Source organism: Ranitomeya variabilis, chromosome 3 (assembly GCF_051348905.1).
Source record: "Ranitomeya variabilis isolate aRanVar5 chromosome 3, aRanVar5.hap1, whole genome shotgun sequence".
Classification (NCBI taxonomy): domain Eukaryota; kingdom Metazoa; phylum Chordata; class Amphibia; order Anura; family Dendrobatidae; genus Ranitomeya; species Ranitomeya variabilis.
In genome coordinates this window covers 568966871-569216283 of record NC_135234.1, presented here as the reverse complement: position 1 = coordinate 569216283, position 249413 = coordinate 568966871, and the positions used below count along the sequence as shown (strand labels likewise).

General features: G+C 44.7%; 1 protein-coding gene across 7 annotated transcripts; it reads left to right on the top strand.

The window, feature by feature from the left end:
* The first annotated feature begins 48677 nt into the window (after nucleotides 1-48677).
* Nucleotides 48678-176874, top strand: SLAIN1 (SLAIN motif family member 1). Of its 7 annotated transcripts, none has more exons than XM_077297191.1 (8): nucleotides 48678-49277; nucleotides 56464-56603; nucleotides 69150-69296; nucleotides 75073-75222; nucleotides 75421-75774; nucleotides 79229-79381; nucleotides 130493-130778; nucleotides 175902-176874. In XM_077297191.1, the coding sequence occupies exons 1-8, from the start codon at nucleotides 48814-48816 to the stop codon at nucleotides 175975-175977; spliced, it is 1770 nt and encodes a 589-aa protein (XP_077153306.1). In that variant the 5' UTR covers nucleotides 48678-48813; the 3' UTR covers nucleotides 175978-176874. The 7 variants fall into 7 exon arrangements, with proteins under 7 accessions (XP_077153306.1, XP_077153307.1, XP_077153308.1 ...); XM_077297193.1 differs by lacking the exon at nucleotides 48678-49277 and adding an exon at nucleotides 49955-50086; XM_077297195.1 differs by lacking the exon at nucleotides 48678-49277 and adding an exon at nucleotides 49957-50082.
* Nucleotides 176875-249413: the final 72539 nt, after the last annotated feature.

Here is a 249413-nt window from a genome sequence, read left to right as displayed (position 1 = left end):
AATTCAACTCAGGAACTTAACCCAATGGGTTCAAACTCAAGAATAATATATAGGTGATGGTTACAAAGTTACATAGGTCCATCAAGTACAATCCTTCTCAATTATATATTATCTATCGCTAGCCTATGCCATAAGAATAGCATCCAGCTCTTTTATAAATGACTAAATAGTGTTTGTCATTACCACGTCTTGCAGTTGGACGTATTAACCTCTGACTATTCTAACTGGAACCTTTTCCTTTCTCAGTGCCAGAACAAGTACGGTATTTATATGTAAAATTGAGATCACCTCTAAGGCGCCTTTTTCTAATCTGAGCAAGTCCAACTTTTTATTAAAGCGAGACCTTCTATCCCATGCAATAATCTAGTTGCCCACATTTTAACGGACACTAGCTTTCCAATATCCTTACTAAAGGCTCGCCTGGTGAGAGGAATTCTCTAAGTTGTAGGTCTGGATGAGCAACACGGACCAGAGGAGATAGTGAAGCAGAATGGGGCTTGATGGACAGCATGTGGTACAGCGAGGACCATGACAACAGGATATTGATGATGGCAGACAAACAAGCAGAGTAGGTAGCACAGATGAAACACAGTTGGATATGTGGACACATATGAGAACAGTAAAGGCCCCGTCACACATAGCGAGATCGCTAGCGAGATCGCTGCTGAGTCACAAGTTTTGTGACGCAACAGCGACCTCAGTAGCGATCTCGCTATGTGTGACACGTACCAGCGACCCGGCCCCTGCTGCGAGATCGCTGGTCGTGTCGGAATGGCCTGGACCTTTTTTTGGTCGTTGAGGTCCCGCTGACATCGCTGAATCGGTGTGTGTGACACCGATCCAGCGATGTCTTCACTGGTAACCAGGGTAAACATCGGGTTACTAAGCGCAGGGCTGCGCTTAGTAACCCGATGTTTACCCTGGTTACCAGCGTAAATGTAAAAAAAAAAAAACAGTACATACTCACCATCTGATGTCCGTCAGGTCCCTTGCTGTCTGCTTCCTGCTCTGACTGAGTGCCGCCGTACAGTGAGAGCACAGCACAGCAGTGACATCACCGCTGCGCTCTGCTCTCACTGTACGGCGGCACTCAGTCAGAGCAGGAAGCAGACGGCAAGGGACCTGACGGACATCAGATGGTGAGTATGTACTGTTTGTTTTTTTTGGTAACCAAGGTAAACATCGGGTTACTAAGCGCGGCCCTGCGCTTAGTAACCCGATGTTTACCCTGGTTACCCGGGTGCTGCAGGGGGACTTCGGCATCGTTGAAGACAGTTTCAACGATGCCGAAGTCGTTCCCCTGATTGTTGGTCGCTGGAGAGAGCTGTCTGTGTGACAGCTCCCCAGCGACCACACAGCGACTTACCAACGATCACGGCCAGGTCGTATCGCTGGTCGTGATCGTTGGTAAATCGCTATGTGTGACGGGGCCTTAACTGTATAAGAAAATGCTATCTTTAAGGGGGTATGTAGTCTGGCAACTTCCAGAAGCTGGACAGTGGCTAATCACAGGTATAACAAAGTAAATGTAATCTGGTATCTTCCAGCATTTAAATATTTAATAGAGGTGATGTATATAAACTGCGACAAGTAGTGAGTAAATTGTTATCTGCAGAATAGCTATCTAGTATAAGAAAACTGAACACTCACTTGAGGAGATGCATTACCTTGATTGCAAAGGCCAGGTGTAAACAGCACTGTGAACAATTGGAAGAACTTTAGGAGGTAGTTGTGAACAGCACCTAGTAAGCTGGACTAAATTTGCAGTAATACTGGTTGAAACATGAAAGTCAGAAAGAGCAGAGATGATAGACACCTGGCTGGTGGTGAGACAAGTAAAGTAGTTGCAAACTCCTGATAAACTTGATTCAACTGTGGACAATGCTACTTAATACCAAAGCATGTAATCTCTGCCTGAGCTAGCTTTAAAGGACGTAGGGTGATGAGATCAGAGGACTATGCCAGGTTAAATCTATCATGGACTACTGAGTCGCCCGACAGGACTGTGGGGTACCCGGTACAGGGTCCAGTGTTCACAGGGGGATGTCACGGTGGCGACCCGGCCCGTGGCCCTGGGCGCCCATGTAGAAAAGGGAAATTGAATAAAGTTTATGTTCGTGACACCACCTGTGGTATTCGGTCAGTGGGGACCGACGCTGCTTTAAGGGGTCCTCTGGGGTGATATTATGGCAGCTAGATAGTATAACTTCCCACAGGTGAAGTATATCTCCAGGGCTCCCGGGGTGTAGATGGAAGATGGTGAATGGCGCAGTAAAGAACGAGGACACAGGTTTGCAGTCTCTTTACCTGGTTTACTGAAGACTTCAGGCAGCCACAGTCCAGGGTACCAGATCACAGGGCAGACAGGGTCCGGCCGGCTTGGAAGCAAATCCAGAGTCCCCTTTACCAGGTGGAGTTAAAAGCCTTCCTCTAGCGCGGTGGTGTTGCAGTCCCTTACTGCCTATGGCTTCAGATAAGGTCCTCACAGTTATTCTCTCTGTCCCCCATATAGGATAGGACATAACCCGTATGACTGGTGACTTGAGCCTTTTTACAGGGACTCTAGCATGCCCCGGGTTCTATAGGTGTCACCGTGCCTCCTGGGTATTAAGGCGGACAGGTAACTTGCAGTTCAGCTGTCCTGCCGGTCTCTGCTGTAAGTCATGGAGTCCCTTACAACCTCAGTGGTCCGGCTACCAGTTATCTGCACCTTAGAGGGAGGCAGCCTGCTCGTAGCTGGTTTCCCCTGATGTTACTCTCCTGTGCTTCGCTCTCCTTCACGCTCACTGAACAATGTTCGGCTTTCAGCATGTTTCTTTCCAGGAGCTGTGGTACTTCAGACCACACGGCCGCCTCCAGACGTACTGACCCTCTAGGTCAGTCTGCCCTCTTCTGTCTCTCTGACAATCTAATCTCTCTTTCCCTCCAAACCACAATGTATATATAGGGGAGTCACCTAGTAAATAGGATCAAAAGCTCCCCCTTGTGGCCTGGAGTGTGAACATGTTGTGTGCATTGTGATTACCTGATAAAAGATATCCTTCATTGCTTTCAAACGTAACATCACTCTCCCCGTGAGGAAAGCAATGCTACTGTGATGACCAGGACCCTGGGGCGCCACACTACTGTAAAGAGAGGTGATCATAGGAAGAGAGAAAGCCTTTGCTTGACCGGTGAATAATAATCTGTTTTAGAATGTGGAGCTGAAAACTGAATCCCATATTGAAGATATGGCCTTGGAAGGTTTTTATACAGGGGTATACACTGGAATCATAGGATTTTATCTGTTTTTTTTTACACCCTAAAATCTAATTTTTTTTTGCAGCTGCATCATGATATTGGTTACTATTACTTTGCTTACTAGTAACCAGAATTCAGAGACTCTCTCCTATTCCATAAAACCTAGTAAATCTCCATTCAGCTTATATCTAGCAATATGATTACTTTGGCCTTCATGAATTACTTTATATTTATCAACGTTAAACATTAGTTGCCGGACAGTTTATCTTAGTCTTTCAGTATACTATATCATGCAATCTAGATGTGAGTAGCTCAAGAGTTAGAGTGGGACCGCTGCTCACCAGGAACCCGGGGGCTGACACCAGATTTCCTTATTTTATGATGAGTGGGGACTTATTCTTATTGTACCAGGTAATTAATGTCATATAGGAAATACTGGAGCAATTGTTGGTACCAGTCCCTATAAACGGAGGGTGTTGGACCTGGCCCAGTCATATGTCTTGGGTCTCAACAAAACCCAAGAACGGGTCATAAAGGAGGTTCTATTGGCTTGGTCCCCTGAGAAACCCCTCCTTGAAAAGTATAGCACGTGAGTTGGTCCATATCTTTGGACAGGATTTTCGATGGAGATTCTGACCGAACAAGGAACATCCTTTACAAGTAAGGTGATCCCCAGACAGACAGTCTTGTGGTAAGGTTCAATAAAACCCTAAAGAGTATGCTTAATTAGGTAATAGAAAAGGACGGTCAAGACTGGGACTGTCTCCTCCCATATCTATTATTCTATAACCGGGAAGTTCCACAAGCCTCTACCAGAATTTCTCTGCTTAAAGTTTTAAATGGCTGACATCCGTGGGGTCTCTTAATATAGCAAAGGAAACCTGGGAAGCAATGGTCACGCCCCATTGGAGCATCATCGAGCACGTCACACAGATGCAGGAGAGGGTTCCGAAGGTAATGTCCATCTTAATGGAACATCTACTTGAGGCACAAGAGGCTTAATCCTGGGTCTACAACTGGTCAGCCAGAGTGAGGCAGTTCAGCCCTGGGGATAGAGTCTTTGTGCTTATACACATGGTAGAGAGTACGTTTTTGGCCAAATGGCAAGGCCCCTGTGTGATGCTAGAGAAGCTAGGTGAAGTAAACTACAAGGTTCATCAACCAGGAAGACAAAACTCGCACCAGGTCTACCACGTCAATGATATAAACACAGGGCAAGACAAGAACCCTGTTGAAACTCTATGATTGCTGGTTAAGCCAGAAAGGGACATTGAAGATGTAACCGTAGCTGAGATGCTGTCAAAGGCACAAAAACAGCAGTGTCAGGAATTGCTGCAGCAGAACTGAGACCTGTTCTCAGGTTTGCCGAGGTGTACAGATGTAATAGAACACCAAGTTCTGATGGAACCCCATGTGCAGATGAACTTGAACCTCTACCGGACTCCCGAGGCACTTCGAGAACTGATCTCAAAGGAAGTGAAGCGTATGCTGAATCTCGGAGTCATTGAGGAATCTAAGAGTGGGTTGTCTAGCCCAATTGTTCTTGTTCCAAAACCAGATCGCGAATGGATATTCTGTAATGATTATTGGAAGCTGAACAAAATCTCCAAGTTCCATATCCAATGCCCTGTGCTGATGAGCTCATCGAGAGACTTGGGCTGGCAAGGTATATAAGCACCTTAGATTTAATGAAGGGGTATTGGAAAATCTCCATGTCACAAGAAACCAAGAAGATTGCTTTTGTCACACCAGATGGGTGCTGTAAGGCTGCAGTCTCCATATACACAGCCTCATATGTTGCAGACACTACACACGCCAGCCGCCTCTGTCTAGTTCCCGTGGGTGTCCAGCATCCCTGTATCACAGTCTCTTACAGTTTCTTTACTCACATAGCCGTACACATCCCAGGATATCCTCTGGAAAGCAGCCGGGCACCATATCCACCTGTTTGCAATCGTTACACATGCTAGTCCTCTTTCGGGCACATGACATCCACCTCCGGGTACAGGACTGTCCACATCCATCTCTTTCGGGCACAGGACATCCACCTCAGGGCACATGACTGTCCACATCCGACTCCTTTGGGCACAAGACATCCACCTCTGGTCACAGGACTGTCCACATCTGACTCCATGCACTCAGCCAGCGCTCTGCAGGCCTCTGCTCTGCAAACCAGCACACCAGACTGACACTGACTGGGTTCACAGTCTTAAATATTACCGTTAGAAGCACACTACACCGTCTTAGATTAAAATCCTGCAGGGCACACCCCCCCCACGCTCACGTCAGCACATGTCCAGACTCAATTGAAGTTCCCCAAAGACCATCTGGATGATCCAGAAGAGGCATGGGAGAAAGTCATGTGGTCAGATGAGACCAAAATAGAACTTTTTGTTATCAACTCCATTCGCCGTCTTTGGAGGAAGAAGAAGGATGAGTACAATCCCAAGAACACTGTCCCAACCATGAAGCATGGTGGAGGAAACATCATACTTTTGGGGTACTTCTGCATAGGGGACAGAACAACTGCACCGTATTGAAGGCGAGGATGGATGGGGTCATGTATCATGAGATTTTGGCCAACAACCTCCTTCCCTCAGTAAGAGCATTGAAGGTGGGTCATGGCTGGGTCTTCCAGCATGAAAATGACTCGAAAAACACAGCCAGGGCAACTAAGGAATGGCTCCATAAGAAGAATTTTAAGGTCCAGGAGTGACCTAGCAAGTTTACAGACCTGAACCCAATAGAACATTTTTGTAGGGAGATGAAAACATTGTTGCCCAGCGACAGCCCCCAACCCCCAAAACCTGAAAGATATGGAGAAGATCTGTACGGAGGTGTGGGCCAAAATCCCTGCTGCCGGGCATGCAAACTTGGTCAAGAACTACAGGAAACGTTTGATGTAATTGTAAACAAAGGTTTCTGTACAAAAAATTAAGTTCTGATTTTCTATTGTATCAAATACTTATTTCATGCAAGAAAATGCAAATTAATTATGTAAAAATCCTAGATAAATTACAGACCTCTCTATTCTCTGTACTTGAGAAAACTTGCAAAATCAGCAGTGTATCAAATACTTATTTTCCCCACTGTGTGTACATATATTTCAAAACTTCAGTGAGCGTCGTAAAATATATAAAAAACTAGACAAAAACAATGCTTCCACCGAACAAAAAGTGGAATAAAATGCAATTAAAAAGACGAATGTAAATAAAAATGGTATTGCTAAAAACATCATCTTGTCCTGCAAAAAAAACACCATACAGCTCTATCAGCAGAAAAATAAAAAAGTTATAGCTCTCAGAATAAAGCAATGCAAAAAAATATTATTTTTTCGATAAATAGTTTTTATTGTGTAAAAGTGCCAAAATATAAAAAAATAATAAATGTGGTATTGCTGTATTTTACCACATACGGAACGGCATAAAAAATCCTGAATTACCGTATATACTCGAGTATAAGCTGAAATTTTCAGCCCATTTTTTTGGGCTGAAAGTCCCCCTCTCGGTTTATACTTGAGTCATACCCAGGGGTTGGCAGGGGAGGGGGAGCGGGGGCTGTCTAATTATACTCACCTACTCCTGGCGCGGTCCCTGCACGTCCCTGCTTCCCAGGCGCCGCAGCTTCTTCCTGTACTGAGCGGTCACATGGTACCACTCATTACAGTAATGAATATGCGGCTCCACCTCCCATAGGGGTGGAGCCGCATATTCATTACTGTAATGAGCGGTAACGGTGACCGCTCAATACAGGAAGAAGCTGCGGGGCCAGGGAAGCAGGGACTGCACTGCGCCAGGAGCAGGTGAGTATAACGAGGAGGGGAGCGCAGCGCTGCACGATATTCACCTGCTCCTCGTTCTGGCGCCGCTCAGTCTTCAGCGTCTTCTGCAGTGACCCTCATGTCAGAGGGCGCGATGACGTGGTTAGTGCGCGCCCTCTGCCTGAACGTCAGTGCAGAAGACGCTGAAGATGGAGCGGCGCCGGAACAAAGTCAGGTGAATATTGAAATTGCCGGGGGCCTGAGTGACGGAGAGGTGAGTATGTGATTTTTTTTTAATCACAGCAACAGCAAATGGGGCAAGTGACTGTTTGGAGCATCTTATGGGGCCATAATCAACGTTTGTGCAGGATTATATGGGGCAAATATCTTTATGGAGCATCTTATGGGGCCATAATCAACGTTTTTGCAGCACTATATGGCGCAAATATCTTTATGGAGCATCTTATGGGGCCATAATTAACGTTTGTGGAGCATTATATGGGGCAAGTGTCTGTATGGAGCATCTTATGGGGCCATAATCAACGTTTGTGCAGGATTATATGGTGCAAATATCTTTATGGGGCCATAATCAACATTTGTGCAGCATTATATTGGGCAAATGTGTCTATGGTGCATCTTATGGGGCCATTATTAACCTTTATGCAGGATTATATGGGGCATATTTTAATATGGAGCATCTTAGGCCTCTTTCACACTTCGGTCTTTTGGTGTCAGTCTGAAACCGCCATTTTCCTCAAATAGCGGATCCGCCATTTTTTGGGGGCGGATCCGCTATTTTCCCATAGACATACATTAGTGACGGATTGTGGCGGATGGTCGTCCGTTCCATCCGCCGTGCGACAGATCCGTCGAAATTTGGCGGACGTTATCTAGACATTGACGGCCATTGTAAAGTTTTTTATCTGCGCCTAATTGACGGTTCGTCAGGGGAAGCCCTATTTGGAGGGCGATACGCGTTGGGTCGTGTCGCTTGGTCCGTGTTAGCCTGCACACGGGGACTGTGTCCCTGGCTACTCCCCTGGGTAATATTATATATCTCTTACTTTAGTCATGGGTGACTTTATCTGCTTATACACTGCGTATTTTTTGCGGTGATTCATCTTTGCGGTGCACTTTTCACCGTTTATGCCCAGGTGGCTCATTATTGAGGGCTGCAGTCAGGGCTATTCTCTGCCTCGGTTGGATATCTCGCCATTGTATTTATGGCTGGGGGCGATCTATGGGTGCTAAGGCCATAAAATACACATTTTGTCCTTTAGTCCCATGAGCCAGGGAGTAGGTATATATCAGTGTTGTTGTGCAGGCTTGCTTTTGTTTATTTAAATACTCCAAATATTATACCATCTGTATATGGACCAAGTTTTCTTGTGTATTGTTTTTAATTATGTTTTAATATTTTTTGTGTGGTGTGCCAATAAATTCTTGTTTCTACATTTGCTTCATTATTGTTTATATGTCCGTGGTGTGCATAGTATAGTGGCTTTCTTTTTTCTTGCTACTTGATTATTGCCACTTTTTGCACCCCGGTTGATATTCATTTATTTATTATAGTAGTGCGCTCGGTTTTTTTGTTTCTCTTTCTTAAGATGCCGCCGCAATGAAGTGCAGGCGCGGTTCCGTAACGATCTGTCCTTTTTGCTAGGCCTCTGCCAGGATCCCACCCCTGACAGGGACCCCCCTGGATCTTCCCAAGCAACGCTCTTCTCTCACTAGATGTTACCTGGGCAAAACCCAGTCAGCTTCTCCCTAACTTCCTATCCAACCCCCAGTTTTACCAGAGTGTGAGGAGTGGCCTAATACATAGAACCCTTTGCTCCCCCTGGTGGCCGGAGTGTGAAGTGTAATGTGTGACTGTGATACCTGGTCAGGTGAACTCCTTTAGTGCCATCAGACGTACCATCACTCCCCTTAGTGGCGGAGCGACAGTACTGCAACGACCAGGACTCTGGGGCGCTGCACCAGCAAGACAGACTCTGCCATCAAGACAGACCCTGATAGCAGCCAGCAAGACAGACTCTGCCAGCAGCCAGCAAGACAGACCCTGCCAGCAAGACAGACTCTGCCAGCAGCCAGCAAGACAGATCCTGCCAGCAGCCAGCAAGACCCTGCCAGAGACTGCCACGTGAGTACTGCCATCCAGCATGAGTTCTGCGTGTGTGTGTGTGTTTTTATTTTTCATACTGTGCTGGTATTTTGAATGGCTGTGCTGTGACATGTGTGTGGTGTGTGTATAAATGCCGTGTGATGTGTGTGTCCTGCATTTTTGTTATTTTTCATACATTAACATACTGTACTGGTATTTAAAATAAAGAGCAGTGTAGCTCCTACTTTCCAACAAAAAAATAAAATAAAAAAATTTGTAATAAAAATTCCACAAAACTGTCCGTAGTATAATTTCAAGATAAATTTAAAACTGGGTCTACATTCAATAAAGGTGTTTGAGGTTCTATATACAAATGCGGAATGCAAACCTTTGGTATAGAAAATGTTATCTGGTTTTAGAAAATAGTAACTGTAGAGTAACCATAATTAACATTTTTGGGTATTGGTATTTTAACTTTGAATGAGGGAAATTTTTTATAAGGTTGAAACTGTGTCTGGAGGAGGGGGTGGGGTAGGTTTACCAACATGCGCATGGCGCATATCAAGTTTGAAGTAGTTTTGGTGTTGCTTTCAAGGAATTTTTGGGGGAAACAGGAGGTGGAGGGTTTTGCAGCTCTGAAGGTAACAGTTAACACTTTATTTATTTATTTTTTTGGTGTAAAAATTTTTTTTGGGGGGAATCAAAATGTATGTTGGCATACCAATACATAATCATTCTAATTAAAACTGTGTTTAAATTGGAAGATTCTTAGAGGGACCAAGCAAGGGACCCAAGAGAAACGCAGCAAGGACCCAAGACAGACGCAGCCAGGCCCCCCAAGTTTGGAAAACAGATGTAAGTATAAAGTCCCGAAAGCTGTATCTATCCTTTTGTATAGTAGCTTAGAACTCTCTTTATACTTGCAGATTCTTAGGGACCCAAGAGAAACGCAGCAAGGACCCAAGACAGACGCTGGAAAACAGGACCATAATGTCTTCTTCTGAGAGCCCCCCTCACGTCGTCAGCCACCTGAGGTGATTTTTTTTTTTCTTCATAAATTTTTTTTGGTACATCTCTGGTAACATATGTTTTTGAACCCTATATGTATTTATTCTGTTTTCACAGGAAGCTGAAGCAGAGGGGCTTCCAGAAGGAGACGGGCAGGGTGGAGAAATGCAAGGAGCGGGAGCGCATAGTGTAAGTTTTGCAGAGACAGATCCTCACATAAAACACACTACACCCAACACAAACATTCAGCACAGCACGCACACAGTACATATGCCTCCATCCAAGCACATAATTTATTTATTTATTTATTTATTTTTTTTATTAGTCTTCACAATCCGGGGCTCGACCTAGAGTTCCTCAAAGCACCTCCCATAGTCGTCGGAATGCTAATCGCGGCGGTCACCGAAGAGTAAGTTCCTTTTTGGTTTGGTGTTTAGTAAACTGTAAAATTCATGTGGTACAATCTTTCCCTTTATAATTTTTTTTTTTTGTTAAGGCTTCACAGCGTGCTCCCGAACAGGCTGAGGAAGAGGAGGGGATAGATGTTGACACTTTCATCCAAGAGGTTCAAAATCAGGAGCCGCTGTGGAACATGTCAGACCGCCGCCATGCTGACCAGTTCATCACCCGACGGCTATGGGAGGAAATGTGCAGTGCTGTTCTGGAGAACTGGGAGGAACTCGACGCTGGGGCCCAGGATCTAGCGCATAAGTATTCACACTTCATTAATTTATGTTAGCATGATTTAATGTGTTGTATAGTAACCAATTTTTGTTTTATCTTTCCAGGTAACAGGGTTATCGTGCGGTGGCGGTCACTCAGGGATCGCTTCAAGAGGGAGTTTAACAAGGAGATGCAGGCCCCAAGTGGATCTAGAGGACGCAGGAGCAGTTATAAATATGCCAGAGCCCTGTCATTCCTCCGGTCGACGCTGCTGAGCAGAAGGTAAATATTCAACACCACATGTTTTCAGTCAAACTGTTAAAATGTGTAACCTTCAATTTTTTTTGGCAGCAAGGGCAATTGTAATATCAAGATACTAACTTTTTTTTTTTCTTCTTTAACAGTACTGTCTGCAGCACTCGGGAGCCTGCATCAGAGTTGCACCCCTCTGGAGCGATCTCTCAGGAGTCTGCCACCGGGGACCACGTCGACCCCTCTGTATCTGTACCTTCCCTTTTGTGTGATCCCTCGGCCCCATCCACCAGCGCTGGAGCAGCAGGGCGGACTTCGTCACTTGAAGCTGCAGGTGATGAGTTAGAGTTCCCTTTACCCCACCCCTCTGACACTGCCGCAACATCTAGACCACCTTTGGGGTCAGGACGGCAGCGCCAGAGAGGTCAGGAAAGAAGCTATGCGCCTGAGTTTTTGCATCTGAATGCAGCCTTCCAGAATGCCATCAAGCTTTTGGGTGCGCAAACATCTGCTGGGTACAATATGCTTAACAAAAGCATACTGGAACTCAGCAGTCGTCTGGATAGGATGCATTCAGATGCAAACCAGTCACCAAGACACTGTTTTTTTCAGTCGGTCCTGAGGCACATGGAAAATCTAACTCCTGACCTGCAGATGCATGTGATGCAAGGCTGCCACACTGCTCTAGCACAGGTGATGTCCCAAGCCCCTCCACCTACCCTTCATGTTTCAACACCTTTCCCCTCTCAAGCCGTCTATCCTCCCGTCCATCCTCCTCCCGTCCATCCTCCTCTCGTCCATCCTACTTCTACTCCTTCGCCATACCTTCCTTCCCCCTCAGTATTTCCCAGTTCCTACCTTCCCCTTTCCATTCTTCCCCTGTAACTTCACCGTTCCCAATCCCACCAACACCTTCACCATACCTCCCACAGACCACATCTGTACCTCAACTCCCTGCCCAACCTCATGTTTTCACCACCCATTCCACTTCTGTTCCTCCCCGTGATGTCCTGTCCCCCACTATCGACGTGGTCCGCCCTGTCAGCCCCTCCGCTACTATCTCCACCCCAAATTATGAGAACCTGTAAACTTGTAAATAAATAAAACTTTTTTTGGTTTAAAAACAATTTTATTGTCTTTCCTTTTTTTCTTTTAAACTGTATAAAAACCACCAAGGTTATGGTAAAAGTAACAGTAGAAAATGTGTAAAGGGGTACCGATTCAAAACATACAATACTGCGAGGTTAAAGTCCAAAGGTTTTGTAACAAAACAAAAAACATGGTATATTTCCAAGTGTGAAAAAAATTTTTTTTACACCATTTCGTACTGCCAGTCAACTGATCCTTGAGGAGACATGAAGTAGTCAGCAAAATTGTCCCGCATTCTGGACACTGCTACTGGACTGCGAAAACTTGTGTTGTGGTAATCCCGCAAGGTGGTTTCTGACACATTATCCTCCAGGGAAACATGTTCTTTGGATAATACAAAATTGTGAAGTACCACACAAGCCTCCACCACATCATCAACAGTGTCAGTCTGCAGTTTAATTGCAGTTAGTAGGATTCTCCATTTAGCAGTTAATATGCCAAAGGCACATTCCACAACTCTTCTTGCTCTGGTTAAGCGATAATTAAAAATGTTCTTACTCTGGGTCAGTCCACTACTTCCATAGGGTTTAAGCAAGTGGGGGGAAAGCTGGAAGGCATCATCTCCAACACACACAAATGGTAATGGTGGACCGGTGGTTCCAGGGAGAGGTCTAGGCGGCGGAAAGTCAAATGTCTCTCCATACAAACGACGCCCCATTGGTGAAGTTTTAAAAATCTGGGAGTCATTTGCGCGTCCATATGCACCGATATCCACAGCGATGAACTTGCAGTGTGCATCGGCTATGGCCATCAATACAATTGAGAAGTACTTTTTGTAGTTGTAAAATTCAGATCCAATCCAAAGCCATAAGGTTTGACAATCCTTATATGCTTCCCATCGACTGCTCCCACACAATTTGGGAACTGGCATATTTGTTCAAAATTGTGGGCAATCTCCAGCCACCTCTGCAATCCCACAATGCCCAGCAGGTCTCTCTGATGATCCCTGAGATTGTGGATATCCCAAGCCTGTACTGGAAATGTAGGGATGAAAACGATTCTCCAGTTGCAAGGAATCTGTTAACAAAAGGAAAAGACAATAATTAATAAAAACTTCAAAAAACAACATTACAGTTATAAGTCTGATGAATGAGAATCATTAAAAAAAAGAATAACTTACCAAATAGTCACCATCAGACGCTCCGCTGGTGATATGGAGAAGCGCATCTGGGTGTCTCGTTTCCGTATTGATTCTTCCACATGGCCCAACAAAATTTCAAAATTTTCCGCTTTCATTCGCACATAGCTGAAGAATTTTTGAGGATTTTCCCTCAATTCAATGTACAGTGTGGAATAAACGCCACGGGTCATGCGTTGGGCTGTGATAGGATGGATCCACAGCCTTCTCTTCCGCCGCTGCCGCAGGATGCGCAGTCTTTCTTCCTCCTTGTCTCGAACGATGACTGCCAACCAATTTGCCTCAAAAGTGAAATCCGCACATATCTTCACAATATTCACCAGCACCCCTTCCATCTTTGCCACTTTCTCTACAACCTTTCAAAGATGTGGTGTAAATACACTGTTTATATAGTTTTCCAGTAGTTTCCAGTAGCCAATCACATTGAGATCCTCCTTTTTTTAAAACGGATCCGTCAAAAAATGGTTACAATGGATGGAAAAACGGTTGCAACGGTTCTAACGGATCCGTTTTTTTGACGTATCAGTGTAACTGATCCGTCAAAAAAACGGATCCGTTAGAACTGTTTGCTAAACAAATTTTGACGGATCCGTCGCGATGTCGGAGCTAACTGACGCCAAACAACTGAAGTGTGAAAGAAGCCTTATGGGGCCATCATAAACTTTATGGAGCATTATATGGGGCTCCTGATTCAATATGGATATTCAAAAACACTTAACCTACTGATGTCTCAATTAATTTTACTTTTATTGGTATCTATTTTGACATTTACCGGTAGCTGCTGCATTTTCCACCCTAGGCTTATACTCGAGTCATTAAGTTTTCCCAGTTTTTTGTGGCAATTAGGCGGGTCGGCTTATACTCGAGTATATACGGTACTTGCATTGGAGTGTAAGCAGTGAAATTGTCAGATAGAATGTGAATAAATTCTGCAAAAAATGAGCTGGCATTACTGTGATGAAATCATTATATTATAGATTTGGGACTTCATGGATTAGACGCAAAACTGCACCTGCACCCAGAAGATGAGGAGAAGGCTTTCAATTGGCAATTTTTCTCTGGTGAAGGATTTCTAATTGTAGACTATATAGTATCAACTCTAATTATAGCTCTAAGGATTATCTTTTTTTGGGGTGGAACAAGACAAATTCATAACCATTTTGGAAGAATAACAATGATAATTATTGAAATTCAAGAACTGTTCACTTTCTGTTATGGTATATTGTGTTTATTTTGATCCTAGCACAGACCAAAAAATTTAAAATGTTCCAAAATGAATAATAGTTAATTCTTGCAATATAACTCATTAAAATAACACATCAGAATGGGTACATTTAAAATTATGCACAAATTTTCCCAAAGAGGATATCAAGAGATTATGCAATAAGAAAAAACTCTAAATATCAATACCACACAAAAAGCCCTAATTGGGTATGAAAAACCACTAAAGAAGGGTCAAAAGCATACTTATCAAAATGTTATCAATTTATTAGTATTAAAATTATACAAAATACATGAATCCAGAGTAGCACTACCAAAGCAGGTAACATGGGGATTTTGTGAATCAAAGTATGGCATTGTTAACAACTGAAAAAAATAGTACAATAGATTGCCATTACTATGCTCTGTAAATAATGTGAGATCACACTGAATACATAGGAGTCACCATTACCACGTTCCTAGAAGTCCCATAAGGGGTCAACTCCAAATGGAGAGAAAACATGGAAATAAGTCACACATTTGGAATAAAGTGCCACAGTGCGTATTAGTGCATATTCCTTAAACAGAGTATCCATAACATATAAAAATGTTAAATTATGTTACAGATAATCTTACCCTGGAATGCAATACATACGCAGTGAGTTAGTGTGTGTGTGTGAAGGCTACAGGCATCAAGCTATTTTTGGGACGCAAAATTTTACCTCCCACATAGTCCTCCATACAGTATTATGGGCACCACATAGTCCTCCATACAGTATAATGGGCCCCATATAGTTCTCCTTACAGTATAATGTCCTCCATACAGTATAATGGGCACCACATAGTACTTCATACAGTATTATGGGCACCACATATTCCTCCATACAGTATAACGGGCCCCATATAGTTCTCCTTACAGTATAATGAGCCCCATATAGTTCTCTATACAGTATAATGGTCACCATATAGTGCTCCATACAATATAATGGGCCTCATAGTGCTCCATACAGTATACTGCATCCCATATAGTGCTCAATTCAGTATAATGGACCCCATATATTATTTAATTCAGTATAGTGGGCCCACCACAGTGCTCCATACAGTCTAATGAGCCTCATACAGTGGGGCAAAAAAGTATTTAGTCAGTCAGCAATAGTGCAAGTTCCACCACTTAAAAAGATGAGAGGCGTCTGTAATTTACATCATAGGTAGACCTCAACTATGGGAGACAAACTGAGAAAAAAAAATCCAGAAAATCACATTGTCTGTTTTTTTATCATATTATTTGCATATTATGGTGGAAAATAAGTATTTGGTCAGAAACAAAATTTCATCTCAATACTTTGTAATATATCCTTTGTTGGCAATGACAGAGGTCAAACGTTTTCTGTAAGTCTTCACAAGGTTGCCACACACTGTTGTTGGTATGTTGGCCCATTCCTCCATGCAGATCTCCTCTAGAGCAGTGATGTTTTTGGCTTTTCGCTTGGCAACACGGACTTTCAACTCCCTCCAAAGGTTTTCTATAGGGTTGAGATCTGGAGACTGGCTAGGCCACTCCAGGACCTTGAAATGCTTCTTACGAAGCCACTCCTTCGTTGCCCTGGCGGTGTGCTTTGGATCATTGTCATGTTGAAAGACCCAGCCACGTTTCATCTTCAATGCCCTTGCTGATGGAAGGAGGTTTGCACTCAAAATCTCACGATACATGTCCCCATTCATTCTTTCATGTACCCGGATCAGTCGTCCTGGCCCCTTTGCAGAGAAACAGCCCCAAAGCATGATGTTTCCACCACCATGCTTTACAGTAGGTATGGTGTTTGATGGATGCAACTCAGTATTCTTTTTCCTCCAAACACGACAAGTTGTGTTTCTACCAAACAGTTCCAGTTTGGTTTCATCAGACCATAGGACATTCTCCCAAAACTCCTCTGGATCATCCAAATGCTCTCTAGCAAACTTCAGACGGGCCCGGACATGTACTGGCTTAAGCAGTGGGACACGTCTGGCACTGCAGGATCTGAGTCCATGGTGGCGTAGTGTGTTACTTATGGTAGGCCTTGTTACATTGGTCCCAGCTCTCTGCAGTTCATTCACTAGGTCCCCCGTGTAGTTCTGGGATTTTTGCTCACCGTTCTTGTGATCATTCTGACCCCACGGGGTGGGATTTTGCGTGGAGCCCCAGATCGAGGGAGATTATCAGTGGTCTTGAATGTCTTCCACTTTCTAATTATTGCTCCCACTGTTGATTTCTTCACTCCAAGCTGGTTGGCTATTGCAGATTCAGTCTTCCCAGCCTGGTGCAGGGCTACAATTTTGTTTCTGGTGTCCTTTGACAGCTCTTTGGTCTTCACCATAGTGGAGTTTGGAGTCAGACTGTTTGAGGGTGTGCACAGGTGTCTTTTTATACTGATAACAAGTTTAAACAGGTGCCATTACTACAGGTAATGAGTGGAGGAAAGAGGAGACTCTTAAAGAAGAAGTTACAGGTCTGTGAGAGCCAGAAATCTTGATTGTTTGTTTCTGACCAAATACTTATTTTCCACCATAATATGCAAATAAAATGATAAAAAAACAGACAATGTGATTTTCTGGATTTTTTTTTCTCAGTTTGTCTCCCATAGTTGAGGTCTACCTATGATGTAAATTACAGACGCCTCTCATCTTTTTAAGTGGTGGAACTTGCACTATTGCTGACTGACTAAATACTTTTTTGCCCCACTGTATATTGCTCATTTCAATATAATGGACCCCTTATATTGCTCCATTCAGTAGAATGGGCCCCACATAGTGCTCCACACAGTATTAAGGGCCCCATATAGTGCTCCATAAGTATAATTGGCCTTGGCCCTATATAGTCCTCCATACAATATATTATGGGCCATATGTAGTCCACCATACAGTATAATGTGTTGTGAATTCCGTTCTTGGGCTCCATCCTGTGGTTGCGAATGGTATTTTTGAGAGTTCTGCTCTTGGGCTCCCTCTGGTGGTTTCAAGTGGAACTTAGCAGCTGCGTTCACTAATCGGTTCCCTGGCCTTGTTATTTAACTGGGCTTTTGGCTGTAGTGGATGCCAGCTGTCAATGTATTTCCTGTGGATTCAGTCCTTTCCTGGAAGTTCTCTGTTGGCCAGTCCATTTTCAGCTTAAGATAAGTTCTGCTAGTTTTTGGGTGTTTCCCTGCTTATGACCTTCTGTTCAGTTTAATTTATGTCTCTTTTGTCCAGCTTGTCATTATGAAATATTCCGGCTAGTTGGAAGCTCTGGGGTCGCAGATTTGCCCCTCCGCACCGTGAGTCGGTGTGGTGGTTATTTTTTGTAAACTCTGCGTGGACTTTTAGTTTTTATACTGACCGCACAGTAGCCTTTTCTATCTCTGTCTATTTAGATAGTATTGGCCTCCTTTGCTAAAATCTAGTTTCATTCTGAGTTTGTCATTTCCCTCTCCACTCACCGTCAATATTTGTGGGGGGCTATCTTCCTTTGGGGGTTTCTCTGAGGCAAGATAGTTTTCCGTTTTCATCTTCAGGGGTAGCTAGTTCTTAGGCTGTGCAGAGGCGTCTAGGCAGAGTTAGGTACGCTCCACGGCTATTTCTAGTGTTGGTGTTAGGAGTAGGGATTGCGGTCAGTAAAGTTACCACCTCCTCAGAGCTAGTACATGATTTGTTTTACCCACCAGGTCATTTCAGTACCGCTCCGTAACCACCAGGTCATAACAATAATGGGCACTATATAGTGCTCCATACATAAAATATCTCTCCCCTTTCCCTGCTGTTCCGATTTCTGCGTCTCCGGTCTCATGGGCCCCATAGCGGCCACCTAGTCTGCCACCATTAGGGGAATGCCACTGGTTTATGGTTGTTTTTTATTATTATTATTATTTATTTATATAGCACCATTAATTCCATGGTGCTGTACATGAGAAAGGGGTTACATACAGGGTTATAGATATCGTTTACAGTTATCAGGTTTACAGTGACAGACTGGTACAGAGGGGAGAGAACCTTGTCCTTGCGGACTTACATTCTATGGGATAGTGGGAAAGAGACAGAAGGTAGGTGAGAGATGGCGGCTCTGGTGTTGGTGAGGCGGCGGCTCTGGTGGTGGTGAGGCGGCAGCGTTGGCGGTGGTGAGGCGGCGGCTCTGGCGGTGGTGAGGCGGCGGCTCTGGCGTGGTGAGGCGGCGGCTCTGGCGCTGGTGAGGCGGCTCTGGCAGTGGTGAGGCGGCGGCTCTGGCGGTGGTGAGGCGGCGGCTCTGGCAGTGGTGAGGCGGTGGCTCTGGCGGTGGTGAGGCGGTGGCTCTGGCCATGGTGAGGCGGCAGCATGGTTATTGTAGGCTGTAGGCTTTCCTGAAGAGATGGGTTTTCAGGTTCCGTCTGAAGGATCCGAGGGTGGTGGATAATCGGACGTATTGAGGCATGGAATTCCAGAGGATGGGGGATATTCGGGAGAAATCTTGGACGCGGTTGTGTGAGGAATAGTGTTGAGCATTCCGATACTGCAAGTATCGGGTATCGGCCGATACTTGCTGTATCGGAATTCCGATACCGAGATCCGATATTTTTGTGATATCGGGTATCGGTATCGAAACAACATTAATTTAAAAATGTGTAAAAGAGAGAATTAAAATAAAAAATATTGCTATACTCACCTCTCCGACGCAGCCTGCACCTTACCGAGGGAAGCGGCAGCGTTCTTTGTTTAAAATTTGCGCTTTTCTTTCCTTTACGTGAGTCCCGGCTTGTGATTGGTTGCGTGCCGCCCATGTGACCGGGACGCAACCAATCACAGCAAGCCGTGACGTAATTTCAGGTCCTTAAGGATTTTAAAATTACGTCCCGGCTTTGTGATTGGTTGCGTCGCAGTCACATGGGAGACGCAACCAATCACAAGCCGTGACGTCACGGGAGGCTGGACACGCGCGCATTTTAAAATGGGCGCGTGTCCAGCCTCCCGTGACGTCCCGGCTTGTGATTGGTTGCGCCGCGATCAACCAATCACAAGCCGGGAGGCTGGACACGCGCGCATTTTAAAATGTTAAAATGCGCGCGTGTCCAGCCTCCCGGCTTGTGATTGGTTGACCGCGGCGCAACCAATCACAAGCCGGGACGTCACGGGAGGCTGGACACGCGCCCATTTTAAAATTTTAAAATGCGCGCGTGTCCAGCCTCCCGTGACGTCACGGCTTGTGATTGGTTAATGGCGGCCATGTTGCCGGGACGCGGACCAATCACAGCAAGCCGTGACGTAATTTCGTCACGGCTTGCTGTGATTGGTCCGCGTCCCGGCAACATGGCCGCCCTGACCAATCACAAGCCGGGACTTCACGTAACCAAGTAAAAGCGCGAATTTTAAACAAACAACGCTGCCGGTTCCCTCGCTGAGGTCCAGGCTGCGTCGGACAGGTGAGTATAGCGATATTTTTTATTTTAATTCTTTCTTTTACACATTTATATGGATCCCAGGGCCTGAAGGAGAGTTTCCTCTCCTTCAGACCCTGGGAACCATCAGGAATACCGTCCGATACTTGAGTCCCATTGACTTGTATTGGTATCGGGTATCGGTATCGGATTGGATCCGATACTTTGCCGGTATCGGCCGATACTTTCCGATACCGATACTTTCAAGTATCGGACGGTATCGCTCAACACTAGTGAGGAACAAATAAGTGTGGAGAATAGGAGGTCTTGGGAGGATCGAAGATTACATGAGGGAAGATATTGGGAGATTAGTTCAGAGATATAGAGAGGGGACAGGTTGTGGATGTCTTTGTAGATCAGTGTTAGTAGTTTGAACTGGATTCGTTGGGGAATTGGGAGCCAGTGGAGGGATTTGCAGAGGGGAGAAGCAGGGGAGTAGCGAGGAGAGAGGTGGATTAGCTGGGCAGCAGAGTTGAGGACAGACTGGAGGGGTGCAAGAGAGTTAGCTGGGAGGCCACAGAGGAGGGTGTTGCAGTAATTGAGGCGGGAGGCGAGGCGTTGTTTTGATGCTTAAACGTGAAATTCCTCTGCAGCTTTGTAGCAGAGGCCTGAAGTTTTTGTTGCAAAATTGACTGATATTTGAAACTATTACTAATTCCTTTCACCTTGTTTAAAGCCACAGTTCCATCTGCCAAAAATCAGCTCCACAGCATAATGCTGCCTCCACCGTGCTTAACTGTGGGTATGTTGATCTTTTGGAGATGTGCAGCATTGGCATTGCGCCAAACATAACTTTAGGAACTATGGCCAAAAAGTTCCAACCTTGATCTCATCAGACCATAACACATTTTCCCACATGCTTTTTCAAACTTGAAGTAAGTTTTATACCTACCCTACCCCAAAGGCCAGACTTATGAAGAATATGAAAGATTGCTGTCATATACGGAACGCAACCAGTACTTGCCAGACATTACTGCAGCTCCTTTCATGTTGCTGTAGGTCTCTTCTTGCCTTTCATCAATTAAGGGATGTTCAGTTTTATGGATGTACTCACCAAAAACTCATGGCAGGAAAGATTTTTTTTTGCATTTTAACGAGGGGTGTCTAGACTTTTTATATCCATTGTACAGTCGCAGATTGCCCTAAGGTAAATAATTAGCCCCCTTTCACCTATCAATTAAAACTTCTTCATTCTTACTAGTTTCACAAATTAAAACCTATACACTCCTACACCAACAAAATGAATGTGGAAATTAATTGGTATTGCTCCCTATATCGTTCATATATTATTAACTTGTCTCAAATAGAGTAGTGTATTGGAGACAAGAAAGTGTCTTTTAAAGCATCTGAAAAAGTGAAGAGAGTGACTATGCAAGTGTTTGACTTAAAATTCAGGATGGATGTATTTGTGAATCATTTAAGAAACACCTCTGTTCATTGCTCGGTGCCTCTTTAACTATCCCTTTAATTGTACTTTTTTTTCTTTTCAGGTCACAGCAGAGTTTTACCCTACTTACTATAGTTATATGTTTTTATTCAATGGTTAACCACATTGTTTTAAAGGTATATATTCTGAAGTATCAGAATAATCACAAAGGTTTACTAGAGTGATTATCTACAGGGGTGTTAGACACAGCTAATTAATCAGTGTTGAGCACCTAAGGGTACTGTCACACTCTGCAACTTTCCAACGATCACGACCAGCGATACGACCTGGCCGTGATCGTTGGAAAGTCGTTGTGTGGTCGCTGGGAAGCTGTCACACAGACAGCTCTCCAGCGACCAATGATGCCGAAGGCCCCGGGTAACCAGGGTAAACATCGGGTTACTAAGTGCAGGGCCGCGCTTAGTAACCCGATGTTTACCGTGGTTACCAGCGTAAAAGTAAAAAAAACCAAACACTACATACTCACATTCCGGTGTCCGTCAGGTCCCTTGCTGTCTGCTTCCCGCACTGACTGAGTGCCGCCATAAAGTGAAAGCAGAGCACAGCGGTGACGTCACCGCTGCGCTCTGCTCTTACTTTCCGGCCGGCAGTCAGTCAGAGCGGGAAGCGGACGGCTAGGGACCTGAAGGACACCGGAATGTGAGTATGTACTGTTTTTTTTTTTTTACTTTTACGCTGGTAACCAGGGTAAACATCGGGTTACTAAGCGCGGCCCTGCACTTAGTAACCCGATGTTTACCCTGGTTACAAGCGAACGCATCGCTGGATCGCTGTCACACACACCGATCCAGCGATGACAGCGGGAGATCCAGCGATGAAATAAAGTTCCAAACGATCTGCTACGACGTACGATTCTCAGCAGGGTCCCTGATCGCTGCTGCGTGTCAGACACAGCGATATCGTATGGATATCGCTGGAACGTCACGGATCGTACCGTTGTAGCGATCAAAGTGCCACTGTGAGACAGTACCCTAAGTAAGAGGCTTTAAATAGCAGCTGTCGAGCTCTACATCCCTGTGCAAACAGCAGTGAGTTGCAGACTGTATTGCAACAAAGGACAAGGAAGCATTCTTAAAAGATACTAAATAAAAGAAAGTGAATGAAATAACTTCTCACAGATAAATGGTGAAGCAGAGAAGTCGAGCAGTTCGAGGTCAAATGCTTAAGGTCTCTTATAGACGTCTCTCCGTTACTAACCTGTGGGCTTGATGTCAGCTGACATTACAAAGCTTACATCAACCCCACAAATATTAGGTATCGGGCAAAGTGCCAGACTTGCTGCATCTATTTTTAGGCTTGAGAGGTGGCCCTTTAAAGTCTGAGAATACCAGCTGTTTGGCAAAAAGTGGGCAGACCCCACCTCGTTTTTTAAAAATTATTTATTAAATAATTTAAAAATACGGCGTGGGGACCCATCCATTTTTGATAACCAGTCAAGATAACGTTGACAGCTGAGAGTTTTGCCTGTGCTGGTTAGCAAAAATAACATGTTCCCTGTAAAAAACAAATATAAACAACCACATTCCTCAGCTATCCTACCAGAAGATGATCCATACTGTACCACGCCATAATCCATCTATGCTCCACCTGGATTTCAAACTGAATGGTGGCATGATGCGACTATTCAGGCTGAAATCCAGGAGACAATGAGCTGCTGAGAGCGCAAAAGGTTACCGCCGGTCACAGGCGTCGGCAGGTGAGAACTACTACTCCTATCATCATAGGTCTGGTCTCTTTGATAGCAGCGAGAGCAGGCGTACAATGATGAGAGTATTCATCAGCTGGCACCTGTGCAATAAATAAATTAACAAAAGCCAGGCAAAGTGCCAGAATTGGTGCATCTAATAGATGTGCCTTTTCTAAGCGGCTGCTAGCTGCTATTTTTAGGCTGGGTGGCAATATCCATGGCCCCTTACTAGCCTGAGAATACAGCTGCCTGCTTTAGCAAGGCTAGTTGTCAAAAATGGGGGGACCCCATGCTGTTTTTTTAAATTATTTATTTAAATAGTTAAATAAACAGCGTGGGGACCCCTCGATTCTTGATAACCCACCTTGCTAATGCTGACAGCTGGAGACTGGTATTCTCAGGCTGGTAAGGGGCCATTGATATTGGTCTCCCCAGCCTAAAAAAAGCAGTTTTGCCTGGCTGGTTATCAAAAATACATGGGAACCCATTCCATTTTTTTTTTATTATTTATTTACAGTACAGCCGCCGGCTGATGAATACTCCCATCAGCCGCTCCTGTTCTCATAGGTATTAGAGTCAGCAGGCGTCGGCTGATGGGAGCAGTAGTCTCTTCAGCCAACATCTGTGACTGGAGGTAAACTTTATACCTCCGATCACAGCTGCGGGGTCACGCTGTCATTTCACAGAGTGGGAACAGCGGCCGTCTGATCGGCAGTAATGATTTTACAGCCAATCAGATGCAGTGTTTTCCGTGCTGTCATGCATATGAACGTGTGACAAACACCCGATGTTCGGGGGGGCCGAACTCAAACAGTAACACAGACTTCCTGGTGAAATCCATGTTTGGTGTCTGTGCCCGAACAGTAGGTGTTCTGTACGGACGCTGAACTTTACTGTTTGGGTTCGCTCATCTCTACCAATGACCTGTTCCCAGGAACCTCCCCTCCTTGAAGATGTATTTCCTTGAACACGAGGTTAAAGATGGACCCAAAGAAGGTTTCTTCAGTTTTCTGATGGACGGATGGTGAGAACGTCAAGGCGGGGGCATCTTCCAAGTCTCTACTGTCACCGACCGGGAGGAAGAACTTCAGTTTGTCTTTGTATTTTCCAAGGTGGTAGCTGGTCTTGCCTGGCAGAGAAAGACTTCACCACTCAAGGTTCCTGGTGCTACGCCCGCTTTGTCCTACTCTGAAGATGTCTTGTTGGTGAGAAGTATTCTAACCATGAACAAGGTGAGAGAAGTAACATTTTTTCTTGTGACTGGAGTGAATGTGGTCCTGAAGAGAATTCGTGGGAGTCTATGAAGAAAAGTCTGGCTTCACTTTTTCTGCAGAGTCCTCGCAGGCTTGCAAATGATGGGGCATAAGGGGGGGTACTGTAATGCTAATGACGACACCCATTGATGGTTCCCCTTCCTCCTTCATGCAGGACACTGACAAACTCCCCGCCTGGTCGCATGGTCACCTCCTAATCTCTCAGCATTTCTCCTTGCTGTCTGTGCACGCCGCACAGACTTCCCGGCAGCGTGCCTTAAAGGGGCAGCAGACGTGGTTTAAAAATAGCTGGGAGGCATCTTATACAACCCCTTGCAAAAATTATGGAATCACCGGCCTTGGAGGATGTTCATTCAGTTGTTTAATTTTGTAGAGAAAAAGCAGATCAGATTAAGAAAATAAATTGGCATCAATGCAGAAATATTGATCAGTTAATGGACACAGAATGGTCAAATTTTGGCAAGACAATAGTTTTGTTGCCTGGTGATATAATGCACCCAATCCTAGTTTACATCCTCACCTGTGCTCAGTAAATGTTCAGTTAATTAGTGTGTGTATAAAAAGAAACCCAGCACCCCAGACCTTCACTTGAACTGCAACTTGAGCTCTGACAATATGCCAAAAATCCACCCTGTGACCAAAGCCTGGATTATCAAGAGGCTGAAGACCAGATCCACTGCAGAGGTGGCTGGCACTTTTAATGTGTCTCAGTGTCAAGTACAAAGAATTAAAAAAAGATTTGAAGAGACTGAAGATGTGTTTGACAAACCCAGGTCCGGCAGACCCCACAAGACAACTGCTCAGGAGGAATGTCTATTGGTTAGAAAATCCAAAGAAAGCTCCTCTTCCACTGTAGCAGAGCTCCAACAGGCCTGGTCACCTCAAGTCCCTGTGTCAACTAGAACAGTTTGTAGGATTCTGTCTCGAAATGGCCTCCATGGTTGAATCAGTGCCCAGAAGCCAGCACTAAACAAAAGGCATATAAAAAACCGTGTGGCATTTGCAAAGTCCCACAGCCTGCTAAACAGATGGACACTGGAAAGTGGCAGAAGGTGGATTTCTCTGATGAATCTTCAGTAGAATTACACCACAGCTGCCCAAAATACTGCAGGAGACCTACTGGAGCCCGTATGGATCCAAAATACACCCAGAAAACAGTTACATTTGGTGGTGGAAAGATCATGGTCATACATGGTTACATTCAGTATGGGGGTGTGTGAAACATTTGCAAGGTGGAAGGCAATATCAATAGCCTAAAATATCAAGAAGTATTAGCTACCTCTTACATTCCAAATCATAAAAGGGTTAAATTCTACAGCAGGATGGTGCTCCATCTCATACATCCATCTCTACAACAAAGTTCCTCCAGGCAAAAAAGATCAAGGTTCTCAAGGACTGGCCAGCCCAGTCACCAGACAAGAACATCATTGAGCATGTTTGGGGTAGGATGAAAGAGGAAGCTTGGAAGAAAAAACCAAAGAATCTAGATGAACTCTGGGAGGCATGCAAGACTGCATTCTTTGCTATTCCTGATGACTTCATTAATAAATTGTATGAATCATTGTTGAACTGCATGGATGCAGTCCTTCAAGCTCATGGAAGTCACACAAAATATTAAATATGACTCTAATAGCACCACAACTTCATTCACCAATGTTATGCAACATATATTTGTATTTTAAGTTAATTATTTGTTTGAATATCACATTACTTTCTGTGGGCGACAAAACTTTTGTCTTGCCAAAATCTGACCATTCTGTGTCCATTAACTGATCAATATTTCTTCATTGATGCCAATTTAATTTCTTAACCTAAACCACATTTCGGAGGGTTTCAGCTTTCAAAAGAATAATTTATATAACCAATGGATGAATTTAACGTCAGGTTATAAGCGTTTATTTACATAACATGGATAAGTGACATAACTTCTGTCAGGGAGTGTAATAGGAAACCCCCCCAATAGGTAGGTGACTAAGCAACGTTTTCCTATTATTGTTTGTGCAACTAGTGAGTTGCCAGGTCCCAGTCCCTTTACCTAAGTCCTCAGGTCCCTGTGTCGCCAAGACCTGAACCTGAAACCGCATTCGGCGGTACCTAAATCCTGAAACCACATCCAGCAGTACCTGAAACCTGAAGCCGCTCTGGCGTTACTAGAATCCTGAAGCCGCACCGGTGGTATCCGAATCCATAACCGCTCCATAAGAACTAGGACCTGCATCTGTGTCAATCCTGGTTAGAGTTCCACAGCCTGGTCTGTCGGAGCCTGTGCCAAGCTCTGAATCCAGCCCTGTCTGTGCCTCCATGTCAGTATCCTTTCTGCCCAAGGATCCAGAACTTGTGCAATCTGAACAGAGTCTATATTCTGTCTTGCCAATTTAGGCCACATTCACACGTTCAGTATTTAATCTGTACTCTACATCAATATTTGTAAGCCAAAACCAGGAGTGGGTGAAAATGCAGAAGTAGTGCATATGCTTTTATTATACTTTTCCTCTGATCGTTCTGTTGATTTAATTTAGAACGCTACAAGAGCCCATACATTGGACCAACATGTGGGGGGTGAGGCAGGTTCAAATCTTGCAGTGTGGCTCATCCAACATGAGTCATGCCACTGCATATGTATCATGTGTCATAGTACGTGAGATGTAGTTGATTAGTTGCATAATGTGTATAGAGGGGTAGTTTGCACAAGGGCAGTTGCCTTGGGTGCAAAATTCTTAGGGGGACTGAATTTCAAGGGGAACAAAGTAGTAGTGGTCCCATTAGTGCCGAAAATCTTTGGTAATGCACATTTCTGGCCTAGTGCCCTGAACCTCTGGGTGAAGACCAATTTGCTCTTTATCAGCTGCGACATGATGGCAATGAAGCTTAATCATGTGGTACAGGCCCACAGCCTACAAGATGTCAGCGTTCCGATGTGGACGGTGCTATGATGTACTGTATGTGCCGTCCGGCTCTGTGGGTAAGTTCACACATCAGTGTCTATTTTTATATCACTCTAAGACGGATCATTTTTCTCTTGTATCATCTGTGTTGCATCCGTTTTTTACAGATCTGTCTGAAATTTTATTTATTCATTGGCTTTTAGTAATGGATCAGTTATAAATTGATGAAAGTTGGATGGAACTCTGGAATACAGAGTAAGTCTTCAGTGTCTCATGCGTTTTACACAGATCCCAATATAAATTGATTGGAGAATCTGATCTACAAAACAGATGAGAATAGGACGCGCTCGGAGTCTCACAGATCATGACATGTACCCGCTCTTAAAACTCATGTGTGTATGGATCAATGAAACCCTATGAGTCTATGTGCTGTCTGAGAAAAAAAATGCAGATGAACGAGTCACAAGGATGTGTGAATATAGCTAAAGGGAGAAGAAAAACTGGTCACTCGCATTTAGTAAGTATAAACTTTAAAGGGGTTGGCTGCTTTCAGGAAAGTGGGCTCCAAATTGTGTAAAATACATTAAAATAAACTCAGCAGGTACTCGCCATCACTGGGTCCAGCATCGGCCCCCACCATTGCTCCATGTATTTTGTCTGCAGTGATGATGTCTTGTCACTGTACAGAGCTCAGTAGTATACAGTGGGGAAAAAAAGTATTTAGTCAGCCACCAATTGTGCAAGTTTTCCCACTTAATAAGATGAGAGAGGCCTGTAATTGACATCATAGGTAAACCACAGATATGAGAGTCAAAATGAGAAAACAAATCCAGAAAATCACCTTGTCTGATTTGGCAAGATATATTTTGCAAAATATGGTGGAAAATAAGTATTTGGTCATCTAAAACATGCAAGATTTCTGGCTCTCACAGACCTGTAACTTCTTCTTTAAAAGGCTCCTCTGTCCTTCACTCATTTCCTGTAGTAATGGCACCTGTTTGAACTTGTTATCAGTATAAAAGACACCTATCCACAACCTCAAACAGTCACACTCCTAACTCCACTATGGTGAAGACCAAAGAGCTGTCGAAGGACACAAAAACAAAATTGTAGCCCTGCACTTGAGTCGCCCAGCCAGGGCAGTGGGGTACTCGGTTCTGGGTCCGGTCTGCGGGGGGGATGTCACGGTGGCTGTGACCCGATGTGTGTCCCTGGAACTCAACGTTAAAGGGGAACGGTCTTTAACCCCTTCATGACCTTGCCGTTTTTTGCAATTCTGACCAGTGTCCCTTTATGAGGTAATAACTCAGGAACGCTTCAACGGATCCTAGCGATTCTGAGATTGTTTTTTCGTGACATATTGGGCTTCATGTTAGTGGTAAATTTAGGTCGATAATTTCTGAGTTTATTTGTGAAAAAAACGGAAATTTGGCAAAAATTTTGAAAATTTCACAATTTTCACATTTTGAATTTTTATTCTGTTAAACCAGATGGAGTTATGTGACACAAAATAGTTAATAAATAACATTTCCCACATGTCTACTTTACATCAGCACAATTTTGGAAACAAATTTTTTTTTTGCTAGGAAGTTATAAGGGTTAAAATTTGACCAGTGATTTCTCATTTTTACAACAAAATTGACAAAACCATTTTTTTTAGGGACCACCTCACATTTGAAGTCAGTTTGAGGGTTCTATATGGCTGAAAATACCCAAAAGTGACACCATTCTAAAAACTGCACCCCTCAAGGTGCTCAAAACCACATTCAAGAAGTTTATTAACCCTTCAGGTGTTTCACAGCAGCAGAAGCAACATGGAAGGAAAAAAATGAACATTTAACTTTTTAGTCACAAAAATGATATTTTAGCGAAAATTTTTTTTTTTCCCAAGGGTAAAAGGAGAAACTGGACCACGGACGTTGTTGTCCAATTTGTCCTGAGTACGCTGATACCTCATATGTGGGGGTAAACCACTGTTTGGGCGCACGGCAGGGCTCGGAAGGGAAGGAGCGCCATTTGACTTTTTCAATGAAAAATTGGCTCCAATCTTTAGCGGACACCATGTCGCGTTTGGAGAGCCCCCGTGTGCCTAAACATTGGAGCTCCCCCACAAGTGACCCCATTTTGGAAACTAGACCCCCCAAGGAACTTATCTAGAAGCATAGTGAGCACTTTAAACCCCCAGGTGCTTCACAAATTGATCCGTAAAAATTAAAAAGTACTTTTTTTTCACAAAAAAATTATTTTAGCCTCAATTTTTTCATTTTCACATGGGCAACAGGATAAAATGGATCCTAAATTTTGTTGGGCAATTTCTCCTGAGTACACCAATACCTCACATGTGGGGGTAAACCACTGTTTGGGCACATGGTAAGGCTCGGAAGGGAAGGAGCGCCATTTGACTTTTTGAATGAAAAATTATCTCCATCGTTAGCGGACACCATGTCGCGTTTGGAAAGCCCCTGTGTGCCTAAACATTGGAGCTCCTCCACAAGTGACCCCATTTTGGAAACTAGACCCCCCAAGGAACTTATCTAGATGCATAGTGAGCACTTATAACCCCCAGGTGCTTCACAGAAGTTTATAACGCAGAGCCGTGAAAATAAAAAAATAATTTTTCTTTCCTCAAAAATGATTTTTAGCCCAGAATTTTTTATTTTCCCAAGGGTAATAGGAGAAATTGGACCCCAAATGTTGTTGTCCAGTTTGTCCTGAGTACGATGATACCCCATATGTGGGGGTAAACCACTGTTTGGGCGCACGGCAGGGCTCGGAAGGGAAGGCATGCCATTTGGCTTTTTGAATGGAAAATTAGCTCCAATCATTAGCGGACACCATGTCGCGTTTGGAGAGCCCCTGTGTGCCTAAACATTGGAGCTCCCACACAAGTGACCCCATTTTGGAAACTAGACCTCCCAAGGAACTAATCTAGATGTGTGGTGAGCACTTTGAACCCCCAAGTGCTTCACAGAAGTTTATAACGCAGAGCCATGAAAATAAAAAATAATTTTTCTTTTCTCAAAAATGATTTTTTAGCCCACAATTTTTTATTTTCCCAAGGGTAATAGGAGAAATTGGACCCCAAAAGTTGTTTTCCAGTTTCTCCTGAGTACGATGATACCCCATATGTGGGGGTAAACCACTGTTTTGGCACACGTCGGGGTTCGGAAGGGAAGTAGTGACGTTTTGAAATGCAGACTTTGATGGAATGCTCTGCGGGCGTCAGGTTGCGTTTGCAGAGCCCCTGATGTGCCTAAACAGTAGGAACTCCCCACAATTGACTCCATTTTGGAAACTAGACCCCCAAGGGAACTTATCTAGATGTGTAGTGAGCACTTTGAACCCCCAAGTGCTTCACAGAAGTTTAAAACGCAGAGCCGTGAAAATAAAAAATGTGTTTCCTTTCCTCAAAAATATTTTTTTAGCCCAGAATTTTTTTATTTTTGCAAGAGTAACAGGAGAAATTGGACCCCAAAAGTTGTTGTCCAGTTTCTCCTGAGTACGCTGATACCCCATATGTGGGGGTAAACCACTGTTTTGGCACACGTCGGGGTTCGGAAGGGAAGTAGTGACGTTTTGAAATGCAGACTTTGATGGAATGCTCTGCGGGCATCAGGTTGCGTTTGCAGAGCCCCTGATGTGCCTAAACAGTAGGAACTCCCCACAAGTGACTCCATTTTGGAAACTAGACCCCCAAGGGAACTTATCTAGATGTGTGGTGAGCACTTTGAACCCCCAAGTGCTTCACAGAAGTTTATAACGCAGAGCCGTGAAAATAAAAAATAATTGTTCTTTCCTCAAAAATTATGTTTTAGCAAGTAATTTTTTATTTTTGCAAGGGTAACAGGAGAAATTGGACCCCAACAGTTGTTGCCCAGTTTGTCCTGAGTACGCTGGTACCCCAAATGTGGGGGTAAACCACTGTTTGGGCGCACGTCGGGGCTTGGAAGGGCGGGAGCACCATTTGACTTTTTGAACGCAAGATTGGCTGGAATCAATGGTGGCGCCATGTTGCGTTTGGAGACCCCTGATGTGCCTAAACAGTGGAAACCCCTCAATTCTAACTTCAACACTAACCCCAACACACCCCTAATCCTAATCCCAACTGTAGCCATAACCCTAATCACAACCCTAACCCCAACACACCCCTAACCACAACCCTAACCGCAACACAACCGTAACCCTAATTCCAACCCTAATCCTAACCCTAATCCCAACCGTAACCCTAATCCCAACCCTAACCACAACTGTAACCCCAACACACCCCTAACCCTATCCGTAACCCTAACCACAAGTCTATTCTTAACCCTATTTCCAACCCTAGCCCTAATTCCAACCCTAACCCTAAGGGTATGTGCCCATGTTGCGGATTCGTGTGAGATCTTTCCGCACGATTTTTGAAAAATCTGCAGGTAAAAGGCACTGCGTTTTGCCTGCGGATTTACAGCAGATTTCCAGTGTTTTTTTGTGCGGATTTCACCTGCGGATTCCTATTGAGGAACAGGTGTAAAACGCTGCGGAATCCGCACAAAGAATTGACATGCTGCGGAAAATACAATGCAGCGTTTCTGCACGGAATTTTCCGCACCATGGGCACAGCAGATTTGGTTTTCCTTAGGTGTACATGTGTTATGGTTCTCAATGGCAAGAGAACATAGCCCAGCAAACATAAGTACTAGCTCTTGGAAGGATGGAAACTAAACTGACCATGAACTAAACCTGCCGCACAACTAACAGTAGCCGGGTAGCGTTGCCTACGTTTTTATCCCTAGACGCCCAGCGCCGGCCGGAGGACTAACTAATCCTGGCAGAGGAAAATATAGTCCTGGCTCACCTCTAGAGAAATTTCCCCGATAGGCAGACAGAGGCCCCCACATATATTGGCGGTGATTTTAGATGAAATGACAAACGTAGTATGAAAATAGGTTTAGCAAAATTGAGGTCCGCTTACTAGATAGCAGGAAGACAGAAAGGGCACTTTCATGGTCAGCTGAAAACCCTATCAAAATACCATCCTGAAATTACTTTAAGACTCTAGTATTAACTCATAACATCAGAGTGGCAATTTCAGATCACAAGAGCTTTCCAGACACAGAAACGAAACTACAGCTGTGAACTGGAACAAAATGCAAAAACAAACGAGGACTAAAGTCCAACTTAGCTGGGAGTTGTCTAGCAGCAGGAACATGCACAGAAAGGCTTCTGATTACAATGTTGACCGGCATGGAAGTGACAGAGGAGCAAGGTTAAATAGCGACTCCCACATCCTGATGGAAACAGGTGAACAGAGGGGATGATGCACACCAGTTCAATTCCACCAGTGGCCACCGGGGGAGCCCAAAATCCAATTTCACAACAGTACCCCCCCCTCAAGGAGGGGGCACCGAACCCTCACCAGAACCACCAGGGCGATCAGGATGAGCCCTATGAAAGGCACGGACCAGATCGGAGGCATGAACATCAGAGGCAGTCACCCAAGAATTATCCTCCTGACCGTATCCCTTCCATTTGACCAGATACTGGAGTTTCCGTCTGGAAACACGGGAGTCCAAGATTTTTTCCACAACGTACTCCAACTCGCCCTCAACCAACACCGGAGCAGGAGGCTCAACGGAAGGCACAACCGGTACCTCATACCTGCGCAACAATGACCGATGAAAAACTTTATGAATAGAAAAAGATGCAGGGAGGTCCAAACGGAAGGACACAGGGTTAAGAATCTCCAATATCTTGTACGGGCCGATGAACCGAGGCTTAAACTTGGGAGAAGAAACCCTCATAGGGACAAAACGAGAAGACAACCACACCAAGTCCCCAACACAAAGCCGAGGACCAACCCGACGCCGGCGGTTGGCAAAAAGCTGAGTCTTCTCCTGGGACAACTTCAAATTGTCCACTACCTGCCCCCAAATCTGATGCAACCTCTCCACCACAGCATCCACTCCAGGACAATCCGAAGATTCCACCTGACCAGAAGAAAATCGAGGATGAAACCCCGAATTACAGAAAAAAGGAGACACCAAGGTGGCAGAGCTGGCCCGATTATTGAGGGCAAACTCCGCTAAAGGCAAAAAAGCAACCCAATCATCCTGATCTGCAGACACAAAACACCTCAAATATGTCTCCAAGGTCTGATTCGTCCGCTCGGTCTGGCCATTTGTCTGAGGATGGAAAGCAGACGAGAAAGACAAATCTATGCCCATCCTAGCACAGAATGCTCGCCAAAATCTAGACACGAATTGGGTTCCTCTGTCAGAAACGATATTCTCCGGAATACCATGCAAACGGACCACATTTTGAAAAAACAGAGGAACCAACTCGGAAGAAGAAGGCAACTTAGGCAGGGGAACCAAATGGACCATCTTAGAGAAACGGTCACACACCACCCAGATGACAGACATCTTCTGAGAAACAGGAAGATCCGAAATAAAATCCATCGAGATGTGCGTCCAGGGCCTCTTCGGGATAGGCAAGGGCAACAACAATCCACTAGCCCGAGAACAACAAGGCTTGGCCCGAGCACAAACGTCACAAGACTGCACAAAGCCTCGCACATATCGAGACAGGGAAGGCCACCAGAAGGACCTTGCCACCAAATCCCTGGTACCAAAGATTCCAGGATGACCTGTCAACGCAGAAGAATGAACCTCAGAAATGACTTTACTGGTCCAATCATCAGGAACAAACAGTCTACCAGGTGGGCAACGATCAGGTCTATCCGCCTGAAACTCCTGCAAGGCCCGCCGCAGGTCTGGAGAAACGGCAGACAATATCACTCCATCCTTAAGGATACCTGTAGGTTCAGAGTTACCAGGGGAGTCAGGCTCAAAACTCCTAGAAAGGGCATCCGCCTTAACATTCTTAGAACCCGGCAGGTAGGACACCACAAAATTAAACCGAGAGAAAAACAACGACCAGCGCGCCTGTCTAGGATTCAGGCGTCTGGCGGACTCAAGATAAATTAGATTTTTGTGGTCAGTCAATACCACCACCTGATGTCTAGCCCCCTCAAGCCAATGACGCCACTCCTCAAAAGCCCACTTCATGGCCAAAAGCTCCCGATTCCCAACATCATAATTCCGCTCGGCGGGCGAAAATTTACGCGAGAAAAAGGCACAAGGTCTCATCACGGAACAATCGGAACTTCTCTGCGACAAAACTGCCCCAGCTCCGATTTCAGAAGCGTCGACCCCAACCTGAAAAGGAAGAGCAACATCAGGCTGACGCAACACAGGGGCGGAAGAAAAGCGGCGCTTAAGCTCCCGAAAGGCCTCCACAGCAGCAGGGGACCAATCAGCAACATCAGCACCCTTCTTAGTCAAATCAGTCAATGGTTTAACAACATCAGAAAAACCAGCAATAAATCGACGATAAAAGTTAGCAAAGCCCAAAAATTTCTGAAGACTCTTAAGAGAAGAGGGTTGCGTCCAATCACAAATAGCCTGAACCTTGACAGGATCCATCTCGATGGAAGAGGGGGAAAAAATATATCCCAAAAAGGAAATCTTTTGAACCCCAAAAACGCACTTAGAACCCTTCACACACAAGGAATTAGACCGCAAAACCTGAAAAACCCTCCTGACCTGCTGGACATGAGAGTCCCAGTCATCCGAAAAAATCAAAATATCATCCAGATACACAATCATAAATTTATCCAAATAATCACGGAAAATGTCATGCATAAAGGACTGAAAGACTGAAGGGGCATTTGAAAGACCAAAAGGCATCACCAAATACTCAAAGTGGCCCTCGGGCGTATTAAATGCGGTCTTCCACTCATCCCCCTGCTTAATTCGCACCAAATTATACGCCCCACGGAGATCTATCTTAGAGAACCACTTGGCCCCCTTTATGCGAGCAAACAAATCAGTCAGCAGTGGCAACGGATATTGATATTTAACCGTGATTTTATTCAAAAGCCGATAATCAATACACGGTCTCAAAGAGCCATCTTTCTTAGCCACAAAGAAAAAACCGGCTCCTAAGGGAGATGACGAAGGACGAATATGTCCCTTTTCCAAGGACTCCTTTATATATTCTCGCATAGCAGCATGTTCAGGCACAGACAGATTAAATAAACGACCCTTAGGGTATTTACTACCCGGAATCAAATCTATGGCACAATCGCACTCCCGGTGCGGAGGTAATGAACCAAGCTTAGGTTCTTCAAAAACGTCACGATATTCAGTCAAGAATTCAGGAATCTCAGAGGGAATAGATGATGAAATGGAAACCACAGGTACGTCCCCATGCGTCCCCTTACATCCCCAGCTTAACACAGACATAGCTTTCCAGTCAAGGACTGGGTTATGAGATTGCAGCCATGGCAATCCAAGCACCAACACATCATGTAGGTTATACAGCACAAGAAAGCGAATAATCTCCTGATGATCCGGATTAATCCGCATAGTTACTTGTGTCCAGTATTGTGGTCTATTACTAGCCAATGGGGTGGAGTCAATCCCCTTCAGGGGTATAGGAGTTTCAAGAGGCTCCAAATCATACCCACAGCGTTTGGCAAAGGACCAATCCATAAGACTCAAAGCGGCGCCAGAGTCGACATAGGCATCCGCGGTAATAGATGATAAAGAACAAATCAGGGTCACAGATAGAATAAACTTAGACTGTAAAGTGCCAATTGAAACAGACTTATCAAGCTTCTTAGTACGCTTAGAGCATGCTGATATAACATGAGTTGAATCACCGCAATAGAAGCACAACCCATTTTTTCGTCTTAAATTCTGCCGTTCACTTCTGGACAGAATTCTATCACATTGCATATTCTCTGACGTCTTCTCAGTAGACACCGCCAAATGGTGCACAGGTTTGCGCTCCCGCAGACGCCTATCGATCTGGATAGCCATTGTCATGGACTCATTCAGACCCGCAGGCACAGGGAACCCCACCATAACATCCTTAATAGCATCAGAGAGACCCTCTCTGAAATTCGCCGCCAGGGCGCACTCATTCCACTGAGTAAGCACAGCCCATTTACGGAATTTCTGGCAGTATATTTCAGCTTCGTCTTGCCCCTGAGATAGGGACATCAAGGCCTTTTCCGCCTGAAGCTCTAACTGAGGTTCCTCATAAAGCAACCCCAAGGCCAGAAAAAACGCATCCACATTGAGCAACGCAGGATCCCCTGGAGCCAATGCAAAAGCTCAATCCTGAGGGTCGCCCCGGAGCAGGGAAATCACAATCCTGACCTGCTGAGCAGGATCTCCAGCAGAGCGAGATTTCAGGGACAAAAACAACTTGCAATTATTTTTGAAATTTTGAAAGCAAGATCTATTCCCCGAGAAAAATTCAGGCAAAGGAATTCTAGGTTCAGATATAGGAACATGAACAACAAAATCTTGTAAATTTTGAACTTTCGTGGTGAGATTATTCAAACCTGCAGCTAAACTCTGAATATCCATTTTAAACAGGTGAACACAGAGCCATTCCAGGATTAGAAGGAGAGAGAGAGAGAGAAAGGCTGCAATATAGGCAGACTTGCAAGAGATTCAATTACAAGCACACTCAGAACTGAAGGGAAGGGAAAAAAAAAAAATCTTCAGCAGACTTCTCTTTTCTCTCCTTTCTCTGTCAATTAATTTAACCCTTTTTGGGCCGGTCAAACTGTTATGGTTCTCAATGGCAAGAGAACATAGCCCAGCAAACATAAGTACTAGCTCTTGGAAGGATGGAAACTAAACTGACCATGAACTAAACCTGCCGCACAACTAACAGTAGCCGGGTAGCGTTGCCTACGTTTTTATCCCTAGACGCCCAGCGCCGGCCGGAGGACTAACTAATCCTGGCAGAGGAAAATATAGTCCTGGCTCACCTCTAGAGAAATTTCCCCGATAGGCAGACAGAGGCCCCCACATATATTGGCGGTGATTTTAGATGAAATGACAAACGTAGTATGAAAATAGGTTTAGCAAAATTGAGGTCCGCTTACTAGATAGCAGGAAGACAGAAAGGGCACTTTCATGGTCAGCTGAAAACCCTATCAAAATACCATCCTGAAATTACTTTAAGACTCTAGTATTAACTCATAACATCAGAGTGGCAATTTCAGATCACAAGAGCTTTCCAGACACAGAAACGAAACTACAGCTGTGAACTGGAACAAAATGCAAAAACAAACGAGGACTAAAGTCCAACTTAGCTGGGAGTTGTCTAGCAGCAGGAACATGCACAGAAAGGCTTCTGATTACAATGTTGACCGGCATGGAAGTGACAGAGGAGCAAGGTTAAATAGCGACTCCCACATCCTGATGGAAACAGGTGAACAGAGGGGATGATGCACACCAGTTCAATTCCACCAGTGGCCACCGGGGGAGCCCAAAATCCAATTTCACAACAGTACCCCCCCCTCAAGGAGGGGGCACCGAACCCTCACCAGAACCACCAGGGCGATCAGGATGAGCCCTATGAAAGGCACGGACCAGATCGGAGGCATGAACATCAGAGGCAGTCACCCAAGAATTATCCTCCTGACCGTATCCCTTCCATTTGACCAGATACTGGAGTTTCCGTCTGGAAACACGGGAGTCCAAGATTTTTTCCACAACGTACTCCAACTCGCCCTCAACCAACACCGGAGCAGGAGGCTCAACGGAAGGCACAACCGGTACCTCATACCTGCGCAACAATGACCGATGAAAAACATTATGAATAGAAAAAGATGCAGGGAGGTCCAAACGGAAGGACACAGGGTTAAGAATCTCCAATATCTTGTACGGGCCGATGAACCGAGGCTTAAACTTGGGAGAAGAAACCCTCATAGGGACAAAACGAGAAGACAACCACACCAAGTCCCCAACACAAAGCCGAGGACCAACCCGACGCCGGCGGTTGGCAAAAAGCTGAGTCTTCTCCTGGGACAACTTCAAATTGTCCACTACCTGCCCCCAAATCTGATGCAACCTCTCCACCACAGCATCCACTCCAGGACAATCCGAAGATTCCACCTGACCAGAAGAAAATCGAGGATGAAACCCCGAATTACAGAAAAAAGGAGACACCAAGGTGGCAGAGCTGGCCCGATTATTGAGGGCAAACTCCGCTAAAGGCAAAAAAGCAACCCAATCATCCTGATCTGCAGACACAAAACACCTCAAATATGTCTCCAAGGTCTGATTCGTCCGCTCGGTCTGGCCATTTGTCTGAGGATGGAAAGCAGACGAGAAAGACAAATCTATGCCCATCCTAGCACAGAATGCTCGCCAAAATCTAGACACGAATTGGGTTCCTCTGTCAGAAACGATATTCTCCGGAATACCATGCAAACGGACCACATTTTGAAAAAACAGAGGAACCAACTCGGAAGAAGAAGGCAACTTAGGCAGGGGAACCAAATGGACCATCTTAGAGAAACGGTCACACACCACCCAGATGACAGACATCTTCTGAGAAACAGGAAGATCCGAAATAAAATCCATCGAGATGTGCGTCCAGGGCCTCTTCGGGATAGGCAAGGGCAACAACAATCCACTAGCCCGAGAACAACAAGGCTTGGCCCGAGCACAAACGTCACAAGACTGCACAAAGCCTCGCACATCTCGAGACAGGGAAGGCCACCAGAAGGACCTTGCCACCAAATCCCTGGTACCAAAGATTCCAGGATGACCTGTCAACGCAGAAGAATGAACCTCAGAAATGACTTTACTGGTCCAATCATCAGGAACAAACAGTCTACCAGGTGGGCAACGATCAGGTCTATCCGCCTGAAACTCCTGCAAGGCCCGCCGCAGGTCTGGAGAAACGGCAGACAATATCACTCCATCCTTAAGGATACCTGTAGGTTCAGAGTTACCAGGGGAGTCAGGCTCAAAACTCCTAGAAAGGGCATCCGCCTTAACATTCTTAGAACCCGGCAGGTAGGACACCACAAAATTAAACCGAGAGAAAAACAACGACCAGCGCGCCTGTCTAGGATTCAGGCGTCTGGCGGACTCAAGATAAATTAGATTTTTGTGGTCAGTCAATACCACCACCTGATGTCTAGCCCCCTCAAGCCAATGACGCCACTCCTCAAAAGCCCACTTCATGGCCAAAAGCTCCCGATTCCCAACATCATAATTCCGCTCGGCGGGCGAAAATTTACGCGAGAAAAAGGCACAAGGTCTCATCACGGAACAATCGGAACTTCTCTGCGACAAAACTGCCCCAGCTCCGATTTCAGAAGCGTCGACCCCAACCTGAAAAGGAAGAGCAACATCAGGCTGACGCAACACAGGGGCGGAAGAAAAGCGGCGCTTAAGCTCCCGAAAGGCCTCCACAGCAGCAGGGGACCAATCAGCAACATCAGCACCCTTCTTAGTCAAATCAGTCAATGGTTTAACAACATCAGAAAAACCAGCAATAAATCGACGATAAAAGTTAGCAAAGCCCAAAAATTTCTGAAGACTCTTAAGAGAAGAGGGTTGCGTCCAATCACAAATAGCCTGAACCTTGACAGGATCCATCTCGATGGAAGAGGGGGAAAAAATATATCCCAAAAAGGAAATCTTTTGAACCCCAAAAACGCACTTAGAACCCTTCACACACAAGGAATTAGACCGCAAAACCTGAAAAACCCTCCTGACCTGCTGGACATGAGAGTCCCAGTCATCCGAAAAAATCAAAATATCATCCAGATACACAATCATAAATTTATCCAAATAATCACGGAAAATGTCATGCATAAAGGACTGAAAGACTGAAGGGGCATTTGAAAGACCAAAAGGCATCACCAAATACTCAAAGTGGCCCTCGGGCGTATTAAATGCGGTCTTCCACTCATCCCCCTGCTTAATTCGCACCAAATTATACGCCCCACGGAGATCTATCTTAGAGAACCACTTGGCCCCCTTTATGCGAGCAAACAAATCAGTCAGCAGTGGCAACGGATATTGATATTTAACCGTGATTTTATTCAAAAGCCGATAATCAATACACGGTCTCAAAGAGCCATCTTTCTTAGCCACAAAGAAAAAACCGGCTCCTAAGGGAGATGACGAAGGACGAATATGTCCCTTTTCCAAGGACTCCTTTATATATTCTCGCATAGCAGCATGTTCAGGCACAGACAGATTAAATAAACGACCCTTAGGGTATTTACTACCCGGAATCAAATCTATGGCACAATCGCACTCCCGGTGCGGAGGTAATGAACCAAGCTTAGGTTCTTCAAAAACGTCACGATATTCAGTCAAGAATTCAGGAATCTCAGAGGGAATAGATGATGAAATGGAAACCACAGGTACGTCCCCATGCGTCCCCTTACATCCCCAGCTTAACACAGACATAGCTTTCCAGTCAAGGACTGGGTTATGAGATTGCAGCCATGGCAATCCAAGCACCAACACATCATGTAGGTTATACAGCACAAGAAAGCGAATAATCTCCTGATGATCCGGATTAATCCGCATAGTTACTTGTGTCCAGTATTGTGGTCTATTACTAGCCAATGGGGTGGAGTCAATCCCCTTCAGGGGTATAGGAGTTTCAAGAGGCTCCAAATCATACCCACAGCGTTTGGCAAAGGACCAATCCATAAGACTCAAAGCGGCGCCAGAGTCGACATAGGCATCCGCGGTAATAGATGATAAAGAACAAATCAGGGTCACAGATAGAATAAACTTAGACTGTAAAGTGCCAATTGAAACAGACTTATCAAGCTTCTTAGTACGCTTAGAGCATGCTGATATAACATGAGTTGAATCACCGCAATAGAAGCACAACCCATTTTTTCGTCTTAAATTCTGCCGTTCACTTCTGGACAGAATTCTATCACATTGCATATTCTCTGACGTCTTCTCAGTAGACACCGCCAAATGGTGCACAGGTTTGCGCTCCCGCAGACGCCTATCGATCTGGATAGCCATTGTCATGGACTCATTCAGACCCGCAGGCACAGGGAACCCCACCATAACATCCTTAATGGCATCAGAGAGACCCTCTCTGAAATTCGCCGCCAGGGCGCACTCATTCCACTGAGTAAGCACAGCCCATTTACGGAATTTCTGGCAGTATATTTCAGCTTCGTCTTGCCCCTGAGATAGGGACATCAAGGCCTTTTCCGCCTGAAGCTCTAACTGAGGTTCCTCATAAAGCAACCCCAAGGCCAGAAAAAACGCATCCACATTGAGCAACGCAGGATCCCCTGGAGCCAATGCAAAAGCCCAATCCTGAGGGTCGCCCCGGAGCAGGGAAATCACAATCCTGACCTGCTGAGCAGGATCTCCAGCAGAGCGAGATTTCAGGGACAAAAACAACTTGCAATTATTTTTGAAATTTTGAAAGCAAGATCTATTCCCCGAGAAAAATTCAGGCAAAGGAATTCTAGGTTCAGATATAGGAACATGAACAACAAAATCTTGTAAATTTTGAACTTTCGTGGTGAGATTATTCAAACCTGCAGCTAAACTCTGAATATCCATTTTAAACAGGTGAACACAGAGCCATTCCAGGATTAGAAGGAGAGAGAGAGAGAGAAAGGCTGCAATATAGGCAGACTTGCAAGAGATTCAATTACAAGCACACTCAGAACTGAAGGGAAGGGAAAAAAAAAAAATCTTCAGCAGACTTCTCTTTTCTCTCCTTTCTCTGTCAATTAATTTAACCCTTTTTGGGCCGGTCAAACTGTTATGGTTCTCAATGGCAAGAGAACATAGCCCAGCAAACATAAGTACTAGCTCTTGGAAGGATGGAAACTAAACTGACCATGAACTAAACCTGCCGCACAACTAACAGTAGCCGGGTAGCGTTGCCTACGTTTTTATCCCTAGACGCCCAGCGCCGGCCGGAGGACTAACTAATCCTGGCAGAGGAAAATATAGTCCTGGCTCACCTCTAGAGAAATTTCCCCGATAGGCAGACAGAGGCCCCCACATATATTGGCGGTGATTTTAGATGAAATGACAAACGTAGTATGAAAATAGGTTTAGCAAAATTGAGGTCCGCTTACTAGATAGCAGGAAGACAGAAAGGGCACTTTCATGGTCAGCTGAAAACCCTATCAAAATACCATCCTGAAATTACTTTAAGACTCTAGTATTAACTCATAACATCAGAGTGGCAATTTCAGATCACAAGAGCTTTCCAGACACAGAAACGAAACTACAGCTGTGAACTGGAACAAAATGCAAAAACAAACGAGGACTAAAGTCCAACTTAGCTGGGAGTTGTCTAGCAGCAGGAACATGCACAGAAAGGCTTCTGATTACAATGTTGACCGGCATGGAAGTGACAGAGGAGCAAGGTTAAATAGCGACTCCCACATCCTGATGGAAACAGGTGAACAGAGGGGATGATGCACACCAGTTCAATTCCACCAGTGGCCACCGGGGGAGCCCAAAATCCAATTTCACAACAACATGGTACTGTAAACCTGATGGAAAACTGCTTCGAATTCGCAGCGGCCAATCCGCTGCGGATCCGCGGCCAATCCGCTGCGGATCCGCTGCCGATCCGCTGCGGATCCGCGGCCAATCCGCTGCCAATCCGCTGCAGATCCGCGGCCAATCCGCTGCGGATCCGCTGCCGATCCGCTGCGGATCCGCGGCCAATCCGCTGCAGATCCGCGGCCAATCCGCTGCGGATCCGCTGCGGATCCGCGGCCGATCCGCTGCGGATCCGCGGCCGATCCGCTGCGGATCCGCTGCAGATCCGCGGCCGATCCACGGCCGATCCGCTGCGGATCCGCTGCCGATCCGCTGCGGATCCGCGGCCATTCCGCAGCCGATCCGCTGCGGATCCGCGGCCGATCCGCTCTGTGTGCACATGCCATAACCCTACCCCTAACCCTAACCCTACCCCTAACCCTACCCCTAGTTCTAACCCTAACCCTAGTGGAAAAAGAAAAAAAAAAAATTTCTTTATTTTATTATTGTCCCTACCTATGGGGGTGATAAAGGGGGGGGTTTATTTATTATTTTTTTATTTTGATCGCTGTGGTAGAACCTACCACAGCGATCAAAATGTACCTGTAACGAAGCTGCAGGCCTGCAGAGTCGGCGGGCGCACTGAGCATGCGCCCACCATCTTGGAAGATGGCGGCGCCCAGGGAGAAGACGGACCGACTTCGGGAGGATCGGTAAGTATGAGGGGGTGGTGGGGGGGTGGATCGGAGCACAGGGGGGGGGATCGGAGGACGGGGGGAGCGGACAGGAGCACGGGGGAGCGGACAGGAGCACGGGGGAGCGAACAGGGGGACGGAGGGGGGTACCTGACAGAACGGAGGACTGGGCAGGAGATCGGGGGCGGTGGGGGGGCCAGTACATGATTTCCAGCCATGGCAGATGCTATTGCAGCATCGGCCATGGCTGGATTGCAATATTTCACCATTTTCATAGGTGAAATATTGCAAATTGCTCTGATTGGCTGTTTCACTTTCAACAGCCAATCAGAGCGATCGTAGCCACGTGGGGGCAAAGCCACCCCCCCTAGGCTGAAGTACAACTCCCCCTCTCCCTGCAGATCGGGTAAAATAGGAATTAACCCTTTCACCCGATCTGCAGGGATGCGATCATTCCATGACGCCGCATAGGCGTCATGGGTCGGGAAGGGGTTAAAGGGGAAAATGTTCAAAGTACGTTGTCTGCCGGCAGCACGGGTGTTACACTTCCCACAGGTGAAGCGGGGTCCCCAGGGGTCCTATGGTGTAAGGCGTGGATAGTATGTGCCGGTGAATAAATGGAGGAGACAAGTTGTCTTTACCTGGTTTACTGCAGATGGTAGGCCACAGTCCAGGGCATCGGCAACAGGTACATTAGGAGTCCAGGCAGTCCAGAGACAAGTGGAATCCCCTGGGCAGGTCAGGTTGGGGGCCTTCCACTCTGCGCTTCCTGTGTCTGAGGTCCCTGCTGCCACTAAGTGCTCCTAGTTTCCCCTGTCCTGGGACAGGTACCTGTATGGTAGGCAGCTTAAGCCGTCCTCTCTGGGGGTCTCCGCACTGTGACACCAGGCTCCATGGTGCTGCTGTACCACAGGTGCAAATGGGCAATGTCTGTATAATCCTATGCCCTCCGGTTCTGCTCTGTGTCTTAGAATTTCCACAAAAGCCTCGGGTTCCTGGTACCCGGTTTCTGCGCACTGACTCCTGGGAGGCCTATTCTCAGCCTCCTTGAGTCCTGTATCTCCTCTCTGCTCCCTTCCTGTCTGTCCTCGCTCACAGACTCTCAGTACAGACTGAACTGCACTCACTGGTCTCCTGGGACCAACTGTCTAGCTCCTCCTCCAAACCAGGATCTTTATCCAGGGAAGCTGCCCTAAAACAGGGTTTTGAGCTCCCCCTCCTGGCCTGGATTTGGAAGGTGTTGTGTGTGTGATAACCTGCCAAAGGGAATCTCACTTGTCTCCAGGAATAGCACTACCCTCCCCGAGAGGAAGGCAGCACTACTGTGGTACCCGAACTCCTGAGGTGCCACACACCAGGCTGGGAAGACTGAATCTGCAATAGGCAAGCAGCTTGGTGTGATGAAATCAACTGTGAGAGCAATAATAAGAAAATGGAAGACATACTGTACAAGACCACTGATAATCTCCCTTGATCTGAGGCTCCACGCAAGATCTCAAATCTCAAAATGATCACAAGAATGGTGAGCAAAAATCCCAGAACCACATGGGGGACCCAGTGAATGACCTGCATAAAGCTGGGACTACCGTAACAAAGGCTACCATCAATAACACACTACGCCGCTAGGATCTCAGGTCCTGCAGTGTCAGATGTGCTTAAGCCAGTACATGTCCAGGCCTGTCTGAAGTTTGCCAGAGAGCATTTGAATTATCCAGAAGAGTATTGCGAGAATGTCATATGGTCTGATGAAACCAAAGAAGAACTGTTTGGTAGAAACAAAACTCGTTGTGTTTGGAGGAGATAGAATGCTGAATTGCATCCAAACAACATCATACCTACTGTGAAGCATGGGGTGTGGCAACATTATGCTTTGGGGCTGTTTCTCTGCAAAGGGACCAGGACGACTGATCCGTATACATGAAAGAATGAATGGGGCCATGTATCGTGAGATTTTGAGTGCAAACCTCCTTCCATCAGCAAGGGCATTGAAGATGAAACGTGGCTAAGTCTTTCAGCATGATAATGATCCCAAGCACACTGCCAGGGCAACGAAAGAGTGGCTTCGTAAAAAGCATATGAAGCTCCTGGAGTGGCCTAACCAGTCTCCAGATCTCAACCCTATAGAAAACCTTTGGAGGGAGTTGAATGTCCATGTTGCCCAGCGACAGGCCCAAAACATTACTGCTCTAGAGGAGATCTGCATGGAGGAATGGGCCAACATACCACCAACAGTGTGTGGCAACCTTGTGAAGACTTACAGAAAACGTTTGACCACTGTCATTGCTAACAAAGGATATATAACAAAATATTGAGATGAACTTTTGTTAATGACCAAATACTTATTTTCCACCATAATTTGCTAAATAAATCTTCCCAAATCAGACAAGGTGATTTTCTGGATTTGTTTTCTCATTTTGAGGCTGCCGTCACACTAGCAGTATTTGGTCAATATTTTACATCAGTATTTGTAAGCCAAAACCAGGAGTGGGTGATAAATGCAGAAGTGGTGCATATGTTTCTATTATACTTTTCCTCTAATTGTTCCACTCCTGGTTTTGGCTTACAGATACTGAGGTAAAATACAGACCAAATACTGCTAGGCTGCGTGTCCACGATCAGGATGGCCGGCGGTATCGCCGGAGCGACGAAGCCGCTCGGTGCTAAGCCCCGCCCCCTTTCTGGGACGCGATGATGCCGGATGTGTACTGTACACATCCGGGATCATCGCACCCCATGCCATAGGGCCCTGTGATATTACCTGCGGCGACGCAGCGTCGCCGCAGGTAGCACGGACATGCTGCGATCTGAAAAGACGCGCAGCATGTCCGGAGTCGCAGGCCCGCCGCGTGCGGGTTTCCACGCATAGTGGACACGGGATTTCAAAAAATCCCCTCCACTATGCTGGAACATCTACTTACCGTGGACACTCACCCCTAGTGTGACGGCAGCCTGACTCTCATAGTTGTGGTCTACCTATGATGTCAATTACAGGCCTCTCATCTTTTTAAGCGGGAGAACTTGCACAATTGGTGGCTGACTAAATACTTTATTTCCCCACTGTATGCCGTCTAAATCGACACAGCCATTGGACTCATTACACCAGGCACTGACCACAGGGGCCTCCTAGTGTGGTCACACATGATGGTGACATGACATCACCCCTGCAGCCAAAACACCGAAACCGGAATAGTGGAAGTCGGCTCTGGACCCATGGAGGATGGGCACCAGCTGAGTTTGTTACTTAGCTATTTTGTGCAGTTCAGGGCTCACTTTCCTGAAAGAGGACAACCCCTTTAAATTTTTGAATGGCTGTGGCACAAAGTTGCCATTATTACGTTTTGGGGGCACTACCATTTTCTAAAGCGACTCTTACTGAGTTTGGGGCACAATACCTACCTTTACCAGGACACTACACCATGATCAGTCAGTGGGCTTATTTCCACAAGTGTTTAGAGCACAAGCTGTGATTTCTGACTCCAGCTCTCCGGCTGCAGTCTATGTGCCGAGACACACAGGTCCTGCGGGGCAGAAGAGCCCCTACTGCTGCAGCCTGTACTCGCAGCACTGCTGGCTCACTAGCCCACTGAGCCTCCACTACTGCAGCCTGCACTCACAGCACTGCTGGCTCACTAGCCCACTGAGCCCCTACTGCAGCCTGTACTCGCAGCACTGCTGGCTCACTAGCCCACTGAGCCTCCACTACTGCAGCCTGTACTCGCAGCACTGCTGGCTCATTAGCCCACTGAGCCTCCCCTGGTGCAGCCTGTACTCGCAGCACTGCTGGCTCACTAGCCCACTGAGGCTCCCCTGCTGAAACCTGTACTCACAGCACTGCTGGCTCATTAGCCCACTGAGCCTCAAATGCTACAGCCTGTACTCACAGCACTGCTGGCTCACTAGCCCACTGAGCCTCCCCTACTGCAGCCTGTACTCGCAGCACTGCTGGCTCACTAGCCCACTGAGCCTCCACTGCTGCAGCCTGTACTCGCAGCACTGCTGGCTCACTAGCCCACTGAGCCTCCCCTGCTGCAGCCTGTACTCGCAGCACTGCTGGCTCATTAGCCCACTGAGCCTCCCCTGCTGAAACCTGTACTCACAGCACTGCTGGCTCACTAGCCCACTGAGGCTCCCCTGCTGCAGCCTGTACTTACAGCACTGCTGGCTCACTAGCCCACTGAGGCTCCCCTGCTGAAACCTGTACTCGCAGCACTGCTGGCTCACTAGCCCACTGAGGCTCCCCTGCTGAAACCTGTACTCACAGCACTGCTGGCTCATTAGCCCACTGAGCCTCAAATGCTGCAGCCTGTACTCACAGCACTGCTGGCTCACTAGCCCACTGAGCCTCCCCTACTGCAGCCTGTACTCGCAGCACTGCTGGCTCACTAGCCCACTGAGCCTCCCCTGGTGCAACCTGTACTCGTAGCACTGCTGGCTCACTAGCCCACTGAGCCTCCCTTGCTGCAGCCTGTACTCGCAGCACTGCTGGCTCACTAGCCCACTGAGGCTCCCCTGCTGAAACCTTTTGGCTATGTTCACACTTTGCGGTTTTTGCTGCGGATCCGCAGCGGATTTGACGCTGCGGATCCGCAGCAGTTTTCCATGCAGGGTACAGTACAATGTTACACTATGGAAAAAAAAAAACGCTGTGCCCACATTGCGGAAAATCCCTTAAAAAAACGCGCGGAATTGCTGCGGAAAAAAAGGAGCATGTCACTTCTTTCTGCGGATTCCGCAGCGGTTTTCAACATGCACCAATAGGAAAGTGCTGTTGAAAACCCGCAGAGGAATCCGCAGAAGAAACCGCAGGAAAATCCGCAGTGAAAACCGCAGCGGTTTTGCACTGCAGTTTTTCCATATCCGCAGCGGAAAAATCCGCAGCTAATTCCGCAAAGTGTGAACAAGCCCTTACGCACAGCACTGCTGGCTAATTAGCCCACTGAGCCTCAAATGCTACAGCCTGTACTCACAGCACTGTTGGCTCACTAGCCACTGAGCCTCCCCTACTGCAGCCTGTACTCACAGCACTGCTGGCTCACTAGCCCACTGAGCCTCCCCTACTGCAGCCTGTACTCACAGCACTGCTGGCTCACTAGCCCACTGAGCCTCCCCTACTGCAGCCTGTACTCACAGCACTGCTGGCTCATTAGCCCACTGAGCCAGTCCCCTGTGCTGTGGCTGGTACTGTGCCCATTCCTGGCGGCGGTGGTCCTTCCATGCCCAGTGGGGGTTTGGCCCTAGCAGGTGGGACCCTCCCCGTACAGATGAGCAGAGCCCCTCCTCTCCTGGCAGTGCCGGACTGAGGCTCTGGTGGGCTCCTGTCAGTCCCCCGAGCCCGGCTGCTCTTTGTTCCCATTGTGTCCCCCCCTCTCTCAGCATTAGTGGGAGGGAGCCGGCGCTCGCATCAATATTCCCAGCGCTGTCAGGAGGCGCATCCACTCCGAGCAGAGGAGGATGCAGCCGGAGCACAAGTGCAGCAGCCATCAGCGTCCCTGACTGAGAGCCCGGAGCCGGCGTCTGCGGAGTGTGGGCTGTGCCATGGCGGAGGTGAAGTGCGGCACCACAGCGGGCACTAACGGCATGGTGGTGAACGCGGAGCTGGAGGTGAAGAAGCTGCAGGAGCTGGTGAGGAAGCTGGAGAAGCAGAACGAGCAGCTGAGGAACCGGGCGAGCGCTGTGAGCACCTGCACTGCCAGCCCGCACCTGCTGCTGCCGCCGCCGGCAATGCATCAGCCCGGGACATGCCTGCTGCCTGCTCCTGCCCTGGCACGGCCCGCCGCACTGTGCCTGCCCAGCCCGGTGCCCACTCTGCTCTGCACCTCCTCCATCGGGGGCAGCCTGTACCCTCCGGACAATCTCGGCTACTACAGACCCCAGCTGTCCTGCCTGAGTGCCACCGAGGGGCCACTGCCCGCCAGCTGCAGTCCCGGGGCCAGCATCCTGGACGAGGTGGACATATTGGACCTGGAAGATGGGTATTGTAGTGAAGAAGAAGACACCTGGTAATCCTGGCATGGGAGCTGACAGTAACGCGCTTAGTGGGGGCACTGGGTGGGCATGACTGCAGATTAGGGGGCAGTGATGTAGCTGTGTGTTCTGGGACTGCAGCCAGTTCCAGATGTAGCAGCGTGTGCTTTTACATGGGGCTGCCTGCCTCTGCTCCATCTGCAGTGGGGGCGCCTGCACTGGGGAATGGCCATTATTAGCCCAAGAGGATTCCCTGGGACTGCTCAGCCAGGACACAAGCTGTTCAGGCAATAGGATTTGGGTTTATCACAAATCTCCCAGAGCGGCTTCACATGATTTGCTTTCTATAACTGGTTTCCTGCTGCTGTCGGAATACTGCAGCCTACATTGCATTGTATGCAGCCCCCATTTATTTATTCTGAATGGCAAAGCGTCATCTGTTTTTTGTACTATGCTGCATGGGATTGGTGGGCAAGGACGGGGGCGTTTTGTTTTGTATCACACCATCTCCTTAGTCCTATGCAGTGCAGCAAGCTGGTATTTATAGGGTGCATTTCTGGATCGCCTCCTAATCTGTATTTAAGGCCTGGCATGAGTTGTTTTCTCCAATATCAGTCAGGAAATGACAATTCTCTTATTAAATGGTCTTTAGGTACCAGCTGCATTTAAGGTGTGTCCTCCTTCAATAACACGTTACCTTCATCAGACACCTGCAGAGCCGATCACCCTAACACCCTTTACGTGCCTGCGGCATGCGCTGAGGATTGGCACATTGTGGCCCATCTCTTCTGCCATGCTTTTTAACCACACAGATGCATACGAGTGAAAACCCAAGTCTGTGTAGGTAATGGGATACGGCTACTGGATCAATTCATTACTAAGGGACATCTGTACATGGGAAACGCACACCGGGCCGTATTGGAGGCATTCTGAGTTTTTGTGGGGGATTTTTGCTCTTGGAATAAGTGAGGGTATGTTTTAGAAATGATTCAAAAGAATTTGGAGGACATGGTTCATTGGTCAGGTTAGTAATTTTTGGCCTCTGGGTAGGAGCCCTGAGAATTGCCCCTTACTTCATGACATCCATGGTTCTTCTTTGGATTAGCCAGCTTGGCGTGATGCACATGTGATATATGGCACAGCCGGCTAATCAAAGGAGAGCTGCGGATGCCAGGAGGTTGGAGATGGTCCTCAGGGCTTCCGCTCAGTGGCTACAGACTACTGACCTGGCAATCTGAGTTAGGCATCATCCAGACATTAGTTTTTCTGTTGCGACCTTCTAATGACTCTGGACGAAAATCAGAAGTGTTACATTCACCAGTTTGAATCCTTGAGAGAAGCAGAGAAGTCAAGTCAGCAATGACCACAACCATGCAAATTGCTTAGGTGCAGTCACGTGGCTGCCCACGCCGGGTATACAGGGGAATTGTAACCATGTGCGCATCGGACACGATTTGGCACCCACATAGAGCAACTTCAGACTTCTTCTTGGAAAACCCCTTTAAATATAGAGTTGCTATTTATTTTACCCTGCTCATTGTGGAGAGTGAAATGCTGTATGAAAATGTGCAGCTTACACCACTCCAGCGCTGAAAAAACAAACCCGCTGGAGTGTCGCTTTAAGGCCATGTTCACACATTCAGTATTTGCTCATTTTTTTAAAAATCAGTATTTGTAAGCCAAAATCAGGAGCGAGTGAAGAATGCAGAAGTGGTGACGTGTTTCTAATATACTTTTCTCCTGATTGTTCAACTCCTGATTTTGGCTTAAAAATACTGAGGTCAAATACTGACCAAATACTGAAGGTGTGAACATGACCTAAATGTAAGCCCGCTGCCTTCTTTCTAATACAATCCGGCGGCTTCACCTTTTACCGACGCTGCTCCTATCCCGCGGCGCCATCTTGTGATGTAGCTGCTGACTGGTCGGAGGTCAGAAGCTACGTCACAAGCTGTCAGTGCAAGTCTATGAGAGCCAGAACGAGACTCTCATAGACTTGTATTGAAAAGTGACCTCCTACGTGGTGCAGCAGGTCACTTTTCTCCAGAGACGGACCCGAGCGACGCTGGAAAAAGATGAAGGAAACGATAGGTGAGTATGAGATGGGGTAGGGGACTTACATTAAGGCTGTTTTCACATTAGCATATGGCAATGGATGTGAGATGCTATTGCCCCTCAGCTCCTGCTCTGCTGCGAGTGTGATCCGAGTGTCAGTGCTCTGTGCTCCGATCCTCTTACATGCAAGACTCAGCGCCGCTGCGGAGGAGACGGAGAAATTAATTTCTCCATCTCCTCCATTTCCAGCGTCCACCGGAATCGCACTTCACTCTGGTAATATGCGAGTGCAGTGCGTTGTTTAACTCGCACCCATAGACTTATATGAGTGCATACTGCAATTGTTTTCGCATGTCGTATAGGCATGATAAAATAACCGCAGATGTGAGCCTCCTCATAGTTTAACATTGGGCCAATTTTTTTTATCTGATTGCACTCATCCGATTACATCTGAAGTGTGAACGAGCCCTTGAAGCACTGGAGTGGTGCTTTAAATTCACATGCTGCAGAGTTAAAATGTGCACCTTAGGTTAGTTTTCCTTTACCCAACATGTAGATGAGGTTTGGTAAAACCTCATACACAATCCTTCTTCTATATCATATGCTGTGGATTTTTAGCCCTAATAATTTATATGAAAAATAAGCGGTATATCTGCCCCATGTGAACGCTCTACAGTTGTTGCTGATTTGCTGGATGAGACAGTGAGAATGATACTGTAATAATGACACATGTGAAGCAGATCTAGGTTTGCAGCTGCAGGGTAACTTCCTTATTACCAGTTTAGGTTTGTGGCAGGAGAAATCCTCTTAATTTAGTGATTAGACCTGCAGTAGCTGGGACTTGTTTGGGACTTTGTATTCGATCCATTCAATTTCTTGCAAATCCCCGCACACATGGCAGAGCTGTGCAAAGGATGGATAGTTCCCTGAAGTGGAGCCGTGGGCCTCGGAGTGCTGCTGTACAGATGCCGCATGGACACATTATCCTATATCCCTGTACACACACTCCCATGCACCAGAAGACTTTTTTTTTTTTATTTGTGTTGACTCTAACAGAAACATCCCCAGATGAAAATGGAAGGTATGCGGAAGCCAAAAAGCCCAATACACTAGAATGAGAGCCATCGCCTCACATCTCCTACCTTGGACAACTAGTTGCTCTCAGGTTCCTTCTAATAGACTTATTTCCCATCTTAGGCTACTTTCACACATCAAGTTTTTGCCGTCAGGCACAATCCGTCGAATGTTGAAAAAAAACCCGGATCCGTCACAGATTGTGAAAAACTGATGCGACGAATCCGTTTTTTCGACGGATCCAAGTAGCATATCCAGATAATAATAGTTTATAAAACTGGAATCCGGCCCCGGAATCCGTCATTTTCCGTATCCTTCCCTCTCCCATAGGCTTCCATTCTAGCAAAAAGCCGGAAGCACCGGATGTGGCCCTTCCGGCTTTTTCGCCGGAGACAAAAAACGTTACTGTGTACGTTTTTTCCAGACGCCGGAAACGACATTTTTGCTTGATCCGGAAGAAACGTAAGGTCATCCTGCGCAATCCGGCGCTAATACAAGTCTATGGATCCGGCGGCATCTTTCGCCGGATCCAGTTTTTTCAAAATTTGACGGATTGAGCCTGATAGCAAAAGACTGATGTGTGAAAGTAGCCTTACAATGCCAGATATAGTACATACAGCAAGTTGTCACTTTCCCGCTTGTATAAAGCATCCATTGTTCTAGGAAGATTGCAGCGTTGTACAGTCTTTGACCTTGTCCAGATTTGAACATGAAGTGATGAAACATTTACAATATTGTTAGTTTGTCTTAACACAAAACACACCACTAACAAGGGAAAGAGAGAGATGATCCCGCTAATTCATTATTGATGCAAGTTGGATTCATACATTGACTTCTGTTATCTGTTAAAGGGGATAGCGGCAGCCACTACTTATTGATAGCCTACCTTTATGTAATCTAAATGGTTTGTGTAGGCAGAATGTTTTCCTTAAACTCTTGACCCAATTCCAGAGATCTTTTCTGAAGAAAAGTATCAATAATCTAAAATTGTTCAGCAATGGTAAAGAACACAAGTAAATGTAGGTTACACTGTAGAGAACTTCCTAGGCTCTGTTCACATGTCTGTTTACAGAAGCTGACCACTAAATATCTGATTGGTACTCTGAACAGCTATTGCTAGCGGCGGCGGCTGGAAATTCTCGGATGCTGACTTAACACATAAGCTCCATAATTTCTGTAGTGACCCTGGCCGGGTACTGCAGATCCATCCTCTATACAAATGAATAGGGGGCATATCTCCAGTACCTGGCTGTAGCTACTACAGTTTTGACGAAGCTGTTGTGTTATGGAAGCATCTGAAAACTTGCAGACGGTGTTGTTCCTGGTATCGGCTGATCGGCGAGGGTGCCATTTGTCGCACCCACACTGGTCAGAAAAAAGTACTGGCCAACCTCTTTAAACAGAACAGACATGTGAACAGAGCTTTGGAAGTTCTCTATAACCTACTTTTACTTGTTTTCTTCTCCTTTCAGGCTATTGTTGCTTTTCTTCCGAAAAGACCTCTGTAAGTGGGTCAAGACTTGAGTAAAACATTCTTTGTATGCTGAGCCTTTAGATTAACATTCAGGATGTGTAACAAACTAATCTTGTGATGGGGCAGGAAGGTAACCAAGCTTGTGTTTTGTAGGGGAAATAGGATCTTACATATATATATGTAAGATCATATTTCCCCTACAAAACACAAGCTTGGTTACCTTCCTGCCCCATCACATAAAGTATCTGTCCCATCATGGCAGTGCTTCAGGCCAGTTGTGAAAGTGACCTGCCCTGTCTTGTATTTCCCTGATATCTTAGATAGTATTTAATTCAGGTTGCGTTTAGGATGTAGCCATGCTGAACGTGGGATTTAACTGTAAGTGCTCAGTTATCTGGAACCTGTCAAAAGGTGTTACTCCCCACTCCCTCCCCTAAGATCCATCCCCACATAGGTTTTCCCACAAAGTTTAATTTTAATCATTAGATCTTGGACTAACAATAACTTCCACAATTGGATGTGTCACCATTTTTTTTCCTTGTGCTGAGATAATCTTATAAATGTGCCCCTGCTGTGTAATGGCTGTTCGTACAGGGACATGGTCTGATCATACCACAGCTCCTGGGCGGGGGCGGAAAAGAGTAGATAGACGTTACAGCATGGAAACACAAATTATTGTTATCCTCCTGGGCAGGGGAGGACACAAAAGAGTATACAGACAGGGCAGCAGGGGATTACAGATGATTCTTTGAAGTAAAACATTGCTTATAAACAGGCAGTGGAATGTTTTACTTCACAAAAACAATTTGTGTTTCCATGCTGTAATGTCTGTATACTCTTTCTCGCCCCCCCCATGCCCAGGAGCTGAGGCATGATCAGACCATGTTCCTGTACGGTCAGACACAGCCATTACACAGTACACAGCAGGGGCACGTTTATAAGATGATCTCCGCACAGGAACATTTTATTTAACTCTTCCAATTGTGGAAGTTATTATTATTCCTAGACCTATTGATTACAATGTACTTTGTTGTGGGGAAAACCCCTTTACTTTATTTTCAGCCCATATCATATGGAATGGGATTGTGGGAAGACATCAGGTAGTGGTGAACGGTGATGCTTTGGGGTAAAGACTTTCTGACTCATTCCCTTTAAATACATTGCATTTACTTTTGGTATTTAAAAGTTGTTTTGAGTAGTATTCATTGCGTATCTGTCACATAAATTTAAATACGAGACTCATGGGTCTTACCTAATACACACGAGTGCTAGGATTGGCCAAACACCCATGTGCTTTCCAAGGTAGAGGAGCAAGTTTCTGCCAGACATCTCTTATCTTTCCTGAAAACTAAAGGATTGGGCAGTGAAATTCCAACTGCCAGTTCCTTGTCTTCCCTGATACCTGTTGAGGGGGAGTCCAGAGACCCCCCCACATATCAGATGGTCAGTCAGTAGCACTGAAATAGTCTTGTACAGTTGACTTTAACTTACTGTGTATAAGACTACTTTCACACTAGCCTCGTGCACTGCACGTTTTGTAGAAAAAACGCATCCTGCAAATGTGCTTGTAGGATGCCTTTTTTCTCTATTGACTTGCATTAGCGACGCAGTGCGACGGTTGCGTCGTGTTGCGTCGGACCGTCGCCACCAAAAAACGTTGCATGTAATGTTTTTTGGTGCATCGTGTCCAGCATTTCCGACCGCGCATGCGCGGCCAGAACTCCGCCCCCGCCTCCCCGCACCTCACAATGGGGCAGCGGATGCGTTGAAAAACAGCATCCGCTGCCCCCGTTGTGGGATGCTTCCACAGTATGCGTCGGTGCGCCGCAACGTCGCATTGCTACGTGCAGTGCACGACGCTAATGTGAAAGTAGCCTAAGCCTTAATTGTGTGCCATGTTGGCTTCATCATGTCATTGATCAGGTTAGGCCTCAGTATTATATGCAAAAATGTTGTGTCTCCATCATCCTTTACAAATAATAGGTTAATTGGTTAGAGACATAGGGGGAACTAAAACGACCGTTTCATACACCAGAATCAGGCAACCGTATAAATCGGAGTGATCCCATAACGCTGTGCACGGTGGTGCCGGCGGCTCTCCAGAGAGATGCATGTATTTCTTGATGAGGAGGCATGCTGGAGAAAGACGCTGCTGATTCATGAAGAGACATCCCTCCCTGTGCACCTTGCTACAAGTCCTAATCCAGTCGGGGACTAGAGTAAGATTTGTGGCGTAATGAAGAAAATGCTGAATTTGATGAGTGGGGGTTACCACGCCCCTATATTGCCTCTCCTGCCCTCACTTTATCGGAGCTGGGTGAAAATGGTATAAGAATTCCAAAAGAGGCCAAATTTTAACGCAGCCTTGAGTTGTTCAAAATTTTTGTGACTTTTCAGAGCTTTTTACTCCGGAATGTTTACAAAAAAAGCTTCGATGAATTGGGCCCTAAATGTTGAACTTCTTTAACAAAATAGTTTTTTATTTTTTATTTTTTTTAGTTTAAAACTACATATTCAAGTTTTGAGTTAAAGTGTTTTTCCCAGAATTGTAAGTGATCTCCTGTTTATAGGATTGCCTGCTTATAAATTACAGCCGGCTTTCATTTTGTCTCTTCCAGGCTTTATGTGTCCCCCACTAAGAGGCATAAATCCTTTGAGTCGGCTGTCAGCCCATTGCAGTGGTGTAGGCAAGTTCTGGATCATCCAAGTCCTGAAATCGAGGCAGCAAAGAGATCACTGTGCTTCCGGCTTGAGCAAGGTAATCAATATAATATTGATGGTTGTTATTTTTGACATTGAGCTCTTCTACAAATTGCTTTATGCATTGTGTGCATCTAATGTCTCTCACGTGATCCACTGCTGACTGGCATCTCTGCAGCACTATTGATGGGAAATGTCTGTGATGGAACTTCTACCATAGACCTCAGAATGTTGGGAGCTTCTTAGCACATCAATACCTCAGTCTGTGTGTTTATTGTCCTCTACATACTTGCATACTGTTATGGAAACCATGGGAGGGCTTTACTGGAAGAGTGGGCAAGTGAGGTCATCTTTAATGGTAAAGGATCTTAAGACCTTGAACTTGCACATAGCAAAATGATACATTGTGGCACCAGGTGTGCCGGAAAAACTAAGGCAAATACTTTTAACACTTTTTAAATGGAATCTGTCAGCAGGTTTTTGCTACTTGTATGAGAGCAGCATGATGTAAAGCAAGAGTCCCTGATTCCAAAGATGTGTCACTTAGTTTACAGGGTGCACTTTTTTTTAAATTAAAGTTATTTATATAAACATATACACAAATTGCTGAAGGAACTTTTTTTGGGGGAGACATAAGGTATTATCTATTATGTTATTTAATTATTCTGTTTACTTTACCATTAAAGGGTCTTATACTACTGGACAGTCATGTCTTAAATGCCACAGTGCCCCATATAAAATGAAAAATAAAAAAATCCATATACTCACCTCCTAGACTGGCGCTGTTCCAGCAAAGTTGGTGCTGTCTCCAGGCGTGCCATTGTGTCATTATGAATGGCTGACACAAGAGCATAACATTGAGAGGCTACAATGAGCCATTTGTGCATGGGGACAATGGGGCGCACAAGTGTTCTGTTGTAATATCTTGTGCTGTTGTGTCGGTCATTTTGACTTGCCTGATGAAGATGCCTCTGTGCCCCAAAGGCTTCAGCTTGCAAATAGAACTTAGCCAATAAAGGTATCACTCCTAGAATACTTTAGCCCTTTTTTAGCATAAAAGTGTTTACATCGATTTTTCTGGTTAATACAGTTCCACAATATACATTTTTATTGTACATAGTCACAATCTAATCTTGGCGATGCATCTATTAAAGGAAATGACATACTGATAAGTTTTTATGCACCCACTGAGTTTTATGGGTCAGTATTGTCTGACAATGCTTTCTGTGTGGGGTTTTTTTTTAAATTTTTTTTTTAAATCTCCTATGGACAATCTGTCCATGTCCATCTGAATTGGCATATTCGCTTACTTTAGTTTGTCTGAAAAATGGTCATTGCACCAAATTTAAGGCTTTTTTTATGTATGTGGCCAATTCACTAACATTGGTTCTGAAATCTCCATAGGCGTGGGTCAGATGACTTTCTTTATGACCCATGTTGAATTATTTTGTGGCACAGAGATCAATCGACAGTAGAGTTTCTCCATTACTCTTACCTGAGTTGACTTAATTACAATTTTCATGCGTTGTTTTTAGTAATACATGTTAGAGCAAGATCCTTTATTTATTTATTTATTTATTTATTTGATATGAGCTGCTATACATACTCCTACTACAATCACTTCTCAGCCTCCTCTTTAATATTTTCCATTGTATACCGGTATACCATCCAAAAATCTAGCGCAGTGAAGTCTATATTTAAAGGGAATATGTAATCACATTTTTGCTGTATAGTCTGACAGCACTATGATGTAGGAACAGAGACCCTGACTTCAGTGATGTATTACTTAGTTTGCCTGATGTAGCAGTTGTAATAAATCCACAGTTTGATCTTGTGCAGGTCTAGTAGAGCTCTCAGGCTATGTGCACACGTAGGAAATGTGGTGCAGAATTTTCTGGCAGAATCCGCAGCTGCGGATTTGCCGCGGAATTGATGCGGATTTTGTGCGGATTTTATGCAGTTTTTGCCACTGCGGATTTCTATCATGGAGGGGTGCAGAAACGCTGCAGATCCGCACAAAAGAAGTGACATGCACTTCTTTTAAATCCACAGCCATTGTGCACTGATTTTTCCGCACCATGTGCACAACCTTTTTTTTTTGTACATTGATTTACATTGTACTGTAAATCACAGTGCGGATCTGCAGCGTTTCTGCGTGGAAAAATCCACTGCGGATCCGCACAAGTCTGCATCGTGTGCACATAGCCTTAATGCTGAGCCCTGTGTAGCCCCGTCCACATCACTGATTAGCAGCTTTCTGTGTACACTGTATATTGACAACTGCTAATCAGTAGTCGGGGGCGTGGCTGGACTAGCAGGCACAAGATACATAGTCATTTAGTGATAATTTCCTGCTGATAAACCACTGATTTGATTGGAATAGAACAGCCTAGTAAGTGACACATCCCTGGATCAGAGCATCTGCCCAAACATCATGCTGCTCTCAGATGATATAGCAAAAACCTGCTGCCAGATTTCCTTTAACTGCTGCACTACATACTTAAAGCTGAACGTTGCGTACAAATATGGAGGATGATATTGTTTGTATGTACCAGCACAACTTTACTGCACATAATAATGGTGGTGATTTATTAAACAGGAGCATGAGTGAATGCTGTAAGTTCCATTTGGTAGGAAGCTGTGATGTAGTACATTCATGTATCGAGAGGAGGATGGGATGTTCTCTGATCGCTTCACTGGTTTGTGTGAGAAATTGCTTTCCTTTCTCGCTTCACCTGAGTAGTTTGGCGCTTCCTTAATCACTGTAATCTTGTTTCTGTCTCACTTGAGACTCTGTGAACTTTATAACAATTTTCTGGAGTCATGGTTGATTTCTTCCTTGAATTTGGGATGATGGGCTATAGGCAGTCCAGCTGTTATTCTTTTCAGATACTGTCAAATTAAGTAACTTACCCCTTGTTATAATACATACCGCACAGCTGTACCTGGGTGTTTGATGGGATAGTGGAACTGTTTGAATGTAATGTATTTGTTGTATAAGACAATTCTTAATTCTTGACTATCCCCTTATAATGACTGAGTCTTGGGCCGGTTCATACGTCAGTGTCTCCGGTACATGTAGTGACAGTTTTCTCACGGACTGGAGACATTGACACGCGTAAACCCATTTAAATGAATGGGTCTATGCACATGTCAGCGTGTTTTCACGGGCCGCAAAACGTGCCACACTCATGCACATGGAGAACAGTGCACACTGTCCTCTGTGTGCACGGACAGCCGCCGGGGAAGTAGCGCTACTGTAAGCTTCTGTTCCCCAGCTGCTGGTGCTGAACGCCGCTTTCATCCATTCTCCCCTGCTCTGCCGGTGAGCAGGGGACAATGAATGAATGAAAAACCCGTGGGGTGTCCTCAATGTTGTTAAACCAAGCCGACAAAACTCACAGGTGCAGGCTGCTATTTTCAGGCTGATAAGGGGCTATGGATATGGGCCCCCCAGCCTAAAAACAGCAGCCCGCACCTGCCCAGTAAAGGAGCATCTATTAGATGCGCCAATTCTGCAGCTTTGCCTGATTCTTCCCACTTGCCCTGTAGCGGTGGCAAGTGGGGTAATGAGGGGTTAATGTCACCTTCCTATTGTAATGTGACATTAAGCCAGCTGAGTAATGGAGAGGTGTCAATAAGATACCCCTCCATTACTACTCCTATAGTTTGTAAAGGGTTAATTAAACACACCACAGAGTAAGAATAACGTCTTTTAATGAAATCATACACCACGGTTTTTACATCTTTATTATACTGGTAATCCAAGCGACGCCCTCGATCTCCTGTAAAAAAAAATAATAAAAAAAATAAAATAAATAAAAATAAATAACAAACCAACAATATACCTATACCTGTTCGGTGTTCAGTCAGTCCCATGCCGTAATCTATCTAGGGGAATGTACAGTTTACAACCGAGAGCGGTGCTAATGCGACCGGCCCGGCTGTAAACCAATGAGGAATGAATGATACGCAGCGGGCAACTAGTGGTGACGTCATTCTGCCGGCATGAACTCCTGTGACCTCAGGACCATGGGAGAATGCAAGTGATGAGGTCATGGCAGTTCAAGCTCTGTCACAGTGACCTCATCACTTGCATTCTCCCACGGTCCTGAGGTCACAGGAGTTCATGCCGGCAGTGAGCACAGAGCTTGTGCCCGCTGCTTCTCATTCATTCAATCTCGCCAGCCAAGCAGTGGAGAACGGATGACAGCCGTGTTCAGCACCACACGCAGGGGAACAGCGCTTACAGTAGCACTACTTCCCTGCGCCCGTCTGTGTGGTACTGATGCGGCACACGGTTGCCGCACGTGTGACGCATGTAGTACATACACAGAATATCACCAGTTCCGTGTTTTCTGGCAACAGAAATATCAGGACGTGTAAAAGCGGCTTTAGGCTGCTTCCAATGACTTTGTGCAGACTGAATAAATTAACGTACTGTCAATTTTCCTAGTTGGCCGAATGGAAATGACAGCATGCACTAGTCTCTTCCATTTTTCAGATGAGGCAGTGCTTGTTTTTTTGGCACGCAGCTCATGCACCAGTCCGCGATGCCAACCAATGCAAGGAGCTGAACGTGGAACCATTCATATTCACAATTTGGGAGAATGCCAGTGTTCCTGTCAACCTGGCCTGAGGCAGGCACTGGCACATAGCTGAAGGAGAGATTCAGGGTGTAAAGCTAGGGAAAATAGTAGATACATATATTAATATGAGCCTCTTGAAGGGAGTTTGTCAGCAGGTTTTTGAGATGTAATCTGAGAGCCGCATGATTTAGGGGCAGATACCTTGATTCCAGCGATGTGTCACTTACTTGACTGATGCAGGTTTGGTAGAATCCCCTGTATTCTGCAGCATGTTTAGCAGTGGTCAGAATGCTGAGCTGTGTGTAACTTCGCCGACGACACTGATTGGCAGCTTCATCTGTACACTGTGGCAACTTTCTGCCTATTCAGTCATTAGTGGCAGTGGGGTTACACAGATTAGGTGGACTGGCTTGCACTTGCCGGATCTGTTCAAAATAAATGAGAACAGATGGCACATTAACGGATCCGTTGTCCGTTGACCCCAATGATAAAAAAACGGATACGACAGAGATCAGTTAGTGAATAATGGACTAAAAATTGTGTCAGCATAACTTTTCCTAACGGATTTTTACTGGATCAGTCCTAACAGATCACTACTGGACATGTGAACTTATCCTTAGTCAGGCAGTGATAATCTCCTTTAGATAAAACAAAAGGATTTACATCACGCAATCTAGTAAGTGACACATCCCTGGAATAAGGCTATCTGCCCCCACATCATGCTGCACTCAGATACCTAGCAAGAACCAACTGACAGATTTCCTTTTAAGGCCTCCTTTGCATATCCATATAAAACAAGTACGTGAAAAACTGGTACCGGTGTCATCCATGTGTCTGTTTTTACCATCTTAAATCACAAATTGCCAAAAGGCAATTAATCCCTAACTGAGGACTCTAAAACATACCTTTTATTAGTACTACTAAAAAGGAATTAATATTTTAAAACTTGTACTTGTCACTGTATAACAATAGGACCGAAGTATACTGTTTTAGTGACTAACATCTTTTTGAATTGCTGGTGAAACATGTTGGGGAGGCTTAGGAGCAAGTTTTAACAGCACCTGCCAGATATATGTAGTGGGAATTGAGGGAGATATAGGTAGTGGCCGCACCTTACCCCATACCCTAAATACTGTCACTTTAATGGGAATGGGAAAACCGTATACTTCGGTCCTATTGTTATACTCTGACAAGTGCAAGTTTTTAAATACTAATTCTTTTTTAGTAGCACTAATAAAAGGTACGGTATGTTTTAGAGTCCTCAGTTAGGGATGATTTGCCTTTTGGCAATTTGTGATTTATGTTAGTATTGCCTTACGCTGACTTTGGTTTGGACATCAATTGTTGGGTGTTTTCACCATCAGTGTGTCATCCGTGTATCCGTTTTTACCATCAGTGTCATCCGTGTGTCATCTTTACCATCAGTGTGTCATCCGTATGCCGTTTTTTTTACAATCAGTCAGTGTATCATCCCTGTGTCGTCTTTGCTATCAGTGTGTCATCTTTTGTGTGTCGTTTTTACCATCAGTGTGTTACCCGTGTGTCGGTTTTACCATCAGTGTGTCATCCGTGTGTCGTCTCTGCCATCAATGTATCATCTGTGTGTCGTTTTTACCATCAGTGTCATCCGTGTCCGTTTTTACCATCAGTGTCATCCATGTGTCCGTTTTTACCATCAATCAGTGTTTCATCCGTGTCATCTTTACCATCAGTGTATCATCTGTGTCGTTTTTACCATCAGTGTGTCATCCGTGTCAGTCTTACGATCAGTGTGTCATCCGAGTGTAGTTTATACCATCAGTGTGTCACTTGTGTGTACGTTTTTACCATCAGTGTCATCCGAGTGTCATTTTTACCATCAGTGTCACTCGTGTGCCCGTTTTTACCATCAGTGTCATCCGAGTGTCGTTTTTACCATGAGTGTGTCATCTTTACCATCAGTGTGTCATCTGTGTGTCCGTTTTTACCATCAGTGTGTCATCCGTGTGTCCGTTTTTACCATCAGTGTGTCATCCGTGTGTCCGTTTTTACCATCTGTGTATCATCCGTGTGTCCATTTTTACCATCAATCAGTGTTTCATCCGTGTGTCATTTTTACCATCAGTGTCACATCCGAGTGTCGGTTTTACGATCAGTATGTCATCCGTGTGTCCGTCGTTACCATCGGTGTGTCTTCAGAGTGTCGTTTTTACCATCAGTGTGTCACTTGTGTGTACGTTTTTACCATCAGTGTCATCCGAGTGTCATTTTTACCATCAGTGTCACTCGTGTGCCCGTTTTTACCATCAGTGTCATCCGAGTGTCGTTTTTACCATGAGTGTGTCATCGTTACCATCAGTGTGTCATCTGTGTGTCCGTTTTTACCATCAGTGTGTCATCCGTGTGTCCGTTTTTACCATCTGTGTGTCATCCGTGTGTCCATTTTTACCATCAATCAGTGTTTCTTCCGTGTGTCATCTTTACCATCAGTGTCACATCCGAGTGTCGGTTTTACGATCAGTATGTCATCCGTGTGTCCGTCGTTACCATCAGTGTGTCTTCCGAGTCTCGTTTTTACCATCAGTGTCATCCGTGTGTCCGTCGTTACCATCAGTGTGTCTTCCGAGTGTCGTTTTTACCATCAGTGTGTCACTCGTGTGCCCGTTTTTACCATCAGTGTCATCCGAGTGTCGTTTTTATCATGAGTGTGTCATCTTTACCATCAGTGTATCATCCATGTGTCGTTTTTACCATCAGTCATCAGCGTTTTTCCAGGATGGATGAAGTAAGAAATAACTTAGAAAACTTCTCCTCTACTTTGCATGGATAACTCGGGCAGGACACAGATGCCATCCATGAGCTGTACGTGTTTTTCACAGACTTGTATTGGTCCTTGTCATCTGTGCTGATGGAATGTAACGGACAGGTCTCCGTGGGTTTTCCATGAACACACAGTCTGTGTTATAATATGGACATGTGAATAGCACCACAGATTATAATGGGCACTTTTGGTATTCATGAAAAAATGGATATCATATGTACTGGAAACACGGACATGTGAAGGAGACCTAAGACATGTCCACAGAAAAATAACACGTTGTAGTGTTCCTACACCTGAATAGACCAAAACGCTATCTAGGCTTCAGCCTTAATTTAGTTCCTATTTACATATTGCAATTTTGAGTTTTTGTGAAACTGCAGCCCACCCTATTGATGGTGGTTTTGTGACCTTTTTTATGAAAGAGGGGAAAAATCTTCAGTGAGGAAAACTCAAGCTTTGAAAACTGCACTTTAAAATTGTCATAATTCCTAGAAATGTGCCCTTTCTAGAACTGAAAAAAAGTTTCCTCTGTCTGGTCAATATACACTGCTCAGAAAACTAAAGGGAATACTAAAATATCACATCCAGTTGCAAATCTTCATTCATTACATAGTGGAATGCATTGAGAACAATAAAACATAAAAATGATCATTGTAAATAAAAATATCTCATGTAGGTCTGGATTTGGAATGATACTCAAAATCAAAGTGAAAAATGAAATTACAGGCTGATCCTACTTCAGTGGAAATGCCTCAAGACATGGAATTGATGGCCAGTAGTGTGTGTGGCCTCTACATGCCTGTATGACCTCACTACAATGCCTGATGAGGTGGCGGATGTTCTTCTGAGGGATCTCCTCCCAGACCTGGATTAAAGCATCAGTCAACTCCTGGACAGTCTGTGGTGCAATGTGGCATTGGTGGATGGAACGAGACATGATGCTGCAGGTGTGCTTGATTTGGATTCAGGTCTGGGGAATGGATAGGCCAGTGCATAGCATCAGTTCCTTCATCATGCAAGAACTGCTGACACATTTCAGCCACATGACACCAGCATTGTCATGCATCAGAAGAAGCCCAGTGCACATGCATATGGCCCACAATGTGTCTGAGAATATCATCCTGGTACTTAAGGGCAGTCAGCATACCTCTTGCTAGCACATGGAGGGCTTTGCGGCCCTCCAAAGAATTGCCTCCGCACACCATTACTGACAGACTGCCAAACCAAATAGATCAATCTGAGGACATCAGGTAATAAATTGCTTAATAACTTCTTGTTTTATTGTTGTAAAAAACACATATAAGACCAATCATACAGAAAGCCGACGTTTCGGCCTTAATCGGCCTTTGTCAAGGCAATTATCTGTATGGTGATACAAGGAATGAAACTGGTTGGATAGGGTGTATAAGATTCCAGATTAGGCCGCCATAGAGATGAGGTGACACCTCATCTCTATGGCGGCCTAATCCGGAATCCTATACACCCTATCTTACCAGTTTCATTCCTTGTATCACCATACAGATAATTGCCTTGACAAAGGCCGATTGAGGCCGAAACGTCAGCTTTCTGTATGATTGGTCTTATATGTTTTTCACCAATAAAACAAGAAGTTATTAAGCAATTTATTACCTGATGTCCTCAGATTGATCTATTTGATTTTATACTATTTTCTGAGGACTACCTGAATTTTTTGACTGCGATCCCCTTGATCCATTGTTTTAGACTGCTAAACCAGTCATGCTGGAGTATGTTGCAGGAAGCAGAAAATTCTTCATGGTGTCTCCAGTCTCTGTCGCATCTGTCACATGTCATCAGAGTGAACCTGCTTTCATCGATGAAGAGCACAGGGTGCGAATATCAAATCTGCCAATCACCCTGCACGGTTTTCGTCTGTAAGCAGAACTCCTATTTGTGGACGTCGGACCCTCATACCACCCTCATGGAGTCGGTTTCTGATAGTTAGAGCAGCCACAAGGATGTTAGTGGTGTACTGGAGGTCATTTTCCATGGCTCTAGCACTGCTCCTCCTGTTCCTCCTTGCACAAAGGAGGGTGACGCGGTCCTGCTGTTGGGTTGTTGCCCTCCTACGGCTTCCTCAACATCTCCTGTCTTACTGCATGGTCTCCTGGTATGTGCTCCATGCTCTGGACACTGTTCTGACAGGTACAGCTACCCTTACTGCCACAGCTGGTATTGATGTGCCATCCTGGATGAGCTGCACTACCTGAGCAACGTCTGTGGGTTGCTACTGTACCTCTAGGGGTGATAGGTTACATTGTGTTGTTTAAGTGCTCCCTTTATTTTCTAGAGCAGTGTACATCCGTAACATGGAAGTCTGTGGGTGAAAGATGCCACTGTCATCGGTCACAGCCTCCATTTATCATTTATGCTCCTTGTGTTAACAAGTATCGTGAAAAACTGACGTGAATAGTCCTCTACTGTAACGCAGGGTTTCCAGCTTGACTGTTTACTACATTCACTGAAAATTCTAAAATAAAATAATTTGTATAAATTGCTTCAGCTTCAAGAAAATCATGGACACCTTAAACATTTTTTACAGACAGGACAAAAAAAGTTCCCTGTATTCAGCTGCAAAGATTCATGAATGATGTTCGGTCAGGGCTGTGTTGTGTGGATTCATCTGTTGGTAGAAGGATACAGATATGGCTTTCTTACTTCTGGAAGTGGAGTTCTTTTGTTATTGAGAGTAGGGGCAATGACTAGTATCAATTTCAATAATTGGAGTTGATATTCTTGGCATCTTCCAAGGTCATACGTCTGTCCTTTCAGCATTAGAAGCCTCCAAGGGATGAAATCTGAGAAGTTCTCATAAGCCACTTAGTGATCTGTATTGATTCCTTGCATTATTTCGTACAACACATGCCTATTATGTTAATCTGTATTCCATATGGCAAATAACCGTCATCAGAGTACACTTAATTGGCTATAATTGTAACCGATGCTAGGAAATGTTACATTTTGCATGTTCTTCTTGGAGTTGAAGATTGATGTGGAAGGTTGAAGTTGATCTGTCAGTTTAAGATGCTGCCCTATGTAAGAACAGCATATTACAGCTACAGTCTGTATTCCTAGAAGCTAAAACCGCACAAGCTTTGCCATTTTCTACAAGGGTCTCTGAACGTATACATGGGAAGCATAGTTATAAGTCTTCTGTATTCATGAGGAGAGCCCTCTCCCGGCCTCCCTTGTCTCATAGATCTGCCTTGTAATAAAAAGGTTGGCCTGATTTATTTTTTTATATTTTTGTAGAGAAAATAGATTGGATATCAGTTAGTGCTTAGTATAAATGAGTACATCCCCTTTGAAAAGTAAGATTTTAATCAATATCGCATTGAACACAAGAAACATTTCCAATATTTTGAAAGGACTGCGTTTCATATATATATTTTTTTCAACCCAGTACATGAAAATGGGGTTAATAATATAACTTTGATTACAAAATCTTCAGTTTTACTCAAACTAACCAATGCATTAATGAATACACCCCACAAGAGACACTAGCATTTAATATGACCTGCATGAGATTAAGTACAGCACCAAACCTTGTGGGCATGGGAGAACAAGTTGGTGACATATTGCAATATCTATCTTTTTCCATTCTTGAAGAATCTCTTTCAGAGCCTAGATTCTGGAAGGAGAGTGATGCTCAACTTGTCTCTTCAGAATTCCTCATAGATATTCGATTGGTTTCAGATCGCTTTCACCATGTTCTTTTTCATAAATGCACCAGTGTCTTTCTATGTGTGTTTTGGGTCGATGTCATGTTGAAGTGCGCATCTACCAAGTAATGGTAGCATCTTCTCTTTCAATATAGAGTAATACATTTGTTTATTCTTGATACCATCAATGAAATGTAGCTCCCTGACACCTGCAGCACTCATGCAGACCCACATAAGGACACTGCCGCCTCCATGTTTCACTGCAGGCACAATCCTTTTTTCTTTGTACTTTTTCTACCTGTGATTCCATACAATAAAGCCATTAGTTTCAAAAACATTTATTTTGGTCTCATCACTCCAGAGTATAGAGTTCCAATAGTTTTCACATTTTTCAGGTTGGCCCTGGCATATTGGCAACAGACTTTTTTTGTGCTTCATTCATGGATAACAGTGAACTTACTTGTTGATTTTCTATAGCCTTTCTCATCAGAAGGTGCTACTTTTAAAGGTGTTAACTTCTGTGATCGTCCTGGATGTCTCTGAGATGATTGGAGTTCCATCTTTGTTGCATTTTTGCTAGTATTCTGACAAGAAATTCTTTGCTGATATTCTTGTAGCCTTCATCTTTCTTATGTAAAGAAATTTTGTTTCTCAGGTCTTGTGACATTTCTCTTCCATATGGTGCCATGGCTGACAGCATGAAATGGGAAGGGGTTTTCTTTGATAAGTAACACCTTTTATAGTCAACTGTCTGCTGGACATCTATCTGTTTAATGTGGTTGATATTCTTGTAGGATTCTGTATTCTAAATTTTATTTCTGCTCCTAAGACTTACATAGGGGTGTATTAATTTTTGCTGCAATATCTTTAATACATTTGTTAGGAAAATTGCTTTTTTGGGTGTGCAAAATGACAAATCTTGTTTGAAAGCACTTGCCCACATTTGTGGGAGTATTTTGTAGTATGGAATCCCATAGAAAATGTTTCTAGTATTTTTACAAACACAGTTGCTAAACCTATTGCTAAGATATGGGACATTTGATAGCGTCACAGAGTAATGATGACCACACACATTAGATAGCCGACCTGTAATGTAACCATTCACTTTAGATAACGATGCTCCTCATAGATGTGTATGCTCACGTCCCTGTCACAAGTCCTCATGCATATTAGATTCTTTTCTTTTTTAACTGAAATTGCCTTTGATATAAAGACAACCGCAAGCTAATCTCAATGTGGGCAGTGAGTCTTTTTGTATAAAAGTGTTGCTTTCTACCTGAGGGGATAAAATGATGGAATACAGTTAACAGGATTTAGTTTTATTTGAGCACAGTTTTTTTTATAAAATACAGTATACAACTCTTTGGTACATTTGTGACTAGCTGTTGTGGAATATTTTACTGTAACTCATTTCCACAAACGTACATTTGTTACAAGGTGATGGGATTTTTTTTTCCAAAGTGATCCATATCGTATTTTAGGCTTCATATCACAATAAGTACTAATTGGTGATTTTTGTTCCTTTTTGTATCTAGCTGGTCGCTGGAGGAGTCTCTTTTCTACTCCTGTATCCTCTTTTCCATATAGTCCAGTTGCGAGACTCACTCCATTTTGCAACGGCTTAAATTCTCCCAGCATCCTTAAAACCCCAACTAAAGCAATACTAACACCAGAAAAGACAGGTAAACCTGCAACTTTTTTTTTTTTAATTTTGTATTAAAAATGTTGTGGGTTTTTGTTATCCTTACTAAAACATCTCTGCTTATTATTTATAAATTTGTGATTGTTTTTGTGATTTATCTTTATACCATCCTTTTTTTTTTTTTGTTTTCTCATTGTAATTTTTTGTTGTGATTTTTACATCATAGCTTGTCTTAAATTGCTGATATTTGCTGCTGATTAAAAGTTAAAGTGTACGTGCCCTTCTTAGGTGTCTTTCTAGAGTAAGTTGTTCTGTGTTTATGTGAAACAACACTATTTTGGCCATAATATGATATATGTGCATTTTTTTTTTTGGTAGCAGTTCTCCCCTCTTTGGGATCTAGTCACTAGAAGCTGCAGCAGCTTTTCTGTATGTCCCTCTGTCTCCATACAGCTCCTTCCTCCTTTTTTCCACAGGCAGCACCTGTAATTAGATCCATCCATCCATAAAGACAGATTTGAGCAGTTTGCGACTGACTAATCAGTACACAGGATTGGAGGGGCGGCATGTCGGAAAAGAAGTGACTAATGAGTGGAGAGTTATGGAAAAAAAACAAAAACCTATAGCTATGCATTAAAGGGTTAGGGCACTACATTTTTTAATTACTGTTCTATCATTAGGATGAGCCATCAGTATCTGATCGGTGGGGGTGCAACACATGGCAGCCCCACTGATCTTCAGTTACCAGCGACGGACGGAGTTCTTGTATGCTGCCGAAACACAGCAGCTCCATCAGAACTATAGGCTGTGGCCCGGAACTACAGGTCCATGCCCAATTCATTTAAATTAATCAGCAGCTTAAAAATGGAGCTATGCTTTGAGTAGATAGTGAACTACTTACACATCAGTTCCTCTGACTAAAGGCTCTTTATAGAAACCTGATGAGAACATTGAATGGCTGACCAAGGGTCAAGCAAGCATTTGCTATGGTGGTAGCGTATCTGAGAAATTATCGCTGCTTAAGCAATAGACATTTTTCATAATTAAAGTAACTACCAAGTGTGGTTTGAACTACCCAGCCATTGTGTTATTTGGAAAACAAAACATGGTTTCTGATATTTTTGTTAATAATATTTCAATAGTGTGTTAATGCAGTATTATTCTGTTAACTATTACACTAGTTAGAATTTACTTTAAGCTTCTGGTAATTGAGGACTTGCATTATCAAGAACAGACTAATGGCTGGACATGAATTCCCAGACAGTGCCTAAGACCTTGTCTAATACTGTATATCATGACTAAAACCTAAAAGCCATGAGGTATCTAAATGTTGAGATAAACTTTTGTGTCTTTTTTCTGTGGATGTAGTTTTTGGGATAATTTTTTATTGATTTGGGTACATCTTTAAATTTCTGCAGGTTAGCCTAAAATATGTTTTGACGATGAACAAGAGCACATAAAGGCTCCCATAAAACCCCCATTAGCATTAGTAGAAAAAAAACCATGCCGGTATTCCACTTAAATCTGTGACTGACCCATTCAAGAGAGCGTTGATAGGACACGTTCAGTATTTGGTCAGTATTTTACATCAGTATTTTTAAGCTAAAAGCAGGAGTAGGTAAAGATTACAGAAGTGGTGACGTGTTTCTATTATACTTTTCCTCTGATTGTTTTACAAATACCGATGTTCTTGGAATGGGTGGTGTGTGATGTTACTGGGATACCGTTAGTCATCAATTATATAGATGATTTCTTGTACATTGGTCCTCCCGATTCTCTGGTTTGCTATTCATTTATTAAAATCAAGCTAGTCATTATTAAAATCAATGGAATAGGTGGCTAGTTGCTTTGGGGTTTTTTTTTGGCACAGAGAAAAAGGGAAGGGCCTAACAATTGTCTTAGCTTTTTGGGTATTGCCATTGATACTGAAAAGATGGAGTGCAGATTGCCTGAGGAAAAAATTGTCACTGTGCATGGACATTCAACATGTGACGTTGTTTAAAAAGATACAGTTGAGGTACATTCAGTTGTTGCTCTGGAAGGTAAATTTTGCTTGCCGCATTATCCCCATGGGTTGGGTCGTTCTGTGCTGGCTGCGGCTACTGCAGGGATTTCGTCCCCTTCACATTACATTAGTTTGACAAAGGAACACGGCGATAATCTGCTAGTTTGGAAGGGCTTCCTGGACAGGTAAAATAGACGGTACTTAATGATAGTTGAGACATTAGAGAATTATGATTGTGAGCTCTTTACTAACGCAGCAGTCAGCGTGGTGTTTGGGGTTAACTGCAGGGGTCAAGGGTGCGTGAGCCAATGGCCAGAGTCATGGAGTGAGGCGGGTATCACGGGAAGCCTTACACTTGGAGTTTTTTCCAATAGTGGTTGTGATGTTAGTATGGGGTGAGAAGTTCGGGGGCAGGAATTCAGAATTGGTGCTGCAACAGAGGCAGAGTTGGGGGCCTACCTTCAAGAGCGGTTCAGAAGATAGGCAGGTAGGAATCTGGGAGATATAAACTCTACGTGTGCCCTCATTTGATGTAAAAAGCAAAAAAAGAGGGTTAATTGTTGTTCTCACATGGTGCTGTTCCTTTTTTCACCGTAGGCGGAGCACAGCTAGTGTGTATATTAGGACACTCATTTGTTTATTGGGGGCCAACGTTAGAAAAAACAGGCATCAAATGGGGGATTTCCAAGGATAACTTATTAATTAGGTGGATAGGAGTTTGTGGCATGAGTTGGCGTCAGGTACTGCTGGACTTTAACCAGGTTAGATTGCTCCCCAGAATTGCTGGTGTTACATGTCATGTTACATTTGCCCTTGCAGAGAGTTAATAAGGGATATCCACGATGATTTGTTGCATTTCTGAGTATCATATCCGACCATTAAGATAGTTTTGGTCAGATATTGTGCCCATAAAGGTATGGCAGATTGCTCGATCGGTGGGAAAAAGGAACAAAATGATAAAAGTGAATAGAGCTGTGGGGAATTTTTGTAGTCAGGAATCGGGTGGGTTGTAGTTGGGCTTGAAGACTTGGAGTCCAGGAAAGAGAATGTGTGGTGGAGCGATGGGGTTTACTTGAACTCATTAGGTGGGCTCTCAAGATTCCAGAACGAATGGAAAGGGCATGTTTCTTGTTGCAGCAACTTGCATTATGAGGAGTTCAGGTAATGTTCACTGTGGCAGGGGACATAGGATTCTTGGAGTTGGTGTTAAAATATTGGTAGGGGTTGTAAATCGTGGAGATGGGAACCTCTTATTGGTTTTGCAATTATGGTAATTGCCTGGCGGATTTAGGGGCTCTCAGGTGGGGGTCCCTAGGAGTCGGTGGATGAAAAAATGTTTTCCGGCTGTCAGGTGACTCCCGAGCCTGTGGTTGCACCTGGGGGGTAAGGCTGGATGGTTTTATATGTATTTTATATGAACTTTTGGCGCTCCAAGAACCTCCTTACCCCAAGTTACTGTTATGTTTGTAATAAAGCCCAGTTTGACCAATTTAATCCAAATTCATGTTTGGTCTGTTTATTTGGGAGAGTCTGGGAATATTTGGTCTGGTAATTAAGGGGAAATTCTAAGAAAGGGAATCCTCTAAAATACTGCAGTCAGGTTTCACCTCTCTCAAAATGGAGCATTTCCGAGAATTCTCGAGCAATTAGGCAACCCTACAAGGAGTTCGGTTGCTGCTTCGGTTCCTTTTAAGATTACTACTTGGATGCACCTTAAATCTATCTTTGTTTGTTCCCACTTTTTTGAGACCCGTCTTTTTTTGTGGAAAGCTGAAATTTTTATTGATTAACATTTTGGGGTACATACAATATTTTAATCATTATTTGGTGCATTTTTTGCATTCTTTAAATTTTATCTTTTTTTGCTTTACAGCTTTTAATATATAGGATAAATCATTTTTTTCTTTTTATAGATTAACTTTTACATAGTTGGCAAAACCGAATGTGTGTTTTTTTTTATGTTTATTTTTAAAGGAAGAAGAATGGGGGTGATTTAATTATTATATTTTTTTAAATAATATTTTTAATTTTTTAATTCCCCTATATACTACAATAACTGTGGTATACAGCCAGAAGCCCAGCTTGTTGTTGGGCCTGACAGGAATAGCAACATAACAGGTATATTGCCTTTAAACAGGCCATAGCTGCCATTCGCACCCCGCGATTATCTTGAGGTTTAATGCTTCTGTTAGAGATTGACAGAGGCATTTCAAGAGATTTTCAACTTTTTTGAAAGTGGAACTCAACTCTGTGTTGTAAAATAACTAAATCTGATATTATTCATCCGCCCCAGGTTTAGCTCTGGCTCTTTCTACCGCTGATTTAGTCTCTGTGTTTTGGGTGCAGCAGTGACATCACATCGACAGCTCACACCACCACTGCAGCCAATCACGTAGCTCAACGATTTGGCCTAGCGCTCTATGTCCTCTATGAGAGAGTGACTCCAAGGCTTATCGGACTGCTGCTTATTTCACAGTGAGCAAAGGAATTGGCTTCTGAAAATCCAACATAACAGATCATTTTTTTTGGCTAAAATAATCTGAGACACCCATACACACTAGACTTTCAGCTGATCTTGCCTTACAGAGTTTGGCTGACTTCAATCCAATGTGTGTGACGGCCTTTAGTCTCTGTTTTTGATCCAAGCTTCTCAATTTTTGTTTTAAGTCATTGTGCAATGTACAATTTGCTGTACTTGAGCTCATCTTAGTTTTTGGATTACCGGTGTTCTGTTATTATGAAATGATGTGTGGGATAGTGTATGTCCTGCTATAAATTATTAGAATGTTAGAAGTTACTGAAGAACAGGCTTACAGCCTGAGTCCACTGCTTATAGATGTCAAAATGACATTTTTTAATATTGTTAATTTTTATCGTCTATTCCAAGGGGGCGTTGTTTACAGGATTCTCAGGTGGTGATGGGCCATTTATTAAAGTTGCTACTCATAATTACCCATGCTGCCTTCGTAAAGACTAGATTTTCGTAAAAATTAACACCAAGTAAAAAGACCTCTCTGGAACCATATGGAGAATTTAAAGAAAGAAAAAAAAATAGCAATCTTATAACTCAGGGCAGCAGAAATAAAAGTAGAGCAAAAACTGGTCACTTTTGACCTGGTGATAGGTCCTCTTTAAGGGTCAGAACTGCCGTGAGCTAGAGATGAGTTGGCTTCACCCATCTTTGTGATTGCATGGCTTTGATGGCAGAGTCCATTCTAGACTTACCGTACTTTTTACCTGGAGGCGTAGAAAGCCCTGCCTTTCTTTACCACAATATATTTTATTGCTGCTTGATATATTTTGTTTCCTAAAACATTAAAATATAGTGAAATATTCTTAAAAAAAAGTTAAAAAAGCATGTGTTGCAGCCACAAAGTTGTGTGCTATATTTTGAAGGCCCAAGTCAGATGTAACTAATAGTGCTGGTGGTTGCCCTGAGATTTTAGCTTTATTATTACTAAACCCTTTTCAGGAGAGGTTAATTTGGAGATCACATGATAAATTAAAAATCTGCTTCTTTTACCAATGTCCATTTTGAATGAGTGCAGAAAATGTGAGGCGATGACTGAATAACTTAATCTCTGATGCTTTGAATGAATGTTATAAAATGTCCTGTTGGTTGTTGGATGCCATGATCTTCCTGTCCTGACTTAGTTGGAGGCCTTTAAGGATGGTAATAAAAACTGGAATAAGTGCGCTTTTCACTCCATTTATCCTTTTTGCCATTTTCCTATCATTTTTGTGGCAGTCTAGTGTGGTGGTAATGTGTTCATTTTTATTGCATGAATGAAATAATTTTCTTGTTTTTCAGGTTACAATATGAAGACTTCCCCCTTGAGCCCCCAATCTTCAATTGATAGTGAACTCAGCACATCCGAGCTGGAAGATGATTCAATTGCCATGGGTTACAAACTACAGGATCTCACTGATGTACAGATCATGGCTCGCTTACAAGAAGAAAGTAAGGCGTTTCAGCTTTGTGGTCTATTTGCAGAAATTTAGTATTTTCTTTCATACATATCAGTCAGTAAAAGACTAATAGTATTCTGGTTGGTGGGATTAAAATGTAATATTTTGCAGTGTCAGCATAATTCATATAAATTATAACTTGTAAATACCTTCAGGCATCCTATCTTAATGGGGCTTACTCTTGTTGCAGGCCTTAGGCAAGATTTTGCATCTACCTCCACTTGTAGTTCAGTGTCAAGACATCGCTCTAGCCTTTCTCTATTTTCTGGAAAGAAAATGTCATGTGCCAGTAGTGATCAAGAATCGGACCGTTACAGCGTTGATGACGATGATGAAGAGTTTGATCTATTACCACCTCCTCAACCAAGACTGAGTCGATGTTCTCCTCTCCAACGAGGCATTTCTCACTCGCAGACTTTCTCTAGTATTCGGGAATGCAGGAGAAGTCCCAGTTCCCAGTTCCTGAATTCTACCGGTTATCAGCAATATAGTTTTTCTTCTCAAGTCCAGACCCCAGAGCAACCACAAATTAGAATGAGTGCAGGTAAAGATTGTCACAATACATATTCATATATTTTCTAGTTTAATCAAATCCAAATATTGAGCCTATGTTGCAGTGACATTGGGGCATTCAGTTACTCAATTTAAAGGGTTGTCAAAACTTGGCAGGAAAATTTGCAGTCACTCTGTGACTGCAGACTGCTGAATATGCTATTGCAAACTTGCGGTCATGTTCTAGACGTGTCCAGCTTCTTTCAATTCACTTATGTGAAGATGGGGGGGTCAGCGGGTGCTGGAGTCCGCTAGCCCAAAACCACATGGGTCAGGGCTCATCCCACTGAACGCCCGCACTCGTTTTACCATGGCCATAATACTTCTCAGACAACACAGGGTGAGGGTAAAACACTGTGGCTTTACTTTGTTGAATTGCTAACCAGGCAAAAAACACATAAAACAGTCCCAGCAAAATACCCAAGATGGTGCAAATTCAGAGTCTCACCCTTCTGCTGACTCGCATAAGAATAGCTGTGACGTCATATCTTCCAGGGCCGACTACTCCCACCTGTGGCATGCACAGAGAGGAGGTACAGACAATCTGACAGTTCATTGAGGTACAAGGCCAGGTCACCGGAGGGTCACAACCTGGCTTCTCTGAACACATCTCCATGAAGCCAAGTAACATACTTATTATGGTTGAAGGAAGACTTTTAAGTCCATCTAGTTCAACCCATAGCCTAACCTAACATGCCCTAACATGTTGATCCAGAGGAAGGCAAAAAAAAACCCATGTGGCAAAGAGTAAGCTCCACATTGGGTAAAAAATTCCTCCCCGACTCCACATACGGCAATCAGACTAGTTCCCTGGATCAACGCCCTATCAAGGAATCTAGTATATATAACCTGTAACATTATACTTTTTAAGAAAGGCATCCAGTCCCCTCTTAAATTTAAGTAATGAATCACTCATTACAACATCATACGGCAGAGAGTTCCATAGTCTTACTGCTCTTACAGTAAAGAATCCGCATCTTTTATTATGCTTAAACCTTCTTTCCTCCAGACGTAGAGGATGCCCCCTTGTCCTGGTTTCAGGTCTATGATTAAAAAGATCATCAGTAAGGTCTTTGCACTGTCCCCTCATATATTTATACATGAAAATAAGATCACCCCTTAGCCTTCGTTTTTCCTAACTAAATAACTCCAAGTGTAATAATCTATCTTGGTATTGCAGACCCCCCAGTCCTCTAATAACCTTGGTTGCTCTTCTCTGCACCCGCTCTAGTTTAGCAGTGTCTTTCTTATACACTGGAGACGAGAACTGTACACAGTATTCTAAGTGTGGTCGAACTAGTGACTTGTATAGAGGTAAAATTATGTTCTCCTCATGAGCATCTATGCCTCTTTTAATGCATCCCATTATTTTATTTGCCTTTGTAGCAGCTGCCTGACACTGGCCACTAAATGTGAGTTTGGCATCCACCCATACACCCAGGTCTTTTTCATTTACGGTTTTGCCCAGAGTTTTAGAATTAAGCACATAGTTATACATCTTATTACTTCTACCCAAGTGCATGACCTTACATTTATCCCCATTAAAGCTCATTTGCCATTGATCAGCCCCAAGCTTCTAGTTTACATAAATCATCCTGTAATATAAAATTGTCCTCCTCTGTATTGATTGCCCTGCAGAGTTTAGTGTCATCTGCAAATATTGATATTCTGCTCTGTATGCCCCCTACAAGGTCATTAATAAATATGTTAAAAAGAGGGCCCAATACTGACCCCTGTGGTACCCCACTGCTAACTGCGACCAAGTCCGAGTGTGCTCCATTAATAACCACCTTTTGTTTCCTATCCCTGAGCCAGCTCTTAACCCACTTACACATATTTTCCCCTATCCCCATTATTCTCATTTTATGTGTCAACCTTTTGTGTGGCACCGTATCAAAAGCTTTTGAAAAGTCCATATACACTACGTCCACTGGGTTCCCTTGGTCCAGTCCGGAACTTACCTCTTCATAGAACTTGAAGTCGGGGGTCGCAATCCTAGCTTTCCCAAATGCATCCATGGGGCTCAGGTGACCGGTGGGTCCAAATTCTGACTACTTCAAATGTATTCATGGACTCAGTGATGGTTAGTGGAGCAGATCTGTAGTCTTTCAGCCCGTGCCATGGTCCCCTAAGCTGACATCCTGTAGAATGTCAAATCAGTGTCCCTCGTGATGGAGCCATGATCTGGCAGCTATCCTGTAGAGTGTTCTTGGCTGTGGTTTTGTAAAGAGTCTCTGGTTCTTTGGATCTCTTGGATGTCTTAGGTGTCTTGTTACAGAGGCATATCCCCTTTTTATAGTTCACAACTAACAAGCTATCATTCACAGGTTAAGGGGAAGGGGTGAAGGGGTTAATACACAGTGTTTGATTATTTGTAGTTTATCCTTCAATGTTTGCAAGTTAACAAACTGCATGTTCTGCGATAATGTGTTATCAACATATCAGCAAACATCATTGTTCAGCTACCCTGCATCCCTGTTTTGCAAAGATTACAGTACAATAAACTGTAGGAGCTGGAGCATTCATCAATTTCCAAATATTAATTCAACCTACAAGAAGAGTCAACATAAAGATAAGTCTATGCCTCCTGGCTTACTGAAAATGGATGTCTGGATAATTAAGATTAAATGCAGTGTCGTCACAACTTATATTTAGAGAAGCTGAAAGAGTAAAGTTGGCACATGACCCGCCTACTCCCACTGGGAATATAGGGGAAATCATGACAGCATGTGCACCATTGGGTGTCACAGTTCAGCAGTTTGCAATGTCATACAGTAAGTGCATATTTTGTCTTAAGCCTGGACAACCCCTTTAAGGGTTCAAGGTAGGGTTCTCTGCATACTTGTGCTTCCTGGCCTAAGCAGACATTTAGGTCCTGGTTCAAAAACTTTTTTTCTTTCATTTATTTTACACATTTTACCCCCCACCCCATAAGGTTATAAAAAATCTTTGAGTTGTATTTCAAAATTTAATATGATCTCCTTTGTAACTGGGACTGATATGTTGACCCCAGTTCCAGTGGAAATGTAGTCTCCTGTCTACATAGCAGAGCTGACAAGGTCTCCTGGGACCCAACAGATCTTGCTCCCTCCCTACATCTACTCCTCACATGACCGCTGGGTCTGGAATAGGAAACATCGTTAACTCTTCTTATGACTGCATATACAGCACTTGTTCTCTACAATGTAGTTAGCAATTGTGACGGTAATAAAATGGTATAAAATTAATACTCTTTATACTACTATTTTTGGGTACTGCCAAGTCTACACTTTTGTTCTGATTACCCAACTCCAGCAATCTTCTAACGTCTTAACATTTGTCCGTTGCAGCCAATAACTGGTTGCAGTTGTGACGTCCCTGTTTCTAATATATCACAGTGAATACTTTTATAAATTTATTTTTCTTGTATCTTAATTATCTTCTAATTTTTTTCCGTTTGCTGCTAGACAAATTGCGTAGAAGTATGCCCAATCTGGCTCGAATGTCCAGCACCACAACAACAACCACTGTGGTATCTCCAGTTACCGTACGCAATAGCCAAAGTTTTGATTCTAATCTGCATGGTGCTGCAAATGGATTATCGAGATTGCAGTCAAGTAGTAAGTATCTTCTCCTGTGTGTCCAATATGTAATTAATATTGAAGTGGTATCCCCATTTCTGCCATTACGATTATAGAAACAGACAGAGTGCGCATCATTCTTTTCTGGAATTCGTCCACATGTGGTCACAAGCTGAGTTAGAAGTACCCATTTAACATTTTACTCCAGTGCAATATATCTAAAAAATAATATACAGTATACACTGGCCATTAGAGTAGAAATGGCAAGTGTTTTGGGACCTCTGTTGGTCTTCAGAAACATATCAATTCTTCATGGCATTGATTTTACTAATTGATTTATGAAATCGTTCTGCAGGAATATTGGTCAATGTAGACATTATTGCTTCTAGGAGATGCCGCAGATTATAAGGAGGTACTGACGTGCTCTGGACAGCCAAATAACCTTGCCCAAGATGTTCTGTAGAAAAAGGATCTGGGGACTAGAAGGCTACATTCCCATAATGAGCTTTTGGTGCAATTTTGAGGCTCCATATTCTTGCTGCGTCAAAAACGCAGCGACTTACAGTTCCAGCAAAGTGGATAGAATTTATAGAAAGCACAGTAGGCTTTAGATTTCTAACGCAGCATGAATTCACCTGTGGTGCATGTTTCAAATCCTCACTATGTCAATTTCTCTTAAATTCGCATGTAATCTGCACCTAATTGCATAGATAAAGGTTTGTCAAAGCCAAATACGAGGAAGTTTAGAAAAAGCAGCTTTATTTAAAGCAGGACACACCAGCAAGAGACAAAACCGCAGCATCAAAACTACGATAAAAAGGTATGTTTAAAAAATGCACACATAAACACAGTAAGAAAACGCAATTAACCTAATTTAAATAGGTGCAGTAATGTTTCAGAAAATCTGCAGCATCAAAAAATGCACCAAAAGCTCATCATCTTATGTTCCAAGATCCAATCCATTACTATATGACCTTAGTTGCATGGTGCATGTTTTGCTGAAAGTGTCCTTCTAGAATAAACAGTTGCTATGAAGAGGTGAACAAGCCTAGCTAAGCCCTATTTCCAAATTTCCATCCAAAGGTATCGTGAGGACCCAGGATCTGTTAAGAAAACATTTTACTGCACTTTTAACAGCCTTAACTGTCAACATTTGGCAGGTTTCATTGATTCATGCTGCTTGTGCCAATGTCTGACCCTCCCATCAGCAACAAAATTGTGGATTAATTTTACTTTGCAATGTTTTCCACTGCTAATAGTTCCAATTTATACTTTCAGTTGCGCAATGAAGTCTTGCTTTTATTGTTGAGGAGTACAATTGGGTACATTAGTTGGTGCGTGTGCGGGACGAGGAAGACTCCATTTTGGACTTATTAATTCAGGCCCGATATATTATCCAGAGATATCCTTCTGCCCCTGGAACTGAAAGCCCCCCACCCATGGGATAAGTACACAAATTGCCAAAAGAACAGGAACATGCCATATGGCCAGAGAATTAGAGACCACGTGTTAATTAAGGCGATGAGGAGCAGAGCTGTGACCCCTTACTGTCTTTTGTGCAAGGCGGCCGATATCAATCAGTTATCAATGGAAGGTGTAGACATTTGGGCACCGCCACATAGAGATGAATTTTGAGAGTACCATGCATCTCAGGGTTGAGTCCAATATACCGCCAGAATCCTGGGACCCCTCCACACACACACCTGTGTCTCATCATTCTCTAGCTGTCCGATACCAAGCTATCTCCAGAACCACTTAGCCGACCTAAGTTTGGACTCTCTGTATCGGTCCAGCCCCAGCGAACCTGTTGAGACGTCAGTCGTCACGTTTGGACCTACCACTAGGAAGTTATGACCCATCCTAAATATTGGGAATTATTTCAGCTAGGAGGTCAAGGGAGGAGATTTCAGTCCAACCCAGAGGGGCAGTGAGCAATATGGGAGGGGGCCAGCTAGGGGTTAAAAGCTAGCCACACACACCTTTAGCCAGTGTCATTGTTCCGCCATGGAAGCCGCATACCGTCACGTATAGAGACGGACCAGAAACTAAGAAAGTACCTATGGACTCGAGAGCTTCCCTGGGGCCCACATGCTATAAGGAACAGTAATTTGACACCTACAGCTAACTGCAATTCCATACCTTACCCTACCTTTATCTATACTTCTGGCTGTAATTTCTGTATATTACTCTGTACATATTTAGATTATCTAGTGTGCCTTTCGGCAATTACAATATCAATTAATTTTGGGCTGCTCTTTTACCTCGAATCCCGATTTCCCTCGTCCATGAATCCGGCTAGTACTTATACGCTACCTGGGGTTGTTTTCTGACCTGATATATGCTTGTTAACGGACCGGGCTTATGGCTAACGAGGAGATGGCAGCATACCGTTCTGGTGTTATTGGGGGATCCTGGTAGTCACGGACCTGAGGTGTATATATATATATTTATATCATACCAATAAGTGGGTGCATTAGCCTCCTCAGCACAGCATCCAACACATGCCCAAATCCAGATAAGAAAAAAGGAAGGCAGCACGCCATAGGTTTTCAGATGAAAAAATGTGGTTTTATTCAGACCCACATAGCATGGCAGAATTTTTGCTTTCTTGGCCTTTTTTCAGAGAATAGTAATCAGCCGCACTCATAAGATTTTTGTTTGTTTTTATTGCATATATTTTTTCACCACCGTGAATAGTAATATGCTCGATGATTCTGAATATTATGATAGCTTAGGTTTAGATAACATTTAGACCTGCCCTGGGTCTTTCTCAAACCTTGCTAAGACCAGCTGTGATGACAGGGTGGGTAAGCTGCTTGGTTGAAGGAAAGGTCTCAAAATTTCCCAATAGGGGCATAGCCATGAGTGTCCGGGTGGTCTGGTATAGAGCTCACGTGCGCTATCTGCACTGATCTGTGATTTTAAAATACAGCAGAATGGCTGAACATCCAAATGATGTAAATCCTTGAATCCACGCCCTGCATTTTTGGTATCTGTTACACAGCCAATAAGCATGCGGGTATTGCCTATGCATCACTGTAATGCTGTAGCCATCTTGGATGTAGCATTACTGTGATTGGCTGGCCATGTGACCTCATCAGGGATTATAAAAGGAAAGGTGTCGCCTCAGCTCGGCACACTAATGCCATTGCACAGCTCTGTGACAGTTTGTATTGGATACATTTCTTACCCATACACTATTCTGTGTACTGGGGTACATTTTTATTTACAGTTGTGCTCAAAAGTTTACATACCCCTCCAGAACGTTTGCTTTCTTGGCCTTTTTTCAGACAATATGAATGAAAACCCCAAAACGTTTTCTCCACTCATGGTTAGTAGTTGGGTGAAGTCATTTATTGTCAAACTACTGTGTTCTCTTTTTAAATCATAATGACAACCCAAAACATCCAAATGACCTTGATCAAAAGTTCACTGTTATGGACCTGGTGGTTAGGAGCACCTGGAATGACCTGATGAGTAAACTCAAAATCGGGACTAGCTCTGGGTAAGTGGGAACTCTGCTGACCGCAAACCCTACTCCTATCACACACACTAGAAATAGCCGTGGAGCGTACCTAACTCTCCCTAGACGCCTCTTCACAGCCTAAGAGATAACTACACCTAAAGATAGAAATAGAAGCCTTACCTTGCCTCAGAGAAATTCCCCAAAGGTAAAGGCAGACCCCCACATACAGTTAGGTCCATATATATTTGGATAGAGACAACATTTTTCTCATTTTGGTTATAGACATTACCACAATTTAATTTTAAACAAAACAATTCAGATGCAGTTGAAGTTCAGACTTTTAGCTTTCATTTGAGGGTATCCATATTAAAATTGTATGAAGAGTTTAGGAGTTTCAGCTCCTTAACCTGTGCCACCCTGTTTTTTAAAGGGACCAAAAGTAATTGGACAATTGACTCCAAGGCTATTTCATGGACAGGTGTGGGCAATCCCTTCGTTATGTCATTCTCAATTAAGCAGATAAAAGGCATGGAGTTGATTTGAGGTGTGGTGCTTGCATTTGGAAGGTTTTCCTATGAAGTAAACATGCGGTCAAAAGTGCTCTCCATGAAGGTGAAACAAGCCATTCTTAAGCTGTGAAAACAGAGAAAAAACCCATCCGAGAAATTGCTACAATATTAGGAGTGGAAAAATCTACAGTTTGGTACATCCTGAGAAGGAAAGAAAGCACTGGTGATCTCATCAATGCAAAAAGACCTTGGCGCCCACGGAAGACAACAGTGGTGGGTGATCGCAGAATAATCTCCATGGTGAAGAGAAACCCCTTCACAACAGCCAACCAAGTGGCCAACACTCTCCCGGAGGTCGGCGTATCAATATCCAAATCTATCATAAAGAGAAGACTGCATGAAAGTAAATACAGAGGGTTCACTGCACGGTGCAAGCCACTCATAAGTGTCAAGAATAAAAAGGCTAGACTGGACTTTGCTAAAAAACATCTAAAAAAGCCAGCACAGTTCAGGAAGAACATTCTTTGGACAGATGAAACCAAGATCAACCTCTACCAGAATGATGGAAAGAGAAAAGTATGGCGAAGGTGTGGTACAGCTCATGATCCAAAGCATACCATATCATCTGTGAAATATGGCGGAGGCAGTGTGATGGCTTGGGCATGCATGGCGGCCAGTGGCACTGGGTCACTAGTGTTTATTGATGATGTGACACAGGACAGAAGCAGCCAAATGCATTCTGAGGTATTCAGAGCCGCCATACTGTGTGCTCAGATCCAGCCAAATGCAGCAAAACTGATTGGTCGTTGTTTCTTACTACAGATGGGCAATGACCCAAAACATAAAGCCAAAGCAACCCAGGAGTTTATTAAAGCAAAGAAGTGGAATATTCTTGAATGGCCAAGTCAGTCACCTGATCTCAACCCAATTGAGCATGCATTTCACTTGTTAAAGACTAAACTTCAGACAGAAAGGCCCACAAACAAACAGCAACTGAAAACCACCGCAGTGAAGGCCTGGCAGAGCATCAAAAAGGAGGAAACACAGCGTCTGGTGATGTCCATGAGTTCAAGACTTCAGGCAGTCATTGCCAACAAAGGGTTTTCAACCAAGTACTAAAAATGAACATTTTATTTAAAATTATTGAATCTGTCCAATTACTTTTGGTCCTTTTAAAAACAGGGTGGCACATGTTAAGGAGCTGAAACTCCTAAACCCTTCATCCAATTTTAATGTGGATACCCTCAAATGAAAGCGGAAAGTCTGAACTTCAACTGCATCTGAATTGTTTTGTTTAAAATTCATTGTGGTAATGTCTATAACCAAAATGAGAAAAATGTTGTCTCTGTCCAAATATATATGGACCTAACTGTATATTGACTGTGAGTTAAGAAGAAAGTCACAAACACAGGAATGAAACAGGTTTTAGCAATGGAGGCCAGATTTCACTAAATAGTCAGAGGATAGAAAAGGGAACTATGCGGTCAGCACAAAAGACTACAAAAACCACGCAGAGTAAGCAAAAAGACTCCCCACACCGACTCACGGTGTGGAGGTGCCACTCTGCACCCCAGAGCTTCCAGCTAGCAAGGGAATATCATGATAGCAAGCTGGACTAGAAATTAGCAGTACTAAGAAATATATTCAGGTTCGCAGTAACAACAAATGAACTAGCAAAGACTTAGCTTCTGCTGGAGTAGACCGGTCCTCAGAGAAGTCCAAGAGAGATCTGAACCAATACTGAAACATTGACAGCTGGCATGAAGTAACGATCTGAGTGGAGTTAAATAGGGAAGCAGCATAGCCATAAACGAGAGCAGCTGATAAAGCCAACCTCAGTGACCAGCAGGTCCGCTCGAAGCCACCAGAGGGAGTCCAAGAGCAGAACCAACCAAAGTACCATTCATGACCACAGGAGGGAGTCCGAGAACGGAATTCACAACAGTTCACATACCCCATTTCTTAATACCGTGTGTTGCCCCCTCTAACCTCAATGACAGCTTGAATTCTTCAGTGGCTCAATGATATTGAGGTCAGCAGACTGAGATGGCCACTCGAGAACCTTCACTTTGTTCTGCTGTAGTCAATGACAGGTCGACATGGCCTTGTGTTTTGGATCATTGTCATGTTGGAATGTTCAAGTACGTCTCATGCGCAGCTTCCGGACTGATGAGTGCAAATTTGCCTCTAGTATTTGCTGATAACTTGCAGGATTCATCTTTCCTTCAACTTTAACCAAGTGTCCTGTGCCTTTATAGTTCACACATCCCCAAAACATCAGCGATCCACCTCTGTGCTTTACAGTAGGAATGGTGTTCCTTTCATCATAGGCCTTGTTGACCTCTCTTCAAATTTAATGTGTTTGGTTGTGGTCAAAATGTTCATTTTTGGTCTCATCACTCCAAATTACCTTGTTACAGAAGTTTTGAGGCTTGTCCCTGTGCTGTTTTGCGTATTGTAGGAGAGATACTTTGTGGCATTTGCTCAGTAATAGCTTTCTTCTGGCGACTTGACCATGCAGCCCATTTTTCTTCAAGTGCCTCCTTATTGTGTATCTTGAATCAGCCAAACTGCTAGTTTTCAGAGAGTCCAGTATTTCAGCTGATGTCATTTGTGGGTTTTTCTTTGCATCCCGAACAATTTTCCTGGCAGCTGTGGACAACATTTTTGTTGGTCTACCTGACCATGGTTTTGTTTTTAGAGACCCTGATTTTCCATTAGTTAATCACAGTTTGACCATTGCTGACTGGCATTATCAGTTCCTTGGATATCTTTTTGCATCCCTTTGCTGTTTTATACAGTTCAACTACCTTTTCCTGTAGATTCGTTGACAGTTCTTTTGCTTTCCCATGACTCACAATCCAGAAACGTCAGTGGCTGGATGAAAGATGCAAGAGTCTGTCTGGAGCCCAGAAACTCACTCAGGTTTTATGCACACACCCTGATTACAAGCAAACAGGTCACAGGTGAGTATGTTACCTTTAGTAGCCATTAAAACCCATTTGTGTCAACTTCTGTGCATGCTGTCAGGCCAAAATCACCAGGTTATGTGAATTTTTGATCAGAGTCATTTGGATGTTTTGGGTTGTCATTATGAATTAAAAAGAGAAAACAGTATTTTCACATTAAATGGCTTCACCCAACAACTAATCATGAGTGGAGAAAAAGTTTTGGGGTTATCATTCATATTCTCTGAAAAAAGTCCAAGAAAGCAAAAATTCTGCTGGGGTATGTAAACTTTTGAGCACAACTGTATTAACATTCCTCTAAAACCCTAAGTGTTTACAAAAACCCTTTAGGGATAAAAACTCATCCTAACAGATTATCCAAAGGCTAAATACACCCAATTTAAGGGATTTGTGAATAAACCTTGACTTTTATTGAAATGTATCTAATATAAATGGTCTAGCTTATTATTAAGAGCACTAAAGTGATATTGCTGTATAACAAATTTCTATTAGATTCCTATTCCTCTATTAGTTTTTGAGTGCTGTTAACAGCCTTTATGACCCCATCAGAATGTGTTTTATAGGCTAGTTCTGTATCATTGTTATGCAAGCCCTGAAAAATCATCATTGATCTGTTAAGGATTCTAGCAGTAGATTATACGCTAATTACTTCCAGGTAGACCCACCCTTGTTATTTTCTGTATTTAGATTCCCAGTTTTTCTTACATATATATTTTTTCATTTTATACCTTTTTTTAACCCCTTTCTGCCATCAGAAGTACTATTCCGTCCATGTGACCCGAGCCCTAATTTCCATGGACAGAATAGTACGTCATACGCGATCAGCCGTGCTCACGGGGGGAGTGCGGCCGGGTATCAGCTGATTATCACAGCTGACATCCGGCACTATGTGCCAGGAGTGGTCACGGACTGCTCCCGGCACATTAACCCCCGAAACATTGCGATCAAACATGATCGCAGTGTTCCGGCGGCATAGGGAAGCATCAGGCAGGGAGAGGGCTCCCTGCGTGCGTCCCTGAGACCCTCAGAGCGTTGTTCAGAGGGTCTCCTACTACTCCTCCCTGCAGGCCCCGGATCCAAGATGGCCGCGGGGCTCCTTCCGGGTCCTGCAGGAAGGTGGCTCCGGCAAGCCTGCAGCACTGCCTGTCAGATCGCTGATCTGACACCGTGCTGTGCACAGTGTCAGATCAACGATCTGACAATATATAGTGATGTCTCACCCTGGGACTAAGTAAAAATGTAAAACAAAAAAACCCCTCATGTATAAAAATATTTAAAAAAAAATTCTAAATAAAGAAAAAAATAAATAAAATATTGTTCCACTAAACAAATTTCTTTGAGTAAAAAAAAAAATAAAAGTACACATATTTAGTATCGCCACGTCCGTAACGACCCTTGAACACCGTAAAAACAAATTAAGAAAAAACAAGGTAAAAAAACAATGCTTTATCATCATACCGCCAAACAAAAAGTGGAATAACACACGATCAAAAAGACGGATATAAATAAACATGGTTCCGCTGAAAGCGTCATCTTGTCTTGCAAAAAACAAGCTGCCATACAGCGTCGTCACAAAAAAATTAAAAAAGTTATAGTCCTCAGAATAAAGCAATGCAAAAACAATTATTTTTTATATAAAATAGTTTTTATTGTATAAAAGCGCCAAAACATAAAAAAAGATACAAATGAGATATCGCAGTAATCGTACTAACCCAAAGAATAAAACTGCTTTATCAATTTTACCACACGTGGAACGGTATAAACGCCTCACCCAAAAGAAATTCATGAATTGCTGGTTTTTGTTCATTCTGCCTCCCAAAAATCAGAATAAAAACCAATCAAAAAATGTCATGTGCCCGAAAATGGTACCAATAAAAACGTCAACTCGTCCCACAAAAAACAAGACCTCACATGACTCTGTGGACCAAAATATGGAAAAATTATAACTCTTAAAATGTGGTGATGCAAAAAATATTTTTTGCAATAAAAAGCGCCTTTTAGCGTGTGACAGCTGCCAAACAAAAACCCGCTAAAAAAACGCTATAAATAGTAAATCAAACCCCCCTTCTTCACCCCCTTAGTTAGGGAAAAATAATAAAATAAAAAAAATGTATTTATTTTTTCCCATTAGGGTTAGGGTTGGGGCTAAAGTTAGGGTTGGGGCTAAAGTTAGGGTTGGGGCTAGAGATGGGGTTAGGGTTTGGATTACGTTTATGGTAGAGATTACGGTTGGGATTAGGGTTAGGGGTGTGTCAGGTTTAGGCTTGTGGTTAGGGTTAAGGTTGGGATTAGGGTGCTGGGGTTAGAGGTGTGCTGGGGTTAGAGGTGTGTTGGGGTTAGAGGTGTGGTTAGTAGTGATGAGCGAGTGTGAGCTCCGAGTATTTGTGTTCGGAGATTAAGTTTTTTCCTTGCCTCAGCTGAATGATTTACAGCTACTAGACAGCTTGATTACATGTGAAGATTCCCTAGCACCCAGGCAACCCCCCATGTACTCAGCCTGGATAATAGTTGTAAATCATTCAGCTGCGGCGATGAAAACTTAATCTCCGAACACTAACAAATATTCGGAGATCACCCGAGCGTGCTCGGGAAAACCCGAGCAACAAGTACACTCGCTCATCACTAGTGGTTGGGATTAGGTTTAGGGGCGTGTTCAGGCTAGGGGCGTGTTCAGGCTAGGGGCGTGTTCAGGCTAGGGGCGTGTTCAGGCTTGGGATTAGGGTTAGGGGTGTGTTCGGGTTAGGGTTGGAGTTAGAATTGGGGGATTTCCACTGTTTAGGCACATCAGGGGTTCTCCAAACGAGACATGGCGTCCGATCTCAATTCCAGCCAATTCTGCGTTGAAAAAGTAAAACAGTGCTCCTTCCCTTCCAAGCTCAGCCATGCGCCCAAACAGTGGTTTACCCCCACGTATAGGGTATCAGCATACTCAGCACAAATTGGACAACAACTTTTGCTGTCCAATTTCTCCTTTTACCCCTAGGAAAATACAAAACTGGGGGCTAAAATTAATTTTTGTGGAAATTAAAAAGGTAATTTATTTTCACGGCTCTGCTTTATAAACTGTAGTGAAACACTTGAGGGTTCAAAGTTCCCATACCACATCTAGATACGTTCCCTGGGGGGTCTAGTTTCCAATATGGGGTCACTTATGGGGGGTTTCTACTGTTTAGGTACATCAGGGGCTCTGCAAACGCAATGTGACGCCCGCAGACCATTCCATCTAAGACTGCATTCCAAACGGAGCTCCTTCTCTTCCGAACTCTGCCATGCGCCCAAACGGTGGTTTCCCCCCCCCCACATATGGGGTATCAGCGTACTCAGGATAAATTGGACAATAACTTTTGTGGTCTAATTTCTCCTGTTACCCTTGGAAAAATAAAAAATTAGGGGCGAAAAGATCATTTTTATGAAAATAAGATTTTTTATTTTTATGGCTCTACATTATAAACTTCTGTGAAGCACTCGGGGGTTCAAAGTGCTCACCACACATCTAGATAAGTTCCTTAGGGAGTCTACTTTACAAAATAGTGTCACTTGTGGGGGGGTTCCACTGTTTAGGCACATCAGGGGCTCTCCAATCGCGACATGGCATCCTATCTCAAATCCAGCCAATTTTGCATTGAAAAGTCAAACGGCGCTCCTTCCCTTTCCGAGCTCTGCCATGCGCCCAAACAGTGGTTCACCCCCACATATGGGGTATCTACGTACTCAGGACAAATTGTTCAACAACTTTTGTGGTCCAATTTCTCCTGTTACCCTTGGTAAAATAAAACAAATTGGATCTGAAGTAAATTTTGTGTGAAAAAAAAGTTAAATGTTCATTTTTTTTTTTTTAACATTCCAAAAATTCCTGTGAAGCACCTGAAGGGTTAATAATAATAACTTCTTTAATGTGGTTTTGAACACCTTGAGGGGTGCAGTTTTTAGAATGGTGTCACTTTTGGGAATTTTTTATTATATAGACCCCTCAAAGTGACTTCAAATGTGATATGGTGTTGTAAAAATGAGAAATTGCTGGTCAACTTTTAACCCTTATAACTTCCTAACAAAAAGTGTTGGTTCCAAAATTGTGCTGCTGTAAAGAAAACATGTGGGAAATGTTGTTTATTAAGTATTTTGTGTGGCATATCTCTGTGATTTATGGGCATGAAAATTCAAAGTTGGAAAATTGCAAAATTTTCGCCAAATTTCAATTTTTTTCACAAATAAACGCAAGTAATACCACGGGAATTTTACCACTAACATGAAGTACAATATGTCACGAGAAAACAATGTCAGAATTACCGGGATCCGTTGAAGCGTTCCAGAGTTATAACCTCATAAAGAGACAGTGGTCAGAATTGTAAAAATTGGCCTGGTCATTAACGTGCAAACCATCCTTGGGGGTAAAGGGGTTAATGCATTGTAATTTTGTGTTTTTAGTGCTTTCTCCATGTATGCTTTTTTTTTTTTTTTTACCGTATTTTTCAGACTATAAGACGCACCTGATTATAAGACGCACCCCCAAATTTGGTGAAGAAAAAGAGAAAAAAATAATTTTTTATGTTAAATGGGGGTCTGTCTTATAATGCCAGTGTCCGTCTTGCAAATCATATGTCCCTCATCCTGGTATCTGTATAACCCCCATCCTTGTGCTGGCACATGCCCCCCTGTGCTGCTGTAAGGCACATGCCCCGTGGTCACTATATGCCCCCCTGTACTGTTGGCAGACACATGCCCCCCCTGGGTCACTATGCACCCCTTTGTTGCTGACATGCAGATGCCCCCCGGGTCACTATATGCCCCCCTGTGACGGCAAGCACATGCCCCCGGTCACAATATGCCCCCTTGTGCTGGCAGGGACATGCCCCTGGTCACAATATGCCCCCTTGTGCTGGCAGGGACATGCCCCCCTGTGCTGCTGGCAGGCACATGTCCCCCCAATCACAATATGCCCCCCTGTGCTGCTGACAGGTACAGCCCCCCCGTCACTATATGCCCCCAAGTGCTGCTGGCAGGTACAGGCCCCCCGGTCACTATATGCCCCCTGTGCTGCTGGCAGACACATGCCCCCCTGTGCTGCTGGGAGACGCATACCCCCCCTGTGCTGCTGGGAGACGCATACCCCCCCTGTGCTGCTGGGAGACGCATGCCCCCCCTGTGCTGCTGGCAGACACATCCCCCCCCCTGTGCTGCTGGCAGACACATGCCCCCCCCCTGTGCTGCTGGCAGACACATGCCCCCCCCTGTGCTGCTGGCAGACACATGCCCCCCCCTGTGCTGCTGGTAGACACATGCCCCCCCTGTGCTGCTGGCAAACACATGCCCCCCCCTGTGCTGCTGGCAAACACATGCCCCCCCCTGTGCTGCTGGCAGACACATGCCCCCCCTGTGCTGCTGGCAGACACATGCCCCCCCCCGTGCTGCTGGCAGACACATGTCCCCCTGTGCTGCTGGCAGGCACATTCCACCCCCCCCTGCTTCTGGCAGTCACATGCTTCCCTCCCCTCTGCTGCTGGCAGGCACTTGCCACCCCCCCTGCTGCTGGCAGACACATGCCCACCCTGTGCTGCTGGCAGGCACATACCCCCCCTGTACTCCTGGCAGACACATGCCCCCCCTGTGCTGCTGGCAGGCACATCCCCCCCCCTGTGCTGCTGGCAGACACCCCCCCCCCTGTGCTGCTGGCAGGCATATGCCCTGTTATGATCTGGTGACCTTGGAGCGGCATGAAACTGTCTCTGGAGTCGGTGGAACCTGTACTGACCGCAAATCCTGAACTAACACCGCAACTAGAAGTAGCCGTGGGGTGTGCCTAACATACCCTAGACACCTCGACACAGCCGGAGGACTAAATACCCCTATAGATGGAAATAGGAATGCTACCTTGCCTCAGAGCAGACCCCCAAAGGATAGGCAGCCCCCCACGAATAATGACTGTGAGTAGGAGAAGAATAGACACGCAGGTAGAAAACAGGATTTAGCAAAAGAGGCCACTCTAGCTAAATAGGAAAGGATAGGACAGATTACTAGGCGGTCAGTATTAAAACCCTTCCAAAAATATCCACAGCAGATAATACAAAAAGTTCCACAATCTAACTAAAGACATGGAATGTATATCTGCCACTCCAGAGAATCCAACAAGACTGAGAAAATACTGACACAATCTAAGCTGGACAAGAAAACACAAAGAATGGCACTGAATTGTGAAGCACACAACATGTGTGCCACAGGAAAAAAAAACCAGACACTTATCTTTGCTGATTTGGCAGAAAGGCAGGAGGAACCAGGCAGAGGTCCTACACCTCCCAACAACAATTGACAACTGGCAAGGACTAATGAATCCTGCACGCCTAAATACCCCAGTCAGAACTGCAATCAGCAGATACACCTGACCAGGACTGCAACTCAGGGGCAACTGCATTACCACCTACAACCACCGGAGGGAGCCCAAAAGCAGAATTCACAACTATGCCCCCCCTGTGCTGCTGGCAGGCACATGCCCCCCGTGCTGCTGGCAGGCACATGCCCCTCCCTGTGTTGCTGGCAGGCACATGCTTCCCCCCCCCTGTGCTGCTGGCAGGCACATGATAAAATAACAAACACTTAACTCACCTTTCCCTGATGGCTCCGTGCTCACAGCTCCACGGTTGCGCTTCCTGTTTCCCATGCATCGGATCATGTGACCTGGGCACACAGTGATGTCATCACTGTGCTGTGCCGATCACATGATCAGATGTCAGCACAGACACAGGAAGCAACCGAGGAGCTGTGAGCACTGAGCCATCAGGTGAAGGTGAGTTAAGTGTTTGTTGTTTTATCATGTGCCTGCCAGCAGCATGGGGGGAGCATGTGCCTGCCAGCAGCACAGGGAGGGGGAAGCATGTGCCTGCCCAGCAGCACAGGGGGGCATATAAGAGTGACCGGGGGCCATATCCATGATGGGAGAGGGGGGAGATGCAGGCACATTTAATATTCGCTGCTCCCCTGTGAATCAACTCGGCACAGGTTCAGCACTGAGGTGATGGACAGCAGGTGCAGTGAATATTACATGAGGCCAATGAGCAGGAGCACAGGACCTCCTGCTGTCTCTGCAGCCTGCAGCCAGCCCACCCCAGCCCCCTGACACCACTCCAGAGCCGCCCCCCTCCTCTACAGCACAGCACACAGATTTGGACTATAAGACGCACCCCCCACTTTCCCCAAAAATTTGGGGGAACAAAAGTGCAACTTATAGTCCGAAAAATACGGTAAACATTTAAGATTGAGGAGATCGGTGTTAGCACAAAGAAAAAGCTTGGCGAACCAGATGTGTAGAACAGACTGTCAGTCATTACATAACACACTGGTAACTCCCCCTTTCATTTCAAATAAGTGCTGGAGGCAGATTTTCAGGAAGATCAATGTCCGCCCATAGATCTCAACAGCGCTTTTATATATTAACCCCTTCCCGACCTTTGACGCCACGTAGGCGTCATGAAAACCCGTGCCAATCCGACCTATGACGCCTATGTGGCGTCATGGAAAGATCGCATCCCTGCAGATCGGGTGAAAGGGTTAACTCCTATTTTACCCGATCTGCAGGGAGAGGGGGAGTGGTACTTCAGCCCAGGGGGGGTGGCTTCACCCCCCCGTGGCTACGATCGCTCTGATTGGCTGTTGAAAGTGAAACTGCCAATCAGAGCGATTTGTAATATTTCACCTAAAAAACTGGTGAAATATTACAATCCAGCCATGGCCGATGCTGCAATATCATCGGCCATGGCTGGAAACACTAATGTGACCCCCCCACACCCCACCGATCGCCCCCCCAGTGCTCCGTTATAGGGTCCGGTCCCCTCCGTCCGCCTGCCGGCTCCCCCGTCCTGCTGTCCGCTCCCCCGTCCTCCTGCCCGCTCCCCCCCTGCTCCTATGTCACCCCCCCGTGCTCCGACGCCCCCCTCGTGCCCCGATCTCCCCCCCCTTATACTTACCGAGGCTCCCGGTCCCCGTCCGCCTCCATCATGGGCGCCGCCATCTTCCAAAATGGCGGGCGCCTGCTCAGTGCGCCCGCCGGCCGGCAGATTCATTAGAGGTACATTTTGATCGCTGTGGTAGGTTCTATCACAGCGATCAAAATAAAAAAATAATAAATAAACCCCCCCCCCTTTATCACCCCCATAGGTAGTGACAATAATAAAATAAAGAAAATATTTTTTTTTCTTTTTCCACTAGGGTTAGGGTTAGAACTAGGGTTAGAACTAGGGGTAGGGTTAGGGGTAGGGTTAGGGTTACGGGTAGGGTTAGGGTTAGGGGTAGGGTTATGGCATGTGCACACAGAGCGGATCGGCCGCGGATCCGCAGCGGATCGGCAGCGGATCGGCCGCGGATCCGCAGCGGATCGGCCGCGGATCCGCAGCGGATCGGCCGCGGATCCGCAGCGGATCGGCAGCGGATCCGCAGCGGATCGGCAGCGGATCGGCAGCGGATCCGCAGCGGATCGGCCGCGGATCGGCCGCGGATCCGCAGCGGATGGGCCGCGGATCCGCAGCGGATCGGCAGCGGATCCGCAGCGGATCGGCAGCGGATTGGCCGCGGATCCGCAGCGGATCGGCCGCGGATCGGCCGCGGATCCGCAGCGGATGGGCCGCGGATCCGCAGCGGATCGGCAGCGGATCCGCAGCGGATCGGCAGCGGATTGGCCGCGGATCCGCAGCGGATTGGCCGCGGATCCGCAGCGGATTGGCAGCGGATTGGCCGCGGATCCGCAGCGGATTGGCCGCGGATCCGCAGCGGATTGGCCGCGGATTGGCAGCGGATCCGCAGCGGATTGGCCGCTGCGAATTCGAAGCAGTTTTCCATCAGGTTTACAGTACCATGTACACCTAAGGAAAACCAAATCCGCTGTGCCCATGGTGCGGAAAATTCCGTGCAGAAACGCTGCGTTGTATTTTCCGCAGCATGTCAATTCTTTGTGCGGATTCCGCAGCGTTTTACACCTGTTCCTCAATAGGAATCTGCAGGTGAAATCTGCACAAAAAAAACACTGGAAATCTGCTGTAAATTCGCAGGTAAAACGCAGTGCCTTTTACCTGCAGATTTTTCAAAAATCGTGCGGAAAAATCTCACACGAATCCGCAACGTGGGCACATAGCCTTAGGGTTAGGATTAGAGTTAGGGTTGGAATTAGGGCTAGGGTTTGAAATAGGGTTAAGATTAGGCTTGTGGTTAGGGTTACGGATAGGGTTAGGGGTGTGTTGGGGTTACAGTTGTGGTTAGGGTTGGGATTAGGGTTACGGTTGGGATTAGGGTTAGGATTAGGGTTGGAATTAGGGTTACGGGTGTGTTGCGGTTAGGGTTGTGGTTAGGGGTGTGTTGGGGTTAAGGTTGTGATTAGGGTTATGGCTACAGTTGGGATTAGGATTAGGGGTGTGTTGGGGTTAGTGTTGAAGTTAGAATTGAGGGGTTTCCACTGTTTAGGCACATCAGGGGTCTCCAAACGCAACATGGCGCCACCATTGATTCCAGCCAATCTTGCGTTCAAAAAGTCAAATGGTGCTCCCGCCCTTCCAAGCCCCGACGTGCGCCCAAACAGTGGTTTACCCCCACATTTGGGGTACCAGCGTACTCAGGACAAACTGGGCAACAACTGTTGGGGTCTAATTTCTCCTGTTACCCTTGCAAAAATAAAAAATTACTTGCTAAAACATAATTTTTGAGGAAAGAACAATTATTTTTTATTTTTACGGCTCTGCGTTATAAACTTCTGTGAAGCACTTGGGGGTTGAAAGTGCTCACCACACATCTAGATAAGTTCCTTCGGGGGTCTAGTTTCCAAAATGGGGTCACTTGTGGGGTGTTTCTACTGGTTAGGCACATCAGGGGCTCTGCAAATGCAATGTGACGCCCGCAGACCATTCCATCAAAGTCTGCATTTCAAATGTCACTACTTCCCTTCTGAGCCCTGACGTGTGCCCAAACAGTGGTTTACCCCCACATATGGGGTATCAGCGTACTCACAACAAACTGGGCAACAAATATTGGGGTCCAAATTCTCCTGTTACCCTTGTGAAAATAAAAAATTGCTTGCTAAAACATCTTTTTTGAGGAAAGAAAAATGATTTTTTATTTTCACGGCTCTGCGTTGTAAACTTCTGTGAAGCACTTGGGGGTTGAACGTGCTCACCACACATCTAGATAAGTTCCTTGGGGGGTCTAGTTTCCAAAATGGGGTCACTTGTGGGGGGTTTCTACTGTTTAGGCATATCAGGGGCTCTGCAAACGTAACATGATGCCCGCAGACCATTCCATCAAAGTCTGCATTCCAAAACGTCACTACTTCCCTTCCGAGCCCCGGCATGTGCCCAAACAGTGGTTTACCCCCACATATGGGGTATCAGCGTACTCAGGAGAAACTGGACAACAACTTTTGGGGTCCAATTTCTCCTGTTACTCTTGCAAAAATAAAAAATTCTGGGCTAAAAAAATATTTTTGAGGAAAGGAAACACATTTATTATTTTCACGGCTCTGCGTTATAAACTTCTGTGAAGCACTTGGGGGTTCAAAGTGCTCACTACACATCTAGATAAGTTCCCTTGGGGGTCTAGTTTCCAAAATGGAGTCAATTGTGGGGAGTTCCTACTGTTTAGGCACATCAGGGGCTCTGCAAACGCAACCTGACGCCCGCAGAGCATTCCATCAAAGTCTGCATTTCAAAACGTCACTACTTCCCTTCCGAACCCCGACGTGTGCCAAAACAGTGGTTTACCCCCACATATGGGGTATCAGCGTACTCAGGAGAAACTGGACAACAACTTTTGGGGTCCAATTTCTCCTGTTACCCTTGGGAAAATAAAAAATTGTGGGCTAAAGAATCATTTTTGAGAAAAGAAAAATTATTTTTTATTTTCATGGCTCTGCGTTATAAACTTCTGTGAAGCACTTGGGGGTTCAAAGTGCTCACCACACATCTAGATTAGTTCCTTGGGAGGTCTAGTTTCCAAAATGGGGTCACTTGTGCGGGAGCTCCAATGTTTAGGCACACAGGGGCTCTCCAAACGCGACATGGTGTCCGCTAATGATTGGAGCTAATTTTCCATTCAAAAAGCCAAATGGCGTGCCTTCCCTTCCGAGCCCTGCCGTGCGCCCAAACAGTGGTTTACCCCCACATATGGGGTATCATCGTACTCAGAACAAACTGGACAACAACATTTGGGGTCCAATTTCTCCTATTACCCTTGGGAAAATAAAAAATTCTGGGCTAAAAATCATTTTTGAGGAAAGAAAAATTATTTTTTTATTTTCACGGCTCTGCGTTATAAACTTCTGTGAAGCACCTGGGGGTTATAAGTGCTCACTATGCATCTAGATAAGTTTCTTGGGGGGTCTAGTTTCCAAAATGGGGTCACTTGTAGGGGAGCTCCAATGTTTAGGCACACAGGGGCTCTCCAAACGCGACATGGTGTCCGCTAACGATTGGAGCTAATTTTCCATTCAAAAAGTCAAATGGCACGCCTCCCCTTCCGAGCCTTGCCGTGCACCCAAACAGTGGTTTACCCCCACATATGAGGTATCGACATACTCAGGAGAAATTGCCCAACAAATTTTAGGATCCATTTTATCCTGTTGCCCATGTGAAAATGAAAAAATTGAGGCTAAAATAATTTTTTTGTGAAAAAAAAGTACTTTTTCATTTTTACGGATCAATTTGTGAAGCACCTGGGGGTTTAAAGTGCTCACTATGCTTCTAGATAAGTTCCTTGGGGGGTCTAGTTTCCAAAATGTGGTCAATTGTGGGGGAGCTCCAATGTTTAGGCACACGGGGGCTCTCCAAACGCGACATGGTGTCCGCTAAAGATTGGAGCCAATTTTTCATTCAAAAAGTCAAATGGCGCTCCTTCCCTTCCGAGTTCTGCCGTGCGCCCAAACAGTGGTTTACCCCCACATATGAGGTATCAGCGTACTCAGGACAAATTGGACAACAACGTCCCTGGTCCAGTTTCTCCTTTTACCCTTGGGAAAATAAAAAAATTGTTGCTAAAAGATCATTTTTGTGACTAAAAAGTTAAATGTTCATTTTTTACTTCCATGTTGCTTCTGCTGCTGTGAAACACCTGAAGGGTTAATAAACTTCTTGAATGTGGTTTTGAGCACCTTGAGGGGTGCAGTTTTTAGAATGGTGTCACTTTTGGGTATTTTCAGCCATATAGAACCCTCAAAATGACTTCAAATGTGAGGTGGTCCCTAAAAAAAATGGTTTTGTAAATTTTGTTGTAAAAATGAGAAATCACTGGTCAAATTTTAACCCTTATAACTTCCTAGCAAAAAAAAAAATTGTTTCCAAAATTGTGCTGATGTAAAGTAGACATGTGGGAAACGTTATTTATTAACTATTTTGTGTCACATAACTCTCTGGTTTAACAGAATAAAAATTCAAAATGTGAAAATTGCGAAATTTTCAAATTTTTTGCCAAATTTTCGTTTTTTTCACAAATAAACTCAAAAATTATCGACCTAAATTTACCACTAACATGAAGCCCAATATGTCACGAAAAAACAATCTCAGAATCGCTAGGATCCGTTGAAGCGTTCCTGAGTTATTACCTCATAAAGGGACACTGGTCAGAATTGCAAAAAACGGCAAGGTCATTAAGGCCAAAATAGGCTGGGTCATGAAGGGGTTAAGAAAATGTGGATTTCTCTGGGATGAAACAGTGGATCACAGCTATCAAGGTATCATTTTATTTTGCTTCCTTTGACCTAGATGCCCATATAGACGGTTTAGAAGGGTTGATCCTACTGACAGTTTCTTTTTTCTTAAGAGGAATTTATCCCACAGCTATTACCTGAAAGTAGATGGCCTAAAAGTCAAATTCTAACCCTCTATCAAGCCTTGAAACATGCTGAAGATCGTTGGCCGATTAAGACACCCACTTACAAATATCAAAGACTGACCATCACTTCCAAACAGAAAAACAGATGTGAACCGGTGAAAGCAAAGAGAGCCACGCACACGAGCTAATTAAATTATGCATTTATACCCAAGCTGGCGACTATATATATATATATATATATATATATATATATATATATATATATATATATATATATATATATATATATATATATATACACATACGGATATTACAACTCTATTACAGTAGTATCACTACAGTATACAGTGAAATCCCAACAATATCACACAGCAATAACCCACAATAACCAGTAATATCACAACTATCAATTAACTGCCCGATTACCCAAATCACACATACAGTATCAGCCCTCCCACCTATGGCTAGCTAACGCTAATGAATAGTACTGGGCCTATTAAGAAAAGGGGATACAGAGTATACTTAAGTCATGTGGGTCCATCATCATTCCAGCATGCAGGCACAGCAAAAGAGCCAGAACCACCCGGTCTTGTCCCTTATAAGTGACCAGCTAAAAGAGGTGTGTCCAGCCCCAGGTGTGTGAGATAAGGTCCCGGTCTATTGTCCACTAAGATACACCCCCTCAGTCCTAAATGAAACTTGTTTTTCCAGTTCATGGCAGCTTTGTTTTACAGCAGGCTGGTGGTGGAGGGGGGGGGGGGTCTTTGCTCCATGTGGTATACATGTGGGGGATATACCCAAAACATGCACTAAACACATCTCTATGTAAAGATGTACATTTTGGGTGCACTTCCCTTCTACACTACTCTTTGTTGGCACCTTTTCACACCTGTTTTTCTGTTTGGAAGTGACAGTCAGTCTTTGATATTTTTTTATACGTAGGCTTTCTAGACTGAGCACTCCACCCATAAGCGTATGGCGGTTTTAATCACAGCCCGATCCTACCTACCCATATAAATAACCAGAGAAGCTTCATGGAATACATACCAGTCACCAATATAGTTATATTCCCGAAAAGGGTTTAATTGTCTCAAAGGTAATGGGACTGAATAGGACCATAATGGACAAATTGCAAATTCATTGAGAACAACCTACTCAAAAAAACGCAGTCATAAGTCCGGATAAATACAAATTACAAAAATCTTTATTAGTCACAACAGGTAAAACACAGCAGATAGGAAAATTCTCCGTGCCACCCTCAGCACGTACAACAAGGACAGGAGTGGGTGTAAGCAATTGTATAAATACCAACAACATAAGTGGAGACCGAATAAAATGCATATCAATGGGTCAGTACAACTATTTGCATTTCAGTGCTAGTAATCATTCTCAGCAAATGGAACAAATAAATCTGATATACATACCGGTCAATGTAAAGGCACAAGTGTGCAGACACCCCACTCCCGTCCACCCCGACGCGCGTTTCGGCGAATGCCTTCCTCAAGGGGTGTGCAGATGTAATCCCAGGTCAGATATATATACAAAAAAGGCCGGAAATAGTTGCACATACCCTCCAAAACGTCATAATCCATGGTCAACAGCACGCATGGCCGCGCAGCACCGGAAGTACACGGGACCATGTAGTCCAGGGGCGGCAGCACCGCGATAGCCGAGACCGGAAGTGACATATGGAGGGCATGGCGCGGTCAGCATAGAGCATCTAGGCATACGCAGATCGTCCTGCGCCGCCATCTTAGTGAAGACCATGCACAGATTGAACCACGCGGCCATCATATTGGAGACCATATCTGAATATTATGTATGTATACAGTACAGCGGCCATCTTGGTGGAGACAATCTAATGGTTCCTCATAGAATACCACAAGAACATCTAACAAGGGACGTAAGTACAAAATATAATGCAGATGTTCTAAAGTATCCATGCAGGACCATAACGAAATGGTTAATACGAATATGGCTCGCCTCACAGAAACGGTATTCAGATATGCCCCAACATGACACATTAGATATACAAATTCAAGCCTAATACAGGCTATGGCACATTCATAGGTAGGCCCAAAACAATATATAACACCCTATATCTAAGGGAACATTACAAAGATCACACAGATACCATATTACTAGTTATGCGATAACAAACAGACTACATACAGAGATGAGAGATTATGCAGATGTTTAATCCTAGAAACAATATATGGGTAGGATATATATGGGGGGGGGGGTAAACAAATAACATCATGGTAGCAAATATCACAAGTATAAACAGTCACAGATATAATTAATGATAATCCTAAAATATATATATATATATATATATATATATATATATATATATATATATATATATATATATATATATATATAATGTAATATCTATCCCCCATCCATTAACGTGCAATATCCACAACAAACATATCAAGGAATGGGGAGTCCAGGTTATATATCTACCATGCGCATAAATAAACGAATCATCCTATATATAGTTAAAAATCAAAAATTATATATACCTACTTGGACATACGAATGTACGTATGCACATCCGCCGAATATTCAGATATGATATTTGGGGTCCACAGTAAACATCACAGTGCATATAGTCTGGATGTATCGCATATAGCTTGTGTATCCTCCTATTGATAAGTGTCATCTTCTGAGGAACTTGACGATAGTCCATAGCAGCTATGTCTTCTCATAAAGTTCACCGGGCTAATCACCCACCTTCACGTGCCACAGACAGTAGTACTAAGAAAAATTAAAACCCATTAAAATCAAATAAAATAAAAAAACATGCGAAGGTATGTACAGAGAATAGGACAGCAGCAACCAGTGAACTACAGATATGGAGCGAAAAATATATTTTCGTTCAGACCATCAGGCTGAACAGTTTGAAGGCGCCATATCCACTGAGTTTCAAGTCTCCCAAGCCTCTTGGATAGTTGACCTCCCCTAATATTAATCTTCAGAGCATCTATCCCCCTGACCCTCAAAAGTGCCGCATTGCATCCATGCAAGTCCCTGAAATGCCTGGGCAGGGTTTTAAGCATGGATCCATCCGTGTAGCCAGAGGCGGCCTGTATCCTCAAAACGTGTTCCCTAATACGGACCTTAAACTGGCGGGTAGTAAGGCCTACATAGATAAGTCCGCAGGGACATGTGGCATAGTATTTAACATCGTGTAGTACACGTGATATGTTGTCTGATGGAAAATGGAAAACAACCTAGTGCCCTTCGAGTTGGAAAAAAAGCTACATCTTTCCACGTTGGGGCAAGCGACACAGTGGCCACACGGACTACATCCAGGCCTTGGTATAAATCTATCCAAAAAGGTCTGAGGATGTTGATTCTCATGGTGACTACGGACCAAGTGGTCCCCAAGATTTTTAGCGCGCCTAAATGTCACGGAAGGGCGATTTGGAATAAATTTCTTAATGGTGGAATCCACCATCAGTTATAGGCCATGCTTTTTCCAATATCCGACGCACTTGATCAGGTCTCGAACTAAAGGTGGTGATGAACCTCATTTTATCATTACTCTCGCCCCCAGTGCAATCCGGAGTCCCATATATTAAGCTCTTACGTGGGGTGTGCTTTGCTCTCAGGTATGCTTTTTTAATGGATCACCACTATATCCACGTTCTCTAAACCGCATCCGTAACTGATCAGCTCTTTTTTCAAAATCCCTATCGGTGGAGCAGATCCGTCAAAGCCGAAGGAACTGCCCCACCGGGATAGATCCAATCATATGTCTCGGATGCCCCGAGATAGCATGCAGCAAGGTGTTAGTCGATGTTTTTTTTGCGGAAAATATCCGTATTTAGAGTCCCCATGGGGTCCCTCTTAATTGTTACGTCCAAGAAATCAACAGATTCAGTATCAAAAACAAAACAAAAGTTAGATGAATGTTACGATCGTTGCTCTTCAGGAGAAGCATGAACTGCCTAAGGTCGACGGATGTGCCCTGCCAGATGAAAAAGATATCATCGATATACCGTGCCCACAACGGGACTCGGTTGATTGATCCCTGTTCATCCGACAGGAGGAGGTCCCTCTCCCAGAGCCCCAGGAAGAGACCGGCATAGGCGCAAAGGCCGCTCCCATGGCGGTCCCTTGGAGCTGCAGGTAGAAGGACCCCTTAAATACAAAGAAATTACCCATATAAATGTAGGCTGTCAGCTCAGGACAGTGTTGTGAATTCTGCTTTTGGGCTCCCTCCGGTGGTTGTAGGTGGTAATGCAGTTGTCCCTGAGTTGCAGTCCTGGTCAGGTGTATCTGCTGATTGCAGTTCTGACTGGGGTATTTAGGCGTGCAGGATTCATTAGTCCTTGCCAGTTGCCCATGGTTGTTGGGAGGTTTTGGTCCTGGTTTGGTTCCATCTGCCTTCTGCCAAATCAGCAAAGATAAGTGTCTGGTTTTGTTTCTGTGGCACACATGCTGTGTGCTTAATAATTCTGTGCTATTCAGTGTTTTTTTGTCCAGCTTAGATTGTCAGTATTTTCTCAGTCTTGTTGGATTCTCTGGAGTGGCAGATATACATTCCATGTCTTTAGTTAGATTGTGGAACTTTTTGTATTATCTGCTGTGGATATTTTTGGAAGGGTTTTAATACTGACCGCTTAGTATTCTGTCCTATCTTTCCCTATTTAGCTAGAGTGGCCTCTTTTGCTGAATCCTGTTTTCTGCCTGCGTGTGTCTTTCCTCTCCTACTCACAGTTAATATTCGTGGGGGGCTGCCTATCCTTTGGGGTTCTGCTCTGAGGCAAGGTAGTATTCCTATTTTCATCTATAGGGGTATTTAGTCCTTCGGCTGTGCCGAGGTGTCTAGGGTTTGTTAGGCACACCCCACGGCTACTTCTAGTTGCGGTGTTAGTTTAGGTTTTGCGGTCAGTACAGTTTCCACCTACGCCAGAGAAAGTTCATGCGGCTCCAAAGTCACCGGATCATAACCTTACAACTGGCCCACTATGAGTTAAATGCATCTCAGAAGAAGGGAAGAAAGGTGTTGAGTCATTTTTTTTTTCTCTGTAGTTTGCTTTGCCTTTTCTTCCCTCTTTTTCTCTGGGTGGCTAAGGAGTCTTGTGTTAGCATGGATGTTCAGGAATTAGCTTCTCGTGTAGACCAGCTTGCTGCTAGGGTACAGGGAATTTCTGATTATATTGTTCAGACTCCTGTTTTAGAGCCGAAGATTCTTACTCCTGATTTATTTTTTGGTGACAGGTCCAAATTTTTGAGTTTTAAAAACAACTGTAAACTGTTTTTTGCTTTGAGACCTCGATCCTCTGGGGATTCTATTCAGTAGGCTGAAATCGTCATTTCCCTGCTGCGTGGTGATCCACAGGATTGGGCATTTTCCCTGGAATCTGGGAACCCGGCTTTGCTTAATGTAGATTCCTTTTTTCAGGCCTTAGGACTATTATATGATGAACCTAATTCTGTGGATCAAGCGGAGAAGACCTTGTTGGCCCTATCTCAGGGTCAAGAGGCGGCAGAATTGTATTGTCAGAAATTTAGAAAATGGTCTGTGTTGACTAAATGGAATGATGATGCTTTGGCTGCAATTTTCAGAAAGGGTCTTTCTGAATCTGTTAAAGATGTTATGGTGGGGTTTCCCACGCCTGTCGGTCTGAGTGATTCTATGTCTTTGGCCATTCAGATTGATCGGCGCTTGCGGGAGCGCAGAACTGTGCGCGCTGTGGCGTTGTCCTCAGAGCAGAGTCCTGAGCCAATGCAGTGTGATAGGATTCTGTCTAGGACAGAACAACAAGGACTCAGACGTCAGAATAGGTTGTGTTATTACAAAGAGGATCGCTAGTTCATTTACCATCAGTACTGTACAACCTAAATTTCTGTTATCGGTGTCCTTGATTTGCTCATTGTCATCATTTTCTGTCTTGGCGTTTGTGGATTCAGGCGCCGCTTTGAACTTAATGGACCTTGAGTTTGCCAGGCGTTGTGGTTTCCCCTTGCAGCCTTTGCAGAACCTTATTCCTTTAAGGGGCATTGATGCTACACCTATGGCTAAAAATAACCCCCAGTTTTGGACACAGGTGACCATGCGCATGGCGCCAGCCCATCGGGAAGATTGTCGATTTCTGGTATTGCATAATTTACATGATGCTATCGTGTTGGGTTTTCCGTGGTTACAGGTACATAATCCTGTGTTGGATTGGAAGTCTATGTCTGTGACTAGTTGGGGTTGTCAGGGGGTTCATAATGATGTTCCTTTAATGTCCATCTCCTCTTCTTCCTCTTCCGAAATTCCAGAGTTTTTGTCTGATTTTCAGGATGTATTCGATGAGCCCAAGTCCAGTTCTCTTCCACCGCACAGGGACTGTGATTGTGCTATTGATTTGATTCCAGGCTGTAAGTTTCCTAAGGGCCGACTCTTCAACCTGTCTGTGCCTGAACATACCGCCATGCGGAGTTATGTTAAGGAGTCTTTGGAGAAAGGGCATATTCGGCCATCTTCTTCACCGATGGGAGCGGGATTTTTTTTTGTTGCTAAGAAGGATGGCTTCTTGAGACCCTGCATTGATTATCAACTCTTGAATAAGATCACGGTCAAGTTTCAATACCCTTTACCTTTGCTTTCCGATTTGTTTGCTAGGATTAAGGGGGCTAGTTGGTTTACAAAGATTGACCTTCGGGGGGGCGTATAATCTTGTTCGTATTAAGCAGGGTGATGAATGGAAAACTGCGTTCAATACGCCCGAAGGCCATTTTGAATACCTTGTGATGCCGTTCGGGCTCACTAATGCTCCATCTGTTTTTCAATCTTTCATGCATGATATCTTCCGGACTTATATTGATAAATTCTTGATTGTATATTTGGACAATATTTTGATTTTTTCTGATGATTGAGAGTCTCATGTGGAACAGGTCAGGATGGTATTTCAGATCCTTCGTGACAATGCTTTGTTTGTGAAGGGGTCTAAGTATCTCTTTGGGGTGCAGAAGGTTTCTTTTTTGGGTTTCATTTTTTCTCCTTCATCTATTGAAATGGATCCGGTTAAGGTTCAGGCCATTCATGATTGGATTCAACCCACGTCCATAAAGAGCCTTCAGAAATTTTTGGGTTTTGCAAATTTTTATCGCCGTTTCATTGCTAACTTTTCCAGCGTGGTTAAACCCTTGACCGATTTGACGAAGAAAGGCGCTGATGTGGCGAATTGGTCCTCTGCGGCTGTTTCTGCCTTTCTGGAGCTTAAACGTCGATTTACTTCTGCTCCGGTGTTGCGCCAATTGGATGTTTCCCTTCCGTTTCAGGTTGAGATTGACGCTTCTGAGATTGGCGCAGGGGCCGTTTTGTCCCAGAGGGATCATGTTGGTTCCTTGATGAAACCGTGTATGCATTCTTTTCCCGTAAATTTTCGCCTGCTGAACGCAATTATGATGTCGGCAATCGGGAATTGTTGGCTATGAAGTGGGCATTTGAGGAGTGGCGACATTGGCTTGAGGGAGCTAAGCACCGTATTGTGGTCTTGACCGATCATAAGAATTTGATTTACCTCGAGTCTGCCAAGCGGCTGAATCCTAGACAGGCTCAATGGTCCTTGTTTTTTTTCCCGTTTTGATTTTGTGGTCTTGTATCTTCCGGGTTCCAAGATTATTAAGGCTGATGCCCTTTCTAGGAGTTTTTTTCCTGATTCTCCTGAGGTCCTTGAACCGGTCGGCATTCTGAAAGAAGGGGTGGTTCATTCTGCTATTTCCCCTGATTTACGACGGGTTCTTCAGGAATTTCAGGCTGACAATCCCGTTGTCCCTACTGGACAACGATCAGGTCTACCACCTACAACCACCGGAGGGAGCCCAAAAGCAGAATTCACAACAGTACCCCCCCCTTGAGGAGGGGTCACCGAACCCTCACCAGAGCCCCCAGGCCGATCAGGACGAGCCAGATGAAAAGCATGAACCAAATCAGCAGCATGGACATCAGAGGCAAAAACCCAAGAATTATCCTCCTGGCCATAACCCTTCCATTTGACAAGATACTAAAGCCTCCGCCTCGAAAAACGAGAATCCAAAATCTTCTCAACCACATACTCCAACTCCCCATCAACCAACGCAGGGGCCGGAGGATCAACAGAGGGAACAACGGGTACCACGTATTTCCGCAATAAAGATTTATGGAAGACATTATGGATAGCAAAAGAGGCCCTGGACGCATATTTCTATGGATTTTATTTCTGATCTTCCGGTTTCCCAGAGGATGTCGGTTATCTGGGTTGTTTGTGACCGGTTTTCTAAGATGGTTCATTTGGTGCCTTTGCCTAAATTGCCTTCCTCTTCAGATTTAGTTTCGTTGTTTTTTCAGCATGTGGTTTGTTTGCATGTTATTCCGGAGAATATTGTGTCTGACAGAGGTTCCCAGTTTGTTTCTAGGTTTTATAGAGAGTATGAAAGGCTAGCACTCGACAAACGTGAAAATGTCGGTGCAAGTGAACGGAACCCGTGGTCCTCTCAGTCATAAAGTATATAATCTCTGCACTCGTACGATGAAGATACTTGATTCATGTGAATAATTTTATTGAGAAAATGTTCAGGTGAAGCGATAAGTACAAAACGTTTCGGCCAACCCGTGGCCTTTGAGAAGCTCATATATTGGCTCTGGCTGGCTCCATAAACAAAGAGTCGTACAGACTCCCCCAGATTACTGGTCTATCTCTTTAAAAGCAACAGACATTTGCTCTGACAGGCTTCTCAAACAAACAGCCATTGATGCACATACCTACGTACTCCTCACTACGGCAGCCACGATATCAATAAGATTAAGGTGATAAACATTCCCTAAGCCTTGTTTGCCTACCTTTACCTTTTGGCTGATATCCTAGCAGCACTATTTATACACTCTAGAGAAAGGAAGGAACTTCTACCTAAGGCGATTTAGTGATCAAGGCCACGGGTTGGCCGAAACGTTTTGTACTTATCGCTTCACCTGAACATTTTCTCAATAAAATTATTCACATGAATCAAGTATCTTCATCGTACGAGTGCAGTGATTATATACTTTATGTTTCTAGGTTTTGGCGGGCCTTTTGTGCTAGGCTGGGCATTGATTTATCTTTTTCCTCGGCATTTCATCCTCAGACAAATGGCCAAACCGAGCGAACTAATCAGACCTTGGAGACTTATTTGAGATGCTTTGTGTCTGCTGATCAGGATGATTGGGTGGCCTTTTTGCCATTGGCCGAGTTTAATCGGGCTAGTTCGGCTACTTTGGTTTTGCCTTTTTTTTGTAATTTTGGTTTTCATCCTCGTTTTTCTTCTGGGCAGGTTGAGCCTTCTGACTGTCCTGGTGTGGATTCGGTGGTCGACAGGTTGCAGCAGATTTGGGCTCATGTGGTGGACAATTTGGTATTGTCTCAGGAGGAGGCTCAACGTTTTGCTAACCGTCGTCGGTGTGTTGGTTCCCGGCTTCAGGTTGGGGATCTGGTCTGGTTGTCTTCCCGTCATGTTCCTATGAAGGTTTCTTCTCCTAAGTTTAAGCCTCGGTTTATTGGTCCTTATAGGATTTCTGGGATTATTAATCCGGTGTCTTTTCGATTGGCGCTTCCGGCCTCTTTTGCTATCCATAATGTCTTCCATAGATCTTTATTGTGGAAATATGTGGTACCCGTTGTTCCCTCTGTTGATCCTCCGGCCCCTGCGTTGGTTGATGGGGAGTTGGAGTATGTGGTTGAGAAGATTTTGGATTCTCGTTTTTCGAGGCGGAGGCTTCAGTATCTTGTCAAATGGAAGGGTTATGGCCAGGAGGATAATTCTTGGGTTTTTGCCTCTGATGTCCATGCTGCTGATTTGGTTCATGCTTTTCATCTGGCTCATCCTGATCGGCCTGGGGGCTCTGGTGAGGGTTCGGTGACCCCTCCTCAAGGGGGGGTACTGTTGTGAATTCTGCTTTTGGGCTCCCTCCGGTGGTTGTAGGTGGTAATGCAGTTGTCCCTGAGTTGCAGTCCTGGTCAGGTGTATCTGCTGATTGCAGTTCTGACTGGGGTATTTAGGCGTGCAGGATTCATTAGTCCTTGCCAGTTGTCCATGGTTGTTGGGAGGTTTTGGTCCTGGTTTGGTTCCATCTGCCTTCTGCCAAATCAGCAAAGATAAGTGTCTGGTTTTGTTTCTGTGGCACACATGCTGTGTGCTTAATAATTCTGTGCTATTCAGTGTTAGAGTGGCCTCTTTTGCTGAATCCTGTTTTCTGCCTGCGTGTGTCTTTCCTCTCTTACTCACAGTTAATATTCGTGGGGGGCTGCCTATCCTTTGGGGTTCTGCTCTGAGGCAAGGTAGTATTCCTATTTCCATCTATAGGGGTATTTAGTCCTTCGGCTGTGTCGAGGTATCTAGGGTTTGTTAGGCACACCCCACGGCTACTTCTAGTTGCGGTGTTAGTTTAGGTTTTGCGGTCAGTACAGTTTCCACCTACTCCAGAGAAAGTTCATGCGGCTCCAAAGTCACCGGATCATAACAGGACAGGTATTATATTAGGTTAGGTTCCGAGCAAAGAAGGTTGCCTTGTTGTTGGATGTTGGGCACACTTGCATTGGCCAATTTATGCTCAAGATCCTCCTTTTTAAAGGGGTTGTCCACTACTTTCAATTAACCCCCCAATGTATCCCCCCGGGGCCCCTAATGAATTTTGTAAATACTTTATGTTGGCGTTTTAGCCTGTGAGTGGCGCTATGCCGGCGGCTGAGTCCGGGTCACGTGACCCCCAGGCTGCAGCCGCTGCTAATTTCCGCCGACGTCACGTCCGTTTCCAGACTCTGGAAATTGACGTGACGTCATCAGCAGGCGTGACCCAGCCTCCACAGACATCAGTCACTCATCAAGAGTGACTGGGCTGTGGGCGGTGCTGGGGTCTGCAGGCGGGGCTGTTCTGGGATCTGCGGGCGGGCAGGGCGGTCTGGCTGTGCTGGGATGTGCGGCCAGTGTTGCGATCTGCGTGCGGGGGGAGTCTGCGGCCGGTGCTGGGATCTGCTGACAGGGCTGGGGTGTGCGGGCAGGGGGGTCTGCGGGGCTGTGCGGTGGGTCTGCTTTGGGCGGGGGGGTCATTGGTGTGTGTGTCTCTGTGTGCAGGCATCGTCCGATGGGACTACAAGTACCATCGGGCTATGCCTGCTGCTGTGATTGTGATTGACACATTAGCCAATGATGGGACAGTAGTAGTCCCATCATCCTGCTAATGTGTTGAATGTAAAAAAACAAACCAACCCACATACACACATATACAGTACATACATACAACATACATTACACACATACAGTACATACAACATACATAGACATACAACACATACAGTACATATAACAGAGTACATACTCACCATCACCTTGATCCCCCGAAGCCAGTGTCATCTGTAAAAAATATTAAAATAAACAAACAATATACTCCTTGATCCGCAGATATCCAATTAAAACGAGTGTCCCACGACGATCTCCCGTGGAGAGCATCAGCTGATGCGACCGCTCTCCAGGGGCTCCAGGAATACAATGACGGAAGGTATCCTTCCGCACTGTATTCCTCCGCCCCTGTGAGAAATAGTCCCTAGTCTCACTTGTGGCACTGCTGTGTGGGAAAATTCTCACACAGCTTTGCCATAAAGTGAGGCCCTGAACTAAGGGAACCACAGTGATGCACTGCAGGAGCCATTGTCTCCTGTCAGTGTGTCACTGAAGGCCTATAGAGCAATGACATCACCTGATGTCACTGTTCTGTAGGGGAGATCGTCATGGGATACTCGTTATTAATTGGACTGCTTCGGACAGGGAGTATACGGTTTATTTTACATTTTTTTGCAGGCGATCGAGTATTGTAATTATGGTTAAATTAAGAATATTAAAACACTTTTTTCTGGCTGTGTCTTTAATTTTTTTTTAACCCTTTCACTATTATAGGATTAATAATGGATAGGCGTCTTATTGACGCCTCTCTATTATTAACTGGGCATAATGTCACCTTACAATAGCAAGGTGACATTAATCCTTCATTACCCCATATCTCACTGCTACAGGGGAGTGGAAAGAGAGGGGCTAAGTGCCGAAATTGGCGCATCTTACAGATGCGCCATTTCTGGGGCGGCTGCGGGTTGGTATTTGTAGCCAGGGGGGCCAATATCCATGGCCCCTCTCTAGGCTATGAATATCAGCCCGCAGCTATCTGCATAGTCTTTTTTGCTAAAAAATATAGGGGGACCCTACGTCATTTTTTGGGGGGGTCCCCTTATTTTTATAGCCATTAAGGGCTACGCAGACAGCTGCGGGCTGATATTCATAGTCTCGGAGGAGCCATGGGTATTACCCCCTTCCCAGGCTACAAATATTGGCCCCATGGCCGTCGGCCTTCCCCCTCTGGCGCAGGAAATTGCGTGGGAGCCCACGCCATTTTTTTTTCAATTTTTTTAACTGAAACATATTGTTCATTAACCCCTTTCTGCCAGCTGACGGAATAGTACGTTAGCTGTTAGTATCCCCCGCTTTGAGGTGGGCTCCGGCGGTGAGCCCACTTCAAAGCCGCAACATGTCAGCTGTTTTCAATTTAAAAAATTACATAATCGCTAAACGGCGTAGCGAGAAAAAAAATCAAAAGCCAAAACGATGTTTTTTTGGTCGCCGCAACATTGCATTAAAATGCAATAACAGGCAATCAAAAGAACGTATCTGCACAAAAGTGGTATCATTAAAAACGTCAGCTCGGCACTCAAAAAATTAGCCCTCACCCAACCCGATATCTCAGAAAATATAGACGCTACGGGTATCGGAAAATGGCGCAATTATTTATTTATTTTTTATTTTTAGCAAAGTTTGGAATTTTTTTTTCACCACTTAGATAAAAAATAACTTAGACATGTTTGGTGTCTATGAACTCGTATTGACCTGGAGAATCATAATGGCAGCTCAGTTTTAGGCTGTGTACACACGTTGCAGATTTGGGTGCAGAATTTTCTGCACAAAATCTGCATCTCCTGGCAGAAAACGCAGCTGCGTTTTTGCGCGTTTTTAGCACGGTTTTGATCAGTTTTTTTATGCAGTTTTTGGTGCGGTTTTTGCGCTATTTCAATCCAGTTTTTGGTGCAGTTTTGATGCGTTTTTGGTCCGGTTTGGGTGCGGTTTTGGTGCAGTTGTGATGCATTTTTGGTGCATTTTTGCACGGTTTTGATGCTTTTTTGGTCCGTTTTTTTGCGCTGCTTTGATGCAGTTTTTGGTGCGGTTTTTGTACGGTTTTGATTCAGTTTTTGGTGCAGTTTTGATGCGTCTTTAGGGTATGTGTACACATAGAAAGGAGCTCTGCAGATTTTTCCGCAGCGGATTTTAGAAATCCGCAGGTAAAAGGCACTGCGTCTTATCTGCGGATTTACCACGGTTTTTATGTGGATTCCACCTGCGGTTTTACACCTGCGGATTCCTATTATGGAGCAGGTGTAAACCGCTGCAGAATCCGCACAAAGAATTGACATGCTGCAGAATGTAACCCGCAGTGTTTCCGCGTGTTTTTTTCTGTAGCATGGGCACTGCAGGTTGCGTTTTCCATAGGTTTACATTATACTGTAAACGCATGGAAAGCTGCTGCGGACCCGCAACTGCAGATCCACAGCAAAATCCGCAACGTGTGCACATAGCCGTATGCAGTTTTTGGTGCTTTTTTGATGCGTTTTTTGCGGGGTTTTGATTCAGTTTTTGGTGCAGTTTTGATGCGTTTTTGGTCCATTTTTTGCGTGGTTTTGATGCGTTTTTTGCCCGGTTTTGATGCTTTTATGGTCCGGTTTTTGCACTGTTTTGGTGCGGTTTTTGCACGGTTTTGATTCAGTTTTTGGTGGTTTTGATGCTTTTTTATGCTGTTTTTGATGCGTTTTTGGTCCGGTTTTTTGCGTGGTTTTGATGCAGTTTTTGTTGTAGTTTTTATGCGTTTTTGTGCATTTTTTAATGCGTTTTTGTATGCTAAATAAAGATGTATTAATGAACAAAAAAAGATTTGTCATGTCATAATTGTCCAACCTCCTTTTACATTTGTCCAACCCACACAGATACACACACAGACAGCTAGACAGATAGATGATAGATGAGATGGATAGATAGATCTACATATAGATAGATCTATAGATGCATATATCTTGATAGATATATCTATTGATAGATGTATGGATAGTGCAGGGTGCGTGTCCACTGTCCGGATTACATCCGGATTAGCTGCAGATTGGATGCTGCGTACTTGTAGTCCCGTTGGATGATGCCTGCACACATCCACCCCAAAGACCCCCGCACAGTCCCGCACGCACCCGAACAGCCCGCAGACCCCGCCCGCACACACATACACGCACACAGTCACCACTCACATTCCACCCACACACTTTCCTCCTCCCGAACTGCAGCGTTTCTCGGACCCACATCCGCAGCAAAACTGCAGATCTTTTTTACATCTGCGGTTTTGCTGCGGATGTGCCCGACTCAATGCAAGTCTATGGGTGCAGAAACGCTGCAGATCCGCACAAAAGAAGTGACATGCTGCGGAAAAAAAAGCTGCGTTTCGGTGAGGCCTTTTCCGCAGCATGTGCACAACAAGTCTGCGGCTCCCATAGACTTAGATTGGTTGTGCACTACACTGCGGATTTGATGCAATTCCGTGCAGCAAAGAAAGCTGCGGATCTGCAATCAAATCCACAACGTGTGCACAGCCTTAGCATTTAGTGAACCTAGCAAAAAGGCCAAGCAAAAAACAAGTGTGGGATTGCACTTTTTTTGCAATTTCATCGCACTTTGAATTTTTTTCACATTTTCTGTTACACGACATGGTAAAATCAATGATGTCGTTCAAAAGTAGAACTTGTCCCGCAAAAGATAAGCCCTCACATGGCCATATTGATGGAAAAATTATGGCTCTGGAAAGAAGGGGAGTGATAAACGAAAAAACAAAAAAAGCTCCAGGGGTGAAGGGGTTTAGAAACATGGATATGGACATATCTATGAAAATAGATACCTATCTATCTATCTATCTATCTATCTATCTATCTATCTATCTATCTATCTATCTATCCCATATCTATCTATCTATATCTATCTGTGTGTAATGGAGTGTGGGTTGGATAAATGTAAAAGAGGAGGTTGGACAGAAATTACATCACAAATCTTTTTGAAGATAGAGGAGGGAGGGGTTTGGGTGTGTTTTGGAGTGGGTGTGCTAGGTTCGGGCTTAGAGGCCAGTGCAATGCATCATGGAACTTGTACGGTAGTATTATAGCACAATAAGTCAGGAGTAAGGAAGTTGTCGATTAACCCCATGAGAGCTGGATCCAGCACTGAAGATGTGCTGCTACAGCATGATAAAAGGTAATATTGCTAAAATAAACACAATGTGTGTTTTCAGTGGCGCATAACAAGATTTATGAAAGAAAAAAAAAATTATAGTAGTGGACAACTTCTTTAACTTTTTTCCAATATCATATATTCCATGTTTGCATACTATAGCTTACAGAGTGCAGCCTTAATTTGTTAGATGCACATTTACAGGTGGGTGCTTCAGATTCCTCCGTGTTGAGCAGGTTTTGATTGACTGTAAATTAAGATAAATGTCACTTGGGGATTCTTTCTTCTGGAGAGTTTCATTTCAATCTGAGGATAAGGCATAAGTAAAGTCAGATGAGAATATGACCATAGTATTGGAGCACAAGATGCAAAATGCACTAAAATTTGTTGCAATGGTGCACACAAAAAGCAGTTTATTTGGTAAATTGTTTTTCAGTTTGACTTGGCATGGAATTTCCCCTTCGCCTCATTGGGGGACACAGACTGTGGGTGTATGCTGCTGCCACCAGGAGGCTGACACAAAGAAATACAATTAAAGTTATCTCCTCCTCTGCAGTATTCACCACCCACTGGCTCTCAGAGTACCAGTTCATGCTTGGTGTCTGTAGGAGGCACACAGGGGTCTGCTATTCAGACCATACTTTTTAATTTCATTTTAATTTTTTTTGTCACCTCCATGTACCCCCTTCTAAGCCAGGCTACAGCCAGACATACCCCTGAGAAATCCTAGGGGAGTGAACCCTTAGAATACACAGAGGCCCCCAATGGCGTCCATGCTGCTCCCACTGCACCACCATTGGTTGAACAGTGGTTCTGCAAGGAGCTGGACGGTTCCTCTCCACCTCACCTGCAAAAGGGGGATGGTGGATTGAGGGTTCCTGCACCGTCCACATTGCAGCCCTGAGCTGCTCCTGCAAGCAGAGTGCCAGTTCTGCCTTCCTTCCACCAGCTCCCGCGGTGAGTTCGGGATCCAAGGAGGGAGGGGGCTCCTGCAGCATGTTGATGCCCTCGTGTCAGGGGGTTCCCACAGCGTCCCACTCTCAGGCGGTGATGTTCGGGGTCCGGTGGCTCCCACAGCGTGTCGCGGCCCTTGGTCCGTTTCCTGCCAGGCATCGGTAATTTATCTCTCGGCTTCAGCCTGTGCTAGGCCTCAAGCCGATAACTCCGGTTCCAGCATCGGAGGCGGCGAAAAATGTAGTCCCCGGCTTGCGGCCGTGTGTAGGCTGCAACCCGGAGGTGCCGCCCACGCGATGACACGTCCCGGTGGCCCCACCCATGATTCTGGCACTTCTCGTTTAGGACGAGAAGCGCCTTTTATATTCCCTGGGGCCATCTTCCTGCCCCCTCTTCCGCTTACAGAACCGTACATCCGGAAGCGCTAATGTGCAGGTAACGGGCTGGAACACAGGACCTGGGCAACAGGATCTAGGACGCATCTGCTCAGGGTAAGGGTCCGCTGCATTACTCCCATCCCCTCGGCATTATCCCCTTCTATAATTTCTGTAGGAAGCCATATTAAGGGGCTCATAGAAGGGTACATGTAATTCCTGTCAGTCTGCTCAGAACTCGCCACTCTACAAAACCTGCGACTACAAATACGCTCAGGAGCCCCCCACTGTCACTCAGCCCAGTATACCTAGTCCCCCTATGTGGACTTCGTCACTGTCGCAATCCATGGCTCATCTGGCTAAAGCGACTGAATCCCTCCTTGGATCGCACGGCTCCCGTGACCGAGAGAGACAGATGGACCCCCATACCAGGGGGCCGTCGGCTAGTAAGGGCCGCAGCATTCTAGAAACGTGCAGGCGTCTGGAAAACGGACTTGTGGTACTGAGCTATCGTGTGCCTTGGCATCTGTGAGCACCGCTCCTTGCTATAGCGAACAGTATTTACTTATTGAAGCCGTCATCCACACTCTGTAGGTTGAAGAGGACTCTGGTTCTGCTCCGGATCACACTGTCCTTCAAAGGATTGAATTCTCTCATAGGACATTTGCTAGTCATCCGGACAGGGAGTGTCTGGATAAGCGATGTGCTACATAGGATGCAATGCCTGGGCTGATTTTCAGAGGCGACGGGTCCCTTAAAGGGCACCGATCTCCCCTCACCATCAACATTCAAGCGCATGGAGTGGCTCCCCCATATATCCTTAATTGCGACGTTGGATGCCATGCCTGGGCTGTTTCTTTGAGGCGATGGGTCCCTTAAAGGGCACCGATCTCCTCACACCATCAACAGATGAGCACATGGAGTGTCACCTCCATGTATCCTCTTCTGCAGCCAGACCTAATGCCGGACAACCAGCCCCGTCCACTCGGAGGCCTGAACTCAGTGGATATACCGAGGCACTCCTTTTGGCATCCGAGTAGCCCCCACTGCATCACCACTGCTTAGCAAATGGTGCAAGGAGTCGGATGGTCCCTCTCCACTTCCCTGTTAAGGGGATGGTGGATCGAGGGTTCATCACTTTAACCGCAGCAGCAACAGCAAGCAGCAACAGCAAGAGATAATTTATCCTGGCCTGCTGGATACAGCTGTGCATTCTACCACCCTGCAGTTTTCTCTAGGTAACCTCTCTACCCTTCATGGGTTGCTAAAGTAATGGGCTCCTGATTGGAGGACTTAACTACTTCGATTCAGGAGAGGCAGTACAGCTGGTCAATCAAATCTCTCGAGCGGAAGACTGTCATCTAGTCGTCTTTGGACGCGGCTAGTTGCGCGGCGCTGTTAGCAGCAAATGCCATTACATTCAGAAGGGCATTGTGACTCAGAGAATTGAAAGCGACTCTGTGTCCAAAAAGCCGCTGACATCATCCTCTTACCAGAGTGGTCGGTTACGTTCCCCACGCAGGAACTAGGGTCGCAAGTGTTCTATATACCCAACCAGCAGTGGATGGGTTGTCCTAGACAGGCTAGGTCTCTGGGATCTAGGTTACAATTAAAAGGACGGGAAAAGTTTGACCGATCCTGGACCTCAAACTTCTAACAAGTTTGTCAAGGCCTGCCGTTTTCGGATGGAGGCCCTCCGTTTGGTCATAACCTCAATGGGAAAAGGTTGAGTTACTGGCATCCATTGTCATTCGAGCTATTTACTTCCACTTTCTGATTTTTTATTTTTTTTTTCCCTTGCTTAAAAAAATAAATACAAAATTCCTGTGCTTCGACATTTAGGAACAGCATTTCAGTTCATGGCTTTGTCTTTGGGTTTTGCTTCCGCTCCCTGAGTATTCTCAAGGGTCATGATGGCTGTCATGTCCATCTTACACTCTTGGGGAATGGTCATCCTGCCCTATCTAGATGACTTTCTAATTAAGCGACCGTCCTTCCAGTACTGCGCTCAGTCCGTCTGTATCACTTGCAAGACCCTTTCTCGCCTGGGCTGGCGGATGAACTTAAACAAGTGTTCCCCATTTCCAGCTCAACAGATATCCTTTTTTGAGGCTGATCTTACCCTCGTCCCCTCATTCCATCCAATTTGCTATGAAGATTCGGTGGAAAATGGTGGCATCAATGGAAGTAGTCCCCTTCGCTCCGCTTGTCTCTGCGGGTCAGACAGGTTTCAGATGGTGGACTTTTAGAGCTTCCCTTAACCACGGGAGATCCTTTCTTCCAGTTTAATGGTTAGTATTGACTACCGATTCCAGTCTTTTGGGCTGTGGAGTGTCGCCACACTGTTCTAAGCTTCCGGTCAACTCGGGAATTCCCAATGTGTTACGGAGATCTGAGAGATACGGTTAGCCTTACAGCAGTCTGTAACTGTCTCCTGGCAATCACCCCACTCGAAGTCTATCGGATAACGCCACAGCTGTGGTGTACATCAATCATCAATGGGGTACCCGCAGCCGGGCGGCCATAGCTTAGGCCGCTCACAGAGGGCAGAGGTCTATCACTCGGTGATCTTGGCGGTTCAAGAAAACTGGGTGGCAGGCTTCCTCAGCTGCCTGGGTCTCGCCTCAGGCGAGTGGGAACTTCATGCAGAAGTCCTCCAACAGATCTACCTTCGCTGGGGATCTCCGGAGGTAGATCATATGGCATCCAGACTGAATGCCAAAGTTCTCGAGATCATAGTTCGATCATGAGACCCAAAAGACATCGCAGCGCATGCTCTAGTTCTACTTGATGCTAGTTCCGTTTCCCTCTTCCGCTGCTTCCAAGAGCCTTTAGGTGCGGAAAGGATCCCAGTGATTCTGGGGGATCCGGCTAACCACGTCAGGCGTTGTTTGCGGAACTAGTACAATTCGTCGCCATCATTTTCTGGCGATTGCCGGATTGTCCAGATCCGCTCTCCAGGGACTGATTTGTAACCAGATCCCAGGGGACCTGTATTTCTCAACTTGGCCATTGAATCCTGGGTTCTGACCCAGGTGAGACTCTCATAAATAGTTGTCAGCGACTTGTGCTTGTAAGTCCACCTCAGTACGCTTTTTGCTTGGGGTAGGGATCTCGGACGCCTAAAGTTTGGGATCTCAACTGTTCCTGGGAGTCTTACAGAAGACTCCTTTTGATCCCTTTCATGATGACCTTTACTGACATGGAAGGTCGCCTTTTTCGCGGTGGTCACATAATTCAGGAGAGTTTTCAGAGCTGGCCGCTCTGTCCTTTTCAGATGTTTTTTCCTTATCTCCGTCAAGGCAAGGTTGTCTTCAGGCTGTACCTGTCCTTTGTTGCCAAGGTGGTATCGCCTTCCACCATTACGAGGACATTGTTCTTTCCTCATCTTGTTCAGCTCCAGTTCACAAGGTGGAATGGATTCTCGATGCTCTGGACGAGGTGAGAGCTTTGATAAGGTACGTATCGAGGATGGCGTCCTTCCAAAGGTCAGTGCTTTATTCGGGCCTTCTGATGGTCACAGGAAGGGTTTAGCCGTTTTGTCGGCTGTGATAGCCAGGTGGATTAAATTCCACCATCCAGGAGTCCTTCTGTGTCAGAGGTCAGCCTATCCCACCGGGGATCAGGGCACACTCCACTCTGTTGATTGGGGTTTCTTGGGCCATTAGGCTTCAGACGTCGGCAGAGCACACCTGCAGGGCTGCGGTTTTGCCCAGTCCACACGCATTCTTGAAGCAATATAATTTTCACACTCAGACATCCGCAGATGTCAAGGCAGGCACTCTGCAGGCCGCTGTAGCGCACTTTTAGGTAGCTCTTACACAGGGCCTGATCTGTTATGTTGTCCCCACCCAGGGACTGCTTTGGGACGTCCCACGGTCTGTGTCTCTCAATGAGGCGAAGGAGAAATAGGGATTTTTGTGTACCCACCGTAAAATCCTTTTCTCCAAGCCATTCATTGGGGGACACAGTACCCACCCTGTTAATAGCTTTGTGCTTGTTCTGTAATTTGACATGTTAGGCTACTTTCACACTAGCGTCGTACGACGCACGACGCAATGGGTCGTGCCGACGTACCGACGCATGCTGTGAAGAAAAAGCACAACGGGGCAGCGGATGCAGTTTTTCAACGCATCCGCAGCCCCTTTGTGATGTCCGGGGAGGAGGGGGCGGAGTTCCGGACGTGCATGCGCGGTCGGAAATGGCGGACATGACGCACAAAAAAAGTTACATGGAACGTTTTTTGTGCCAACGGTCCGCCAAAACACGACGCATCCGTCGCACGACTGATGCGACGTGTGGCAATGCGTCGCTAATGCAACCCTATGGAGAAAAAACGCATCCTGCGGACAACTTTGCAGGATGCGTTTTTTCTACAAAACGACGCATTGCGACGTGCGTCGTACGACGCTAGTGTGAAAGCACCCTGATACTCTTATATGTTGTTATTGATCTCCTACTGCTTTTGCACTGAACTGGTTCTCTGGGAGCCAGCAGGAAGGTCTATACTGCAGAGGAGGAGCTAACTTTCTTTGTATTACTTAGTGTCAGCCTCCTAGTGGCAGCAGCATACCACCCACGGTCTGTGTCCCCCAGTGAATGACTCTGAGAAAAGGATTTTACGGTGAGTACACAGAAATCCCAATTTTCATTAACTGCTTTCTTTTTATTCAAAATAATTAATCCTCCATTAATACAATTCAATACTTTTTTTTTTTTTTAAATAAGCGTTTAGCTTTTGCCTAACACAAAGTACATTTTTAATATTCTTTTCAAGCGTATGTATTATTAGTGATATTTTATAAGCAGTTAATTCTGGTTAAAGCAACGTTTGACTTCTTGAGTAGTAATATCATGCATTATCCTCAGTACCGTAAATCAAGAAATAGGACAACCACAACATTGATCTCATACATCAGGATACCATTTTGTTTGTGGCCAAACACCAAGATCGATAACTTTTATACCCTGATCCAAGTAAAAAGTTGAAATATTTCTGACCTGCTCATGCTCAGCCTTTAAATTTGTGTAGAATAGGTCATCAAAGTCTCACCTCTGGTCCTGAGAGTTGAATAGTTGCCAGCGTCTGGAAATCTTCTTTTCAGGAAGTGTACATATTGATTTCTTCACCTATTTGTGAAGCGGCTTAGATGAAGAGAAATCCGCATAACTTGCAGATGGGATGTGCAGCTTACCATGTATAAAGTTGTTAAAAAGTTTACTTTTACTGAGATTATTTATACAAGCCAGGATTGTGACCTGTCTTATTAGATTTCATGTATTACTCACGGTGTGTGCTAATTGCACACAGTTTTTAATTAAAGCCTAAAGCAAGGGTGGGGAACCACTAGCCCTGGGCTGATTCCCGATTACTTGGGCCGGACACTGCGAGTATGTTCGCACTGCGTTCAATACTGAACACTGTGGCTCCTGTAATGAAGAATTACGTCCTGACTCTGACTTGTTTCAAAATCAGGACGTACTTTGTTGGGGAAGTCAGCACAATATGCTCTCCAGCTCAGCCTTTTATGTATATTCCCCATCCCCTCCTGCGATGTTTATGCTCCAGCTGTGATGTGTGTGTAGGGGACAGGGACCTGGTGAGCTGTGCAGACGGGTGGAACCATTGTTGCCGGGAGTCGGGGTTCCGGGGGACGGATTTGAGGGGCGCATGGGAAGCCAGGCTCATGTGACAGGAGGCAGAGTGACGCAGGGAGAGGAGAGGATAAAAAGCAAAACGCGCGAAAGCAGAGACAGAGAAGCGCAGGAAATCTCTGAGGAGAGGAAACTGCAGCGCAGTTGTTGTGTGTGTGCAGGCCGCAGTGAGACTTGCTGGAAGCAGGGGGAGAACGTGCAGCAGACACTGCGGGCAATTACCAGAGCCCCCAAAAAGAGGCGCACTCGTCGTCAGCGACCCCCCAGGCAGAGGGGTAGCGCTGATCAGCTCAGGGACAATATTACCGTGTTCCCCGGGAGCATCTTGCCACAGAGTGCTCCGGGCCCTCCTGGGTTTTTCTTAGCTGTGACTGATACCGATTATTCTGCTAATTCTTCTCAAAAAGACCCCTCTCTGGACGTGGAAACTGTTACCCCGGATCAACGTCCGCCTGTGGGAGGTAACGCAGCACCGCAAAAGACATTCTGGACTCGAATCTACACCTGGGCCCGTCAACGGAGGACACCTCCTTCCCCCGCCATCAGGACTACGTCGCTGACGGAGCTTCACCATCAGGACTACGCCGCTGACGGAGCTTCACCATCAGGACTGCATCGTTGAAACAACGCTGATAAGTGAACTTGGTTGACTTGTTCTTGTTAGTGGGTCACTAGTGAGGCGCTGTCGTGTTTCGCGGGTTTAGTTCAGGGCGCCTATATAGTAGATAGGTTTTACTGTGAAATTGTGATCGTGTACCTAAGTTCCCTGTGTGGAAAACTGTTGTTATTCTTTGTTGGGTTGGAAGTTAAAGGAAAGTTAAAAAAAAAACGTTATTTGCTTTCTGACTCCTCTTTGTCCCTGCATCCTTCTTTATCTGCGGTCTCTACATTTGGCGTAGTCGGCAGGATGCAGGATCCAAAGAGGGAGCCAGAAGATACGGAGGATGGGGCTGGCCCGAGAGCGTCTCTCTCATTGGGGGCCATGTTGAATAACCTGCCCAAGTTTAATGGGAGCAACATGTTGTTGTGGAGTTGGACTGAAAGGATGCGGGGGCTGCTGAGGATGCATCCTATGACCCCGGCCCTGGAAGCAGAGGTGGCTATTATGGCCTTAGACGGAGAGGCCCGAGATTCAGTGATGTTGAGACCCCCCACAGAGCGGAATACTTTTACCGGGGTGTTAAATGTGTTAGAGGGGACGCACGGGGATCCCACCGACGTGGGAGAGCTGCGGGCCCGGTTGTTTGGACGGCGACAAAAAGAAGGCGAGACTGTCACTCAGTACATGAATGCTCTGCAAGAGCTAAACATTGCAATCGTGCGGAAAGATGGTATGGGGATGGGACATGTTGACGTGACCCTGCGCGACCAACTGGTGACGGGACTGCGAGATGAGTTGACCAAACAGGCTCTACGTGAACGAGTGCGGGTCGACCCGCGCCTGACTTTCTCCGACATAGGCAATGAGGCCCGCACCCGGGAGCAAGAGAGGGGGGTGACGGTCCTGACAGGAGAGACTCGGGTTATCCAGACCGCTGCACCAGGAGGGGGTGAGCCGTCGTGGGTTCAGGAGATGCGGCAGGAGCTCAAACAAATCAGGGACGAACTGGCTGAAGTTAAAAAGAATGCGCGAAGCCCAAGGGAGCTACCCCGGGGGCAAGGGTCTGGGAGTCCAGCTCGTGGCGCTCGTCCAGGATATTATCCGGTCCCCGGTGCTTGCTATGGTTGCGGGGAGGCAGGACATTTCGCACAGGAGTGCCCCCGGAGAGGGAGGGCCTCGTCCCGTCAGGCGTTAAACTAGAGGGCTCCGAGCTAAGGGGACGACGCTCGGAGCCAGAGTCCCCGCGGATGGGTGGTGAAAGTCCCGGAAATTTGGTTGCCAGCTGCCCCCTGGTTTGGGCAGAGTTTGAAGGGCGGGCTGTCCGTTGTCTGGTGGACACCGGGTCCCAAGTCACGACTATGCCCGAGGCTTATTTTAGAAAACACTTTCCTTTGACAGTCAGACCCCAATGGGGTCCCGTAATTCGGTTACAGGCCGCCAATCAGCTGCCCATCCCAGTGGAAGGGGTCACCTGGATGCAAATATCTTTATGTGGGAAGGACCTGGGCCGCCGGGGGGTTGTGTTAACACGGGGAGATCCCGGCCCACAACATACTGTGACCTTGGGGATGAACGTATTGAAAGATTTTGGCAGTTTTCTGTTAGGGGAGACTACGCAAGAGACACTCAATCAGTGGGGGACCAGTACACCTCAGGGCTCCGTGTTCAGACAGTTAGTGAGGGAAGTCCGAGTACAAGAGACCTGTCAGGAGGGAGACATACTAGGGAGAGTAATTACTTCCCCGACAGCAAAGGTGACGTTCCCCCCAGGACAGACTGTTATATCCCTGCCCATACGAGCTCGCATCCCTCTAGAAGGAGTACAAGTACAGATTGAGCCCACCTTTACATCCCCTTTGCCCACAGGACTGCTGGTGGCCCGATCCCTGGCTACTGTTAAAAATGGGGCCGTACCAGTGCGATGTGTGAATGTGGACGAACACGATGTCGTGCTACGGGTCCGAAGTGAGATGGCCAAAGTGTTACGACCTTTAGAAGTGATGCCCCCTCCAGATACTTTGCAGTTAACGGTGGATTCCCCTGATCCCTGGATGGTCAGTGTCCGGTCTACGCAGGATCCTGAGCCAATAGCGTTTCGAAAGGGTCAAACTATTCTGGAGCACATGCGGACGGAATTGTCGGGCCTGGATCCATCACAGATCTCACAAGTGCAGCGACTCCTTGGACATTATGCTAAAGTGTTCGCACAACATGAAGATGATTTTGGCTGTACCACGGCCATCGAACATGGAATTCCGACCGGAGATACAGTGCCCATCAGGGAGCGGTACAGACAGATTCCCCCGCAGATGTACCAGGAAGTAAAGACGTTGTTAGGCCAGATGCTACAAAAGGGAGTGATCCGCGAGAGTCAGAGCCCGTGGGCTGCCCCGATCGTGCTGGTGCGGAAAAAGGACGGCACGCTCCGGTTCTGTGTGGACTATCGTAAGCTAAATGCATGCACCGTCCGAGACTCTTATCCACTTCCCCGTATCAAGGAGTCTTTCTCCGTGCTGGGTCGGGCCAAATATTTTTCCACCTTAGACCTAGCCAGCGGATACTGGCAGGTCCCGATGACAGAAGCAGATCGTCCTAAGACAGCGTTTATCCTTCCCATGGGACTATTCGAGTTCAATCGAATGCCGTTTGGGCTGGCCAACGCTCCAGGCACCTTCCAACGATTAATGGAGCGGTGTCTGGGGGATTTGAACTTCGAGGCCACTCTCATTTATCTGGATGACATCATCATCTATGCTCCAACATTCGAGGAACATCTGTGCCGACTGGAGCAAGTACTAGACCGGTTGCTGAAATACGGGCTTAAGGTGAAGCCCCAGAAGTGTCACTTGTTCCGGGAACAGATCGAGTACCTGGGGCATGTGGTGTCCGCCGAAGGAGTCCGGCCATCGCAGGAGAAGATTGCCGCAATCCAGGAGTGGCCCACACCGGAGACCGCCAAGGATGTACGGGCGTTCTTGGGCCTCGCTGGGTACTACCGGCGCTTCGTGAAGAACTTTGCTCGCCGTTCTCACAATCTACAAGTCCTGCTGAAAGGAAGCTCCCCCAAGGAACGGGGAAAGAAGATACAATGGCAGGAGCCACAAGAAGCAGCGTTCCGGGACTTGAAGACAGCTCTCATGGAGCCGCCGGTGTTGGCTTATCCGGACTTTTCGCAACCGTTCATCCTACACACCGACGGCAGCTCTCAGGGATTGGGGGCTGTGTTGTCTCAGGTTCAGGATGGGCGGGAGAGAGTGATCGCCTATGCGAGTCGGTCTCTTCATGACTCTGAGTTGAACCCGGACAATTATAGTTCTTTCAAGGTGGAGCTGCTGGCCGTGGTGTGGGCTATGACGGAGCGGTTCGCTGAGTACCTGGCCGGTTCCGAGGTGCTGATACGCACGGATAACAACTAGTGTTGAGCGATACCGTCCGATACTTGAAAGTATCGGTATCGGAAAGTATCGGCCGATACCGGCAAAGTATCGGATCCAATCCGATACCGATACCCGATACCAATACAAGTCAATGGGACTCAAGTATCGGACGATATTCCTGATGGTTCCCAGGGTCTGAAGGAGAGGAAACTCTCCTTCAGGCCCTGGGAACCATATTAATGTGTAAAAGAAAGAATTAAAATAAAAAATATTGCTATACTCACCTGTCCGACGCAGCCGGGACCTCAGCGAGGGAACCGGCAGCGTTGTTTGTTTAAAATTCGCGCTTTTACTTGGTTACGTGAGGTCCCGGCTTGTGATTGGTCAGGGCGGCCATGTTGCCGGGACGCGGACCAATCACAGCAAGCCGTGACGAAATTACGTCACGGCTTGCTGTGATTGGTCCGCGTCCCGGCAACATGGCCGCCATTAACCAATCACAAGCCGTGACGTCACGGGAGGCTGGACATGCGCGTATTTTGAAAAGCGCGCGTGTCCAGCCTCCAGTGACGTCCCGGCTTATGATTGGTCCGCGTCCCGGCAACATGGCGCCGTGACCAATCACAGCAAGCCGTGACGAAATTACGTCACGGCTTGCTGTGATTGGTCCGCGTCCCGGCAACATGGCCGCCATTAACCAATCACAAGCCGTGACGTCACGGGAGGCTGGACACGCGCGCTTTTCAAAATACGCGCATGTCCAGCCTCCCGTGACGTCCCGGCTTGTGATTGGTTAATGGCGGCCATGTTGCCGGGACGTCACTGGAGGCTGGACACGCGCGCTTTTCAAAATACGCGCATGTCCAGCCTCCCGTGACGTCCCGGCTTGTGATTGGTTAATGGCGGCCATGTTGCCGGGACGTCACTGGAGGCTGGACACGCGCGCTTTTCAAAATACGCGCATGTCCAGCCTCCCGTGACGTCCCGGCTTGTGATTGGTTAATGGCGGCCATGTTGCCGGGACGTCACTGGAGGCTGGACACGCGCGCTTTTCAAAATACGCGCATGTCCAGCCTCCCGTGACGTCACGGCTTGTGATTGGTTAATGGCGGCCATGTTGCCGGGACGTCACTGGAGGCTGGACACGCGCGCTTTTCAAAATACGCGCATGTCCAGCCTCCCGTGACGTCACGGCTTGTGATTGGTTAATGGCGGCCATGTTGCCGGGACGCGGACCAATCACAGCAAGCCGTGACGTAATTTCGTCACGGCTTGCTGTGATTGGTCCGCGTCCCGGCAACATGGCCGCCCTGACCAATCACAAGCCGGGACTTCACGTAACCAAGTAAAAGCGCGAAATTTAAACAAACAACGCTGCCGGTTCCCTCGCTGAGGTCCCGGCTGCGTCGGACAGGTGAGTATAGCGATATTTTTTATTTTAATTCTCTTTTTTACACATTATTACATTAATGTTGTTGCGATACCCGATACCCGATACCACAAAAGTATCGGATCTCGGTATCGGAAATTCCGATACAGCAAGTATCGGCCGATACCCGATACTTGCAGTATCGGAATGCTCAACACTAATAACAACCCATTGGCACATCTGGAAAATGCGAAATTGGGTGCCCTGGAACAGCGCTGGGTAGCCCGGATGGCCAAGTACAGATACCGTATCCTCTACAAGCGAGGAGCGGAGAATGTTCATGCTGACGCGTTATCTCGTCTGCGGAAGAACCCCCCAAGAACTAACCGAGATGAGGAGCTGGAGGGAGAAGAAATCCCCTACGCCATCGGGGGCGCTGCTCGGACGGCTGTGAGCCGGGAACAGACCGGGAACGGAACGGCTACAGGACTGTTGGTTCAGAGTCGGGACGAATGGATACGGCTGCAACAGGAAGACCAGGAACTAGCTCCATTGCGACAGTGGATAACGAATGGTCTATTGCCCGTGAGAACCCCTGGACAAACTCTCCCGTCAGACCTGAACCTTCTTCTGCGGCAGTGGGAGCGCCTAACTCTTCAGGACGGGCTCTTATGCCACTTAACCATGGCTCAGGCAGATTCCGAGCCGACCTGGCAGATGGTCTTACCAGGGACCGTGGTGGCCGCAGTTGCTAAAGAAGCTCATGAGTCCGGGGCACACTTCGGAGTGAAGAGGACGTTTAAGTGGCTGCAAACTCGGTTCTATCATCCTCGGCTGCTTGCGGAAGTACAGACTGCCTGTAGACAATGTCGACAATGTGAGCTAACCAAGTCACCGGAGGAAAGGGCGCCTGTGCAGAGCATCACGACGTCTGCCCCTTTTGAAGTATTAATGATAGACTACATTACCATTGGAGCAGCGCATCAAGGCTACGAACACTGCCTCGTTATGGTAGATCATTTTTCAAAATTCGCGGTAGTCACCCCTACCCATGATCAGACGGCTGAGTCGGCGGCGAGCGCTATCTGTAAGAACTTTATTCAAGTTTACGGCTGTCCGAGGCGAATACATTCGGATCAAGGCGCCTGTTTCTTGGGCAAAGTCATGGAAGAGCTGCATCGCCTCTACGGCATTGATAAGTCACGCACCACACCGTATCATCCCCAGGGAAACGGGGCTTGTGAGCGGTTTAACCGGACTTTGCTTCAAATGCTGCGTGCGCTAGAACAAGATCAGAAGGCCCGCTGGCCGGAGTATGTGTCTGACCTAGTGTGGGTCTACAACAATAGAGTTCATCAAGTCACAGGACGCACCCCGTATGAAGTGGTCTTTGGGCGCCCAGGAAAAGGCATGACAGATCTGGAGCTGTCTTCGGAGGAAGAAGGCCCCCGAACAGGGATGGCTTCGTGGGTGCGTGATCATCGGCATCGGCTGCAGACCTTACACCGACTGGTACACACTCGAATTCGGGAAGTGGAGCATCGGAGCACCCCTACAGCAAAACCCCCAGAGTTCCGGCCAGGTGATCGAGTACTCGTTCGAGAGCAAAGACCGCAAAACAAGTTAGACCATCGTTGGGAAAAAACACCCTATCGGGTGCTTCGCCGTATAGACCCGCATGGACCTGTATATGAAGTGCAGTCTGAGGCCCCCGGAAGTACAGGTACTCGCATTCTTCATCGCAACATGCTCCGGTTGTGTCGCTCTGTTGACTCGGACACCCCGGAATCCGCAATCAGGGAAGAGCCACCTACGACTGAGTCCCCCAACAACCATTGGTGGGATGAAGAAGATGATGAAGAAGAACGGCGTCAAAATACTCCCCCTATCTCGACTACTACACTACCCCTGACCAGTCACCCTTCCGCTGACGACATTCCCCCAACACCCCCTACACAAGGACCCGAGCCACGACGTTCTGAACGTTCTACTGCCGGTAGACCCTCAACTCGCTACAGTCCTGACTTACACACTAGACAGACCCAAGTGTGGAACAACCCGTCAGATGGGCGACCTGTCAGTGCGAAGGCCTCGCCCGGGGACTGGCGAGCATACAGGGTGGGGGAATGTAGGGGACAGGGACCTGGTGAGCTGTGCAGACGGGTGGAACCATTGTTGCCGGGAGTCGGGGTTCCGGGGGACGGATTTGAGGGGCGCATGGGAAGCCTGGCTCATGTGACAGGAGGCAGAGTGACGCAGGGAGAGGAGAGGATAAAAAGCAAAACGCGCGAAAGCAGAGACAGAGAAGCGCGGGAAATCTCTGAGGAGAGGAAACTGCAGCGCAGTTGTTGTGTGTGTGCAGGCCGCAGTGAGACTTGCTGGAAGCAGGGGGAGAACGTGCAGCAGACACTGCGGGCAATTACCAGAGCCCCCAAAAAGAGGCGCACTCGTCGTCAGCGACCCCCCAGGCAGAGGGGTAGCGCTGATCAGCTCAGGGACAATATTACCGTGCTCCCCGGGAGCATCTTGCCACAGAGTGCTCCGGGCCCTCCTGGGTTTTTCTTAGCTGTGACTGATACCGATTATTCTGCTAATTCTTCTCAAAAAGACCCCTCTCTGGACGTGGAAACTGTTACCCCGGATCAACGTCCGCCTGTGGGAGGTAACGCAGCACCGCAAAAGACATTCTGGACTCGAATCTACACCTGGGCCCGTCAACGGAGGACACCTCCTTCCCCCGCCATCAGGACTACGTCGCTGACGGAGCTTCACCATCAGGACTACGCCGCTGACGGAGCTTCACCATCAGAACTGCATCGTTGAAACAACGCTGATAAGTGAACTTGGTTGACTTGTTCTTGTTAGTGGGTCACTAGTGAGGCGCTGTCGTGTTTCGCGGGTTTAGTTCAGGGCGCCTATATAGTAGATAGGTTTTACTGTGAAATTGTGATCGTGTACCTAAGTTCCCTGTGTGGAAAACTGTTGTTATTCTTTGTTGGGTTGGAAGTTAAAGGAAAGTTAAAAAAAAAACGTTATTTGCTTTCTGACTCCTCTTTGTCCCTGCATCCTTCTTTATCTGCGGTCTCTACATGTGTGCCCCATGTGCCCTCTTGTGATGCGTGTGCCCCAACCCCAGTGTATCCTATGTGATGTATATAGAGCAGTCTGTGTTTACTAAATCATGTATGCATAAGGTCCCCCACTTTGAGTTCTATAAATGTAACGTGAGCAATGATGAAATTGTCACTATGAGGAAACATGCAGTGTAATCTGCATCTGTGTTCAGAACTTACCACTGCAAATTCTTTTCAAAATTCATTGCAAAGAGTCAGCTTTACTATAGACTGACGCACATCTGGAAAAGCAGTTTAGAGTAGCAACATCATCAATACCACCTAACATCACACTCCTTACCAAAAGAGATGCAGCTCCAGCCATCACATTGGGGGGCGAGTTAATTAAATGTTTGACCAAATAAAGCTGGATTAGCTGGATTATTTTCAAATTGATAATTTTGTACAGCCCCCGAATGATGGTTTACATACTCAAATAGCTCCTTGTCAGAAGAAAGGTTCCCCACCCCTAGCGTAAAGGATTAGAAAAATAGTATGCTAATTTTTGCGCAACTTTTCTGTGGGGTGGGATTCTAATCTTGTACAATTCATTTTATTAACCTTTTTACCCAATCATCGTATTTGTAATTCTCACCCGAGTTCTAAAATATGCCTTGAGCTTTTAGCTGCTAATTGGTATTAATAATTTTTTCTTTTAGTTCCTTCACCTGGTCAACTCCAGCAAAGAGTCCACAGTGTGGGTAATTTCCCAGTGTCTGTGAGGCCTCCTCTGAAGGCTACAGCATATGTCAGCCCAACTATACAAGGCAATGGTGGCATTCCGCAGTCAACGAGTCTGCAATCCATATCCAGTTCTGGGATCCCTATGCCCAACAAGACTGCAAGTTCATTACCTATATCCAGAAGTGGTCTACCAAGGCCGGCTTTGTCTAGTGTCGGTGCAAGTAGCATACCACGCAGTAAGATTGCTACTCCACCTCGCAGGTAATTTGGGTTTTACTGAAATTTAACCATACTACCAGTTTTCACTTTATATTTTTTCACTGTACATGGATACAAGCTGAGTCATAAATAAAAAAATCATAGTAAACTAGAAGCTTGGGCTAATAAATGGCAAATGAGCTTTAATGGGGATAAATGTAAGGTCATGCACTTGGGTAGAAGTAATAAGATGTATAACTATGTGCTTAATTCTAAAACTCTGGGCAAAACCGTCAATGAAAAAGACCTGGGTATATGGGTGGATGACAAACTCATATTCAGTGGCCAGTGTCAGGCAGCTGCTACAAAGGCAAATAAAATAATGGGATGTATTAAAAGAGGCATAGATGCTCATGAGGAGAACATAATTTTACCTCTATACAAGTCACTAGTTCGACCACACTTAGAATACTGTGCACAGTTCTGGTCTCCGGTGTATAAGAAAGACATAGCTGAACTGGAGCGGGTGCAGAGAAGAGCGACCAAGGTTATTAGAGGACTGGGGGGTCTGCAATACCAAGATAGGTTATTACACTTGGGGCTATTTAGTTTGGAAAAACGAAGACTAATGGGTGATCTTATTTTAATGTATAAATATATGAGGGGACAGTACAAAGACCTTTATGATGATCTTTTTAATCATAGACCTGAGACAGGGACAAGGGGGCATCCTCTACGTCTGGAGGAAAGAAGGTTTAAGCATAATAACAGACGCGGATTCTTTACTGTAAGAGCAGTGAGACTATGGAACTCTCTGCCGTATGATGTTGTAATGAGTGATTCATTAATTAAATTTAAGAGGGGACTGGATACCTTTCTGGAAAAGTATAATGTTACAGGTTATATACACTAGATTCCTTGATAAGGCGTTGATCCAGGGAACTAGTCTGATTGCCGTATGTGGAGTCGGGAAGGAATTTTTTTCCCCATGGTGGAGTTACTCTTTGCCACATGGGTTTTTTTTGCCTTCCTCTGGATCAACATGTTAGGGCATGTTAGGTTAGGCTATGGGTTGAACTAGATGGACTTACAGTCTTCCTTCAACCTTAATAACTCTATGATAACTATTTTATTATTTTATTATTTTATTATTATTTATTATTGAGTTATTGTTGTCACAATTCATCAGAGGCCCGGTTGATAGTGGCGATGCCAAAGATGCAAGGTGCTATGATAAAAAAATAGGAAATGGATTGAAGAATGTCCGTTATGATTATATGTAGTATGTAATATACTATTGGCAATTGTTTATATAAAGCAAATTAAAATTTAGGGATTCATTCAGGCCCTTAGGGTAGAGGGATTGCATTCTGAAAATCCACTCCGCTTCATGTCTTAAGATGATCTTATAAAGATCTCCTCCTCTAGTCTTTGGCATGATTAATTCTATCATGGAGAAGGAGAGCTCCCCCAGGCGTCCGCCATGTACACTGCTCAAAAAAATAGATGGAACACTTAAACAGAATATAACTCCAAGTAAATCAAACTTCTGTGAAATCAAGCTGTCCACTTAGGAAGCAACACTGTTTGACAATCAATTTCACATGCTGTTGTGCAAATGGAATTATTATTTTTTATTGTAATAGCGCCATTTATTCCAGGGCGCTTTACATGTGAGGGGGGTATGCATAATAAAAACAAGTACAATAATCTTAAACAATACAAGTCATAACTGGTACAGGAGGAGAGAGAACCCTGCCCGCGAAGGCTCACAATCTACAAGGGATGGGTGAAAATACAGTAGGCGAGGATAGAGCTGGTCATGCGGCGGTTTGGTCATGCGGCGGTTTGGTCGATCGGTGATTACCGCAGGTTGTAGGCTTGTCGGAAGAGGTGGGTCTTCAGGCTCTTTTTGAAGGTTTCGATGGTAGGCGAGAGTCTGATGTGTTGTAGTAGAGGGTTCCAGAGTAGGGGTGATACGCGAGAGAAATCTTGTATACGATTGTGGGAAGAGGAGATAAGAGGGGAGTAGAGAAGGAGATCTTGTGAGGATCGGAGGTTGTGTGTAGGTAAGTACCGGGAGACGAGGTCACAGATGTATGGAGGAGACAGGTTGTGGATGGCTTTGTACGTCATGGTTAGGGTTTTGTACTGGCGTCTCTGGGCAATGGGGAGCCAGTGAAGGGATTGACAGAGGGGAGAGGCCGGGGAATAGCGGGGGGACAGGTGGATTAGTCAGGCAGCAGAGTTTATAATAGATTGGAGGGGTGCGAGAGTGTTAGAGGGGAGGCCACAGAGCAGGACGTTGCAGTAGTCAAGGCGAGAGATGATGAGGGCATGGACTAGGGTTTTTGCAGATTCTTGGTTGAGGAATGTACGGATTCGTGAAATATTTTTGAGTTGAAGTCGGCAGGAAGTAGAAAGGGCTTGTATATGTGGTTTGAAGGAGAGATCAGCGTCAAGGATTACCCCGAGGCAGCGAGCTTGTGGGACTGGGGAGAGTGGGCAGCCATTTACTGTAATCGATAGGGTTGTTGGAGGGGGTCGCGTGAAATGGGGGAAAAATGATGAATTCTGTTTTGTTCATTTTAAGTTTCAGAAATCTAACAGAGAAGAAGGATAAAATAGTGGACAGACATTGAGGGATTCTTTTTAGTAGGGAGGTGATATCTGGTCCAGAGATGTAGATCTGTGTGTCATCATCATAGAGGTGATACTGAAAGCCATGAGATTCTATGAGCTGTCCCAGGCTAAAGGTGTAAATGGAGAAGAGCAGGGGCCCAAGGACTGAACCTTGTGGGACTCCGACAGACAGGGGGCGAGGTGAGGATGTGGTGTGTGAGTGGGAGACACTGAATGTCCGGTCTGTTAGGTATGATGAGATCTGGGATAGGGCCAAGTCTGTGATGCCAAGGGATGAGAGTGTCTGTAATAATAGGGAATGGTCCGCTGTGTCAAAGGCAGCCTACAGGTCGAGGAGGACAGAGTAGTGTCGCTTGCTCTTGGCGGTTAAGAGGTCATTGGTGATCTTAGTTAGGGCAGTTTCAGTGGAATGGTGTGACCGGAAGCCAGATTGTAAGCGGTCAAAGAGGAAGCAAGAAGAGGGATGGGAGGACAGTTCAAGGTAGACGTGTTGTTCCAGTAGTTTGGAGGCATAGGGGAGAAGTGATAGCTAGATACAGAGGATGGGTCAAGAGAAGGCTTTTTGAGGATAGGTGTGATTGAGGCATGTTTAAAGCTTGAGGGGAAAACACCAGTTGTTAGTGATAGGTTGAAGAGATGGGTTAGGGTTGGGATGAAGACTGTGGTGAGGTTTGGGATGAAGTGGGATGGGAGCGGGTCAAGTGCACAGGTGGTGAGATGCGATCTTGAGAGTAGAGTGGAGAGTTGATCTTCTGTAATGGTGGAGAAGTTGGTTTTGGAGGTGGAGGGCTGGGAATAGACAACAGATGGAAATGATTTGCAATTATCAAGACACACTCAATAAAGGAGTGGTTTTGCAGGTGGGGACTACAGACCACATCTGAGTACCATTGCTTTCTGGCTGATGTTTTGGTCATGTTTGAATGTTGGTTGTGCTTTCACACTCGTGGGAACATGAGACGGACTCTACAACCCACACAAGTGGATGAGGTAGTGCAGCTCATCCAGGATGCGAGCTGTGGCAAGAAGGTTTCCTGTGTCTGTCTGCATAGTGTCCAGAGACTGGGAGGTGCTACCAGGAGACGTGGAGGGGGCCGTAGGAGGGCAACAACTCAGCAGCAGGACTGCTACCTCAGCCTTTTTGCAAGGAGGAACAGGAGGAGCACTGCGAGAGCCCTGCAAAACGACGTCCAGCCGGCCACAAATGTGCATCTGTCTGCACAAATGGTTAGAAACCGACTCCATGAGGATGGTCTGAGTGCCCGACATCAACAGATGGGGGTTGTGCTCACAGCCCAACACCGGGCTTGGCATTTGCCACAGAACACCAGGATTGGCAAATTCGCCACTGGCTCCCTGTGCTCTTCACAGATGAAAGCAGGTTCACACTGAGCACATGTGACAGAGTTTGGAGATGCTGTGGAGAGCGATCTGCTGCCTGCAACATCTTTCAGCATGACCTGTCTGGCAGTGGGTCAGTAATGGTGTGGGGTGGCATTTCTTTGGAGGGCCACACAGCCCTCCATGTTCTCGCTAGAGGTAGCCTGACTGCCATTAGGTACCGAGATGAGATCCTCAGACCCCTTTTGAGACCATATGCTGGTGCGGTTGGCCCTGTGTTCCTCCTAATGCAGGACAATGCCAGACCCCATGTGGCTGGAGTGTGTCAGCAGTTCCTGCAAGATGAAGGCATTGAAGCTATGGACTGGCCTGCCCGTTCCCCAGACCTGAATCTCACTGAACACATCTGGGTGTCTCGCCCCATCCACCAACGTCCCGTTGCACCACAGACTGTTCAAGAGTTGGCAGATGCTTTAGTCCAGGTCTGGGAGGAGATCCCTCAGGAAACCATCCACCGCCTCATTAGGAGCATGCCCAGGCATTCTAGGGAGGTCAAACAGGCACGTGGAGGCCACTCACACTACTGAGCATCATTTCCTTGTCTTGAGGCATTTCCACTGAAGTTGGGTCAGCCTGTAACTTCATTCTCCACTTTGATTTTGAGCATCATTCCAACTCCAGACCTCCGTGGGATATTGGTTGCTATTTACATTGATAATTTTTAGGTTTTATTGTTCTTGACACTTTCCACTATGTAATGAATAAAGATTTACAACTGGAATATTTCATTCAGTGATATCTAGGATGTGGTATTTGTGTTCCCTTTATTTTTTTGAGCAGTGTATATTATTCATATGGTGAGCAACTGGTGTATCCCGCTTGTTCCTGACATTATCCAGATGCTCACCCACCCTCACCCTCAATTCTCTTGTGGTCTTACCAATGTAGTCCATGGGGCATGTGCATGTTGCATTGTATACAAGCTCCATGGATCTACAGTTGCCAAAATCTTTAATATAGCAAGTCCTCCCATTTGATGCATTACAGAAGGTTTTGCATTGAGACCCCATTCTGCACCTTGAATAACTATCACACCTTAAGAAGCCACAGGGTTTCCTATCAAGCCAGGTGCATTGTATTAAAATATTTTCATTGGGTGTAACTCAGTGTAGTAGAAAATATATTGCAGGTTGTATTAAAAAAAAAAAAAATCTTTTTATTCTGGGTTTCACTGACAGAGTACCTATTGGCTTTCTTGACTTCTGATTAATTGAATATCTGTATTTCCGGTCGAATAACCATTCTTGGGCATCGTTTTATAAAACTGTACTGTGCCATTCTTCTCTTTTACTTAGAAAAATTCTATTAAAATGTTGTGGGTTATAGATAATTTGGTGGCAAATTATATAATTGGTGGAGGAAGGTTAAACTTGATGGACCTTGGGCCTTTCACCTTATAGTAGAAGATAGAAGTTTACATACAATATAAAAAGACACATATGCATGTTTGTCTCAATATCTGACATGAAATCAGATTAAACCTTTCCCGTTTTAGGTCAATTAGGATTACCATAATTATTATTTGCCAAATGCCAGAATAATGAGACAGAATGTTTTACGGCATTTTCATTACGTGCTGCAAAGTCAGAAATTTACATAGACTAAGATTACTATGCCTTTAAACAATTCTGGACTACCCATATAATGATTTCATGTGTTTGGAACTTCTGACACTTGTGGATGTATTTTAGTGCATACCTGAAACACGGTGGACTTGCACAAGTCTGGCTCATCCTTGGGTACAATTTCAAGATACCTGAAGGTGCCTTGTTCATCTGTACAAACAATTATATGCAACTGCAAACCAGATGGGAATGTCCAGCCATCATACTGCTCAGGAAGGAGATGGGTTCTGTGTCCCAGAGATGAACATGTTTTGGTCCGACACGTGCATATCAATCCAAGGACAAAAGCAAAAGACCTTGTGAAGATGATGGTGGAAGCTGATAAGATTGTCTCAATATCTACAGTGAAACGAGTAATGTATCAACATGGGCTGAAAGGCCACTCTGCCAGGAAGAAGCCATTACTCCAAAAGAAACATAAAAAAGCCAGATTCATGTTTGCAAATGCACACAGGAACAAAGACCTTTAATTTTTGGAGACATATGCTGTGGTCTGATGAAACTAAAATGGAACTTTTTGGGCATAATGACCATCGTTTCATTTGGAAGAAAAAGGGAGAAGCTTGGAAGCCTAAGAATGCCATAGCAAGTGTGAAACACGGGGGTGGCAGCATCATGCTGTGGGGTTGTTTTGCTGCAGGAGGGACTGTTGCACTTCACAAATAGATGGCATAATGAGAAAAGAAGATTATGTGGCAATACTGAAGCAAGATCCCAAGACATCAGCCAGGAAGTTAAAGTGTGGGTGGAAATGGGTCTTCCAAATGAACATTGACCTGAAGCATACTTCCAAAATGGTAACAAAGTGGCTTAAGGATAACAAAGTCTATGTTTTGGAGTGGCCATCACAATGTCCTGATCTCAATTCTATTGAAAACGTATGGGTAAAGCTGAAAAGGCAGGTTCGAGCAAGGCGTCCTACAAACCTGGATCAGTTAAACCATTTTTGGCAGGAGGAATGGGCCCAAATTCCGACTGTGGGGAAACTGGTCGGCGGGCACCCAAGTCCGCTAGCTGGAACCGCATGGACCATAGATTGTCCCGCCTAATGCCCATTCTCCCGTTAACATGGGCATAACGCTATTCAGACTACACAAGGTGAGGGCAAAACAGTGGCAATGCTTTATTGAACCACAAAACAGGCAGATAACACATAGAACAGTCCCAGCAAAATTCCCCAAGATGGTGCACATTACAGTCTCACTCTTCCGCCGACCCACCAGGATAATGGTAGATGTTACGTCAGAGCTCCCAGGGATGGCTACCCCACCTGTGGTACATACACAAAGGAAGTAATGACAAGCATAGGAAGATGACAATCCATTGAGTTAATACAAGGTGCAAAGCCAGGTGATACAAGTCACAACCTGGTTTATCCGACCATCTCCATGGACCTAAGGCGACCAGCAGGTCCCAATCCTGGCTTTCTCCTAACATATCCATGGTTCAGTGATGGTCAGTGGAGCAGATCTGTATCCTTCCAACTGGAGCCGAAAACAGCTAGGTTGTTTCCTGTAGCATAATAGATCCGTGTCTCGTGATGGAGCCATGACGTAAAATAGCTGCTGTCCTGTCTCTGGTCCCTTGAATGTTTGGCAGAATCTCTGGCTGTCTCTCTCTATCTCTCTCTATCTCAGTCTCTTTATACAGAGGCATGTAACCTATTTTTAGATTTACCCAGTGCCCTTCAGTCCATCCTCACAGATAAGGGGAAGAATGGTGACAACCAAGTTGCCTTTATGTAATTTATTTGTATACATTTTCCTCCACTGTTTTAACAATCAACAAACTATCTTCGCTAGACAATGTATAATTTGCATATCAGTGACCTTACTATTCATCAAAGATAAGAGCACACTATGTTATATCAAATATCAGCTTAGAAGTCAATATTCCAGGCTTACACAAACAAAAGTTTGTTTTCTTGACCAACCAAAAATAAACACTTAAATCCAAAAGCCAACATACAGATAAAAAGTCAATTCTTGGTTTGCTAAACAAAGTCGTCTGGGTAATCTTAATATATATACTTACCTTGTAATGTCTTCACATCCTGTTCCATCCAGATTTGTCTGGATCTCAGAATTCCAAGCGGCGGAAGTTCTGTCCTTCATATTGGGACACCCACCAGTAGAACACCGTCGCAACACACACACACACACACACACACACACACACACACACACACACACACACACACACACACACACACTATATACGCCGTACGCAGCCTCTTGCGAGGTACCATCAGTGGAACACCATCACAAACACGCCGCTGCCGGGATCAGCCGAATGATTCACTGACCACCATCATCTTTGTACAAAAGGAGCGCATGCGCAGATTTAATGTGACCGCCGCAATCTGCACAAAGATGGTGGTGGTCTGATTCACTGTGCCTGCATGAATTCCGTGCAGGCGCAGTGAATCATTCGGTTGATCCTGGCGGCAGATGTGCGTTGCGTCTACACGCAGAGGAAGCCGGTCACATTAAAGAGGTTTTCCCACGAACGAAAGTTTCATTTTAAAAATTGTCTATGTACGGAGCATACCACATCTCCTGGGCAGGGGAGGAAGCAAAAGACAATACTGACCTTACAGCAGGGGATCACAGAGGATTTTTGTCAGGTAAAATATTTCACTGACTGTTTTTAAACAATATTTTACCTCACAAAATGTATCCTTTGCGATCTCCTACTGACAGTATTGTCTTTTGCTTCCTCCCCTGCCCAGGAGCTGTGGTATGTAATGTACACGGTCAGACACAGACAGTTTTTAAAATGAACTTTCGTTCCTGGGGAAAACCTCTTTAAAAAGCAAATATCAATGCCAACATGGCTCCTCCTAACAAGTACATCAAGGGGGAGAGCACATGGGGTGCACAGGTCAAAGAAGAAATGACAGCAGATGGGGGAGAGAGAAAGCGCACAGGGGTGAGAGACAGACCATAAGGGGGAGACAGCTCAAACAGGACAGCACATGAGGGGAGAACACATCACAGGAAGGAGAGAGACAGCAGATAAGGGGGATAGCACATGGGGGTATACAGGTCAAAGAAGAGAGCACAGACGGGAGAAATCAGCACATAGGGAAAGGGAGAGTGGATAGGTGGGTGAGCACATGAGGGGAGAGATTCTCAACGCTGCAAAGCCTGCCCCCATCATGATATTACCGCCCTCCCGATGTGATGGCATCGGGCCTCCATCTAGTTAAGATATAATCTGGTTTCTTAACACCGACCAACTATTGTGGGAAGCTTTTGGAAGGATATCCCAAACGTTTGACCCAAGTCATTCAGTTTAAGGGCAATGGTACGAAATACTAATGAAATGTATGTAAACTTTTGACTTTGCAGTAAGTAATAAAAATGCCTTAAATAAAATATTCTCTCTCGTTATTCTGGCAATTGAAACATTTAATAACACAGGTCTGCAAAAAAAAAATTTTCAAGAGCTGTTTTGGTTATTCCACGTAATCTTTGTTTTTAAGTGCGCTGAATCCGAAAACGACCTCCGTTTTGTCATTGTTATGGAAATATTAGGGTTGGATAAATATATCCCTGTGTGTGCTGTGGCCGCTCCCAATTAGACTGAGTATTTTGAGCGCTCATCAAGAATGGACTGTACACAACTGTGACAGAACAACATTCCATCAATACTGAAACTTTATTGTACATACATAGTTTTATATTTTCACATAGAAAGGAGTGGTTAGGGGTTGTCAGGGGTGGTTAGTTAATTATCATATTGTCTAGCTCCTCTGTCATTGGTTATCTAAACATATATGGAATATTGTGATTAATGCTCATATGACTGCTGATCAAGCAACTAAACTCGAGTTCTCTGTCTAGGACAAAGTGGAGACACCTGACCAGCAGTCACCAAACATCTGACTCTCTTCTGCTTTTAGGGGTGGAAAACCCCATATGATCTGTCTGGGTTATATCAGGCTTATATCAGTTCAGTTCGTGTCAGCCATTTTAAACCATTGATTATAATATATATATTAGCTGTGAGCATATAAGTATATATTTGATTATAGAGGAGTATACATGCAAGTGAGATCTACATGATATATATATTTCTATCACAAGCCCCCCTTAGATATCACTTGCCCTAATCCTAGCCTCCTGTCCCAAAGCGCTGCAACTCTTTTGTGCTGTTGGCGAACTGACACAAGCCTAACGCCTGTGCCCCACTCCATACAGACTTTTCGCAAATGGGCGGTCAGGAGATCTGTCCCTAACGGGGGTTCGTTGCAATCAGTCTCTTAGTCAATAGCATGTGTAGTGAGCGATGTGTAGTCTTTATCAGGGAGGTCATCTTTTTCGGTCAGGCCGCAACATCATTCTGGCTTGGGTGTCATCTTCTGGTAGGGGAGCTTTCTTGCAATGCGATGAGTGGATCCAAGCGAGTCTTCCCTCCAGTTTCACAGAGTTTGGTGTCATCAGCAGCACTTGAGCAGGACCATCAAATCTGGGATCGAGTGGTGTTCTCCTTACAAGCTTTTTCACCAACACCCAGTCTCCTGGCTTCTAGGAGTGCATACCGGACACTGAATCTGGATCTGGCAATGAAGAAAAAACTCGAGAATGGATGTTAGCAAGTTTCTTGGTGATTTCAATTACATAAGCAGACAAAGTATCATATTACATAGTCAGCTGCTGAGGGAAAGGATACCCCTAACCTGGAACTAGACACAAACAAAATTTCATATAATGACAGCTTTTCTGGGCCTCTGGGAGTGTGCCTAACACTGAGTAGTGTGATTGGGAGTGTGTAGGCCTAAGTCTGACCCTACTGCTGACTAGATCTCTCATGTGAGGTTTGCGGTGAATGCAGGTCCCTGGTCACTCTCTATCACTTCTGGGACCCCATAGCTGCATATCTCATCTCTGAGAGTAGCTTCTTTGCAGTAGTCTTTGCTGACTGGTTCCTCACTGGGAAAGCTTCTGGCCATCCTGAGAACACGTCCACGACCACAAGGGCATATTCAAATCCTCCACTTGGCGGCATCTGGATGTGGTCTATCTGGATCCTCTGGAAGGGGGTACAGTGGTCTGGCAAGACGATGTGTGGGAACTTTCTTCATTCTTCCAGGGTTGCATTTGCCACAGGTTAGACAGCTGTTTATGAACTTGGCTGTTAGGGTGGAGATTTCTGGAGTGAACCAGTAAGCACCAATCGGATCATTCATCTGTGTCTTTAATCTGTGTGTGGGCCCATGTGCCCACTGGACCACCATAGGGTACATGCTTCGGGGTAAACAGGGTTTGTAGTCCATTTAGTATACCCTTCCTTCTTCATGTGTTGCTCACTTCTGCATCCAGCATTCCTTCTTGTCCTTTGGGGCTTGCTCTTGCAACTTTTTTGAGCAGATCCCAGGATGTCATCTTGTCAGGTTTCCTGTCTTCAGCCGTCCTGTAGTAGCCGTCCGGCTCTACGACCTCTTCCACTTGTCCATATTGTCTTTCCTTGACTGTTTCTTTGGCTGCCATATCCGCCATGTTGTTGCCTCGTGCCCCTACTGTGTTCAGTTTTCCATGCGCTTTGACTTTTAGCATTGTCACCACTTTTGGAAGTTGAAGTGTGTTCAGCAGGTCCTTAATGGCTCCATTGATGCTTCACGGTTGTTCCGCTGGCTGTTATGAAGTCCCTTGCAGCCCAGATGGGTCCGAAGTCGTGTGCTATGCCATGCAAGTACCTTGAATCGGTATACATTTTCTCAGTCTTGTCTTCTGCCATCTGGTAGGCCTTCATCAGCGCTATCAGTTCTGCTTCCTGGGCTGACAGACTGGGCGGCAGACTTCTGCACCACAGGATCTCTTGATTGCTGGTCGCTGCACCTCCCGTGTGGAATCTTCCTTCATCATCTGCAAATCTGGAGCCATCCACATAGAGGATCAACTCTGGGTTGGTCAGTGGCTCTTCTGCCACCTTGGGTAGTCCTGCTGTTTCCTGTTGCATGATGCTGAAGCAATCATGGTCATCCGTCCGGAGCAAATTCAGATCCCTGCAGAAGGTATCATGCAGATTTTGATCAGACTTTTTATCTGAGGATCCGTATCTGTATCCCCCCTTGGGAGTGGGAGTAGAGTGGGCGAATTGAGGACTGTGCATTTGGAGATGGTGACATTGTTGGGCAGGAGTAGAGAGCACTGGAGGCGAAGATGCCTGGCGGTGGAGAGATGTTTTAGCTGGGTTTGGTTGAGGATTGCTGAGATGTCATGCAGAGCCAGGATTTCCAATGGTTTTTCCACTGATGTCAGTAGTCCTGTCCAGGAGGGCGTGTGCTGCAACTGCTGCTCTCATGCGGGAGGAAGAGGCTTCCCTTGCAACTGGATCCAGGCAAGCTGAAAAGTAGTCCGAAAGTCTCTGCTTTCCCCCCTGAAGCTGTGTCAGGACTCCAGTAGCAAGGCCTTCTTTTCTCATCAAGTAGAGACGGAATGGTTTCTCGTAGTGAGATGGGCCTAGTGCTGGCTCTGAGACTACTGTGCCTTTTAACTTCTTGAACGAACTGAAGGCTGCATCTGTCAGGAGGAACGGGGTCACGCTGACGTATTCACACAGAGGCTGCATTAGGACGGAAGCATCAGGGATCCAGGCTCTGCAATACGAAACTAGACCAAGGAAGGCCTGTAGCACCTTTGGAGTTGTCGGAGGGACCATCTTCTCCACTGCGGTCTTCCGGTCATCTGTCAGGTGTTTTGCCTGGTGAGCAATACAGTGTCTCTGGAACGTAACTTGCTTCAGACACCACTGGACTTTGTTCTTTGAGATCTTGCAGTGCTGCTCCGCCAGGTAGAGTAGGAGATACAAGGAATGGGCTTTACACGTGTCAAAGTCAATTGCACAAAGGAGTAGATTGTCCATGTATTGTAGCAGGGTCACTTCTGCATGTTCTGCGACCCAGTTGGTGAGGACTGTGGACATTGCTTTGGTGAACCGTGAAGGGCTGTTCTGGGCCCACTGTGGCATCACTGTCCATGTGTGTTGTCCCCCCTGGTGCATTAAGGCAAACAGGAACTGGTCTTCCGGATGAACTGGAACACTGGAGAAAATGTTTGCCAGGTTGTTCACTGTGAACACTTTTGCTGTGGCAGGCACATTTGAGAGCAGAGTGTGTGGATTCGGCATAATTGCAGTTTCAAACACCGTGGCGTCATTCACAGCTCTCAGGTTGTATACCATTCTGAACTTGGCAGGCTCTCCTTTTACAGTCTTTTTCTTGATGGGGAAAAGCGGGGTATTGCAAGGCGATGTGCGAGGAACAATGATTCCTATTTCCAGGTAGACCTTCAGTTGGTCAGAGGCAGCTTGACTCTATGCCTGGCCTGGGCCTTACGAGGGTACGGGGTACATGGCTTGAGTGACACCTGTACTGGGGCAACTTGAGGTTTTCTCATGTGCTGGGGTCCCTTAGACCATAGACTTTCTGGTACTACATCCAGTACCTCCTTGGGTAGGCCTCATCAATTGTTTAATGTTCTTGTAGGGCCGCCAGCATGACTCTTCTCGGGTCAGGGATGAAGAAAGTGTCACTGTCCCATCTTCCTGGAACACTGTGGTTGCCTTCAGCTTCTGCAGTAGGTTCGCTCCCAGCAGGTTGAGTGGCAGGTCCTTTACACCACAAACTGGGACAGGATAGAGTGTCCTGGCTGAGTGCACACGCTCAGTGGCTTTGTAAGCTGAGAATGTCTGACTTGACCATCAATGCCCATGCGAGACACAGAGGATTCTGATAGGCAGGTGGGATCAGCGAGTTCCACAGGTGTCATCACACTTCTGGCTGCACCACTTTGGATCTGACAACGCCATCCACTTTTAAAGGTAATTTGAGGTATTGGTCCTGCAGATGAAGTTTTACATGTCAGGAGCGTAGTGTCTTGCGGACCTGGCTTGCTTGCCTCTGTCCTATGGATGGGGTACTTCACTGCTTTCTGCACTTCCTCCTTGACCTGTTTCTCTGGACCAACTCTTGGGTTGCATGGGTCCAGTCTCTTCGGGGGCGTGAGTGCTGGTCTCCGAATGGAGGCGTGGGTGCTTTGCACTGGTTCTGGAAATGGCCAAACTTGCCACAGATGTAACACTTGACACTTTTTCTGTCTTTGTAGGGTGGTTGCGCTTCCAGGTCAGTAGTCACCATGAGAGGGGCTGTCTTCTGCACCCCTGGTTGAGACTCAATCCTTTTGGCTACTGTGGACAACGGCATGATGGGTACTGTAGCGGCAGCGGGGTCCGGCCTGCTGATTGAAGCTGCGGTGGTAAGACGGGGCCTGCAGGTGCATTCGTGACGAGGCCCGGGGTGCCATGAGACCGGCGGCTGCATCCAACCCAAGGTCTTGGGGCGTTACAGGGGCTGCGGCTGCATCTGCCGTCACTTCTTACCCCTGGTCTGACATAGCTTCTCCCCTTTGCTAACCTTATTGAGGTCGGTGTCTCCTCTCTGGAGTCTGCAGCGGTTCTTCCGGTGTGTCGATCGGCACTTTGTAGCGTCTTCACCTCTGGCTCCCCTTCTGGTGTTCTCAGCAGCACGGCACCCTTTTCCTTCTTTGCGCTCTTTGTGGTGCTATAATGGCGGCAGTTTTGGTGACAATCGGCAATAAACAGTCTCCTAGGCGCACATAAAACATTTTTTCTGGGTCAGTCCACTGCTATTTACCTGTTCCTAGGCCTAGCCACTATCAGTGGTTTCCTGATTGGCTGTCTCAGTCCATGCCCAAAGGCCTGTGCCAACATTTGCCTGTGTATCTGGTCATGAATGGTGAAGCCCAAGTTTTGGAATACTTGCATTACTCTGCAATGAAACTTCTTTACAGACTCTGTCTTATCTTGGCTCATGTCATGGCTTGTCCTGCCAATCTGCCTTTGGCCCACTCTCTGAGCTGTTCAATTAGCTGTGGCCCTGACTCCCAAGCGTGTACGTCTGATTCTGCTGGAGGTTTGAATTGTTCCTTCATGATTGGCCAGAGTGCATCACCTGCTTCTATTTTCATTCATGGCCAGGTGGCCATTCCAGGTGGCTGCATATGTTTGCTGCTTCTGCTACTCTCTTCAGTAAAATGGCATGGGATGCATCCCTGGGTCTGGAAGATTGTCACCTGACTTTGAAGTGCAGTGCACATACTGTAATGGTGGTGCCTCTATCTGCCCCTGCATTCTTGGTGCCTGTGGGTTTCTTTTCTAGTACTAGACAGCATGTATGATGTTCCCTCTTCATCTTCATCAGAGGAATAGTTGTGATAGCTTGTACTGGGGTCGTACACTGACTGATTTTGAACTTAGAAGTTGCTTTTTTATGTGAGGATGTCTCCCCCCTTGCTGAAGCTATGATGGATTAGGATTATAGTTTCATGTTGGTGTGAATGTGGATGTAGGCAGCTCTGACCGGTGCTGAAGCTGTACATTATCAATACATGGTGATATCAAAGTTCATGTAAAACCTTAAGGGTTACAATATTGTTGACTGTGAAATGAGGTAACGGAGGATCTGTCAGTGAGCTCGTTCTGATATCACTCCTCCCCCCTCTGCACCCAGGGCTGAGCTGACTGCTGCCTGATGTGTCTAGGGCTGCCCACTGTAGGGGGGGCTTTCACCTTCTTTCCCCGATATCACAACTGGCAATGGCTGGACTGTGCCAGGGACACCTTGTGCTGTAAGCACCATACTGTTTGAATTGGGCGTTGGCCCAGCCGGCAACACGGAGGAAAAAAGAGGAAGAAGAAGGAGGAGGGGGTGATGAGTGAGACAAAGGAGTAGTAGGAGGGGAGAGAGAATGTGGAGAGAGAGGGAGGAGAAGAGATGAGAGAGAGAGAGAAGAAAGGTGTGGTGGGGGAGTGGATAAGGAGGGAGGAGAAGATGGAGGGTATGGAGGAGAGAGATAGAGAGGGGAAGAGAGAGAGAGAGAGAATGTGGAGAGAGAGGAGAGAGAAGAGAGGAGAGAGAGAAGAAAGGTGTGGTGGGGGAGTGGATAAGGAGGGAGGAGAAGATGGAGGGTATGGAGGAGAGAGATAGAGAGGGGAAGAGAGAGAGAGAGAGAATGTGGAGAGAGAGGAGAGAGAAAGGAGAGAGAATGCGGAGAGAAAAAGACTGACAGAGAAAAAAAAAAAAAAAGAAAAAGGAGGATAGATGAGAACAACAAGAATAATAGAGAGGAGCAATTATGCCTTCTCCCTGTAGGGAGAGACGGGGTGCGCCACATACTGTGCAAAAAAATAACTACCTATACCATGGATTCTGCTAAAAGCAGACTGCACAGATTCTCCCGTCTCATACCCACAAAAATCACTTCCTGGTTTGCTCACATAACTTTCTGTACCACCTAAACGATGTAAGCTCTGCTGCCACTTCATACCATGTATTAGTATTCAGCAATCTAACATCAGCTACTGTAACTTCCCTTATTTTCCTTTCTACGTCATGCCATTCCGCAGCTTGAAGTCTGCCATTCTAATGAATTTCACGTACTTTATACCTTCCAAAAATCTACACATACTTAATACCTTCGTGTTCTGTCACTTTCTACTGACTTTCCTGTTGCTCGGCCACTCTATTCCCCATGGCAAAAGCAAAAAAAAAAAAAAAAAAAATGAAAAACACATAAAAATGAAAAAAAACAGTGCTAAATAATAAAAAACTTCTAAAAATGAGTATATAAAACACTAAGAAAAACTCAAAACGATAAGAAAAACCGTCAAAAACTTAGTTCACAACCAAAAACTCAAAACTTTGATACAAGAGTAAAGAAAAAAAAAAACTTTTTTCAAAAATAAATAAATAAAAAATAAAAAGGTAAAGAGATTGAAGATTGAGGAAAACTTAATTAAAAAACTTTAAAATGCCGCAAAATGAAAGACCCTTTAAGAGAGTAAAAAAAAAATTAAAAATTAAAACGGCTTTTCTCTTTTTTTTTTTTTTCCTTTATAATCTCTGCGCTCAAATGCAGTCAGAGACACACTTCCTCTTAGATATCACGTATGCCATTGCAATAATATCAAATGTCACTAAAATCACGTTTCTGAAAACACTTATGTCACATCAAAAATGATAGATACAACTTAAATTTCACTTCTTCACAAAAAAAACTACACATACCTAGCATTGCAGCTGAAAACAGTCAGAGAAAAAAAAAAAAATTGATTTACAATGCATATCTCTCTGCTAAACAGCACGGAGAAAGAGGAAGTTCGGACAAGAGAACTATTTCTGCTTCTTAAAGCGGCAATAGTACATGACACAAACAGACAGATAGACAATCCGAGAGATGCCCTTTTAAATTCTGTGACACATGCAGGTTGCGCTGGGAACAGACTACTGCCAATCGCACTGGACGCACCTGCGCCCGGGCCACCTGAGTGCTTGAGAAGCACAACAAGCGGGAAATCTACCACCCCGGTCCGGACGTCCTGACTGGATCGCCGGCACTACGGGAATCTGCAGTAGCCCTCTTAAGTTATCACTACCCGTGCCTGGAACATGGGACTACCTGCCCCGGAACTCTGCGTGTTCCTCCTATGCACGGGAATCCTGCAATAACTTATCGAGCGATTTGACCTCCTGCGGTCTGTTTCTCAGCAACCACAAACAAAAGTCACTTTTCCTTCCTCTCTCGGATTTTACACAAAACATATACACGGTCCACAGCAGACACCTCCCTGGTGGTCTAGTGGTTAGGATTCGGCGCTCTCACCGCCGCGGCCCGGATAGCTCAGTCGGTAGAGCATCAGACTTTTTATCTGAGGATCCGTATCTGTATCCCCCCTTGGGAGTGGGAGTAGAGTGGGCGAATTGAGGACTGTGCATTTGGAGATGGTGACATTGTTGGGCAGGAGTAGAGAGCACTGGAGGCGAAGATGCCTGGCGGTGGAGAGATGTTTTAGCTGGGTTTGGTTGAGGATTGCTGAGATGTCATGCAGAGCCAGGATTTCCAATGGTTTTTCCACTGATGTCAGTAGTCCTGTCCAGGAGGGCGTGTGCTGCAACTGCTCCATCTAGTTAAGATATAATCTGGTTTCTTAACACCGACCAACTATTGTGGGAAGCTTTTGGAAGGATATCCCAAACGTTTGACCCAAGTCATTCAGTTTAAGGGCAATGGTACGAAATACTAATGAAATGTATGTAAACTTTTGACTTTGCAGTAAGTAATAAAAATGCCTTAAATAAAATATTCTCTCTCGTTATTCTGGCAATTGAAACATTTAATAACACAGGTCTGCAAAAAAAAAATTTTCAAGAGCTGTTTTGGTTATTCCACGTAATCTTTGTTTTTAAGTGCGCTGAATCCGAAAACGACCTCCGTTTTGTCATAGGACATCACGTTTTCTGACAATTTAAGTAACTATGTTAAATAAGATAATACCTCAAAATAAATGAAAATAGACTCATAAAATTAATTTTTTATTACAAATGTTTCATGAAAATTATTTTTTTAACTGCAATGAGCTCACTAACACACACTAAAATGGATTCTTCTTCCCTGTGAGGCTTCTCTTGGTACATTTACGCTTGTGAGTAGCATCTGGAATGTCGCTCTGAAGCGTCCAACAGTAGTCTGCCATCATTGTAATTCTCCATCTTCCCTGGTAACTTCTTTCCATCTCTTTAATGTCCTGGTGGAATCGTTCACCTTGCTCTTCACTCACAGCTCCCAAATTTTCAGGAAAGTTGTCAAGGTGGGAATGGAGGAAATGCACTTTCAAACTCATCAGGCAACCTAAAGCTTGAAATGCTTTCAGCATTCGTCCGACGATTTTTTTGTAGTCAGGGTCTTGTATATCTTCAGTGCATTGATGTGAATTAATTAGTAGTAATTTTGACTTTCAAAACGCTAAGATAAAAAAAAATACCAAAAATTGAGAAAAATATACTAAATTTGAAGAGAATTTTGCATTTTGTGGCAAATCCTGACGTCCAGGATTTTTTTCAATATTTTTTTCGTTTTCAGCACACTAAAATACATGGAAATTAGATGAAAATAATCAAACAGCTTTTTAGTCGCAGACCTGTGTAATTATTGTAATCCTAACTGACCTAAAATGGCAAAGGTTTATTCTGATTTCATGTCGGATATTGAGAAAAACATGCATATGTGTCTATTTGTATAGTTTATGTAAACTTCTGGTTTCAGCTGTATGTAACCATGTAATATATTGACAACTCCACACTTGCCTTATTAAAGAAGTGTCTTGCACACCTCCTAACTAGTAAGGCCCAGTTAGTTACCAATTTATTCATACACTTCCTGGAGGAAAAACATGCATATCTCTATCTATCTAATAACTCTATAATAGTATTATGAGAAATGGAAACCTTTAGTAAAAAAGACATGTCAGGAGAGATGGCGCGCTCTTTCAGTGTATTGTTCGCTGGCTCCACTACGTTTCCTCTTCTCACTGTTGGGGGTCCCTCAGGGCTCATTCCTTGGCCCACTTCTCTTCTCTCTCTACATGGCCCCAACTGGACAGACCATCAGCAGATTTGGCTATCAGTACCATCTTTCTGCTGAAGACACACAACTATACACATCATCCCCTGACCTTATCCCTGCTGTACAACAGAACACCAGTGACTGTCGGTCCGCAGTTTCCAACATCATGTCCGTTCTCTATCTGAAATGCAACCTTTCGAAAACTGAACTTCTTCTGCTCCCACTGTCTACTAACCTCCCTAAATCTGACATCTCCCTCTTCGTGGGTGGCACCATAATAACGCCCCGGCAGCAGACGTGCTGTCTGGGTTTCATGTTTGACACCAATCTTTCTTTCATCTGCCATATACAATCTCTTGCCCACTCTTGTCGCTTACACCTTAAGAACATCTCTAGAATCCCCCCTTTCTCACCATGGAAACAACAAAAACCCTCACAGTTGCCCTGATCCACTCCAGCCTGGACTACTGTAATGCTCTATTAATTGGCCTCCCCCTCACTCAATTTTCCCCTCTCCAGTGCATCCTTAATGCAGTAGCCAGGGTCGTCCATCTGGCTAATCGGTACTCGGACCCCATTTAAAATAAACTCTGGATGCCAACTCTCAGGGAGATCTATGTTCTGCCCATAGATCTTAACAGCACATTTATATATTTAGAAAACCATACATTTCTCTGGAATAAGGGTATGTGCACACGTTCAGGTTTTTTTGCGTTTTTTTCGTGATGAAAACACTATAAAAACTCATTAAAAACGCATGCATTATGCATCCTATCATTTAGAATGCATTCTGCAATTTTTGTGCACATGATGCGTTTTTTTCCGTGAAAAAAACGCATTACGGTAAAAAAAAGCAGCACGTTCATTAATTTTGCATTTTTTTGCGTTTTTCCCACTATTCTGTGCATTGGAAAAAACGCGGTAAAATTGCGGTAAAAACACATGCGTATTTCTGGCAGAAATGTCCGGTTTTTGTCAGGAAAATTTCTGCCAGAAATCCTGACGTGTGCACATAGCCTAAGGCTATGTTCACACGATCCTTTTTTTGATCCTTTTTTTTTCAGGTCCTTTTTCCATGCAGGGTACAGTCCAATGTTACTCTATGGAAAACAAAAACCGCTGTGCCCACTATCCTTTTTTTCTCAGGCAAATCCGCGAGGATTTGCCTGCAGAAAAAAAGAAGTACCATGTCACTTCTTTCTGCGGATTCAGCTCCTGTTTTCAACAGGCACCAATAGGAAAGTGCTGTTGAAAACCTGCAGAGGAATCTGCAGAAGAAACTGCAGGAAAATCAGCAGTGCAGTTTTGCACTGCGGGTTTTCCAAATCAGGACCTGAAAAAAAAAGGATCAAAAAAAGGATCGTGTGAACATGGCCTAAGGCATCGGATTGCAGATTTCAAGGTATCATTTTATTTAACTTCCAATGACCTGCATGCCTATATAAACAAACGGCTTGAGAGAGTTGATCTTACTGACTGATTCTCTTTAAGAGATTAAAGTTGGAAACAATTAGAACTTTTGAAACCATCAATAGAAAATAACCCAGAAATGTAAGTGCCGGCAATGGGCAACACATTTTTACACACCATGAACACCTGGCTCTTGGGGGTTTCCAGCAATGCTGGAGACAAATCATCAGATAATTATTCTAACTGAGAAGAATAAAAAGGTGTTCATTGTCCTTTATTTCATCTGATATTTATTTTGCTGAGGCTGCCTGATGGAACACCCAAAACCACAAGAGCCATGGCAAGAATATTTTCTCAGTAATTGGAACCAGTCAGACATGTTCTAGAATCCTGTATATGTTTGTACACTTCATTGATTTGAAAGCAATACCACTGGCTTGCCTTGTCCTTTCTTGTTTTATAAAGGTGGTTAGCCACACGAGACTGTTGCAAGATTGAGATGACAAAGGTTATAATTAGTGATGGGTGAGAACTAAAATGCTCGGGTATTCGTTGCTCGGGTCGAACAAATTGGAATACTCGGGTACTCTATGGGAAACCTGAGTATTTTTACCGCGATCCCCCCCCCCCCCGGGGATCCTTTTAAGGTCTAAAAACGTCCGAAAATGATGTCAACACTACTCAAATGACACGGGAACATAATGTGCATCGCCCCTGGAAGCATTTCTGACTTCTAGGTCACAGCTATAAGCAATGTTGTCAGAATTTCACCCCATTTTTACAGGTGCACCAAAAAACATACAAAAACGAAACCAAAATCGATTTTGCTGGGAAATATGTTAAGGTACATCCTTTCCAGGGTAAAGACTTGTATATAAGGCAAAATAATTAACCCCAGACCAAAATGTTCCTCCACCACTTGTGCTATGTTCACACACAGAGTTTTTGATGTGTTTTTTCAATTTTAACATTGCGTTCAACCAATACAAATGCATTCACTGGGATATGTCATTGTAACATTTAACAACCCTAGCTGGCCATGTGGTGTGTGACACATACGCAGACACATCTTGTTTCATTTATTTATGACTCTTAAAGTCACAAAGCCTATTTTTAGAGGGGCATCAGGCGGCATTAATATTCTTAAAGGGCCATTATTAAACAGTGGGTCTCCTATACTGTTATTGCCTATGCAGTGAGTGGCTGGATTGCCAAGAATTACGATGCACCCCAATACCCCTTTCACAAGAGGTACAGGAGGGCTTCCTGAAAAAATGTTGCATTGAATGCAAAGCCTGCCCTGCTATCAAGTCATATGCACCCCAAGAAACCTTTGAACCCTGGTAGTGGATGGCCACAGGAAAATCCACTTCACATTAGTCATTTTGTAATCCCATACTGTTTTTGTATGTTTTGACTGCAAGGCCTGCCGTGCTACCAATTCATATGCACCTCAATAAGCCTTTGAACCCAGCTACTGGATGGCCACAGGAAAATACACTTCACATTCTTCAGTTGGTCCTGCCTACTGTTTCCTTATCCATTGTATGCAAGGGCCGCCTTGACCCATATTTGCACGCACCCCAATCCCCCCTTGATAGAAACATGGAGGAGGGCCTCATAAAAAAAACTGTCCCATTACAAAGGAGCGGGTTTCCAAGACTCGTAATGCCGATACACTAAGTGCATGGGCTGACAAACATTTCCCCATGTGGAGTAAATTTTTATTTTTTTTTATATATTTTATGGGCATCATAGGCACCCTTGCCAAAAATTGGACTGGCTGTAGCAGAACGGAACACGTTAACCCTGGTGATCTAGTGGCTGAGAATGATGAGACGTTCATGAAGGCCTCATTAAAAAGTAGGCCCGATGTAAAGGAGCGGGTCTCCTACACTTGTAATGCCCATACCCTAAGTACATGGGTTGGCAAACATTTCCCCCTGGGGGAGTAACATTTTTTGGGGTTTCAAATTAACAGGCATCATAAAAACGCCCTTGCTTAAAAATTTAGTGACTTTTGCATCATGGAATATGTTCACCCTGGTGTTCTAGTGATTGTGGATGATGATGAGGATAACACCAAACAGACCAAATAATGAAGCGTATACCCATGTGGGGTTGTGAAGAGGTGCATGAGAATACACCTCCACAAAAAAGACAATGTATTTGAGGTTATGTTTCACTGTTTTCATTCGGTGGTGTACAGAAGTCTTGCCCAGTCCAGCCCTTGTTCATTTTTATAAGAATCAGCCTGTCAGCATTTTCAGTTGACAGGCAGATGTGCTTATCTGTTATAATTCCACCAGCGGCACTGAAAACCCGCTCTGACAGAACGCTAGCACCAGGGCAGGCCAGGACCTCCAAGGTGTAGACAGCCAGTTCATGCCACGTGTCCAGCTTGGATACCCAATAATTAAAAGGCACAGAGGTATCACGGAGGACGTTTGTACGATCAGCAAGGTACTCCCTCACCATCTTCCCAAACATTGCACTTCTTGTGACAGCACCCTTTGCCTCTGTGCCGGCACGATGCGAGGGTCTGAGAAAGTTGTCTCAGAACTTTGCCATTGTTCCCCTGCCTGAGCTGGATTGTACTTCTGTCTCTCTCGCTTGGACACCTTGGTTGTACAACAAACTCTGACGTCTGCTGCCAGCATTCTGCAACATTTTAGTACACCTGTCTGCCTCTGGAATAAGAGATTGAAAAGTTCTCCTTGTAGCCTGGGTCTAGAAGTGTCACCAACCAGTAGTGAGTGTCACCGAAAATTTTAATAATGCAAGGGTCACGGGAAACGCAACGCAACATAGTCAGCCATGCATGCCAGACTGCTAACAGGCAAGACTTCCGTGTCCTCACCAACAGGTTGACTGACTCTGCTGTCCTCCTCATCCTCCTCCCTGTCCTCACAACAAACACGCTGAACAGACGGTATGACAGCTGTGCTTGTAGTACTATCTATAGCGCATGAAAGTAGCTCCTGTTCTTCCTCCTCCTCCTCTTCCTCATTGTCCATGTTAGAACAGCATGAGGCTGGGCTGAGTGTAATCACCCTGTATGGTTCCTTGATCCATGTCCTCGTGCTCCGCCTGCAATGCATCCTCTTTAATTGTGAGCAGAGAGGTTTTCAGAATGCAGAGAAGCGGGATGGTGACGCTAATAATGGCATCATCGCCGCTCACCATCTTGGTGAAGTCCTCAAAGTTTTTGAGGATGATGCATATGTCTGACATTCATGCCGACTCCTGAGGTCTTGTGTGGAGTCTGAACTGAATAACAACAGCCTTGTTTATGCTGGTAGTCTAAAACTGCCCTCTTCTGCTCACAAATCCTTTCCAACATATGCAGTGTAGAGTTCCAACGCGTGGGGACATCACACACCAGTTGGTGAGCCGGAAGATTCAAACGCTGCCGAAGCATGGCAAGGGCGGCTGAAGCTGTAGCTGACTTTCTAAAATGGGAAGACAGACGGCGTACTTTCACTAGCAGATACGGCAGCTCCGGGTAGCTTTTAAGAAAACATTGAACGATGAGATAAAGCACGTGGGCCAGGCAAGGTACGTCTGTCCGTGAGCTCACCTTGCCTCAGAGCCGCCACCAGGTTCCAGCCATTGTCACACACGACCATGCCTGGCTGTAGGTTCAGCGGTGTCATCCAAAAATCTGACTGCTCTTTCAGCGCTGTCCACAACTCTTCAGGATTGTGCTGTTTGTCACCTATGCAGATTAGCTTTAGCACAGCCTGTTGCCGCTTGGCTGAGGCAGTGCTGCAGTGCTTCCAGCTTCTGACTGATGTGCTCATTTCAGAGATGGAGGCTGAAGAGAAGGAGGAGAAGGTGCAGGAGCTGTAGTCTGTGGGGGCAACTCTGATTGACGTAGGGCCCGCAATCCACGGCGTCAGGAGGATGTGTTCCATCCCAAAGTCCGACTATGTTAACCCAGTGTGCCGTCAGTGAGATGCACCATCCCTGCCCACAAGCACTTGTCCACAAGTCCGTGGTTAGGTGGGCTTTCCCAGTAACAGCATTGTTGAGTGCATGGGTAATGTTGTGGGACACGTGCTGGTGTAATGTTGGTACAGCACACCGGGAGAAATAGTGGTGACTGGGGACCGAGTACCTTGGGACGGCCGCCGCCATCAGGTTGTGGAAAGCTTCAGTCTCAACGAGCCTAAAAGGCACCATTTTGAGTGCAAGCAGACGAGAAATGTTAGAATTTAGTACTGTGGCCTGTGGGGCATTAGCTGGGTATTTCCGCTTGCGTTCCAATGACTGGGGTATAGACAACTAAAGGCTGCGCTGGGACAAGGACGTGGACGGGCTTGATGATGATGCTGGTTGACTGGGCAACAGGTGCAGGGCAAGAGGCATCTTCGCATGCACTGTGGACTGGGGATTGGCTTCTATTCAAAACAGTGGATGAAGCAGTGGTGTCACCTGGAGACAGTGTCCCTGGAGCCTGGGATTCGGCCCACAAAGTCAGGTGCTTTGCTGCCATGTGCCTGATTATGCTGGTGGTGGTCAAGCTGGTAGTTTTGCTACCCCTGCTAATGCAGGCATGGCAGGTGCTGCAAATGGCCTGTTTGGGGTTATCGGTAGTGATGAGCGAATATACTAGTTACTCGAGATTTCTCGAGGATGCTCGGGGGTCCTCCAAGTATTTTTTAGTGCTCGGAGATTTAGTTTTTCTTGCCGCAGCTGAATGATTTACATCTGTTAGCCAGTATAAGTACATGTGGGGATTCCCTAGCAACCAGGCAGCCCCGACATGTACTTATGCTGGCTAACAGATGAAAATCATTCAGCTGCGGCAAGAAAAACTAAATCTCCGAGCACTAAAAAATTCTCTGAGGACCCCGAGCATGCTCGAGAAATCTCGAGTAACGAGTATATTCGCTCATCACTAGTTATCGGCAGTCTTTAAAATGTAACCAGACTCGGGAAGATCTAACAGTTGAAATGGCAACTTCCGTCATGTTGGTGTTACGGGGAATGGATGCACGCCTTCTGTCTGTGGCCACCAGACTGCTTCTTCTGCCTGTTGGGGTGCTATGCCTCCTTCCCCATGTGTGCTGCTGTCCTTGCTCTGCATGTCCTCCTGCCAAGTTGGGTCAGTTAGTATGTCATCCACCACCTCGTCTTCCACTTCCGCACCCTGCTCCTCCTGACTTTCGGGCAATTGTGTCTAATCATCGTCCACCTCTTGTGACACTTTCCCACCATCGCCTTTTTGTGACCGTTGCTGTTCAAATCTTTTGGCATTGCTACATGCGATCTCATCTGGACCCACTTAAAGGTGACCGGCCGAGAGTCCGGAATCCTTAAAGGGAAAACTGAACAGCTCTTCGGAGTGCCCAAGTGTGGGGTCAGTTGTCTCAGGGCACTCGGCATGTTGGGAGGAAGGAGGATCAGGGTGAGAAATATGCGGTCCACACTCACAGCTACTCGGACTTGACCGTGTGGAAGACGTGGTGGTGGCTAAGTGACTGGAAGCATTATCCGCTATCCAACCAACAACCGTTTCACACTGCTCTGGCTTAAGTAGTGGTGTGCTGCGGTCCCCTTGGAATTGGGACAGGAAGGTCGAGCGAGAAGATGTGGGTCTTTGTTGTGGCCCACTTTCAGCTTGTCCACAGCCTCGTCCTCTGCATGCACCATCAATATCACGTCCACTTCCCCGTCCCTTGCCTGTCCATTTTAAATGGACTACTGAAATATTTGAAAAGTTCAATACAAATGGATTAATTTTGAGAAAACTTATGTGATCAGTATACCCGAAAAGCAAGTATTTGGAAACCACAGATACACCGAGCGTCTGACAGAGATAAGACTGTTTCAAGATGTGTTTTGTTTTTTTGTTTCAATTTTTAACCGCTAAATACTGTATAGACCAAGGCTACCAGACAAAAAAGGCACCATAAGCCTGCAAAGCAAGGATTTGGACACTACAGATACACCAGGCATCTGACGGAGATAAGACTGTTTCAATATGTGGCCTGTTTTTTGGTTTTACATTTTTTTAACCGCTAAATACTGTATAGACCAAGGCTAGCAGACAAAAAAAGCAAGGCAAGCCTGCAAAGCGAAGATTTGGACACCTCAGATACACCAGGTGTCTGATGGAGATGACGGACTGTTTCAAGGTGGTTTTTTTTTGTTTGTTTGTTTTAATTTTTACCTCCAAAATACTGTATAGACCAAGGCTAGCAAACCAAAAAATGCAATATATGCCTGAAAAAGCAAGAATTTGGAGACCACAGATAGACCAGGCATCAGACGGAGATAACAGACTGATCAAAATGTGGCCTTGATTTTTTGGGGCCCACCAAAATTGTGTCAATAAATAGGCTATGACACAAAAAAATATTGGAGTACTAAAATTGTAAAATATTTAGCGCAATGAAAGGAGATGCGTGTGGCGTACAAATCAGTGATAAAATATATGAACTGTAGCTAAATATTTTTGGGCCAGCTAAAGATTTTTGGAGCAGCAAAATGGTGTCCAAAAATGTTGTAAGACGCTCCAAAAAATAATATATTACCCCAAAAAAAGGCCAGATTTTTCTACCCACTCGCATCTGATGCCTGGGAATTTTTTTTTTTTTTAATTGTTAATTTTCACGCTCTTGTATTGCAATGACCTGGCTATAGTCTGCAGCGTGACCAAGCTAATAAATAAAGAAAAAAGGGGGCTATGGATTGCTTTCTAATAAAATTAGCAGGTATAAGCTACAAAAAAAAAAAAAATATATATATATATATGCCACGGACACCTGCAGCTACGTATACAGGTCCTTCTCAAAAAATTAGCATATAGTGTTAAATTTCATTATTTACCATAATGTAATGATTACAATTAAACTTTCATATATTATAGATTCATTATCCACCAACTGAAATTTGTCAGGTCTTTTATTGTTTTAATACTGATGATTTTGGCCTACAACTCCTGATAACCCAAAAAACCTGTCTCAATAAATTAGCATATCAAGAAAAGGTTCTCTAAACGACCTATTACCCTAATCTTCTGAATCAACTAATTAACTCTAAACACATGCAAAAGATACCTGAGGCTTTTAAAAACTCCCTGCCTGGTTCATTACTCAAAACCCCCATCATGGGTAAGACTAGCGACCTGACAGATGTCAAGAAGGCCATCATTGACACCCTCAAGCAAGAGGGTAAGACCCAGAAAGAAATTTCTCAACAAATAGGCTGTTCCCAGAGTGCTGTATCAAGGCACCTCAATGGTAAGTCTGTTGGAAGGAAACAATGTGGCAGAAAACGCTGTACAACGAGAAGAGGTGACCGGACCCTGAGGAAGATTGTGGAGAAGGACCGATTCCAGACCTTGGGGAACCTGAGGAAGCAGTGGACTGAGTCTGGTGTGGAAACATCCAGAGCCACCGTGCACAGGCGTGTGCAGGAAATGGGCTACAGGTGCCGCATTCCCCAGGTAAAGCCACTTTTGAACCATACACAGGGGCAGAAGCGCCTGACCTGGGCTACAGAGAAGCAGCACTGGACTGTTGCTAAGTGGTCCCAAGTACTTTTTTCTGATGAAAGCAAATTTTGCATGTCATTCGGAAATCAAGGTGCCAGAGTCTGGAGGAAGACTGGGGAGAAGGAAATGCCAAAATGCCTGAAGTCCAGTGTCAAGTACCCACAGTCAGTGGTGTGGGGTGCCATGTCAGCTGCTGGTGTTGGTCCACTGTGTTTCATCAAGGGCAGGGTCAATGCAGCTAGCTATCAGGAGATTTTGGAGCACTTCATGCTTCCTGGCACCTGCTCACAGTGCCAAAACCACTGGTAAATGGTTTACTGACCATGGTATTACTGTGCTCAATTGGCCTGCCAACTCTCCTGACCTGAACCCCATAGAGAATCTGTGGGATATTGTGAAGAGAAAGTTGAGAGACGCAAGACCCAACACTCTGGATGAGCTTAAGGCCGCTATTGAAGCATCCTGGGCCTCCATAACATCTCAGCAGTGTCACAGGCTCATTGCCTCCATGCCACGCCGCATTGAAGCAGTCATTTCTGCCAAAGGATTCCCGACCAAGTATTGAGTGCATAACTGAACATTATTATTTGATGGTTTTTTTGTTTGTTATTAAAAAACACTTTTATTTGATTGGACGGGTGAAATATGCTAATTTATTGAGACAGGTTTTTTGGGTTATCAGGAGTTGTATGCCAAAATCATCAGTATTAAAACAATAAAAGACCTGACAAATTTCAGTTGGTGGATAATGAATCTATAATATATGAAAGTTTAATTGTAATCATTACATTATGGTAAATAATGAAATTTAACACTATATGCTAATTTTTTGAGAAGGACCTGTATATAGAATACGCAGCAGCAGACAGGAATGCAGCTTATTGAGGTATGCAGTAAGATCTATATACTCATACAGTGCCTGCAGGCCTTGCACTATGTGGATATGTGCACATAGACTCCCCTGCCTACCTAGCACTGCAATCTATGTACCCCCCGAATTAGCCCTAAAAAGGAATGTTGGTTTATCAGGATTTGTGGATTGAACACTAGTAGACCCACACTAACTAATAAATGTAAGAATCTGACCTTCTCAGCAGCAGCTCTCCCTACATTAACTAAGTCCGGAGCAGAATGCAGCGAGCAGGGCTGTGTGGCCAGCCAATCACTGTAATACCACAACAAAGATGTCTGCGGTATTACAGTGCATGGCAGACAATCCCTGCATGCTGATAGGGGCTCTCAAAAGCACCAAAATTAAAAGGTGGAGACCCGAGCTCCCGCCAAATAATACCGGAAATACTCGGTGCTCGCCGAGTACAAGAAGCATAGTGATACTCTGGCGAGTACCGAGTAGTGGCGAGCACGTTCGCTCATCACTAGTTATAATTTATCAAATACTGTTTAAATAATAATATACTGCACTGGAATTTAAAGGGAACCTGGAAAGGCATGTACACACATCGTCTTCAGGTGGGTCATTCCATAATCCACCTGAAAAAGCTCAAATGAAATGCTAAAAATAATGACTATATGCACTGCAATGTACACACGGTTTATTGTGCATATGTTCAGACGTTTGAGCTTTTCAACCTCTTCATGATTCCAATGACGCAAAGCCATTAAAAGAAGTGACCTGACCATTCATCAGTCAGCTCCTGCTTGGAAGCCACCCACTAATTTACGCTGCTCAAAAAAATAAAGGGAACACTTAAACAGAATATAACTCCAAGTATATCAAACTTCTGTGAAATTAAACTGTCCACTTAGGAAGCAACACTGTTTGACAATCAATTTCACATGCTGTTGTGCAAATGGAATAGACAACAGATGGAAATTATTGGCAATTATCAAGACACACTCAATAAAGGAGTCGTTTTGCAGGTGGGGACCACAGACCACATCTCAGCACCAATGCTTTCTGGGTGATGTTTTGTTCACTTTTGAATGTTGGTTGTGCTTTCACACTCGTGGTAGCATGAGATGGACTCTACAATCCACACAAGTGGCTCACGTAGTGCAGTTCATCCAGGATGGAACATCATTGCGAGCTGTGGCAAGGTTTGCTGTGGTTTTCAGCGTAGTGTCCAGAGGCTGGAGGCGCTACCAGGAGACAGGCCAGTACACCAGGAGACATGGAGGGGGCTGTAGGAGGGCAACAACCCAGCAGCAGGACCACTACTTCAGCCTTTGTGCAAGGAGGAACAGGAGGAGCACTGCCAGAGTCCTGCAAAATGACCTCCAGCTGGCCACAAATGTGCATCTGTCTGCACAAACGGTTAGAACTGATTCCATGAGGATGGACTGAGTGCCCGACGTCCACAGATGGGGGTTATGCTCACAGCCCAACACCGTGCAGGACGCTTGGCATTTGCCACAGAACACCAGGATTGGCAAATTCGCCACTGGCGCCCTGTACTTTTCACAGATGAAAGCAGGTTCACACTGAGCACATATGACAGACGTGACAGAGTCTGGAGACACCGTGGAGAGCGATCTGCCTGCAACATCCTTCAGCATGACCAGTTTGGCAGTGGGTCAGTAATGGTGTGGGGTGGCATGTCTTTGGAGGGCCACACAGCCATCCATGTGCTAACCAAAGATATCCTGACTGCCATTAGGTTCCGGGATGAGATCCTCAGACCCATTGTGAGGCCATATGCAGGTGCAGTGGGCCCTGGGTTCCTTCTGATGAATGACCATGCTAGACCTCATGTGGCTGAAGTGTGTCTGCAGTTCCTGTATGATTAAGGCATTGATGCTATGGACTGGCCTGCCTGTTCGCCAAACCTGAATCCAATCGAGCACATCTGGGAGACCATATCTCATTCCATCCACCAATGCCACGTTGCACCACAGACTGGCCTAGAATTCACTGATGTTTTAAACCAGGTCTTGAAGGAGATCCCTCAGGAGACATCCGCCGTCTCTTCAGGAGCATGCCCAGGTGTTTTAGGGAGGTCATACAGGCACGTGATGGCCACACACATGCTACTGAGCATCATTTCCCTGTCTTGAGGCATTTTCACTGAAGTTGGGTCAGCCTGTAATTTGATTTTCCACTTTGATTTTGAGTATCATTCCAAATCCAGACCTCCATGAGATATTAATTTTGATTTACATTAATCCTTTTTATGTCTTATTATTCTCAACGCATTACACTATGCAATGAATAATGAATTGCAACTGCAATATTTCATTCAGTGAGATCTAGGATGTGGTATTTTAGTGTTCCCTTTATTTATTTGAGCAGCGTACACTGTGCAGAATTATTAGGCAAGTTGTATTTTGATCACATGATACTTTTTATACATGTTGTCATACTCCAAGCTGTTCAGGCTTGAGAGCCAACTACCAATTAAGTAAATCAGGTGATGTGCATCTCTGTAAAGAGGAGGGGTGTTGTCTAATGACATCAAAACCCTATTTAAGGTGTGCTTAATTATTAGGCAACTTCCTTTCCTTTGGCAAAATGGGTCAGAAGAGAGATTTGACGGGCTCTGAAAAGTCCAAAATTGTGAGATGTCTTTCAGAGGGATGTAGCAGTCTTGAAATTGCCAAATTTTTGATGCGTGATCACTGAACAATCAAGTGTTTCATGGCAAATAGCCAACAGGGTCGCAAGAAGCGTGTTGGGCAAAAAAGGCGCAAAATAACTGCCCATGGATTGATGAAAATCAAGCGTGAAGCTGCCAAGATGCCATTTGCCACCAGTTTTGCCATATTTCAGAGCTGAAACGTTACTGGAGTAACAAAAAGCACAAGGTGTGCGATACTCAGGGACATGGCCAAGGTAAGGAAGGCTGAAAAACGACCACCTTTGAACAAGAAGCATAAGATAAAACATCAAGACTGGGCCAAGAAATATCTTAAGACTGACTTTTCAAAGGTTTTATGGACTGATGAAATGAGAGTGACTCTTGATGGGCCAGATGGATGGGCCAGAGGCTGGATCCATAAAGGGCAGAGAGCTCCACTCCGACTGACACCAGCAAGGTGGAGGTGGGGTACTGGTTTTGGCTGGTATTATCAAAGATGAACTTGTGGGACCTTTTCGGGTTGAGGATGGAGTGAAGCTCAACTCCCAGACCTACTGCCAGTTTCTGGAAGACAAGCAGTGGTACAGGAGGAATTCGGTATCATTCAAGAAAAACATGATTTTCATGCAGGACAATGCTCCATCACATGCCTCTAACTACTCCAAAGCGTGGCTGGCCAGTAAAGGTCTCAAAGAAGAAAAAATGATATGGCCCCATTTTTCACCTGATCTGAACCCCATAGAGAACCTGTGGTCCCTCATAAAATGTGAGATCTACAGGGAGGAAAAACAGTACACCTCTCGGAACAGTGTCTGGGAGGCTGTGGTGGGTGCTGCACGCAATGTTGATCATAAACAGATCAAGCAACTGACAGAATCTATGGACGGAAGGCTGTTGAATGTCATCATAAAGAAAGGTGGCTATATCGGTCACTAATTTTTTGGGGTTTTGTTTTTGCATGTCAGAAATGTTTATTTCTAAATTTTGGGCAGTGATATTGGTTTACCTGGTGAAAATAAACAAGTGAGATGGAAATGTATTTTGTTTTTATTAAGTTGCCTAATAATTCTGCACAGTAATAGTTACCTGCACAAACAGATATCCTCCTAAGATAACCAAATCTAAGAAAAACCCACTCCAACTTCCAAAAATATTAAGCTTTGATATTTGTGAGCCTTTTGGGTTGATTGAGAACATAGTTGTTGATCAATAATAAAAATAATCGTCTAAAATACAACTTGCCTAATAATTCTGCACACAGTTTATTTACAAGGTTAAAATGAAAGCTGGCTGCCAAAGAAATCACAAAAAATACTGAAAAGATGCTAGAAAAAAAAACTCTTCAAGACAAGAGAACTTTGCATATCCTGAAACATTTCCATCTTGAAACATTTTCATCCTGAAAAACCTGCCGTGTTCGCACCTATCTCAAAGATGTCATGTACACATAACCATTAGGCCTCCTGTCAGATCTGATTTAGTAATACAGAGATATCACTTTATTCAGATACTGGAGGAATAACCGAAGAACTGCACCAGCAAGTATTTAAAAAACAGGCATATTATGAGTTGAGAAGGCCTTCTTCAAACAGAATATGCCAGTAAAATCACTCCTCACCCAAACTGCATATATGGTCAAGTCTTTGAAGTATAAACCCATTGGCACTTTATAGCTCCTATCTGTAGCTGTATTTTTGATTCATATGCAAATGAGTTGTTAAATGAAAAGGGAAAAAAGTGGAACTAAACCTTACGGCGTGATACATGGGCGGTTGCTCCCCACTGATGCAGCCTGGTTCCGAGTCCGTTGACCACCAGAAAAAAATAACAAGAAAGAAGGGAGAGAGGATCCATATAGCTAATTTTGATTTAAAAAAAATTCAGATTTTTATTTCACATGCATTAAAAAAAAAAAAAGTTCAGTCAATTACAAGATATTGCAAATTCTTATGCATTTCTGGCCAAAGCCCTTAGCATGTTAAATGCACTGGGTGTGACAGAGCACTTAAAGTGAACCTTTCAGCTGATTCATGCTGTCCAGTCTGTGGGCAACATGTCAGGCACTGGCTATATTATCTCAGTCAGGTATGTTTAACTCTGAAATACTGCGGTGTGTCAGAAAAAAACATAGTCTAAAAGCACCCGGGATTCTTCCCATCTGCTGCCCTGTGCACATAGGCAGTGACCTGTCAATCCCAGGCCGTGGTTGAGGAAATGATGACGGGAACCCGCCTGTCCAAATATTCTATAGTGCTGTTTCGGTCTCCAGCATTTCAGGGTCAAAAATACCTGGCTGAGATAATTCAGCCAGTACCTGATACATGCTGCCCTCAGATTGGGCACCATATATATTAGCTGTCAGATTCCCTCCAGCAAACCACTGCCTCCCATGTTTGTTTCCTTTCCACTATCAGCCTCTATAGCTTGATCTGATTTCCTTGCCTTGTGCACAATGTCACACAGTGAGTCAGGAATCAAGCTAAAGAGACTAGTACCAGGCAATGAAATAACTTTGGAAAGCTGAGGCTCCTTAAGTACTGTTTTACACCTAGAGCTCTTAACATCTCCTTTGCATATGAAGGAAAATGATAAATACTCAGGAATGCATGCAGCCACAGATTGAGATGAAAATCCCAAAACACCTTTAGATCTTCAAAGATGTGCATGCGGATTGTGGGGGAGTTGAATTTGCTGAAAGATCCCCTGTAATGTGAATATACACTCACCGGCCACTTTATTAGGTACACCTGTCCAACTTCTTGTTAACACTTAATTTCTAATCAGCCAATCACATGGCGGCAACTCAGTGCATTTAGGCATGTAGACATGGTCAAGACAATCTCCTGCAGTTCAAACCGAGCATCAGTATGGGGAAGAAAGATGATTTGAGTGCCTTTGAACGTGGCATGGTTGTTGGTGCCAGAAGGGCTGGTCTGAGTATTTCAGAAACTGCTGATCTACTGGGATTTTCACGCACAACCATCTCTAGGGTTTACAGAGAATGGTCCGAAAAAGAAAAAAAATCCAGTGAGCGGCAGTTCTGTGGGCGGAAATGCCTTGTTGATGCCAGAGGTCAGAGGAGAATGGGCAGACTGGTTCGAGCTGATAGAAAGGCAACAGTGACTCAAATCGCCACCCGTTACAACCAAGGTAGGCCTAAGAGCATCTCTGAACGCACAGTGCGTCGAACTTTGAGGCAGATGGGCTACAGCAGCAGAAGACCACACCGGGTACCACTCCTTTCAGCTAAGAACAGGAAACTGAGGCTACAATTTGTACAAACTCATCGAAATTGGACAGTAGAAGATTGGAAAAACGTTGCTTGGTCTGATGAGTCTCAATTTCTGCTGCGACATTCGGATGGTAGGGTCAGAATTTGGCGTAAACAACATGAAAGCATGGATCCATCCTGCCTTGTATGGAGCATCTTTGGGATGTGCAGCCGACAAATCTGCGGCAACTGTGTGATGCCATCATGTCAATATGGACCAAAATCTCGGAGGAATGCTTCCAGCACCTTGTTGAATCTATGCCACGAAGAATTGAGGCAGTTCTGAAGGCAAAAGGGGGTCCAACCCGTTACTAGCATGGTGTACCTAATAAAGTGGCCGGTGAGTGTACAATGGCTATTTTGACTCCAAAACCACAATTGGGCTATTGTCTAAAGAATAGATATTGCAGCTGTTGGATACTCTGGGATTGCACCCATTACTTGGGATCTGATACCCAACTTTTTTATATTTTTCCTATTGACCTATCCATATTTTGAAAGTCTGTGTAAATATTATTGATATTTACCCCTTAACGCCATGTCCAATTTTGTTTTTATTATTTCCCCCCCCCGCCCCCCTCTTTCACAAGTTCTATTTTTTTTAATTTTTCTACTGACATAGCTGCTTGTGTATAGTTTTGCGCCCTCTGTTGGATGAACTCATATGAACTCGAGCGTGGGAAAATATTCTGAAAAGTTCCCAGGCTCGAGTTCATATGAGTTCATCCAGCAGAGGGTGCATCACCGCGACTCGAGGTAACTACAGTACATTCCCCAGTCAGGAGCACAGCTGCATTAGCAGAGCTCCTGGGAGTAAAATTATTTCACCCCTTCAGATGGATTTACAGCGTGGGACAAGACTGAACGACGGAAGGTATGGAATATTGTTGTTTGTTTTGTTTAACTTTATTTCAGGTGACAAGGGTCTTCAGGTGGATTAAGAGTATAATAAAATATTAAAACACCATGTGTCTTTATTTCATTAAAATACAGTGGGGCAAAAAAGTATTTAGTCAGTCAGCAATAGTGCAAGTTCCACCACTTAAAAAGATGAGAGGCGTCTGTAATTTACATCATAGGTAGACCTCAACTATGGGAGACAAACTGAGAAAAAAAAATCCAGAAAATCACATTGTCTGTTTTTTTAACATTTTATTTGCATATTATGGTGGAAAATAAGTATTTGGTCAGAAACAAAATTTCATCTCAATACTTTGTAATATATCCTTTGTTGGCAATGACAGAGGTCAAATGTTTTCTGTAAGTCTTCACAAGGTTGCCACACACTGTTGTTGGTATGTTGGCCCATTCCTCCATGCAGATCTCCTCTAGAGCAGTGATGTTTTTGGCTTTTCGCTTGGCAACACGGACTTTCAACTCCCTCCAAAGGTTTTCTATAGGGTTGAGATCTGGAGACTGGCTAGGCCACTCCAGGACCTTGAAATGCTTCTTACGAAGCCACTCCTTCATTGCCCTGGCGGTGTGCTTTGGATCATTGTCATGTTGAAAGACCCAGCCACGTTTCATCTTCAATACCCTTGCTGATGGAAGGAGGTTTGCACTCAAAATCTCACGATACATGGCCCCATTCATTCTTTCATGTACCCGGATCAGTCGTCCTGGCCCCTTTGCAGAGAAACAGCCCCAAAGCATGATGTTTCCACCACCATGCTTTACAGTAGGTATGGTGTTTGATGGATGCAACTCAGTATTCTTTTTCCTCCAAACACGACAAGTTGTGTTTCTACCAAACAGTTCCAGTTTGGTTTCATCAGACCATAGGACATTCTCCCAAAACTCCTCTGGATCATCCAAATGCTCTCTAGCAAACTTCAGACGGGCCCGGACATGTACTGGCTTAAGCAGTGGGATACGTCTGGCACTGCAGGATCTGAGTCCATGGTGGCGTAGTGTGTTACTTATGGTAGACCTTGTTACATTGGTCCCAGCTCTCTGCAGTTCATTCACTAGGTCCCCCTGCGTGGTTCTGGGATTTTTGCTCACCGTTCTTGTGATCATTCTGACCCCACGGGGTGGGATTTTGCGTGGAGCCCCAGATCGAGGGAGATTATCAGTGGTCTTGAATGTCTTCCATTTTCTAATTATTGCTCCCACTGTTGATTTCTTCACTCCAAGCTGGTTGGCTATTGCAGATTCAGTCTTCCCAGCCTGGTGCAGGGCTACAATTTTGTTTCTGGTGTCCTTTGACAGCTCTTTGGTCTTCACCATAGTGGAGTTTGGAGTCAGACTGTTTGAGGGTGTGCACAGGTGTCTTTTTATACCGATAACAAGTTTAAACAGGTGCCATTACTACAGGTAATGAGTGGAGGAAAGAGGAGACTCTTAAAGAAGAAGTTACAGGTCTGTGAGAGCCAGAAATCTTGATTGTTTGTTTCTGACCAAATACTTATTTTCCACCATAATATGCAAATAAAATGTTAAAAAAACAGACAATGTGATTTTCTGGATTTTTTTTTTCTCAGTTTGTCTCCCATAGTTCAGGTCTACCTATGATGTAAATTACAGATGCCTCTCATCTTTTTAAGTGGTGGAACTTGCACTATTGCTGACTGACTAAATACTTTTTTGCCCCACTGTACTTTTTAATAATGTGTGTGTGTTTTATTAACCATTTCGTACTATTGGATTAATAATGGATAGGTGTCATAATTGATGCCTCTCCATTATTAACCTGTCTTAATGTCACCTTACAATAGCAAGGTGACATTAACCCTTCATTACCCCATATCCCACAACTACACGGGAGTGGGAAGAGAAAGGCTAAGTGCCAGAATAGGCGCATCTTCCAGATGTGCCTTTTCTGAGGTGGCTGGGGGCAGATGTTTTTAGCCAGGGGGGTCCTATAACCATGGTCCCTCTCTAGGCTATTAACCCCTTAATCCCATATGACGTACTATCCCGTCGAGGTGGGGTGGGCCTTAATTCCCACTGACGGGATAGTACGTCATATGCGATCGGCCGCGCTCACGGGGAGAGCGGGGCTGTTTGCAGCTGGGTGTCAGCTGACTATCGCAGCTGAAATCCGGCACTATGTGCCAGGAGCGGTCACGGACCGCCCCCGGCACATTAACCCCTGGCACACTGCGATCAAACATGATCGCAGTGTTCCGGCGGTATAGGGAAGCATCGCGCAGGGAGGGGGCTCCCTGCGGGCTTCCCTGAGACTCTCGGAGCAACGCGATGTGATCGCGTTGCTCCAAGCGTCTCTTACTTTCTCTTCCTGCAGTCCCTGGATCCAAAATGGCCGCGGGGCTGCATCCGGGTCCTGCAGGGAGGTGGCTTACCAAGCGCCTGCTCAGTGCAGGCGCTGATAAGCCAGAAGCGCTGTAAGTCAGATCGCCGATCTGACAGAGTGCTGTGCAAACTATCAGATCAGCGATCTGTGATGTCCCCCCCTGGGACAGAGTAAAAAAGTAAAAAAAAAATTTTTCCACATGTGTAAAAAAAAAAAAAAAAAATTCCAAAATAAAGAAAAAAAAAAAAAAAATTCCCATAAATACATTTCTTTACCTAAATAAAAAAAACAATAAAAGTACACATATTTAGTATCGCCGCGTCCCTAACGACCCAACCTATAAAACTGTCCCACTAGTTAACCCCTTCAGTGAACACCGTAAAAAAATTAAAAAAAACGAGGCAGAAAGCGCTTTATTATCATACCGCCAAACAAAAAGTGGAATAACACGCGATCAAAAAGACAGATATAAATAACCATGGTACCGCTGAAAATGTCATCTTGTCCCGCAAAAAACGAGCCGCCATACAGCATCATCAGCAAAAAAATAAAAAAGTTATAGTTTTCAGAATAAAGCGATGCCAAAATAATTTTTTCTATAAAATAGTTTTTATCGTATAAAAGCGCCAAAACATACCTTTTATATCATTTTTTATCACTGTAATCGTACTGATTCGAAGAATAAAACTGCTTTATCAATTTTACCAAACGTGGAATGGTATAAACGCCCCCCCCCCCCCCAAAAGAAATTCATGAATAGCTGGTTTTTGGTCATTCTGCCTCACAAAAAATCGGAATAAAAAGCGATCAAAAAATGTCACGTGCCCGAAAATGTTCCAATAAAAACGTCAACTCGTCCCGCAAAAAACAAGACCTCACATGACTTTGTGGACCAAAATATGGAAAAATTATAGGTCTCAAAATGTGGAGACGCAAAAACTTTTTTGCTATAAAAAGCGTCTTTTAGTGTGTGACAGCTGCCAATCATAAAAATCCGTATAAAAAATGCTATAAAAGTAAATCAAACTCCCCCTTCATCACCCCCTTAGTTATGGAAAAATAATAAAATTAAAAAAATGTATTTATTTCCATTTTCCCATTAGGGCTGGGGTTAGGGTTAGGGCTAGGGTTAGGGTTGGGGCTAGGGTTGGAGCTAAAATTAGGGTTAGGGTTGGGGCTAAAGTTAGGGTTAGGGCTAAAGTTGGGGTTAGGGTTGGGGCTAAAGTTAGGGTTAGGGTTGGGACTAAAGTTAGTGTCAAGGTTTGGATTACAGTTACGGTTGGGATTAGGGTTGGGATTAGAGTTAGGGGTGTGTCAGGGTTAAGGGTGTCATTAAGGTTACCATTGGGATTAGGGTTAGGAGTGTGTTTGGATTAGGGTTTCAGTTAGAATTGGGGAGTTTCCACTGTTTAGGCACATCAGGGGCTCTCCAAATGCGACATGGCGTCTGATCTCAATTCCAACCAATTCTGCGTTGAAAAAGTAAAACAGTGCTCCTTCCCTTCCGAGCTCTCCCGTGCGCCCAAACGGGTTTACCCCAACATATGGGGTATCAGCGTACTTGGGACAAATTGTACAACAACTTTTGGGGTCCAAGTTCTCTTGTTACCCTTGGAAAAATAAAAATTTGGGGGGCTAAAAATCATTTTTGTGGGGGAAAAAAAGATTTTTTATTTTCGCGTCTCTGCGTTGTAAACTGTAGTGAAACACTTGGGGGTTCAAAGTTCTCACAACACATCTAGATAAGTTCCTTGGGAGGTCTAGTTTCCAATATGCGGTCACTTATGGGGGTTTCTACTGTTTGGGTGCATCAGGGGCTCTGCAAATGCAACATGATGCCTGCAGACCAATCCATCTAAGTCTGCATTCCAAATGGCACTCCTTCCCTTCCGAGCTCTGCCATGCGCCCAAACAGTGGTTCCCCCCCACATATGGGGTATCAGCGTACTCAGGACAAATTGGACAACACCTTTTGGGGTCCAATTTCCCCTGTTACCCTTGGGAAAATACAAAACTGGGGGCTAAAAAATAATTTTTGTGGAAAAAAAATTATTTTCACGGCTCTGCGTTATAAACTGTAGTGAAACACTTGGGGGTTCAAAGTTCTCACAACACATCTAGATAAGTTCCTTGGGGGGGGTCTAGTTTCCAAAAGGGTGTCACTTGTGGGGGGTTTCTACTGTTTAGGTGCATCAGGGGCTCTGCAAATGCAACGTGACGCCTGCAGACCAATCCATCTAAGTCTATTCCAAATGGCGCTCCTTCCCTTCCGAGCTCTGCCATGCGCCCAAACGGTGGTTCCCCCCCACATATGGGGTATCGGCGTACTCAGGACAAATTGGACAACAACTTTTGGGGTCCAATTTATCCTGTTACCCTTGTGAAAATACAAAACTGGAGGCTAAAAAATCTATTTTGTGAAAAGAAAAAAAAAAATAATAATTTTTATTTTCACGGCTCTGCGTTATAAACTGTAGTGAAACACTTGGGGGTTCAAAGCTCTCAAAACACATCTAGATAAGTTCCTCAGGGGGTCTACTTTCCAAAATGATGTCACTTGTGGGGGGTTTTAATGTTTAGGCACATCAGGGGCTCTCCAAACGCGACATGGAGTCCCATCTCAATTCCAGTCAATTTTGCATTGAAAAGTCAAACGGCGCTCCTTCCCTTCCGAGCTCTGCCATGCGCCCAAACAGTCGTTTACTCCCACATATCAGGTATCAGTGTACTCAGGACAATTGCACAACAACTTTTGGGGTCCAATTTCTTCTCTTACCCTTGGGAAAATAAAAAATTGGGGGCGAAAAGATCATTTTTGTGAAAAAATGTTGTTTTTATTTTTACGGCTCTGCATTATAAACTTCTGTGAAGCACTTGTTGGGTCAAAGTGCTCACCACACATCTAGATAAGTTCCTTAAGGGGCCTACTGTCCAAAATGCTGTCACTTGTGTGGGGTTTCAATGTTTAGGCACATCAGGGGCTCTCCAAACGCAACATGGCGTCCCATCTAATTTCCAGTAAATTTTGCATTGAAAAGTCAAATGGCGCTCCTTCCCTTCCGAGCTCTGCCATGCGCCCAAACAGTGGTTTACACCCACATATGGGGTATCGGCGTACTCAGGACAAATTGTACAACAACTTTTGGGGTCTATTTTCTCCTGTTACCCTTGGTAAAATAAAACAAATTAGAGCTGAAATAAATTTTGTGTGAAAAAAAAGTTAAATGTTCATTTTTATTTAAACATTCCAAAAATTCCTGTGAAACACCTGAAGGGTTAATAAACTTCTTGAATGTGGTTTTGAGCACCTTGAGGGGTGCAGTTTTTAGAATGGTGTCACACTTGGGTATTTTCTATCATATAGACCCCTCAAAATGACTTCAAATGAGATGTGGTTCCTAAAAAAAAAATGGTGTTGTAAAAATGAGAAATTGCTGGTCAACTTTTAACCCTTATAACTCCCTAACAAAAAAAAATGTTGGTTCCAAAATTGTGCTGATGTAAAGTAGACATGTGGGAAATGTTACCTATTAAGTATTTTGTGTGACATATCTCTGTGATTTAAGGGCATAAAAATTCAAAGTTGGAAAATTGCAAAATTTTCAACATTTTCGCCAAATTTCCATTTTTTTCACAAATAAACGCAAGTTATGTTGAATAAATGTTACCAGTATCATAAAGTACAATATGTCACAAGAAAATATTGTCAGAATTGCCAAGATCCGTTGAAGCGTTCCAGAGTTATAACCTCATAAAGGGACAGTGGTCAGAATTGTAAAAATCGGCCCGGTCATTAACCACCCCCGGGGCTTAAGGGGTTAATATCTGCCCTCAGTCACTGGCTTTCCCACTCTGGCGGAGAAAATTGCGGGGAGCCCATGCCAGTTTTTTACGCGATTTAAACCTTTAATTTAATAGCTAGAGCCCCCAAATTTGACACCAAGATACTTGTTACATTAGTAAAGAGGAATATGTAATAAAAGAAGGGATATGAGATGGTTTACTGTATGTAAACCATGTCTCATGTCATGTCGGGTTTTTGAAGGAGAGAGGAAAAGCCGGCAATTGAATTACCGGCTTTTCTGCTATCTAGCGCTGAATTAAATATAAAATATATATATATATATATATATATATATATATATATATATATATATATATATATATATATACAGGTCCTTCTCAAAAAATTAGCATATAGTGTTAAATTTCATTATTTACCATAATGTAATGATTACAATTAAACTTTCATATATTGTAGATTCATTATCCACCAACTGAAATTTGTCAGGTCTTTTATTGTTTTAATACTGATGATTTTGGCATACAACTCCTGATAACCCAAAAAACCTGTCTCAATAAATTAGCATATTTCACCCGACCAATCAAATAAAAGTGTTTTTTAATACCAAACAAAAAAACCATCAAATAATAATGTTCAGTTATGCACTCAATACTTGGTCGGGAATCCTTTGGCAGAAATGACTGCTTCAATGCGGCGTGGCATGGAGGCAATCAGCCTGTGACACTGCTGAGATGTTATGGAGGCCCAGGATGCTTCAATAGCGGCCTTAAGCTCATCCAGAGTGTTGGGTCTTGCGTCTCTCAACTTTCTCTTCACAATATCCCACAGATTCTCTATGGGGTTCAGGTCAAGAGAGTTGGCAGGCCAATTGAGCACAGTAATACCATGGTCAGTAAACCATTTACCAGTGGTTTTGGCACTGTGAGCAGGTGCCAGGTCGTGCTGAAAAATGAAATCTTCATCTCCATAAAGAATTTCAGCCGAGGGAAGCATGAAGTGCTCCAAAATCTCCTGATAGCTAGCTGCATTGACCCTGCCCTTGATGAAACACAGTGGACCAACACCAGCAGCTGACATGGCACCCCACACCATCACTGACTGTGGGTACTTGACACTGGACTTCAGGCATTTTGGCATTTCCTTCTCCCCAGTCTTCCTCCAGACTCTGGCACCTTGATTTCCGAATGACATGCAAAATTTGCTTTCATCAGAAAAAAGTACTTGGGACCACTTAGCAACAGTCCAGTGCTGCTTCTCTGTAGCCCAGGTCAGGCGCTTCTGCCGCTGTTTATGGTTCAAAAGTGGCTTTACCTGGGGAATGCGGCACCTGTAGCCCATTTCCTGCACACGCCTTTGCACGGTGGCTCTGGATGTTTCCACACCAGACTCAGTCCACTGCTTCCTCAGGTTCCCCAAGGTCTGGAATCGGTCCTTCTCCACAATCTTCCTCAGGGTCCGGTCACCTCTTCTCGTTGTACAGCGTTTTCTGCCACATTGTTTCCTTCCAACAGACTTACCATTGAGGTGCCTTGATACAGCACTCTGGGAACAGCCTATTTGTTGAGAAATTTCTTTCTGGGTCTTACCCTCTTGCTTGAGGGTGTCAATGATGGCCTTCTTGACATCTGTCAGGTCGCTAGTCTTACCCATGATGGGGGTTTTGAGTAATGAACCAGGCAGGGAGTATTTAAAAGCCTCAGGTATCTTTTGCATGTGTTTAGAGTTAATTAGTTGATTCAGAAGATTAGGGTAATAGGTCATTTAGAGAACCTTTTCTTGATATGCTAATTTATTGAGACAGGTTTTTTGGGTTATCAGGAGTTGTATGCCAAAATCATCAGTATTAAAACAATAAAAGACCTGACAAATTTCAGTTGGTGGATAATGAATCTATAATATATGAAAGTTTAATTGTAATCATTACATTATGGTAAATAATGAAATTTAACACTATATGCTAATTTTTTGAGAAGGACCTGTATATGTATATATATATATATATATATATATATATATATATATATATATATATATATATATATATATATATATATATATATAGTGTCTCACTGACATATGTATGTATATATATATATATATATATATATATATATATATATATATATATATATATATATATATATATATATATATATATATATATATACATATATATACACCTATTCTATGTGTACACATTTATTCTACCTATTCTATTCTATTCTGTCAGTGTGATTTTACTGTACACCGCACTGAATTGCCGGCTTTTCTAGAGAACACCGCTGCGTATTTCTCACAAGTCACACGCATGGTCCGTGTGTAATCCGTAATTTTCTCGCCCCCATAGACTTTCATTGGCATATTTTTTGCGCAATACTCTGACAAACGCAGCTTGCTGCGATTTTCTACGGCCGTACAAGACCGTATAATACGGATCCGTAAAATACGGCAAATAGGAGCTGGGCCATAGAGAATCATTGTACCGTATGCAATCCGTATTTTCTGCGCCTCTCATACGTCCGTAAAACACGCCAGTGCGACGCCGGACTAATTCTGCTTTTTGGGTTATGTTTTTGTGCTGTTCATAAAATTAGTTGCCAATGTGATTTTTTTTTTCCAGGTCAGTACAAAATATGGCCATCCCAAACTTAGTTTTTTGTTATATAGTTTTATTTTTTTTGTTTTGTTTTGTTTAGTGGTTAGAGCAGTAAGAAGAAATATAAAAAAAAAATGGTTTGTGTGTGCCCGTAACTTTTAAGCAACATGCACACATTGAGTATGCTATTTGGTGAGTTTTTACCTCCGTATTTGTAAGCCAAAACCAGGAGTGGGTAAAAAACCCAGAAGTGGTGACGTATTTCTATTCTACTTTTCCTTTGATTGTTTCACTCCTGGTTTTGAATTACAAATACTGAGGTGAAAAGCTGACTACTGACTTCATAGGACGCCAAGATGGCTGAGGCAGGGGTCTTCAGCAGTCCTCTGGGTACCATAAACACCTATCTGCACCTCACAAACACACTAGGCAGGAGTAATATAAGAGTAGGCACACGTTCGATTTAATGTAACTCACACCGATCTCTGCTGTTGCAGGAATATGTCAGCTGTATAACACAGCTGGCATCCTACACGCGTGGTGTCTGCTGTGTGCAACTAAACCCGACACAGGTCGTATTATTATGTCCGAATTCCCAAAGTGGTTAATAATAGACATCAGATTTATAGTATCAGTACGAGTGTGTTTTATTGATTGTTTAAGTTTAACTGTTTTCTTCCCTTTCACACTTTTTTTTTTTTTTCCCCTTCAGCTTCATTCAACCTCCGAAGACCCTTTCATCACTGAGCACTCTGCGTGATGGAAACTGGAGGGATGGATGCTACTGACCAGTTGTGAATAATGGTTTTATGAGTAATGTATATCCCAGCTGGCTGGGAATAAGACATGTACTACAACAATGTTCTTGAAATTTTAATATTTGTAATATATGTGTTTTGTGAGCGTGCTATCAAAGACAACGTAGCTCCTTAATGTTTGCTGTGGACTCATATATACTTTTCACTATAATTGTATCGTTTAACAAAATGTATAATGTATGAAATGTATGCAAAACGCATCAGCAAATAATGATTCCCACTGAGGTTTTTTTTATTTTACAATTTTTTTTTTGTATTTTTTTAACCTACAAATGCACTTAACCTGTTTTTGTACACTGAAGTAAGCACTGCAATACTGGTTACTACAGACTTTGTGGATTTTGTGTATTTAATGCAAAAATGATCGTAACACATTGAATGATTACACACGTCTCAAGACACTGCTTCACTTTTGTGCCATAAAATATTGTTAAATACATTGCTTTTTACCACATTGTATAGTATGGTTGGGATCTATTTATTAACATCCATAACACATTTTTGTTGCTAAGCACAAAGGCCAGGAAGAAGAGTCACTGTAATGTTCTACAAATCACCATAACTGTCTCGTTCCTTTTTTTATGTTTTATGTTAATTTATTATTATTTAAGGATTTCGATTAATATTGTAATTACTCTGCAGCTCACGCTGCAGTGGGGAGTGGGCTATTCTTATGTACACAACGGTTTTACTTACGGTCAAAATACTGAAAAATCAAAGGTCTCAATGAACATAAAACTTTTTGATAGGCGTTTTACAAGATTAAATTGCACTAATGCTTTAATAAGACAGTATATGATTTCATAATGATGACATCGGTATACTGCAGTTTTGGAATGTTTCAGTAATAAAGAATATTTTTCAGCATTTGTATTTCTTTCTGCTTTCTTCCATAAATGTACACAGAAGGGTGCGATCACCGTGGCACAGGTTGGAACTAGATCTAATTACACCAGTTTAATATCTTAGATGCTGCAGTCAAAATAATGACCACTGTATGTAAAGAATTTGGAAAGAGCAAGGCTTCTTCTGTCAGTCCTTCAGCGTCCCTTCTACATATTTGCGATATGTCCATGGTTTGTAATGGCATTCTATAAATCTCAATAATGACTTAGGTCTTCCAGGTGTTGAATCCCTTAGCCCCAATAATACACTGTACAGCATGGTAGGACATCTTACATAGGTAGAAGATTAGAAACTTGCATCACTCCAACTGCTGTGAAACACTGGCTGTAATGACATATTGGGAGTTATATTTTTCACAGCAGCTGGAGTAATATAGGTTGCCGACTCCTGATGTAGGCAATATTGTTTAAGTTCAGCTTCTGAAGCCAACTTTTTATATATTTTTTTTTTTTTTGTATAATATTTATTGAAGGGTAAATAATAAACTTTATTATGGGAAAAAGAAAAAAACAAGCCAAAAAACTAGGTAAAAAAATCTGAATTGATTTGCTTATTTTGTTCATACCTGCCCTCCAAAAACAAGATCTAAAATGTTAAATGTACTCCAAAAACGTACTAATGAAAACAAAAGATCTTTCCACAATAACTAAGTCCTCATGATGCAGCTCTGTCTTTTTAAAGATTGTTTTGGGGTTCTGTCAGTTTTATTGCATCTCATAGCAAGAATAGAGCAGCGTGCAGAGCTATTTTATCAGCAAAAAGATGAAAACCACAATTGATCTTATAATAAACTAATGGTTGCTAGTAGGCATGGCTCAGATCAGTTGTACAATGTGCTCTCTACACATCTCTGTTATGAACAGATGCAGAAAGAGCCTCAATTTGGAGCATTGTGCAACATCAAGATAAATTTTTGGTTGAGAAGGTCAATGGAGCACTTTAGACAAAAATCAATACACATTGTTACATCTAATACCAAGTCTGCAAGGAAAGTGTAAGTACGGTGTTACCCACGTATCTTGGCACTGAGCTCCGATTTTTTTTCTTTCCGTTATGGCCGGCTTCCTCTGTGCTAGTTAATGCCAAGCTTGTTTGGGTAATCCAGCATGCACCTTTTGATCTCATCATCTAAGGTCTTTTAAGGCTGGCTCAGTCAGCTACACACAGTCTGAGTATTCAGGTTGTAGTGCACACTGCTATCATGTTTTTTCATGAAGTAAACCACTACTTCCCACTTGGCTCTGGTCCAGCCAAGTGTCTAGTTATTTGCTCTGATGCTCCTGAGTACAGATGAATGAACCAAAACTGTAAAGTTTGTACCAGATACCTACTGTCCTGTACCGAACTCTGAACACTGACTTCTCTTCGAAGCCCATGTCCGGTGCTGAACTCCAAACATGAACTTCTCTTGGAAGTCAGTTTTACAATTCAGTAGTTCGGGGGAGGAGAGGGAGAATGAGAGGGAGAGATTGCTTTTCTTGTTTTAAAGTTCAAGTCCCCACTGATTTCAATGGGGTGCGGGTATAGTTCTGGTACCCAAACCGAACTTTGGACTAAAGTTTGGTCGGATACCAGTATTTCTTATATAGCTCTTGTTAGCATTTATGCCTGGACATTCCTGGTGCTAGCTGCACTGTCAGCTCTGTAGACTCAAGGTATCTGCCAATCTTTTAATATTGCTGGTGCTGTTCATACCCTCGACTGTTTCATCAAGGTACCCCTCAACCTATTCATCTGTTATAAATGCATGTTATATGTACTCATGTAACAAAGTGCTTTATTGTCTTCATAAAGGGAGTCTGTTAGCACAGAATGACTGTTCAAAGCAAGTACACCGTGTTTCAAATTATTATGCAAATGCTATTTTTCTCTGATTTTCTTAATAGATCAATGCAAATGAGTCAGTATAATGATGAAATCATCAACCGTTAGAGTATAAATCAAAATGTTATTGTAAATCAAATTTTTATTGTACAAACCTCCTAATGATAACCGCATTTCTATAAAAAAAAACATGATGCGCTATTCCTAATTAGAAAACGCTACGGTTCATAACACTTTATAGGTTGTAAAGAACTGAAAATGGTCATTTGTTGAATTTGCAGCATTAAGAGGTCACATTTACTGAAATCAAAAGGTTTTTCATCAAAAAACACCTTAACACATCAAGTTACATGTTAACATAGTACCCTTTCTTTCATATCACCTTCACAATTCTTGCATCCATTGAACTTGTGAGTTTCTGGTTAGTTTCTGCTTCAATTTTTATTTGCAAAATGTTAGAATAGTCTCCCAGAGAGCTGCTGTTGTGATATGAATTGCCTCCCATCCGCATGAATCTTTTGCTTGAGGATACTCCAAAGGTTCTTAATTGGGTTGCAACACCATGCGTTTCTCTCCTTTTATGCCCAAAGCAGCCAATGACTACGTGGTCTTCTTTTCATCATGAGATGCTGCATTGACATACATGAATATTGATCCTACAAAAAGCCTGGAGTAAATATACACCCAAAAACATAATTCACTAAAACACAAATTTTATTATAAATATAACATACACAGGAACAAAGTACATAAACAAGGTGCTCATAGCATACACGTACAAGGGACCAAGACTACTGCAAGTAACACCATATGGACACTAACAGGCAACGCACCGTTCAGTATAGAACTGAGTCCGGTTCAGATGACCACATCTGACGGTATGTGCATCTCCCATATAAATCCTTATGCCTACATAGGCCAAATTAAAGGACCGATAGAGCCATGTTAGTCTTACCCATTTAGGTTGATGCCAGTGTCAGTCCCGCTGCCCCGACGCGCGTTTCGCGTTGGGCTTCCTCGGGGGGCGTGGTTAGATGTGTGTGCCGGGCATTATTTAAAGGGCATAAACAGCTGGAGTCAATAAGCGGCATAATGATTGGCGCATGCGCGCTGCTCTACTGGGGGTGCTACGAACCGTACTCCCCGGCCGTCCTAGTGATCACAACAGGCGGGGATAAAGTCCACCAGACGTCATATCCTGTTAGGTCACTTCCGGATACCGGGAGGAATGGTACCGCACAAATCACCAGCGCAGTGCGCATGCGCACATGCCGTAATCGCCATTTTGAAAAAGGGACCAAGTAAGGGCAGTAAGTATGTGAAAAAAAACAGCGGAATACTGTGCTAACTATTGCGTGTACATAATATCGCACTATGTAGACTAGTGACTATCGTAAACATAAGAGATAAGTTGATTAAAGTGATTGAGTGCATATGAACCGCAGGTGTTCAAACATAAAGTGCATCTAGTAATATAAAATGTGAAGATGCACTTAACAGTGCAACAGCGAAATACTCTTGCTGAATAAAATAGAAATCAACATTTAAAATACAGATACAAAAAGAAGAAATAATAAAGAAGGGGGTACATTTTAAAATATTTGGTCCCATATAACAGTCCGGACAAACGGCATCTGGTGTTGTATAGACATGTCCTTTTTTCTTATTACTTATTTTCTTGATTCACTAAAACACCAGTGATTGTCTTACCGCTGTCTCTAACATCATGTCCTCCCTCTATCTGAAACTGAACCTGTCAAAAACTGAACTCCTCGTGTTCTCTCCCTCTACAAACCTACCTTTGCCCGACATTGCCATCTCTGTGTGCGGTTCCACCATTACTCCAAAGCAACATGCCCGCTGCCTTGGAGTCATCCTTGATTCCGAGCTTTCATTCACCCCCCACATCCGATCACTGGCTCGCTCTTCTTATCTGCATCTCAAAAACATTTCCAGAATTCGCCCTTTTCTTACTTTCGACTCTGCAAAAACTCTTACTGTCTCACTTATTCATTCTCGTCTGGACTATTGTAACTCTCTACTAATTGGCCTACCTTTTACCAGACTCTCCCCGCTCCAATCTGTCCTGAATGCTGCTGCCAGGATCATATTCCTCGCCAACCGTTACACCGATGCCTCTACCTTGTGCCAGTCATTACACTGGCTACCCATCCAATCCAGAATCCAGTACAAAACTACTACCCTCATCCACAAAGCACTCCATGGCTCAGCACCACCCTACATCTCCTCTCTGGTCTCAGTCTACCAACCTACCCGTGCCCTCCGCTCTGCTAATGACCTCAGGTTAGCATCCTCAATAATCAGAACCTCCCACTCCCGTCTCCAAGACTTTACACGTGCGGCGCCGATTCTTTGGAATGCACTACCTAGGTTAATACAATTAATCCCCAATCCCCACAGTTTTAAGCGTGCACTAAAAACTCATTTGTTCAGATTGGCCTACCGCCTCAACGCATTAACCTAATTATCCCTGTGTGGCCTATTAATAAAAAACAACAACATAATCACGTTCCTCCATCATGTTCTCATACACTTTATGCAGTTAATAGCCTCTGTGTCTGTACTGTTACATACTTAGGCAGTTAACTGGTTCATGCAGCTTTACATGAACACCCGAGCCTTACACTATGGCTGGTCCAAATAACTAAAGCAATTGTTACCATCCACCTCTTGTGTCTCCCCTTTTCCTCATAGATTGTAAGCTTGCGAGCAGCAGGGCCCTCATTCCTCCTGGTATCTGTTTTGAACTGTGATTTCTGTTATGCTGTAATGTCTGTTGTCTGTATAAGTCCCCTCTATAAGTTGTAAAGCGCTGCGGAATATGTTGGCGCTATATAAATAAAATTATTATTATTATTATTATTATGAGGTTCATGAATGTCACCAGGAGAAACCCACTGATGTTCCATTTCGGGTGATTCCACCATTGCGACTATCGCCAGCCAGATATTCCAGATGTCCCTCATATGCCCGAAGAACAGATGATGATGGACATAAATACGTACAAAATAAGTTCTAAAATAATACAAATAAAACACACAAGTTAAAATCCGGATACAAGAACATGCACAGATCAGACACAATTTATTCTATAAAAAAGACGCAAAGCTCAGTTGCTCATTGAGGCCATGAGGGGACATCGTTCCTAATACCGTTATCCAACGGCATTCTACTTGTGCAAGTTTTTTCTTGATGTCCCCACCTCTTATACCACTCCTAACATGATCGATGCCACACACCTTCAACTCTTTGGGGTTACATCCGTGGTGCCGCCTGAAGTGTCGAGGTAATGTCTTAAGGGATGCAATGTCCTCCACCTCTTTAGCCGCCATGATGTCCCTGATATGTTCACGGGTTCTGACCCTCAATTCCCTTGAGGTCAGACCCACATAGGACAAACCACACGTGCAGCTGGCCATGTAGATTACACATGTAGTACTACACGATATGTAATCAGTGATTTTAAATTCTTTTGAACCATCGGCAGAGGTGAAGGACAGCGCCCTCACATGATTATGGCAGGCCAAACACTCACCACATGGATAGAAACCCCATCTCCTCTTCCCAGCACCGAACAGGGTTGGAGTCTTGGTTACATAATGGCTCCTCACTAATATATCTCTCAGGTTTCGCGATCTCCCAGCCGTCATCAGGGGTTCATCTGAGAGATGTTGGGCCAAAGTAGGGTCCGTTTTCAAAATCGACCAGTGCCTCCTCAGGATGTTCCTCATTGTACCCCACTGGTGATTAAATGTAGAGATGTACCTGATTGTATCATCCTCCTTCTTTTTAGCTTTAGGTGGTTGGGACAGGAGATCAGATCTCCTTTGTTTTTTGGCCCGAATATACCCACGCTTTATGCTTCTATTACTATAGCCCCGTGACCGGAATCTCTCCCCAAGGTCCACAGACTGTCTTTAAAACGCCTCCTCAGTAGAGCAAATTCTCCTCATCCTTAAGAACTGCCCTATAGGTATAGCTCCAATTGTACTGCTATTATGGGCTGAGGAGGCGTGAAGAAGGGCATTCACCGAGGTCTCTTTTCTAAATACATCGGTATTGATGGATCCATCCTCCTGGGTATGAAGCCTGATATCAAGGAAATCGATACTGTCACGGCTATACTTATATGTGAGCCTAATGTTGAGGCTGTTATGGTTCAATTCCTGCATAAAAAGATGAAGCTGTCATACATGTCATACATGAAGATGATTTTGCTACGGATGGCATGGTTCTTTTTGTACCATGGAAGGAAGTTGTCAGTTAGAAACTCTATATACCTTAATCCCTCAATGGCAGGGCCCTCTCCCCTCTGTAACAATCTGTCATTGTTAGTTTATTCACTGTAATTTATATTTGTATTTTCATGTACAGCACTATGGAATCAATCGTGCTCTAAAAATACATGATAATACTTTGCTCTCACCCAATGACTCTGCCACCAAGGCTGACCACGCAGCCTTGTTGGGACATGAGGCCATCCACTACTCAATCCATCTGGACCATCCAGGGTTGCATGGCATTCATCAGGAAACAAGACTGTTTTAAAATTAGTCATCTTGTACACTACTCAAAAACATAAAGAACACTAAAATCCCACATCCTAGATATCACTGAATGAAATATTTCAGTTGAAAATCTTTATTCATTACATAGTGGAATGTGTTGAGAACAATAAAACCTAAAAATTATCAATGTAAATCACAACTAATATCCCACGGAGGTCTGGAGTTGGAATGATGCTCAAAATCAAAGTGGAAAATGAAGTTACAGGCTGATCCAACTTCAGTGGAAATGCCTCAAGACAAGGAAATGATGCTCAGCAGTGTGTGTGGCCTCCACGTGCCTGTATGATCTCCCTACAACACCTGGGCATGCTCCTGATGAGGCGGCAGATGTTCTGAGGGATCTCCTCCCAGACCTAGACTAAAGCATCCGTCAACTCCTGGACAGTCTGTGGTGCAACGTGACGGTGGATGGTGCGAGACATGATGTCCCAGATGTGTTCAATCAGATTCAGGTCTGAGGAATGGGCAGGCCAGTCCATAGCTTCAATGCCTTCATCTTGCAGGAACTGCTGACATGCTCCAGCCACATGAGGTCTGGCATTATCCTGAATTAGGAGGAATCCAGGGCCAACCGCAACAGCATATGGTCTCACAAGGGGTCTGAGGATCTCATCTCGGTACCTAATGGCAGTCAGGCTACCTCCGGTGAGCACATGGAGGGCTTTGTGGCCCTCCAAAAAAATGCCACCTCACACCATTACTGACCCACTGCCAAACCGGTCATGCTGAAGCATGTTGCAGGCAGCAGATCCCTCTCCATGGCGCTGTGTGGCCCTCCAAAGAAATGCCACCCCACACCATTACTGACCCACTGCCAAACCGGTCATGCTGAAGCATGTTGCAGGCAGCAGATCCCTCTCCACGGCGTCTCCAGACTCAGTCACGTCTGTCACATGTGCTCAGTGTGAACCTGCTTTCATCTGTGAAGAGCACAGAGTACCACTGGCGAATTTGCCAATCCTGGTGTTCTGTGGCAAATGCCAAGCATCCTGCATGGTGTTGGGCTGTGAGCACAACCCCTATCTCTGGACGTTGGGCACTCATCGTCCTCATGGAGTCGGTTTCTAACCGTTTGTGCAGGCAGATGCACATTTGTGGTCTGCTGGAGGTCATTTTGCAGGGCTCTGGCAGTGCTCCTCCTGTTCCTCCTTACAAAAAGGCTGAGGTAGTGGCCCTGCTGCTGGGTTGTTGCCCTCCTACGGTCGCCTCCACATCTCCTGGTGTACTGGCCTGTCTCCTGGTAGTGCCTCCAGCCTCTAGACACTGCGCTGACAGACACAGTAAACCTTCTTGCCACAGCTTGCATTTATGTTGTATCCTAAATGAGCTGCACTATCTTAGCCACTTGTGTGGGTTGTAGAGTCCGTCTCATGCTACCACGAGTGTGAAAGCACAACCAACATTCAAAAGTGTCCAAAACATCAGGCAGAAAGCATTGGTGCTGAGATGTGGTCTGTGGTCCCCACCTGCAGAACCATTCCTTTATTGAGTGTGTCTTGATAATTGGCAATAATTTCCATCTGTTGTCTATTCCATTTGCACAACAGCATGTGAAATTGATTGTAAAACAGTGCTGCTTCCTAAGTGGACAGTTTGATTTCACAGAAGCTTGATTTACTTGGAGTTATATTCTTTTGTTTAAGTGTTCCCTTTATTTTTTTGAGCAGTGTATTTCTGGGCTCGCTGCAACTGTTTGTGTGATCACTGTTTAGGGGTGGTTGAATAGCAGGTTTTTGCATAACTGCAAGCCTCCAGTGGATCCTAAACCTTGAGGTTCGCGAGACTCTAGAGACTGCCACAATAATGTGTAATGTTCTTTTTTAGTAGTTTTCCTTTAATTGGGCTCACCTGGCAAACTAATCATCACAAGAGATTGATTTCAATGATCCAAAAAGCCTTGAGAACTAATACCATCCATGAGTTTTTATAAAAACAAAAAATTGCATCTTTAGTACAGCATGGTGGCTCAGTGGTTAGCACTGCAGCTTTGCAGGACTCTGGTTCTGGGTTCAAATAACACTAAGGGTAACCTCTACAAGGAGTTTGTATGTTCTCCCTGTGCTTGTGTGAGTTTCCTCTGGGTACTCTGGTTTCCTCTCACATTCCAAAGACATGGATGGGGAATCTAGATTGTGAGCCTCAATGAGGACAGAACTGATAATGTTTGTAAAGTGCTGTAGAATTAATAGTGCTATAGAAGTGAGTAAAATAAATCTTTGACACTTAAATCCAATTTGCATAATAATTTGGAACATTATATAGGTGTCTATAGGTATATAGGTGTCTGTTCCACCCTTGGTGTCGCCAAACATTTAAAGGGACTGACTGTTCAAAACCTGACTGACTGTTCAAACCCAAGTGCAGGCTCTCGGTGCATCATGGCTTAGCCATACATTTAAGTACACATTATTATTTATTTATATAGCACCATTGATTCCATGGTGCTGTACATGAGAAGGGGTTACATACAAATTACAGTAAACAGACTAACAATGACAGACTGATACAGAGGTTAGAGTACTCTGCCCTTGCGGGCTTAAGGTACCTTCACACGAAACGACATCGCTAGCGATCCGTGACGTTGCAGCGTCCTGGCTAGCGATATCGTTTCGTTTGACACGCAGCAGCGATCAGGATCCTGCTGTGATGTCGCTGGTCGCTGAATAAAGTCCAGAACTTTATTTGGTCGTCCGATCGCTGTGTATCGTTGTGTTTGAAAGCAAAAGCAACGATACCAGCGATGTTTTACACTGGTAACCAGGGTAAACATCGGGTTACCAAGCACAGGGCCGCGCTTAGAAACCCAATGTTTACCCTGGTTACCAGCGTAAAAGTAAAAAAAACAAACAGTACATGCTCACCTGCGCGTCCCCCAGCGTCTGCTTCCTGACACTTACTGAGCGCCGGCCCTAAAGTGAAAGTGAAAGCACAGCGGTGACGTCACCGCTGTGCTGTTAGGGCCGGAGCTCAGTCAGTGTCAGGAAGCAGATGCTGGGGGACACGCAGGTGAGCATGTACTGTTTGTTTTTTTTACTTTTACGCTGGTAACCAGGGTAAACATCGGGTTACTAAGCGCGGCCCTGCGCTTAGCAACCCGATGTTTACCCTGGTTACCCGGGGACCTCGGCATCGTTGGTCGCTGGAGAGCGGTCTGTGTGACAGCTCTCCAGCGATCAAACAGCGACGCTGCAGCGATCGGCATCGTTGTCGCTATCGCTGCAGCGTCGCTTCGTGTGAAGGTACCTTTACATTCTACAGGATGGTAGGGAAGGAGACAGTAGGTTGGAAGGTTGCGACAGTTCCGGTGTTGGTGAGGCGGTAGCTTCGGTAGTAGTGAAGAGGCAGCGTGGTCATTGCTAGCTGTATGCTTTCTTGAATAGGTGGGTTTTCAGGTTCCGTCTGAAGGATTCAGATGTGGTTGATAGTCGGATGTGTTGGGGCACAGAATTCCAGAGGATGGGAGATATTCGGGAGAAGTCTTGGAGGCGATTAGGTGGGGAGCGAAGGAGGTCTTGGGAGGACCGGCGATTATGTGAGGGAAGATATCGGGAGATTAGTTCAGAGATATATGGAGGAGACTGATTATGGATGGCTTTGTAGGTCAGTATTAGATTAGATTATTATTAATTTGAACTGGATATGCTGAGGGAATGGAAGCCAGTGAAGAGATTTGCAGAGGGGGGAAGCAGAGGAGGACAGAGATGAATTAGTCGGGTAGCTGAGTTAAGGATGGACTGGAGAGGTGCGAGAGTGTTAGCAGGAGGCCACATAAAAGGATGTTGCAGTAGTCGAGGTGGGAGATGAGGGCATGCACAAGCATTTTAGTAGATTGAGGGTTGAGGAAAGACGGATTCTGGAAATATTTTTAAGCTGGAGGCGACAGGAGGTGGAAAGAGCTTGGATGTGCGGTTTGAAGGACAGGGCAGAGTCAAGGGTTACTCCGAGGCAGTGGACTTCCAGTACGGGGGAAAGTGGGATGTCATTTATTGTGATAGAAAGATCAGGTAAGGAAGATCTGTGAGATGGAGAAAAGATGGTGAGTTCAGATTTGTCCACATTGAGTTTGAATCGAGAGGAGAAGGAGGATATGGCTGATAGACACTCTGGGATTCTGGACAGCAGAGAGGTGATGTCTGGACCAGGAAGGTAGATCTGAGTGTCATCAGCATACAGGTGGTTACCGGAATCCATGGGACTTTGAGTTGGCCCAGGCCAAGTGTATAGACTGAGAAGAGTAAGGGTCCTATAACAGAGACTTGGGGGACTCCAACAGAGAGAGGGTGGGGTGAGGAGGTAGTGTGGGAGTGGGAGACGCTGAATGTGCGGTTGGAAAGGTATAAGGAGATCCAGGATAGGGTGAGATCTTTGATGCCAAAGGAGGAGAGGATCTGTAGCAGGAGGCAGTGCTCAACTGTGTCGAAAGCAGAGGACAGGTCTAGAAGGAGAAGTATAGAGTATTGACCGTTAACTTTGGCTGTAAGTAGGTCATTAGTAATTTTGGTCAGGGCAGTCTCAGTGGAATGATGGGGACGGAAACCAGATTGTAGATTGTCAAAGAGCAAGTTAGATGAGAGGTGGTAGGAAAGTTCAGAGTAGACATGCTGCTTCAGGAGTTTGGAAGCGAATGGGAGCAGCGATATTGGGCGATAGCTGGACGTAGTGGTTGGGTTGAGGGTTGGCTTTTTAAGGATAGGAGTGATTGTGGCATGTTTGAAAACAGAAGGGAAGGTACCAGAAGTTAGTGATAGGTTGAAGAGATGGGTTAGGGATGGCATAAGTGTGGTGGTGAGGTTGGGGAGGAGATGGGATGGGGTCTAGTGCACAAGTGGTTAGGTGTGATTTGGAGAGGAGACCATTAAGCTCCCATTCAGTGATGTTGGAGAGGGAGGTTATGGGGTTTGGGCATTGGTCTAGGATACAAAGGGGTTTGTGGTGGTTGAACAATAAAGACTTGCCTTGTTTGGTCGATATTATTTTTGAAGTGTGTGGCAATGTCCTCAGCAGAGATGTGGGAGGTTGGAGGGGGCAGTGGTGGGCGGAGGAGGGAGTTAAAAGTTTTGACTGGGGCTATAGGATAGGGAAGATACAAGGGTTGTGAAGTAGGCCTGTTTAGCAGAGGTGAGGGCCGATTTAAAAGCGAGCATTGCCTGTTTGAATGCAGTGAAATCATCTTGCGAATTTGTTTTCTTCCAATGCCGCTCTGCAATCCTGGACACTTGCCAGAGCTTTTTAGTGATGTTATTGTGCCAGGGTTGTCTATTGAAACATCGCACTCTGCCATGAATGAGAAGGACGACCGTGTCAATAGCTGATGCGAGAGTTACATTGTAGAAAGCAGAAGGTACTGTCTGTGTTGTGGAGTAAGGATATGGATGCCAGTGGTAGAATAGAGTTAGAGTGTGTGTGGGTGTCTAGGTGTGCGAGGTTTCTGTGGGGATGCGCATGTTGCTGGACATGAGTGACAGGTGAGGAGGACAGGGATGAGAAAGTGAGTAGATGGTGGTCGGATAGAGGGAGAGGGGAGGTAGTGAAGTTAGATAAAGAGTAGAGCCGGGTGAGGACCAGGTCTAATGCATGTGTGGGTGGCTGTGGAGGACCGTTGAGTAAGCACACATTCCCACCACATGCTCGTTTTCCATCTATCTCTACCCTGCTCTGGCTCTATAAAGGCAGAGCTATCGATTAAAAAAAATGGTGAAGGTGCAGTTAAATGTGTAAACCTATAAGAACACACTAAGTTGTAGGATAAGGTAAAGATGAGAAAATGCAAAACCCATCAAAACTGTGAATGTATCCCAAAATCCACAACCAAGCGGTAGAGGTATCAAAAACAATTTTATTAAGGTGTCAAATACAAAAAATAACAATAAATACACGTGGACAAAAGACGATTTAGAAAAAGCAGGAAGAACCACACCAGCATATGAGATGTTAAACTAACTGCTGGGAAAAGACACAGAAAATCCAAGCATCCTAGATACACCAGCACACCGGAATATGCTCATTAATAAGAAATATAAAAAGGATCACAAATGGGCCGCCCTACAAAAGGGCATCAAGATACAAAATAATAATGAATACCATGCCCAAAGGGGTAGCCCAATGGAGTAAAAATATCTCCAAAGAGATGTGTAGCTATGTTCAAATCCAGAGCATAAGGATGTAACTGGTACCAGCAAACCCAAGTCCTAGGAAAAATATATGCATGCTACATCTGATGTTATAATATTACCTTGAGACATGCTGGTGTCAGTACGCCGGCGTGGTGGGAGCAGGAAGGGGCCTCGACGTGCGTTTTGCCGTCGTGGGCTTCATCAGGAGGCGTGGTTTGATAATAGGATGACCGGGGTATAAATAGGAGTAAGGGGGGACTCGTGGGCCAATCGGCGCGCACCCATCATGATGCGGATGTCCCTGGTCGGCGGACACGACCGCGCACCACGGAGTATGGGCGGGAGGACAAACGTCATCTCCGCCCATCTCCACGGCAACGCGTCAAGCACCCGGCCCAGCCGAGGACACCACAGCGCATGCGTGGGGCGCGCTCAGACCAAAGTGGAAGATGGAAGGGGATCCGCGCCGCGGCTAAGATTGGTGGTGGACATGCTGCATAGAGGGTACTGGGCGTGCAGTTAACCTTTGGTCATACCCCGAAGGGGAAAAGAAGGACGCCATGAACGGTTGTAAATAAATGCCAATACGAAATAACCAATCATGTGAATATAGACATGATTTTTTAGGCAAATATAATCAATCATGTAAGTATAAAATGACTTTTTAGGCATGATCTTTTAAGCAAAGGGGCAAATGTATCATAACCTGCGTTTAAGCTTTCTGGAGTTGTAATACATATAATGATCCAGTTATATGAATCCAGAAAAATGCTCCAAACCGGTATATTGGCTTCCTAATGGTACAATACAAAAGATGATAAAATACATAATAATATACACAAAAAAAAATTTTACACAAAAAAAAAAAAAAATTATATTACCCTGCTTCCGTATTACATTATACGGACCACGGCGGTCCCAGATACACACAAACTCATTAAGGGAACAAGCACTATCCCAGAACCAGAAATAGTACAAATAATCAACTCCCCAGCAGATGAGATATTGATGTCCCAGATGATGTTACAATCTTCAAATGGATGTTGTCCACCACGAGTTCCCACCGAATGAAAGGAGCCAAAGAAGAAATAGATAGATATCTAATCAAAAGACAAAATTAGACAGACTAAGTTCCACAATAAAAAAAACAAAATTACCCCAGTCCACAAAGTTAAAAACAGCTTGGATTCATAAAAAAGACTTGAAACTGATGGCCTCATTTAGGCCCGTCGGTGAGAGTGTATCCAAAGTGACCATCCAACGAGTCTCTTTTTGAAGAAGTTTTTGTTTGGTGTTTCCACCATGAATCCCCATATATACGTGGTCAATGCCACAGAATCTCAGACCCCTGGGATTGCTGTGGTGAGCATCAAAAAAGTGTCTCGGAATAGACTTCAACACAAGGGGCTCAGAGCAGGTTGCTGAATTCCTGATATCCCTGACATGTTCTTGGACACGGATTTTAAAAGCCCTAGTTGTCATGCCTATATATGCGGTCACACGGGCATTGAGCATAATATACTATGGCTTCCGTGTTGCATGTAATGTGATGCACAATCTTGTAAGTTTTGTCCCCAGCGGAGTTGGTGAATTCTTTAGTTCTAGAGACATACTTGCAGGCAGAGCAGTTACCACACGGGAAACACCCCTAAGGGGGCCCTTTTGGGTGGCACCAAAGGGGTTACTTTTCGGGGGGATGTAATGTGTTGTGAATTAGACTTTTTGGCTCCCTCTGGTGGTTACTAGTGATATGACTCTGGGATTTTCTTCCCTCAGTTTGCACCCACCTGGGTCGTTAGTCCAGGGGTGTTGCTATATAAACCTCATGGATCCTTAGTCCAGTGCCTGGCATCGTTGTATTCAGATCCTTTTTGTTTGCTCCTATCTGCTGGTCCTGGTTCGTGCAAAATTAAGCTAAGTCTTGCTTCTTTGTTTTTTCAGTTATTTGCTTGCTCTCATTTTTGTCCAGCTTGTACTAAATGTGATTCCTGACCTTGCTGGAAGCTCTAGGGGGCTGGTGTTCTCCCCCCGGGCCGTTAGACGGTTCGGGGGTTCTTGAATTTCCAGCGTGGATATTTTTGATAGGGTTTTTGCTGACCATATAAGTTATCTTACTATATTCTGCTATTAGCTAGTGGGCCTCTCTTTGCTAAATACCTAGCTCATTCTTACGTTTGTCTTTTCCTCTTACCTCACCGTTATTATTTGTTGGGGGCTTGTATCCAACTTTTGGGGTCTTTTTCTCTGGAGGCAAGAAAGGTCTTTCTTTTCCCTTCTAGGGTTAGTTAGTTCTCCGGCTGGCGCGAGACGTCTAGAATCAACGTAGGCACGTTCCCCGGCTGCTGTTATTTGTGGTGCTAGGATTAGATATATGGTCAGCCCAGTTACCACTGCCCTATGAGCTGGTTTTTGTGTTTGCAGACTTGGTAACTATTTCTGAGACCCCCTGCCATTGGGGTCATAACAGTATGCCAGGCCAACATTGAATGTTTAATGCATTGCAGAAGTGGGATTATAAGAAAGGAAATTCTGAGTTTTTTTTTTTTTTTTTCCTCTCTTCCTCCCCTTTACCTTTGAGTGGCTTGTGCTTGCTGCAGACATGAATGTCCAGACCTTGATTACAAGTGTAGACCAGCTTGCTGCTCGTGTGCAGGGCATACAAGATTTTGTTACCTATGTCTGAACCTAAGATACCTATTCCTGAACTGTTCTCTGGAGACCGATTTAGGTTTAGGAATTTCAGGAATAATTGTAAATTGTTTCTTTCTCTGAGACCCCGTTCATCTGGAGATTCAGCTCAGCAAGTTAAAATTGTTATCTCTTTTTTACGGGGCGACCCTCAGGATTGGGCTTTCTCGCTAGCGCCAGGAGATCCGGCATTGGCAAATATTGATGCGTTTTTTCTGGCGCTCGGATTGCTTTACGAGGAACCCAATCTTGAAGTTCAGGCAGAAAAAGCCTTGCTGGCTATTTCTCAGGGCCAGGATGAAGCTGAAGTGTAATGCCAAAAATTTCGGAAATGGTCCGTGCTTACTCAGTGGAATGAGTGTGCTCTGGCCGCAAATTTCAGAAATGGCCTTTCTGAAGCCATTAAGAATGTGATGGTGGGTTTCCCCATTCCTACAAGTCTGAATGATTCCATGGCGCTGGCTATTCAAATTGACCGGCGTTTGCGGGAGCGCAAAACCGCTAATCCTCTGGTGGTGTTGTCTGAACAAACACCTGATTTAATGCAATGTGATAGAATTCAGACTAGAAATGAGCGGAAAAATCATAGACGTCAGAATGGGTTGTGTTTTTACTGTGGTGATTCTACACATGTTATATCAGCATGCTCTAAACGCCTAACAAGGGTTGTTAGTCCTGTCGCCATTGGTAATTTGCAACCTAAATTTATTTTGTCTGTGACTTTAATTTGCTCATTGTCTTCTTACCCTGTTATGGCGTTTGTGGATTCAGGTGCTGCCCTGAGTCTTATGGATCTGTCATTTGCCAAAAGCTGTGGTTTTGTTCTTGAACCGTTGGTAAATCCTATTCCTCTTAGAGGTATTGATGCTACGCCATTGGCGGAAAATAAACCGCAGTTTTGGACGCAGGTAACCATGTGCATGACTCCTGAACATCGGGAGGTGATTCGTTTTCTTGTTCTGCATAAAATGCATGATTTGGTCGTTTTGGGTCTGCCATGGTTACAGACCCACAATCCAGTCTTGGATTGGAAGGCAATGTCTGTGTCAAGTTGGGGTTGTCAGGGAATTCATGCTGATTCCCCGCCGGTGTCTATTGCTTCCTCTACTCCTTCGGAAGTTCCTGAGTATTTGTCTGATTATCAGGATGTATTCAGCGAGTCCAGATCCAGTGCTCTGCCTCCTCATAGGGACTGTGACTGCGCCATAGATTTGATTCCAGGTAGTAAATTTCCTAAGGGTAGATTATTTAATCTGTCTGTACCTGAGCATGCCGCAATGCGTTCGTATATCAAGGAGTCCCTGGAGAAGGGGCATATCCGTCCATCTTCTTCCCCTCTTGGTGCGGGATTCTTTTTTGTGGCCAAGAAGGACGGATCTTTGAGACCTTGTATTGACTATCGTCTTCTGAATAAAATCACTGTCAAATTTCAGTATCCTTTGCCTCTGTTGTCGGACTTGTTCGCCCGGATTAAAGGTGCCAAGTGGTTCACCAAGATAGATCTACGCGGTGCGTACAATCTTGTGCGCATTAAGCAAGGAGATGAATGGAAGACTGCATTTAATACGCCCGAAGGTCATTTTGAGTACTTGGTGATGCCTTTTGGGCTCTCTAATGCTCCCTCAGTGTTTCAGTCCTTTATGCATGACATTTTCCGGAAGTATCTGGATAAATTTATGATTGTTTATCTGGATGATATTCTGGTTTTCTCTGAAGATTGGGACTCACATGTGGAGCAGGTCAGGATGGTGTTTCAGGTTTTGCGTGAGAACGCGTTGTTTGTTAAGGGCTCAAAGTGTCTCTTTGGAGTACAGAAGGTTCCCTTTTTGGGGTTTATTTTTTCCCCTTCTGCTGTGGAGATGGACCCAGTCAAGGTCCAAGCTATTCATGATTGGACTCAACCCACGTCAGTTAAGAGTCTTCAGAAGTTCTTGGGTTTTGCTAACTTCTACCGTCGTTTTATCGCTAATTTTTCTAGCGTTGTTAAACCTTTGACGGATATGACCAAGAAGGGTTCTGATGTTGCTAACTTGGCTCCTGCAGCCGTGGAGGCGTTCCAAGAGTTGAAGCGCCGGTTTACTTCAGCGCCTGTTTTGTGCCAGCCTGATGTCTCACTTCCCTTTCAGGTCGAAGTGGATGCTTCAGAGATTGGGGCAGGGGCCGTGTTGTCTCAGAGAGGCCCTGGTTGCTCGGTAATGAGACCATGTGCTTTCTTCTCTAGGAAGTTTTCGCCTGCTGAGCGGAATTATGATGTTGGCAATCGGTAGTTGCTGGCCATGAAGTGGGCATTTGAGGAGTGGCGTCATTGGCTCGAAGGTGCTAAGCATCGTGTGGTGGTCTTGACTGATCACAAAAATTTGATGTATCTCGAGTCTGCTAAACGCCTGAATCCTAGACAGGCCCGCTGGTCATTATTTTTCTCCCGTTTTGACTTTGTGGTCTTGTATTTACCAGGTTCAAAGAATGTGAAGGCTGATGCTCTTTCAAGGAGCTTTGTGCCTGACTCTCCTGGAGTCGCAGAACCTGTTGGTATTCTTAAAGAGGGAGTTATCTTGTCAGCCATTTCTCCTGATTTGCGACGCGTGTTGCAGAGATTTCAGGCTGGTAGACCTGACTCTTGTCCACCTGACAGACTGTTTGTTCCTGATAAGTGGACCAGCAGAGTCATTTCTGAGGTTCATTCCTCGGTGTTGGCAGGTCATCCGGGAATTTTTGGCACCAGAGATCTGGTGGCTAGGTCCTTTTGGTGGCCTTTCTTGTCACGGGATGTGCGGTCATTGTGCAGTCCTGTGGGACTTGTGCTCAAGCTAAGCCTTGCTGTTCTCGTGCCAGCGGGTTGCTCTTGCCCTTGCCTGTCCCGAAGAGGCCTTGGACACACATTTCCATGGATTTCATTTCTGATCTCCCGGTGTCTCAGGGCATGTCTGTCATCTGGGTGGTATATGATCGCTTTTCTAAAATGGTCCATTTGGTGCCTTTGCCTAAGCTGCCTTCCTCTTCCGATCTGGTTCCTGTGTTCTTTCAGAATGTGGTTCGTTTACACGGCATTCCTGAGAATATTGTGTCTGACAGAGGATCCCAGTTTGTTTCCAGGTTCTGGCGATCCTTTTGTGCTAGGATGGGCATTGATTTGTCGTTCTCGTCTGCCTTTCATCCTCAGACTAATGGACAAACGGAGCGAACTAATCAGACTCTGGAGGCTTATTTGAGGTGTTTTGTTTCGGCAGATCAGGATGATTGGGTGACCTTCTTGCCGTTGGCTGAGTTTGCCCTTAATAATCGGGCTAGTTCCGCTACTTTGGTTTCGCCATTTTTCTGCAACTCTGGTTTCCATCCTCGTTTTTCCTCGGGACATGTGGAGCCTTCTGACTGTCCTGGGGTGGATTCTGTGGTGGATAGGTTGCAGCGGATCTGGAATCATGTGGTGGACAACTTGAAGTTGTCACAGGAGAAGGCTCAGCGTTTTGCCAACCGCCGCCGCGGTGTGGGTCCCCGAATTCGGGTTGGGGATTTGGTATGGCTGTCTTCTCGATTTGTTCCTATGAAGGTCTCCTCTCCTAAATTTAAGCCTCACTTCATCGGTCCTTACAAGATATTGGAAATCCTTAATCCAGTTTCCTTTCGCTTGGATCTTCCGGTGTCGTTTGCCATTCACAACGTGTTCCATAGGTCCTTGTTGCGGCGCTACGTTGTGCCGGTGGTTCCTTCTGTTGAGCCTCCTGCTCCGGTGTTGGTTGAGGGCGAGTTGGAGTACGTGGTGGAGAAGATCTTGGATTCTCGTCTCTCCAGACGGAGGCTTCAGTATCTGGTCAAGTGGAAGGGCTATGGTCAGGAGGATAATTCCTGGGTGGTTGCCTCTGATGTGCATGCGGCCGATTTAGTTCGTGCCTTTCACGCTGCTCATCCTGATCGCCCTGGTGGTCGTAGTGAGGGTTCGGTGACCCCTCCTTAAGGGGGGGGTACTGTTGTGAATTAGACTTTTTGGCTCCCTCTGGTGGTTACTAGTGATATGACTCTGGGATTTTCTTCCCTCAGTTTGCACCCACCTGGGTCATTAGTCCAGGGGTGTTGCTATATAAACCTCATGGATCCTTAGTCCAGTGCCTGGCATCGTTGTATTCAGATCCTTTTTGTTTGCTCCTATCTGCTGGTCCTGGTTCGTGCAAAATTAAGCTAAGTCTTGCTTCTTTGTTTTTTCAGTTATTTGCTTGCTCTCATTTTTGTCCAGCTTGTACTAAATGTGATTCCTGACCTTGCTGGAAGCTCTAGGGGGCTGGTGTTCTCCCCCCGGGCCGTTAGACGGTTCGGGGGTTCTTGAATTTCCAGCGTGGATATTTTTGATAGGGTTTTTGCTGACCATATAAGTTATCTTACTATATTCTGCTATTAGCTAGTGGGCCTCTCTTTGCTAAATACCTAGCTCATTCTTACGTTTGTCTTTTCCTCTTACCTCACCGTTATTATTTGTTGGGGGCTTGTATCCAACTTTTGGGGTCTTTTTCTCTGGAGGCAAGAAAGGTCTTTCTTTTCCCTTCTAGGGTTAGTTAGTTCTCCGGCTGGCGCGAGACGTCTAAAATCAACGTAGGCACGTTCCCCGGCTGCTGTTATTTGTGGTGCTAGGATTAGATATATGGTCAGCCCAGTTACCACTGCCCTATGAGCTGGTTTTTGTGTTTGCAGACTTGGTAACTATTTCTGAGACCCCCTGCCATTGGGGTCATAACAGTAATGGCTATTACAAAGTGTATCGCGCAAGGTACGAGACCTACGCCATGTGATGAGTGGATGCGGGGTTAATTGTCCGGACAGGTCCTTGTCTGTCAGAAGGACCGGCCAGTGCCTTTTAAAAATTTAGTTAATCTCAGACCAATTTGAATTAAATTGTGTAATAAAACATGGTGCTGAGTCTGTATTGGCAGGAGGCCTCCTGGTCGGCCCCGCCAAGAGAGAGGACCTGTCCGAATACAACGCCCGCGAAAAGCCTCTCTGGATGTCAACATATTTGTAGCCCCTGTTCCTAAACCGACGTGTAAGCTCCCCTGCCTGCCTGAAAAAAGTGCCATCATCAGAACAGATTCTGCGGGCTCGCAAAAACTGTCCGACCGGTATGGAGCTCTTGAGTTTAGGCGGATGAGACGAAGAAAAATGCAGGAGTGCGTTGGTGGCCGTGCTCTTGCGGAAGACATCAGTGGCTATAGTCCCATCAGGTAGCCTGGAGATAGCCAAATCAAGAAAATCAATGCAAGTTTGGCTATACTTCCAAGTCAACCTGATATTGAATATGTTAGTATTGAGACAATTCAGAAAGGTATCAAGTTGCGACGTGGAGTCCTGCCAGATGAAGAAAATGTCATCGATATAGCGTAGCCACGAGATGACGGAGCTGTGACCGGGTGTGTCAAGGACCACATTCCTCTCCCACAGCCCCAGGAACAAATTCACATACGATCACGCACAAGACGCCCCCATAGCGGTGCCCTGGAGCTGTAGGAAGGGGCGGTCCTTGAACACAAAAAAGTTATTTTCAGTTTGTAGATAATGAGATTCTCATGCCCTAAGGCGGGGTTGGTGTATGTGATGCTCTGATTAGGTATTAATAATGCAGACTGCTGACAGGACACTGATCCCTCAGTCACCTGTCCCCTAGTTTGCATAATGAATACCTAACATACTGAAGAAAGAGACAAAAAATGCTTCTGCAGGCAGGTGCTGGTCGTGGCACCTTCTCTGCAGCATATTTGCATGGTTAGTGTGCCAATAATACATTTTGTTGATGCTAGGGGAAAAAAAATTGAAAATGGCGCCACTCGCGCCTGCGTAGTAGAAGCTATCGGTGACTAGATGGGATCCAATAGCTGCTACTGCGCATGCGCCAGCAGAGCCATCTTACTGGAGAAGAAAAAAATTCCTCCTCCAAGATTGCACTACCCATGCCTGCGCAGTAGCAGCTATCGGTGTCTATAGCTGTTATCCGAGAGCTGCTACTGTGCAGGCGCGGTCATCCAATGTGCTTGTATATACAAACCACCGTATTGCTATATATGGCAATAATCACTATTTCCTATGAACACCAGTCAGAAGCTGACAATCACAGGAGTACTGTTATGACAGCCACGTTGGGCTTAACAGCTAATCAGCGACGGGCTCTGCTCCTTGCTTTGTTGTTAGGCTCATGAACTGAGTCAGGGATTGGGCATATGATGTAACTGTATACCATATGTTGGTAAGGTGATAAGTCCTTTTTAGCATAAAGAAAAACAAGAAGTGCTAACAGTGAAGATACCCCCCCATAGCTTTGATCTCAACATCATGGAGTGTTTTCAGGATTACATGAAGAGACAGTAGGATTTGCACAAGCTTATATACACAGTAGTTGTATGTAGTTAGTTCTCCAAGATGTTTGGAACTCCCTCCCTTTCAAAAATTGTGATCGAGTGCCTAAAAGAATTGGTGCTTTGATGCTGTTTTGACTGAAAAGGGCAGTAACACCAAACATTGATGTGATTTAGATTTTTCTTTTGGTCCTTAGCTTTTCATTTTCTTAATTGATACAAATAAACTACAACCTTTATATTTTTTAAATCATTTGTACTTTTCAACATTTTTTTTTAATTAATAAGAATCCAGTTAGGAAAAATCTTTAAAATGGTTCTTTATAGGGTATATTCACGTATTCTAACAAATATCTAGTGTGGGCTCTTTATTTTATCAAAAGAAAGGTTATTCCTAACATTTAAAGTTATCTAGCCAAATGTAATAACTTTCAGATTGATGTTGGTCCTATTACTTGGAGCCCTACCAGTCCATAGAAGGGTGCTATGAAATGCCCTATCAAAGTGAAGCAGTGGTCTCGCATGTGCACAACAATTTTATGTTTCTGCTATGAGACTGCCTGAGACAGCAGAGTGCAGCTTTTGAAGCCCAACCTATCCACAAGTTCTGCTCACCAATCACCTTCTTGTGGTTTGGAGATACCTAAATGTTGAGATGATCTAGAAATAATACTTGGCTTAGTGCTTAGTTTGCTCACACGTTCCTCACATGGAGAAGTGGTTACAGCTGTTGATTACATTTCTATCAATATAATGTTATGGCTGATTTGGTGAATCGTGTGATCTATCTGCTGCCGTCAGTATTATCCAGGTCACTATTCCAAATACCATTTGCTTCTATCAATGTCACTCGCGCACGTTCTACATAGTCTTACCTTTCTCATTTTCTTCAATTAACCCTCATTCTCTCGTTAGACACCTCCATTTGAGAACACAATCTACAGTACTTCCAAGTTTTGTTTCCAGCATGTACTGTGTACACAAAGCAGAAAACATTTCGATGATATAGCTCTCTTTCTTAACATCCTTCTTCTAGTTAAACTAATTGTTATTTTATGTACTTGTTTATTTTCTGTTTATTGCTAATGATTACTTTGGGTTCAATGAGCCTGTGGCTTAGCCTTAAGCTTTCTGAGTTTGGACTGCTCATTAGACTGAGAAAGCCCAAGGCTATGTCTTGGACTTGCAGCCAAAGCAATACTTTCACAAAGAATGCTCCAAAGCACACATTGATGAGAGCAAGAAAAGGCAACCGATGGAAAAAATGAAAATAAATATGAGACTGGCCTCCAATGAGGAATTGCTTTGTTTTATTCCTAAGACAGTATTCGAGCAGTGAAAGTACGTTTTTAATCTTTTTCGTTTTGAAGCTTACCATGTGTTTGAAAGCCCCAAATACCAACTTACAGATTTTCAAAAAAAGTCAAGGCACTGGGGAGACACTGGGGAGACACTGCTTTACTGCTTGGCAGATATGATGTTTAAGCCATCACTTTCTGAAAGCAAATGAGATAAAAAGAGACAAACATCCAAAGTTGATTCAATATGGGGGTACATGAAAGGCAAAGCTGTGATGACATCTAGACTTTCTAAAGTGTTCACGTTGTGATACCCAACTACACAGCTCTAGGAACCTTCTTTTGTACAAAGTTTGCAATAGGCACATAAAACATTTTTTTTTAAAGTTTAACTTTATTTAATCACTTAAGCTATCTATACTCCTGATTTTCATTTTTATATTACTACAAAGCCTGTTCAGATTTATAGAGACTATCTTGTTCCAACAACCCTTTATTTCTATGATGGATGAAAGAGTGGTCCATTAACGCAGTTCAAGGTTGGGAAAAAAACATGAATCACCTTCAACTAGTCACAGACTGCTGCTAGAATAAAATATTACCCACAAGCCATTTAAATGTAAAACATGAACTGGGCAGACTGAGGGCAGCTGTTTGCTCCGGTCCTCTACAATGGCCCTAAAAGAGTCAGGTTTTGTTGATTACATGATCTAAAAGGGGAAATGGAAATGGGTTGCTGAGATTAAACAAGCTCTTTAAAGATACACTCCCATCACAATTTTTACCCATTTTATATATTGCAATTATCATATTGTACAACACTGTGTTCTTACAAAAGCTAATTTTGCCTTTCTACTCAGCTAATTACTCTGTTTTTCGTCAGGTCTCTGACATCACATAATTAAAAACTGACTGAATCCTTCTAATCTCTTTGTAGAAACGGGAACTCCATTTTCCCTGTATGAGGGAGGGGAATGATAAATACAGGGACAAAAGACTTCCTGTTTCTACATAGAAACAAGAACATTTAGCTGGGTAGAAGGGCAAAATGAGCAGTTGTAAGTACATAGTGCTATATAATATGATGATTGCAATAAATTGATCACCTTTGACAGTGAGGGTGATTGATTAGTGGAACAGGCTGCCATGAGAGGTGGTGAGTTCTCCTTCAATAGAAGTCTTCAAACAGAGGCTGGACAGTCATCTGTCTGAGATGGTTTAGTGAATCTTCCATTGAGCTGGGGGTGGGACATGATGACCCTGGAGGTCCCTTCCAACTCTTGTAACATTCTATTATTATATGATTCTATATTAAGAGGATAAAACTTTGATGGGAGTGCTTCTTTAAGGATTTCTACTTTGTACAACTACAGACATGGGATTTCTGAAGATCAAAATGTATGCAAGAACTCATACTTTTCATAATTCTTGCCATTTTTTTTAGTTTCGCAAATATTCATACAATATTTCATAGATTGTGAGAGACACCATTCCAGAAATTCTAGTGGAGGAAGAACAACTAAATTATTACAAAGACTTTCCAAGAAAATACAACAAAATCTCTATGCGGTGAACAAAAAAAATACATTACAATTTGTCTTTTACAAGACTTTAACCCCTTTCCGCCGCGGCCCTTTTTCGTTTTTGTGTTTTCGTTTTTCGCTCCCCTCGTTCCCAGAGCCATAACTTTTTTATTTTTCCATCAATATGGTCATGTGAGGGCTTATTGTTTGCGGGACGAGTTGTACTTTTGAACAACACCATTGGTTTTACCATGTCTTGTACTAGAAAACGGGAAAAAAATTCCAAGTGCGGTGAAATTGCAAAAAAAGTGCAATCCCACACTTGTTTTTTGATTGGCTTTTTTGCTAGCTTCACTAAATGCTAAAACTGACTTGCCACTATGATTCTCCAGGTCATTACGAGTTCATAGACACCTAACATGTCTAGGTTATTTTTTATCTAAGTGGTGAAAATAAATTCGAAACTTTGCTAAAAAAAAACAAACCGCCATTTTCCGATACCCATAGCGTCTCTATTTTTCGTGATCTAGGGTTGGGTGAGGGCTTATTTGTTGCGTGCCGAGCTGACGTTTTTAATGATACCATGTTTGTGCTGACACGTTCTTTTGATCGCCCGTTATTGTATTTTAATGCAATGTCACGGTGACCATAAAAACGTAATTCTGGCGTTTCAATTTTTTTTCTCGATAAGCCGTTTAGTGATCAGGTTAATGCTTTTTTTTTTATTGATGAGTCGGGCGATTCTGAATGCGGCGATACCAAATATGTGTAGGTTTGATTTTTTTTTTCATTGTTTTATTTTGGATGGGGCAAAAGGGGGATGATTTAAACTTTTATATTTTATTATTTTTTTCATATTTTTAAAAACCTTTTTTTTTACTTTTGCCATGCTTCAATAGCCTCCATGGGAGGCTAGAAGCTGGCACCACTCGATCGGCTCTGCTACATAGCAGCGATCATTAGATCGCTGCTATGCAGCAGAAATGCAGACTTGCTATGAGCGCCAACCACAGGGGGGCGCTCACAGCAGGCCGGTATCAGTAACCATAGAGGTCTCAAGGACCTCTATGGTTACCATCCTGATGCATCGCCGACCCCCGATCATGTGACAGGGGTCAGCGATGCGCTCATTTCCGGCCACGCGGCCAGAAGCGCCGGTTAAATGCCGCTGTCAGCGTTTGACAGCGGCATTTAACAGGTTAATAGCTGCAGGTGAATCGCGATTTCACCCGCCGCTATTGCGGGCACATATCTGCTGTACAAAACAGGTGACATGTCGCGACTTTGATGCGGGCTCAGCACCGGAGCCCACATCAAAGCAGGGGACCCGACATGCTCCGTACTAGTAGAGAGCATGTCGGGAAGGGGTTAAGAATGCATAACATGTGGCGGAACTGGAAATCTGGAACTGGAAATCATTTCAAATTAAAAGGTAGTGTTCTTTTTCAGGAGTTTTGCTGTACATACATAAAAAGCTTCCTATTATTACCTTGCCAATTCTTTACTATTCTCACACCATGATGATGTAATTTGATGATGCATCTAAGATCTATTTCACACATTCAGCACTCATATAATGAGATTGGACCCGGAGGTCCTTATAGACATGTGTGAAGATGTTGAGTTCAGTTCAGGAGACCCAGGGTCAGTCCAGGCATCATGGCTCATACTTGGATTGTGAATGTTGGATGTGCAAAAACAAGAAAACATTACATTAATCACAGAAGATCCTGGTGTTTTTTGCTGTGTATTATGTTTTTGGAATGCCTCAATTATAGACATATTATTGAAGTACATTGATTATATTAATTCTGATGAAGCATGGTATGAAGTACTCACAGAGAGTCCTACAGACAAACAAATCAGTGTGCCTCTGTGTTAAAAGGTGCTGCCAGGCCCCATATACTGTACAATACTGTACAATTTTGAAATTTAGCAAAATGTTAAAGCAGCACTTTTTTCAGCACTGAAGTGGTGCTTCTAATGTATGGTCCTTGCCCCTACTCACTCACCTCCAGCATCTCCACCTTTTTTAGTGCTTCTCCCATCCTGCGGCACCATCTTGTTCCTGCAACTTCTGACTGGCCGGAAGTCAGAAGTTACATCACAAGCTCTCAATTCAAGTCTCTGAGAACCAGAACGAGGCTCTTATAGACTGACATTGAAGAATGACCTCCGGCTAGCTCCAGCAAGCACTGGAGTAATCCCGCAGGTCACGAACTGCCATAGATCGACATGAGCTGCATTGATAGAAGGGGAAGATGCTGGAGGTTGAGTGTAAAACTAGGGGCAGGGACCTTAGATTTAAGGCACCACTCAAGTGGTAAAATAATAAAAAAAGAGCTGGAGTGGTATTTTAACAAGACCAAGTTAATAAGGTCTTGGCCATCATGGTTTTATCTGTGTGTTGTGTGTGTTTTCCTGCACATGGACATAATGGAACCACATATAACACAGTAGCCCAAGATTGTTTTCGATGGGACTGTTTTTGTGGACTGATGGCCAGCGTAAAAGAGATGGAGAAATGTTCTTATAAAGTCCAATTTACAGACAAAATATCCAGTTACAGTGAATGAATTGGTAACCACCCTCTCCCCTAAAAAAAAACAAAAAAAAAACACCACTACAGGCATGTATATCTTTGTACTATAAATACTTCATAGATTGATTTCGGGAAGATGCACTTGACCAAAACCAAAAACCTTGGGCCTATTTTTTTTAGCTCATACATAAAGGTACAAGTATGACACAAGTATAAAAAGAAACAAACAGATACACAGACAGTAAATAGATTAAAAGTAGACTGTCATAAGGATGAAAAAAAACAGTTTGTTTTTGAGGATGCAAAATGTGTATGCATGTGGAAATAAAGCCAGGTTGTGGTACATGAAGGTCTGAAAAGAAGTAAAAACAGACAAAATAATTGTACTAGTTTCAGTGCCAGTACTGTGCAGTAGAGGGCAGCAACAGGTTGTGTAATACATTTTTCTGGCATCTATGGTACTGTATGGTTCAGTACTGTTATGAGGAGCTATGGTTATTCTCAGACACTTATAAAATACACATCAACCCTACACGTCATTTCATGGTCTTATTTTATTAAGTGATATTTTATTAAGTGAATATTATATAGATGTAATAGAACATATTGTTCAGGGTTTAAAACATTTATATGTTCATGTTTGCATAATAATACTGTACAATAGGGTTGTATTTATTCTACAAGCATCTATGGGAGGGAATGTGATCCAGTAGCACTTTTCTCTCGAATTGCACCCTTTCTTCAGACAAATACTGTATATAAGTAGAGGAGAGAACCAGGCTGCAAGTGCTGCTGAAGCGCCAGGTCTGGAACTGCTGGGGCCGAGCCTCCTGCTGCAAGGGGAAGGAAATTGAGGATGTAGGAGACCCATGACCTGCAGAGAGGGGGCGTGGTGAGTCAGGAAAGTATAAGGAGGTTTGAGCGGGAAAAGAGGAGGGCTGAGCGACAAAAGAACTGCCGCGCCGTGAGCAGCAATAGGCTGCACGTCAGTTAAAAGGATCGGGTGCAGTAAGGACCTGGGGAGCGTCGCTGAGCGTCCGGGTCAGAGCACACCGAGCAGGAGTTTGTTGGGAAAGGCTCCTGGCCGCAGAGCAGAGATCCAGGATGGACCCAGTAAAAACTCACAAGTACCAGCAGGCATACAGGGAGACACGCATCGGGCAGAGCGTTGCAGTGCGGACATCCAGGTGACAGCGGCTGCTCAGAGGCACATATGCCGATTGGAATATTTTGGAATAAGTGAAACTGATAAACTGCTACTCTAAATAACTGTTACCCTGTTTAACCCTCAGCCCTTTAACTGTATATCCCCTTGTTTTCTCCCTCCAGTAGCAACCTTAGAATCTAATCCTGGGATGAAGAACGATTGCAGAGAAGGTATGCCTTTCCCAGTGTACAGCGATACAGAACGAAATGCCCACCAGACAGGCTCAGAAGTGAGTGTTGGACTTCTGGAAAAATGGAATACATGTCCAGGAGTTGCCCTACACGAGGCAGCCAACAACGAAGATTCGCCTACTCCTTCAATGGTCATGCCCACTGGAGAGAACGCTGCACATGGAGGAGATGGTCCTTGGACAGGAAAGCCCGAGGAACAGAGTGGAAAGAGAAGGACCACCCATTGCAGAGTGACCATAGAGAACAGATGGAGACCTGGAAGGAATGGAAAGGTGAGCAGAGGGGAGCCTCACCCATAGCAAGGAGAAGCTATTGCCCCGGATGAGAAGTGAGGGAGAAGTCGTCGTTTGCGAGCAGCGGGATGTCTGCATTACTCAGGAGCATGGAAGTAAATTGGGTGGAGCTTGTGTGCGCCAAGGAAGTTGAAGATGACAGCAGCCAGTGAAGAGGTGGAGGTACGGCTCACACCTAGTGCGCAGTGGGCTGACTTAGTGGAGGAGGACATTGAATGCCATGGAGGAGAGCCAGATGTCGAAATTCTGCATGAGGTACCTGATGTTCCAACTACTCCTGACAAGAAAATTCAAGAGGTGCCTCAAAGTACTCAGTGTGTCCACGCTGGTGTCCCACCCATGCGATATGCGCAGAATGATTTTCTTTGGCAAAATGTTGTGCAAGAGAGGCAGAAATAGGTGCGAAAACTGTGGACATCTGGCCCACCTCCGAAGAACATAAAGGGGTACAAAGACTCTTCTCGCCCGAGGACTGGCGAGTTCAAAGAAGGAGGGAGTGTGGCGAGATGGATGGGAGAGACTGAGATCTGTGAATGAACACCGCCATCCACTGGACCAAAGTAGCTTCCCACTTCCCATTAGTCAGCCCAGTTTCCAGCGTTCAGAGCGAGCGACGGCTGGAGTGCCTCCCGCCTGTTATGAGCAGGATCAATTTATTTGGCAACAAATCATCCAAGAAGTCAAGAAATGTGGACTCTTGGTTAAAAGAGCTCTCGCCGGTGGAATGGCGAGCTAAAGGAAAGGGGGGGTGTAGAGGAGAGAACCAGGCTGCAAGTGCTGCTGAAGAGCCGGGTCTGGAACTGCTGGGGCCGAGCCTCCTGTTGCAGGGGGGGAAGGAAATTGAGTACGGAAGAGACCCTGACCAGCAGAGAGGGGGCGTGGTGAGATAGGAGAGTATAAGGAAGTTTGAGCGGGAAAAGAGAAGGGCTTCCCGCCAGAGGGCTGAGTGACAGAGGACCTGGGCCACGAGCAGCGATAGGCCGCACGGCAGTGATAAGGGTCGGGTGCAGTAAGGACTCGGGAAGCATTGCCGAGCGTGCAGGTCAGAGCATGCCAAGCGGGAGTTTGCTGGGAAAGGCTCCTGGCCACAGAGCACAGATCCAGGATGGGTGCAGTAAAGACTCACAAGTACCTGCAGGCATGCAGAGAGACACGTGCCAGGCAGAGCATTGCAGTGCAGACATCCAGGTGACAGCGGCTGCTCAGAGGCACATACGCCGATTGGAATATTGTGGAGAGGTTAACTCTGGTCACTGGGCTGCGTTCCCAGCCAGGCTGTGCTGTTGTGAGATCCCCGCTAGTACCGTGAGCGCTCAGTGATCGGGGGCGAGCCCAGTGACTGGAGGTAACCTCTATGATGTCACCCTCAGTCACTGAGCGCTCACAGTGCTAGCAGAGATCTCACTGCAGCGCAGCCCAGCTGGGAACGCAGGTCAGTGACAGGAGGTAACCTCTATGATGTCACCCCCAGTCACTGACGCTGCATTCCCAGCAGCTCATTCACCAGCGGTGAAATCATCATGGCCGGGCTGAACTGAGGTGACCTCTGGACGATGGGAAAAAAACAGTGGTGATGTCACTGCTGGTGAATGATGCTGTGTTCTCTACAGCTCATTCACAAGTGACTTTAAGCCAGGATGGTCACATCTTGGCACCATCCTGGTTGAAAACTATTTAGCCCCCAGACTTGGATTACAGCGTGGAACACAACAACGGACAGGTATGGTATATTGTTGGTTTATTATTTTATTTTTATTACAGGAGATCGAGGGTGTCGGGAAATTAGGTGTTACAGTAAGTATGGTTTAATTGAGAACATTAAAGGAATTTAATGTGCAATTTTTTCAAATAAAGGACTTTATTCTGGCCTTGTCTTTATTTAACATTACAACTATAGGATTAGCAATGGATAGGTGTCTTATAGTTGCTTCTCCATTACTAAGCCGTGGTCTTGATGTCACCTGAAAGGTGACATCAACCCCTCAAATATTACCCCACTTGCAACCGCTACAGGGCAAGTGGGAAAAGCTGGGCAAAGCACCAGAAAAGGTGCATCTAATAGATGCACCTTTCCTGGGCTGCTGTGGGCTGCTGTTTTTAACCCTTGTCAGGCTGCATAATTTTACAACCTTAACAGGCTGCATAGGTACAATTGTACCTTCACATATACCTCCACTGTGGGAAGACTTTACTTGGTTTCAGAAACTAAAGTTCATTCAGCTACAAATGTTATGCTGATATCTATTGTTCAGTGTTGTTACTGGTCACTTATGTTGCTGTCAATTAAGTTAATTCAAACTGGGAGTGGCTTCTACTTGTCTTCCTGCCTCCCTCCTCTCATTAGCCATTTTGCTGTTCATCTCATTGCTGTGAGCACACACATTTCTAGGCTTGTGAAGTCTTCAATTTCTTGGAAACGAAGGTAGGAAAGTCTCACAGCATCTAACAGCCAGTTATACCTTTATTCTCATTATGTGGGGACAGAACAGTCAAATTGTCTTTCAGCCTGGACTTGGCTTACATATATTTTGTATGAAACTTATCACTATAGGTATAATTTTTATACGAAAAATGGATAATAATTAGTATCTACATATTGTTTTACGATGTTTTATTTATATTCAGCACAAAATACGAAGCCAAAATTCATCTAGCAAGTCATCATGAGTGATAGTAATGCTGGATCTAGTTTCCGCCATAATCCAAGAAAACGTGTTTGCAGGTTAGTATAATTTTGTGAAAAGCCAATAATGTAGTATTTCGGAAAATTATTTATTTTACATTTTTTCATATTTACAGATTTACGTCTGACGAAATAATGCGAATGCTAGAAGAATCTGATTCTGAGCATGAGGATGAACCATATGTTGCATCTGATGATGAAAACTATGTACCACAAGTGGATGTTACTGAAGAAGATTCAGACATTGAACAAGAAATGGTCATAGAGCATGAAAATGAATACGAATCAGACGAAAGTGTTGAGGATGATTCTGTGCCTCAAAGTGCAGGCGACATTTGGACTGCTAAGGATGAAACTCAATGGTGCAGTAATCCACTGCCAAATGCACAAACAAAATCTCGTAATGTCCTACGACAAAGAGGTGGCCCTGCAGCAATCAGCAACCTATATACAGCAAAAGAGCTATTCAAGTCCATCATGACTCCCGAGATGTGTGACATCATATTACGGGAAACGAATCGAAAGGCCAAGAGAGTTTGTGATGCTTACAACAACGAACTGGTACAACGTTTTCCTGATTCTTCCAAACGGCCACCACAAAAAACATTCAAGCAATTTACTGAAACTGAACTTCATGCATTTTTGGGCATACTGATTGCTGCTGGTGTGCACAGAGCCAACAAAGAGAATCTGGAGGAAATGTGGAATGTTGCTGCTCTGCCTCTTATACGTGCAGCCATGTCTCGTGACCGCTTCAAGATGATACTCAGATTTATCAGGTTTGACAACGAAAATACACGTGCAGAACGTGTGCAAACAGATAAAGCTGCACCAATACGGGACATCTGGACAATGCTGAACAGTAATCTGGAGAGAGCCTACAAGCCATATCATTGTATCACCGTCGACGAGCAATTATTTCCATTTAGAGGTCATACTAAATTTACCCAGTATATACCTTCAAAACCAGCTAAATATGGCATAAAGATTTTCTGGGCTTGTGACTCATCAAATGCCTACCCTTTACAAGGTCAGCTCTACACTGGGAAACCAACTGATGGTCCTCGACAAGTAAACATTGGAGAACGAACAGTATTGGACCTAGTGAGCTCGTATAAAGGCTCTGGAAGAAATGTCACCACCGATAACTTCTTTACAACCATGGAACTAGCTAAGGTATTGAACTCCTGGAACATGACACTAGTTGGTACAGTAAGAAAAAACAAAAGGTTCCTACCTAGCAACATGCAGCCTGCCAAAGAAAGGCCTGTAAACTCGACAAATTTTGCCTACAATCATGATGCAACAGTCTGTTCATATGTACCAAAGAAGAACAAATCAGTCGTGCTTCTATCATCTATGCACATGACGGGAGAAGTTGAAGAGACACTAGCAGCCAAGCCAGAGATAATAAAATACTACAACATAACAAAAGGTGGCGTTGATGTTATGGATAAAATGTTGGGAGAGTACACTGTGAAACGACGAACATCACGTTGGACTTTGGCATTTTTCTACAATATGATTGATGTCAGTGGGTTAGCATCCTACATCATCTACAGAGAACACAATCCAAGCTTCAGGGCAAAGGATCAACGAAGAAAGTTCCTGAAAGATCTCGCAAATCAGCTGTGTATGATTGCAATTGAAGATCGTAGTACAAACAAAATGATAATGAGAAACCATTTTCTTCGAGGTGCAGTAGAAATGGTGCTTGGACGATGCATTGTGGTAGCATCGCAGCCAGCAGCTGGCCCCAACATACCTCATGGTAGTCGTGGACCCTCCCCTGTTGTTGGTAGTTGCTATTTCTGCAGAGACCTGAGGCGAAAACAACGCAAGACTAGAAAGTCTTGTGTGGTTTGTGTGAAACCCATTTGCGATGAACACTCTGTAGCAAAGCCAACATGCATTACTTGCAAAGAAAATCAATAAAAAAAAGTTTCTTACATTTTCTTTTATAATGTAAATGAACAGTGTTTTACTTGTTTATAATAGTTAAATAGCATTATCATTAAAAAAAAATTTATGCTTTTTCCCTTGCATTATCTTCATTCAAAATATATGAGGTACATTTGTACCTATGCAGCTTGTTATGGATGCAAAAAGATCTCGACCCCTTATCTCGGAAGCGGGTGGAGATATTTTATTGAAATTTGGCCAATATATTCTGGACCAAAAATGTAGAGATGTCACGAAATTTCAGCCCTCTACGTCTTTTAAAAAAAAAGTTATTGCAATTTTAAAACGGAATAGTTACAATTGTACCTATTCAGCCGGATAAGGGTTAAGCTGAGGGGGCCTATATCAATGGCCCCTTGTTGCCTGAGAATAGTAGCTCCCAGTTGTGAGCTTTAGCAAGGCTGGTTGTAAAAAATGGGGGGACCCCTACGCGTTTTTAAAATTAGTTATTTAAATAATTTAAAAAACTGTGGGGACCCCTCAATTCTTGATAACCAACCTTGCAGAAGCTGACAGCTGGGAGTTGCAACCCCCAGCTGTGAGTTTTGTCTGATTGGTTCAATAAAATAGGGGGGAACCCACTTCGGGTACGTCATTCATTTATTTCCAAACAATTGCAGCTGGCGACTGTGGAATACCCCGATCATCGGCACCTACTGTCACTGTTATTAGCGGCAGCAGGTGTCGGATAATAACAGTCCCAAAAGCCATCATTCTCCTCTGCTCGCCGGCAGAGCAGGGGAGAATGATGAGAAGTGGCTTCAGCACCAGCCACCATGGGACAGCACGTACTGTAGCGCTTCTTCCCCGGCAGCTGTCCGTGCGGTATTGATGTGGCACATGGGTGGCACATGGTTGCCACACGTGTGCCACACGTAGTACACACACGGACATACAGACCCGGATATCTCTGGTACCGGATTTTCCGGTACTGGAAATATCAGTATGTGTGAAATTGGCCTAAAAGATGCTTTTTATTGCAAAAAATAGTTTTTGCATTGCCACATTTTGAGAGCTATGATTTTTTCATATTTTGGCCCACAGAGTTACAGTATGTGAGGTCTTGTTTTTTGCAGGACAAGTTGACGTTTTTATTGGTACTATTATTGGACATGACATTTTTTTAGCGCTTTCTATTCTGATTTTTGGGAGGCATAATGAACAAAAAATAGCAATTCATGAATTTCTTTTGGGAATGGAGACCTTTATACCATTCCATGTGTAGTAAAATTGATAAGGCAGTTTTATTCTTCAGGGCAGTGCGATTACAGCGATACCTCATTTATATTTTTTTTATGTTTTGGCGCTGTTATTCAATAAAAACTCTTTTATAAAAAAATAATTATTTGTGCATCACTTTATTCTGAGAGCTATAATTTATTTTTTATTTTTCTGCTGTTGGAGCTGTGTGGCAACTTGTTTTTTGCGGGACAAGATGACATTTTAAGCGGTATCATGTTTACTTATATCCATCTTTTTGATCGCGTGTTATTCCACTTTTTGTTCAGCGGTATGATATAAAAGCATTGCCTTTTGCCTTGTTTTTTATTTTTATTTTTTATGGTGTTAGCTAAAGGGGTTAACTAGTGGGACAGTTTTATAGGTCTGCTCGTTTTTGGACCCGGCTATACCAAATATACATTTAATTTTTACATTTTTTTTCATTCTAATATTTATTTAGTGATAGAATATATATTGATTTTTTATAATTATTTGTGATTTTAAAAAAAATATTTTTAACAATGATTTCAAAAATTTTTTTCACCTTTTTCTAACCTTTTTACTTTGTCCCACTATGGGACAATCATTATTTGCAGGCTGATCGCTTCTATAGCATGCAGATGAAGCACCTGCATGCTATGGAAGCTGTCAGCGCTACACTGAAAGGGAGACTTGCTGATCATGCACTATGCATGACCAACAAGTTTCCTTGCTCTGGTGACCCGGATGTATGTGATGACGACATCCGCTCACCATGGCAACAATCGGAACCCCCGCGTCATGCCGCAGGGTCTCCGATCCAAAGGTAGAGGGTCTGTTAGTCCTGCGCCAGTCTCCGGAATGCTGCGATCATGTTCGATTGCAGTATTGCAGGGGTTAAAGTGCCAGGATCAGTCTGTGATCGCTCCTGGCACCTAGTGCCGGGTGTCAGCTGTCAGAATCAGCTGACACGCGCGGCAATAGCCCGCACTACCCCCGTGAGCGCGCCGATCGCTCAGATGTGCTTTTCCATCCATGGTCAAATTGGCCCAGGTCACATGGACGGAATAGTACGTCGGATGTCAGAAAGGGGTTAATAGCCACAGGTGGATCGCGATTCCACCCACGGCTATTGTGGGCACATGTCAGTTGCTCAAAACAGCTTACATGTCCGGGGAAAGATGTGGGCTCCGGCGGTGAGGGAGAGACTCCAACATTGGCATACTATTACGCCCAATATCGGAGAAGGGTTAAAGGGAATCTGTCACCCCCTGGGACTTTTTTGAGTTCTTCCAGGCTCGGGGCATGCGGTGCCTGGAAGAAAAAGATCAGTAGTGGAGGAGTGGGCCAAAATCCCTGCTGCAGTGTGTGTAAACTTGATCAAGAGCTACAGGAAACATCTGACCTCTGTAATTGCAAACAAAGGTTTCTGTGCCAAATGTTAAGTTCTGTTTTCTATTGTGTCAAATACTTATTTCATGCAATAAAATGCTATTTAATTATTTAAAAATCATACAATGTGATTTTCTGGTTTTTATTTTTAGATTTTGTCTCTCACAGTTGAAGTGAACCTACGATAAAAATGACAGACCTCTCCATTCTTTGCTGGTGGGAAAACAAAATTGGCAGTGTATCAAATACTTATTTTTCCCACTGTGCCAATATCAGGTCACAATACTAATCCACTACATGATGGTGCAGGCACAAACATGATGCACTAAGCGTATTTGTATGTGTAAAAAGCTTATTATCTATGTGCATAATAATATTGTCCATATGCATCTACTATATAATTTTCTATGGGTCACTTCCGTCTGTCTGTCTGTCTGTAATGGAAATCCCAAGTCGCTGATTGGTCGCGACAAAACAGCCACGACCAATCAGCGACGGGCACAGTCCGGCGGCAAAATGGCCGCTCCTTACTCCCCGCAGTCAGTGCCTCCTCCATACTCCCCTCCAGTCAGCGCTCACACAGGGTTAATGGCAGCGTTAACGTACCGCGTTATGTCACGGTGTAACGTACTCCGTTAACGCTGCTATTAACCCTGTGTGACTAACTTTTTACTATTGATGCTGCCTATGCAGCATCAATAGTAAAAAGATCTAATGTTAAAAATAATAATAATAATAAAAAAAAATAGTTATATACTCGCCATCCGTCGGCCCCTCAGATCCAGAACAGGCCTTTCCTGCTCCTCGCGACGCTCCGGTGACCGCTCCATGCATTGCGATCTCACGAGATGATGACGTAGGTCTCGAGCGCGCGAGGAGCATCAGTAAATGCTTCGCCTGGATCCGGGGCCAATGGAAGGTGAGTATATAACTATTTGTTATTTTAATTCTTTTTTTTAACAGGGATATGATGCCCACATTGCTATATACTACATGGGCTGTGCAATATACTAAGTGGGCTGTGCAATATACTACGCGGGCTATGCAATATACTGCGTGGGCTGTGCTATATACTGCATGGGCTGTGCAATATACTACGTGGGCTGTGCAATATACTACATGGGCTGTGCAATATACTACGTGGGCTGTGCAATGTACTACATGGGCTGTGCAATGTACTACGTGGGCTGTGCATACTACGCGGGCTATGCAATATACTGCGTGGGCTGTGCTATATACTGCATGGGCTGTGCAATATACTACGTGGGCTGTGCAATATACTACATGGGCTGTGCAATATACTACGTGGGCTGTGCAATGTACTACATGGGCTGTGCAATGTACTACGTGGGCTGTGCAATGTACTACGTGGGCTGTGCAATGTACTATGTGGGCTGTGCCATATACTGCATGGGCTGTGCTATATACTATGTGGGCTGTGCAATATACTACGTAGGCTGTGCAATGTACTACGTGGGCTGTGCAATGTACTATGTGGGCTGTGCAATATACTACGTGGACTGTGCAATATACTACGTGGCTGTGCAATATACTACGTGGGCTGTGCAATGTACTACATGGGCTGTGCAATATACTACGTGGGCTGTGCAATGTACTACGTGGCTGTGCAATGTACTACGTGGCTGTGCTATATACTATGTGGGCTGTGTGATACACTACGTGGCCTGTGTTATACACTATGTGGCCTGTGTTATATACTGCGTGCGTGGGCTGTTATATACTACGTGAGCTGTGTTATATGGAGCGCCCCCACGTAAGGGCAATGGGGTACTCGGTACCGGGTCCTTCAGTTCGGGGTATGTCACAGTGGCCTGACCCAGTCCCTTGCCCTTTGAGGGGAGTCCAATAAAAGGAAGAGTTTTTATGGGATAATGTTCGTGATCTGAATATCCCTCTCGACGACTAGGTTCCACTTCGTCCCTGGTGACATGGATCCTCACCGGTAATCCAATCTCCTGTATGAACCCCTTCCCTTTCTGGAGATGAAAGACCACCACAATACCCCATCTCAGTACCAGGCTGTCATGCATCTCACCTAGGGCCCTTTGCTCTTCTTCTCTCTCCCACTGCGTGGTCAGGAATTGCTGGTATTCCTCCCAGGTGAGGATTCTAATGTGGGACCCGTTCGGTCCAGGGTCCGGGACATAACCAGGAGGAGGCACCACTGAAGCATTAGCAGCAGTAGCGGGCGCTGGGGCAAGGTTAGCGGTGCAGAGGGAAGAGGTCGCAGGAGTGGGTTTGGTCGCCGGGATGGGGCCTCTTCCTGTACCTGGACTGAAGGCGACTCCACCGATGCTGTCCCACTCCGCTGTCAACGGCTCTGAGAAATTCCATCGGTGGCATGTCTGAGTAATCCTCCGGTGACGGGTGTCTACGCCGGGCCATGTTCTTTCTCGAGTCCCCGCCGGCTTCCATCTCCACTCTTTCCTCTCCCGGAGGGTGGCTTCGTTTTCTTTTTCTCCGCCCGCCATCAAGGATCAGGAGGCGGATCTCGGCTGCAGACGGACACGTCCTCAAGGTACAGAGATATTTAGACTGGGCGGCCATTATTCTTCGCGCTTCTCAGTTCGTTCACGCCCACGACGACACGCCCTTCTTCTTCTCCGCTCCTCGTGGTGCTGTAATGGCGGCAGTTTTGGCGGGAATTTTGGTGGCAAATGTCAATACACAGTCTTTAAGCAAATCACAGTTCGAATACAGTTCTGGCACAGTTCTTAGGTGCACATGACCCGATTTTCCGGCTTAAGTAGATCCTGTTCGTGATGCCAAAATTTGGAGCACCCCACATAAGGGCAATGGGGTACCGGGTCCTTCAGTTCGGGGGATGTCACGGTGGCCTGACCCGGTCCGTGGCCCTTTGAGGGGAGTCCAATAAAAGAAAGAGTTTTTATGGGATAATGTTTGTGACGCCACCTGTGGTATTCGGTCAGGGTGGCCGATGCTGCTTAGGGGTCCGCTGGGGTGATGTGATGGCAGCTAGATGGTATACCTTCCCACAGGTGAAGTGTATCCCCAGGGCTTCCCAGAGGGTAGATGGTTGATGGTGGATGATGTAAGGCGCAGTGAATAACGAGGACACAAGGTTGCAGTCTCTACCTTTACTGAAGGCTTCAGCATCCACAGTCCAGGGTACCGACCACAGGGTAGGCAGAATCCAGCCGGTCTGAAGGCAAATCCAGAGTCCCCTTATCCAGGTGGAAATCAGTAGCCTTCCTCTAGCGCTTGAGTGTTGTAGTACCTCCCTTCTGAGCTTCTCAGTAAGGTCCTCACAACTGCTGAAGATGTTATGTCTTTCTCTCTCTCTCCCCCTGATGGATAGGATAGGACAAAACCCGTATGACTGATGGCCTGAGGCTTTTTTACAGGGACTCTAGCAGGCCCCAGCCCCCACAAGTTGCCACCATGCCTCCTGGGTATAAGGTCGGGCAGCTAACATGGAATTAACTGTCCTGCCAGTCTCTGAAGTAAAGCATAGAGATCCTTACTCCCTCGGTGTTCTGACTACCGGATTCTGCGCCCCAGAAGGAGGCAGCCTTTTGCAGGGCAGAACTCCTTCTGGATTCCTCTCCTTGCGCTATGACTTCGTTTCTCACTCACTACAAGACAATTCCCTTCTGGTGTCTCTTTCTTAGGATGCTGCCACACGTGGGGCAGGCGCAGCTCCGTGGCCTTCTGTCTTGGCCTCTGACAGGATCTCAGTTCTGTCAGGGACTCACTACCTGAGAGGAGCTCAGATAGCAGCTCACTGGGTGAAGCCCAGCTCGCTTCTGCCTAACTTCCCGTCCAACCCACCAGTTTTACCTATATGTGAGGAGTGCCCTAGTGGATAGGAGCAAGGCTCCCCCTGGCGGACTGGAGTGTGAAGTTTATTATGTGGTTTGTGATACCTGGTAAAGAGATCTCCTTTATTGCCTTCAGACGTAACATCACTCCCCCTGGTGGAAGAATGACATTACTACAACGACCAGGACTTTGGGGCATTGCATTATATGCTACGTGGGCTGTTATAAACTACGTGGCTGTGTTATATGCTATGTGGGCTGTTATACACTTCGTGGGCTGTGCTATATACTACGTGGCTGTGCTATATACTCTGTGGGCTGTGCTATATACTCCTTGGGTTGTGCTACAGTATATACTACGTGGCTGTGCAATATTCTACGTGGCTGTGCAATATACTACGTGGATATGCTATTTACTACGTGGGCTGTTATTTACTACGTGGCTGTGCTATATACTACGTGGCCGGCCACGAACAATCAGCGACAGGTGCAGTCCGGCCGCAAATTAGCGTGGGATTTGAACCACGCTTCTCTAATTGGTTGCGGCTGGCCGAATCCTGTGTATTCAATGTATTATTCTAAAATCTTCATAAATAAACGACATACATATTCTAGAATACCCGATGCGTTAGAATCGGGCTACCATCTAGTAAATAATAATAGGCAACCCATCCCCCACATGAATGATAAGTGTGAGAGTGGTTGTTTTATTAGTATTTTGTACCTGTGCCCCCTCTGCCTCATGTGAACAGGTATTGGTAAGTGCGGCTGCTTTTTTCTCTAATGTTTTTTGGATCTGATGTTCTTTTAAGTGAATTGTTTTTCATTTTAGTGTAGGTACTCATTAGACAATGTGGACCCTTAACAAGGGTTGCAAGCTTACGTATTTTGGCCAAAATATCAACTAATAAACCACTTCACAGCGAGACCCTGTACTTTTGGTGGGGAGAAATTGGGCGGTTTGCCCTTGTGGGATACACATTTCAATAATAGTTGATCATGGAATATTTATCTTAGTCTTACTTTGTGAAGTGAACCAACAAAGTCCCATGTCAGGGTAGGTGCACAGTCCCAGATGTTGGTGCAGCTGCATGATAGCACGAGGGGAGCAAGGACGTGATAAACTTAGGGGTCTTGAGAGCAAGAGGATGGATGCAATAAAATGAGCAAGGAAAAAAGCAGGTTATCAAGAGGTTGAGAAAACGAAATGAGAGTCTTGAAACACAACCTGAAGACACAGGAGTGACTATCAATGAGCTTTAAATAGATCTAGAGAGGTGATGTCATTGATTCATGTTGGGCAACTTGCAAAAGCCGACATGCACCACAACAGAGGACAGAGGACCCAGGTGAAAGAAGCTTGGATTGGAATACTTGAGACAGGTGTGCAATAATTTAGAATTAAAGAGATTTCCCAAACTGACCTATCACATTGGTGGCATCCTATTGCAGTACCATGCTTGAATTGGAGCTCTTTAGACTGAGCCATTCTTTCATACATGTTAGTAAAGGCAGACTGCATGTCTAGGGACTTGATGCTCATGGATCCCAATGTAAAAGCTTCATTGTGGTGCCCAATTTTTGGAAGTTTTTAATAGCATTGGTCTTCTTATGTGGACAAAAAAGACTTTTTAGCCCATAGGCTCCAGGTTCTGGGTGCAATTGCAACCCCTCCACCTACTGTAATTATGCTCCTGCTTGTAATGAGAATAAAAAGAAAACTGAATTCCATGAATAATGAGGTGTTTCCAAATATTTGTGTCCAAATTGTATATGAGAGTTGGTTATATTTGCATATATAAAAGATAATACAGGAGTCTTGTAATGGGGGCCAGGGTGGTAGCCGTACCGAGGGATTGCTGCTGCTTCCTGATCACACCCCAACACTCCGCTACAGAAATATCATGTCCATTTTGTGGTGTGCTGTGTGTGTCAAGTAGTTCACCCACCTGTGAGTCAGAATCCTTCACAGCATACAGGGCTCCAATCCGTCGCAGACACACACAAATGTTATCAAAGTCTCAATTCATTTTCAATAAAACTTTACTTAACTCGTGCATCTTCATAACAGATTTAATCCAACAATCTTCAAAAGACATAAGAACTTCTCCTCCTGCAGTTTCCCTGTTCTTTTCCTTCAGCTTATCTTCTAGCACCATGGCTTCCAGACCCGCAGTCCCCTGGGATTTCCAGCTTTCTGATACTAGGTGCTCCCCGTCCACTTTCCCCATCCTGGGTGAAAAATCAGGTTGCCTCTGCAATTCCTGTTCGGACCGTAAGTCCCGGACGTCACCGGAGGTAACCCACAGACAAGCCACCGACCCTTCCAGACTGCCTCACTTTTCACATGCTTCAAGATCTAACATCTCCAGACCTGCTTCCCTCAGTGCTTCTTCTGTCTCTTTCAACTGTAACTCACCACACAACCACTACCACTCCTTCTAGAACAATTCCCCTCACTCTGCTCTATTCCTGTCCCTAACACACAGATATCAGAACAGTGTCAGCCATTATCCCAATGTGGAGCTTACTCTTTGCCACATGGTTTTTTTTTGCCTTCCTCTGGATCAACATGTTAGGGCATGTTAGGTTAGGCTATGGGTTGAACTAGATGGACTTAAAGTCTTCCTTCAACCTTAATAACTATGTAACTATATATTAAACAGTGTCAACTATCATAAACTACACCGGGCAGACAGCAAATACAAAACATACCTAGTTTCATTAGGTAGGCATGCACAGGAATGCAGGGCTCAAAACAGCTGCCTGCACACCCACTTACAGTCTTCATTTTTTCTTTAATGTTCACAAGCAGTAATCTCCTGGAGTTCATTTTCTAAAAGTTCTCATCTGCAGCTTTGATTCCTATTCTCGTCAATGACTTTTACTTAAAAGAAGTTTAGCTGCTTTTCTTTATTGTTCTGGAGCAGTTCAGAAATGCATACTGCATAGAATTTATAGAAAAGGAGACATTCTTGAAGCTTAAAACCTTACTTCTCTTTTGAATTATGGAGTGATGCTGGGTTGCGTAGCAACTGCCTTAGACAAAATCTAGCCAGACAAAAATGTTTTCCCTGAATGAAAACAACTTTAAAGAACTAAACTTGATCAAAGGCTATGATAGCAAATCGCATTTTCTATAATGCTTATCATATGTTTGGGAGTGATCTATTTACAATATGCAGGGTCCACTTAACCAGATCTGCAATTCTGTTGCAGTTGTTCAAATTGTATAGAAGGAAATCACATAACAGGTCACAAAACAGATTTTCTGCACACTTTAGGAAAAGTTCCTAAATATAAATTTTGCCATCAAGTTAAAATTCGGAAAAGCAAACCTTCTCTCATATAAAGCAGTGAAATTATTTCACATTGACATTACAACACCAAGAAGGAAAAGTGATTTATAGAAATCACACGCAGACATGTTAACGATATGCTCATGATTAAGAAATAGAAACAAAATTTTAAAAACATCTTGATTTATTCAGCTTCATGTATGAGCATTAAGCGCAGAAATACAGCTCTGGCAAAAATTAAGAGACCACTGCAAAATGTTCAGTTTGTCTAATTTTTCTCTTTATAGGTATATTTTTGAGTAAGATATAAATTGTTCATTTATTCTATAAACTTCTGACAACATGTCTCCGAATTTCCAAGCAATACATTTTGTATTTTTTTTCTGAAAAGGAGAAATAGTCAAAATTAAAAACTCCAGTGCTTTCAGACCTCAAATAATGCAAAGAAAACAAGTTCACAATCATTTAGAAACAACAGTACTAATGTTTTAACTCAGGAAGAGTTCAGAAATCAATATTTTGTGTAATAACCATGATTTTTAATCACAGCTTTCACGCGTCTTGGCATGCTTTCCACCAGTCTTTCACACTGCTTCTGGCGCAAAAATGTAAGCAGTTCTTCTTTGTTTGATGGCTTGTGCCTATCCACATCCTCTTGATTACATTCCAGAGGTTTTCAATGGTGTTCAGGCCTGGAGATTGGGCTGCCCATAGCAGGGTTTTGATGTGGTGGTCTCTTAAGTTTTGCCATAGCTGTATATGCACTTACAGGCCTTGGCATGCTACCACTAAGGTTATTAATTGTTGTGTGAGGAATTTTATGCCACATTGAATGAACTTAGACAAGTAAATCTTCACAATCTGCTGCTAACCAATACCTTTGCAGTTACTGACCAATGGCGTCCAAGATGTGTTTGATGGGTTGCAAGTCCGAAGATATTTCAGGCCATGGTACGATGTTTGAGCATGCGGGTTGCTCAGAGTAGGACAAGCAACATGCGGCCAAGTTTTGTCGTGCTGAAAAATAGCTCCAGGTACTCTTTAGAGAAATGGCTGTACCACTGGTAGCATTGCCAAATCAATATAACTCCAAAGTGTTAGAATACCTGTAATGAAGACTAATAGAGTTCGGCTACAGTACATCATTGTGACATTTCCTCGTGAAGACCTCGTCATGGTTTTGCTCATGTGATCTCTAAGTTCAGAGGCTGGAATACAGGAATGTCAGCTGGATTGAAAGTCTATCCTTTTCTGTGATGTCTAAGGCTGCCATCACACTAGCAGTATTTGGTCAGTATTTTACATCAGTATTTGTAAGCCAAAACCAGGAGTGGGTGATAAATGCAGAAGTGGTACATATGTTTCTATTATACTTTTCCTCTATTTGTTCCACTCCTGGTTTTGGCTTACAAATACTGATGTAAAATACTGACCAAATACTGCAAGTGTGACGGCAGCCTAAGTCCTACTTTTGGATGCAATGATAGTCAAAGATTGGTCTGGAGACCACTGTCAAAGGGCAAATAAGGGTATAATTAAGCCTTAACTGTAGAAAAAAAAGACATGGACTACATTTCTAAACCTTATACAGAGCTCTATTGTAGTTTGAAAAAATGCACAAAATGGAAAACAAGGCCAAGGTTCTTAGTTAACACTCTATGAAGCCCACTGCCATGTCACGGCAAACCTCTAAGGCTGGTTTCACATTTGCAGTTGTGTCCGCAGCGTTTCGGCCGCATTCATCCGCATGCGTCGTGTTTTCCTATCTTTAATGTTATGGACGCAGGTACATGCGTTTGTATGCTATTGGCTACGCATGTGTCGTTTCTGCTTGTGCTGCTGGGCGTGGCTAACGCAACATACTGCTATTTTGGTGGCAGCAATTTGCCGCCGGCAAATGCATGCGGATGCTTGCGGAAGGAATGCGTCAAAACAATGCATTACAGTCTATGGGAACGCAGGTGTACGCAAGTACACGCATTCGCTTGCATTTTCGTACGCATGTGTTTTTCCAGAGTAAACATGTCTAGACACTGATTAGCCACCCCCACACAAAGACAAATAAAAAGAATGTGTGGGCACTGGCAGTACCCTACTCTACAGACCTCTGGAAGCAGACAGACCTGAAGCAAGGACTTGGAAGCAGACTGAAACTTCTGCAGGAGAATCACAACTTTGGATAATGTGAGTATAAAAGCGAATGTCTGTCTGTCCTTTTTTATATCTTTAGTATGTACTAAATTCTGACAATTTTTTCTTGCAGCATTCAGAATGTCTTCTTCATCAACTTCTTAGCAACGCCCTGGCCCTGAATGTGCAGGACGGGAAAGTGAAGTGAGCACACTCCCTACTGATTGGTAAGTATTCTCTGTCACATATACACATGTGGTCATTTTTTTTTTCTTATCAGACCAGTTCTTCCACTGCAGCGGAGGCAGACCAGGAGCAGCCAGCATACATTCAGGTGGAGAGACGGGGTGTAAGCATACTTGACAGGTTTTTGTTTTTTTTCATGACTATACTATTCTTGCCTGTTTTTATTTCATTTTGCTTCTATCTTCCCTTTTTTGTATTGAATACTATTTATTTCTTTACTTTAACTTATTCTTTCCTGTTTTCTGTATCTATTATTTTCTTTCTTTTTCTTATCCTTACATCATTAATGTCTTTCTTTCTTCTCTAGGTTCCAGAACGGGATGAAGACATCCTTGATAATGACCTTCTCACTTCCCTGGTCGAGGAGCGAGTCCCGTTGTGGGACACCCGGGATCAGCAGCACTTGGACAACGTGGTCATCCGGCGGCTGTGGAATGACGTGGCCCGAGCGATGATGGATAGCTGAGACAACTCCACGAGTTCAAAAGGAATTTTGTAAGTATTTAAATGTTATGCCATTCACCTTGGCCGGGATCACACAACTGTGTGTGATGCGATAAACACCTCCGAGCTTCTCGCATCTCACACAGTTGTGAGATCATGACAGAAAGTGCATTGACTAAAAATTTGTTATTGTTTTTCCAGAGAACAAAATCAGAAGCCGTTGGCGTTCGATGAAGGATCGCTTCAACAAGGACCTTCATCAGGAGAGCTAGGTTTGCAGTGGTGCTGCAGCAAGGATCAGAAAGTACAAATACCATCGCATGCAGGCGTTTTTGAGACCGTTCCTTGCCCAGAGAACGTAAGTATTTTTGTGTTGTATTGTGTTGTATTCCGTAATCTGTTTTTTTCTAGTCCACAGGAGATGGTGCTTTTACTATTGTAAATTTTTGGTACTGATGTTTTTCTTTTATTTTCACAGAACCTGGAGCAGCACCCTCGAATCTGGATCTGGAGCGGTCCTTCATCGAACAGCCATGGACCTGTCCCAGCTATCCACCAGCGCAGCAGCAAGTGGGCCTGCAACACAGACTGGAGACCAGGAAGCTGGTCCATCAGGTGTTCCCCTGTCCAAGTCCTCTGCCTCTTTTTTTTTGGGCTCTTCCCGCCAGCAGCAGAAGGCCTCAGACAGGTGACTCATGCCCGAGTTTCTTCACTTGAGCTTGGTCTTCCTGAATGGCTTAAAGGCGCTGGGAGATAGACTGGAAAGTGGTCTGACTCATATTAACACACTTTTCCAGGATGTCAACCAGCACCTTAACTGTCTGGAAGCTGACCTCCAGAGACCAGCAAATCAAATCAAATTAAACAGGGCATGCTGGAACACCTTACTCCTGATCTCCAGCTCAATGTCATGCAGGCCTGCAATGCTGCTTACATGCAGGCTATGCAGCAGACTTGGTACTTGCAGCAGTCAGTGGGGGTATTTCCACCTCTGCCAACACTGACACGCTTGACCTCAACACCGAGTTCTGCTGCATACCACTGCATGGCCACCACCATTCCAAGCCCTGCTGGACACCACTACAGCGCCCCCACTATGCCGAAGCTGCTGCACAGTCCACCGCCACCACCATGTCGAGTGCTGCTCCTGCTTGGTCCTCCTCCACCACCACCACCACCGACATGCTGCAGCAAGCGGACCCTGCTAGGCCGTCCACCAGCACCATTCCACAGCAGCACCAGCTCCTGTATCCTGCCAGGCCATCCACATACACCATGCCTCAGCAGCAGCAGCAGTAACCGGATACTGCCAGGATGTCCACCCACACCATGCCACAGCAGCAGCAGCAACCGGATCATGCCATGCCGTCCACCAGCACAATCCCGCCTGTAGACACCACGCCAACACTCCCTAGAAGACAGCAGCGCAAAACACCGGGGAGCAAGAAAAAAAGCAATGGACTCTCGCATTCCCTCCCCCCTCACCTCCAAATGTGTCTGTGATGTCCGGTATGTCTCTCACTTCCAGTGTGTCTTTCCCATCCCTTGACTCCACCACCATCCCTGACCTCCCTGACCCCACTAATTTCACTGCCCCTTCCCCTGCAACCCCTTCGTCGTCTTTACCCAGTCAAACGTCCCAGCTCAACACAACCCAGTTCCATCAAGTTTCCCCAAGTCGCTGCAATTAATGTAATCTTTTTTTTTAATGTGTAGTTTTTTGCCTCTACTACTGTTTGGTTCTTTGTGTTCCGCCACCGGCAACACACCATGTGCCAACTAATACACTGCGCCATGCACTTTGTGTTTTTGCCACCTCATATCTCCAGGACTGACATAACTTAAACACTGCACTGCAGCTTTGCTTCTTGTGTCTGTCATGGAACTATGAGTTGTCAAAAACAAATATGACTTTCATTTTATCCAGCATCTCTTCAGTTTGCATAATGTGTTGGACGCAGAATGAAGAAACGATGGAGGTAATACAAGGCATATCTATACTCACAAATCCCAGCATCCTGAATTAACTATTTCTGACACCTGGCCTGGTAAGTATAGATATGCCTTGTATTACCTCCATCGTCTCTTCATTCTGCGTCCAATAGATACTGCAGACTTAAGAGACGCTGGATCAAATCAGAAGTCGCCTACCATAATACTGAAATCATAAGTGGATTTGAATTGATTAAAGACAGAGGGCACTCGGTACAGGTTTCAAAACAGGTTTTTTAGTAACACAAAACATTACAGGAACATTTTAACATTACAGGTATATACACAAACACAGCAGAACATTTTATTAAACCATTCCATCTTGCCATGCCACATGTCCGATATCAGAAACCAAGTAGGCAGCAAATTAGTCCCTCATTTGGGCAACTTCTACTGTTGACCGCAGAGGGTGATGATGGTAATCTGGCAAGTGGTTTGAAACTGGTTCATCAAGTTGAATGTTGGGTCGCTCTTTAGCAATTATGTAGTTATGTACAACCACACAGGCTTTGACAACCTCATCGACTGTCTCTATTTTTAGATTAATGGCTGTTCCAAGAATGCTCCATTTTGAGACAAGAATCCAAAAGGTACACTCAACAGTTCTTCGTGCCCTGCTCAGTCTGTAGTTAAAAATTTCTTTGGTGTGGTTCAAGTCCCAACTGGGGTATGGTTTCAGTAGGTTATCACATATCTGAAAGGCCTCATCCCGAACCATAACAAATGGCATTGGCGGGCCGTCAGTGTTGGGAAGAGGTCGTGGTAGGGGGAAATTAAAATGTTTTCCATACATTCCTAGTAGGTACTGAAAATGGAGCGATAATAGGCTCTCTCTGGTAGCCAGGAATCTGCCAAGAAAAGAAATAAACAAATTATGAACAATTATATTTATGATGGGGTTTTGCTAAACACATAAAGGAAAAGCAAATAATACATGGCAGAACAATAATAATTATGACAGGCGTTTGTTTTGAAATATTACGTACATTAATGTGACCAGGAGATGTTCCTCAGTAGGAATCGCTCTACGGAGCTGGGTGTCCTGCCTCCTGATGGCTCCTTGGACACGACCAAGCAAATCCCGGGAGGTCTCTTGAGACATCCTGGTATATTCCAAAATTTTCTCCAGGTTGGAATGAAGCTTGCTGTATAGGGTGTGGTAGGCTCCACGGCTCTCCCGGACTTCAATAATGGGGTGTCTCCAAGAACGCTGATGCCGGGTTCTTCTCTGTCTTTCTCTGTTTCTTTGTTGCTCACAAGCAAACCCAAAGGCAAGAGACAGCTTGAGATCCAAATCCAGGTTGAAATAAAAGCTCTCCATGCGAAGATACATCGTCAAGCAGGATACAGGAGCAAAATCTGAAGATTTCAGGTGTACAAAGTGTCTGTATAAAGAATTCCCATGAGACACGCCCATTGGTGTCCCATTGGTGGTGTCTGTTTATCTAGATTTTTCTCCTGGTACATTTACAACTCATGAGCATGAAATTCAGAAACGCATGCAAAATGCATGCAAACGTTGATTTTTTTGACCACATGTGTGGCACCCCAGGAGTTCGGGTACCACAGTGATGCTGCCTTCCTCTCAGAGAGGGTAGTGCCATGCCTGGAGACAAGTGGGATCCCTTTGGCAGGTAATTCTTACACACAACATATTCTAACTCCAGGCCAGAAGGGGGAGCTCAAATCCCTGTTTTAGGGGAACTTCCCTGATATCCATCCTGGTCTGGAGGAGGAGTTAATTTAGTCTGGAGCAGACAGTGAAGGGAGAGGAGTGATTAGGAGCTCAGAGAGGCTGCAATTGGGCCTCCTGTGAGCCAGAGCGCAGAAACCGGATATCGGGAGCCTGAGGTTGTGGATAACTACAAGGTCCACAGCAGAATCGGAGGGCATAGGACTGTATGTTAATTGCCCGTACCATACCTGAGGATAGAGCCTGGAGTCATCATGTCAGAGACCCCCAAGAGAATAGCTCAAGCTGCCTACTGTGCAGGTTCTATTCCAGGACAGGAGAGAGAAAGGTGTACCTTGCCAGCAAACAATAGGTAGCAAGGTACCAGAAAACCAGCGCATTGAGGAAGGCTCCCAACCTGACCTGCCTGCCAAGGGAGATTACTACTTGTTTCCAGGCTGCCTGGACCCCTTCTGTACCTGTTGCCGGTACCCTGGACTGAGGCCTGTTACCATCAGTAAACCAGGTAAAGACTGCAACTCTGTGTCATCCGTTATTTACCGGCAACCCAACATCCCTGCCATACACCTTGGGAGCCCTGGGGACCCAGCTTCACCTGTGTGAACCTTCACCATCTTGCTGCAACAACATCACCCCAGAGGACCCCCTTAAACAGCATCAGTCCCTTTGACAGAGAACCACAGGTTCCCTTTAAAAACGTTTCCCCTTTTATTGAGTGCCCAGGGCCACGGACTGGGTCGCAGCCACTGTGACATCCCCTTTAAGAGCGACCAGACCCAGTACCGAGTATCCCTAATGCCCTGGTGGGTGACTCACATACATAAGCTGATGCGTATGAAAAACGCTGCGTTTGCATAAGTTTGTATGCAGTTTTCCATGCGTTTGTGGTTGCGGACGATACGCTGACTAGACTGTCTATATGATAATTAAATAAGTAATATAAATTTATTGTACAATAGAGTTTCTACACATGCATTCAATGTGCTGGATTAATTTAGGAAATCTCAGAGGTGTGCAAAGTAAAGTTCAAGGTTGGTAAGAATAGTTTGGAACCCGCAGCAGCCCGAACCTGCCCACCTGCACCTGGGCAGGTGCAGGCTGCTGCTGGGTCCAAACTGTTGATCAGTATACTGCTACTTATTTTTTGCATATGCATTCTACCATTATACTCTGGCACCTTATATTTAGCTGGCAATACTTAATTATGTCTCTTAATACTATGCATCACTCTTAACTGGGATGTGACTGTTACACCTATAAACCGCGCCTAAATCATTATTACGCCAGGCAAGTAGTCATAAATACACCAAAGAAAAAGCACTAAGCGAAAAAGTAATAAAATATATAAATTTTATTATAACACCAATAAAATCAAATAAATACCATATATAACCAAGGGGAACCAAAAAATACAGAAAAACCACAAGGTATGGCTGGAAAAAGTGGGAACAGTCAATATGGAGTAACCTTCACAATATCAGCATCATCACAATAACAACATTAGAAAAAAGCAAGTAAAGGGAACCAGCCAGGGACCAACGACACCCGACGCACGTTTCGCTCAGGGGTCGTCCTGGACGAAGCTTTCCTGAGCGAAACGTGCGTCGGGTGTCGTGGGTCCCTGGCTGGTGGTCTATACTGGGTAAATATGTTCCCTTTACTTGCTTTTTTCTAATGTTGTTATTATATCCTCTGATGCTTCGGCTTACAATGATTCTGAACCCTTAAAAATGTTACCATTTGTTGATACTTATACTTATTCCTAGCTGGTACTTTGCACTTTATTTGTATATAAACTATTATTTTATCATATATATGCACTGGCTTTGGGTTCATTGTCATTGACGGCTGTGGTATCAGGTGTATTATTAATGTTTTATATATAAGTCCTTTGAATATGTGATTACTTTGCTGTCATTATGATGATGCTGATATTGTGAAGGTTACTCCATATTGACTGTTACCACTTTTTCCAGCCATACCTTGTGGTTTTTCTGTATTTTTTGGTTCCCCTTGGTTATATATGGTATTTATTTGATTTTATTGGTGTTATAATAACATTTATATATTTTATTACTTTTTCGCTTAGTGCTTTTTCTTTGGTGTATTTGGGATGTGACTGTGTTTCACTGGATCTCTTAACATATGCCAGTCTACTAAACTTTTATACTGTGAAAGAGAATGATCTCCAGCGTAAATTTTAATGGAACTAAAATAACAATTTTATTAGAGACATACTTTAAAACCAATATTGGACTATATCACTATAGAGCAACTCATTTGTGTATATACTTTCAATCATGTAAATTATAAACATACATTTTGTGAAATAATTCACAGAATTCTATTTTCACTGGTATGCATGGAACTATAACAGTGATTTAACCTCAGGAGAGTTCATAGATAAGAGACCATAGATAAAATGTTTGTTTATGACTTTTTAATCATAGAGAGATTGCTTTTCATGTGAGGCCAATAAAAATAATATTCAGAGGAAACATTTTATCTGTTTTGTTATAGATGTAAAATATCATGAAGTTGTACAAATATGAGATAGAGTATGTAGACAGAATTTCGTAATTTGTAGTTATGCCAAGTAGTTATGCCAAGTCATTCAAAATTCAGGACATGCGCCAAAGCATTCGGTAGTGAATGCTGCATGCATGTGCTTGCAGTGTAAGCAGGAATTAAAGGGCCGGCAGGCAGCAAAAATGGGTCTGCGGCCGAAGCACAGTGGTCCCTGGGAATCTGTCAAAAGTGTGTCACACCAACCTGGGAGATCTAGGGGTAGAAGATCACTGCATATTGAGAATCGCAGATCTTCCATTTAGCCTGTGTATTTGAATCCCATATTAAATTAATTTGGTTTCCTTTGGTGCTGAAGAGATTAACGACCCTACCTATGCTCATCAGAGAAATGCAGCTCTATTTCAATTGCTTCTGATCTGGTCATTAACTCTTCCTATAAAACCTAGTCAGACCCTCTTTGTCCTGCTGGTGAAAGCTCTGCTTCATTGCTCTTAGGATACACTGTGTTGAATAGGAGTTTTTTGTTGCTATTGGAGATTTGTCTTTCTGTGCTGTGTGCTAAAGATAAGTAGTTGAAGTTTGGAGTTGGAGTTGTGGTGTTCTGTAGTTTGCTGTTGTACTTGTATGTTTATCTCCTGGTCCCTTTTTTCCATATAGTTTATTCTTCCCAGTCCCTATCCTCCCCCCTATTGTTGGCTAGTGCTTTTTATGATAGAGCTTTTCTGTTATCCCTGTTTTGTCTTTGTGTCTGGTTTACCTTTCATTTCTGTCTTTTCATTTCAACTAGTGATGAGCGAGTATATTCATTGCTCGTATTGTCCCGAGCATGCTCGGGTGGTCTACGAGTATTTTGGCGTACTCGGAGATTTAGTTTATGTCATTGACGCAGCTGCATAATTTGCGGCCTATAGACAGCTTGAATACATGTGAGGATTGCCTGTTTGTTAGGGAATCCCCACATTTATTCAAGCTGTCTAGCAGCCGCAAATAATGTAGCTGCGTCGACCAAAACTAAATCTCCATGCACGCCAAAATACTCGGAGGACATCTGAGCATGCTCGGGAAAGCCTGAGCAATGAGTATACTCGCTCATCACTAATTTCAACCCATGCCTCGTGTTGGGGGAGGGGAAAGATTAAGGTTTTTACAGGAGCATAGTAAGGTCAGAGACTCAGGCCTCTCTACCTTTAAGAGTACTCCCGAGACAGGGATAGTTAGGGTCTCAGCTCCAGGGACAATTTGGGGCCTCTCTTCCTTACTGAAGGCCATTACAGCGTGAAAGAATCTGCAAGTGAGACAGAGAAAATGATACAGCGGGTCATAAATGGTGCAAAAAAGGTTCTTTTAGCACCAGTCTTTTTATTTTCACAATGGTAACAGGAGAAAATTGACCACAAAAACTGTTGTGCAATTTCTCTTGAGGACACCGATACCACACATGTGGGCGAAAATGACTGTTTAGGTGCACAACAGCATTCAGAACGAAAGGAGTAACGTTTTGGAATGCAGACTTTGATGGAATGGTCTGCCCGCGTCATGTCGTGTTTGGAGAGCCCCTTATGTGCCTAAACAGTAGAAACCCCCCACAAGTGACCTTATGTTGGAATTGATCTAGTGTTTCCCTGGTATGTGAATTTTACAATTGTGTAGAGTTCATTAGGTTGCCATATGTGAGTTGTGTAGAATGCATCAGGTTGGCTTATGTGAGTAGTGTAGAGTGCATCAGGTTGGCATATGAGTAGTGTAAAGTGCTTCAGATTAGCATATGTGAGGACTATAGAGTGATCAGTTTGACTTACATGAGTTGGGTTGAGTGTATAAGGTTGGCTTACGTGAGTAGTGTAGAGTGCATCAGATTGGCATACTTGAGTAATATAGCATGAATAAGGTTGGCTTGCATGAGTAGTATACAGTGCATCAGTTTGTCTTATGTGGGTGGTATATAGTGCATCAGGTTGGCTTATGTCAGTAGTGTAGAGTGCATCAGGTTGGCATATGTGAGTAGTGTAGAGTAAAGTAAACCTTTTAAGGTTCGATTCGGCGAAAGGCCCAATGTTCGCCTAAGGATTCAGAGAACACACCAGAACCCCATAGAATTTAATGGAAGGTAAAACCAAATGCATGCACAACACGTTTAGGGGGGCAAAAAACGCTGGCAAAATAGCTCCATTTAGGGGTAAACACCAGGAAAAGTGGCATCATTTGACCCAGAGTACAAATAGTATAATTGCCCAGCATGGATGCATGGGACAGGGTCTGGGACAGGGCTTGGACCAGCATTTCTAGCTTAAACATTGATCAGTAACAGGTGGTTGAATGACAGGTGTAGGCCTAGTGCTCTGAGAGCCCTGCCAAATTCAGACAACACACAAAAAGGATACCCAAACATTTACAAAAGTTAAGGGCAGACACCAGGAAAAGTAGCATCAATTGACCCCAGTAGAAATTTGATCATGCAACAGCAGCTGTTTGGCAGCTGCACAGCAGTATAATTATTAATATTTTTTATGGTTGTAGCACCATTTATTCCACGGTGTTTTACATGTGAAAAGGGGTATACATAATAAAAAAAAGTACAATAATCTTAAACAATAGAAATCACCGACTGGTACAGGAGAGTATGTGCAGCAGTATGGTGGAACGATGTAAATTGTAGGCTTGTTGAAAGAGGTAGTTCTTCAGGTTACTTTTGAAGGTTTACATGGTAGGCGAGAGTATGATATGTTGGGGTAGAGGGTTCCAGAGTAGAGGGGATGCACGGGAGAAATCTAGTATGTGATTGTGAGAAGAGGCGATAAGAGCGGAGTAGAGAAGGAGATCTTGTAAGGATCAAAGGTTGCATGCAGGTAAGTACCAGGAGACTAGGTCACAGATGTATGGAGGAGACAGGTTGTGGATGGCTTTGTATGCTATGTTTAGGGTTTTGAACTCGAGTCTTTGGATAATGGGGAGCCAGTAAAGGGATTGACAGAGGAGAGGCTGGGGAATAGAGGGGAGATAGGTGGAGTAGTTGGGCAGCAGAGATTAAGATAGATTCAAGGGGTGCGAGATTGTTAGAAGGGATGTCACAACGCAGGAGGTTGCAGTAGTAGGCGGGTGTTGATGAGTGCATGGACTACAGTTTTTGCAGAATCTTTATTAAGGAAGGTACGGATCTGGAAAATATTTTTAAGTTGTATTCGGCAGGAAGTGAAAAGGGCATGGGTATGTGTTTTGAAGGAGAGATCAGAGTCCAGAGTTACCCTGAGGCAGCGAGCTACTATGCCTTGTAAATGAGGGCATGTGCTCCAGTGGATGGGAAGCACTGCATCAAGTGGCCTCTCTTCTTCCACCTTAACGTCACACACAGTACAGTCCTCAGAGGTGACACCCCAATTAGCCTTGTTTCCCCCTACATCACAAATCTCCAACCATAGAGTTGGTTTGTTTATTTTTTTATTTCTTAACAAGTACAGTAAAATACACACCCAAGGTAACCTTAGCTCACAGTCTTCAGGTGTTCCAGCAGCTAGAAACTTCAGTAACCTTAAAATGTCCCTCAAAGTTTCATATGAGGTTTACGGGCCTCGCAGCTGCTGGGAGACATTGTGGCTATAAACTCTGGTAACCTGAAATGTTAGCTGAGTTCAAGCCATCGGGTCTCAGGGTAGCTCCAGTGCCGGACTGTTGAATGATTTAGTGCCGAGTGCCAGACTCACAGCCGCTCATCAGTCCAGCACTAGCACTTGCAAAGCAAGAGAAACAGCTGCTTGTTGACAATTAGAAAAGTAATTGAAAAAAACATGTGGGGGTCCCCTGTAATTTTCATAATCAGCAGAGGGAAAGCCAACAGCTTGGGGCTGAGGTTAATATTCTGGGAGAAAGACATTATTCATAAAGGCTCCCATGCTATTACTATCATGTCACAGCTGTATACTTAACCTTTCTTGGTTTTTAAAATGTGAGACCCCGCAAAAAAATGACGTGGGGTCAACTTATATTTAATAACCAGAAAAGGCAAAACAGACAGCTGCGGATTGATATTGATAGCCTAGGAAGGGGCCATGGATATTGGCCCCCTCCCAGACTAAAAACATCAGCTCTCAGATGCCCCAGAAATGGCGCATCCATAAAATCTGGCACTTTGCCTCGCTCTTCCCACTTGCCCTGGTGTGGTGGCAAGTGGGGTGTTAGTTGGGGGGTTTATGTCACCTTTGTATTGTCAGGTGACATCAAGCCCAGAGGTTAGTAATGTAGAGGCATCTATAAGACGCCCCCAATAATAACCCCATAATCATATTGTATAAAAAACACACCCAGAATAATGTTCTTTAATTGAAAGAATGACAGACTGCTTTCAAGAATCTAAATTAAACCCTACTCACGTCATGGCCCAGTCCACTGAAGCCATGGCCTCCTGTAACAGAATTAAAATAATAAACAGTATTCCTTACCTGTCCGCCTAGAAGATAATAATCTATTTGAGCACACGAAGAATCTAACTCTAGTCTCTGTAATTGTTTGAGTTTATGCTCACATTTATATTTTGTCATGTGGTATGCTTTTTTGAGACATGCTATTAGCTCAATTTTGGAGCACAGTGCTGACCAACATATTGGCAGGGCCGTAGTTAGAGTTTATGCTGCCCTAGGCACTTTTCGTGCTGTCTCCCCCATTGGTGAGTATGACTAATGCAGACACTGTCGGCAGTGACTTAGGCTACTTTCACTTCAGCGATTTTTGCCATTTGCGGCAGATCCGGCAGGTTTTCTGCATCTGCCGCGCAACGGATCACTTACAGCAACAGTGCGTTTGGCCTCATTCATTCCCTTCTGCTATAAGGACATGTGCATCTTCTGCGGTTTTGCAGCGATCCAGCAAATGTGGTACTTGCAGCAACGGGAAAAAGAAGCTGCTAGCAGTGTTTTTTTGTCTCATTGTAAGTGCAAAACCGCAAGTGCCGCACATGTCCACAAGTCCCATAGGGAATGAATGAGGCCAAATCTATGTATATGCCCATGTAGCTCTTTCAAAGACAATTCCAGCAATATTTTACATGTTCAGTCCATTCATCTGAAATCAATTTGCATACATATGCAAATGAGGGAGTAGATCTGTTACTCCACCTCTATACCCACTCAGTGCCACCTCTTCCTGATCGACTTACAGCTCTTTTTTCCAGAAAGAAACACACCATAGAGGCTGTCATTGAAGCAAAAGGAGGTGGCACTCTGCGGGAAATAGAGCTGGAGTGATAGAGGGGTAAGATCCACCATAGTCGTTAGGCATTATTTATATATCAATTGAAATGCTGATTTCTGAATAAGGGAGAAAGGGACTGACCATATAAAGGTATTTATGGAGTTTGTCTTTGAAAGAGCTACATGCACATATAAAAGGTTTGAAGGGGTGAAATCCTGCAGACAGACTGCCTTTAAATAAATATACTGTCACTGTTCCTGTGTTTGTACGGAAAAATGAGTGGCAGCCATAGATCTCACTTCCAGTTAATGTCCCATGAACCCCAGAGTCGACACTGGTGGAACAGAGCCAATACAAGTGGTCAGCCTTCACAGAACTGCGGTGACAGTGCGGGCAAGGCTTTCGCTAGGAATTTTGGGGCCCCATACTGGCAAAATTTCTAGGCCCCCTGGAGACTCCGCCCAGATTCCACCCCAGTTCCGCCTGCACACCCTCAAGCCTCAAGAAAACTCATCTTCTGCACCACGTCCTCACCAATCTGATATTAACAGTTCTCAGCAGACAGCAGATCACATACACAGCTAGCAGCTTTTGTTTTGGCCAAAAGAATTTTTAAGCCACCACCACAACAAGATAGACTCTTTTGGTCGGACCCTACTCTACTCTAACCTATTAAACATTTCTTAAAATATCCAATACTCTTTTTAGGTATATTTTTATTTATTTTTAAGGGATTGAGTCACATATATTTTTTAGAATGACCATTAATACCACATACAAGAGAGGAATACCATCACACCATGACCAGACGACATATTACCACCACATAGTGATGGAATAATACCACATACAAGGAACAAATACCTCCATACCGTGACCAGATCACATATTACCATCACACAGTGACCAAATAATACCACATACAGTGAGAAATACTGCCACACCATAACCAGATCACATACTACCACCACATAGTGACCGAATACTACAATACTAATCATTAATAAGAAAAACACAACACTAATGCCATTATATACAGGAGCTCTGTATATAATGTCAGTGTATAGGTAATACTGTGATCACTAGTGACATTATACACAAGAGCTCTGTATATAGTGTCAGTGACCAAGTAATAAAGTGTATAGTGTCAGTGTACAGGTAACACACTGACTCACCAATGACATCTCTAGCTGAAGACCTTCATCTTTGCTGTTCTTTTTCATGCAGCGCAGACCGCCATAATTTTTTCCAGCCAGGACTTGACTCTGCATAAAATAACACATAGTTACCTAGAGCCCCGCTTCCTGAGCACATTCCCCACTTTTTTCCAATCTTCTACTACACTACACATCTGAATACAGACGTGCCCCCACCATTAATATATAATTAGTTATTATTAATCCACCAATAAGCCTCCACTGTTGTGTATCCGCTTTTTGGGCTCCCCTGGTGGTTGCTGGTGGTACTGGTGACTTGTTTGCACTTTGCTGCTTCTGTTCACCTGCTTCCATCAGTGTTTGGGAGTTTCCTATTTAGCCTTGCTCTCCAGTCTTTTCCTTGCCGGTCATCATTGTAACCAGAGCCTTCGGTTGCATGTTCCTGCTACTAGTCTGCTGATCAGCTAAGTGGACTTTGTCCTTTTGTTTTGTACCTTTTGTCCAGTTTGCAGTTTTGTTATTCTCTGTAGCTGGAAGCTCTTGCGGGCTGAAATTGCCACTCCTGTGTCATGAGTTGACACAGGAGTCTTAAAGTAATTTCAGGATGGTTTTTGAAAGGGTTTTCAGTTGACCGTGAAGTCCTCTTTTGTATCCTTCTGCTATCTAGTAAGTGGACCTCTCTTTGCTAAATCTACTTTCATACTGTGTATGTCTTTTCCTCTTAATTCACCGTTATTACATGTGGGGGGCTGCTATCATCTTTTGGGGTATTTCCCTAGAGGTAAGCCAGGTCTGTTTCTTCCTCTACCAGGCGTAGTTAGTCCTCCGGCTGGCGCGTGGCATATAGGAAGCCGTAGGTATGCTCCCTGGCTACTGTTAGTTGTGTGGTAGATTTAGCTCACGGTCAACTCGAGTTTCCATCACCCGAGAGCTCGTTCGTTACTTATATGTTTCTTACGTTCCCTTGCCATTGGGAACCATGACAGTATGACCGGCCTGTGTTAAACTTATTGGCAGAAGAAAGGAGAAAAAAAAGAAGTCTGTAGATTTTTTATTTTTTTTTCCTATGTTTGCTCCATAGTTGGATCAGTTGTCTTTCAGCTCTAATTACAGCCTTTGCCTTTCTCTCCTTCTAATCCTTGAATGGCTCTGAGCTCACCTGTTTAAAGATGGATCCTCAGAGTTTGGCTGCAGGTTTAAATAATCTTGCTACGAAAGTTCAAAATTTACAAGATTTTGTTATGCATACTCCTATTTCTGAACCTAAAATTCCTACACCAGAGGTGTTTTCCGGAGATAGATCTCGGTTTTTGAATTTCAAATATAATTGTAAATTATTCCTTTCTCTCAGACCTCACTCCTCAGGAGATCCTGTCCAGCAGGTTAACATTGTAATCTCTTTGCTGCGAGGTGACCCTCAAAATTGGGCATTTTCATTGGCACCAGGGGATCCTGCGTTGCTCAATGTGGATGCGTTTTTCCTGGCTTTAGGGTTGCTTTATGAGGAACCTAATTTGGAGATTCAAGCTGAAAAAGCTTTGATAGCCCTATCTCAAGGGCAAGATGAAGCGGAGATATACTGCCAAAAATTTCGTAGGTGGTCTGTGCTTACTCAGTGGAATGAGTGCGCCTTAGCGGCAAATTTCAGAGAGGGCCTTTCTGATGCCGTTAAAGATGTTATGGTCGGGTTCCCTGCGCCTACAGGTCTGAATGAGTCCATGACAATGGCAATTCAGATTGATCGGCGTTTGCGGGAGCGCAAACCCGTGCACCATTTGGCGGTATCTTCTGAAGAGACGCCAGAGAAAATGCAATGTGACAGAGTTATGTCCAGAAGCGAGCGGCAGAATTATAGGCGTAAAAATGGGTTATGCTTCTATTGTGGTGATTCTGCTCATGTTATATCAGCATGCTCTAAGCGTACTAGGAAGGTTGACAAGTCCATTTCAATTGGCACTTTACAGTCCAAATTTATTTTGTCTGTAACCTTGATTTGTTCATTATCAGTTATTACCGTGGATGCCTATGTGGACTCTGGCGCCGCTCTGAGTCATATGGACTGGTCCTTTGCCAGGCGCTGTGGGTTTGATTTAGAGCCTCTGGAAGTCCCTATACCTCTGAAGGGTATTGATTCTACACCTTTGGCTTGTAATAAACCACAGTTCTGGACGCAAGTGACTATGCGTATGACTCCAGACCATCAGGAGGTGATTCGCTTCCTTGTGTTGTACAATTTACATGATGTTTTGGTGCTTGGATTACCATGGTTACAGTCTCATAACCCAGTCCTTGACTGGAAGGCTATGTCTGTGTTAAGCTGGGGATGTCGGGGGGCTCATGGGGACACTTCTATGGTGTCCATTTCGTCATCTATTCCATCTGAGATTCCGGCATTTTTGTCTGATTATCGTGATATTTTTGAAGAGCCGAAGATTGGTTCACTCCCTCCTCACAGGGATTGTGATTGCGCCATAGATCTGATTCCTGGCAGTAAATTTCCAAAGGGTCGTTTGTTTAACCTATCTGTACCTGAACATGCTGCTATGCGCGAGTATGTTAAGGAGTCCCTGGAAAAGGGACACATTCGTCCTTCTTCATCTCCTTTAGGAGCTGGTTTTTTCTTTGTCTCTAAAAAGGATGGCTCTCTGAGGCCTTGTATTGATTATCGTCTCCTGAATAAGATTACAGTCAAATATCAGTATCCGTTGCCTTTGCTGACTGATTTGTTTGCTCGCATAAGGGGGGCTAAGTGGTTCTCTAAGATTGATCTTCGTGGGGCGTATAATTTGGTGCGAATTAAGAAGGGGGATGAGTGGAAGACCGCATTTAATACGCCTGAGGGCCATTTTGAGTATTTAGTAATGCCTTTCGGCCTTTCTAATGCACCTTCTGTCTTTCAGTCCTTAATGCATGATATTTTCCGTGAATATTTGGATAAATTTATGATTGTGTACTTGGATGATATTTTGATTTTTTCTGATGACTGGGAGTCTCATGTTCAGCAGGTCAGGAGGGTTTTTCAGGTTTTGCGGGAGAATTCTTTGTGTGTAAAGAGTTCAAAGTGTGTTTTTGGGGTTCAAAAAATTTCATTTTTGGGGTATATTTTTTCCCCTTCTTCTATTGAGATGGACCCTGTCAAGGTTCGGGCTATTTACGACTGGACGCAGCCTACTTCTCTGAAGAGTCTCCAGAAATTCTTGGGCTTTGCTAATTTTTATCGTCGATTTATAGCTGGTTTTTCTGGCGTTGCTAAACCTCTGACGGATTTGACTAAAAAGGGTGCTGATGTTGCCAATTGGTCCCCTGCTGCCGTGGAGGTCTTTCGGGAGCTTAAGCGCCGCTTTTTGTCTGCCCCTGTGTTGCGCCAGCCTGATGTTTCTCTTCCCTTTCAGGTTGAGGTCGATGCTTCCGAGATCGGAGCGGGGGCGGTTTTGTCGCAGAAAAGTTCCGACTGCTCAGTGATGAGACCTTGTGCATTCTTTTCGCGAAAATTTTCGGCCGCCGAGCGAAACTATGATATTGGTAATCGGGAGCTTTTGGCCATGAAGTGGGCATTTGAGGAGTGGCGTCATTGGCTTGAGGGTGCCAGACATCAGGTGGTAGTTTTGACTGATCACAAGAATTTAATTTATTTGGAGTCTGCCAGGCGCCTGAATCCTAGACAGGCACGTTGGTCGTTGTTCTTTTCCCGGTTTAATTTTGTGGTCTCGTACTTACCGGGTTCTAGGAATGTGAAAGCAGATGCTCTTTCTAGGAGTTTTGAGCCTGACTCTCCTGGGAATTCTGAACCTGCTGGTGTCCTTAAGGATGGAGTGGTTTTGTCTGCTGTCTCTCCAGATTTGCGACGTGCTTTTCAAGAATTTCAGGCGGATAGACCTGATCGTTGTCCGTCTGGTAGACTGTTTGTTCCTGACGAGTGGACCACTAGAGTCATCTCGGAAGTTCATTCTTCTACTCTGGCAGGTCATCCGGGAATTTTTGGCACCAGAGATTTGGTGGCTAGATCCTTCTGGTGGCCTTCCCTGTCTCGAGATGTGCGTGTTTTTGTGCAGTCTTGCGATGTGTGTGCTCGGGCCAAGCCTTGTTGTTCTAGGGCTAGTGGGTTGTTGTTGCCCTTGCCTATTCCGAAGAGGCCTTGGACGCACATCTCTATGGACTTTATCTCGGATCTCCCTGTTTCTCAGAAGATGTCTGTCATCTGGGTGGTGTGTGACCGTTTTTCTAAAATGGTTCATTTGGTGCCATTGCCTAAGTTGCCTTCCTCATCTGAGTTGGTCCCTCTGTTTTTTCAAAATGTGGTTCGCTTGCATGGTATTCCGGAAAACATCGTTTCTGACAGGGGTACCCAGTTCGTGTCTAGATTTTGGCGGGCAGTCTGTGCCAGGTTGGGCATTGATTTGTCCTTTTCGTCTGCATTCCATCCTCAGACCAATGGCCAGACGGAGCGAACTAATCAAACTTTGGAGACTTATTTGAGGTGTTTTGTGTCTGCAGATCAGGATGATTGGGTTGCCTTTCTGCCGTTGGCGGAGTTTGCTCTTAATAATCGGGCTAGTTCTGCCACTTTGGTTTCTCCTTTCTTTTGCAATTCAGGGTTTCATCCGCGTTTTTCATCTGGTCAGGTTGAATCTTCGGATTGTCCTGGAGTGGATGCGGTGGTGGATCGGTTGCATCGGATTTGGGGACAAATGGTGGATAATTTGGAATTGTCCCAGGAGAGGACTCAGCAGTTTGCTAACCGTCGTCATCGTGTTGGTCCCCACCTTCGCGTTGGGGACTTGGTGTGGTTGTCTTCCCGTTTTGTCCCTATGAGGGTTTCTTCTCCCAAATTTAAGCCTCGGTTCATCGGTCCTTATAGGATTTTGGAGATTCTTAACCCTATTTCCTTTCGTTTGGACCTCCCGGCATCTTTCGCTATCCATAATGTGTTCCATCGGTCGTTGTTGCGGAGATATGAGGTACCGGTGGTTCCTTCTACTGAACCTCCTGCTCCTGTGCTGGTGGAGGGTGAATTGGAGTACGTCGTAGAGAAGATCTTGGACTCCCGTATTTCCAGACGGAGACTTCAATATCTGGTTAAATGGAAAGGCTATGGTCAGGAAGATAATTCTTGGGTAACTGCCTCTGATGTTCATGCCTCGGATTTGGTTCGTGCCTTTCATAGGGCTCATCCAGATCGCCCTGGCGGTTCTTGTGAGGGTTCGGTGCCCCCTCCTTAAGGGGAGGGTACTGTTGTGTATCCGCTTTTTGGGCTCCCCTGGTGGTTGCTGGTGGTACTGGTGACTTGTTTGCACTTTGCTGCTTCTGTTCACCTGCTTCCATCAGTGTTTGGGAGTTTCCTATTTAGCCTTGCTCTCCAGTCTTTTCCTTGCCGGTCATCATTGTAACCAGAGCCTTCGGTTGCATGTTCCTGCTACTAGTCTGCTGATCAGCTAAGTGGACTTTGTCCTTTTGTTTTGTACCTTTTGTCCAGTTTGCAGTTTTGTTATTCTCTGTAGCTGGAAGCTCTTGCGGGCTGAAATTGTCACTCCTGTGTCATGAGTTGACACAGGAATCTTAAAGTAATTTCAGGATGGTTTTTGAAAGGGTTTTCAGTTGACCGTGAAGTCCTCTTTTGTATCCTTCTGCTATCTAGTAAGTGGACCTCTCTTTGCTAAATCTACTTTCATACTGTGTATGTCTTTTCCTCTTAATTCACCGTTATTACATGTGGGGGGCTGCTATCATCTTTTGGGGTATTTCCCTAGAGGTAAGCCAGGTCTGTTTCTTCCTCTACCAGGCGTAGTTAGTCCTCCGGCTGGCGCGTGGCATATAGGAAGCCGTAGGTATGCTCCCTGGCTACTGTTATGTGGTAGATTTAGGTCACGGTCAACTCGAGTTTCCATCACCCGAGAGCTCGTTCGTTACTTATATGTTTCTTACGTTCCCTTGCCATTGGGAACCATGACACTCCACCAACTATAAATAGCCATTTTCCCCACTTAATAAACATATGCATTAATTAGCCCCTGTACTGTTTCCCACAATTCATTACCAGTCACCGCATCCTCAACACCCCCCGCTATGTGCCTCCAGCTCCCCCGATTCAATATATTTACATGTCCCTTCTGACCCAATTCATTGTCATGTCTTCTCTCTCTCCCACCCCCACCCTCTATTCATTATCAACTGCTCTCCCCCCACATTCAATACATCATTTACTTCCACCACCCTCAAAATTCATCATTATTTGCTCTCCTCATCCCCCACCTTCAATTCAATTGCTGTCCGCCATCCCTCACTTCATCATTTGCAGTCCCCCTCACATCATTTGCTGTCGTCCTCCCCCTCACTTCATCATTTGCAGCCCCCCATTTTCCCTTCAATTCATAATGGTCAGTCCCCTTCCATTCATGTGCAGTCCCCTTCCCATCCCTCACATCATTTGCAGCCCCCCTCCATCATTTGCAGCCATCCCCCTCTCCATCATGTCCAGATCTCCCCTCCATCCTTCATGTGCAGATCCCCCCACCATCCATCATGTGTAGACCCCCCTCAATTCATCATGTGCAGATCCCCCCTCCATCTATCATGTGCAGATCCCCCCTCCATCCATCATGTGCAGATCCCCTCTCCATCCATCATGTGCAGATCCCCTCTCCATCCATCATGTGCAGATCCCCCTCCATCCATCAGGTGCAGACCCCCTCCATCCATCAAGTGCAGACCCCCCTCCATCCTTCATGTGCAGATCCCCCTCCATCCATCTTGTGCAGATCCCCCTCCATCCATCATGTGCAGACCCCCTCCATCATGTGCAGATCTCCCTCCATCCATCATGTGCAGATCCCCCCTCCATCCATCATGTGCAGATCCCCCTCCATCCATCATGTGCAGATCCCCCTCCATCCATCATGTGCAGACCCCCTCCATCCATCAAGTGCAGATCCCCCTCCATCATGTGCAGATCTCCCTCCATCCATCATGTGCAGACCTACCTCCATCCATCATGTGCAGACCCCCTCCATCTATCAAGTGCAGACCCCCCTCCATCATGTGCAGATGCCCCTCCATCCATCATGTGCAGATCCTCTCTCCATCCATCATGTGCAGATCCCCCTCCATTCATCATGTGCAGACCCCCTCCATTCATCAAGTTCAGACCCCCCATCCATCATGTGCAGACCCCCTCTCCATCCATCATGTGCAGATCCCCCCTCCAGTTATCATGTGCAGACCCCCTCCATCCATCATGTGCAAACCCCCTCCATCATGTGCACTAGTGATGTGTGGGGTTGCCTGGTTGATAGGGAATCCCTACATGTAATCAAGCTGTCTAGTAGCCACAAATTATGCAGCTGCGGCAAGGAAAACTAAATCTCTGAGCAGTCACAAATACTCGGAGACCACCCTAGCGTGCTCGGGAAAACCCGAGCAACGAGTACACTCGCTCATCACTAAAGAGCACTAAAAAAAGCCCTGCCCACAGGCCGCCCCAAAGCATAAGATTCTCATTAACTGAAAACTGCAAATACAGATTAAAGAACAACCACCAGACAATTTCATCAACCCAGGTATCATTTTAATCAGTGTAACTGCGCCAACCTGACAATGCCTGTAGTTTAATTTGCAAAATCCTAATGACATGTTCGCCTTAAGGTGAAGGTGAAATAGAAAATGTAAAGAGAATTATAGTCACTTAAGCACATGAATTTTTGTTTAAGAAAAATGTTTTCCTTTTGTGCCCAGCTCTACACAGCGGCAAAATAATGCAGAATACCAGAAATTTACTTCAGATGATGCACAAAAACCTAATTTCACTAAAAATGATTGAGAAGCAGAGACATAAAGGGAAATTGGAAGCCCATTCAGGGGCTCAATCCTGTGCAGGGTATTACCAGGGCAATTCCCTTTAGCTGCTGCCCAAAATATATTTGATTAAAAATGAAGAAGAATCCGAGACAGTAACAAATTGTAGTCATGAAAGTCCATGAATTTATGTGGTAGAAATATCTTAGATGTTGTGCCTGGCTCATTTGATCCCCATAAAACTTATATTCACAAGTAATGAAGGAGAATCAGAAACAGATTACTCCATGAAATTGTGGCAGCTAGATACTGTATCTTCCATCGATGCTAAGATCACGCCATCATTTTGTAAAGGGCAGGTGGTATAGCAATGATTAGGTGAACTTTGACTTGTTAAAGTGGATTTTTCACATAAACACACAAATGGATGGGCATTACTTGGCACCCATACAGCTAACTGATAATGTAACAGAGTATTGGAGGAAGAGTATAGGAAGCAGTAGATGAGAATATTGATGATGGCAATGACCTGTCATTTCTCGAGGATGCAGCTTGGTTACCAAAAAGACAATCAAGAAAAGGAGGACGTTGCTAATCAGTTTGCTTCTCCCACCAGAGCACATAAAGCCTTTTGCTGTGCTGTTGGAGAACTGTACTTCCTAGTCAGTTTGTTCAGGAACATCCATGGCTTACTTTCCTGCACACTGCAATAGATTGGTCCGCTAGCAATAAGGAAATAATTCCTACACCAGAGACGAGACACATAGGACACATCGCCACCACAACTACTTCCAGAGTTTTCAGGTGCAGTTGAGCTTCCTCTACCAACAACAAGCATAGCATCTACTACTACCAAGCTAACCAGAATAGAAGCAGATCTTCCCCCAGAGATCTTTTGGCTAGATGTTAGCTCAGCTTTTCATGACCATTGCCACCACCCTCCTCCTTTGATAACTTCAACTCCTTAGCACCCTGATCTGGTTCCCTGGTCTTGTCCACCACACAATTATTCAACCTAATCCCTGTTTCAGCTGACAGTTACCTCAGTGTGGGAAATGTCCTGAGTTACTTGCCTCCTACCCCATCCGGTTTCCAATTTTAGATTTGCCTTGACTCAGATTGCCACTACCATTGCCACTGCTCTGACCACCCCAGCTTACATAGCCAGGAACACAGGTAGGTATTTGAATTGTGTCCTTTATCTATCCTTATTTTCTTTCACACTCATGTCATGCGAATACAAAGGCTGACTGTTTATCTCATCCAATAAATTAACTGAGAATATTTTTTTTACCCCTGTAGTGTATGTTAGGTGCCTAAGTGGCAGACCAGACAAAGGTGTCACTGACAGAATTAAAAGTGCACAATGTAAAAGATATTACGTTGTTATGGTGGTGGGGGAAGTGGATTCTTTAGAACACTGACTCAAACTGATAGTGTTGCACTCAGAGAGATCTCATCATCCGTCTGTGACTGATATGACTGATGTGCCATAAATTCCATTTAGTGTCTGCTTGCTCCCCAAAAATATAATTGACCTGTGTTTAGCAGTATTGCTGTCTGTGCTGCGGTACGTTTTTTTTCTTTCATACTACCACTACCCTTGCCATTTTTGTTTTTACCATACATTGTATACATAAGTATAATTAACATTTCCCAACATATTCAAACTTAAAGGGAACCTGTCACCCCCAAAATCGAAGGTAAGCTAAGCCCACCAGCATCAGGGGCTTATCTACAGCATTCTGTAAAGCTGTAGATAAGCCCCCGATGTATCCTGAAAGATGAGAAAAAGAGGTTAGATTATACGAACCCAGGGGCGGTCCCGGTCCGGTTCTGGTCCGATGGGCGTCTGGTCCGGGGACTCCCATCTTCTTACGATGACGTCCTCTTCTTGTATTCATGCTGCGGCTCCAGCTCAGGTGCACTTTGTCTGCCCTGTTGAGGGCAGAGCAAAGTACTGCAGTGTGCAGGCGCCGGGAAAGGTCAGAGAGGCCCAGCGCCTGCGCACTGCAGTACTTTGCTCTGCCCTCAACAGGGCAGATAAAGTACAACTGCGCCAGAGCCGCAGTGTGAAGACAAGAAGAGGACGTCTGTTGTGAATTCCATTTCTCGGACTCCCTCCTGGTGTCATGAATGGTACTTTGGTTAGTTCTGCTCTTGGACTCCCTCTGGTGGCTTTGAGCGGAACTGCTGGTCTCTGAGGTTTGCTTTCTCAGCTGCCCTCGTTTATTGTTTTGCTTGCTTCCCTATTTAACTCTACTCAGATCGTTACTTCATGCCAGCTGTCAATGTTTCAGTATTGGTTCAGATCTCTCTTGGACTTCTCTGAGGACCTGTCTACTCCAGCAGAAGCTAAGTCCCTGCTAGTTCATTTGTTGTTACTGCTGCCTGAATATATTTCTTAGTACTGCTAAATTCTAGTCCAGCTTGCTATCATGATATTTCCTTGCTAGCTGGTAGCTCTGGGGGTGCAGTGTTGCACCTCCACACCGTGAGTCGGTGTGGGGGTCTTTTTGCATACTCTGCGTGGTTTTTTGTAGTTTTTTGTGCTGACCGCATAGTTTCCTTTTCTTTCCTCTGACTATTCAGTGAAGTCTGGCCTCCTTTGCTAAAACCTGTTTCATTCCTGTGTTTGTGACTTTCCTCTTAACTCACAGTCAATATATTGGGGGGGCTGCCTTTACCTTTGGGGAATTTCTCTGAGGCAGGGTTAGGCTTCTATTTCTATCTTTAGGGGTAGTTAGCTCTTAGGCTGTGAAGAGGCGTCTAGGGAGAGTTAGGTATGCTCCACGGCTATTTCTAGTGTGTGTGATAGGAGTAGGGTTTGCGGTCAGCAGAGTTCCCACTTTCCCAGAGCTTGTTCCGATTACTAGTTTACTCATCAGGTCATTCCGGGTGCTCCTAACCACCAGGTCCATAACAGTACAGCTGGCCCACAAAGTGTTAATGCATCTCAAAAGAGGGATAAGAGAAGTTCTGAACCCATTTTTTTTTCTTTGCAGTGTGTTTTGTCTCTCTTTTCCCCTTAATCTCTGGGTGGTTCAGGACTCAGGTGTAGATATGGATATTCAAGGTCTGTCCTCTTGTGTGGATCAACTCACTGCAAGGGTCCAAAGCATTCAAGATTATGTAGTTCAGAATCCGATGTTAGAGCCTAGAATTCCAATTCCTGATTTGTTTTCTGGGGATAGATCTAAGTTTCTGAATTTCAAAAATAATTGTAGACTGTTTCTTGCTTTGAAACCCCGCTCCTCTGGTGACCCCATTCAGCAAGTAAAAATTATTATTTCTTTGTTATGTGGCGACCCTCAAGACTGGGCATTCTCCCTTGCGCCAGGAGATCCTGCATTGCTTAATGTAGATGCGTTTTTTCTGGCGCTTGGATTGCTTTATGACGAACCGAATTCAGTGGATCAGGCAGAGAAAACCTTGCTGGCTTTGTGTCAGGGTAAGGATGAAGCGGAGGTATATTGTCAGAAGTTTAGAAAGTGGTCTGTGCTTACTCAATGGAATGAGTGTGCCCTGGCAGCAATTTTTAGAAAGGGTCTCTCTGAGGCCCTTAAGGATGTTATGGTGGGCTTCCCCACACCTGCTGGTCTGAATGAATCAATGTCCTTGGCCATTCAAATTGATCGGCGTTTGCGCGAGCGCAAAGTTGTGCACCATTTGGCGGTGTCCTCTGAGCAGAGGCCTGAGCTTATGCAGTGTGATAGAACTTTGACCAGAACTGAACGGCAAGAACACAGACGTCAGAATCGGCTGTGTTTTTACTGTGGTGACCCTACTCATGCTATCTCTGATTGTCCTAAGCGCACTAAGCGGTTCGCTAGGTCTGTCACCATTGCTACTGTACAGCCTAAATTTCTTTTGCTCTCTGTCGTCCTACTCGGTTATGGCATTTGTGGATTCGAGCGCTGCCCTGAATTTGATGGACTTGGAGTTTGCCAGGCGTTGTGGTTTTTTCCTGGAGCCTTTGCAGTATCCTATTCCATTTAGGGGAATTGATGCTATGCCTTTGGCCAAGAATAAACCTCAGTACTGGACTCAGTTGACCATGTGCATGGCTCCTGCACATCAGGAATATATTCGCTTTTTGGTGTTGCATAATTTGCATGATGTGGTCGTGTTGGGTTTGCCATGGCTACAGGTTCATAATCCAGTATTGGATTGGAAATCAATGTCTGTGTCTAGTTGGGGTTGTCAAGGGGTACATGGCGATGTTCCGATGATGTCAATTTCTTCATCCATTCCTTCTGATGTCCCTGAGTTTCTGTCGGATTACCGGGATGTATTTGATGAGCCCAAATCCAGTATCCTACCACCTCATAGGGATTGTGATTGTGCTATAAATTTGATCCCTGGTAGTAAGTTTCCTAAGGGCCGACTTTTCAATTTATCCGTGCCAGAGCACACCGCTATGCGGAGTTATATAAAGGAGTCCTTGGAGAAAGGGCATATTTGCCCGTCTTCATCACCGTTGGGAGCAGGGTTCTTTTTTGTGGCCAAGAAGGATGGTTCTCTGAGACCCTGTATAGACTACCGCCTTCTCAATAAAATCACGGTCAAATTTCAGTACCCTTTGCCTCTGCTGTCTGAATTGTTTGCTCGGGTTAAGGGGGCTAGTTGGTTCACCAAGATAGATCTTCGAGGGGCATATAACCTTGTGCGTATTAAACAGGGCGATGAATGGAAAACAGCATTTAATACGCCCGAGGGCCATTTTGAGTACCTGGTGATGCCATTCGGGCTTTCTAACGCTCCATCTGTGTTTCAGTCCTTTATGCATGACATCTTCCGAAAGTATCTGGATAGATTCATGATTGTATATTTGGATGATATTTTGGTCTTTTCAGATGATTGGGAGTCTCATGTGAAGCAGGTCAGAATGGTATTCCAGGTCCTTCGTGCAAATTCCTTGTTTGTGAAGGGGTCTAAATGTCTCTTCGGAGTTCAGAAGGTTTCCTTTTTGGGCTTCATTTTTTCCCCTTCTACTATCAAGATGGATCCTGTTAAAGTTCAGGCCATTTATGATTGGACTCAACCTACATCTGTGAAGAGTCTTCAGAAATTCCTGGGCTTTGCTAATTTTTACTGTCGCTTCATCGCTAATTTTTCTAGTGTGGTTAAACCTTTGACTGATTTGACAAAGAAAGGTGCTGATGTGGTGAATTGGTCCTCTGCGGCCGTGGAGGCTTTTCAGGAGCTGAAACGTCGTTTTTCTTCGGCCCCTGTGTTGCGTCAGCCAGATGTTTCGCTCCCTTTTCAGGTTGAGGTTGATGCTTCTGAGATTGGAGCAGGAGCTGTTTTGTCTCAAAGAAGTTCTGATGGCTCTGTGATGAAGCCATGTGCCTTCTTTTCTAGAAAATTTTCACCTGCTGAGCGTAATTATGATGTTGGCAATCGGGAGCTGCTGGCTATGAAGTGGGCATTCGAGGAGTGGCGACATTGGCTTGAGGGAGCCAAGCACCGCGTGGTGGTCTTGACGGATCACAAGAATTTGACTTATCTTGAGTCTGCCAAGCGGTTGAATCCTAGGCAGGCTCGATGGTCACTGTTTTTCTCCCGTTTCGATTTTGTGGTTTCATACCTTCCGGGTTCTAAGAATGTGAAGGCTGATGCCCTTTCTAGGAGTTTTGTGCCTGATTCTCCGGGAGTCCCTGAGCCGGCTGGTATTCTCAAAGAGGGGGTAATTCTGTCTGCCATCTCCCCTGATTTGCGGCGGGTGCTGCAGGAGTTTCAGGCTGATAGACCTGACCGTTGTCCAGCGGAGAAACTCTTTGTCCCTGATAGATGGACTAGCAGAGTTATTTCTGAGGTTCATTGCTCGGTGTTGGCTGGTCATCCTGGGATTTTTGGTACCAGGGATTTGGTGGCTAGGTCCTTTTGGTGGCCTTCCTTGTCACGGGATATGCATTCTTTTGTGCAGTCTTGTGGGACTTGTGCTCTGGCCAAGCCCTGTTGTTCTCGTGCCAGTGGGTTCCTTTTGCCCTTGCCGGTCCCGAAAAGGCCTTGGACGCATGTTTCCATGGATTTTATTTCAGATCTTCCTGTCTCTCAAAGGATGTCTGTCATCTGGGTGGTTTGTGATCACTTTTCTAAGATGGTCCATTTGGTACCCTTGCCTAAATTACCTTCCTCCTTGATTTGGTGCCATTATTCCTTCAGCATGTGGTTCGTTTGCATGGCATTCCGGAGAACATTGTGTCAGACAGAGGGTCCCAGTTTGTCTCTAGGTTTTGGCGGTCCTTTTGTGCTAAGATGGGCATTGATTTGTCTTTTTCTTCGGTTTCCATCCTCAGACTAATGGCCAAACCGAATGAACCAACCAGACTTTGGAGGCCTATCTGAGATGCTTTGTTTCTGCTGATCAGGATGATTGGGTGACCTTTTTGCCATTG

Bases quoted from the DNA above. Each gene is read 5' to 3' on its own strand.
- SLAIN1 (XM_077297191.1), top strand. From the start codon at position 48,814: ATGGCGGAGGTGAAGTGCGGCACCACAGCGGGCACTAACGGCATGGTG. The intron at 56,604-69,149 runs GTAATCAATATA...TTTTGTATCTAG, and splicing joins GTGCTTCCGGCTTGAGCAAG to CTGGTCGCTGGAGGAGTCTC. The intron at 79,382-130,492 runs GTAAGTATCTTC...TTTTTCTTTTAG, and splicing joins ATCGAGATTGCAGTCAAGTA to TTCCTTCACCTGGTCAACTC.